The 288358-nt window shown below is 44.3% G+C and overlaps 1 protein-coding gene and 1 pseudogene across 2 annotated transcripts; both read left to right on the top strand.

Annotated features, from left to right (window-relative positions):
* Nucleotides 1-44521: 44521 nt before the first annotated feature.
* On the top strand, nt 44522-45531 carry LOC103018840 (eukaryotic translation initiation factor 3 subunit I-like; annotated as a pseudogene).
* Nucleotides 45532-87799: 42268 nt separating this feature from the next.
* On the top strand, nt 87800-257346 carry MAPK4 (mitogen-activated protein kinase 4). 2 transcript variants are annotated; one of them, XM_057527386.1, is made up of 7 exons: nt 87822-87866; nt 187705-187947; nt 190864-192309; nt 245273-245417; nt 246912-247073; nt 251661-251862; nt 254681-257346. In XM_057527386.1, exons 3-7 carry the CDS (start codon nt 191764-191766, stop codon nt 255375-255377), a joined length of 1752 nt encoding a protein of 583 aa, XP_057383369.1. In that variant the 5' UTR covers nt 87822-87866; nt 187705-187947; nt 190864-191763; the 3' UTR covers nt 255378-257346. The 2 variants fall into 2 exon arrangements, with proteins under 2 accessions (XP_028018413.2, XP_057383369.1); XM_028162612.2 differs by lacking the exon at nt 187705-187947 and having other exon boundaries at nt 87800-87866.
* Nucleotides 257347-288358: the final 31012 nt, after the last annotated feature.

The raw sequence follows: 288358 nt of genomic DNA, 5'->3' as shown, positions 1-288358 counted from the left end.
ATCAGAAATTATGGCATGGGCTTCCCTGGTGGCGCAGTGGTTGGGGATCCACCTGCCAATGCAGGGGTCACGGGTTCGAGCCCTGATCCGGGAAGATCCCACATGCCGCAGAGCAACTAAGCCCGTGCGCCAGAACTACTGAAGCCTGCGTGCCGTGCCTAGAGTCCGTGCTCCGCAGCAAGAGAAGCCCGAGCACAGCAATGACGAGTGGCCCTTGCTCGCCACAACTAAAGAAAGCCTGCACGCAGCAACGAAGACTCAATGCAACCAAAAATAAAATAAATTTATTAAAAAAAGGAAATTATGGTATTTAGCAAGTTGTACCTCAAATTCTTTATTGTGAGCACTCTTTTGCTCTGCTGTATTAAAAAGTAGTAAATTAGGTGGTTAGGAGGCTACATCATTTCTTTAAAATTGAGATTAAATTTACCTACAGTAAAATGCACAGATCTTAAGGATACAGATCAGTATTGACCAGTGCATATACCCATGTAAACTACACCTGTATCATTTTTTTGTTTTTTTCTTAAACTTTTTATTTTGAGATAATTATAGGATCACATGCAGTTGTAATAAATAATACAGAGAGAGCCCTGTACCCTATACTTTTAACCTTAATAGTAACATCTTGCACAATTTTGGTACAATATCAGAACCAGGATATTGACATTGATACAGTGGAGACACAGAACATTTTCATCAGCACAAGGAATCCTCACGCTGCCCCTTCATAGCCACACCCACTCCCCTCCCACCATCACCTCCTCCTTAGCCCCTGACAACCACTCATCTGTTCTCCATTTCCATAATTTTGTCATTTCAAGAATGTTATATAAATGAAACGATACAGTATGAAACTGAGACTGGCTGTTTTCACTCAGTATAATTCTCTGGAGATTCATCCAGGTGGTTGCACATATCAACAGTTTCCCTGGTTAAGAATCTACCTGCCAATGCAGGGGACACAGGTTCGATCCCTGGTCCAGGAAGATCCCACATGCCACGGAGCTACTAAGCCCATAAGCCACAACTACTGAGCCTGCGCTCTAGAGCCCGTGCACCACAACTACTGAGCCCGTGTGCTGCAACTACTGAAGCCCACGTGCCTAGAGCCTGTGCTCTTCAACAAGAGAAGCCACCACAATGAGAAGCCTGTGCACCGCAAAGAAGAGTAGATCCCACTCGCTGCAACTAGAGAAAGCCCGCATGCAGCAACGAAGACCCAACACAGCCAAAAATAAAAAAATAAAAGTTAAAAAAAAAAACCGAACAGTTTGTTCCTTGTTATTGCTGAGTAGTGCTCCCAGGTGTGGATGTACCATAGTAGCTTAATCGTTCCACCTGTTGAAGTACAGCTGCCTTGTTTCCAGTTTGTAGTTCTCATGAATTCAGCTGCTACAAACATTCACGTACAGGTTATTGTGGGAACGTAAATCTTCATTTATCTGGGACTGCAACTCCCAGGAGTTCAATTGCTGGATCCCGTGGTAGCTGCATGCATAGTTTCTTAGTTTCTTAGTTTCTTAGTTTAGTTTTTTTTCAACTGACAAATTGTTTCCCAACGTGGCTGTATTGTTTTAAATTTCCCTCTGAGCACTGCTTTCACTGCATCCCACAAATATTGGTAAGTTGTATTTTTATTTTTCTTCCTTCAGAATCTTTCAAAATTCATCAAAATTTCTCTTGAGACTCCTTTTTTACCCAGGTGTTATTTAGAAGTGTGTTGTTTAATTTCCAAATATTTTGTGGTTTTCCAGCTATCTTTCTGTTATTGATTTTTAGTTTAATTCCATGTTAGTCTGAGGACATACTTTGTATGATTTCTAGTTTACAAACTTGTTAAGGTGTTATTTATGGCCAGGGATGTGGTCTATCCTGGTGACTATTCCATGTGAGCTTGAGAAGAATGTGTAGTCTGCTGTTGTTGGATGAAGTATTTTATAAATGTCAATTAAATCCAGTTGATTGATGGTGCTGTTCAACTCAACTATGTCCTTACTGATTTTCTGCCTGCTGCATCTGTTGATTACTGAGAGAGGGATGTTGAAGTCTCCAAATATAATACTGGCTTTGTCTGTTTCTCCTTGCAGTTTTGTCTTTTTGCCTCATGTATTTTGCTGCTCTGTTGTTGGGTGTATACACATTAAGGATTGTTATATCTTCTTGGAGAACTGACCCCTTAATCATTAATGCCCATCTTTATCTCTAGTAATTTTCCTTATTCTGAGGTTGGCTTCGTCTGAAATTAATATAGCTACTCCACCTTTGCTTTGATTATTATTAGCAAGGCATCTCTCTTTCTACTCCTTTACTTTTATCTGTCCTTATAATAAAGTGGGTTTTCTGTAGACAACATAGAGTTGAGTCTTGATTTTTTATCTACTCTGTCAGTCTCTATCTTTTCATTGGTATATTTAGACAATTCACATTTAAAGTGATTATTGATATATTTGGATTAACATTTGCCATACTTGTTACTGTTTTCTATTTGCTACATTTGTCTTTCATTTTTTTAAAAAAAATCTTCTCTTTTTTCCTGCCTTATCTGGTTTTGAGTGTTTTATATGATTCAATTTTCTCTTCTCTCTTAGCTTGTAAATTATACTTCTTAAAATTTTTTTTTTTAGTGATTGCCCTAGAATTTGTTAACATACATTTGCAACTAATTGAAGTCCACTTTCAAATAACATTATAACAGGTAGTGCACGTAGCTTATAAGAGAATATTTCCAATTGCTCCCTCCCATCCCTTATAACATTGGTGTCATTCGTTTCACTTATCCATAAGCTATAATCACCCAATACATTGTTGTTATTTTTTTTTAACATCTTTATTGGAGTATAATTGCTTTACAATGGTGTGTTAGTTTCTGCTGTATAACAATGTGAATCAGCTATACATATACATATATCCCCATATCTCCTCCCTCTTACATCTCCCTCCCACCCTCCTTATCCCACTCCTCTAGGTGGTCACAAAGCACCGAGCTGATCTCCCTGTGCTATGCAGCTGCTTCCCACTAGCTATCTATTTTACATTTGGTAGTGTATATATGTCCATGTCACTCTCTCACTTCACCCCAGCTTACCCTTCCCCCTCCCTGTGTCCTCAAGTCTATTCTCTACGTCTGCATCTTTATTCCTGTCCTGCCTCTGTGTTCTGAAGAACCTTTTTTTCTTTTTTTTTAGATTCCATATACATGCATTGGCATATGGTATTTGTTTTTCTCTTTCTGACTTACTTCACTCTGTATGACAGACTCTAGGTCCACCCACCTCACTACAAATAACTCAATTTCATTCCTTTTTATGGCTGAGTAATATTCCATTGTATATATGTACCACATCCTCTTTATCCATTCATCTGTCGATGGACACTTAGGTTGCTTCCATGTCCTGGCTATTGTAAATAGTACTGCATTGAACATTGTGGTACATGACTCTTTTTGAATTATGGTTTTCTCAGGGTATACGCCCAGTAGTGGGATTGCTAGGTCATATGGTAGCTCTATTTTTAGTTTTTTAATATTGCTATTTTTATTTGAACCAACAGTTATCTCTCAGATCAGTTAAAAATAAGAAAAATAAAAGATTTTATCTTCATTTATTTCTTCTCTAAAGGCTCTTCCTGTCTTTATGCAGACCTGAGTTTCTGACCTGTATAATTCTCCTTCTCCCTGAAGAAATTCTTTTAACATTTCTTGTGAGACTGGTCTACTGGCAGCAAATTCCCTCAGCTTTTGTTTGTCTGAAAGAGTCTTTATTTTTCTTTCACTCTTGAAGGATAATTTTTACTGTTTTTTTTTTTCTTTAAGCCATTCCCTTAAATATGTCACTCCACTCTCTTCATGTTTGCTTGGTTTCTGATGAGAAGTTCAATGTAATTCTTATCCTTGTCCCTCTCTAAATGAGGTATTTTTTCCTCTGACTCTTTTCAAGATTTTCTCTTTTTCTTTGGTTTTCTGCCACTTGAATGTAGTGTGCCTGGGTGTAGATTTTGGGTATTTATCCTGCTTGATGGTCTCTGAGATTCTTGGATCTGTGGTTTGGTATCTGTCGTTAATTTTGGAAAATTCTCATGCATTATTACTTCAAATATTTCTTCTCTCTTTCTTCCCCTTCTGGTATTCCCACGATTTGTATGTTCCCCATCTGTTCACTCATTAGTCCTGGGACATAGGTTGTTTACTCCTAAGGCCCTCTGCCGTTTCAATGGAAAGCTAGCAATGTTTAGTAAAGCCCTCTAACCCAGGAAGATTCAATATCCAGCTCTGTCTCCCCTTTATGAGCAGCAGCTGATAGCTTTACTCGACTTTTTCATCCCTTCAGCTGTTGCTGCCCACATGCTCCTTGCAGACCCCTCCTTTCCTCAGTGCACAGCAAGTGCTTGAGTGGAATGTATGAGTAGATCTGGGGGCTTCTCCCTCTGTGGCTCCTTCGTTTCTGGGATTTCACCCTTTTATTTCCAGCCCCCCTGGCACTCCCAAAGTCCTTCCTGTGATACCTTGAATCAAGATAAGGTTGCAGCTTTCTATTTGAATTTTAGTTTACCTGCACACAGCTGGGGAATACCTTCGGGGAAAAACCTCTCTAAATATGGACGTTACCCAGTGCAATTCCCTTTTTCCAAGGGGCACAGTCCTTCCACTTCTGCCTGCTTTTGGTCATTTTCCAGAGCCTTCAAACAGTTGTTTTTCTTTAAATAACTTGAATAGAGTTGACTATTGTTATCTGTGGGAGAGTTAGTTCATTTTATTCCTCCATTACTGGAACTAGAACCTAGGAAGCTGTCTCTTGACCTTTTTGATGAGAACAGCAAGGTAAGCTTCTAGGATATAGACATATTACATGTATTATTTCCCTGGATCACTAGTAATAAAAAATGTCATGTGCCTGCTGTGTGCTCTGAAGGATCCATTAATATTTTCCTGCTGAGAGTAAAGAGTAATGAGAGCCACAATTTTCTGTTTAGGACATGTGTATTTTGGATTTAGGAATTTCTTCCAGCAGGACACATATATACCTAGACTTAATCCTGGCCTGTTTCTACAGCTTGGAAGAATATTGACAGAAGTGTTCTTCTGTTTATACTTTTATTATCAACTCCAATAATTGAGGAATGTACATTTGCCAGCTCTCTCTTCTTCTCTGGTCCTTTGTGTTATCAGAAGCAGTTCTTGGTATTAATAAGCTAGAAATAATGATTCATTTCTGGTAATCCTTTCCAAGTTGGAGACCACGATAGATCACACAATCATTTGTTTCCCTAAATTGGAACACCCAAGCCTTTCTGTTACGTGTGGGCAGGGTATGGAAGTGGGCGGTTCTCTTCTATTCTGAGGTTCTCCTCGGAGGTGGGGTTGGATTCAGAGATGCTTATTCACAAACACCATTGCCACTTCTGAGTGTGAGCTGACTTCTGTCTTGGGGGAGGAGTGAGAAGGGCATTTACTCTTTCTGCCTCTTTGACCTTCTCTGAGTCAGAAGAGACTCCATGCCACGTGAACTGCCATGTTTCCCAGATTCTGAAGCCCAGAGCACCAGTTCTGAGATGAGTAAACAGCAGTGTCCTGACCCTACAGGTTGGAAATTCATGAGTCAGATGTGATTTTCTGCTTGTGTATACCACCAGAGCAAGGACACAATGATAAAAACAATCTTCGTGTTTTTAAAATATTTATTCACAACATTAAGAGATTGGACCCCAAGAAACTTGGTGGGGTATAACGTTTAATTTTATAAAAGGTTAAGTCTCATGTTATGTGGACCTCCTCTAGGTGACTATAATCTTAGATGGTGAAATATGTCCCCTGCCATAATGGATCATGTGGATTATTTATGAGGATGGAAAGTGATTGCCCAGTTTTCTTAGCTACTAATTTCCCTTTGTTATCTGATTGGATCTCCTAGTTTGGCCATCTCTGAAGCATCTTTTCTATCTACCCTTTGGCTCACCATGCATCTATTCCTAAACCCAACCTTATTTTCAGCCTGTTCTGGCTGCATGTGGTCTGAACCCTTAGCCTCCTGAGGTACGCTCCCTCATGCCCCTTTCAGCCAGTATGGTTTCTACGGAAGATCCCGCGAGAAACTTTAGCACAGTGGTCCTCCATCTTTTTTTTCCAGTCTGATAGACAAGATAGATCCGTTTCTCCAGTTGACAAATATTTATTGAACATCTACTTTGACTCAGATGTGTTAGAGTCTGGGGATCAGTGATACAAAAAAGAGATATGAGTTTTTGCTTCCATGAAGCTTATATTCTAGGAGGGATTACAGCTAAGTAAGTGAAAAATATTAGTGCAATGAATGCTTTGATGTGCATGTACAGGATATTGTAGGGACACACAGAAACACCAAACATAAATGTATAGGGATCAAGGAAGTGTTCTGGGAGGAGTGATTTCTAGGCCAAGGCCCAAGGGCGATTAGGAGGAGAGGGATCCAAGCAGAAGGACCATGCACATCCTCATGCAGGACACATGCCCAGGAAGGATCCAGGGGTAATGCCTCATCTCCAACTACCTCCTCTACCCACCCTTTTCTCTCCTGCTTAAGAGAGTATATAGACTGCAAGGGGAGCAGTAAGGTCATTGTGGGGATAAATCAGAATCTGCTCTTTTTAAAAAGATAAATCATAAATTACTTACAAACTGCCTGCTCACTAGGAGTCCAGGTATGATCCATAGTTGAGAAATGTACTTCAGAAATGGTTTAATGTACCAGATGTGGTACCTTACACATACCAATTAATAAAGAAAACAAGAAAAGTCATTAGAAAATGCACCCCTTCCCAAAGATAAACACTGTTAAGAGTGGTGATACATTCTTCCAGTTTTTTTTTTTCTTTCCAGGTATATGTTAAGTGTATAAGAGTCTTGTGCAATGTATGTATAATTGGTCCTTTTAATTGACTAGATCATAAGCATTTTCCAATGTTGTTAAATACTATCCTACAACATCATTTAAGTTAGGTACTCTTTCATATGATGTATTTATTTAATTAGTTCCTTATTGTTTGGCATTTGGGGTGCTTCCAAATTTTTCTAAACAACATTATAGTATCTCAGAAAAGTCTGTAAGCTATGTTGCTAAGTCTTTCTAGCTTTGGAACTTCTATAAAGTGATTCTTCCATTTCTTAAGTTAAATGTGAGATTCACTCATCATACAATGGGGTAAGTGATACAGCAAAAGATGTTTTTTTTGTAATTTGAGAAAAATTGGTTGTGAAAGCTGCAAGAGTAAAAAGAAGCATTATGATTTTCTTTTTCATAAATCTAGATAAGGTTCTCAATCTATGTCTGCATGACAACTTTATCATTTGTTGATGATATTATTTACCAAGTTTCTATAGAACTTTGAGGAATAAAATGAAAAGCCATGGATAATAGTTTTAAGCATACAATTAAAATCATAATGTTTTCTTAAAATGTTTACCATCAAAAACGTAAGGGGATAATTAAATTGCTTTCGTAACTTGTAATCAAATTTGGTAGAAGACTAATACTTCATGTAAATTCAGGGGAAGAGGGGCTTGAACTCCTTCTAAGATCAGATTAGTTATTTTTTTAAAAAATAAATTTATTTATTTGGCTGCGTTGGGTCTTTGTTGCTGCACGTGGGCTTTCTCTAGCTGCGGCGAGCGGGGGCTACTCTTCGTTGCGATGCGCCGGCTTCTCATTGCGGTGGCTTCTCTTGTGCAGAGCATGGGCTCTAGGCGCGCGGGCTTCAGTAGTTCTGGCTTGTGGGCTCAGCAGTTGTGGCTTGCGGGCTCTAGAGCACAGGCTCAGTAGTTGCGGTGCACGGGCTTAGTTGCTCTGCGGCATGTGGGATCTTTCCAGACCAGGGCTTGAACCCGTGTTCCCTACACTGGCAGGCGGATTCTAAACCACTGCGCCACCAGGGAAGTCCCAGATTAGTTATTTAAGGCATTTCAAGCTACTTAAACTTATCCCTGCTTTCCTTATTATAATACTATCAATGATAATGTGAGTTTACAGTCATTGGCGAATTCTCAGTTGAGTCACAGGGATTTATGAATCCTTTAAAATGTTAATTTAAAAAAGCTGAAATATTATTATTTTGTTAATGTCCATCTGATTTTGAATTTCTCTTAAATCTCTATTTCCTCCAAGAACCAATGTGGTTTATACCACCTTGAGATCATTAGTAGTTAGATCAAAGAAAATTTCTTGCAACATAGATATTTGATCATCTAGAAGCACCCACCAAGAAGCCATATAAACATACTTAATTTTGAAGGAAGTGCTAAACCTTTCATAATTCTATCTGGGTCCACAGTTTTTCTTGCTGGAGTTAATAGGACTGTTTGGCAGTCATAGCCGGCTTATTACAGGTTGATTCCAGGCTGGCCCCTGCTTTCCTCTCTGTCCTATTTTCCAGACTCCTCTCTCTATCTCTCTCTCTCTCTCTCTCTCTCTCTCTCCACCCCACTCTCTCCCCCTCCCTCCCTCCCCCTCTCTCCTCTGTGGGCTGTTCAGACTCACCGAGGTGACCTCCCCATCCCCTGAAGGCTGGGCTGGTGATCAGAGATTTGTGTTCCCACAGGACACCTTCTCACAGGGCTCACTGTTGTCACTGCCCCGGGGGCCCGGAGCCATGGAGCAGGTGGCAGAGGGTCCATCCTGGGTGACAGTGGAAGGTACGACCATGTGGGCGGAGGCTCCAAGTCCCTGGCACGTGCTCCCCTGTCTCATCAGACTTCACTTACAAACCACAAGAAAATCAAAGATAAAATCGTTAAGAATTCCAAGATGGCAATGGGGGTGGGTGAGTGGGCATTAAACCCCAAGAACGAGGCCTTTCTGAGGAGAGGGAAGGGGGTCTGTGAGACTGTACTGGTCACAAACCGGTGACGCTGGCCCTGCATGTGTAGATTCATTTCATCCTCCTTTTACGGACATGGAAAACAGTGCCCTGAAAGGCTGAGTTACCAGCCAGATATCACGGAACTGAGATTTGAACTTGGGTGATTTATCCTTGTAGTTTCTGCTCTTAACCCTTACGCTGGCCTGTGATACGTGAGTCAAGGCCAGAATTCACGTTCTGGGAGGTTGGAAGAACATATGCTGCTTAGGTGGGTGAGTCTCAGTTACCTGGGTCTCTGGTCCCTGCTGAGGGTGGATGGCGTCTCACCTATTCTTTATATTGGACGATGTTTACAATAAAAGCAGTGTGTCACCTATCAACATTGTTCTTGTTTTAAAAAAGTTATTCTCATTACAAGTGTAAAATGTTTTTTAAAAAAATATTAACTTTGCTGTTTTTGAAAAAATTGCATCTGTATTGCCCTCCAGTGGCCGTGAAAATGTAAAAAGGGAAGGGAATAGCAAGTGGAATAACAGCTGTGTATTAAGTGCCATCGTAAAAGCGTGAATCACGCCGCTACCACTTACTGCTTATGTGCAGACGCACAGGTCCACAACGACCAGATGGGCGACGTCACAGGGACGTGGGCTGGGACAACACGAAACTGGACAGCACTTGTCTAAAAGGGGAAGCTTCCAGTGAGTTCCAGCCTCTGGTTGCCTGGGAGAAGGCAGGTCCAGTTGTTAAAGAAAAGCCCCAGATCCATCTATTTAGGTAAAAGTTCCCAATTTTTCAATGCAGGCAATTAACTAAAAAAAAAAAAAAAAAAAATCTCTGTGTGGGCCGTAACATTTCCGTGAGCTGGATTTAGGCTGCGATAACCGCTCACTTGTGACCTTTGGTTTATTGGTGCTTACGGCCAGCTGGGCCCTGTGCTAAGGCTTTCATACAAGTTCCCGCTTCAGTTTACAATATGGCCCCAGGATGGCTAGCCCCCATTGCATAGATGAGTAACAGGCACAGAGAAGTGACATAAATTGCCCAAGGTCCCACGGCTGGGATTTGAACCCAGCTCTTTCGAACTCAAAGTCCGTGATTACTGCCCACCAGGTGGTATGTAAGATTCATTCCATTAAGAAGAAATATATATTAAATCACTAACATATGCCAGAGACTATTCTAGGTGACAAAGATACAGCAGTGAATACTGCCCTCATTGGAGTGTGTGCTTGTGGGAATCTAATGAAGTAGAGAATGAAGGGAGCAAGGATTTGTTTTGAGCAACAAGATTTCCTGGTTTCCACCCCTTTAGGGCCCAGTTCCATGTCGGCCTCAGTTTATTCCACCAGTTCTATATGCTCTGCCCCCTGTCCAGCCAGCATCTGGATTCTCTGTGCTTCTGTCCAGCCTGGCCCACTACTTTGCTTCCCACTGTTCAGCTCCGAAGTTACTCCGTCATCTCTGCCCTGCACATACGGCCTGACAACAAAGCAATGCGGCCTTCGACTTGGCCTTGAGGACATGCCCCTTAATCCCAGACCCCACCCCTTCTCAGACATGACCCTGTCAGGGGTGTCACATAAAATGTCCTGCTTATTAAACTTAGGGACACTTGTGCCGTAAAAGAAAGGGCGATATCACCCGAGCCAGCTATTATTCTGTCCAGAAAGTCACACATATTCTTACATGCTAAGGTTTGGAGTTTTATTTCACTTTTAGTTGCACTTTTTTTTTTATTGTAAGTCAGGTTTATTCAAGTGAAAATTAAATATGGTAAAAATTTCCCCTTTTAAGATGTGTACTTCTTTGAATTTTGACAAACACATACAGTCATGTAACTTCCACCATAGTCAAGACATAAAGCATTTCTATCACCACCCCTGAAGTTTCCTCCTGGCCCTTTGCTGTCAGTCTCCTTCCCTCATCCCCAGTCCTGAGACACCACTCATCTGTTTTCTGTCCCTGTGGTTTTGTCTTGTCCGTAATGTCATATAAATGGAATCATACAGTTTGTAGCCTTTTAATTGCTGAACAGTATTCTTTTTTTTTTTTTTAATTTTTTAAAAATTTATTTGTTTATTTATTTATGGCTGTGTTGGGTCTTCGTTTCTGTGCGAGGGCTTTCTCTAGTTGCGGCAAGTGGGGGCCACTCTTCATCGCGGTGCGCGGCTCTCTCACTATCGCGGCCTCTCTTGTTGTGGAGCACAGGCTCCAGACGCGCAGGCTCAGTAGTTGTGGCTCACGGGCCTAGTTGCTCCGCGGCATGTGTGATCTTCCCAGACCAGGGCTCGAACCCGTGTTCCCTGCATTGGCAGGCAGAGTCTCAACCACTGTGCCACCAGGGAAGCCCCCTGAATAGTATTCTTAATTGTTCTTGAAGACGAGTGTTTCCTCTGTGGCAACATTAACTTTGAAATTCTAATGAAGACCAATGGGAAATAATGGAAACTTTTGTCTTACAAACCACTTTCAAGAGCAGGCCAATGTTATTACATGAAGCAGACCTGGATTCAATAGCCTCTATTGGTCTATGCATATAATTCATGGACATACGAGATCAGGCCTCGCCAAACTAATACCTGTCTTGGGGATTGTGGTGGTGTTGGGGTGGGTAGAGACGAGGGAACTAAGGAATTACTGTGGGAATTTTTGCTAAACTTCTGTCATTCTCACCCCATGTAGAGAATTGCAGATATTAATGTTTCGATGTGATGCATACTGCTAGTGTTTAATCAGTGCTGCTGAAGTAGCAAGACCAAGGACTGTTGGGTCTGCATAGAACATTAGTGGTTCTGGGACACCTCTGTGCATAGGTTGATTGGAATTAGTTTACCTGAGTGACTCAGAGGCAAGTCTGGTGAAGAGGGGAGAGAAATCATTTCAGGCAGGGTGAACAGCACGTGCAAAAGCCCTGTGGCATTGTGCTACGTCCTGGTTAGCATCAACTCAGGGCTGACATTCAGCTGTTTGCACTGGTCAGACCGTCAAGATGGTCAGTATTCATTCTGACTGGTGAGAGCAAGGGCCTTACCACTTATTAAATATTTAAAAATCATCTCCACTGAATGCCCTTTGGCCAGTTAGCCTAAGGCAGTTAAGCTGTTGCACATTTGAGCCCAACTAGAAACATGAGCCAGAGGAAAGACAATTTAATCCAGAGACTCTTGTCCATATTACATATTTGGGCTGAGAACCGCTCCATACTAAGACTTCCTAGAGAGGCCAGGCCTGTGTAGCTTAACAGTAATAAGTGCCGTGGGCAAAATTAGGGTCCCCGGAGTCCTTTTCCTGGGGCCATCAAGAAAACAAGCTGAAAAAAAAAAAAAGAAAACAAGCTGAACTAAAATCACTTATGAAAGTGCCCAGCATAAAGCAGGTCATCACTAAATATTTGCTGATCTGTTGGCAAAGGACATTCAGGCATCTCTGTTATTTACGTTTTTTTCTGAAATTGTCTCTCTGATTAATACCTGTTTTACTACAATAGGTTAGGTTTATTAGGTTTGGTTTAACAGAATTCCATTCTGATTTCTGATATTTAGAGAATATTTAATCCAACTCCAATTTTGCAAATGAGAAAGAAAGTAATTTGGCTACAGGACCCAGCTAGATGGTGGATGCCACTGGGATAGAACTCAAGTTGACAAATTCAAAGTCAATTTACTCTCCTGTTTTAATAAAAATAAATCCTCCTCCACACCCCTCACCCGACCTTTCCCCTAAAAAAAAAAAGAAAAGTGTGTTGTGTTCCTGGAAGCAAGGCAGATTCAATTGTTGTTTGTTTGTTTGTTTGTTTTTTTCTCAATTGCTGTTTTCAGTCTCAGTTCAGTAAGGTCCTGGTTTGGCCTACAGCAGCAAGTAAATATCACAGATGAAGTGGATATAAAAAGAAAAAACCCACACACCTCATAAAACTTCAGGACAGCATCTCCGAGAGGCTGATATCCAACAGTTTTATGACGCCATGGTTGGGGCAGGCCCTGCATCCATTGCCTGGAGCTCCCTGATCTGTAAGGGGTGGGGTGAGGTCCTGATGCTGCGCACTGATTTTCCAGGATAAAGAAACTGAATTAGGATTAATCTAGGTGAGTGTTATCTCAGTGCTGCTAGAATGTTCTTTACTGCCTAAACGACTTCCTTTTATTATATTTTCCTCCTACACTGGTAGGAAGAATAATTTCCAGAGTGTTACATGTCTGGTTTTTGTGACGGAAAAATGGGTGACTGCTCTAATTTCAGTAGTAGAAGGAGAGAAGGAGAGCATCAGTACAGCAAACAGCTGGATTCCTTGCTGAGTGCTTTTGCAGTCTAATTAGGGTGAGTTACATAAAATGTAATTTGAACTGAGCTGCCATCTTTGCAAAGGTAATTTAGACTTTCTGCCTAATCTTAGCCTTCAAAATGAAACTGAATGGAGAACTAGAAATTACTGGATTTAAAAACAATAGCTTTTTGCCCTTTTTGAATTTACAGAAGATTAAGTGAATGCATAAAACTCAGCCATTAAAACCTTCTGAATGGAAAGCATCTCCCCCTGAAGCCGTCGATGAGCCCGTCCTAGGGTGCTGGTGCCTTTGTGTTCCGTTTGGGCAAAAGTGAATAGCAAAGTAGTAAGGGCCTTATTTTGGGGTCTGACATTTAAACACACCTTACAGGTGCCGGAGAATCCCTAGAAGAACAATAGCATGCAGGCAGGGAGTCTTTCTCATTGTCAGAGAAATGCCATGGCAACGTGTCTGTGAAGCCGCGTGTGGGCGGATGGGCCTGTGTCAAGTGCAAGTTCACCCTGTGTGTGTGCTTGTGAGTTTCACGTGGATCACCCTCCCTGGTAAAGCCTCATGTAACCATATGTGATCCGTCACATATGCTTATATCAGCTATCCCAAAGCAGCTTCGAATCGGTACTTGCAGCTAAGAACAAGGAGAGAAACCGAATAAATTTATCAGTGAGGGGGACGGAAAGTCTGCAGACAAGCCTACGCTGTATGAATGAACCTAAGAACAAAAAGGCACTTCTTAGCTTAGAGCCTGGTCTTTGAGAGTGATTTCTTTCTGCAGGTAGAACAAAATTGAAAAGTCTTTTTCAACTTAGCAATTTAGTTTTGATTACAGAGCTTTGGAGTAACTAAAGTTTTCACAATTTAGTTGCTGCAGTAGTTGCCGCCAACTGTGTTTCGAGGATTTATAAAATATCCTTTAGCTGTTTAGATGATATAGCTGAAGACCAAGAAAGGATTGGACATGAGCTGGGAGAATAGAGGAAAAAAAGCTACAAGGAAATGAATAAACATGTACTGATCTACTTCTTTATGCCAGAAACTCTGATGTCTGCTTTACATATGTGCTCATTTTATTCCTCATGGTGATCCTTTGAGTAGCTGGAGAAACATCTTCAATTTCTTTAATTTATTCATTTGACAAATATTTATTATGTGCTTCTTACACTCAAGGCATAGGACTAGTCCCTGAAATACAATGTTGACCCAAACAGATATGGTCCTTGCTCTGAGGGAGTTTATATGCTAGAGGGGACATGCATATTAATCAAATAGCCATGAAGAGATGATAAATAATGGGAAGGAGAGGTAAATGATACTATGAGAATATTTAATAGTGAATCAGATAAGCCTTCTTTAAGAAGTATACTTTAGCTGAGATCCTCAAAATGAAGAGGAAATAATTCATTCATGAAGTGAGAAGAAAGCATGTTCCAGGCAGATGGAAGAAAACGTGCAAAGGTCCTGTGGCAGAAAGAAGTATAGTGATATGAGGGAATAAACTATAGCAAATCTATTACTCAGGGTTCTTTTTTTTTTAACATTTCTTTTTAAAATATTTATTTATTTATTTATTTATTTGGGTATAATTGCTTTACAATATTATGTAAGCTTCAGGTGTACAACAGTGATTCACAATTTTTAAAGGTTACACTCCATTTATAGTTATTATAAAATATTGGCTATATTCCCTGTGCTGTACAATATTTCCTTGTAGCTTATTTATTTTATACTAGTTTATACCTCTTAATCCCCTACCCCTACCCCTACCCCTATCTTGCCCCTCCCCCCCTTCCCTCTCCCTACTGGTTTGTTCTCTGTGTCTGTGAGTTTGCTTTGTTTTTTGTTATATTCACTATTTTGTTTTATTTTTTAGATTCCATATATAAGTGATATCATACAGTCTTTATCTTTCTCTGTCTGACTTATTTTGCAAGGTATAATACCCTCCAAGTCCATCCGTATTGTTGCAAATAGTAAAATTTCATTCTTTTTTTATGGCTGAGTAGTATTCCATTGTATGTATATACCACATCTTCTTTAGCCATTCATCTGTTGCATGGACACTTAGATTGCTTCCATAAATTGGCAATTGAAAATAATGCTGCTATGAACATTGGGGTGCACATATTTTTTCAAATTAATGTCTTTGTTTTCTTTTGACATATACCCAGGAGTGGAATTGCTGGATCATATGGTAGTTCTATTTTTAGTTTTTTGAGGAACCTCCATACTGTTTTCCACAGTGGCTGCACCAATTTACATTCCCACCAGCAGTGTACAATTGTTCCCTTTTCTCCACATCCTCACCAATGTTTGTTATTTGTGTTCTTTTTGATGACAACCATTCTGATAAGTGTGAGGTGATATCTCATTGTAGTTTTGATTTGCATTTCTTTGGTTAGAGATGTTGAGCATCTTTTCATGTGCCTGTATGTCTTCTTTGGAAAAATGTCTATCTGTGTCTTCTACCAATTTTTTAATGAGGTTGTTTGTGGTTTTCTTTTTATATTGAGTTGTATGAGATGTTTATATATTTTGGATATTAACCCCTTATTGATCATATCATTTGCAAATATTTTCTCCCACTCAGTAAGCAGTCTTTTCATTTTGTCTATGGTTTCCTTTGCTGTGCAAAAGCTTTTAAGTTTAATTAGGTCCATACTCAAGGTTCTTAACTGAAAATAATACAGATCAATCCTAGAGTGCTGTAGAAGCAAGTCCAGTAACAATGTCCAAAATAGTTCCATGGAGCTTGTGCCAAGAAGATACCACTTACACTGGTGTCACTGGTACCATCAATACTGGGCCCTGGACAATGTTGTAACCACTGGAAACTGGACATAGCCTTTCCTATTGCCACCACCTTCACAAAAATAGATTCCTGCTTTTTTTGCATTAGTTGTTGAGTAATATCCACTCCGCTATGTCTAACTGGCGGAGCCTGGTTTTACATGTCCATACTCAGGGCACAAGGCAGGCTTAGAAAGCAACGCAGGCAATGAGATGCACAGCTTCAAATTCTGCCTGTTATGAGGAATTCCCTTCTGTATTGACCTTAAAGCCCATTATGTCATTCCACTGGTGCCTACATAACATACAGAGTGTTCCGAAAATTCAAACTCTCTAGCAAACTCCCCATTTGTTGACGGAGGGGTGTCACTGTGATGGGTGTAAGCCCTTGGGAATGTGAGCTTCCTCATGACACTTACGTGTGACTTTAAGAGCTTTTCAAATACACTATGCTGTGTATCAGTTATCTATTGTTGCATAACAAACTACACCAAGACATAGCAACTTAAAACAGCAAACATTTATTATCACATGTAGGTTTTGAGGATCAGGAATCTGGGAGCATCTTAGCCGGGTGGTCCTGGCTCAGGGTTTCTCACAAAGCTGTAATTAAGGTGTCATTTGGGGCTGCAGTCATCTGAAGGCTGGACCGGAGCTGGAGGACCCACTTCCATGGTGGATCCCTCACACAGCAGAGAGCAGGGGGTCTCAGTTGCTCCCTAGCTGTTGGCAGGAGGCTTCAGTCACATGCTACGTGGGCTTCTCCATAGGCTACTTGAGTGTCTTCATGACGTGGCAGCTTAGTTGTCCCAGAGCAAGTGATCCAGGAGGGAAAACAAGGCATCAACCACAATGTCTTTTATAATCTAGCTTCATAGGTTACATACCATCATTTCTGCTGTATTCCATTGGCCATACAGACCAACCCTGACACCACGTGGGAGAGGACTACATAAGGCATGAATACCAGAGGTGGAATCACTGGGGTGAGACTGACTACCACATATTGCTTCTTCTTGCTAATGGAGTGCTACTGGGCACATCTGAATTTATTGCTTAGTATATCAGAAAACCCCCAGTTAATGAGGAGAAACACACTCTATGTCACATGGTGACCAGGTACTCAATCACTACCAGTGTCTAGTAGAAATCCAGGAACTGTTTCTCAAAAGCAGAAGTTACTTTCTAAAGAGGGAGTGGTTTTACTTCAAAACATTTCAGAGCTGTGGCTGAAATTATCCACTGGGGGCTTGCTATAGGTTCCTTATGGCATGCCGATCCGCCATAGTCACTCAGATCTCCTTGGTCAAAAGTACCACATGGCAGAGCTGTTGATACAGCAGACTGAAGCAGCTGAAGAGACTTCTCTCGGTGTGGATTCCACTCAGAGCTGGAGCATATAAATGGCTCAGAGCAACACAGCTACAAGAAAACCGTAGGACAAATCTTGTAGCTGCAACATTCTACAAAACTGTGAAGGTGTACTGCAGCCACTGACAGGAGAAAGAATTTTCTTCAGGCATTTTCTGTTTTTTTTAGGATAGATTTTTATATAACACCCAGTAGATCAACAGCTGCATACAAGTTTCTGGAGACTGTATTAATATATTTTGATAGAAACAGCATTTGGAACAGCAGTCACAGATGCTGTATCACTTGACTAAGCTAGTATCATTTTTCTAAGACTTAGCTATCTTTTATACTAACCCAACATATGATTAAGAAGGTGATGCAATAGGAGTTTTTACCCCTGTACCTTTCAAAAGATCTTCAGTTCTTCTAGGGATGCAGTATTGGTTTTGGTTTATTATTTTAGGAGGACAGGGAGATCTAGGGACTTCCTCTGGTTTCTTCCTACCATAATGGCCCTTCTTCCTCAGATCAGGGAGTCAGTGTGGAATTTCTGCCCATTGTAGAGTATATTTTTTCTAACTCTACCCTCGAGAATGGGGCAAAAACCTTGAATCAGTGTTGGAGTCCCACTAGAACCACCATGAGATGAACTTGGGCCAAATTTCACTCATCAACTGACCATCACAAGTTCCGTCTGTAATCGATGACCCACTGTAGTATTCTGGGACCTTAGGAACTACTGTTAGCTCAGAACCTGTGTTTGATAATCCTCAAGAAGTCTGGATAATTACCATTCCCCAAAGTCCATTTACCCTAGTAAGTTGCCACAGTTCCCTTTGGCCAAGACTAAAAGGAACAATTGGAGTGTATCCTTGGGATGGTCAGCAGGATCTTTCCCTTACAATGCCCCTTCATTCAGGGCACTCTAAGTCTAAATTAACAAAGTCTGGGATGAGGTGCTTTAGTAGACATTCTGGGTCTACCCACATCCCCTTGGATCCCTTTTACCATTTCTGTGAAACCCTCCCCTGATTTGGGGGTTCTTCTGCTTCTGATGTCCATATCTGCAACTGTCTTCAGACACCTGCCCTTCAGCTTTTGGAACCACTTTGGTCACATACACAGAGAGCCAGAAATGCCTGGGAGCTTATGACCCCCTCCCTCCTGGGACTCCTAGTCAATGACTGACTGGAGCAAGAGTGTGAAAGCATAGCCTCCTTGCCTGGAGCTGGGACAAACTCTGAGATAATTTAAACTCCAGATTTCTTAGTGGGATCAGAGGCAGAGACTTTGCCGGAAATTGCACCTTGCTTGGTTTCTTTTCCTTTCCTATCATGCTTTCTCTGTCCTTACCAGTTTCTCCTGGGAGCACTTCCTTAGTAAATAAGTTGCATAGAAATCTCCATTTCAGGGTCGGCTTCCAAAGAACTTGACCTAAAACAGGAGTCATAACAATTTTGGTGGCTCAGGTCTCTGTTCATCAGAATTCGATTTTGTTTGTTCGTTTGTTATACTGAAGAAGGAACTAAATGGACTGGCCATTTATTTCAGTTCTAAAGAGCTCATGATCAATGACCATTGCTAAAGGTCCCCATGGGTCAGACTATTCTATTACATTGGTCCCACATCCTATTCAATAACCACCTCTACCTTGTCTCTGGGAGTTAAACACTGCTCCTAGATTTTATCCACCCTGGAACCCCAGCATTGTCATTGAAATCAGGAAACTCATTTCCATTGCAGGGTCTCCCACCAGCATCCTCAGCCTGTAGAGAATAGGCCCTACCATTACTTTTGAAGATGATGGCAATACTTTCACCAATGTAATTCTCAAGAGCTTGGTAAAGGAAGTACACTATGGATTCTCTTGAGGTACATGGGAGATGGATGAGTGGGATGTCCATGATAATTCTACTTCAACATTCCTGTACCCCAAGGCATTGGATCCTTTCCCTGCATCCTCACATCTCAAAGTGTATGAGGAGCAGGGACAATGGCATCACCTGGAGCCTGTTAGAAATCCAGAATCTTGGACTCTCTCCCAGACCTTACTGAGTCAGAATTTTAATAAGACCTCCATGCTGTTCGTGTGCACGTTAAAGCCTGAGAAGCACTAACTTGCAGTTGTGCCAGCGAATTTCTGGCATCTCAGCATCTTGCAGTTAGGCCACCCCTGAGCCCAGGTATCAGTCACCTAACTGAAAACACAACGAAAATCATTTCCACCTGCTTGACCTGGCATATTGAATTCAGAGTTTCGGGTACACACAAACACCAGTAAATTCAGCCTGATGTAACATTATGTTTCCCTCTCCTTGGTCTAGACCCCTATTCTACAGGGTTTTGAAAATAAAAATTAGCAATATCTTACATATCTTTTGGTGTGGTTCATCTTCTCCTGGGTGTGTCTTTGTAATTACATCCCAGGCTGTGCAGGTACTGAAAACGAATCCAGTCAAAAGCCTGGAAACAAATAGGGGTGGCAGAACTGAATCACAAGGAGAATGGGCTCCCTTAGCAAGGTACCCACTGAGAAATGGAATATTGCCTGCCATATCAGGAAACAAAGGATGTCACGGTCATGAGCCATTGCAGCCACCACCTGCTGGTGAGCTGGCGAGCCCTGAGGAAACTCAGGATATGAAAACACAGGATACTGGCCCCAGATAGCTGAGGTACATATCAAAGGAATGATTTCAGTGAGCCTAGACTCTTGCATTTTTCCATACATAAAAAAGTGCTAAATTTCTAAACTTGAGATGCCTGGTTTTCTTTAATTAACAATCATCTTTTGCCGTTCAGACTACCTGCCCTTTCTTGCAAAACTTCTATATATCCTGGCTCCCCTGTATCACCTCCTCGGAGCAGTTCTCTCTCAGGGTTACCTGAGATACTGCCTCCCGGGCTTGAAGTCCTAAACATTTCTGTGGAATAAAACCTAACTCTCAACTTTTAGGTTGGAAATATTTTTTTAGTCGATACCGCCTCAGCCATGATCTTTAGGGGTCCTTGGGCAAGGAAAGGATAACCTCATCAGAAGGGAAAGGAAAGGCTCCTTCTGAGGCTTTCAGATCCTCCCGTTATATCCGTTTCATTTTATATGCCCAAATTTTTACATAAGAATGAATGAGGCTGTGAATTAAACCAATGCTGTAATTCAACAACCCAGAGCTATGGCCATGTGACCTGATATCTGCCAACGAGAGATGAGAGGAGACCAGCTGTTGGGCTTTGGGGAGTTCGTCCTTGCTCCCAAGAGAGAACCAAAGGGAAAGATGGTTTCTGTCTTCCTCTGGAAATGAGTCTAGATGTGTTACTTGGCACTGCTACAGCTCACTTGTTATCAGCCTGAGCATGTAGACATCACTGAGAGCGACAGAGAAAGAGAGATGCCAGGAACCTAGTGCCTTGGAGACATTGCTGAGTCTTTGATTCCACTAACCCTGGGGGCTGTTTACCTCTGTATTTCCTGTTATGTGAGATGACATCTTTTATAATCTTTTTAGCCTATTTGAGTTGGGATATTTGTTACTGTGGGTAGAATCTAGGCAGAGGAGGACAAGGGTGCCCGTTTATACCAGATCCCACAGCAAATAAGTGAGAGGCCCGGGATTTAAGTTGGTCTGAAGGCAAAACCCGTATTCTCAGACTGTTGCCCTGCATACAGAAGGAACACTGGGACTTTTGTTAGTTGTCTCCTGGTGCTTCTAGGGCAGGTGATGGCAAGGGCCAGATAGTAAAGATTTTAGGCTTTGTGGGCCATATGGTCTCTGTCCCAATTACTCAACCCTGCCCTTGTAGCAAAAGTAGCCATAGACAATATGCAAATGAGTGGGTGTGGATGTGTGACAGTAAAACTTTATTTACCAAAACAGGTAGCGGACCTATGGGGTTGTAGTTTGCCCATCCCTCTAACAGAGTAAAATGTTCTAGAATTAGATCCTACATTTTAATTACAAGTGTCATTGTATGAAATATTGACTGAGTCTAATTTAAGTGTTTGCGACAAAATGTAAAATTTCAACACACAGCCAAATCCCATGTTGCATTTTTGAGAAGTTTTTATCTATATCCTTCAATAGCAGGATTTGGGCCAACATAACGTGAGTTGATTTCTAAATACTGAGTAAGTAAGAAAGGTTTGCAAATGAAGGGTTATGACCAAGCGCCCTAGGGTATTTGGAAAGGCAGCCCTGGGAGGCTGGATGGATGTGGTGCCTGCCTGAGAATTCTGGGAGGTGAGGTTGTCTCGACCTCTGATTCCATCTACTGCTTCCCCTATCCCCCTAAGGCAGCAACTCAGACAGATACTCTCTAGCTGGGAGCGCTTAAGGGACAGGGCACTGTGGGTGCGGTTTAGAAGTGGGGGTGGGGAAGCAGATTAGGGATGTGTGGACCAAAAATGTCGCCTGCCATATCAGTAAACTAAGGGTGTTGCAGCCATCAAGCCATCACCACTGCAGTCACCCCCTGAGGGGGTTCAGGATGGAGAGAAGCAGGATACTGGCCTTAGATGGTTAAGGTGCATATCAAAGGAATGATTTCAATGAGCCCAGACTCTTGCATCTTCCCATACACAGAAACAGGCTGAATTCATTAACTTGAGATGTCTTGTTTTTCTTTAATTAACAATAATCTTTTGATGTTCTGACTACCTGGGTTTTTTGTTTGTTTGTTTGCAAAAACTCCTATATATCCTGGCTCCTTCCTTACCTCTTTGGAGCAGTCCCTCAGAGCTATCTGAGAGGCCGTGTGCTGGGCATAAATCCTCAGCAAGTCCACTGAATAAAACAATTCTCAACTTTTAGGTTGTGCTTTTTTTTTTTTTCAGTTGACAGTGGGGATCCCTCCCATGTCTTTTCCCCAGAGAGTGTTCAGATAATCCTAGATAACCAGAGCTTTTGACTTGTTCTACCATGATTATCAGTGAATTAAATGGTCTTTGTTGGGAGCCTGTAAGGTTTCTGGTCTATGGGAAGAGGAACATTTATAGCCCTCTTTACTTGGTTTCTATCTTAGGGCTTACAACAGTAATTGAAGGGTGCATCAGTCAGGGTCTGGATCAGGGTGTTGGCCAGAGTTGGGGAAAGAGAGAGGAGACTAGAAACTGAAACTAGAGATAAAGAACGGCGCTTAATGAGGTTGCAGTGGCTGAGGATAGAGAAAAATGATAATGCTTCCATTTTCTGCATAGTGGACATTCTCAGGAGAGGCACATTTTAAGACTGATTCTCTACAGAGCAGAGTATTTAATATGTCAGCCTAGCAGTAATACCGGCAAGAGTGCCACTTTTCTAACTGCCTTGATGAAGGCCAGCTCTGGCCTTGGCTCAGACAGTGCGTTTGTGCCTGACCCGTCCTCCTCAGCCTGGGAAGCATTGAAGTCCTGGCTGCTGCCTCAGGCTGGCTTCCTGGCGCTCCCTCTGACTTGGTTCATCTTGTCAGTTACTGCAGGCTGGCTCCTAACATTTGTGGGGTTGCACAGGTTGCAAAGGGTGCCCACATGACTAAATGTCTAAATATTTTAAAGTTATAAATACAACTAACAAATTGTTAAATAAGCTGTTATGTATTTATTTATTTATGAAGTATAGTTGATTTACAGTATTAGTCTCAGGTGTACAACATAGTGATTCAACATTTTTATAGATTTTCATAGATTATATTACAATATTTTTATAGATTATATTACATTTAAAGTTATTACAAAATAATGGCTATATTTCCCTGTGCTGTGCAATATATCCTTGTTGCTTATCTATTTTATACATAGCAGTTTATAGCTCTTAATTCTCTACCCCTATCATGCTCCTTCCCCCTTCCCTCTCCCCACTGGTAACTGTTAGTTTGTTCTCTATATCTGTGAGTCTGTTTCTGTTGTGTTCCATACATTTGTTTGTTTTATTTTTTAGATTCCACATATAAGTTATAACATAGAGTATTTTTCTTTCTCTATCTGACTTATTTCACTAAGCATAATAGTTTCTAGGTCCATCCGGATTGTTACAAATGGCAGAATTTCATTCTTTTTATATCTGAGTAATATTCCATTGTATAAATATATATACCACATCTTCTTTATCCATTCGTCTGTTGATGGGTGCTTAGGTTGCTTCCATATCTTGGCGATTGTACTAATGCTGCTATGAACATTGGGAGCAGAGTGGAATTGCTGGATTATACAATAGTTCTATTTTTAGTTTTTTGAGGAAACTCCATACTGTTTCCACAGTGGCTGCACCAATTTACATTCTCACCAACAGTGTACGAGGGTTCCCTTCTCTCCATGTCCTCACCAATATTTGTTATTTGTGATCTTTTTGATGATTGCCATTGTGACAGGTGTGAAGTGATATCTCATTGTGGTTTTGATTTACATTTCTCTGATGATTAGCGATGTTGAGCATCTTTTCATGTGCCTGTTGGCCACCTGTATGTCTTTGGAAAAATGTCTATTCAGATTTTCTGCCCATTTTTTAATAGGGTTGTTTGTTTTTTTGATATTGAGTTATATGAGCTGTTTATATATTTTGGATATTAAACCCTTATTGGTCAAATCATTTGTAAATATTTTTTCCCATTCAGTAGGTTGTCTTTTCTTTTTTGTTGATGGCCTCCTTTGTTGTACAAAAGCTTTACAGTTTAATTAGGTCCTATTTGTTTATTTTCTGCTTTTATTTCTTTTGCCTTAGGAGACAGATCCAAAAAAAATCACTACAGTTTATGTAAAAAAAAGTTTTGTTTCTGCCTTGACAAATATACCTTCATAAACCCTGAAACTGAATAATACATATGTGGTATAATAAAAAATAACTATTTGGTCTTTGTTCCCAGTTTCTGGCACAGAGCCCCTAAAAACCATGGAATATACCATCTTTTGTATGTTAATGAGATGGCTCCAGAGATGGGGGGTGAGGGGCTAGGTACTTTGGGATAGAGGCTGGTCGTCAGGTCAAAAAGACCACACCGTAATTAGAGAATGGAAACTTTCAGGCTTATCCCCTGACTTCTAGGTAGTGGAAAGGAGCTGGAGCTTGAGTTTGGTTTGTGGCCAATGATTCAATCAATTACGTCTATGTAATGAAACCTCCATAAATCCCCCTAAACAACAGGGTTCAAGGAGCTTCTTGGTTGGTGAACACCTCAAGATGCTGGGAGGATGATGTGTCCCATGAGGGGAGATGGCATGTAATCTCTGAGACCCTCCCCCTATACCCTGCCCTGTGCATCTCTTGCATTTAGCTGTTCCTGAGTTTATCCTTTATAATAAACCCATAATAGTAAGCAAAGTGCTTTTCTGAGTTCTGTGAGTCACTCTAGAGAATTGTTGAACCTGAGAAGGGGGTTGTGGGAGCCCCCCAAATAGTAGCCTATCAGCCAGAAGTATAGGCCCCTGGGACTTGTCAGTGGCATCTGAAATGGGGGCTGTCTCATGGGGCTGAGCCCTTAACTTTGAGGTCTGCACTTATTCAGGATAGTTAATGAAAGAATTGAACTGACTTGTTGGACATCTGGTTATTCTTGGAGAATTGGAGAATTGGTTGTTGGTGCTGGAAAAACCCACACACATTTGGTGTTAGAAGTGGTATCAGAAAACACCCCACAGTGTATAAAGCTATGTCTTTTAAATGACTAAGTTGAATGACTGAGGCACATAATTTTGATTGCGTGTGTGATGTGGGCCCTTGAAAGCACAGGCCCAAGGCTGGGGTCCCTTTTGTCCAGGCATAAGGGTGGTACTGGCCTCAAGGGGCATCAGGGATGGTCTAGCGTAAATCTAACTCTTTGACTGGAAAACATGGCTCAAACATTATACTCTTTATAAAAGACAACTTACTGTGATTTGGGGGTGATGAATTTGAATGAAGCCACCGTAAAGCTTTAAATTGAGCTCTGTGATTTGATCTCATTTTTGCTGTAATAATTCAGTTATATATATATATTTTTTTAATTAATTAATTAATTAATTTACCTTTGGCTGCGTTGGGTTTTCGTTGATGCACCCAGGCTTTCTTTAGTTGGGGCGAACGGGGGCTACTCTTCGTTGCAGTTCATGGGCTTCTCATTGCCGTGGCTTCTCTTGTTGCAGAGCATGGCCTCTAGGTGCGCAGGCTTCAGTAGTTGTGGCTCATGGGCTCTAGAGCGCAGGCTCAGTAGTTATGGCACAGAGGCTTAGTTGTTCCACGGCACGTGGGATTCCTTCCAGACCAGGGCTCGAACCCGTGTCCCCTGCACTGGCCACCAGGGAAGCCCAATAATTCAGTTTTTAAATTACTGTTGGGCATGGAATTACTTATCCCTAAACTCAGAACGATTGAGTTTTCTTGTGTGTGTATTTAAACTCTATTAGGCAATCTAGGTTTGAGCTTTAAGACTTAACAGAAATACCGTTTTATCTTTGGAGAAATGTGTTAGTCACTTTTCAACTATGCAGAAACACCCCTTTGCCTTTTGAAAAGAACAGTTCCCCAAAGGGAAGTAGGATTTCTGATTTTAAACATTTCAGGTCAAAGACAAAAAGTTAAGATTCCTGATATATATAGTGTTTTTCTTATAAGTGAGATAAAAATGGAAATGCAGTAGAAAAACAGGAAAAGGACACGAATCAACAATTCACCAAAGAAATATAAATGATGAACACGTGTTATGAAAAGATACTCAACCTCACTAATAAAAAAAAACACAAATCAAAACAATAGGCTGTTTTGTGGATTATCTTTTTTTTTTTTTAACCTGTTAGACTGAGGGGGAAAGATTGATAATATGAGAAAACAGACTTTCTCAACCTTCAAGACGAAGTGTCAATTGGGTAGACTATTTTGGGGCATGGGGTCAGTGTAGCGTAATCTGCTATAATTGAAAATGTTCAAAAACATTGACTTGACAACTAACTTCTAGAAATTTATCCTAAAGAAACATACCACTGTCCAAATATATATGAAGAAGGACGCTCCTTGCTACAGTGTTTATTAGAGTGTAAAACTGTATATTCAAGAGTCCCCGATTCCACCATCTGATCTGATACCAACTGCAGGTTTGGAGAGCCCCAAGATCACCTTCAGTTTCCATAATTTGCTGGAAGGACTTGCAGAACTCAGCGAAGCCATTACACTAACAGTTATATTTATCATAGCAGAAGAACACGGATTAAAATCAGCCAAGGGGAGAGGCACACAGGGCAGGATCCAGGAGACACCGAGCACAGTTTCCAGTGCTCCCTCCTGATTCCTCAGTGGAGTCATGCAGGCAACACCAATATCTCCCAGCAACAGTATGTGACGCTATGCATGGCATTTTGCCAACCAATGAAGATCACTTGAGCCCTGGTGTTCAAAGATTTTGTTGGGGTTTGGTCACATAGACCTAGCTGACCACCTGCATGGCTGACTTTAGTCTCCAGGCCCTCCAGAGGTCGAGTTGCTACTGTGTGACCGAAGAACCCCCAACCATAAATCACATTGTTAGCAAAGGCTATCCAGCATGGCGCAAGGCCTCCAGGTAAACAAGGACACTCTTATCAGGCCAGAGAGTTAAATAGAAGGTGTCTAATTGAGGGCCCATGCCACACTAGAAAACTTAGATTTTATTCTGTAGACGGAGAAGATTCATTGCAGAATCTTAACAAGGGCCTACCGGGAAAAGATGTGTGCTGCAGACAGAACATTCTGGCAGCGTTAGTAATGAAGAATTGGAGTGGAATAAACCTGGAGGCTGGGAGGCCATTGTACTTATCTGGTTAAAGATGCCAACAGGATCTGAAAGTTTGTTAATTTCTGCCCCTGGCAGCACTGCTCCCAACTGAGGCCCAGCCTCACATGCAAATCTGAACTGGCTGCCATTATATTAAAACACTCCAGCTCCACTAATGAGCGGGGTCTGGAATGGGTCTAGTTGCCAAGAGCTTAGTGTCTGGGGTACGTAAGGTGAATCCAGGGAGCCCAAAACTTCCCCTGGGTGCATCTTTTTGTTTTTTTTTCTGCCTCATCTCCGTGATTGTGCCCGCACAATCTGTATCTGTTTCCTGATATGTGCTCCAGGTGTCCAAAGGTGAGCTGTCCTGAGCTATCTACTGTATGACCAGCTGCCTTTTCTAGGCCCACTCACTCTGGCGTGAAGGCCAGAACATCCTTCCTCATCTTCACTTCTGGACATGATTCTGCTCCTCACAGAAGGATCTCCTGGAACCATGAATTCTGCCATTCACCCAACTCCCAGCACTGTCCAGAGAAGAATGGCTAATGCATGCTCTCTCCCCACTCCCCTGGGCCCATGCAAGCAGTGCCAGAGAGCCCAGCAATCTTTCCCACTGTCATGGGACAGCTTCAAGATTTTTTCTACGCAGTATTCCAGGAAACCACTCGAGAATTAGCACTGGCCATCAAGATGAAGGCCATTTGTCATTCTTGATGGAGGGCCCTGCCCCCTCGGATGTTGATACTATCCAGGGTGACTTCCACTTCACCACAACCCTCCAGTTTGGGTTGCTGGCATTCCTGGGACCTCATCTGGTCTCAAGTCCACTTACTCCTGGTTTCTCTCTTCAACTTGGGTGTCTTGAAGCCAAGTCTACCTGAGCCACAACAATTCCAAGATATGAATTATGGAGACAGTTTGTGCTTCTGGGAATTTGGAAATCTTTGGAGGCCCAATCAAGCCTTTGGTCAGCCAATATATTGAGAAGTCCTGCTCTCTTCACAGCACTGGGTGCAGCCCAGGTGACACAGGCTTGCTTCCCCAGGAGCTTACTAGCCAGTTGGAGAGATATCATATTGTGCCATTAGATGAACCTAAAACTCCGGGCATCAGAAGCTAAATGCTAAATGAGCAGAGAGGATGACAAGTGCTGGAGGAATTCAAAACACCCAGGAGCAGGTATTTTCAGAGACAGCACACAGGGCTCCACCCCCGATTCATCAGCCAGTCACTGGCACGGGTCCCACAAGTGCCAGATGATGGGGAGGCAAAGCCAGATGCTGCGGAATGAGCAGGCAGGAGGAGACGGTGCCCTGCCAACCCGGCGGGGCCCACAGGGCTTTGGTGATGCCTCCGGGTGCTGGTGGAGGATGCAGGAGGCCGGCAGGAGTGGGCGACCAGAGGGAACGCCAGTCACTGGGAACATTCACGCGGTTCCCTGCCATTATCCGAAGTAAACTCAGCTGCACCCACAGGGCCCTGAAATCCCTGGGAAAGCAGCCGGCAGAGAAGCCATTTCCGGGTCAGGGAGGCTGGTACGTGCTCTGCAAGGTTTGCTGGTGGCTTCACAACCACTGGGGCCTGTAGGCTTAGGAAAATGGAGAAGGACAGGGGCTGGGGCAGTGGGAGCAGAGCCCCGGCTTCCTGTACACTGGCCCCAACTGTGGACTCTTCTGGGGCTCGGGGCCTGAGCAGAGATACGTCCTTGCCTTACCATTTCCTGGGAATTGCCCAGGCCTCAGGGGGCCTCAGGACAGAAGCGGGCCTGGTTTTTAGTGAACTCCTAAGGATTTGCCCCTGACCAGTCTGGGCCAAGACTATTTTGGAGTGAAAGACAAAGATGCGAAGAGCCTGAGGGAAATCAAGTTAGGTACAATTCTACCTTCCCCGCAATATTTGTGTCTAGTGGTTAATCAGGCAAATACGAGCTGAAGGAAAGATGGACTGAGGAAGACACGCTGAGAAGTGGAAAGAGGCAACCTCACCTCTTCACCTTGGGGATCCCTCTCCTTCCCCCCAAAGAAGGCTCCCTGGTGCAAAGCCTGGAAAAGTGTCTGTCACTGGGCCCAGCAGGAAGGGCAGGTAAGAATCACGGGATTGGAGATACACGAAACAGTAGCCTATATTCAATTCATGAATCACTTGGTGTATTACACACAACACAGCTTAGTCAAAGCAGAGAAAAGGGAGTAACGGACCACTTTGAGGAGAAGTCTGGGAGGGAGGTGTCTCAGCCTGAGCAGTGATCTCCGGTCCGGCAAGGGGGTCTCATGACCAGCATGAGTGGAAAGTCGCCTTATGCTCCAGCAGGGCTCTGGCAGCTCTCAGCAGTGTGGGGTCGGGTCCTCCAGCAAAGACCCTTCAAGTCAGTCGGCTCCGTGCTCTCTTTTTAAGGAGCAAATGTTACCCCAGGGGAGGGGGTCTTGGCTCAATCAGTTGCTCCTTCTGTTCCTGTGACATAACGTGGACCATCAAATTTCTTATCTAACGCTCTTAGTTTATTCATCTAAGACACTCACAATCCTACAGTGGACATTTCAAAACAACTACTATGGAAGTTCACCTTGATCACCGTGACTCCATTTTGGACCACTTAACATGCCTTAACATAGCTTAAATCCCATACGTTTCGTAGAAGATGAGTAGGAATCATAACACAAAAGAAATCACATCATAACAAAAAGACTTAAGGAGAATGCAGAATATCCTCAGAGGAGGTAACTACAGAAAACCAGGAAAGCCACACCCACCTCCTGGAGCAAACTTATTAGAAGGCTTGTGTCCTTTATTTCCCAGCTCCCCTCCCCGACATTGTAATCATCTCCACGGCCTGTGGTCAGATGTTGAGGGGGTCCTGTCTGGGGCACCTTCTAAGCATCTGGCAAATCAGTCCCTTCTTCTCCATCTCTGTTGCCTGCCCTGATGGAGGCCATAGCCTTCCCTTGCCTGCACTGCCCCCTACCTGGGCTTCCTGATTCTAATCTTGCCCCGTAAACAAATAAACTGGATTTTATACTTCCCTTCTGGGAAGGTAATCTGTTAGAAATACAAAACTGTTTGTGTCACTCTCTTGTTTAAATCCAAACTCTAGATCACAGCTTTCACACCTCTAATTGACCTGGCACATAGTTCCAGACACTCCCGGGACATGCCTCCTCTCTCCTGCCGCATTGCCCTTCACTCCGTTCCTCAAGGGCACCTAGCTTTTGGGATTTTGCACATGCTAATCCCATTGTCAGGAATGTTTTTTCTCCTGTTCTGGGCACTGTGGACTCCTTCCCAGCCTCAGTACTTGGCTGAAATGAACAAAGGTCTTCCCTGACTGCCTTACCCACTCTGTATCATTGGTCATAAGATACCACCAACTATAAGACATACCATTATTGCATGTACCACTCAGAAAGTAAACATGCCACTCGTTATCATCTAAGGTCTCATCTATGATAAGGTGCATCTTGATTTCAGAAATATTAAAGTGTTAAATAAAAAAGCATGTCTAGAATCAATGATATATGGCCAGTAGGTTTTTCCTGTTATTCTCTATCATTGTACCTTGTTCACTCCCATCATAGCACTTAGTCCAATTTTTAATAATATGTATTATTATAGATATATTATTCATTGGAGAGCTGGCTGTGAACTGAAAAGCCCATGATATCTGTCTTGTCATGACTTACAACCAGCTGCCACCACAGTTCCAGGTCCACAGCAGACACTTCATAAATGGCTGTTGACTAAGCAGATGAGAGTAAAGAGCACTGGCCTGGACACTGAGAGATGGGGACTCTACTCTGGCTCTGTCCTTAACCTTGACCCCGGCCAAACTCTCTGCTTCCCTGGGCTCCTCATGCATAAAATGAAAGGATTGAACTTGGAAATGCCCCATGGCCTCTCCCAGCTCTTACTAACATGCCATTGTCAACTGAAAAAAAAAAAGCACAACCTAAAAGTTGAGAATTATGTTTTATTTGATGGACAAAACTGAGAACTTAAGCCCACGGGATGCAGCCTCTCAGATAGCTCGGAGGGACTGCTCCAAAGAGGGAAGGGAGGAGCCAGGATATTTAGGAGTTTTTGCAACAAAGACTAGGCAGTCAGACATCAAAAGATTACTGTTCATTAAAGAAAACCAAATAGCTCAAGTTAAGGAATTTAGCACTTTTCTATGTATGTGAAGATGCAAGAGTCTGGGCTCACTGAAATCATTCCTTTGACATGCACCTCAGTTCTCTGGGGCCTGTGTCCTGCTTTTCTCCATCCTGAGTCCCCTCAGAGTGCACAGCTGGCGTGACTGCAGTGGCTGAGGGCTTGGCAACCGGCAGCCTGTTTGTCTCCATTGTTTGTCTCCATCCTGAGTTCCCTCAGGGCTGGTTGTAGTGGCCTGAAGACTGCAACATCCATTGTTTACTGATATGGCAGGCAACATTTTTTTCACTCACACCATGAACTAGTGAAGAAAGCTTTTCCCGTTGTTTAGGTCCCATGGAAAAAGTGTCTTATTCCCATAAACGCAAGAGGGACCCTTGCACACCTGCTCCCCTTAAACCACTTTATCACGTTGGTTGATTTCTTCAAATCCAGAGTAATAAAGCAGGAAAAAAATGCAGGGCAGCAGAGAAGACCACTGTGGTGCTGGCTGGGGCCGCCCTGTGCTGCTTGCACCCCTGCTCTGCAAGAGTATTAAGAATAAATGAGATTGTAGCAATGTTTTCTTAGGTCAGTCTCCCAAGGCAATAGACATAAAAGCAAAAATAAACAAATGGGACCTAATCAAACTTACAAGATTTTGCACAGCAAAAGAAACCATAAACAAAACAAAAAGACAATCTATGGAATGGGAGAAAATATTTGTAAATGAAGCAACTGACAAGGGCTTACTTTCCAAAATATACAAACAACTCATTCAACTCAACAACAACAAAGAAACAAACATCCCCATCGAAAAATAGGCAGAAGACCTAAATAGACATTTCTCCAAAGAAGACATACAGATGGTCAATAGGCACATGAAATATGCTCAACATTGTTAATTATTAGAAAAATGCAAATCAAAACTACAATGAGGTATCACCTCACACCAGTCAGAATGGCCATCAACAAAAATTGTACAAACAATAAATGCTGGAGAGGGTGTGGAGAAAAGGGAACCTTCTACAATGTTGGTGGGAATGTTAAGTTGGTGCAGCCGCTATGGAAAACAGTATGGAGGTTCCTCAGAAAACTAAAAATAGAGTTACCATATGATCCAGCAATCCCACTCCTGGACATATATCCAGACAAAACTATAATTCAAAAAGATACATGCACCCCTATGTTCATAGCAGCACTATTCACAATATCCAAGACATGGAAATAACCTAAATGTCCATCAACAGATGAATGGATAAAGAAGATGTGGTACATATATATTGTACTATGGAATACTACTCAGCCATAAAAAAGAATGAAATAATGCCATTTGCAGCAACATGGATACAACTAGAGATTATTGTATTAAGGGAAGTAAGTCAGAAAGAGAAAGACAAATACCATATGATATCACTTATATGTAGAATCTAAAAAATGACAGAAATGAACCTATCTACAAAACAGAAACAGACTCACGGACATAGAGAACAGATCTGTGGTTGCCAACAGGGAGGGGGTTGGGGGAGGGATGGAGTGGGAGGTTGGGATTAGCAGATGTAAACTATTATATATAGAAAGGATAAACAACAAGGTCCTATTGTGTAGCACAGAGAACTATATTCAATATCCTGTGATAAACCATAATAGAAAAGAATATTAAAAAAAGAATGTATATATAGATATAACTGAATCACTTTACTGTACAGCAGAAATTAACACAACATTGTAAATCAACTATACTTCAGTAAAAATTTAAAAAATAAAAAATTTTAAAAAGAAGTAAATGAGGACCGTTCAGCAGGCAGGTGCCCACCCTCTGCTCTGCGAGGCTGAGGGAGTGCGGGTTTCCTGTGGAAGGACGCTCCTTAGCTCTCCTGGTGAGATGGTGCTCTTAGGTGGCGTCCTATTTCAAAAGCACTTGTTTAGTTATTCTCTGGGCCATCCGAGGCTTTCTGATAAGGAAATGATATGTGGGGACTGGAATTCCAAGGTCAGAAGGAGTCAGGACATGAGTCTAGAACAGGGGGCAGGAACTCTTGTCTATAAAAGGCCGAATAGTAAATATTTCTGGCTAACTAGCGACCATGGGACACACAGTCTCTGTAGCAACTACTCAGCTCTGCCATTGTGACATGAAATAGTATGCAATCGATGGGCATGATGGTGTTCCAACAAAACGTATTTACAAAAACAGGTGGTGGGCTGGATTTGGTCTGTGGGCCATACTTTGCCAACCTCTGGTCTAGAATTTCACATTCAGAGATCCTTGGGGATTTTATGTTGACTCGTTGGGCCACTTCTTGGATCACCCAGTAGCAAATGTGCATCGTGACTTTCTCAAGGTCACACAGCTGGTAAACAAGGCTGGGATGGCAGTCCAGGTCTCCTGACCCTTGCCCAGTGCAATTTTCACTGCAGGGGCAATGCCACCTCATGCTGTTCTCCTAATGTACCTACTATACTGACAACCCCAGACAGTGGGAAAACATGTGCTCTTAGGCACAGAGAGAGGAAGAAGGATTGATTAAGATAAGCCCTTTCATCCCCGTTTAATCAGAAAGTTTAGGAAAAAAGATCTATCAGTCACTCTGAGTTGCCCTGCTTCTGTAAGTCCAGCACGTAGTGACTGAGCGGGGATGAGGGTCACCCTTTCCTTGCCTCCTGGATCCACTGGATACAGGGAACCAGTATTCTATGGGAAAAGTCTCTGTGGTTCACTTCTCCGTCCAGCTTTTCCTGGCAAGGACACTTTTGCTCTAATCAGTTGAACTGTTGCTCTAATCAGAGCAGAGCAGGCAGAACAAGTCTTGTTTTTGGGAAATTAACTTTAATTCCCCCATGGCCCATGAATGGTTCCATTTGCTTGGAGTTATTAACAATCACTTTTCTGGGATGAGCCTTCTGGAAACTTTATATTAACAATTGCCACAGAAACAGGAGTTAAAAAACAGCTTTAATCCCCAAAAAGCCAGGACCCCTTGGATCCATTACGTGATAGTAATGGATTTCTATTCAAACCCATTTGAATTTCATGAAGCAAAACTGATTCCCATCAGGTGTGTTAAAGCTGGGCTTTAATTAATAAATGAAAACTGAAAGTGGGAAAAACCTAATAATGATACAGGATTTTGGGAAAGGGTACTAGAAGTAGCTCTATTTTCTCTTTTATTGCATCTCAGTTTTGTTTCCAGACACAAATTTTCTCAATGGAAGTGCCCACAGCTCAAAGGTCTGAGACTGGCCATGAATCTCTTTTTAGTGCCTTTTCATGGTGTAAAAAAAAAAAAAAAAAAAAATCTGGTTTGTTTTACTCAGCTGGCCTGGAAGGGGCTTCCCCCTTCCTTCCTCCTTCTTTGGAGCTGTATTTTAATGACACCCCAAGGGATGGCTTTGGGGATGCAGGGAGCCAGCACTCAGTTTAATTTAAGAGACTGGCTCTTTCAATTTTATTTTTTTCTGTCTGGGTCTTGGGCAGTGCTGAGCGCTCCAGCTGAGCTTAGCTCCGCATTCTGAAGCATCACTGCTGTGGTTCATTGAAAAGTCCTGAGAAGACTCAGGGACATAAGAATGATGTGTGTCCAGTGACCACAAGGCTGTCTTTAAAAGAAGAACAGTTTTATAGAACAGGGAACTCTGCTCAATATTCTGTAATAACCTAAATGGGAAAAGAATTTGAAAAAGAGTAGATACATGTATATGTATAACTGAATCACTTTGCTGTACATCTGAAACTAACACACATTGTTAATCAACTATACTCCAATATAAAATAAAAATTTAAAAAAATAAAAGAACAGTTTGTCAGTGAGGAAAATTCCACCTCTGCCACCTGCCCTGTGCCAACTTCAAGGCCCATTCAAGTATTCATTCAGCAGCACTTTTATTAAGCACCGTTTTAGGTTCCAGAACTTCAAAGGTGAGCAAGCACAGAGCTCATTTCTATTGAGGCTTGCTGTCCAGTATATGATAAACACCCAAACAGACCACTGTAAGCAGACTGGAGGTGACCAAAGACCCATGATGAAGAGAAAAAAGCCAGGAGCAGACCAGCCTGACTAATACCCACTCCCATCTGAGTAACAAGAGTTATTTATACATATAGAGCGATATAAGACATATATGCTTATATATGCAGAGAACATTTCTGGAAGCGTAGAAGATAACTGGTTATTTCTGGAGGTTTGGCTTTGGGGAAATAGGCAAGGAGAGAGATTTTTACTTTCCACTTTATACTCTTCCGTATGTTCAAAAAACATGCTTTTTACAATGAGCATGCATTATTTATATAATAAAACAACAACAATACAAAGTGGCAGTGCCATCAAAGAGATATATATAGTGAGTACTGGAAGCAATGAAACAAGTTACCAGATCTAAACTGAGGAGTTTTCTTGATCACTGTTAACTGGGATCAATTTTTTTCTGTCTTCTGGACTCTCACAGGCTTTTGCTTATACATTTATCATACATGGCACCTATCATTCTGAACCAGTGCCTCCTTCCCCCTCCCCCTGCTCCCTCCCTTCCTCCCTTCCTTCCTTCCACAGGAGTTGATTGAGATTCTATTATGTGCAAGGCAGATGATTCAATACTGCGTTATGATCAAGCTTGGCTGAAAGTGACAGAAAGAAAAAAAATAGTGGCTTAAACACAGAAGTTTATTTCTCTCACACATAAAAAGTAGTCCAGAGGTAAGCACTCCAGGACCTGTATGGTAGCTCCAGAGTCATCAGGAACCCAGGCTGCTTCTAGTTTGCTGTCCTATCATCCTTGGCATGGCAACTCAGGGTCTAAGATAGCTGTTGCAGCTCCAGCTCTAATGTCCAAATCCAAGCAAGCTGAAAGGAGGAATAGAGAGGGACTCATACTCTCCCTTTTTAGGAGACTTCCCTGAATTACCACACCATGCTCTGCTTAAATCTAATTGGCCAAGCTTAGTCACATGGTCACATCTAGCTGCAAGGGAAGCTGGGGCCTGAAAGAAAGTTGGAACATGTAGGGAAGCTGGAACATATAGCTGGGTGCATTGCTGCCTTCAATAAGTCTAGGATTCTTTTTCTAATAGAAAAGTGTAGACCAGATATTGGGATGTCATTAGCAATCTCTGTTACACATGGGAGTCAAAACAGAGAGTCCCTGTCCTTATGATGCTTATACTCTAGTAGGGGAATTAGACAGTAATCAAACAATCATGAAAATAACACTAAAATTGCATACTGCGATAAGTGAGGTAAAGAAAAATTTCACTGGGTTCTAGAAATATATAATTAAAGGGCCTGACCTACTCTTGGGAGAAGCCATCTCCAAGGAAGTATGTAATGGGGCTGGAGAAGTAGGCAGAAGTCAACCATGCAGGGCCTTGTTGTCTATGTCAAGGATTTTGCTCTTTATCCTAAAACAAAGATCAGCCATTGTGAGGTTTTGAGCAGGTTGTAGGGTTAAATTATTACCCTCCTATGGTTATGTTATGAAAGATCTTTTTGACAGCTCTGTGCAGAATGTGCTAAAGGGCAGGAAGAATGGATGTGAGGGGGGAGGTTGCCCATCAGCTGAGGGATGACTGTAGTCCAGTTCAGAGTGTCTTCCCTTTTTGGAAATTGGCAGTGGTCAGTGGTGGGGCCGCTCAGGGTTGTGCCATTTGTCTTGTCCTGTCCTATTGAAGCAGAGAAACAGAGGAGAGGGCCTACAACCACAAGAGAGGAAAGTCTGCATTGAGTCATGTGGAGCCATATGTTATCTACACTTTCCCAGGGAGAGCATAGCCTGGTGAACTTGGTTGGTTGCCTACACAATAACTATTCCACTCACCTATTTCCTGCTGAGTGAACCCTGATTTACTCAATTGCATGGTAAACTCAGTAAGGTAGATCTCTCCTTCACTCCCGGGGATAACCCATGATTGGACAGATATGGTAATCCTATACCTCTTCCCAGATACTTTCCCAGCCTTCCTGTAGCTAGTGGTGAACTTATGACTCCATGAGATTAAAGACGGGAATTTCTTGCCTAATTACCCTAGCTAGACCCTCCAGAACAATATGGGAAAAAATGTGATGAAAGCGGGCATCTTGCCTAATCTTAGAGGGAAGGTATCCAGTCTTTCACTATTAAGTATGGTATCAGCTGTGGGTTTTTCATAGACGCCCTTTATGGAGTCAAGGAAGTTCTTTTCTATTCTTAGCTTGTTGAACAAAAAAGCACTGGATTTTGTCAGATGCTTTTTCTACATCGATTGAGATTTTCATGTGATTTCCCCCTCTTCATTCCATTAATGAGAATTACATTGTTTTATTTTCTAGTGTTGAGCCATCCTTGCATTCCTGGGATAAATCATAGCTGGTCACAGTTTATAATTCTTTTTATATATTGCCAGATTTGGTTTGTTGTCATTTTGTTGATGGTTTTTATATGCATATTCATAAGAGCTATTGATCTATAGTTTTCTTGTTATGTGTTTGCCTTGTTTTGATAAGACAGGGTTATACTAGCCTCATAGGATGAATTGAGAAGTGTTCTGTCCTCTTCTGCTTTTTGGAAGAGTTTGTGAAGAATTGGAATGAATTCTTCTTTAAATGTTTGGTAAAATTCACCAGAGAAGCCATCTGATCCTGTTTTTCTTTGTGGGCAGTTTAAAAAATATTTATTATTACTAATTCAGTCTCTTGTCTATTCAGATTGTCTATTTCTTCTTGAGTTAGTTTGTGTCTTTCTAGGAATTTGTCCATTTCATCCAGTTTATCTATTTTTTTTTTTTGCATATGACTATCCATTTTGCATACATTTCCTATATAATCTATATTATCTTTGTAAGTTTGGTAATAATGTCCCCTCTTTCACTTATAATTCTAGTAATTTGAATTTTCTCTCTTTTTTCTTGGTCAATCTAGCTCAAGATTTATTAATTTTATGGATTTTTTTCAAAGAATCTACTTTTGGTTTCATGGTTTTTTGTCTATTGTTTTCCTATTTCCTACTTCACTAATTTCTACTCTAATTTTTATTATTTCCTGCATTCTGCTGGCTTTAGGTTTTTTCCCAGTATCTTTAGATTATTGATTTGAGATCTTTCTTCTTAATATAGGCATTTACAGCTATAAATTTCCCTCTAAGCACTGCTTTTAGCTGCATCCCCTAAGTTTTGGTATGTTGTATCTTTGTTTTAATTCATCTCCAAAGTATTTTCTGATTTCCCTTTTGATTTTTTCTTTACCAATTGTTTATTTAGGAGTATATTGTTTTTCCACATATTTTTGAATTTCCTAAAGTCTTTCATATTCTAATGAATAGAATATGGCAAAATTGAGACAATATCACCGTTGGGATTAGATTTTTTTAAAAAACTGGAACTTCCATCTTGTTTGCAAAAACTCTTTTTGGTTCTCCCCTCTTGCTTTTTCTAGTGAAACAAGCTGCCATGTTATACACTGCTAGAGAGGCCCAACTGTCAAGAACTGAGGGCAGCCTCTGACCAACAAGCCAGAAACCTCACAAACAGAAATGAATAGAATAAAATTTCTGCTCTTAGAGCTATTAGTCCAGAACTATTACCTGTATGGGATAAGTTTGTCTTTATAGACCATCTCATAATTTGAAGTTCAATTGCTAAGAATCCACTAATTTTTTTTCTCCACACTTTCCCCAACCCATCCTCCTAAATGATAATGTCAGGAAGTCTATATTTTTTCATTTTAGCTTCAGTCTTGGTGATGGGTCTCTTCTGAGGCCACCCATCTGGATATCTCCTTGGCTACTAGTCCTGGAACAGAGGCCTGCCCAAAAGGAACTCTGGGAAGCCCTCTACCAGCCAACATGGTAACTTGGTGCAAATTAGAAAAAAGCTCCTGAACATCAAGTCACTTCACAGCAATTGGTCTCAAAATGTTCACAATAATGATACAACTCTATGACATCTATGAGGTGAATTGTTCCCCACGGTTGTATAGTATACGCTTGCACAACCGTGAGTGGTGTACAACTTGTATTGAGTGGGCCAAAAGTTTCATTCAGCTTTTTCCATAAGATGGCTCTAGTAGCACTTAGTTGTCTTTAACTTCATTCAAAACAATTTTGTTAGATTGTATGTGACAGCTGTCATATCAGCGTGCATTTAAAAAAAGACATCAAAATTGGTGAATTTTTGTGTAGCCATTTTAATATTGAAGATGGAAGAAAAAAAGCAACATTTTCAGCATATTATGCTTTATTATTTCAAGAAAGGTAAAAACACAACTGAAACGCAAAAAAAGATTTGTGCAGTGTATGGAGAAGGTGTTGTGACTGATTGAATGTGTCAAAAGTGGTTTGTAAAGTTTTGTGCTGGAGATTTCTTGCTGGACAATGCTCCACAATCGGGTAGACCAGTTTAAGTTGATAACGATCAAATAGAAACAATAATTGAGAACAATCAACGTTATACCACATGGGAGATAGCTTACATACTCAAAATATCCAAATCAAGTGTTGAAAATCATTTGCACGAGCTTGGTTATGTTAATCGCTTTGACGTTTAGGTTCCACATAAGTTAAGTGAAAACCTTCTTGACCATATTTCCGCATGCGATTCTTTACTGAAATGTAATGAAAACGTTCCGTTCTTAAAACAAATTGTGATGGCGATGAAAAGTGGATACTGTACAACAATGTGGAACGGAAGAGATTGTGGGGCAGGTGAAATGAACCACCGCCAACCGCACCGAAGGCCAGTCTTCATCCAAAGAAGGTTATGTTGTGTATATGGTGAGATTGGAAGGGAATCCTCTGTTATGAGCTCCTTCTGGCCAAACGATTAATTCCAAGTACTGCTCCCAGTTAGACCAGCTGAAAGTGGCACTCGACAAAAAGCATTCAGAATTAGTCAACAGAAAACGCATAACCTTCCATCAGAATAATGCAAGACCACATGTTTCTTTGATGACCAGGCAAAAACTGTTACAGCTTGGTTGGGAAGTTCTGATTCATCTGCCGTCACCGGACATTGCACCTTCGGATTTCCATTTATTCTGGTCTTTACAAAATTCTCTTAATGGAAAAAATTTCAATTCCCTGGAAGACTGTAAAAGGCAGCCGGAAAAGGTCTTTGCTCGAAAAGATAAGAAGTTTTGGGAAGATGGAATTATGAAGCTGCCTGAAAAACGGCAGAAGGTAGTGGAACAAAAGGGTGAATACGTTGTTCAAGAAAGTTCTTGGTAAAAATGAAAAATGTGTCTTTTATTTTTACTTAAAAAACCGAAGGGCTTCCCTGGTGGCGCAGTGGTTGAGAATCTGCCTGCCAATGCAGGGGACACGGGTTCGAGCCCTGGTCTGGGAAGATCCCACATGCCACGGGGCAACTGGGCCCGTGAGCCACAACTGCTGAGCCTGCGCGTCTGGAGCCTGTGCTCCGCAACAAGAGAGGCCGCAATGGTGAGAGGCCCACGCACCGCGATGAAGAGTGGCCCCCGCTCGCCGCAACTAGAGACAGCCCTCGCACAGAAACGAAGACCCAACACAGCCAAAAATAAATAAATTTAAAAAAATAAATTAAAAAAAAACAACAACAAAAAACCGAAAGCACTTTTTGGCCCACCCAATACAATTGTAGGGAGCAGGAGTGCTACGGGGAAATGATCTGCTTGATGTGGAAGCAGGAATCCGGGGATGCTGGAGAGAGATGGAGCACCTCAGAGGAGGAGGACTGAGAGGATGGCCTCTTCCCGGGCCTCCCCACCACGTGGGCACATGATGCTGACCTTAACACAGGAATTTGCTAACTCACAGTTGCCACCTTTACAACCGCAGGATTTTCAACATCCCCCAGTTAATTCTGCTCTCAGATACGTCCCAGACCAAGTTGGCTTTTACCTCCTCATTGAGCGCCCCAGCCCTCCAGCCACTTGAGGGCAGTATCTCACCACTGCAGCTGCTGCTGGGCCTGCACTCAGACCAACGACTGCCCCTTGCTTAGGCTGCAGCTTCCTGGGCAAAGCACAGCAGAGCACTTCAGATGCCAACACTCCAGTCTGTGTTCCCTCTCGTCTCTGTCCATCGAGAGCCACACTGCATCCCAGGCGGAAATCTACAACCCAGACCTACCCTGGTCCTGGCTCCCAGGCCCTTCGGCAACAATGCTTGTGCCCCAGACTTCATGCTTCCCCTCGTGCAAACAGCGCCCCGAGGTCTTCTCTCCTCTAACATTTCCTTCCTTGAACGTATACTTCCAACTTCTTCTCCACAGACTAACAATTGCCTCCAAGCATATCAACTGGTGCAAAAGGATGTCTGGGTATCACTGTTCCACCAGTTTGTTAGATACAACCAGATTCTGAATACCTGTCATGGGGTGTCAGAGACACTCAGAACTTCCTATTACAGTAATTCTGGGAAACAGACCTTTACTTCAGGGAAGGGATCTCCAAACTTTTTGGGAGTTAGAATAGCACTGTTTCCCCCCTACAGCCATATTACTACTGGTACAAGAGGTGCATATAGGGTGAAGAGGGCTAAAATCCTTGAGCAAGTTGTGTTTTACGTGACCGTGTGTGTGAGATGTTGACCCACATAAACCTTAATGCAAGATTAGAAGATTAGAATGGAAGCCCCTGCCAGCTTCACTCTTTTCCCTACCGGAAATCCCAGCACACCTCTGGGTCCAGGTTGGGGATGAATCACAGCAAGATGGCTAAGGATGGTAACCGGTTTCCAGAGCAACTGGATGGAGCTTTGGAATCTGCCCTGAAGGGGTTTCTGTGCTGGACACATAAGCTGTGTCCGGGAGACTGGCTTCCAACCAGAAGAAAACTCAAAGTTCAGTTTTCGGGTGAGTAAATCACTATGTTTGGACAAATACGTCAGTCAGATGCTTGACTGAAAATTTCCTGGGTTTTTCCTAGTCTTCTAAATACCTCCAGATCTTTCCTTGAACTTTTCTAGGAGGTGATTGCTTCTATTCTCACAATGAGTCAACTCAATTAAAAAATTAATGAATGTTAAAAAAAATTAATGAATGAGCCTGCATGGGGGGAGGGGAAGGATGGAAGAAAAGAAAACTGAACAAGCATTGGAAGACCATGGCTACAGGCTTTGTCATTAACTATTTGGGTGACACTGTGTCTTAATGATCTCACCATTAAAATAATGGTTAAATTAGCTGTTCTTTAAGGCAACTTGCAATGCAAGTATTCTCTGAGGACACCCTCTCCCTCCCTTTCTGCCTTTCCTCCCGCATTTCTCCCTTCTTGCCCTCTTTCCCCTGTGCTGTCTCCTTTCACTCTTCCTTTTCCTTTTCTCTTATGTCTGTTGTTTTTATTCCCAGACCTTTACACAGGCTCTTTTATTTTCATCACCAGGAGATTTGTGCCAATGAGTGTGATGCAAATAAAGTTAGACAGGATTTTGGTTCTGACTGAATAAGAATTACTCCACTTGAATTTTAAAAAACCAACCCAGTCCCTGTCAGCTGATTCTATTGAAAGTTTCTTGGCTCCTGGATTGCTCGATCCACCCCCATCCCCATGAGTGACCTACACACAAAATGCATCCCTGGAAGAGTGAGCAAACTCGGAACAGTCTTCCGAAGTGAAGACTTTCCTCTCATCTACCAGATCAGAGAACCCAAGTTCAAAATTTAAAAATTCTATGAAGCCAAGTCTATCTAACGATAATGAGTTGAGGATTCTCAGGAACATTTAGTATTTTCTGGCACACACACACACCAGGCTTGGACCACTGCTGTCAAAACAGACTGGAATTAGCAACTTCGACTTTCTAAATGATCTCTCTTGCTTATAGAAACAAGTGGCCATGGTGAGGTAGTGAAATCAGGAGGAATAAGAAGAGCCACAAAAAGATGAAGCATCTTGAACTTCCTAGTTATGAGTTAGGGGGAGAATAGGATCCAGCTGCTTGAGGGGGATGACATAATATGAACAAATCATGGGAATAAGACATAATTCTACTCTTTTTCACCATTTTTATCAAGGAGATGGAAAAAGCAAATTGAATCAAATGGAATAAACAATACCTTTGTGCCTAAAGCCCAAGATAGGTGAGAAGAAATTAAGAGAGCTCCTAGTTGCCCAGATGAATTACCTCCCAGGCAGTTAAGATGGACATACCATCTTAGCAGATGTTTCGATGCATTGTTCCATATCTCTGGGACCCACCTGAGTTTGCAGCTAAGGTGAACAGTTCCTGCGTGTGCCAGCCTCCCAACTCAAGCACCCAACCCTCTCTTCTTCTCTGTGTGATGGGTCTCTCTGTCACCGCCAGGCATTATTTGACTGCTCCCAGACACAACCCAGAAAGCAAGAGGGGCGTTAATGCCCACAGAGGCAAATATCAGACCAATGGGGAATAGGATGGATGCTGCAACCTTCCCATCCTCCAGGGAGATGCTCTTAAGTCACGGTCCACCTGGTACTCAGGATCAGGCAACAGTTACCCACAGATGCAGGCTGCTCCTTAATGCTTCCTTGCATGGGCATTTTGCTTTCTCTGTCTCACTTTCCCTGTTTCCTCACTTGAGCTTCCTGGCTTCACTTCCCAAACAACCTAAACCCAAGTCCTTGTCTCAGAATCTGCTTTTCTGGGAACCCAAACTGAGGCTCCACTATGTAATTTTTTGAAACTGTGGTAAAAAATACAGAATATAACATTTACCATTTCAACTATTTTTAAGTGTATATTCAAGGTTAAGTGGCTTCAGGTTTCATCCCTGTTGTGGTACGTGTCAGAATTGCATTCCCTTTTTAAAAAAATTCAAATTTATTGAGGTACATATTCACCCTTTTGAGGTATACAGTACAATGGGTTTTGAAAAATGGACACAGTTGTGGAACTGCCACCATAAATCAAGATATAGAACATTTTCATCACCTTAATGTACAGTGGCATTAAGTACATTCACATTGCTGTGCAACTATCATCACCATCCATCTTCAGAATTTTTTCACCTCTCAGACTGAAACTCTGCACCCATTAAATAACAACTCCTAATTCTCCACCTCCTCCCAGCCCCTGGTAGCCACCATTCTACCTTCTGTCTCTATGTATTTGACTACTCCAGGTACCTTGTATGAGTGGAATCATACATTTATTTGTCTTTTTGTGGCTGGCTTATTTCACTTAGCATGATGCCTTCAAGGTTCAGCCATGTTGTAGCATATGTCAGAATTACATTCCTTTTGAAGGATTTATTGAGGTACAAGTTGCATATAGTAACATTCACCCTTTTGAGGTATACAGTTTAATGGGTTTTGACAAATGGACACAGTTGTGGAATGGTCACCATAAATCAAGATATAAAATATTTTCATCACCTCAGAAAGTCCCAGTGTGTTCAAATAGCCAACACACACATAAAAAGATGCTCAACATCACTAATCATCAGGAAAATGCAAATCAAAGCCACAAGGAGATATCACTTCACACCTGTTAGGATGGTTCTTATCAAAAAGAATTTCTTCTTTTCCTTGCGTCACCGCCGGCATGAAGCCGATCCTGCTGCAGGGCCATGAGCGGTCCATTACGCAGATTAAGTACAACCGCGAGGGAGACCTCCTCTTCACGGTGGCCAAGGACCCTGGAAGCAGCTGGCCCTACTCAACACCAATTCAGCAGTCCGGACCTGTGGCTTTGACTTCGGGGGCAACATCATCATGTTCTCCACGGACAAGCAGATGGGCTACCAGTGCTTCGTGAGCTTCTTCGACCTGCGGGATCCGAGCCAGATTGACAACAACGAGCCCTACATGAAGATCCCTTGCAAAGACTCCAAGATCACCAGTGCTGTTTGGGGACCCCTTGGCGAGTGCATCATTGCAGGCCACGAGGGCGGAGAGCTCAACCAGTATAGCGCCAAGTCTGGGGAGGTATTGGTGATTGTTAAGGAGCACTCCCGGCAGATCAATGACATCCAGTTATCCAGGGACATGACCATGTTTGTCACTGCATCCAAGGACAACACAGCCAAGCTCTTTGACTCCACAACCCTTGAACACCAGAAGACTTTCCAGACAGAACGTCCCGTCAACTCAGCTGCCCTCTCTCCCAACTATGACCATGTGGTGCTGGGCGGTGGTCAGGAAGCAATGGATGTAACCACCACTTCCACCAGGATTGGCAAGTTTGAGGCCAGGTTCTTCCACTTGGCCATTGAAGAAGAGTTTGGAAGAGTCAAGGGTCACTTTGGACCTATGAACAGTGTTGCCTTCTATCCTGATGGCAAGAGCTACAGCAGCGGCGGAGAAGATGGTTATGTCCGCATCCACTACTTCGACCCGCAGTACTTTGAATTTGAGTTTGAGGCTTAAGAAGCCGGATCTCTGGGAATTCCCTGGCTATCCAGTGATTAGGACTCCGAGCTTCCACTGCAGGGGGCATGGGTTCCATCCCTGGTCGGGGAACTAAGATCCCACATGCCGCATGGCGTGGACACACGCGCACACACACACACACACACACACCACAAAAAGAAGCCGGATCTCCATATGGGCCAGGTTCACAGAAGGCTTTGGACTCTGAGAAATAAATTAGTTTGGAAATAAAAAAAAAAAAAAAAAAAGAATTTCTTTCCTTTTTAAGGATGGATAATATTCCATTGTATGTATATACTATTTGTAATCTTTAAGAATTCATGTTAAACACTAGAAATGTTGAAAGGCTGTGGAGGGACTAGTTTTCAAAAAGGAAAGCATATTAGTTTTTGCTGCACAGCAAGCAACCTCAGACTCTCAGTGGCTTACAACAACAAACATTTATTTTTCTCACTCCCAGGTGTGCAGGTCAGCTGGGGCAGCTCTGCGTCAGACTGTGGGTCTGGTTCAGATCAGCAATTTGTCTCTCATTCTTTGTGGACCAGCAATCACTGGGACAGGTGATTTTCATGGTGAATGGCAGGAGCACCTGAAGAGTGAGTGAGTAATGCATGTTGTATGTTTTACATGCCTGCATCTACCCTAGTCTCTTCTGCTGCCTTCCTCCAATTGGCCAAAGCAACCACATGGCCATGCCAACGTCAGTGCTGGGGGAAAATAGAATCTTCCAGCTCCTGTGGGAATCCTGAAACATCACACAGAAAAAGACTTGAGTACATTATTTTAATACAGGAGAGTGGAGAATTAGTAGCAATAATCCAAGCTACAACAGAGTTGATTATGGAAAATATAGGGGAGTAAACCTGATATTGATTCCCAGTAAATTTCAAACAGGGTTATTTAATGGGTGGTTCTTGAGTATTTAAAAAGGAGAATGATGGCTGTAAGGATTCAGCACAACTTCATTAAGAATATATCAGGTCAATCTAATTTCTGATCTTTTTTCTCCCTTAGATTTGCTTTACAACCAAATCAAGGGAATATGGCAGTTTCACTTAACTTGGATTTTAGAAAGGCACTCTAAAATTTTTTTTTCTGCTATATTCTGCGTGTTGTATAATACATCCCTATGGCCTATCTTACACCCAATAGTTTGTACGTCCTACTCCCCCACCCCTATATTGCCCCTCCCCACCCTCGTAACCACTAGTTTGTTCTCTGTATCTGAGTCTGCATCGTTTTTGTTATACTCACTAGTTTGTTGTATTTTTTAGATTCCACACATAAGTGATATCATACAGTATTTGTCTTTCTATGTCTGACTCATTTCACTTTGCATAATGCCCTCCACGTCCATCCATGTTGCTGCAAATGGCAAAATTTCTTTCTTTTTTATGGCTGGGTAGTATTCCATTGTGTATATATATCACATCTTCTTTATTCATTCATCTGTTGATGGACACTTAGGTTGCTTCCATATCTTGGTAATTGTAAATAATGCCGCTTTGAACATTGAGGTATATGTTATGCATCTTTTCAAATTAATGTTCATTTTTTCCAGATATATACCCAGGAGCGGGATTGCTGGGTAATATGATAGTTTTATTTTCAGCTTTTTGAGAAACATCCATACCGTTTTCCACACTGGCTGCACTAATTTACATTCCCACCAACAGTGTACGAAGGTTCCCTTTTCTCCATATTCACCATTTGTTGTTTGTGTTCTTTTTGATGATAGCCATTCTGACAGGTGTGAGGTGATATCTCATTGTGGTTTTGATTTGCATTTCCCTGATGATTAGCAATGTTGAGTATCTTTTCACGTGCTTGTTGGCCATCTGCATTTCCTCTTTGGAAAAATGTCTATTTAGTTCTGCCCACTTTTTAATTGAGTAGTTTGTTTTTTTGATGTTAAATTGTATGGGCTGTTTATCTATGTTGGATATTAATCTCTTATCAGTCATATCACCTGCAAATATTTTCTCCCATTCAGTAGGTTGTATTTTTATTTTGTTGATGGTTTCCTTTGCTGTGCAAATGCTTTTAAGTTTAATTAGGTCCCATTTGTTTATTTTTGCTTTTATTTCCTTTACTTTAGGAAATGGATCCAAAAAAACATTGTTGTGGTTTATGTCAAAGAGTGTTCTGCCTGTTTTCCTCTAGGAGTTTTATAGTATCTGGTCTTACATTTAGGTCTTTAATCCATTTTGAGCTTATTTTTGTATATGGTGTTAGAGAATGTTCTAATTTCATTCTTTTACATGTAGCTATTCAGTTTTCCCAGCAACAGTTATTGAAAGACTATCTTTTTTCCATTGTATATTCTTGCCTTTGTTGTTGTATATTAATTGACTATAAGTGCGTGGGTTTATTTCTGGACTCTCTATCCTGTTCCATTGGCCTATGTGTCTTTTTTTGGTGCCAGTACCGTACTGTTTTGATTACTGTAGCTTTGTAGTATAGTCTGAAGTCAGGGAGTGTGACTCCTCCAGCTCTGTTCTTCTTTCTCAGGATTGTTTTGGCTATTCAGGGTCTTTTGTCTTTCCATACAAATTTTAAAATTACTTGTTCTAGTTCTGTGAAAAATGCCATTGGCATTTCAATAGGGATTGCATTGAATCTGTAGATTGTTTTGGGTAGTGTGATCATTTTAACAATATTGATTCTTCCAGTCCAAGGACACATCTGTTTGTGTTGTCTTCAATTGGCAGTTATACTTTATTTGGATTTTAGAAAGGCATTCTAAATTTTTTCCATAATATTCTTGAAGATAAAATGGAGACATACAGATTATATAACAGTATGGTTGGACAAAGCTACAGATGTTTATACAACTATTCTTAAATTTTTGACTAATGGGTCATGTGTCATTCTGGGAGGGAATCTTTTATGGCATACTACAGAGATAAAGTTCTGTCCAGGCCACCATTTTTTATCAGTGATTTGTGTGAAGATAGGCATGTGAGTGAAGCAAGCACAGACTGGAATTACAGATAAAAACCAAGAGCTTGAAATTTAACAGGAATAAATGCTAACTATTCTACTTATACATTTTTAAAAACACCAAACAAACAAAAATCAACTACAGGAACAGGAAGCCCATGAGAATGACACAAGGGAATGAAGAAAACTTTAAAACTCTACTGGGGACCATAAAGGAAGACTTGATTAAAGGGAAAATATAACTAATTCTTACACAGGAAGACTCAATGTTATAATGATGTCAATACCCCCTCAATTGATATACATTTTAATAAATGAGTTTAACTCATTCATATTTTGGGGAATTACTGATACGTTTGGAATTCTTTCTCCTGGCTCTTTTAATCGGGGCAGCGAGCACATGTGAACTTCCATGGTACTGGCAATGTTCTATTTATGGACCTGGGTGGTGCTATATAAACGGGAAGCCTGCTTGTGTCTCTTCTTTACACCCATACCACTACCAACGCTTCACTTCACTTCTGACACCAGATGACACTATCTTATCTCTTAGAGACACACACCGAAGTATTTAGAGATGAAATGATATGATGTCTGGGATCTACTTTAAAATAATTCGTTAAATTATTTTGGGGGGAATGCATGAAGAAAGAATAACAGAAATTTGATGATTTGGCATAAGGGGGTGTTCAACGCTTGTGTGCCTTTGAAATTTTCCATAATGAAAAGTTAAAAAATAAAGACAGCCTTTGTAAAGCATCCACCTCTGCTCCTAGGAAGCACTCAAACCTGTTAGCTAAAATCATAATAACCACAAGCATAGAATGTTAGAAAATATTCTACCAATTTTTACTGACAAAGTTTATAAAAGACATTGAAGCTGATAATATTGATGTGATTTGTGTTAATGTATATTTTAACTGGGAGAAACAGACTGGATTAAGAAAGGGCTCTGACTTCCAACTTAATATATTTACTTAATGTCTTGAATACTGCATATAAATAAGTTCTTGGACTGTGATTAAGAAACTTAAAAAAATAAAATTCTTAAGTTAGCAGTTTAAGTTTCCTTGTTTTAATATCTCTGGGCGACAGTTTATTCCTGGAATTTCCTGCTTAAATAATTTCTTCCTTTTTCTCATTAATATTCTCACACTTTCAAAACTCATAAAGCAAGCATAAAGCAAGTTAACAGGAATCTTCTTTTCATACTACCGTTATGAGATAAGAAGCAAAATGTCTTGCGTGATAAATGGATATGAGGTCTAATTTTTTCACACTTTTGGGCTCATTTCATACATACTCTCTCAGTGTACAATTAACCCAATTAACTTCTGATTAGTCCCTAATAGGTTGGGAGGGTTCATTACATTTTGAGGGCCATTTGCCAAACAAGGCAAAAAGAAACTTCCCTGTAATCTTCCTCCTCATGTGTAGGTACTATAACAAAGTAAGGATAAAGAAGGCATGTTGAGATAACCCTATGGTCCAGGGATCCCAGATGCAGTCTCTGGAAATCCCTTCAATGGGCCATGTCCTGGGGGGTCATATGTGAACCTGACAACCTTAGAGAAGCTCAGGGTAATCATTAACTTCCAACTTTTTGAGTCCAACACCTTCTGGTGCTCCTTGATATTTTGAGAAGATAATATTATAAGGAAGGGGAAAATGCTCTTCAAAATCACAACTGCCTTCAAGGTCAGACATAGCAGATTCTCTGTCAGGCTTCTGTGCTAATATGCTAATGAGCCCTATTTTTCAACTGATGACTCTTGATATGGGCCTGGTGCTGGGTTAAGGACTAGGGGCTGAAGAGAATTGAAGTATAGGTTTTAATAAACAGCAAGAATTTGTAGTTCCTGGGGACAGGATTGGGGGAGGAGGGGTAAGGAAAAGAGACTGAGGGGTAAGGAAAAGAGGCAACCAGCTAGTTGGCATAAGGCCTTGAATGTAGGGAGTCCTGCCAGTGAAACATCTGGTAGCATTAGTGGCCAAAATGACCTTTAGGAAGAGGGAGGTCTAATACACAATTTAAAACTGTTTGTATTTCTGCAATGCAAATAACTTTGGTTTCCCCAAACCCTGCTATACAAACAAAGGCCTTTATGATCAGACTACGTTTATTTCTTGTTTGCTTGGTAGGAGAAGGGTAAAGAAAGTCAAAGAAACAGGTTAAGTTTCCTATCAGGATGGATCCAGCATAGAATAATGTGAAGTTCATAAACTCAAGTAATTCATCAGGAGAAAGAAATTAGAGAGAGATGTGACTATGAAAACCCATAGTCTTCTGAGAATTTTCAAAAATTGGGGGTAAGAGCTTAGACTTTTTACAAGTTGTGGTGTGGGCGTTTGAGCAAACCTTCTCTAGCTCTTAAGAGGCAGAGCTCCCTTGGCTGATAATGAAACACACTGTTAGGGGAAACACTGACTGAAACCGCCCGCCCTGGCCAGGCAAAGACAGTAGCAATTTGCACTGAGTCATTTTATGACAGGAGATCCTAGTAAGGAACATGGAACTAACAAACCACCACCAAATGGAAGAAAATGGGAAAGGTCAAAAGGAGAGAGGAGACGCCAGTCAACATGTCCTACCAAACTCCCAGAATCCTCCTCGCTGGAATCCATCTTGGCTGAGTGATGCGTGCGTCACCAGCAAGGACTCTCAGTCAGAATGATTGGCCAGAGGCAACCTAGAAACTAATCCCATCACCATAAAACCCGAGACTGCGAGCCATGTGGCAGAGCAGTTTTCCTGGGTTCCCTTACCCTCCTGCTCTCCACCCAGGTGCCCCTTCCCAATAAAGTCTCTTGTTTTGTCAGCACATGTGTCTCCTCAGACAGTTCATTTCTGAGTGTTAGACAAGAGCCCACTATCGGGCCCCGGAAGGGGTCCCCCTTCCTGCAACAACATGACCCTACTGTTTGTGCTCATCCTAAAACAACATTGCCCAAACTTCAAGGAAGTCATGCCTAGTTTCTACTGTTGAAATGAAAGCTAAGTTCCTTTCATGAGTCCCCTTCAATCTGTTCCCATTTGAAGCCGAATCTGGCCTCTGTACCCTGACACTAAATTAAATCTTGGAGACAGAGTTTTGGGTGAAGTAGAAAAGAATAGCTTTATTGCTTTGCCAGGCAAAGGGGGTCACAGAGGGCTAATGACCCCAAAACTGTGTGTCCCCACCTAGAGAGCGTAGTGAGAAATTTTCTAGTAATGGTTCAAAGAGGGCATGATCAGCTTGGACATTCTTCTGATTGATTGGTGGTGAGGTAAGTAGGAGTCAGCATCATCAACCTTCTGGTTCCAACTGGTCTGGGGTCTTCCTACTTGTGGGCAGCATACTGTGGTTAATTGTTAACTTCTCCCAGCTGGTGGGGGTTTCAAACAAAACAGCTGGAAGATATTGTTGTGTGTATCCCTTGATGGGGAACCAGGACCCTGCCCCAAGGTTGCACTATTGTTTCTCTTGACTGCTCCTCCCTTGTCTCACATCCCCTCCCTTCCCTGATTAGCAACTGTTAGAACCTGCCCCTAGAACTCAGGGAAGGTCATCAAGGCTGAAGGAAGCCTATTTCCTAATCAAAGAAGTGGGGAACACAGGAAGACTTTTGTGCCCAGGAGCCCCACAGGGTCCTGCTCGGTATTACTTTGAGCCTAAGTAGTTGTAATCATTTCAGTCTATCTTTGAGCGAAAATGGTTCAATCTCCATAAGCATTTTAGTTGAATGTCTCTGACTCATTTCTATTATGATGTATTTCTTGTGTAAGACTGTGTTTAAAACAAATATTATCCAAGTTCAGTGCTTCTAACCATTGCCACTGGATCAAGAGGGTTGAGTGTGCCCTGGATTTGATCATCTCAGAGATGCAGAGGACTCCAGACCAGGAATATAAAGTTCCATGTTTGGGTCTCAGCTCTGCCACTTAACTCACAGTGTGACCTTGAGCCCTCGATTTCCTTATCTGCAAAATAGGGTGACAGACCTTCACTGCTCACCTCATAAGACCATTGGAAAAAGTAAAAGAGATAATTTATATCAATGATCTTTTTCAACACACAGTGTTATGTAAATAAAAGTGAATATTTGAGCTGATGATATTTAGATAATAAAGACAAAAGTATTTCTTTTGCTAAGGACGATTTGGTTTAGCAATGTACATGAGAAGAATTACTGAACCCTGAATGTTCTTTATTGCTCAGTGGGTGATCTGGTGACAGTCTAAACAAACACAAGATCGGGAACTCCTTTAAGCCTTTCTGGTTGTTAATTTCCCTTCGAGCATTCAAGCTGGCCAACAACCCAACTAACTTCCAGTTTCTCTCTGTGAACAAACTCTGCATGGAGAACTTCAGCCAAACTTACTTTAGTGGTTACTACCCTGAGGCTCTTGATGTTACTGAGGACTTCCTCAGTAAACCAAGAATCAGATCTTTAGAGAGGGCCAGTCTCAGATAAATAGCCTCAGGGCTGTAGTGCTTCAACTGAGAAGAGAAACACCTTCCCCAATAGCATCCTCTGGCTTTCCTACTGCTTCACAACCCTTCAGCTGCCCTTCTCTGCTGTCATCACTCTGGATGAATTCTCTTCCTAGCTCCAGGGAACAAGATTGAAGAACCTCCAGGTCTCAACCATGTGCATGTTTTTTAGACTTAGGTAACTGGGGCAGATCTTTTTATGGTAGGATGAGAAAGTCACTATTGTGACACAGGAAAAATAGAAACGAATTTGGACAATGAGAATTCTTGGTATGAAATTATCATGAGGGATAGATGTCATTATACATTTATCCAAACCCATGGAATGGGTACACACTAGGGTAAATTACAGGCTTTCGTTGATTAGGATGTGTCAATGTAGGTTCGTCAGTTGTAACAAATACACCACTTAGGGATGTTGATAATTGGGGGGGTCAATGCATGCATAAGGGCAGAGGGTATATGGGAAATCTCTGTACCTTCCTCTCAATTTTGCTGTGAACCTAAAACTGTTCTAAAAAATTAAAGTCTTTACAAAAGAAATGCAACAAAACTATAATAATCTAAACAAATATACTCTTAATGCTAGTATTAATACATCCTTTCACAATCTAAGCCTTAAAGTTCTTGATATCTCTCTCTCTCTCTCTCACACACACACACACACACACACACACAGAAGCAAAGTAATTACAGAGCAAGCTCCTTACCCACCTGTCAAGGCACTCACTGGTTCTGCATGAATGGCTAAGTCTGGGGGCCACATGCTGGCTCTTGGCTCCACCTTGGTTTCCCAGTCTCTCATTCTTGAACATCCAACAGTTATCACCTAACATTTATGGCCAAGCACTCACCAAGAACCAAGCCCTACTCTTTGTTCCTCCTCTATTTTTTTCTTAGATGTGTCCTTTCCTTGGGCTTACCCCTTTTCTCCTCTTCTTCCCATTCCTAAGAAGAACAAGTATGACCTATTTATACATTTCTTTATCTTTGTTGTCTAAATATCAGTAGCCCAATTATTAATAACATACTCCATCTGTTACACAAAGCAAGTCGATCAAAGAGCAATGGATTGGTTACACCAAAAATGTATAGTTGGGAAAATGAACAGTTGGGAATAATTATAAGGCTTTTTAAAAATAATGACTTTTCCTTTTTATAAAATAATAAATGTTCACTGTAGAACTGGTAAAACATATGAATAGCCCTAAATCCCTTTGTAGGAGATATCTGATTGTGCATTTGGTTGTAGGACCCAGATGCAAATGAATGTTGTCTTAGCCTAGAACATCTTCCTCTTTACATGGTACCCACAAAGGAAGCAAGATCAGGAAGGATGACTCCTTACTACTAGGAGGGGTTCTGGATCCACATCCGATACTAGACCTGCACTGTAACACATGGAGTCCTCCTTTTTCTGAAAATAATTGGGCTTAAATGGCTTTGAACCAAAGTAGACTATAAACTGCTCCATCTGGAGCCTCTGGTCTTGAGCCCAAGGGGAGTGATGTCTTATTGGAGCCAAGGGGAGAGAGGAGTCAGGACAGGGGCCACTTAGGCCCTGGACTAGCCCTGCTCTGGTGGGCAGTAGCCCTGGGCCCAGCTGTAGGTGGGGATTGCATGGCATCCCACCCCAGCCTCCTGTGCTGGCCCAGAAAACAAGGCCCCTTGGTGACCTGGGATCTGATGGATGCAGATCCCTCTTGACCTCTTGGGGATGGGGTAAGGGGAGAATGAGGGAGGGGTGGGGAGAGACGAGGAGAAGTAGTCTTCCCCCAGAGACTGTCACCTTTGACCCTACAACCCCACTCCAGGGATTGTGTCTAATGAAATAATCAGGTGCACGTGAAAGCTTTGGCTCTAACAACGGCCATTACAGCCTTAATCATATTTAAAGTAATTCAGATGTTAAATGTTAAATAAATTATGACAACTAAATTATGAGGCTCTTAAAGGGTCCCTCAGCCTATCAAAGCCATTTTCAAGGAGTTCAGCTCATAGCTCAAGAATACTTACTTTTCTAAATTTCACATGATTAATCTGTTTTCCCCACAAGTAAAACATCAGAAAAAAAAAAAAAGTGAAATGCCTTTCACAGATCCAAAGAGTAGTGAAAAAGCCAAAAATAATACTGACATTTGGAGCTGGACAGCACTTTAGAGATAATTTAGTCCAATACCTCTCACTGTGCAGATGATAAAATTGAGCGCTGTGAGGGGACATGACTTACTTGAGATGGAGTCAGGACCAGAATCCTGTTTCTTGGACTCCCCCCAACCCAGGGCTCCTTCTGCTGCCCCTCCGAGGCTGCAGGGCCCTTTGCATTCTGGGAGAGATTTGGATCAGACCCTTCCAACTGACGTAAACCCTGATTAAATTTGGCATTCAAATAGAGTTGCTCAATTCAGCAAATAGGAATAAGGACACCCAGTAAAATTCGAATTTCAGATACACAACAAACGTTTTTTAGTATATGTATGTCTCATGCATATGTGTACAAATAAATATGTATACATACATACTAAAAATGTATTTTTATATATTTACAAACATATATGTTAGTATATACCTATATATATATTTAGTATATATATGTACACTAAAATTATTTATCTAACATTCAGATTTTACTGGACATATATTTTTAAAAACTGGATATATTTTTACTTGCTAAATCTGGTAACCCCACATGCAAAAAGAGATAGGAGTAAAAGGTTGTTAGCGTAAGAAAGGATGATCCATTTCAATTTCCTGGTTTTTACAGACGAGAAAACTGATGAGCAGAGAGAAGCTGTGACTTACTCAAGGTTTCAAAGCTGTAGGAGGACCAAGTTAAGACCAGAAATCAGAGTGATGACTCCCAACCTGTGAATCTCTTAAGAATAAAATTCCAAGGAGGTGGTCTCATGTTCAGTCAATCCTCCTCCTCTTAGGCTATAGCCTCACAGTGAGGGCTTTCCATATTGCCAACACAACTTAGTCCAGCAGAGCATGCTGGGAAGATCTTTTAGAGCAGTAGTTCTCAGACTCCACCGTGTATCAGAATCACCGGGAGGGTTTCACAAATTGCTGGGTCCCACCTCCAGTGTTTCTGATGCTGGAGGTCTGGGGTGGCACCCTAGACTTTGCATTTGCAACAAGTTTGCAGGTGATGCTGATGCTGCTGGTCCAGGAACCACAGTGGAGAATCACTGGTTTAGCTGATGCAGTCATGCCTATCTATATGAGTTCCCCGATTAAACAAGAAAAAATAAAATCCTTGTGTTGGGTAATCTCGTATGTCAGTCATATAAAATCTTATCATGTGTGTTATGAAAGACATTGCTTTTAGGGGCAGAACTGGTCTAAAGTAGTTTGCTGAGCTGAGACCAGTTAAGATTGGACTACAGCAATGAATTACATGATTATGAGACAAATTTAGCTGGCAAGGGAAAGAGGGAATAGGGAACAATAATTAGTTTCAGGAATGGGGAACCACGTGAACAATTTGAGAATGCACTGTAGTCAAAATGTTCTGTGACTATTTCATACCTTTTGTTTTCTCCCCCAAACTTAACTATCCAGTTACGTAACAAATTGCAGCTGAATGAGACATTTTGTTAAGATTGTCAGGGCCCAGATGCAAAGTTTTGAGGCTTTTGTTCAATCACTTTTGTGGGAACTCAGCGCTCTATTTTCACTCATCCAGGCTACAGCGTCCAGTACAGTTTCTTGCTCTCCTTTCCTCCTCCTCACCTGTCATGGGGCCTCCTGGACTGTCCCCTGAACAATGACTTCATTGTCACACCTCTTTTGGCTACTGAAAGAAACCATCAAACCAAAGTTTCCAAATATCTCCTTCTCATCCTTGTCCTCCTTCAAATGGCCCCACCACAGCCCTGACCTCCAAGGCTGAGAAGTCAAGTCCATGGTCAGCATCTTGCCTTGTTCCCCTGCATGTACTAAGGCACATATGCAATGATTATTTGACCTTGCATCAAATGGCATAGCTCAATTCTAAAATTACTAGAAAATGCTATTTCAAAAAATCACATTGTATCTTGAAACTGAAGGGTCTGATAGATACTCATGGGAAGAGCAGTCTTTTCTGGGAAACTCAGGTGGCCATGGTGGAATTCCATGGATGAAGCTTAATTGGAAAATATCCATGGCAATAACTAAAAAACAAAGGGGGAAAAGCTCCACCAGCCAGCAGGTGAGCTGGAGAGTGGCAGTCCTCAAAGCTAACGGATCCCGGGAGCTCATTCCCAGCTCACCTGAAGGCAGAGGCCTGTTGTCCCATGAAGTTGGAAGCTAAAAACAAAGGGAAATGGTTCCCTAAATGTAACTGCAGCCCAGAAGCTCTCCCAGGTAACAAGATTGGCACCTCACCTCCATGGAAAGTGCAATAAAAGCAGATTTCAAATGCTGGCTGGATATTAAGGAAACAGAAATTAGAATGAACTCCTTCAAGGATAGACGTGTGGTAGGCAATTTAATACAGGGTTCTGGTTTCCTCTCTACCTCTCAAATACCATGCCTGGGACTCCCTACAGGGAACCCAATGGAGGTCAGGAATAAACACTTGTAATACATCCTAATAAATGAGACCACAGCGAAAAGCAGCATTGGTGTGCAGGATTACAGCAGTGAAATGCAAGGCAGGTGTGTCCCTCAGACTTTCTCACTGCCAGGTTTCAGAGGCTTCAGGGAGCTGGGTGGATACATTCTTGGGAAGGAGTTGAACAAAGACATGCTATTCAGAAGACCACTATTAATCATTGGTCAAATTGATCTGCAAGAGTCAACTCAGCAGAAAGCCTGAGCAACCAGTCATGTGGTAATGAGATATTTTTACTTTTTCCTGAGTTCAGAGGTTGAGGAAATTAAATAGCTTACCCAAGATCCAGTAGCTCTAAGTGGCAGATCTCAGACCTGGACTGAGGTCTTCTGTCTCACCATCCCATCTGTTGTCCACGCCAGCCCACTCTCATGTAGGAAAAGTGGTTTGATACAGAAAAAGATAGGCAAGAGAAGGGAGTTTATCTTTGCATTCACAATTAATGAAAAGGATCAGAGTCAAGTCTTTCCAACTGTAATTGGGCTGAAGATACTATGGATAGAGTAGGTGAATGAGAGAGCATAACAAGAAGGAAATAGAGTGGCCTAAAACAGAAGGCATGGAGGGTGGGAAGGCAAAGGGGAGAAATGATGAATAAAAATTGTAGGAAATACATATATATATATATGGGTTACGTGTGTGTGTGTGTGAATGTGCTATGTGACAGGCACTCTTCTAAGTGCTTTACCTACACAAGGTATTTATAATTCATAATCCTACAAGGTTGGTAGGTGGTCAGTTATTATTGTCATTCTACAAATGAGGAAACCAAAGCACAGAGGAGGTAATTAGCTTGTCCAAGGTCACATTGCTCAGTCACATTGCCAGTAAATAGTAGAGCTTGTATTTGAACCTATGGAGTTTGCATCCACCCTCTGTGCACTTACCTCTATGCTACCCAAGCCTTCCCAATGAGTAAGTCATTCTGAGAATACCACGGACATGGAAGGAACACTGACTTTCATGAGGTCCAGGTAAAAATGGTCCAGGTGGGACTGGTTGTCAAAGGTAGTGGTGCAGGATGAGCTCAGCTGGTGGAAGAGCAGAGTGATGCCTCCGCATAACCGAGGTTTGGAGCCAGTGTGTCCGAGTAGGAGTGTGGATTTGGACCCTAGTCTGCCTGACGTGAGCTGGGTCATCTTGGACAAATCACGTAGGATCTTTAGACCTGGATTCTTTATCTAAGTGAGGAATCCAATAGAACCCTTATAATATTAGATAGGTAGTAATTGAACAATATTGCCCTATTGCTACCCCTAGGGATATTTAATGGTGTTTCACAGAAAGTATCTTGGAATTGAGTAACTGGGGATCGAATTTTGGATCCCTCTCCAATCCAGTTAATTCTTCTCCCCAAGAGAAATTTCGAACACTCATCCCATTACCACCACATGCAGAAAAACGCTGGCCCTGCAGAAAGGAAGCAGCCAGCAGAGAACACAGAGATCCAAATCATCCATAGTAGATGATCAGAGAGGCACTATTTTATTATGGGAGCAGCCAGCCAGCATCTCCCAGAAGGTATTGGTGCGAACAGCCTTTATAGAAACCACTTGGTAAAGGTTGAGCTTAAAGGGATGTTTACTCACATGTCTTGGTGAGAAACTTACTATTGAGGGCTAAGCCTAAAGCATGAGATAGGCATCTCAATATAGCAGATTGAGCAGACACACATATATAGCAGTTGTCTCAGACTGGCCCAACAGGACATGGTCTTGGCTGCACTGATTAAGGCTTATCAACAGTGCCTTGTGAGAGAGCTGCAGGATGGTATCAGAACTCATGGTTCCCTTCATAGTGCCTTTGTATGTAGACATATCAAAATCTATATATCAATCCATCTCTAAGTATATGATCTTCAAAGAGTATGATGCTCAGTTCTTTTGATGTCAAGCCTCAAGTTAAAGAAATGTTTAACTCGGAATGTTTGTGTGTAGCTGTCTGGATTTGATGGACCCTATTACACGTACAATTCTGTGCCTGGAGTAGATAAAACAGGCAAGTGGCACCCTTTAAAAATTCTATATTGGTAAGATTCATTTATTTGTGTGCACATATATACATATATATATATACATTAAAATATTATATGACAAGCTCTTATAGTAGTGTTTTGTCCAGAACAGGTACCTTCTACAAGTAAATCTCTCAGGCAGCATCATTTTCTAAGTACCTTAGGTCTGTAGATGACTATATTTGACTTGATGGAGATTACAAAGGGAAATTGGACAGACTAACCAAAGCTGATCACACATCTTCATAATTATCAATGGCTTGCTAGGGTGATCAGAAAGGGAGAGCCCAGTGAAACCCATCAAGGACACTCTGTCAATGAAGTGTGGGTGGAAGGCTATGAACTGATGGAAAGGGAGGGATTAGGTTAGGAGAATAGGATACGTTTCCATTCAGGACACACATCCTGAATTCCCAAAGAGGAGAAGTTAGTTAGAATAAAACATGAACACAGTGTCAGCTGAATAAGAAAAGGATGTCATTGGAGAAGTAGTTAGAACACACAGTTGGGGCATGTGGTCAGGGGTGGTCAGGTAATATACTGAGAAGTCCTCCAGCAGGATCAGGAATAATCTGTGCCTTAAACAGTGCAGGAAGATGGGCTTCCTGCCAAGGCTGTGATAGGCGGGAGGATGACAAACATCTTCCTGGGAGAAAGGAGGACAAGTCAGAGGAGGACCAGAGTAAGAACTCCTAGAAGTCTCCGCAGTAGAATGGAGTGGTCTTGGGGCAGATGGTGTATTCCTGGCTATGGGAAAGCATAGTGTGCTGTGACCAGATGATGTCACAGAAAAAGAGAGCCAAGTGTATGTGTGATGTGTGCTCCTGCTGGATGTTCTAGATGCAGGACATTGGGTTTTTACACTGGAACACCAGTATCCAGCCAGGGAGCTTTGGCCATGAGAGCCAAGACAGACAAACACATAGATGAAGAAGAAAAGGCAATACCATGCAGGATCAAATCCAGTGAGTGGTGCATGGAGGATGTGGCCAAAGGAAGCAAGCAGCACAAGAGGCAAGAGGAAGCAGCATGTGACCTGGCTTTTGAAGGAAGGGGCAGGAAAATGGGTAAAGAAAAGAATGACATTCTGCTTGATGTTTCAATTCTCTAAACCAGTGGGTCTCAAACTTGAACATACATCAGAATCACCTGGATGACTTGTTAAAACACAGATTCGTGGGCTCCAAACCCAGAATTTCCTATTTAGTAGATCGGGGATGGGGCCTGAGGCTTTGCATTTCTAGCCTGTTCCCAGATGACAATGATGTCGCTGGTTTGGGGACGACACTTTGAGGACCATGGATCTAAAACAATGGCGAGGAAGAGTTTGAAGTTTTATTTTGCAAACTTGGTCATCGGTGCCCTTCAAAAAGACCAGAGTTAGGCTTTGTTAGGGTCAGGAATAAGAAAAGGTCACACCAGGATGGTCCTGGGGATGAAGGTGCCAAGGGTGACAAACCCCAAACTAGCTCAAGAAGCAGACAGCCTGGTCAGCCAGGGAGACCAGACAGACTCAGAGGGTCTGCTTATGCATTTGGAGCCAAGGGACACTCAAGAAAGGTCCCGTGAGACCAGAGATTTCTTCCATTGCATTGTCATAGCTGTCTGAAATACCAGTGTTAATGTTCCATCTAAAGCAACAAAAACAAGACCTCTGGGCACTTCCTTCTGAACTTATAAAGAATTCAACCAGGGAAGAAGGAGGGGCAACTTGCCAAAAATCTACCACATGGGGAGGACAGATAGCACTTGGAAAACTGCGGCATCCACATTCTGCTTTCTCCTTGGTATCCCCAGTTGCATGTTCCTTGAAGAGCCCAGACTATACTTTCCACAGGCTTCTAATTTTTTTTTCATGTTGATTACATTAATCATTACATTTTTTTTAAACATCTTTATAGGAGCATAATTGCTTCACAATGGTGTGTTAGTTTCTGCTTTATAACAAAGTGAATCAGGTTTCTAATTTTTAAGGAAACAATGTGGAGGGCCAATTTCAGAGAACGGTAAAAAACTGTGTGGCTGACAGGATCTTGGTGCTCTGGCTGGTGTCAGGCCTGAGCCTTCTGAGGTGGGAGAGCCAAGTTCAGGACATTGGACCACCAGAGACCTCCGGGCCCCATGCAATATCAATCAGCAAGAGCTCTCCCAAAGATCTGCATCTCAATGCTAAGACCCAGCTCCACTCAATGGTCAGCAAGTTCCAGTGCTGGACGTCCCATGCCAAACAACTAGCAAAACAGGAACACAACCCCGTCCATTAACAGAGAGGCTGCCTAAAATCATAATAAGTTCACAGACACCCCAAAACACACCACTGGACGTGGTCCTGCCCACCAGAAAGACAAGATCCAGCCTTATCCACCAGAACACAGGCACAAGTCCCCTCCATCAGGAAGCCTATGCAACCCACTGAACCAACCTTACCCACTGGGGGCAGACACCAAAAACAATGGGAACTCTTAACCTGTAGCCTGTGAAAAGGAGACCCCAAACACAGTAAGTTAAGCAAAATGAGAAGACAGAGAAATACGCAGCAAATGAAGGAACAAAGTAAAAACCCACCAGACCAAGCAAATGAAGAGGAAATAGGCAGTCTACCTGAAAAAGAATTCAGAGTAATGATAGTAAAGATGATCCAAAATCTTGGAAATAGAATGGAGAAAATACAAGAAACGTTTAACAAGGACCTAGAAGAAATAAAGAGCAAACAAACAATGATGAACAGCACAATAAATGAAATTAAAAATTCTCTAGAAGGAATCAATAGCAGAATAATTGAGGTAGAAGAATGGATACGTGACCTGGAAGATAAAATAGTGGAAGTAACTGCCTCAGAGCAGAATAAAGAAAAAAGAATGAAAAGAATTGAGGACAGTCTCAGAGACCTCTGGGACAACATTAAAAGCAACAACATTTGAATTATAGGGGTCCCAGAAGAAGAAGAGAAAAAGAAAGGGACTGAGAAAATATTTGAAGAGATTATAGTTGAAAACTTCCCTAATATGGGAAAGGAAATAGTCAATCAAGTCCAGGAAGCACACAGAGTCCCATGCAGGATAAATCCAAGGAGAAACACGCCAAGACACATATTAATCAAACTATCAAAACTTAAATACAAAGAAAAAATATTAAAAGAAGCAAGGGAAAAGCAACAAATAACATACAAGGGAATCCCCATATGGTTAACAGCTGATCTTTCAGCAGAAACTCTGCAAGTCAGAAGGGAGTGGCAGGACATATTTAAAGAGATGAAAGGGAAAAACCTACAACCAAGATTACTCTACCCAGCAAGGATCTCATTCAGTTTCAGCGGAGAAATTAAAACCTTTACAGACAAGCAAAAGCTAAGAGAATTCAACACCACCAAACCAGCTTTACAACAAATGCTAAAGGAACTTCTCTAGGCAGGAAACACAAGAGAAGGAAAAGACCTACAATAACAAACCCAAAACAATTAAGAAAATGGTAACAGGAACACACATATCGATAATTACCTTAAATGTAAATGGATTAAATGCTCCAACCAAAAGACAAAGACTGGCTGAATGGATACCAAAACAAGACCCATATATATGCTGTCTACAAGAGATCCATGTCAGACGTAAGGACACATACAGACTGAAAGTGAGGCTATGGGAAAAGATATTCCATGCAAGTGGAAATCAAAAGAAAGCTGGAGTAGCAATTCTCATAATAGAAAAAATAGCCTTTAAAATAAAGATTATTACAAGAGACAAAGAAGGACACTACAGAATGATCAAGGGATCAATCCAAGAAGAAGACATACAATTGTAAATATTTATGCATCCAAAATAAGAGGACCTCAATACATGAGGCAAATGCTAACAGCCGTAAAAGGGGAAAACGACAATAATACTGGGGGACTTTAACACTCCACTTTCACCAATGGACAGATCATCCAAAATGAAAATAAATAAGGAAACACAAGCTTTAAATGACACATTAAACAAGATGGACTTAATTGATATTTATAAGACATTCCATCCAAAAACAACACAATACACTGTCTTCTCAAGTGCTCATGGAACATTCTCCAGGATAGATCATATCTTGGGTCACAAATCAAGCCTTGGTAAATTTAAGAAAATTGAAATCGTATCAAGTATTGTTTCCGACCACAACGCTATGAGACTAGATATCAATTAGAGGAAAAAATCTGTAAAAAATACAAACACATGGAGGCTAAACAATACACTAGTAAATAACCAAGAGATCACTGGAGAAATCAAAGAGGAAATCAAAAAATACCTAGAAACAACTGACAATGAAAACACGACGACCCAAACCCTATGGGTTGCAGCAAAAGCAGTTCTAAGAGGGACGTTTATAGCAATACAATCCTACCTCAAGAAACAAGAAACATCTCAAATAAACAACCTAACCTTACACCTAAAGCAATTAGAGAAAGAAGAAGAAGAACAACAACAACAAAAAACCAAAGTTAGCAGGAGGAAGGAAATCATAAAAATCAGATCAGAAATAAATGAAAAAGAAATGAAGACAATGGCAAAGATCAATAAAACTAAAAGCTGTTTCTTTGAGAAGATAAACAGAATTGATAAACCATTAGCCAGACTCATCAGGAAAAAAAAGAGAAAAGACTCAAATCAACAGAATTAGAAATGAAAAAGGAGAAGTAACAACTGACACTGCAGAAATACAAAGGATCATGAGAGATTACTACAAACAACTCTATGCCAATAAAATGGACAACCTGGAAGAAATGGACAAATTCTTAGAAAGGTATAACCTTCCAAGACTGAACCAGGAAGAAATAGAAAATATGAACAGACCAATCACAAGTAATGAAATTGAAACTGTGATTAAAAATCTTCCAACAAACAAAAGCCCAGGACCAGATGGCTTCACAGGCGAACTCTATCAAACATTTAGAGGAGAGCTAACACCGATCCTTCTCAAACTCTTCCAAAATACAGCAGAGAGAGGAACACTCCAAAACTCATTCTATGAGGCCACCATCACCCTGATACCAAAACCAGACAAAGATGTCACAAAAAAAGAAAACTACAGGCCAATATCACTGATGAACATAGATGCAAAAATCCTCAACAAAATACTAGCAAACAGAATCCAACAGCACATTAAAAGGATCATACACCATGATCAAGTGGGGTTTATCCCAGGAATGCAAGGATTCTTCAGTATACTCAAATCAATCAATGTGATACAGCATATTAACACATTGAAGGATAAAAATCATATGATCATCTCAATAGATTTAGAAAAATCTTTCGACAAAATTCAACACCCATTTATGGTAAAAACCCTCCAGAGAGTAGGCATAGAGGGAATTTACCTCAACATAATAAAGGTCATATATGACAAACCCACAGCCAACATCATCCTCAATGGTGAGAAACTGAAACTATTTCCACTAAGATCAGGAACAAGACAATGTTGCCCACTCTCACCACTATTATTCAACATAGTTTTGGAAGTTTTAGCCACAGCAATCAGAGAAGAAAAAGAAATAAAAGGAATCCAAATTGGAAAAGAAGAAGTAAATCTGTCACTGTTTGCAGATGACATGATACATTCATAGAGAATCCTAAAGATGCTACCAGAAAACTACTACAGCTAATCAATGAATTTGGTAAAGTAGCAGGATGCAAAATTAAGGCACAGGAATCTTTTGCATTCTTATACACTAGTGATGAAAAATCTGAAAGAGAAATGAAGGAAACACTCTCATTTACCATTGCAACAAAAAGAATAAAATACCTAGGAATAAACGTACCTAAGGAGACAAAAGACCTGTATGCAGAAAATTATAAGACCCTGATGAAAGAAATGAAAGATGATACAAGCAGATGGAGAGATATACCATGTTCTTGGATTAGAAGAATCAACACTGCAAAAATGACTATACTACCCAAAGGAATCTACAGATTCAATGCAATCCTTATCAAATTACCAATGGCATTTTTCACAGAACTAGAACAAAAAAAATCACAATTTATATGGAAACACAAAGACACTGAATAGCCAATGCGATCTTGAGAAAGAAAAATGGAGCTGGAGAAATCAACCTCCCTGACTTCAGACTACACTACAAAGCTACAGTAATCAAGACAGTATGGTACTGGCACAAAAACAGAAATATAGATCAATGGAACAGGATAGAAAGCCCAGAGATAAACCCACACACATATGGTTGCCTTATCTTTGATAAAGGAGGCAAGAATATACAATGGAGAAAAGACAGCCTCTTCAATAAGTGGTGCTGGGAAAACTGGACAGCTACATGTAAAAGAATGAAATTAGAACACTCCCTAATACCATACACAAAAATCAACTCAAAATGGATTAAAGACATAAATGTAAGGCCAGACACTATCAAACTCTTAGAGGAAAACACAGGCAGAACACTCTATGACATAAATCACAGCAAGATCCTTTTTGACCCACGTCCTAGAGAAATGGAAATAAAAACAAAACTAAACAAATGAAACCTAATGAAACTTACAAGCTTTTGCAAAGCAAAGGAAACTACAAACAAGACAAAAGACAACCCTCAGAATGGGAGAAAATATTTGGAAATGAAGCAACTGACAAAGGATTAATCTCCAAAATATACAAGCAGCTCATGCAGCTCAATATCAAAATAACAAGCAACCGAATCCAAAAATGGGCAGAAGATCTAAGTAGACATTTCTCAAAAGAAGATATACAGATTGCCAACAAACACATGAAAGGTTGCTCAACATCACTAATCACTAGCAAAATGCACATCACAACAACAATGAGGTATCACCGCACACCAGTGAGAATGGCCATTATCAAAAAATCTACCAACAATAAATGCTGGAGAGGGTGTGGAGAAAAGGGAACCCTCTTCCACTGTTGGTGGGAATGTAAATTTATACAGCCACTATGGAGAACAGTATGGAAAGTCCTTAAAAAACTAAAAATAGAACTACCATACGACCCAGCAATCCCACTACTGGGCATATACCCTGAGAAAACCATAATTCAAAAAGAGTCATGTACCACAGTGTTTATTGCAGCTGTATTTACAATAGCCAGTACACGGAAGCAACCTAAGTGTCCATTGACAGATGAATGGATAAAGAAGAGGTGGCACATATATACAATGGAATATTACTCAGCCATAAAAAGGAACGAAATTGAGTTATTTGTAGTGAGGTGGATGGACCTAGAGTCTGTCATACAGAGTGAGGTAAGTCAGAAAGAGAAAAACAGATACCGTATGCTAACACATATATATGGAATCTAAAAAAAAAGGTTCTGAAGAACCTAGGGGCAGAACAGGAATAAAGACTCAGACATAGAGAATGGACTTGAGGACACGGGGAGGGGGAAGGGTAAGCTGGGACAAAGTGAGAGAGTGGCATGGACATACATACACTATGAAATGTAAAACAGATAGCTAGTGGGAAGAAGCCACATAGCACAGGGAGCTCAGCTCCGTGATTTTTGACCATGTAGAGGGGTGGAATAGGGAGGGTGGGAGGGAGATGCAAGAGGGAGGGGATATGGGGATATATGTATACATATAACTGATTCACTTTGTTATACAGCAGAAACTAACACAACATTGCAAAGCAATTATACTCCAATAAAGATGTTAAAAAAAAAAAAGAATTCAACCAGAGTAGATAATATCTATAAAGTTTTGTCCAACCCTAATTCTACCATGCACGGGCGAACTCTGGTCTCTGCCAGCTCACAGCCTCTGCTCAGGACCCGGCAAGGTTATCATCTGGGCTCCTGACACCTGAGGGCCTTTGAGGCTGAGGTTCCATCTACTCCTTTTCTTGCACCTCCCCCACCGAGGAGCAGTGATTGACAATAATAGGTTCTTATAAATAGCTAACAGTTGTTAAATATGAATAATTAATAGCTTTCAAAGTAAACAAATACACAGGGAATGCTTTCATAAGATCTGATTTTAAACTGTCTTTATTTTTATAGTATTTTTTTGTTGAAGTATAGTTGATTAACAATGTTGTGTTAGTTTCAGGTGTATAGCAAAGTGATTCAGTTTTTTATATATATATACATATACATGTATATGTATATATATATATTCTTTTTAAAATTCTTTTCCATTATAGGTTATTACAAGATACTGAATACAGTTCCCTGTGCTGTACAGTAGTCCTTATTGTTTATCTATTTTATACATAGTAGTGTGTATCTGTTAACCCAAAACTCCTAATTTATCCCTACCCCCCTTCCCTTTTGTAGCCATAAGATTGTTTTCTATGTCCGTGAGTCTGTTTCTGTTTTGTAAATAAGTTCTTAACTATTTCTTTTTATGCACACATACATGTGGTACAGTTTCATTTGTAGTGAGATGAACTTGGTGTTGCCACTTGGCTTCCAGGCCCACTTCTGATGCTGAGAAGCTGGAGAGCCTTTGCCTCTCTCAGGCTATTTGATCCCCCATCAGTCAGCTGGAGACACCTGGTTGGCTTATCTCACAGGATTGTGCAGAGGAGGCTCAAGTGAGATGGGTGTACTTTGAAGCTCTTAGGAAAGGTACCAATACAAGGGGCTTAATTAGATGTGACTTCTCTCCATTGTTCCCTCTGGTGTGATTCTTGGCTGTTTAACTTTGATCTAGTCGTTGGATGACAGAATGCAAAAGACAGAGGTACTCCTGCCCTGTCCTTGAGAAAGGAAATCAACTCACTTTGAAGCTCTTCAGGGAAACACTTTGTACGTGAATGGAGAGCAGGTTGCAGATCCCTTGATACCTGATGATAAATTTAATAGATACTTATTGGAGGGGGAGCAGAGGTCACGCAACATTGAGAAGTCATCCAACAGTAGCACTTGCTGTGAGGATCCTTTCAGAATGAGGCAAATCATCATTAACTCTCAAGAGGTTTAAAGAGCCACTCTAGCTAAATCACATCTCTCTTGTGTTATAGATGTGCAGTTGATATTTCAGACCAAAGTATAGGGCCTTATATTCATCCTATAATTTTATTCTATTTTGTCCTTTGGGAAATATAAACAAATATGGGCTCAGTGCAAGGGTAGCTAAATTTCATGGCGACAGTTTGGGGACAGGAGCAGGCTGAAGCAAGAGCCCTGAGGAATGTCTCTGGAACTCTATCTCCAGGTGGGGACGGTGCAGATGTTTTTGCGTGGATGCTCTCGGGTGTTCATAGTGTCCAATACTTTGCAGAAACCCAGATGCATCACCAGCTGTGTTATCCTGTTTCCCAGCCCAGAATCCCTGCTAAGGAAGAAAATGAGGTTAGGGTTTCTATTCATGTCCTGTGATCACTCCTTCCTTTACACTCAATGACCACAAACCATGCCTTTAACAGTCTGAACTGACATCAAACTCAGCCTGTTTCTAGTCTTCTAGCACGTCTCCCTTGCTCAGACGTCCTCAGAAGTTATGGCTGGGGCTGATCCATCTCGTTCATGGGTTCTTTTATTTCCCCAGGAGGGAGCCCACCTAGGCTGGGAGGCTCGAGGTGCTTGGACCCGAGGTGCTTGGTACTCATCTCTGACTACCTGGCCTCACCCATGTTTGTTCTGCCCTTTGCAGTCCAAGGCTTGTTCTCTTTGATGGAGAAAACCGAAGCGAATGAGGAAGGATTAGGGGTCTATTTGCTCAATGCCATTCCCTGCACATCATTTTTAGTTTCAGACAGCTTATGGAAACAATTCTGCAGTACCCCTCCTTGATACCTGTTTTCTGCAAGAAAACCGGAATTATGTCAAACTCTCAGAAAACCTGTGAGGTTGATGAAGGTTGTCTGTAGCTGCCCTCCATCTCCTGTATTAGCTCCCACTTCCCCTCACTGTGGCCACTCCTTCTGGTGCCTGGTCTTTGTAGGTTTTCTATCCCACTTTTGGGGACCCTGCCTGGCACATACTGAAGCTGAAATAACGGAGAAGTCTTTCATAAGAGAACTAGAGGCGGGTAGAAACCAGACATTCTCTTTAGTATTATAATGTCCAGGAAATAAACTGGCAGGGGGTTAACCTTGGTAGGATGGATGATCTGATTGCTTACCCATATCTCTCCCTGAGGTTAGATCATGATGAGGGTTTGTCACCTCTCCCCTCCCCTCTCTACCTCTCTCATCTGCTGGACCCCACCTGGTAGTGATCGTGGATGAAGCTGAATGATTGACAGCTGACACTGGCAACCAACCCCAAGAGGACATGGAGCTCCAGAGTGGACTGGGGATGGATGGGGACTATAGGAGGAACAAAGGAATTTAAAATGACTCAGAGGCTGTGGGAAAGGAGTTACGAGAGAAACAGGGAGGATTCCAGGACCAGATGTTTCTCTGCCCCTGGCAAGGGGGTGGCCACCTGGGGAACCTGAGAATCTAGAGAAAAGACTCTGAGTTGATTGAACAGTCTGGGAGGTCAAGTTGAACAGAATGGATAATCCACTCCCTAAATTCCTCTGTCCTGGGAAGGCTGTGTGTGCTGTAATAGGACACTGAAATGAAATGAGGAGTGAAGGACCGCTCATACGTACCTTCCTCTAGGATCCTGAATGTGCTTGGCTGGCTCAGAATAGGGTTCCTTGGTGATGGATGCCCCATCCCAATTCCCATGGCCCCACCCTGGTCCTACGATAAGTAGCATAGAGCTAGCAGCACACCTGGTCTACATTCTTTCCCTGGCAGGCTGTCAACTCATTCTTACTAAGGTGCCAACTGATTAGTAAGGTGCTATTGGTAAGACCTAATTGCATTCCATAATATTAAGTCCACAAATACATATGAACCCCCTGCCGTACACATGGCACTGTGATTGGTACTGGGGCTACAGCATTGAATAAGACACTACCTGTCCTCATGGGTCTCATATTTAGTGGGGGGTCAGATATTGAGCACTTGATCGTAGGAATGGTAAGAGTAAGATGTACTATAGAAGAGGACCCCTGGGCACTTAGCCCTCACAGGGGGACTTCCCCCAAGCCTGGGAGGGCCAGGCAGACTTCCTTCAGGAAGTGACCTTTCATCTGAGCTCTGAAAATGAGTAGGACTGGGTAAGTGCAGAAAGGAGAGGACATAGAATGTTCTAGAAAGACACCAGCATGTATATGATTGCCCTGAGGTAGTGGGAAACAGAGAGAAGTTTCCATGAGTGGAGTGTGGTGACTCAGTGGGGAGGCTGGTGAGGTGGGCAAGAGCCAGGTCACACAGGACTTCACAGACCATTGCAACACTTGAGGATTTTATTCTAAGAGCAATGGGAAGCCAATTAAAGGCTTTAAATGGGGGAGTGAAATAATTAGATTAGCATTTTAAAAATGCAAATGAATAGAGTAGGGGAAACAGACTGAATAGGGTCAAGAGAACATGTGGTGAGGCCAGCTGGGCATCTGTTATTAAACAGTGCAGATAAGGAATGGGGACATATTGAATGAAGGTGGTGGTAGTGGTGATGAAGAGAAGTAAATCAATTTGAAAGCCATTTAGGAGGTTAAATATCTGACGTGGGGGTTAACTGGATAAGGTGTAAGCAAGCTGTCCAAAATGGCATGGGGAAATGTCCTTTGCTGATGTAGTGTGATGGAGGAGGACAAGTATGGGAAGAAATCGGGGCTGGGTTTTGGACATGTTGCATTTGGGAGATGTTGGAAAAAATCATGCATTTCATTTGACAGTCTGAATCCACCATCAGGGCCCATGGGCAAATGCCACCCAGAAATAGGCCTCCAACTACAGACCAGTTTATATAGCTATCCTGGCTGACCTGGGATTACTGAGGTGTGTGTCTAAAGACAAAAGGGGAATAGCTGAGGAAATTTACAAAAATGACTTCATTAAACTGTATCAAAGCAAAGTCCCAGCATACTGCTTAAGAATCCATTTTGCGGGCTTCCCTGGTGGCGCAGTGGTTGAGAATCTGCCTGCTAATGCGGGAGACACGGGTTCGAGCCCTGGTCTGGGAAGATCCCACATGCCACGGAGCAGCTGGGCCCGTGAGCCACAGCTGCTGAGCCCGCGCGTCTGGAGCCTGTGCCCCGCAACGGGAGGGGCCGCGATAGTGAAAGGCCCGTGCACCGCGATGAAGAGCGGTCCCCGCACCGCGATGAGGGGTGGCCCCCACTTGCCGCAACTGGAGAAAGCCCTCGCACGAACCGAAGATCCAGCACAGCCAAAAATAAATAAATAAATAAATAAAATTAAAAAAAAAAAAAAAAAAAGAATCCATTTTGCTATGAGCCTTTTATTTATTTCTTTTTTGAGGTAAAATTCATATAACAGTCATCATTTTAACCATTTTAAAATGTACAATACCGTGGTTTCCAGTATAATCAAAATGCTGTGTAACCATCATCACTGTCTAATCCCAGAACATTTCATCATCCTGTACCCTTTAAGTAGTCACTCCCTATTTCCTCTTCCCCATGTTTATTTGCATGCTTCATAATTTTTTGTTGAAAACTAGACATCTTGAATGTCATAATGGGCCAACTCTAGAAATCGGATTCTCTTCCTTCCTCAGGGTTTCGTATTGATGCTTGTGCCTACTGTTTGTTTTGTGACTTTTCTAATTAAAAAAAAAAAATCCCTATTGTTTGTCATGTGTGGCCACTGAAATTTGATTAGCTTAATTGTCAGCTAGTGATTCGACAGATTTCCTGAAATGCCCAGAATTAAACACAGAAAAATATCCAAGTCTCTGCAGGTGTGTGTGTGTGTGTGTGTGTGTGTGTGTGTGTGTGTGTGTGTGTGTGTGTGTTGGGGCATGCCACCCACTGTACACTGGGCAGTTTACAACCCTGCCTTAGCCTTCACTTCCTGCTTCTGCAGAACCTGAAGGTCAACCAGAGGTGAAAGCTTAAAGCCTTCTCAGGTCTTTTCTGAGCATACGCCCTGCCCTGGGCATGTGTGTGGCCTTCGATTCCCAGAAATATGTGGGAGATTTTCAAAGTCCTTATTCCTAAAGTACCTCACTCTCCAACCTTTCCTCCCAAGCTCTTTGGTATGTGTATTGTGTGCCAACTGTTACCCCTTCCTCTGACAGCAGTGGCTAATACATTTGCCTTTAAGTGTTTCTGACAAATACCCCTTAGCTGCCTCTCCACTCTGTGAGAGTTCCAATCCAGGCAAAAAAAAAGCAAGCCTTTTGTGCCAGTTCAGGGAGCCACCATTCAGGTCAAACCAAACAACCACAGTTATTTGAGCACAACATCTGCTCTATATCCAGCACCAGGAGCCCACACCGGCAATGAGGGCTCCATCTTCAAGACTGCAGCCGATCCAGGGAGGGGGGGATGGAGCCAGGATAAGCTAAAATGTCACAAAGATTTCCTACCAAGATTCAGCCACCTTCTTCTTGTTTAAACATTCAGCTGGCTGCTATAAACCTTTGACTAGTCCCCAGAGTTCCAATAAAATTGATTTTGACAATTTCCCCCAGTTTATTCACTGTTTTTGTAGAGAGATTGTCTCTTGGAATTTCCTACTGCACCAATTCACAGGCATCTTAACAGTGTGTCTTTGCCTAAAATTATGATAGGCTTTGAGTGTTGGCAGAGTTCATGATGGTTGATGAGAAACACAGAGACAGAGAAGCTAAATATTGTCATTAGCTTGCTTAGGACTGGAAATGTCCATGGGGTATGACCAGGGCACAGAGGAGGAGCAGATTCATTGAGTACACACATAATGGATGGGGTAAAGAAATAAGGATAGGAAGATCCAACTTTGTTTGTTCTTCTTTCTCTAGTTCCTTTAGGTGTAAGGTTAGATTGTTTACTTGAGATTTTTCTTGTTTCTTTAGGTAGGCTTGTATAGCTATAAACTTCCCTCTTAGAACTGCTTTTGCTGCATCCCATAGGTTTTGGATCGTCGTGTTTTCATTGTCATTTGTCGCTAGGTATTTTTTGATTTCCTCTTTGATTTCTCCAGTGATCTCTTGGTTATTTAGTAATGTATTGTTTAGCCTCCATGTGTTTGTGCTTTTCATGTTTTTTTCCCTGTAATTCATTTCTAATCTCCTAGCGTTGTGGTCAGAAAAGATGCTTGATATGATTTCAATTTTCTTAAAATTACTGAGGCTTGATTTGTGACCCAAGATGTGATCTATCCTGGAGAATGTTCCGTGCGCACTTGAGAAGAAAGTGTAATCTGCTGTTTTTGGATGGAATGTCCTATAAATATCAATTAAATCTATCTGGTCTATTGTGTCATTTAAAGCTTCTGTTTCCTTATTTATTGTCACTTTGGATGATCTGTCCATTGGTGTAAGTGAGGTGTTAAAGTCCCCCACTATTATTGTGTTACTGTCGATTTCCTCTTGTATAGCTGTTAGCAGTTGCCTTATGCATTGAGGTGCTCCTATGTTGGGTGCATATATATTTATAATTGTTATATCTTCTTCTTGGATTGACCCCTTGATCATTATGTAGTGTCCTTCCTTGTCTCTTGTAACATTCTTTATTTTAAAGTCTATTTTATCTGATATGAGTATAGCTACTCCAGCTTTCTTTTGATTTCCATTTGCATGGAATATCTTTTTCCATCCCCTCACTTTCAGTCTGTATGTGTCCCTAGGTCTGAAGTGGGTCTCTTGTAGACAGCATATATATGGGTCTTGTCTTTGTATCCATTCAGCAAACCTGTGTCTTTTGGTTGGAGCATTTAATCCATTCACGTTTAAGGTAATTATCGATATGTATGTTCCTATGACCATTTTCTTAATTGTTTTGGGTTTGTTTTTGTAGGTCCTTTTCTTCTCTTGTGTTTCCCACTTAGAGAAGTTCCTTTAGCATTTGTTGTAGAGCTGGTTTGGTGGTGCTGAATTCTCTTAGCTTTTGCTTGTCTGTAAAGCTTTTGATTTCTCCATCAAATCTAAATGAGATCCTTGCTGGGTAGAGTAATCTTGGTTGTAGGTTCTTCCCTTTCATCACTTTAAGTATATCATGCCACTCTCTTCTGGCTTGTAGAGTTTCTGCTGAGAAATCAGCTGTTAACCTTCTGGGAGTTCCCTTGTATATTATTTGTCGTTTTTCCCTTGCTGCTTTCAATAATTTTTCTTTGTCTTTAATTTTTGTCCATTTGATTACTATGTGTCTCAGCGTGTTTCTCCTTGGGTTTATCCTGTATGGGACTTGCTGCACTTCCTGGACTTGGGTGGCTATTTCCTTTCCCATGTTAGGGAAGTTTTCGACTATAATCTCTTCAAATATTTTCTCTGGTCCTTTCTCTCTCTCTTCTCCTTCTGGGACCCCTATAATGCGAATGTTGTTGCATTTAATGTTGTCCCAGAGGTCTCTTAGGCTGTCTTCATTTCTTTTTTTTTTTTTTTTTTTTTTTTTTTAATTTTTATTATTTATTTATTTGTGGCTGTGTTGGGTCTTCATTTCTGTGCGAGGGCTTTCTCTAGTTGTGGCAAGTGGGGGCCACTCTTCATCGCGGTGCGCGGGCCTCTCACCATCGCGGCCTCTCTTGTTGCGGAGCACAGGCTCCAGACGCGCAGGCTCAGTAATTGTGGCTCATGGGCCTAGTTGCTCCACGGCATGTGGGATCTTCCCAGACCAGGGTTCGAACCCGTATCCCCTGCATTGGCAGGCAGATTCTCAACCACTGAGCCACCAGGGAAGCCCTTCATTTCTTTTCATTCTTTTTTCTTTAGTCTGTTCCACAGCAGTGAATTCCACCATTCTGTCTTCCAGGTCACTTATCCGTTCTTCTGCCTCAGTTATTCTGCTATTGATTCCTTCTAGTGTAGTTTTCATTTCAGTTATTGTATTGTTCATTTCTGTTTGTTTGTTCTTTAATTCTTCTAGGTCTTTGTTAAACATTTCTTGCATCTTCTCGATCTTTGCCTCCATTCTTATTCCGAGGTCCTGGATCATCTTCACTATCATTATTCTGAATTCTTTTTCTGGAAGGTTGCCTATCTCCACTTCATTTAGTTGTTTTTCTTGGGTTTTATCTTGTTCCTTCATCTGGTATATAGCCCTCTGCCTTTTCATCTTGTCTATCTTTCTGTGAATGTGGTTTTTGTTCCACAGGCTGCAGGATTGTAGTTTTTCTTGCTTCTGCTGTCTGCCCTCTGGTCGGAAGATCCAACTTTGATCAACTGTTTTCCCTCACTTCTCCCTCACATCAGCTACCTTAATAATAATTGTTAAATATTATGTGGCTTAACTCTTGTGCTAGGCACTGTTTAGGAGACCAAAGAAAAGGAAACTACATCCAGGCTCAGAGGACATGTTTAATTTTGCTGATGAGACATAATTCATTTGCCTTAAATGGTTCTGGAACTGATGCAGTGGGGTGGACGTAGGTTGCTGTCACGTGATTAACATTAGGATTTGCAGGGACTTCTTTAGGATTTGAAAGGATTTGACCTGTGCTCTCCAATCTGGAAGTCACGTTCCTGCCTGCAGTTGCTCCTGTGGCGTTGGCTGTTCCCACCGACCACAGCTGCAAACACCCACCTGGTTCTCCCGGGCTGCCCCAAAGGCTGCTTCTCACATGTGGTCCTCAGAGTGGACGTAGTGGCCCAGAGACGGGCACCATGTCCGTGCTCCACGTGCTTGAATGCTCAGGGTTAGCTGCGCGGCATTTCAAAACACTTTCCAAGAGGCAATCAAGATCTCAGTTATTTCTCTGACCTTGATGTCCATTGTTTCCCTACTCAAAGCTTCTCGGAGAGCAAAGGTTACCCCTTCCGCTGCCTCCACATCCCAGAGTCGTTCCTGCTTCCTTGCCTTTGCTTGTGCTCTCCCTGTCCCCTACGTCTGGACTATCCCTCTCTTCTGACTGCTTAATTTTGGTGCATTTTTCAAGTTCGAGGTCAGCTTGCATCTCCCGAACAAAAGTTTCCCCTGACCTCTAGCCCCAAATCATCTCTTCGTCTTTCAACTTCTAGCGCTTTTGTTGAGACCTCACCTGTCATTTGTCTCCTACTGCCTTGTGACCTCATCATTCTGCTGTGTCAAATCATTTAGCTTTTCTATTGACTTCTGAGTCCCTTCAGGGTGAAACCATGAAGGGAAGATCACTTTATTTTCACCCCTGTGTCTAGAATTTACTATGTACATAGCAAGGGTCCAGGAAATACCTGTGGAATGAATGAGCAACTAACTCTTGCTCTTTTCAAGATGTGGTGGTCATTTTAGTGAACACAGAAGGTCACTGTCACACAGTTTTGACCCCAAGCAAGGCTTTTTTGCATTGTTTCCTCACCACATGGCTTCAGAATATCCCTGATTCACTCATGTCCAAGCAGCATTTGGAGCCCATTTGCTCTTTTTCATTACCCATCCCCCTTTCGGCGATGGCAGCTCTAGGACAGCGCTGTTGTTCCTGCACTCAGCCACCATGGCCCACCGTCCAGAGTGGCTCACTCTCCCCTGCTTCTCCTCTCAGATACCCAGGTTCCAGGATCTGTTCTTTACTTAAGGAGTTTCTCAATGGCTTGGAGTCAAGAAAAGTGAAATGGGACAGAGTATCCACTTTAGACTTTGGCTTCTCTGTAGAGCAATAATAACAACAATGACCTACACTCATACAGCTTCTCATGGTTCACAAATACTCCGCATATTAATAATTTCATTTGACCCCCCATAACCACCCCGTGACTTGCACCCGGAAATGTTTGTCATGGGAGGGAGTGGAGAGACCTCCAGGCTTGGCGTTGGGTTCCTTCCTTTGCCACAGGGAATATCACACCTGGCCCAAGTGTGCCTATAGAAGAACTAGATTTAAATACTATAATAAGATGGCTGACAGCCGAATAACATGTTCCTCATTTATTCTTAAGGAAAGCCAGAGAATGTTCTACAATGAAATCTATTCAGAGGAAAATAGCTTTTATCACTCATGAGCCTTGAGGGCCCAAATAACTTAACCTAAGGCATAAGAGCCTGGGCTTGGGGGGCTGCTGGGAAGATGGGGAGGGAACAAGGGCTACATAACAAAGAAATGCTAATTTTGAAACATAGAGGAAAGTATAAATTTAAGAGGTTCTCCCATAACTTTTGATATTTTAATGTATTTCTTTCTTGCCTTTCTCTTTGCATATAAATATTACACACAACAAATTTATAATTGTATTTTTTACTTGATTCATTATGAATATTATTCCAACTTGTTAAAAAATTCTTTCAAAATATCACATATATTGGCTGGAACAATATTCCAAGATGAAGACATATCATAATTTATTTCACAATTTTCCAATTTTGTGATATTTACATTGCTGTCAACATTTCTCTATTATAGATAAAACTGCAATTATCTTTATGCCTAAATCTTTGCTGTGTCTCTAATTATTTCCTTTGAATAGATCTCTAGAAGTGAAAAATATAGGTCAAAGCTCAGCAACATTCTCAAAGGCTCTTGGTACATACATAGTCAAAACCTCTTAAAAGAATGGTCTACATTTGATGTATCCATCCTTGTGTTCTTTTTGTCTTGGCCCACTGAAATCTGGCTTTTGCCCCATCAGCCTCTCTGAAACGGCTCTCATGTAGTTCACCAGTGATTTCTTACTTGACATGCACGTTTTCCAGTCTCATCTTCCTTTTGATTCCTCTGTAACATTTGTACTGTCGGCCACTACCTCCTCCTCAAACTATGCCCTTGACTTCTGAATCTTTGTCTTTATGGTTCCTCCATCACATCTTCCTATGCTCAGGAGTGATTTTTGCTATAACAGAAAACCCTACTAACAGTGGCTGAAATAAATAAGCCCTTAGTTTTCCTGCACACAAAAAGATGAAGTACAGCTGCTGACATTGGCTTAGTAGCTCAGCGATGCTAGGATCAACATCGTGAGATTCTCTTGGCCTTCTTCCCATGCTTGTTGCCTCAAGATCACAATACAGCTGCTGTGGCACCAGGCATCACATCTATCAATACATTCAAGACAGGAAGAACGAGGCAACCTCTGTCTCTTTGCAATCTTTTAATTCAGGAAGGGAGTTCTCTTTAGCAGACTTCCTGCTGTGTTTCATTAGCCAGAACTGGGTCACATATTGGTCTTTAAATCAATCATGATTCATCCTCTGGAGGCCTGGGAAGGTATTAAGCTCCTGAGATCAAGGGATCTCAACCTCCTATCTGAACAAATCAGTGTTGTTTTAGTAGGAAAAAGGGGGACGGAAAGGTGGAGAATGGCTTTGCATGGGCAATAGAGTTGCTGCACTTGGTGATTTAGAGTCTCTCTTCGACCCTCTGTCCACTTGACTTGCTTCCTGGGAACCTGAAACACAAATACAGATTCTTTCTTACCCACATTTTGATGACAAGTTCAAATCCTGTCTCTCCAGCCCAGAGTCCAGCTACCCTCTTGGTTTTTCTCCTAAGATTCCTCAGGCAGTAGTGTTCCCTGCAGGTGCATTCAGAACCTTCCATGAAACTCATGTCCCCTCTGTAATGACTTCTCCCAAATGTGCCCCAACATTAAATAGTCCAAGAGCTTTCAAATGTGTTTTAATGTCTGAACTTTTTTGTTTTAAACGAACCTCACATGGAAAGACATATGAAACAGAAGACTTGCCTTGCAGTCCTCCTCTGCCTTCACAGGGTGGGTGGGAGTGGGGGCTAGACTCCTTTGAGAATCTTTAGGACACTGAGAAAGAGTTTGTCTTAGTGTCTTAGCTTGGGATCCCCAAAGCAGATTCCAAGACGAAAGCTGATATGTCACTACTTTATTAGGAAGTGCAGTCCTGCCTGGGAAGCTGGAGTGAAGGAAAAGGGAGCAGGGCAGAGAGGAGAGGAGAGAAAATAAGCAAGCATATTCAGGAGTCAGCTGCCACTCATGATCAAGTGCAACTGACTGCCTGATCTTTTCTGAGAGGCCACATGAGCTGTTGCACCTCAGAATGATCTGTCTTGGGGAGAAGGTGAAAAGAATTTATCTGCTGGCTCCCAGAACCCATTGGTGAAAACTGTACCCAAGTGCCTTAACATTTCCTGTCCATTATATGCAAGGGCACCCAGTGGGTCTTGTGACATCTCACAGCTCAGAGGCAGCAGGTGAGCCCCAGGGCAGGAAGTGAGAGGCCCACGGCATGAATGGGAGGTGAGATTCTGTCAGAGGTCCCTGAACAAGGACAGTCCCTGAGGTGGCCAGCCAAAATAAGATGAGGCCACAAGGATCTGAGGCGGTGCCCAAGGAGTGTTTGATATAGTGGGTGAGCACTCCCATTTTACAGATGAGAAAACTATAACCCAGCAAGGGGAGAAGCCTTGCCCAGTGTTATACAGCTAGTAAGTGGCAGGAGCTGCACACCAGACTCTCAATCCAGTCCTCTTTTATCATGCTCTGTGTCATTAAATGGTTTTGGGGGCTCCTCTTCCTCCTGATGTCTCAAGAAAGTGTAATCAAAGCCCTGACCCTTCTCATTTGAATTTCTTAAGTGACTCTGGCACCAACTCCATCCACCACAGAGTGTGTGCACATCTTAATTGGAACATTATTTTTTTTTGTCAGCCAGTTTCCTTTATAATAGTTAGGAGAAAGCAACTCTGTAAAATCTAAGTGGAAGTCTATTCTTATCAGCCACATCTGCCAGTATTAGTCAGGGGCTTTCCTCATCTTTGCCAGAATTGAATAGCAGCAGTCTTTATTTAATAAAATACTGAGAATAATTGTAAACCAAGACTGATATACCAAAACTCAGAAGAGTGCTTTATAGCTTCATATGTTTTATAATATTGCAAAGTGCCTCCTATCCCTTTCTGTAATCAACAGGTTATAAATCAGGCATAACTAGAATAATCATAAATAGATTTTCTTCCAGAAGACAAAACCAAACTGGAGGGCAGGTATTAATAATTCATAAATCCACTGTGTGCTTTTTTCAGCACTATCAAGCAATTCTCCAATTCTCAGCAGACACTGACTGGGTGTCCTGCAGCTTAACTCAATCCTGACACTGTCTACCTGGGGATAGTGTCAGATCCCACACGTTAAGGGCTCAGTCCCACAAAACTGCACCGCCTACAGGCCCCTTCAGACGCCAATCGCAAGTCCAGGTTGTCACCTGTGCTTATGACAGAACAGCTATAGATCAGAAGTCCCCACGACCCTCTCCTCAGGTTTGATTAATTTGCTAGAGTGGCCCATAGAACTCAGAGAAACATTTACTTATGTTTACCAGTTTATTAGAAAGGATACAGATGAACAGCCAGGTGAAGAGGTATGTAGGGCAAAGTCTGGAAGGGTCCTGAGTGCAGGAACTTCTGTTCCATAGAACGGGGGTGTGCCACCCTCCTGGCATGTGGATATGGTCACCTACCCAGCAGCCCATCTAATCTCATCATTCATGAGTTTCATCTGTAGCCATTCCCCCTGCCCCTTCCCAGAGGTCTTGGCTGGGGCTGAATTTCCGCTCCTCTTATCACTTGGTCTTTCTGTTGAACAACCCCAGCCTGAGGTTATGAAGTAGCCTCACCTTAAGTCCCCTCATTAACATAACCTCAGGTGTGATGAATGGGTCTCCTTATGAAGAACAAAAGACACTCCTATCACTCAGGAAATTCCGAGGGTTTGAGGAGCTTTGTGCCAGGAACTGGGGACAAAGATCAACTATTTCTTATTATACCACAATAAATGAGTCACATTTTTAGTTTTACAGAGAAAAATGGTCATTTGTTACCTCATTTGAGACCCTGGACCTCACTGAGACCTGTTTTTCTGTTGTCTAAGTCTGTTCAGGCTGCTCTAACAGAATACCAGAGACTGGGTGGCTTATGAACAACAGAAATTTATACCTCACATTCTGGAGGCTGGGACGTCCAAGATCAAGGCGCTGGCAGATTCAGTGTCTGGTGAGAGCTACTTCCTGATTTATAGATGTCTGTCTTCTCACTGTGTCCACATCTGGTGGAATGGATGAGGGAGCTTTCTGGGACTTCTTTTTCTTTTTTTTAATATATTTATTTTATTTATTTATTTTTTTAGCTGTGTTGGGTCTTCGTTTCTGTGCGAGGGCTTTCTCTAGCTGCGGCGAGCGGGGGCCACTCTTCATCGCGGTGCGCGGGCCTCTCACTGTCGCGGCCTCTCTTGTTGCGGAGCACAGGCTCCAGACGCGCAGGCTCAGTAGTTGTGGCTCACGGGCCTAGTTGCTCCGCGGCATGTGGGGTCTTCCCAGACCAGGGCTCGAACCCGTGTCCCCTGCATTAGCAGGCAGATTCCCAACCACTGCACCACCAGGGAACTGGGGCTTCTTTTATAAGGGCACAAATCCCATTCCTGAGAGCACCACCTTCATGACCTAATCACCTCCCAAAGGCCCCACCTCCCAATACCATCACTTTGGGAGATTAGGCTGCAGCTTATGAATTTGGGGGGGGACAAAAACATTTAGTCTGTAGCATCTGTGAAATGATTTCCTGAGGTTAGGTGCCTCCTAGGAAATGATGTTTAAGTAAGTCACTCATTTTTAGAGAATTCAAGCACAATCCCCGTAACTGACAGGCAACAAGTAACGGACACATCAGAACTTCTGTAAAAACAAAGGGCAGTAGTTACCAACATGCAAGCACACATTCCTAATAAATTCACTAATCTTTGCTTTCCTTTCTGGCAAACATATATCCTGACCACGAGATACCCTTTATGTGGACTCGGGTTTGTGCTGCAAAGTCTACTCACAAAATAATGGCACTTCCAGAGAGATTTAGGTTGTTATATTCTTGACTTAGTTGAATAGAATGTGTGTTCTGGTCTTTGATAATTGACTGATTGCCCTAGAGAAATAACTGGAATTCATTATGCTTTCACTGGAGACTTGTGTGACTGTGTGTGCTATTTATATTAAAAGTATTGTTATTAGAAACACATTTGTGTTTAATCTACTCAGCCACAATTCTCTTTTTCCATGAAAATTACTCACACAAGCTGGGCTGCTCAACTCTCATTACGAGTAAAATTCCTGCTGCCGAGGCAGAGGTTGGGTTGGAGGTATGCTGGGGTCATAAAAACTACAGTCTCCTCTTGCGTATACATTTTGTGATGGTCTTCATAGAGCCAGAGACAATTTCTAATGAAGCAAATATTATTTCAGCACTTAGAAGGAAACCTCCTAAATGTCTCTTGAGATTCTTTTCATTTATGTAAACAACAACAACAACTACAAAACCATTTGGGGCTCGTTTGCAATATAGTCGTGTGTACCTCATCCTGGCATTGGGAGATAGGGATTTGGGGGTTAGAGATCCAATTCCACATTTACTAAGTGCTTACAGAGATGGCGAGAGGCTTTTCCCCCCATAACTGTCAAGTCCATAATCATGTTCAGAAAAACTGGGGCCATGATAATACCAACCTGAGGGAGGAGAGGGAGAGGGGCAGGAAGAGAATAAAGAGATCACGTTTTTAAAGTTAGGCAACTCACAGTCTTTGTTCGGTGGGTTATAACTATCAGAGTTTAAATACAGAAACTAAGTGTGTAGGAAGCACTCGGTAATTGATTGACTGAGGCAAATATTAGATCAATTGTCTTCTAGACTCCTGGATGCTAGGGACCTTACTAGCTTGGCATAATGTCTGTTCAGGAATCTAGCACAATAATGTATGCCTAATGAAGGCTTTTGGGATCGAAGGATGAAGTTTATGGACCATTCTGGGGCTGGCAAGCTCAATTAGGTGCCAACAAGGCACAGGTGATGAGTTTTCTGTCCTTATGGGTGTGAGCTACTCATCAAATCATGGGTCACTTTGATAAGCATAAGCCACTGTTGGTGATGAGGAGAAAAACTCAAGCACCATGATTAGAGGATAAATTCCAATATGTTATATTAACAGTGTATTGTTTGTATGAGATAAATAGGATATTTTAACAGGTTAGGAGGTGAATAAAAATGACTTGGAGAAATGAAATGAGGTGAGGCAGAAGAATCGAATCTCAGTGAGTTCAAACGTCTACACGGAGCAGAAGAGGGGAGGAAGTAGAGTAATGAATCTCAAACTTTTTTTGATCACGACCCATAATTAAGAAAACCATTTAGTGGTGTGACCCACGGTGTGTGTGCTCACACTCACATCCTCATCCCCATACAAACATATCTATCTGAAACTAAAATGTCACCAAGTGATACTCTTATCACAGTGAACTGTGATGTTTTCTATTCTATTTCATTGTTCCAAAAATGCTGGCGGGATCTGCTAAATTGATTTCACAGCTCATAATTACTGGGTTATGTCCTATAGTTTGAAAAAACACATGACTGGGTGAAGTAAGGACAGAGCAGGGAACATGCAATTAGAATTTCAGTGAGGTCTTATTGCAGGCTGAAAGAAGAGAATGCTGGGATGGTCCAAGCCAGTCAAGAAACTTGTGGGAAGTTAGCAGGCTGAGAGGTTGGCCCTGCCTGTGTGAATCAGGCCAGTGTCAAGATCTGCCCAAATCACTTGATACCTCATACCTGGGCTGACCTGCCTTGAAGGCACTGCAGGATTTCCATGAAACCTCTAAGGTAGGGAGTTTGTAGGGGATATTGGTGGCCAGTGTCACTGAGTGATGCTAGGGACAAAGGATTGATGGTAAGTGCTGCCCTGCTTCATGGTTATAATCTTTGCAGACCTTACAGATGACATAATTTACATAGTAGGGACTCAACTCTTCCCAGTTTAAAATGCCAGAAGAGCATTCCATGACACTTAGGATTAAGACCAAAATTTTTGCTATGGGTCATACAGCCTTGACGATTTGTGCCCTGACCCTCTCTCTGGCTGCTCTTCCTTCCACCCACCCTGCCTTGAAGCCTGTGACAATTTCAAATGCTCTTACTTTTTCCTTGGCCTTCCCTCACACTGTTCCCTCTGCTCAAGCCACTTTTCTTGTTCCACATACAACTTAATTTTTGCTCCTCTATGAAGCCTTTCTTGACCACTCCTCACCCAATGAGATTAGATCTGCCAGTTAGAACTTTCAAACAGGGAAATTCAATTATTTGCATAAGCATGTATTTAATATATATCTCCCCACTAGACCGTGAGCTCCACGAAAGCAAGAACAGTATCTGATTTTAAAAAAAGGCTAAAACAATGAATTTAAATTAAATGTCTTACTAGAGAACTGCACTCAATTTTCTTTGATCATTTAAAAAATATCTCTTCAATCTATGTTTATGTTACCTTTCTCATTATATTTTTTTCTTTCTTTTTTCCTTAATTCTTCTGAAATGTTTACATATTTTATTGTCCTTCTCAAAGAACAAGTTTTTGGTTCTATTTACTTTTTTCTACTATTTCTAGTCACTGTACCACATACTCATTAATTCTAGTAGTTTTATTTAAAAAACAGCTAGAGTCCTGAGGTTTTTCATTGTATAGTTACAGCATCTACAAATACAGACTTTTTTTTGGTATTTTTCTTTTGAAGAGTTGTACCTACTATTTCATTTTCATGTCTTGTTGCTTTATTTTAGCCACCTAAACAATGTTAATAATAGTGATGATAGCAAACATCTCTATCTTGTTCCTGAATTTGGTGGAAATGGCTTTAGTACTTTTCCATTTTTTATGCTGTTTGCTGTGCTGTTTTCAGTAGCTAGCATTTATTGTTCCCTGAGGGGTCAGTAAGGTTGAATGAAAACCAGAAGTGTCCTGGGAGCCAAGTGAAAACAAAAAGTATTTCAAGAAGACAGGCATGATTAACTATGTCAAATGCTGGATAGGGCAAGTAAGATAAAGCCTGAGAATTGATCAGTAGATTTAAAATCATGGAGGTCATTGATGAACTTGACAAGAGCATTTTCCATAGAGTAGTGGCTAGAATTGGTTAAAGAAAGAATGGAGGAGAAGAAGTAGAGACACCAAGCAGATGTAAGTTTTGTTTTGCCAAGATTTGTTATAAACGAGGGAAGAGATTTGTTATAAAGAGGGAAGAGATCAGGGAGAGCTGCTAAAGCGGAATAGAGTCAAAAGTTTCTATTTTGTTTTAAGATTAAAGACTTTAAACCATATGGGAAAGTCCCACCACAGTAAACCCACTGGGGCGAGGGCCCCAGTGGGAAAGCTGCTGCTTACGACCTCATGAGGAAAAACTAATGCGGCTACTCCCTGCCTGTGTCCTCCAGGACCACCGCAGACATTGGCACCCTGGCCTAGCCACCTAGGTACAACTTGTAGTATCTAGTCATAGGCAGTGTAGAAATGCTGGTACATTCTTCCCCCCAGAAAAAAAGAAGTCCAAAATGACCTGGTGACCTTCCCAACCCCTAAGCTCTGTATGGTTATTTTCTGCTGATTTACCCCTACCTAGGCCAGCTGTTTCTTTAGGAGTCTTCTCTTGGGGTAAAAATAAGGAACAACCTGTTTCTTGATAGCAGCATCCACAGGAGAATGACACCATGTGATATAAATGTGATGGAGGGTGCCTAGTTCCCACTCATTCCCCTGGCATTGTGCAGTAATGGACTCTAATATTAAAATGCATATTTCACACCCTTGTCCCATGATTTGGAGGATGGCGATTCACTATGCATGAGCCATTCACTCATGCTCATCACACAGAGAAAATTACATTTTCCCAGTTGCCAAATGGAGGAGATAAATTATCTCATGTGGACAAGCGCATTGCTCCCAGAGCAGTTTCACAGACCCAAGACACTGATCTAAAACACCCAGGAGGGAGACTGAGCTTTCCTGGGGTCAACCTGGTCAGCCTCTTCAGGCCCACCAGGTCCTCGCCCCAGTGGGTTTACTGTGGTGGGACATTTGCCCTTCTAGCTTTTTTGGATAAAATGAGCATCCTTGAGGCCTCTTATTCTTCCTTCCTAGGAAACATGCTATAAAAATGAATAAATCAACACAAGAACATTTCATACTTATGCATACCCACTCAATTGATAATACTTATTTGTAATGAAAATTAAAGAAGCAAAATGTTAAAATGTTCTCTTTGGGGAAGATACATTGGAATGTCTTACCACTGATGTACACACATCTGCTTGTTACACACTCTCTCCTTATCCTGATGTTAATGAAGGTCCAGATTACTGCTGTCTCTAATTTAGCATCTAATCCTAAACCTATTACATACATACATATAATTAATAGCAATTGTATCTACACAATAATTACAGCTACCATTTATTACCCTTCACATCACTGTTCTAACCACTTAATGCATTTTCCAATATGATCCCACAACTGAAAATTTTTATGTTTTTGCCCACGTTACAATGAGCACAGTTATATGATTCAAACATTAATTCTTTCAACAGTTATTCAGTGACTATTACAAACCTGGAATTGTATGAGGCCCTGGAAGTAGAGGTGGGTGTGAAGCAGAAATAACCAGAGTACATAGCAGACCCTACGAAGTGTCAAAGTGGAGTTCTCGCACTGAATGCTTTGGGAGTTGGGAGAAGGGAGGGCTCATGGGCAGCTAAAGCCACTAGTGACCTCATTATACAATATTTAGGTTATATTTTTCTCTGCCTAGAAAATCGGCTCTCAACCATTCCACTGCGGTGCACGCATTAAGTGACGCCCCTAATCGGTGTGGACGACTTTGGATTTGCCAGAAGGCATCACCTAAACACTAATTATTACCAGTGAGTGTTATGGGTCTAGTGGCTTCTGCTTTCCTTTTCTCTGGCTTCCTAAGTGTTGCTTCCCTTCTGTTAGTTTTATCTCGGCCGTGCAAATGAGCACAGATTCACACCCCGGGCGCCAGGCTCTGCACCCGTGCACCAGGCTCTGCACCCGTGCACGTGCGCTCTGCGCCCCCTCGACCTTCGGCAGTTCCCCCCTCCCGCGCCACCCGGTCCCCGCCGGCCACTTCTCCTCCCTGGCGTCCCCGCCTCCGGCCGCTGCAGCAGAGCGGGGCGGACCCGGCAGAGGCCGGGGTTTCGGCCGGGGAGCAGGAGCACTCCGCTTCCCACCGCCCCATCCCTCCCGGGCAGAGCCCGAGGGGTCCCCTCCCGTGGGCAGGAGTGAGGACGAGCTTCAAAGGTGAGGGAGGACTCTGGGGAGCCTGCGCCCAGGCTGGAAGGCCAGGCTACCCCGGGACCTGGGCTAGACTCAGAAAACGCGGGCGCCCGGCACCCCAGGTGAGGTTGCCTCCGAGGGGGCTGGGTCGGAGAAGGCCCGTCTACACTGCACGCGCTCGGCTCCGGAACAGCGCGGCCGAGCGGCCCGGGGCTGCAGGAGAAGGAAGCGGGGCGCGCGGGGGAGGCAGCCCCACCCCTGCCGCCAAAGGCCGGGCTCCCCCGCGCCCGCCGCCGCAGCAGGTGGGGGCCCGGCGGGCCGGGGGCGGGGCCCGGCTCGGGGCGGAGCCTCAGCGGCGAGCACTGGGAGGTGCGGGCGCGGGTTGGGGCCGGAGCCGCAGCCGGAGCCGGAGCAGGAGCCGCGAGCCGGGCTGTCCCGGCGCCCGCCGGAGCTTGCAGCGCGCCGGGGCTGGGACCGGCCGAGCCGAGCGCGCCGGCGCCGCGACCGCAGACAAAGGCGCCGCTCGCTCCCGGGCCGCCGCGCTCTCGGGCTCTGCTTTGGGTAAGTGGCTCCCCCTTTGCTTTCTTTCTTCTCCCGGCTGCCTGCTCCTCTCGGAGTTCCACGGGCTCCGGAGAAGCTGGAGAGAAAGGAAGAAATGATACTTCCCCTCTCTCTCTGCAGCCCCATTTCACCTTAAAAAAAAAAAAAATCCTAAACAAAACCCCCAGCAAATTTCACACTAGCGAGTTTCCGAGAGGTGGGACGTCTCCCGTGGGATCGACTCGGCCGCCCTCTGTGACCCCTTGCTCCGCCGACTGCGCGCGCCTGTGTAGACCCTGGATCGGCGATTTGGATGTGAATGTTACCGCTGGGCTCCCCCGGGGCGGGAGGTGTAGGGGAAGAGGCTACAGGGACCGGACGCCGCGAGGGGACCCCATCCCCAAGGACAGTTTGGTGCGTTTTGGGGCGCCGAGGGGCTGTTCGCACTGCCAGTTCAGATTCGGATCTCGGTGATGGGGTCTGCCCCAGTGCTCTAGCATCCTCCCCTCCAGCCTCCTTCCCGTCTTTTTCAAGGGTTAATATAGCGCCCCCTACGCCCCACCCCACCGAGGCTCACACTCTGCCCCTTCGCGGCCCCAGGGAGGAGGCTCGGGGAGCCCGAGAGAGCGGGGAGGGAGGGAGCTCCGCCGCTTTTCCCGCTGGGTAACCTCAAACCCCAATCTGCGGGGAGAGCGGGCGGCTACGGGCGGAGAATCGGGTTTGACATCACAGCGCGGTCCCGGGCGGGCTCCCCCAGCCTCTTCCCCGGCTGCTCTCCATCAGAAAAGCAATCGGAAGCCCGGCTGGCTTTTTTGCTTTTGTTCTGCCTGTAACTCTCCGGAATCCGGGGAGAAGCCGGGGCGGGCGGATGCCCCGGGAAGGGGACCCTGGCGGAAGCTCCAGGTGCAACCCCAAAGTGACAACTGGAGGCGGCGGCTGTTTCCCGCCCCTGGGTGGGGAAGATATTCCGATCGCTAATCAATGCTCGGGATCTGGCAGTGGGTCCGCTGCTTGCTAAAGAGCGGGGTGTCCGCCGCGGCCGCGCGCCGTCACGCGCCTCTCCAGCACTCTCGAAAACGCTACCTCGAGACGCGCATTTCCATTCATGGATCTGTGCCTGGGACTTGATTAATGTCACCTCTGCCCAGGTTCTCTAAGGAGTGAGTGTCTGCTTCTATTCAATTTAATAGCCATTTATAGGGGCCTACTATGTGCAAGGCAGCAACCCTACGATTATCTTAATTTAAAAGATATTTATGGAGCACCTACCCTGTGCAAAACAGATGTGTTACAAACTTTTCAGTTTAGAGGATTTTTATTGAGTACTTACAGTGTTCGAAGTACCTGTGCTCTGACCTTATTTTAATAGATATTTACTGAGCATCTACTGAGTACAAGCTGGGTTTTTTTCCCCGCTTTTTTTCTGAAGGTTTGCCCAGTGTATCTTTTGAGGGAGGGGATATGGAGGCAAGGAAGCCAGAATATGTCTTCGAACCCTTCAATTCCTTTAGTAACCTGCATTTTAACCTTTCCAGACAGCTTGTTGTGTGGTTTAGGAAGAGCTGGTCTTCTACACTACAGCTTGAGGGTTTCTCACAGGGGAGCAGGGCAGAATAATGAAAAGGCTACTCTGGGACCTCTTTCCAATTCGGTTTCCTCACATTGAAAAAAAAAAAAGGGAAGCAGTTTCTTTGTGCAAAGCACCATGCTAGGGCTAGTTATTGCAGGGAATCAAAGGTTAATGAGGCAAAGCCTTGACACTCAAAGGGTGGAGAGTCTGTGGTAGGAACAGAAAGACAGACAAAAGACAATCAATTAAACCAGGAGGGCGGGGGGTTGGGGACATGAAGATAGGGCCCGCATGGACCTGCCAGCCGCTAGCTCCAAACTGGTGACTGGGTTGAGAGTGGCTTTAAAATCCCATCATTGTGGTGTCTGGGGACCTACGGGCAAAATCAAATGGTCTGAGGGTCCTACCTACTAAGAGATTAGATGACTATTACTCTGATACTCCTGGGATCCTGAGACATGCTGGAATATCCAGATTGGCAAGAAAACCATGGGTCCTCAGCCTCTTGACAAATAGTTGTTATATATAGGCTGTTATCAAGGAAATGTAGTCTAGTTGGTAGGATTGTAGTCTAGTAGTTCTTCAGATAAACCCGTAAACTGACTGCTTGGGCAGCGTACATGAAAAGCCAGGAGCAAATTCCTCCCAGAATTGAATGTCGAAAACAAAATTCTGTCCTCATGGAATTGTGCCTTTCCTTTCATCAGACGGCGAGAACTTGCTCTATGTCTAGTATGGTTATCTTTTTAACTTGGCCTCCATCAATTCCTAGTAAGTGCTTTATCCTAGCTTCTTGGTACAACGATCTTTTTCTTCCCAATTTATTTCTGATCTCCCTTAAAATTTTTTTTCTTTTAAATACTGCACTGTGTTATTTTTTTGTTATGAACCTGAAAGCTCCCCTCAAGTCTTTTCTGGAAGTAGCCCCATTATGAAAGATACCTAGGAAATATGGTAAGCACTAGATGAATGACTTGGAGGCCCTGTACGTATAAGAAGAGGGAGGGAAAAAAGGCCAAAATCAGGAATGTACAGAGAAAACATAAAGTGGCCTTGCAAGATGGAACAGGATTCAGATAGGAAAAGAAGACGAACAAAGACCTCCCTCCCAAATTGAGGAAAAGGTTGTAAGCGAAAGTGTGATGGAAAACAAACCATCTTTAGAGCACTTTAGGAATTTGATAGCTATTCATCTGGAAGAGTTTCCATTCATTCAACAAAGAAGCACTGCCCGAGTATTTAACTCTGTGTCCACGACTTTGCTAGGTGTCAGGTAGGGGCTTCACCCAGCACAGTCTGGGGTTCACTGTGATTCCCACAGCTGGTGAGGACCCTTGTCTCCTGTTCCAGCTGCAGGGATAGCACTGCATCCCTACCATTCTTTGAAACATTCCTAGAGTTTTTTCACCTGAGCTGAACTGTATTGTAATCTTCTTCAAGGCCAAGAATGTGACTTTGGTTTTTTCCCCTGCATCCTTCCCTGTCTACAGGATCCTACATAGTCTGTAGAGTAGGTGACATTTATTCCAGAACCCTGGATTGCCCATTCCTTCCCCCTTTCCCTACCTCGTCAGGGCCTGGCCTCTCTTCCTTTCCACCACTTTCAGCTGCCCAAAGCCTTTCACTGTATAAAAACGAGGGGCAAAACCAATATGTCATCAGTCACTTTCTATTGAATATGAATGTAGGTCACTGTTCTCTCTTCCAGGGGTCCTTGCACTTTAAGCCTCATTATGGAAGGGAAGGCTTTGTCCACCGTGAGAAGATTTCAGGCATAGACAAGTGGGTATTGGAGGTACCTGGGTAGGCGAAGCGCCTTTCCTGGTGCTCCTGAAATTATGCTACCACCTCCTCACGTAGGCCCTCTTGACAAGGGTCTCTGCAGTGCCACAGTCCATAAAAGTCTGGAGCCTTCATTGCTTCTTACCGTAGCATGGTGGTTGAGGTCAGAGAGCAGCTCTGCCTGACCTCCCTGTCAACCTGGCCTTCACTCGCTCTGTTCTTTAAACATTAATCATTTTCTAGACAGAATCCTTGCTTCCTTCCCTACAGGTGCCATTATTTTAAGGCTGGGATTCTCAACCTGGGCACTCTTGGTGTTGTGGGCTGGATAATTCTTCGTCGTGGGGAGCTGACCTGTGCATTGTAGAATGTTTAGCAGCAGCCCTGGCCTCTACCCACTAGATGCCAGTAGCACCCCACACCCCCTCCCCAAGTTGTGACAATGAGAAGTGCCCCCAGTTATTGCCAGATGTCCCCTGGGGAGCAGAGTCACCCCTGATTGTGAACAGCTGTTCTGAGGGGTTCTGGTTGTTCTATATCGTGCTGTGTAACCATTCCCACTTTTCTGGGAGAGGGCTTCTTTAATGTAACTTGGTTGGCAAGACAGGTGACTTGGTAAGTGTGTACTATACATTGTGGAATTTCCGTATGAATAATTTCATAAATCAGAATAAACATCCTTTGTCAGGACACATATCCTAATCTGGTCATCACAATAAATCAATCTTTGGAGACAAAACAACAATCACCACCACAACCCTCCCACGCCCCCCCCCCCCAAAAAAACCAAACCTCTCAAATTCATCCCCTAGCATGTGTTTGATTTATATACTAGGAATGCAGGTAGTAGGACCACCATTGGCAACCAGGATTACCCACAGGGTCATGCCCAGCCCACTGGGCAGCAGTGGGGGAGGGAAGTAGGCGAGGATCCGGTTCTGAGGAGTCCTCTTTAAGAAAAAGACAAAATAACCAGGTGAACGTGTGGTTGCTAGAGCCCCTCCCCAGCGTTGGGAGGGGTTCTGAGGTTTCAGTTTCACTTGCTTCAGGTGAAGCTGCCTCTGGGCATCGTTTTGAGGAGTGACAGCACAGCTGTGGCTTCAGGAACGGGAAAGTGGAGGCTTTCTTCTACCCATGACTGGCAAGAGCTGAGAGAAGCTTCTCAAAGACTTGACTTCAGTAGAGCGCAGGGATCAAAATAGAATCGTTAAATACAGGGTAGCTGGTACTTCTGTTAATATCCGCCTTCAGAAGTAGAACTTTCATAGCGCCAGCATCATCACCTTCTTCGCAGGATGGAACAAGGGGCATGGTTAGTTCAAGTTTAGCAGCAGGATCCTTGAGTTCTTCTAGTGGATGGAAGTAACTTAATGAACCTTGTAAGAGTGATGTTGGCCTAGTGCCCAAGTTATTGCTTCCAAAAGCGAGTGAAACTCTTTTTCAAGTCACTGTAATGGTATTGGAAAAGTGTACAGATTTCATTGATTCAAACTTCTATTTTGGAATACTCAAGCGTGGGGTGAGACTTTTCCTTTCATTGAAACAGGCCAGATAGGAAATACCTTTTGCGGGCAGGGTGGGCAACTAACTCAAGTACTCAAAGACTTAAAATAATAAAACAACCAAACAAAAGGCCTCTATATTTCAGACTTTTCATTCATTCACAATCTTTTTCCTTAGTCTAAACGGACCTATTTTCAAGGAGGAAGAGAAGGTGCTATGATTAGTATCTAAATGTGCCTGCTGTGCGTGAAACTGATCAGCCAATATGCCATTGTCTAGATTTAACAAAAATAAAGACTCTCTATTGGAAAATTTGCTGTAGGAGGGATTCTTTAAAAAATTAGTAGTTTTCCATTTGTCTTTAGAGTGATTTGATTTTTATAAAACTTTTCAAGCGTCGAGATCAATTTGGAGATTTGGGATCAAATCTACACGTCATCACAGAGCTTAGACCTGCAAGGGATCTTGGGAATCAGTGACCAGCTCTCCTTGCCCCATTGTGTAAATGGGGAAACTGAGGCTGAGAGAAGTTAGGTGGTTTGCACAGAGGTCAGTGCTGAGGCTGGGCTAGGAGTCTGGAGTTTGTCCTGTTCCCTTTGATACTCATGCCACCGGGGTACCTTTCCATCTTTCCAGGTGAATATTGGTGGAGGAAGAACCAGGAGGAAAAAGAGTTTGATAACTTGTCTCCTTTCCAGGTCATCTAATCCTGATATAACTAATCATTGATTCAGACTGATTACATCTATGCCCAAGGTGTGTGTGCATACAGGTAGCACTGAGGGAAAACTGGGACAGTTAGATTAGTGGCATGAGATTATTTTATAAAACTTTCTATGTACAGCACGGTGACTATAGTTACCAATACTGTATTGTATATTTGAAAGTTGCTAAGAGAGTAGATCTTAAAAGTTCTCATCACAAGAAGAAAATTGTAACTATGTGTGGCGATGACTTACTGTGGTGATCATTTTGCGATATACATACAAATATAGAATCATTGTTTTATACCTGAAACTAATATAATGTAATATGTCAGTTATATCTCAATAAAAATTTTGAAAAAATTATTTTAACTTCCTTTAATGTTCTTTTATATTGTTTTTACAGTAAATAGTTAGAATGAAACATTTCTTTCCCTATTTGGGAAAGTAATACAGATTCATTATTGAAAGTAGCAAGATGAATGAAAATAATCATTCTACCTGTGATTGATCTGATCATATTGTGCTATGCTTATTTTTAGTGTTTTTTTCTCAGCTCATTTTAAAACACAATTCAGATCATACTGTACATATAATTTTAACTTTTTATCTTGCTTTTTTCAGCTAATATTATAACAAACAATTTCCATGTTATTACAAACTCTTTGTAAACATAATTTTTAATGACTACATAATTCAGTACTTTGGAAGCCTGTTAACTTATCACAATATTTTGTTACTAGTGGACATTATTTGCTCCCAATTTCTGACTACTGTGTCATTGCAGTGCATAGTTTTGTGCCTATACTCTTCTACAATTCGGATTGTTTTCTTAGTAAACATTCCCAGATAGTGAAATTACTCTACCAAGTGTGGAAAACACCATGTTAATAAATTGCTTTCTAGAACTGGAAATGATTTCACCACATCATTGACAACATAGGGTCTTTTATTTTTTTAATTATTTATTTAAGATGGAAAATATGTCATGGTTGTTTTCATTTTGGTTACCAACATGGCTAAACATGTCTCTGTCGGATTGTTACCCTGTTTGTATTTTTTGTTAATTATCTATTTACCCTCCCTCCCCCACATGGATATTTTATGAAGAGTTCCATCTAACCCTACTGTTCCACAATTCCAATACTTCAAGGGCTGTGTTTCAGGCTGAGCTCTCTTTGTCGCAGTGATGGAGCTGCCTGTTCCGTTCCTGAAGCGAGCTCGGGTGGACGGGGAGCTCCGTCCCCTTGGTACCAGGCAGCATACAGTGAGTACTTATTCAGTGCTTCCCAGGCATTAATTCTCAATCCTTACCTTGTGAAGTGGGTACTGTTTTACTATATGAGGAGAGTGAAGCACAGAAAGGTAAAATAACCATGGTCACATATACTTTTAAAAAGGTTCTGATCACCAGTTCCAGTGTATGTGGCGTTTTCCCCACACATCCGAGCAATTCTCTGTGACACCAGCTGGGTGTCCTATGATTCAACCCAATTCTGACACTCTGTACCTGAGATAGCGTCAGATCCCACAGGTTAAGGGCTCAGAACCACAGGGCTGCCCTCCAGTTCCAGTCGCAAGCTGGGTTGTCACCTGTGCTTCTGTCCAACTGGCTATAAATCATAACTCCCTCCTTGGGTTCAATTAATTTGCTGGAGTGGTCACAGACTCAGGAAAACCCATTTACTCACTAGATTGCTGGTTTATGACAAAGGATATTAAAGGATACAAATCAATAGTCAGATGTAGAGATACCCAGGGCGAGGACCCGAACAAAGGAGGTTCTGTCCTCGTGGAGTTTGGGGCCCAGCACGGTGGCATGTGGAAGCGTTCTTTTTCTCCAACCTGGAAGCCCTCTGAACCCCTTCTTTTGGATTTTTATGGAGGCTTCCTTACAAAGGCATGATTGATCAAATCATTGGCCATTGGCAATTGATTCAACCTCCAGCTCCTTGCCCCAACCTGGAAATCAGGGGGTGGGACTGAAAGTTCCATCCCTCTTTCCATGGTTGGTTCCCCTGGCAACCAACCCCCATCCCTGTGTACTTTCCAAAAGCCACTTCATTAATATAAACCCAGGTGTGGTGGAGTGGGGCTTGTTATGGATACCAAGACACCCATTTCACCTTTTCGGCTCTAGAGCAATTTCAGGAACTGAGGACGAGAGACCAAATATTATAACAAAAGATATTGCCATTGCACTTATCGCTTAGGAAATTCCAAGGGTTTTGGGAGCTGTGATGTGAAGACCATATATATGAGAAACATATTTTGTTCATCTGAATGGCCAAATACATATTTCTTATAAATCACAATATTGCAACTTTTAACCACTGTCGTACTACCTCTGGATCTTTGCTAAAGTGACCTGCCTCAGTTGTGTAGTTGGTCTTCGAGGGAGCTGGGCTTAGGAAAATTAGCAACTTCCTCTGAACTCTATTGCCTGTTGCTGGGAGAACTTTGGGGTATAAGGTAATTTTGCTACCTTGAACTTATTGCTAACTTTTATATCTCTTAGCCTCTCTTCTGTTTTTCCATCCTTTTTATATCTCCTAGCTACATCTGGTCGTTTTTCTGACCTATCTTCTAAGTCCCACCATGTCTCTTCAACTGTATGTAATCTGCAGTTAAATCCATCTGTTTCTTTCTTAATTTCAGTTACTGAATTTCAGTTCTAGAATTTTTAGCTCTTTTTCAAATCTTTAATGTTACTTTATATAGTCCTGGTTCCTTGTTCTGAAATTTTTAAGCCCAACTTCTATCTCCATAAGCATAGCAACTATAGTTGTCTTACATTCTGTGTCTGATAATTTTTCCATCTGGGATGTGTCTGTTTCTTCTGTTTGTTGTTTGTCCAGATTCTCATGTTGGTTCATATTTATGTCATCATATGTCCTCGTGTGCCTTGTTGTCTTTGAATGTGTGTTAGATATTGTTTTGAAAAAAAATTTGTATGAATGCCATGTCTCATCAATTAAGAAATACATTTTTTCACATTTTAATCTCTGAAATTCAGACGTGGTTTACAATTGATCGAGACGTACACTTATAGTTGGTAGCATTTTTTTCTTTTAATTGGCTCGTACCTAAAAAAAATAGTGCATAATACAATTAGCAATACTGAAGGTTGATGAAATGAAATAATTTAAGGCTTTGAAGGATGATAAACATGACAAGAGTTCTAGAGAGCCTCTTAAATAGCCTCTGCGGGCCTTTTGGATACCAGCAATCCCACATCAATTTGAGCACTTGAGATTTTCTAGCCCATCCAGATGACAGGAAGCCAGACTAGTTTATTTTTTGTTTTCTCTTACTAAAAACAGGGCCTAGCTCTTTGAGGTCCCAACCACAGGTGTGAAGTGGCTTACCAGGCTTTAACCTTAGGGATGCCTTGGGTCCCTGACCCCGTCAGGCTGTGCAAAGTGCTACTCAGCTTCCCAACTTTCTCTTCCTGGTTGACAGATTCCCCCCAACTGGGTAAGCGTGGCTCCTAAGACCTAGGGCCACATCTAGGGATCTTCTCCCAGATCTTAAGCCTGAATCCCCCTCCCTCATAAGCTCTTTGGTGCTTTTAGGAAGAAGTTTTAAAAATATTTCATCTGGGTTTCTTTGTTGTGTTTGCTGGGAAAGTTGGTTCTAATTATGCAATTTATCACTGCCGGAAGGAGGCAGTAGTGAATCTGATCTATCTTAGAGCCCGACAGAAGAGCGTGAAATACCAGCAGCTCTTTGCCAGCTCATGACTAGAGAACTTTCTCCCTCCACTCCTCATATGTCATCCGGGTTGCAGCCGGAAAGTGGAAGTTGGGATGAATACATTTCTACAAACTGGACATAGCTAAATATAGATATATTTCCCTATATAAAAGAGACTAATTCCTCAGGTTTTTCCTAATAAGGCGGGTGACGTAGCAGAGAGAGCAGTTGCAGGAGTGGTATCTGGAGACCCATCCATCATCCGTCTCCATCTGGTCTCTTCCTTCTCATCTGTGCTGTCCTGCAGAAAGATGGGGATTTAGGACCAAGGAACCTGATGAGGGAGCAAGATGCTCTTTATTCCAGCAACCGTTGAGAAGTAAAAAAAAGTAGACCATATTTTAGCTAGGTAAGATTTCTTCCATTCATTGTGGGCCCCCGACATTTCCACTGGGAGAGCTGAATTTCTCACCCGTGGCCGAGGCTATTCCTTGTGGAGACTAAACTATTGTGTCCACAAGCCTCAGGGTGGCCTTTCCAGGGGACTCTTCTTAAATCTTATTTTTCAAAAGAAGATTCCTTTCTGGCTTTTCAAAGACATATGCTTACCTATGTGTTCTCAAAATCAGCAGCCAAATGTATTTTCCCCCTGCCTTGTTCCAATTCTCATAGATGTTTTCCCACCAGCTTTCATGAAGCCAGAGAAATTTACAATGAGAAAAAGGTTGAGTGTTGAGTTTGAAAAGGTTGGGCAAAGGGGCACAGAATGGCGGGAAGCCCTCCCTCCCACCTTACCAGAGCCTCCATTGGATTTTTTTTTGGTGGTGGGGGGCCCTTATTTTTATTTGGGGCTCTTATTTTTATTTTCTCCCTGGAAACCTCAGAGCTGTCCTCTCAGAAAATTGCTATCTGCCCAGGGAACTGCAGATCCACTGTCACCCTTCAGGAGTGTAGCCACTGGGTAAAGTGAAGGAAGGTATGGTAGCAAGGATCTCTCTCTCTAGAAAGGGCTTGTTTGGGAGGGATATCCCCACCAACTTTTTGGAGACCACCTCATACCTTTTATGTATTCCATGATGATTTCTCCATCTTATTTTTATTTTTATTTAATTTTACAATATTTCACACATAGGAAAGACTACATATAACTTAGTCCATCTATTGCTAGAAATGGAAATCCTCCAATTAGGTTTTAATAATTGTCCTTAAAGGAACAAATCTGTCATTCCACTCCCAGGTGGTTCTAGTTTGTGACTGATACCTTTGGAAGAAATGATTAATGACTTAATTTTGAAGAAGCAAATTTTCTATTCTCCCAGAAAATGTACCTTTCCATGATTATTTTTGGAGGCAGAATTACTAGAAAGCCCCACCAGCCATAAGAATTTATGAACCATGATGTCTGAAAACTCTTCAGCCTGAAAGGAAGTAAATTAATTCCTCCAGTGTGATTCACTTTAGGTACAAGCCAAATTCCTCAATTTATCCGTAAGTTAGGCTCTTCAGCTGATTTTTCTAAAGAGGCATAATTATTTTGACATCAAGGCCATTTTCTATATTTCTATCATCAAATTTTCCATTGATTTGAATTTGAGGTTTTTCCCAGCCATTGTGAGACCATTTTGTCTGCTAATAAGAGATAATATGCTGTGATTTCACTAACATGTGTGAGAACCACAGGGAGTTCAGACAAGGTTAGCTGAGCAATTTCTGTATTTGTCATAGAGACCAGGGCATTGCGTTCAGGATGTGGTGGCAATGGCACTTTTTACCAAATAGTCAGAACTCTTTAAAAGACTCGCAACTGTAAAGTATGGTAGCTCTTTCAACAGAAATAAAAGGGAGAGAGAAATTCAGAAATCTGAAATGATTTTATTTGTAGGAGGAAGATAAGGAAGGTGATTGCAGTAAACCACTTAGAAGAGGAGGTGAGAACTATATAACAATGGAGTAACTACAGTGACTGAGCTTTCCAGATCCGAGGAGAGACAATGAAAAATGTCTTGATCAATTACTATAACAACCCACCCATCTGCTGTGTAATAAAGCCAGTGAAATATGGGCCATCAAAATGACAGGGAGAACTTTAGGATATACAGAGTAAGGAGAGAGACAGTTTTTTTTACATTGTGAGTGAGAATACGTCTGGTAAATAGTTCTGGGCATGTCGTGACCTGAATAACTGTCATTTTCCTATACCTTACCATTTTCTTGAGCTGAATGGAGACTAAAGACAAAAGGCTCAGGTCCTTATTAATTTTGTTAGGTCTCTAGATGAAGGATGATAGGGAATATGAGTCCAATAGGAAAATGCTCTTAGTTTATGAAAGTATTTTAGTTACAAACTTGATGTCTCATTTCTAAATTTTTGTGCATGCTTTCATTCTTCAAGAGTTATTCAGTGAGTTTGTTAATCCTGTAAACCCCCTTTTTATGAGCAGTCTTTGAAAGTGAACCTGAAATACATTTATGGAACAAGAGGAGGTTAAAAAAAATCCTTTGGCTTCTCTCTTCAATATATTCAGAAGCAGATCCCCAGAACCAAAGATTTATCTATAGATTTATCTATATTTAACAGCTGACTTTTCTTTTTATTTCACCAACAAACAATACAGTGTTTTTGCTTTGCACTCCTGAATTGAGGATTTGGCTTCCATAATGTATTAAATAACCTTCTTGTCTTCTGTTCCACCTTTCCTATTGGTAAGAAATAATAAGAACATTATTATTTAATTATCACCACTAGAAGCAATGTCAGATTTCAGTAATCTAAAACTATATTGCCTTAAACTGAGATTATTTGAAATAAGATCTTTCCTCTCCAGTAATGGATACCTAGAAAAGGAGGTGTATAGCTATAGACACTGGGGGGAGATACAGGAACATATACACATACAGTTATGATTACGGGGTAACCATAAGCTTTGTTTCTGGAAGGACACATAAGACATTGTGAGTAGTGGTAAAGTAAGAAGTAACTGGGTATTGAGGCGAGGGAAAGGATTTTTTATTTTATACCTTTCCATACTATTTCATTTTTAAAATAAGCACATATTTTAATTTAATAAGTAAATAAGGGGAAAAATTAAGTTCAGAACTAGAAGCCAAGTTGGGTGTTCCTTGAACCCTGATAGAATGAACTTTACCATTTATTTTGGACATTAAAAAAAATACTCCAAGCTGCCTCCTCACTGGATTCATGCTGTAGCATCTATCATTCTGTCTTAAATCATGGTTAGATGTATAACTGTTTTCCTCATTAATTTTTATCACCATAGGCTGTCTCTCTTCTTTCTGTAGCCTTACTGTGTCTAGTCCATTATGGTGCATATATTAGTTCCTTAATCTTTGTTTTATGGAATTGGATACTCAAGGTACTTTCTCCCAAATAATCATTTCTAGGAAAACAAAGTAATAAACGTAGCCATTTCCACAAGACTAATATCATTGTCCACAAGAGAATTCAAACCACATAATGTCTGAGCTGGAAGAAAACTATCTTTGCGTGTATTTATTCTCTTGTTTTAGAAATGAGGAGGCTGAAGATCATATCACTTGCTCAAGATCACACAGGGAATGAGAGGTGACTTGATACTCAGAGCCCGGATCTCTTCCAGCCCAGCCCTCCTCCTGCTGCAACAATCATTACAGACAATCATTCTGTTGGTCAGCAGGCATTTAGATGAATGGTCAATGCTGGCAAAAGATAGGTCACACTCAATTAAAACAGCAACCGTGAAGAGGTAACTTCAAAAAGAAGAGGAGGTATTGAGCTGATTTTTTTCCAAGTTTTAATGAACCATTTTGCAGATTTACCTCCTTTTAAAGCAAATTTGCTATATAAACGTCAGCATTTCCACAAAATGATTGACAGTAGGAATCTTTTAGATGACAAGTATCCTAACCATGAGCGTCCGATAGAGTCAAGTCGCCCTCACTTGTTGGGCAAATCTAGGCGCAGAGTATCAAAGCTGTGAAATGAGGAATTAATAGTGTTTTCTATCTTACCTGTTGGCTTTTTAAAACGGGAGCCATGTCTGGCCTGGTGAGTAAGCCACCTGTCAGCAAGGAGCGATGAGCCCTCCAATTCCTAAATTCACCCCTGGGCACCTGAGCGCTCAAAAGCCATTCCCAGTGTTCCAACATGCCGAGAAGGGAGCTGGAAAGACTTTTTTTTGTCTGACACTACGCAAAGGAGAAACAGAAGGAGAAATTCCAAAGAGGGAGACAGTACCAAAAGTGTAAGGACTGGGGGAGCCCTGAGCATCGTATTCACTAATGAGGAGGCAGAATGCCATTTTTCTGAAATATGTCCTTTTTGTGCCACTCCCTGTTGGATTCCTACCATCCTAGAAGGCAGTAGCTCCAATAGGCATAGCTGTAAAAGGTACATCTTTTAAAAATTTAATTCAGTTCAACAAATATTTAAGGTAGGTGCTGTAGGAGAGTTACAGTAAAAATAGCAGAAGCCCGGCCCAGTTCTTCTGGAGCTTGGGGTCTGTGCTGCGCTTTCCAAACTTGTCTGCATGTTGGAATCATCTAGGGACCTTCAAAAAACACTGCTGTCTGTGTCCAGGCCACCATCCCTGAGCGAGCTTGTGCTCCAGTTGGTTTGGGATGTGGCCTGAGGTTTGGAATAGTTTAAAAGATAATTCTAGAGTGCAGACAAATTTGGGAACCAATGGTCTATGGAGTGGTTCTCAACCTTGACTGTATTAGAATCACCTAGACTGTATATGTAGGTGTGCAAGTATGTGTATATATGTGCATATGTGTATGTATGTATATGTATATATACATAAGTATGCATGTGTATATAAGCATAAGCACGTATGTGTATACAAATGCATGTGTGTATTATGCATGTGCATATACTCACATGCATAATATACACATGCATATGCATACATGCCCAGCCTCCAGCCTTAGAGACTCTGATTTACGTGGTTTGAGGTGGGGTAGTCCCCACCTCAATACTATTTCAATACTATTTAAAACCATGGTTCCCCAAATTGGAGTTTTAAAAATGCTGATGCCTGAGTCCCACTCCAGACATTCTGGTTTAATTGGTCTGGGGTCTGGTCTAGGCATCAGAATCTTTTCAAAGCCCCCCGTGTGATTCTAATATGCAGCCAAGGTTGTGATCCACTGGGTTAGTGAGCGAGACCGGGCTACCTTGTGCATAGTAGGTTCTCCAGAAAAATGATTAACTATGGAATGAAAACTAGGTAGAAGAACTTACAAGAAGAGTCAGTACTAAAAAATTGTACATTCCTGGTTCTTTGGGCGTTTCCCTAGGCTTGAATATGTTATGCAGTGATTTGGGGATGGAGGGGGTGTCAAAACCTAATAAATTCAGCTCACAACCATAGCCTTTGTTGTGGCTACCAGTGAAACTTTCAGCTGAAAGTGACAGCCAAGATCTTCCTAACTGCTCTGTTCCATTATATCTGCTTGTGATGGGCGTGGCAGATCTGCCTGTCATACTCCTGATGTGTCTAACGTTGTGTTTGGAAGAAAAATAACCAGAAACTTGCTCCTGTGAGATCTCGGTGCTCCAGCCCTGCATTTAGCCTGAGGTGAACTCTGTCCCGTGCAGCAAGCATCTGTGAGGGCCCGCCCCCTGCCTGGGGTTTGGGAGAGCTCCCTGGAGCATAGAGCAAAGAGTTGCCTCCTTTCCTTTGTTCCCTAGGTGATTCTTGATTAGTCCAAGTGGTTCAAGGAGGGGAAGTATTTCCGCATCTGGCCCCAGTGAATGCAGCTGCTTTCCGCCTTGGAGAGGCTCCACCACCCTGGAAAGGGGAAAACTGCCAGGCTACCACAGCTGCTTACTGGGCAAAATCTGAACTGCTCCTGTTGGTCTTTGAAGACTCTAGGGCACTGGTTCTGAAACTTGAGTGGATCAGAACCCCCTGGAGTCATGTTAAACTACATATCTCTGGGGCAGCCCCCAGATTTTCTGATTCGGTAGGACTGGGGTGGGACCCAAGAACTTTGCATGTCTAATACCTTCTGGGCAGTACTAACCTGGCTGGTCTGGGGACTATCCCTTGAACACCACTGCTCTAGAAGGAAGGACACAGATGGCACCTGTGTTGTTTAGTAAAAGGATATTACTTGATTGCTGCAAATTTACCTGATGGTCACAAGATCAAGAATTGAAACAACCTCCGACTCTAAGATTGATAGATTAATTGATTGTTTAAATTATGAAACACCTGCTACATGCTAGGTGTCGTGCAAGCTTTGTTGCTATAAGGAAGAGGAAGATGCGGCTACTCACTAAGCAGCTAGTCTGGGGGAGTAGGTGATGCATCACTAAAGGGACCCCTTTGTGCTCTGTAGAGGGAGTGCCCGGGCTTCCATGGGACATACGTGGGCAGGAGGAGTGTGGCTCAGAGCTGGCTTCCAGGAGTAGGTGATTCTGGGGTGGGATCTCGGGGGATGACTAGGGGTTCGGCAGGTGAAGAAGGTGGGGCTGTGTTCCAGGGGCAGCATGAGTGAAGATGAGTGAGCCTGGCACGGGGAGTCACACGTGGTTTAGGGTGACTGATGGGGAGAGAGAGCTTAGTCTGGACAGGCATGCAGACCCCGGATCCCAGGGGCCTGTCCTCCACATGGAGGAGCCTGGGCTGATCCAAAACCCAGGGAGGTCATTGAAGGGTTTTAAGTAGGTGAGTGACACGATCAGATTTGCCTGCAGTTTGGAAAACGGGCTGGAGGGAACATGTACCTGCAGGAGGCACGGGAGACTATCATGGGAGTCCCCCTGGGAGGTGATGAGGCCACAGGGGACATGACCTTTCCATCACCTTGTCCTTGATCACCCTCTGCCTCTGCTCAGTATTTCAAACTTTTCAAAGCCATTTCCAGTGGGCGCATTAACTGGCTTTTTGAGCGTCTGCTGTGTGTGCTTTGGGAGTGGAACCAGGCAATGAGTCTTGTGGCTCCCCGTAAAGATGCTGTGTTTCAAGGAAAATTAAGTTCAAGTGAACATCAAGGGCAACCTTGGAACAGGTGAGCCTCAGAAGTGCAACTGCATGAGGGGCCTGTGTGGAAGGGATTGGGCGTTTCAAACCATTTAGCCTGGGTGAGGTCGGGGAGGGATGGTCTCTCTGCGTGTTGTGTGTCTTTTGTGGAGCTCTGAGTTTTTCCTTTTTGGTTGTAACTGGGAGTCACACTTCCCTCTCCTGCTTTTACCTTGAGCACAGGTTACAAATCCCGGCATAGTCCAGCCCCCTGCTGGCAGCCGCCTTCCCCCACCTCCCCGCCCTTCCATTTGAGGGCTTACCCAGAGCAGTCTCCTAAATTCCTAGTACCCCAAGGTGGCTTGAGTGCTGGGCATTATGGAGAGAAAGGGATTTCCAAAACAGATAAGACCAGTCCATGCCCACCGCAGTTGTGAATGAGTTGTGCGTGTAGAAAACCATGAAGAGGGCTGCAGTGAGCTAGCCCTTGGGTAGAGACAAGTGCAAAAGGGGTTGGGGAGAGGAAGTTCTCATCTGTCCCTGACCCATCTTAAAAAGAATCAACACGGATGGATTCCACTTGTGGTCGGTCCTTCGCACTTCATCTGGTAATGAAAATTTGATTTGTGGTTTCCTCTCATAGGGCTCTTCATCACAGCGTAATCGATCCATCTCCAACAAGTGGCTCTTGAGGAAATCTATTCCGACAGGTCTCATCAGGACCCAGAGAGCCTCCCGGGGGTGTTGGAGGCTCCGTCTCTCCCGTCGTGCCCCTTCCTCCTGCAGGCTGTGGGGTTTCACCATCGGCTGAGTTAGGGGCTCCCTCAGAAGCCTTGAGTGGGCTGCTGCTGGGAGAGGCAGGGGTCACACTGAATAGACTGATGACCAGCGTCAGTGAGCAGTCTGTGCTCTGAGGTAATGGCATCAAGATTTATAGGTCACAGACACCAAGGTGGATTTGCTGCTTCAAACCAACGCGGTGGGTGTGAGAGTCGATTGCAGAATGAGTTGCTGGCAGCCCAACTCAGATTGCAAGAGTGAGTAAGAGCTGAAAGGAATGGGCATGACCCTCTGTTGATGTTTGCCCTCGTTGCTGGACGCTGTCCAGAGACACAACCTGAATGCCTCCGTGACGACTGTCCCAGGCATTTTGCTAGTGACATGTCTGACTGAGATTCTCCTGCTAGAGGGTTGCTAGAAAGGTTTGCCAAATGTCCAAGGGAACTTTCCTCCACCTTTGGCTAGTTAAAACAGAGCTGCTTTTATCCTGATTCCATCTGCTGTTTGTCTCTGAATGAAGCTCGCCATGCGGTGGGTACCATCTTGGAAGGCTGTTCTTGGGTCATTTGAGGGGGCTCTGCCTTCTCTCTCTCTCTCTCTTTCATGTTGTTTACTGCTGACCCTGCTCAATGGACCAGAACTAGAATACAAATTGTTTTATTCTCTAATGACATTGATTGTGCTAGTCAGATGTTTAAGTAAACCTTCAAGGCAGGAACATAAACCGATTACCGAACTTCTTTTCTACCACCCTCTTGCTTTCCATTTTGCCTACCATCATACAATAGCTGTTGTGTAACTGGATGCTTGATTGAGGTGGCTGAATTCCCGTTGGCTCTGAGTCAATTCATTATCCAAACATGTCCGCCTTTATACTGCTCGTGGGGCCTTTAGCCTTATACTGGCCCAGTAGGAATGCTTGATGCATTTATTTTTCACTCTGTGACCAATAAGGGTCATAGTTTGCATATTCATTCTGGGTTCTCTTGTTGTACCAAAATACACTAGTGCTTTTACTTAAAAAGTGAGGAAACAAGATGTATTAATTATCTATTGCTGTGCAACAAATGATTCCACAATTTGAAAGCCTAAAACAGCAAACATTTATTATCTTACAGTTGCTATGGGTCAGGAATTTGGAAGCGGTGTGGCTGGGTGGTTCTAGATTAGGGTCTCTCATGAGGTTGAAGTCAAGATGTTGGCTGGGGTTACAGACATCTGAAGACTTACCTTGGGTGGGAGGGTCTGCTTCCAAGTTCACTCATGGCTGTTGGCTAGCGGCCTCAGTTCCTCTCTGGAGAGGTCCACACAACATCGCACCTGCCTACCCCAGAGCAAGTGATCCAAGAGAGAGCAGCCAGGAAGCTGCATTGCCTTTTATGACTTAGACTGAAATTGCATAGTGTCATTCCCATTTTCTTCCTATTCATTAGAAGTAAGTCACTAGGTCCAGCCTACACCCAAGGGGAAGGGGAATTATGCTCTACCTTTTGAAGGGAGTGTCAGATAACTTTTGAACATGTTTTAAATCCATCACATTAAGTATGGTTCCTGGGTCTGACCAAATGGATGAGCAGAGATGGCTGAGTCCATCCTCTGCTAAGAACTCACTTCTTCCTGTGGGTGACTTGGCACCTGCTCTAGGGAACTCCATGAGCTGTTGAGGGTGGAAGATGGTTGGGATGCCCAGGTGTAGAATTTAGAGTTACTCTGATAACAGTTATTGACTAGGAGATATATCAGTACAGTCACTGCAGGCAAGTATACTTCTATATATTCTTGGGAATAGGAAACTCATTTTTCATTTTTTATTTAATCTACTTTTGGGATTGTGGCCGGGGTGGTGGTGGGGGTTCTGTTTATATGTCATTGCCACCTGGTGGTGAAACCCTCAAATTGCAGGGTTTTTTTGAGATACACATATATCTTTTTAAATATTTCAATTTGAAAAGATAAAGCTACGAAATGACCGCTGGTAGAAAATTTGCATCATACCTTTCAAAGCTCATTTAACATACTCTACCTCATTTGGTTACTACAAGAAGTCTGTAAAGTAAGTAGAACAGATGTTATTATTTATCTCCATGTTACAGATGGGAATCAGGCAGAAGAGACTGAATGCCTTGCCCAAAGTATGGACTAAGTCAGAAGTGAGAGCTGGAACTTAGGCCTCCAAGTCTACACCAGCAGAGCTTTCCTGGCATCCCATTAGGTGTAGCCCCTACATGAAGGTGGTAGATGCTTCCAAAGAGTGTTTATCAAGTGAAGTGGGAAGTAGAGCACATGAAAGACATTGAACTTCCCAAGACTGCTGCTGAATACAAGACTTCAGTCATTTGCTGCACAGAAGGGTTTGCAATTCTCTGTCTACATGGCTGATGATGTCATTTGTGTCAGGATTTCTGAGTGTTCTTTTCTGTGGTAGAATGAAGAGACACTGCTGTTTCTGTTATTTACTGCTGTATAACAAACCACCCCAAAACTTGGTGTCTTAACACAACAGTGACTTATCATTTCTCATAGTTGTGTAATTTGGGCAGCACTTGGCTGGGTGATGCTTCTGCTCTATGTGGCATCATATGGGATCACTCATTGGCTGCTCTCAGCTGCTGACTGAGTTGGGCTGGGCCGGAAGGTCCAAGAAGGCTTTCCTCACATGTCTCACACCTCGCGTTCCTCCGTGTGATCGCTGTATCTGGCTCGGGCTTCCTCACAGCATGGTGGTCTCAAGGCAGCCAGACTTCTTATATAGAGGCTGGCTTCTGAGGGAGTAAGCAGCAGTTGCCAGTTCTCTTAAGATCCGGGCTCCAGAGTCCCAGAATGAGCATCATTTCTACCACTTCCTGTTGGTCAGAGCAGCTCCCAAGGCCAACCCAGACAGGGAGGAGGAATAGACTCCACTTATAGGTGTGCAGGGCGACATGTACAAACAATTATGGGAGGAGATGTTGGTGGCTAAATTAGGAATTTATCTACTACAGTAACATTCATGTGTCCACTTGCTGAGAGAAACTCAGATATTTTTACTACTATGTACCATCCATAGGTACGAAGAAAACTATCTGTTAAATCCACCACGTATGCATAAGGCATTTGTGAAAATTCAGGAACAGCAAGTTCAGCCCAATGCGAAGATAAGGTGGAGGAAGAGCCCTGGCACCTGGGTCCTCTCTCTGCCTTTTGGCAGACCAGGTCCCCATTTGGGCTCTTTTCTGGGACTGCCCGTAGCTCCAGGAATTATGGCCTTGGTCTTAAAGATTACTTTATGCATCTAACCCAAACTCAATTCAGACAGATATTTATGAATAGAGGAAACAACTTGGACATATGGCCTAAAAGTTAGCCAGTTAGATGGTAGAAAATATGAACTCTAAATGTCATGATAATGGTATGTCTAAAGCCTTTTATTTGGATTTGAATTATGGTTCAAATCCAAATAATATGCTCAAATATGCACTTCTCCAATCGTTTATGTCTAGAAAATGGTCCTCTCTTTTAGTTTCACTCCATCCACCCACCCAACCACATCCTTACTTCCTGAGCAAGCTTTTGTTAGGTCTTAATTGCATTGAGAGAATAGGGTACAGAAGTTCAAATTGCAATTAACAGAATTCACAGCTGGAGCTTCTATTGTTCCGTGTGGTTGTTCTCTCACCTGCAGATTTTCACTGCCAATATATTTGTAAAGCTCTTAATTTTTTCGAAGAGCTTTCAGACACATTATTATATTTAATTTTCATGGTAATGCCATAAGATAACACTGAGTAAGATTGCTCCCTTGGAGAAAGAAGGAAATATATAGAAGTCCAGGGATGTTAAGAATTTGGTCAAGGAGTGGCAAAGCCAGAGTTACGTCCTCTTTTTCAGTGTTTTTTCCTCTGTTCCACACATCCAGCTTATAATATGCCTACCCTACTGCCCAGAGCACGGTGACCAGTCATGATGAAGGAGCAAGTCTTAGACTAAAACATCTGTTAGGGCCTTAATAATGACCTTGGTCATGAAGTTAAGCTGCAAAGATATGCATCTTTAACTTGAATTTCAGTTAGTGGTGTAAAAACTTGCTCTTGGCAGTCAGTGGAGGGACCAGCAGGAAACATGCTTTTACCAAGCCCTGATGGAGGCTTTCTCTTTGGAGGGGGATTTGCGCTCATTCCCTTGTGGACCTGAGCATCCTGTAGGAGAGGGATCAGGGCAGCACTTGCATCAGCTGCTGGAGCACTTCCACTGTGCCACTCGGTTCAGAGCTGCCCAGGAGGCGGACGGTTTAGGGCCCCATTGGCAGTCCCGTGGTACCATCGCCAGCTCAGAGCACCGCACACAAATTAAGGAGGAAACTTTCCTGATAGCAATGGATGGGCTTTCCTGCTGTGCTAAAATTAGAGCTGAAAGATAAACACAGATATATCATTGGAGTGGAATAATAATGTTATGCCATATGGGAAAATTCTAGTGCGGATTAGTGATCCTGTTGTCCTTGGAGTTCTTCAAAACTTTGTTATGAGCTTTGCAGAGATGGGGGGAAAATGCATTCTGGTTTGCCGGGGACAGTCTCAGTACAGTTTCTCGTCCTTGCATAATTGTTATGTAGTATGTTTCCTCTTACTCTCAGAAGTGTTCAGGTTTGGGTGATAAGTTATATGGTTCCCCGAAGCATAGAGCCCAGCACTGAGTAGGCGCTCAGGGAAGGTTAGTCCCTTTCCTTGACAAGCCAATAACATCTGCAGGGAAGTAACCACACAGCGTGTATTTTGTGCTTTTAATGAACTTATTCTTGACACTAGAGGTTGAAATCAGGACTTTTCCCTTGATTGAGCTCTTCTCTGTAAAAGTGAAAATGCTGATTCGAATTCCTATTGGTACAATAATTGGCCTGACCTCTGCTGGCTTTGGATTTGGTTGAGCACATAGGAAAAGCCATCTCTGGTTCTTCATAGATGAAGTTACACCCTCATAATAATCTTGTCCATTGTATTTATAACTTGGTAAATTATTTCTCATACATGACTGTATCTCATAGCAACCCTATTCAGTGGAACTAGATACAGAGAGGATCCCACACCTAATTAATTATACCACCAAAACTGGAACCGAGGCTTTTCCCACCTTTTGATTCTACATCCTTCCCTTAATCCTGCCCCTTGCAGTTGTTCCCAACAGTGATGTCTGGCCATAGCCATGTTGGCTTAAGATGTCTCTTTTAACACCCAGTAGAACTTAGGACCCAGTGAAGTGGGTGAAGATGTAGCGTGCTGACCTAGGTGACAGTGCAGAATTTGGTTACTCTGGAACATGCATTGTTGTTGCTAGTTCATCCATCTAGTGTGGCCAAGGGCCACCCTCATTAAACAAGCCTTTTATTTGTTTAGTGCTTTTATGGTTCACAAGGCATTTGTTTCTGCAGTGTCTGTTTGCATCATCTGTTTGATGCATCAGAAACATAAGGCGCAGGTTAGAGGTCTTGCGATAACATTTTTCCCTAACAGAGGAGGAAGGAGGCTCAGAAAGATGATGTGGATTGCTCAAGGTGACACAGCAAGTAAATGGCAGCGCTTGGCCCAGAGCTCAAGTATTTCTGACAGTTGACCCCCTACTGGCCCCTCATTCCTGATTTCAAGGAGCTTTTCCAGCATGTTGTTAAACTTGGGAGAGATGGTTTGATTCTAGGGCCACAGGGCTCAGAATGAGCACCTCATGAAAGGCTGAGGTGGATTCTCCACTATGAAGGACAAGTATGGTCTCTCTGACACCACAGTGGTGAGAAATGCAGTGGCCTCTTCCAGGACATGGATGATTTTAATCAACCAAAAAGGCCTGAGAAGTTAATTAGGCAGCTCATTTTCAAATGGAGCCAAGTGGACAGAAGGCAAGCAGAGAAAGGCAAAGGACTTAGGAAGGAGAGAGTTTTTAAGGCTTGCAGACCCTGCCTGTCATGAGTGAGAAATGGGGTTAAGAAAATGCTAGAGGCCCACAAAGGTTGGAGAACACAAAAGAGAAAGGCCCAGAAAAGGGTTCAAGGGCAGGCCAGTGGCTCCTTCCACAGGGAAATTGTGTTTGGTTCCTCATTTGGATCAGGGAGGACTCAAGGGCAAGGAATTTTAGACAAATACAAATCGATAAAGACCAGAGCTGGAGGGGCTTCCCTGGTGGTGCAGTGGTTAAGAATCCATCTGCCAACACAGGGAACACGGGTTCGAGCCCTGGTCTGGGAAGATCCCACGTGCTGCAGAGCAACTAAGCCTGTGCGCCACAACTACTGAGCCTGCACTCTAGAGCCCGCGAGCCACAACTACTGAGCCCGCATACTACAACTGCTGAAGCCCGCGTGCCTAGAGCCCCTGCTCTGCAACAAGAGAAGCCACTGCAATGAGACACCTGTGCACTGCAACAAAGAGTAGCCCCCGCTCGCTGCAACTAGAGAAAGCCCGCGTGCAGCAACGAAGACCCAATGGAGCCAAAAATAAATAAATAAAATAAATTTAAAAAAAGAAAAAAGACCAGAGCTGGAGAAGAAACAGTCCCCAGTGTGGAACTGAGGACTGAAATACTCACTTGCTCTGAGTTAGAATAATGCCATTCCCCCTCACCATGGACTTCAAAAGATCTCAGTAAGAGATTCAAAGACACACCAGAGGAAGCCACCAACTCATGTTGTGAGCAAATTAATTATAACTCCTCCTCTTGCTGTCCGTCTTTTCTTTCTATTTTATTTTCTGTCTCCCTTGTGTGACTGAGGGCACAGACTGATTTAGGTTTTTTCATACCAGTTAGAGGCTTTTGTTTCCAAGCAAGCTGGGAATTTATCGATGGAGTGAAGGGAGAATGAGCTGATTGGATGAGGTGAGGGGGCGGTCATGCCTGTTGTTTACTTCCTAACTTTTTTTTTTTTTTTTTTTTTTTTTAAATCTATTTATTTATTTATTTATGGCTGTGTTGGGTCTTCGTTTCTGTGCGAGGGCTTTCTCTAGTTGTGGCAAGTGGGGGCCACTCTTCATCACGGTGCGCGGGCCTCTCACTATCGCGGCCTCTCTTGTTGCGGAGCACAGGCTCCAGACGCGCAGGCTCAGTAATTGTGGCTCACGGGCCTAGTTGCTCCGCGGCATGTGGGATCTTCCCAGACCAGGGCTCGAACCCGTGTGCCCTGCATTGGCAGGCAGATTCTCAACCACTGCGCCACCAGGGAAGCCCTACTTCCTAACTTTTGAAGGAGTTGATTTAGAATCATTGGATGTTAGAACTCAAAAAAGGAACCCTAGAAACTGTGTAGTTCAACTTTTCATCTAATGCAGGTACATTGAACTTTTCCGCAGCTATGTAAATAGATGGCAATTCAGACATTTTTGGAACACTTTTCAGAGAGTCAATTTACAGGTATACATCATTTTCTTACACTTTATTGCACCTCACAGATATGCGTTTTTTACAAATCAAAGGTTTGTGGCAACCCTACATTGTCAGATGATGGTTAGCATTTTTTAACCATAAAGTATTTTTTAATTAAGGTATTTACATTGTTTTTTTAGTCATAATGATATTGAATACTTAATAGGCTACAGTATAGTGTAAACATAACTTGTATGCGCTGGGAAACCAAAAAATAATTCATACTTTATTGTGATATTTACTTTATCGCTATGGTCTGGAACTGAACCTGCAGCATCTTCAATGTATGCCTGTACTGTCTCAGCAGATTGTCCATTCCATTTCTAAATTTTTAAACCTATTAACCTTGACATAGCATCTGTTATGTACGAGACACTGACTGGTGTGAGTCCTTTACATTTACGAAGTCATGGAGCTAACACAACTTTTATCCCTATTTTATAAATGAAGAAATTGAGACAGAGACGTTAAGTAACTTACCCAAGGTCACACAGCTAGTAAGTGACAGAGATGGTTTTGGAACACAGGCAGCCTGACTCCACAGTGTGTGCACTTAACCACCAATTTTGTTACCTCTCTGATAAGACATCTTGAGTGATTACTGTTTTTTTCTTATTTTACATCAAATTGGCCCCTTGCATTTTCTATTCCAGGGTCTTTCATGTGATTTACATGCTCCTGGTGCTTCTTCTGGTTGCACGCAATTTCCTGCATGCAAGAGCCTGGTGAAAAGCACCTGAGATTTAAGATCAGACTCACTCAGGCAGGAATCTCAGCCTCCTTACTTGCTAGCTGTATATACTTGCGCAGATATTTTATCAGTCTTTCAGAGCAGAGGGCCCTCCGTTTGTGAAGCTGGACTAATTCTAAAATTCCTGGGTCATCATAAAGATGAGCAAAGGATAGGACTCATAGTGTGAGCTCCATCAAGGGCATCTGTTACTTTGTTTTAACTATATAGCTATAATGACATCTGTATTCATTCCCCCAAAATTGATCTGTAGATTCATACAATCTCAATCAAAACCTTAGCAGACTAATTTGAAGAAACTGATAAGCTGATCTAAAATTTATATGAAAATGCAAAGGATCTAAAATAGAAAAACAATATTGAAAAAGAACAAAGTTGGTGGATGTCCAGCAGTAAGTAATCCACCTGATTTCAAGATTTACTATAAAGTTATAGTAACAAAGATAGTATGATTCTGACATAGGAAAAACAAGTAGATCAATGAAATAGAATAGAGACTAGAAATAGACCCACACATCTACAATTAATTGATTTTTGACAAAGATGCAAAGTCAAGTCAAGAAGGGCCGGTTAACAGATGGTGCTGGAAAAAATAGGTATCTATCTATAAATAAAATGAACCTTGATCCCGGCTCCACTGTACGCATCAAAACTAATATTAGATCATAGACTTAATGTGAAAGCTAGACATAAAACGTCAAGGAGAAAACACAGGACATTATCTTTAAGATTTTTGATTAGTCAGAGATTGGGACACAAAAAACACTAACCATAAAAGAAAGGATATATTGGACTTAATCGAAATTGGATATTTCTGTTCATGAAGAGATGTTATTAAGAAAATGAATAGGCAATCTACAGACTAGGAGGAAATATTTGCAACACATATAAATAAGACTTAATTAAAATGCAATAAAGAACTCCTACAAATCAATAATATGACAAATAACCCGATGAAAAACATGGGCAAAAGACTTGGACAGATATTTGACAAAAGAAGATATACAAAGGCCAGTAAAGAGTTTGCATCATTTGTCATAAGGAAAGTGCAGATTAAATGAGATGCTATTCATGACTGCATGAATAACTAAAATCAGAAAGGCTGGCAATATCAAATGTTGGCAAGAATATGGAGCAACTGAGATGCTTGGACAATACTGGTGGGTATGTAAATGATATAACCATCTTGGAGAACTGTTTGACAGTTCGTATAAAGTTAAACACACCCTATGGCCCAGCTGTTTCACTCTTAAATCTTTACACAAGAGAAATGAAAACATATGTCTATAAAAAACTCATATGAGAATATTTGTAGCAGCTTTATTCATAATAGTCCCAAACTGGAATCAACCCAGGAGCTCATCAATAGGGAATGACATGTGGTATGATAATGGAAAAGGGAATAATACTCAACAATAAAAAAGAATGAAATACTGATACACGCAACAGAATCTCAAAAACAAAATAGTGAGTGGGGGGAAAAAAAGCCAGAAAAAAAACGGTACTTCCTAAATGATTTATTTACATGAAGTTCAGGAACAGACAAAACTAATTCATGGTGATAGAAATCAAAACAGTGGTTGCCTTTGTCAGGAGTGGGTGGGAATTGACTGGAAGGGGCTGTGAGGAAATTTTCTGGGGTTACAGAAACATTCTGTTTCTTGATTGGGGGGATGGTTATACAGGTGGACATGGTCATCAAAACTCATTATGTTAAATACTTAAGATCTGTGTAAATTCGACCTCAATGTTAAAAAACAATAATGATATCTGAAATTGAATATGTTACAATTTAAACAGTAACAACTGCATTGGGGCTGTTATTTCCATGATTTAAACTTTCTGCTTCTATTAATGTGGTCTGAGATTGCATTCGCTTTTTTTTTTTTTTTTTAAGCGGCAACTTCATTACACTCTTGCCATTTATGGAATTTGTGGCTAATGAAAACTGCCAAGTCTCTCTTCCTTTTAAGCATGAATTGCTACCAAGCAGTGCTCCTTTCTGAAATACTTCCTTTGTTTATCTAAGTGGGTCTATATGTAGCCCTTGAAGGAATGAATAGAACTTAGATAAACAAAGGAGGTATTTCAGAAGAGAGTAATACTGTAAATAATAACGATCGCTTAAAATGAATGCAGCAGTGCTTACTGCTGGATACCCTTCTAGGGCTTTACACATATTTGCCAATTTAACTCTCAGAACGACTCTATGGGAGAGATGCTACTATTATGCCCATTTCATGGGTGAGCTGATCTGAGGCACAGTGAGAATAAATGACTTCTTGTCCAAGGTCACATGGTCAGTAAGGGATGGTGCTGGAATTCAAATCCTGGTTGATCTGATGCCCAAAACTGTGCTCTTAGGTCCTGTGCTACACTCTGCCTGATCCCTAGTTTGCTTCTGCTTGATCTTTTCACTTGTTGACCTGTTCTGTCTCTGGCTAATCCTCTTAGAATAGCTCAACTTAGGTCACTCCCCTAAGGAACATCATACCAAGAGCACTTCATGAATTCCTTACGTGACTCTTGTGGGAGAACCTGTCTATGAAGGGGCAGTGAGGGGAAATGTCACTCATGATCTCCAGACCTTATTCCAAGCCCAGCCTTCGCAGTCTCTCTCCATACACCAAAGTTCCAAGGAATTCCTTAAATACCGTCCATTAGAGCCTTGAGGTGCATGCTGCTGTTCTACATATCTAGCCAAATAGACATCCGTTACATAAAGTTAGATCCGGATGTGCTGCCTGGTAGAAACTCATGCCTGAAAGGAAGAAAGACTTGGCAGTTATCCTCAGCCACAAATTCCATAAATGGCAAGAGTGTGATGACGCTGCTAAAAAAAAAAAAAGTGAAATCAAACTCAAGCCACATTAATAGAAATAGAATGTTCAGATTATGGAATAACAGCCCCAAAGCACTCGTCATGGTTTAGAGTAAATCTTAGCATGTTCAATTCCAGATGTCTTTATTATTATTTTTTAACATTTAAGTAGATTTTACACACATCTTAAGTGTTCAGTTTAATGACTATGTCCACCCATGTGACCATCACCCCAATCAAGATACGGATGTTTCTATTACCCCCAAAAGTTTCCTCATTTCCCCTCTACTCAATTCCCATCCATCCTCACCAAAAACATATTTTGATCCAGAGAGAAGAGTTCTTCTGGATCAGATTGGGATTTTTGTTTACTAATCTTTACCAAGCACTCTGTACACGTCACAGACCCAGAGGAAGGGTCCATCGGAAGGGGGTGGCATAGGCTGGAAATAGCTTGTTGCAGAGGCAGATTTGATCTTACCGACTGGGAACACTGCTGTCCCTCCCTCACAGCCAGTTCTGCAGGATGCTCTCCTGTGCTGAAATCATGACTCTGTCCTGCTCATTTTCTTTCTAGACCAGTGATCCCAGAGAGTCTTGCTAGATCAAAGCATAAGTTTCTGGTTTCGCATGCCCAAGGAAGCTGTCATGGAGCATTTAATTAACTAGAAAGTTCCAGGTGGTGAATTATAAGTCTTATTTAGACCTTTTAATGATCTACGTTCTTAATAGGCTATGTCAAATTGGCCTTAAAGTCAGACAGAAAGAAGACATGAGAAGATGTTGGACCAGGAGGCACCCACAGGACACAGGGTGATGTTATATTTGGGAGATATGCCTAGTGCGTGTACTTGATTGACAAGGCATACCTAGGTTTTCCCTGGAGCTCTATCGTAGTTCAGCTCTGCATACACACTTACTTTCTTTGGGCTTCAAAGTCCTCAACTGAAAATTGAGATTAATGCGGTTTTTCTATCTCAAGGTTATCAGTAAAGGTTAAATGAGATATGAAGTAGCTAGAGGTCTGAAAATGTATAAAAGTGGTGTGACATTAGGGAGCATTGCCTGTCAAAGCCATCAATATGGCTTCTTGAAGAAGCTGAGCTAGTGGAAAAACAAAACAATACAATAGTTGGGTTTGGGACCATCAATCAAACAACTTTTTCAGTCCCTCTGTGTTTGAAAATTCACCCTTAGTCATTCATTCTTCAAGGCTCCCTCCCCTCCCAGCTAAAACCTCCTGAGAGGTTAGACTCTGAAACTGGATCTTCTAAATTGAATCAACGGACGTTAATATTAAATATCTGCTGCATGCCAAGCACTGTGAAGGTTATAAAAATGAGTAAGAAATAGCTCCTGCCCTCCAAGAATTTACAACTTGGTCACATCCCTTACATCAGGAGAAGAATCCCAAACAAATCATGCCCTCCTGTTTCGTTCACTAACCAACACTACTGGTCTTCTTACTAGTTTGTCTTGATTTATCCGAGTCTCAGCTTTTTCACACATTAAATAATTCCTGAGTTTCCTTTCTACAGTGAGTAATGGCCTAGCCAAGAAAAAAATCCTATCCTGAACTTCTAAGACAAGACCAAAAAAAAAAAATTTACTATATCTTTTGAAAGAGACATAAGTAAACTTGATATTGTTGTGTTCTCAATTTATAGATGGTTTTTGTTTTAAAAATTTCCATACACCTTTATCTTCATCATTCATGCCTTGAGCTGACTCTTTTTTTTTTTTTTAACTAAGCACTGTACTTTATTTGGATTTCACCAGCTTTTCCATTAATGTCCTCTTCCTGTTCCAGGAGCCAGTCCAAAGTAAGGCATCACACTTAGTTGTCATGTCTCCCCAGCCTCCCCTGGTCTGTGATAATTGCTCAGTCTTTCCTTGTTTGTTCATGACCTTAGCAGTCTTGAGGAGTACTGGCTCAGTATCATGTCCCCCCGTCTGGGTTTGTCTGATGTTCTTCTCATGATCAGACTAGGGTTGTAGGGTTTTGGAAGGAACACCACAGAGGTGAAGTGCCCTTCTTGTCACATCATCTCGGGGTGCAGGACATCCACAGACATCACTGATGATGTTAACCTTGATCATGTCATTAAGGAGAGGTTTCCCACATTTTCTCCACCATAAAAAGCTACTCTTTTCCCCTTTCCATGCTCTCTTTTTTGGAAGTGGACCACTTAGTCCAGCACACCCTAAGAGTTACCTCCTGCAGCAGAAAGTATCTACATATATTAGTTGGGTGAATGTTTCCCGAATGGAATTAATATTCAGCCTCTCTACAGTAGTACGATTCAACCTTGTACTACATTTCATCCTTGCTCTGTGCTTTGAGAACATTAGCTAATTAATCCTAATTAGGTATTATAGCAGAATCTCACTAATTCTCATTTCACTGATCTGTAAATAGAACAGTTTTTCTAAAGACCATCTGTCTTTACTTCACTTCTAAGCTGAGATGTATATCAATGAAGTCTGTATCTATGAATGTATTTCTAAAGAGCTTATCTACAGCGTCTCAGCATGAGTAACTTTCCACAGATATTTTACTTGTTATTTTCTGCTTTCCTGTGGAGCTTTATCCTTAAGTCATTTAAAAGAATATGTTTGTGAAAATAGCCTTGGATTTTAATCTCTTTATTATATTATGAACTCAAAATGGAACACCTTTCTTTAAGGAGTGCAAAGCCGATTATGATATATAATTAGGTAATATCTTCACTCTCAGAAAAACCCAGTCTCCTTATGACTTGGTTTCTAATAGAACACAGTTTGGTTTAGGTTGAATCTGTCTTGGATTCTGTCCAGTAGAATGCATTGTATTTGGTACTTAAATACATTGCCTTGTGTATTATAATTATTTTCCATTTATATGCATCTGTGCTTTAACTCAACCATAACCTAAATGTTTTGAGAGAGTAGTCTGTGACTTATAACTTTGTCTCCTGTAGTGACTAGCTTGTGGCATTTGTAGTAGATGTTGTTGGTTGCCTATCCAACAACCATTTGTGCCTTTCCTTCCAGTGTATTCAGGTACCCTCTCCCCTTCCGCAACCAGGCATCTCAGGAGGAACGGACCCACCCTTAGCTCCAAGAGCAGATCTGATTGGTTTAAAGGCATGCATCCTCCAGGCTTATGATCGCCTTAGGATGTGCACATGACCCCAAATAGACCATGAGAGGGCTTGCTGGGAGCTTCTGATAAAAGTTTCCTCCAATTTAAAAAAAAAAAAGCTACAGGGAGATGTGGGTTGGTCCCTCTGCTTATGGACATCGTTGTGTGTAGCTATGAACATCAGAGCTGCAGAAGCCACCCACCTCCAGTGGGAGCAGGAAGCCAGGAGAATCTCAGGGCAAGGGCTGAGGCCAGTGCCATGCTGTGGCTTCTAGTTCTGTGAAACGATACATGTACTTACTGTTTAAGCCACTTTGAGATAAGTTTCTCATTATTTGCAGCCAAAGGCATCCTGAATGATACCGAATTATCCATACATATTTTTATTTGATTGACTTTGGTTCCACAGCTCCTCTTTGGAAGAAGAGATTAAAATTGAACAAGAAGCACCAGTTCACTTTGGGAAAGTAATTTCATACCAGTTAGAAAATTTTAAAGAATATGTAGTTTTTGTTCCTATTCAGTCCTTTTTCGTAAATGTATTCATTACATGATATTTTAAACTTGGTATTGTTCGTGGTTTGATGCTATAAAATAAAATAGTTGGGGTGGAGTGGATTGGTCTGTTTTGTTCTAGTGTACTAGTAGCGTGGGTCTGGGGTCATGAAGCAGGCTTGATTGTCACCTCCTCTGAATCCCATGCAACTCTCTCCTCCAAAAGTTGTTTGGTGTCAATCTCTTCAGCCCTTCCACTCGGCATCCCTTCTCTTTCCCTTTCCTTGGGCCAGCCCCATGTGGGTAGATGCCCACGGAGCTGTCTTCCCTGATGCAGGGTTAGCCTCAGCCCCTCTGTCTTGGGAATAGGACACAACCTCCCCTAGAGTCCACCCTTGCTCTCCCCCCACGATTTCTTGGAGATCCTATTTGCTGCTTCATGGCATTAACTTATGACTTTTATTTATCGAGGCTCTGCAAGCTGACACCTATAGGAAGTCAAGCCCAGGAATATTGTTTCTCACCTTTACCCATATTTGCTTGATCACCAGGCACATCCTACAGTCTACTCATCTTCCTTTGCCTTACCTGCTGCTTCCACAGCAACTCACTGTGAGGGGGCTTACGAGCAAAGTTCTCTCCATCTCCAGGGACACATCAGTTTGTTTTCCCTCGGTCCTCAGGAAAAGACCCATTAATTTGGTATCTTAAACCTTAGCCCAGTAAGTAAATTTCTTTTTTCTCTCCAGCCAGCAGCCCGATATTTCCCAGCTGGGATGAGGCAGCCCTAGCCCCTATATATTTATTTTTTTTTGCCCCTATATTTTTTATACTGTGTTTCTTGCATTATCTTCCTCAGAGTGTAGTCCCTTAAGGTGCTCTGTAGAAAAATGGTTCCATAGACTAAGTAATTTGAGAAATGCTGCAGACCTTCCCAGCGAGTCCCCGGACATATTAGCACATTATAGGTCCCGATAATCCCGTATAAAGACAAAAGACAACTGCTTAACTTATTTGACTGCAACTCCCCTCAACCTCTTCTTCCCTTGGTACCTCCCCTCCCCAGTTTATTCAGTAGCCTGTGGATCCCACTGTGTAGAAGTTAGACTTCTCTGAACCCATTTGAGCTTTGCCACCTCTAAGCCTCTGCTTTGGGGGTTCCTTACCTGGGACATCCTCACTCCCTTTGTCTCCAGATGGCCAGCCCTGACCCAGAGCCTAGTGCAAGTGAGTGTCTGTGTGATAGTTTACTCTAAAATATTTCCATATAAAAGGTGCAGCAGGCGTGTGGACACAATTTAACTGCAGTCCGCATCCCAGGGGTAAGTGAATAGTGTTCAAGGTACCCTAATCAGGAACTAACATTCCAGAGATAGTTACCCAGCATTCCAGGCATCCCTGATATCTATACCTGTGGGTTAATTAGCATAAGGTATGTGGGAAATGATTTTTCACTGGTGTACTGAATGCTGTTTGGGATCAGTGATTAGTTAGAAAGATTGTCTAGGCCACGCTTCCTGCATGAAAGAGGTAGAATCTGTGGGCCCAGGTGTTGGATACCCTGGGGGTCCTGAGGTCCCTGCTTCATGGAGGACCCCTGCTGCCTGTGTTCAAAACAGCCTCCTGAGAAGCAAGGTGCTGGCTGAGTTGTCAAAGGGCCAAGATGGGGACTTTTCTGAGCTACCGGCACTGTTCCTGTGGCTGTGTTTGCAGACAGAGCTGAGAAATGTTAAACAATTGGCTGAATTTCATCTAAGATTTGCTTCAATCGTATCCTACTAGCCGGTACTAGCTCTTGTGTTCAGTCTTATCTTTGCTGTACCTCAGAGTCTGTACCTGCAAAATGGGTATTTATTTATTTTTTTGGCTGAAAATGTTAAAAATGATGTTGGTAATCTGAATAAAAATATGACAACGTGTTTAGAATTATTCCACTAGACAAAGATGTATAAGGGAGGGGACCAGCAGGATGCAGAAAAGGCAGACTGAAAGAGTGAAAGGATGAGGAAAAGTATCAGGTAAATGTCATTATTAAAATCATCACAGGACAGTGAATACCAAGTACTGCTTTTTAATACCAACTTAGGGTGCATGTTTTAAAGCTAAAATGACAAAAGGGGGTTAAAAGTTCCATGAATAATTCTTAAAAGACTTTGTATTATGATTTTCCCGGGGCTAAAGTCTTCCACTTATTTGCATCTCTTTAAACAAAAAGCTAAACCAGAGGCTACTGAGAGTTACCAGAAGAGCCTCACAGACGGGTTGGCTAGTCAGCAGAGGGGTCAGTCCCGGGAGGTGGTGACAGCAGGCTCAGTCCCCACCCCCTCCGGTGCTCAAGGTGATGCTGAGCAGGGCAGAGAGTCATCAGCCCCCCCAGAGCTCTGCCAGCTCAATGGGCTTTCATTTCCCATCTCTCCTTCGTCCCACGGAGTAAACATGGCTACATCAGGGACCTCTGAGCAACCGAGGCACTCAGTTAAGGGACACCCACATCTCCTCTTCCCCTGTGACCACCACGAAGAGGGGACCTTTGCACTAGGCAACCACACACCACTGTTCCCTGCTGGTGTCCTGCCCTCCTCATCCGCCTACTCCGTCCGCCACCACGTTCTTGGGGTTCTTGCAGGAGCCTGTACCCGGAGATGGCACACCGTCATGCCTCCAGAGCCCAATCTTCCACTCTAGGCCCTTGTGCCCAGTCTTATCTTTGCTGTGCCTCAGAGTCCGTACCTGCAAAATGGGTATAATAATAGTATCCCCTTCATGGGCCCTGTTGTGTGGGAAGCTAGCTCGTATATGCAAAGGCCCTAGAACATTGTACATTAGTACCTGTTCATTCTTCCTCTCCTTTCCCTCCCTCCCTTCCTCCCTCCTTCCTTCCTTCTTTCTTTCCTTCCCTTCTCTCTCTCTCCCCCCTCCCTTCTTTCCTTCCTTCCTTCTTTCTTCTTAATTATCAAAGCTTCATCTTGGGCTTCCCTGGTGGCACAGTGGTTGGGAGTCCGCCTACCAATGCAGGGAACACGGGTTCGATCCCAGGTCCGGGAGGATCCCACATGCTGCGGAGCAGCTAGGCCCGTGCGCTACAATTACTGAGCCTGCACTCTAGAGCCCGCGAGCCACAACTACTGAGCCCACGTGCCACAACTACTGAAGCCCGCGTACCTAGAGCCCGTGCTCCGCAACGAGAAGCCACCACAATGAGAAGCCCACGCACCACAACAAAGAGTAGCCCCACTTGCCACAACTAAAGAAAGCCCACGCACAGCAATGAAGACCCAACGCAGCCAAAAATAAATAAATAAAATAAATAAATTAAAAAAAAAATAAGCTTCATCTTAACAGGCAGGCTCGTTACACTGGTGAGGAATAGGTGAACTTCGTTCCTCCATGGAAGTTTGGATCAGATTTCTATTAGCCAAGATAGATGTCACAACGACCGTGTACTAACCTTCAGTTCTTTATTCAGAAACGAGTCCCTTCAGCCTTACTTAGAGCTTATTTACTCTTGGTTTACATGGAGTTCTAATAAGCTTAATTTGCTTTCCGACTTCATAGAAGATTAGAAATGGCACATTAGGAGGAATTTGTGGCAGGCATACTCAAAGCAGCAAGAAGTGACTGCTGATAGTGAAGGAAGAGGCGTATACATATAAAAAGCAGACAAAAGAGCTTCTAAACTCTGGGATCTTTAGGGACAGAAAAAAGGCACAATAGTCCCATACCTCAGTAGTTCTTGAATAGTGTCATTGTTTTAAAGCCCCCTGGAATAGTTGATGTTTATAGTGATGGCCCTGGGTTATCGGGATGATTAATGATTGTTAGCGTGCTTTGTTTACTGAGGCCGAAAAGTATGTGACAAGCTTTAGAACTTCCAGCAAAGTGGTAAATGTTAGTTTTGATGCTGATAGTGATGTCATCCTTTTATTTGTTAAGGCAATTTATATAACATACCCAGTGCCCAGATCATACTGGGTAAATGGGGTATCACTTTACATAGTTACAGCAGTTAATGTTTATAAAATATCCCCTAATTCATGAGACACAAGCTCGGTTACTTTATTAGAGAAACAACTCCCAGATCTGACTCCTGCCAGATCTGAAGGAGTTTTACAGACACACGTGAGAATACACAGAGTGTGGAGGATAATGGATCTGAAGAAGAGACTGTTGCCTGTAAATAAAGCAGTCCTTTTCTAACTTCTATTTTTAACTTCTGCTTTCTGTCTTGCCCTAGAAGGCCTTATCCACTGTTATGTTTTGCTAAGTTGGGAGCAGATATATTTTAGAGGTACCAGGGAAAGGCCTGTGGAATCTTTTGCTTTGGGCTGCAAAGACCTTCCTGGTCACTGTGCTCAAGTTTGCCTTGGCCTTTTGGGAGCAGCTGGTCTCAAGGGTAGAAGGCCTGGAGCAGGGGTTTTGCCCCACCAGTGACTCAGATGTGACCCAGTCTGGATTCTGATTTGTGTCTGCTACAGAGATACGTAAGTTGGTAAGTAGGTAAGGGATTTGAAGGTCTGTGACAAATGATATAGCAAGAGGCAGAGACTTAAATTACTGAATATGCTTCCCCATTCAGGAGGAGGATGGTAATTATGGCCCGACATTACTGCCACGGCCATTGCCATGTATTAAGCATTTCCACCGTACCAGGCACCACGCACAAATCAGTGCTTCAGCTCAGCTGCTCTCAACCCTCCAAGGCAGGTACTTTGTCGAATGAGAAGATTGAGGCTCAGGGAGGTTAAGTGACTTAGCCGAAGTCACACAGCTAACTAGAGAAGGAACTGAAGTTGAAATCCAGATCTGTCTGCCTCCAAGGGTCATGCTTTTAACCATGAGGCAAGCACCTGCGGACCTTCCCTTTCCCCGGGACCAGCCCAACCTTGGTCTCTGTGTAGAGGAAGGAGCCCGAGAGGGCTCCCAGGGGGACGCAGGTACCGCTCTGAGGGAGAAATGCCAGGGACAAAGATGTGGAGCCACTTGGATGGGGCCTTGGTGGAGCACTTCCTGGGCATAACACTCCTCCCGGAGTGGGCCCTGTGTTCTAGGAGCCAGAACAAAGCACAGCAGCAGCAGGAGTGTACCCACCCACCGCATAGGGAAGCTCTCTGTGCCCCTGCTCCCATGGCCAACGTGTCCTTACTCAGGGGCTTGTTCGGGGTCACCTCTGCCTGGGCAGTTTCATCGCTGATCTCCTTAGGTTCTTCAGTTCAGGCTTCGTGTTGTTCTCACGTGGGTTGTCTCTCAGGGCAGCTGAGCTGCCATCTCTCCCAGGAGGTGGAGAGGAAAGGGAACAGCAACCCAAGCTTCCTTCTGGAGGCTGGGCCATCGGGACAGGATGCCTGCTCTCCTGGGGGGGCCCGGGCCCTCCGTTCCTCTTCTTTCCAGCTGACTCAGCTGCTGCTCTGCTTCCCTGGGTAACATGGCAGCTTCTGCCCATTGCCTCAGCCTGGCACCAGTTCCTCCAGATCCTCTTGTTTGTTAGGTAAGCGGCGGTCAGAGGGAAAGGTCAGAGGGTGGATTAGGGCCATGATCTCAAAGGGAAAGAGAGGTGTGGGCAGACCATCGTTTCATCCAGTGCTCTGTAAGGCATTCTGGGCTGCAGCAGAAAATGGAGGCTTGTGTTTCTGATGGGTCCAAGAAAAAGGAAGGAAGGGAGGGAGGGAGGGAGGAAAGAAAGAGAGAAGAAAGAAAGAGAGAGAGAGAAAGAAAGGAAGAAAGAAAGAGGGGAAGTAACAGGTATCATGGTAACAGAAGAGTACTTGGAGAGGACAGGCCTCTGCCCAGGAGTCAGACAGACATGGGGATAATGCCACCTGTCCCTGACTATGTGGCCATGGACATTTTCTTAGCTTCTGAGAGAGATTAGATAGATAGAAGCAAAGGAATCCTGGTTGGGAATAGTGGGGAATATTATAGGATGGGTAATATATATATGCCAGATTTTTGAGGATCTTGAGTGTCAAGCAGAGGGGTTGGAATTTTATCTTTTACATATTAGGGATCCAGTCAACGTTCCTGAGCAGGGACATCACCCGATGAAACAGTGCTCCAGTGAGATTAGTTCCATGCAAATCCATGCCTGCTCCTGGAAAAAGAATGGCTGCCATTTCAAAAATGCTGCCCTGTTGGTGGTTTGGTAAGTCACTAATGATAGACGATACTGTTGTCCACCAAGTATTTCTAGTTCTCTGTTTTCCGGGACCATAGTAGGATTATGTTTTCCTCCTTCAAAGTTAGGTGTGACTGAGTGACTTGCTGAGACCAATGCTGAGGTCAGTAAACTTTTTCTTGAAGGACCGGAGAGTAAATACGTATTGTCAGCTTATGGGCCCTATAGTCTCTGTTGCAACTGCTCAGCTCTGCTGTCGTCGTGTGGAAGCAGCTGCAGAGAGTATGCACAGGAGCAGGTGCAGCCATATTCCTATGAAACTTTGTGTAGAAAAACAGCCAGCCGGCTGACCCCTGGGCCGTAGTTTGTGACCCCCGGATCAATGCATCGTGACTGGGAGTGACACTTTTGGACAGAATCTCTGATCGTGGCACGCAGTGACTGTGGAAGCACACGTGCAAGTGAAGCCTCTGCCCACCTGGGACCCTAAGGGAGCACATGGTGTGAATGAGACATAAACTTGGCAGTGTGAAGCCGTGGAGATTTTGGTGTTGCTTCTTACTGTAGCATAACCTGTCTCTGCCGAGTGATACCGCATCATCTTTGCATACAAAGTATCACCATCATCAGTCAGCATCTTCGTCCTCCTAGTCCTCACTGTCACAGCTAATGTTCACAAGCTCTATGGGGAGGTCTTTACCAGCTTTGTTTCAGTAATTCCTTCCCACAGCATGCGACATGGGTACTGTTATTATACCCATTTTTACAGAAACAGGAAAGGGAAGTTTAGAGAGGTGAAATAACTTGCCCACGATCTCACAAACGGTTAAGTGTGGGAACTGGGATTTGAGCCCCAGTCTTCTAATTCTAAATCCTAAATTCTTAACCTCTGTGTATCCTGCCTCGGGTTCAGGTCTTTGGATTATTAATTTTTTTTCTTTTATCCCTTCACCTCTTTGATCACTGCTCTTGGCAGTGTGTGCTATTTGACATGACCCACAGTGGCTCTGGCAGCAGGGTGAGATGGAAGAGACTTGCTTACAGAAAAGTGCTGGTCTGAGCAGTTGGAGGAGGTAGATGGAAATAGCCAGAGGGATGGATTGGGTTGGCAGCTCAGACGCTCACAGGAAGAGAACGATTTGGGGGACTGACACATCTGAGGAATCGCTCTCAGTCATGTATTCCTGTATTTCCATCAGTCATCTCGAAGGCATGCTGTCCTCTTTCCATTCTCTGCCATGTTCTTGTCTTTCTTTGAAGGGAAAAAGTAATTTATATTCTGGAACGGTCTTGAGAAATTGTGTTACTCTCCTTCCTGGCCTGACAAAGCCCTGAACAAGTTATCAAGCTATGATTGTCATCTTTGATGGTTTTGCAGATAATTTACCAATCTGGTGTTGCAAAGACCTAGCTCTATTTGATCAAGTAATAAGAAGCCGTGTAATGAGTTCTTGTAACTTCTGAAGAGCTACCACTGAAGATACTACCCGTGTGTTATTCAATATTTCTTATTTAAAGTCCCACTTACTTAAATTTCTCTATTTAGTGTCATGGAAAATTTTCTCTCATTAAAATGATCGCTTTCCCTAATCAAAAATGAGGATTACACAAGCGATTATGTTTCCCTTTTTACCTTGGCTATTGGGAAACAGGATTTATTTGATACTTGGAGATAATACCCATTTGGACTCAGGATCAGAGTAGATTATCTGCCCATTTCCCCCTCCTCCTTCACCTCTGGGTTCAGGTCTCTGTTTCTGACTTTAAGTTTTAAGTCGTGGTTGGTTGTTTGGCCTGAGGCGACCCAACACTGGAGCCTACCTGGGCTCCTTGGTGGGGCTAATGGCGGACTCTGGGAGGGCTCACGCCAAGGAGTACTTCCCAGAACTTCTGCTGCCAGTGTCCTTGTCCTCACAGTGAGACAGAGCCACCCCCCCCCGCCTCTACAGGAGACCCCCAAACACGAACAGCTTTTGGGATCTCAGTTCCGCCACCAGGGATTGAACCCAGGCCACGGCAGTGAAAGTGCTGGATCCTAACCACTAGACCACCAGACTCTTGGTGCTCCAGCCAGGCGTCAGGGCTGTGCCACTGACGTGGGAGAGCCAAGTTCAGGACACTGGTCCACAAGAGACCTCCCAGCTCCACGTAATATCAAACGGCTAAAATCTCCTAGAGATCTCCATCTCAACGCCAAGACCCAGCTCCACTCAACGACCAGCAAGCTACAGTGCTGGACACCCTATGCCAAACAACTAGCAAGACAGGAACAAAACCCCATCCATTAGCACAGAGGCTGCCTAAAATCATAATAAGGCCACAGACAGCCCAAAACACACCACCAGATGTGGACCTGCCCACCAGAAAGACAAGATCCAGCCTCATCCACCAGAACACAGGCACTAGTCCCCTCCACCAGGAAGCCTACACAACCTACTGAACCAACCTTAGCCACTGGGGACAGACACCAAAAACAACAGGAACTACAAACCTGCAGCCTGTGAAAAGGAGACCCCAAACACAGTAAGTTAAGCAAAATGAGAAGACAGAGAAACACACGGCAGATGAAGGAGCAAGGTAAAAACCCACCAGACCTAACAAATGAAGAGGAAATAGGCAGTCTACCTGAAAAAGAATTCAGAATAATGATAGTAAAGATGATCCAAAATCTCGGAAATAGAATGGAGAAAATACAAGAAACGTTTAACAAGGACCTAGAAGAACTAAAGAGCAAACAAACAGTGATGAACAACAGAATAAATGAAATTAAAAATTCTCTAGAAGGGATCAATAGCAGAATAACAGGCAGAAGAACGGATAAGTGACCTGGAAGATAAAATAGTGAAAATAACTACTGCAGAGCAGAATAAAGAAAAAAGAATGAAACGAATTGAGGACAGTCTCAGAGACCTCTGGGACAATGTTAAATGCACCAACATTCGAATTATAGGGGTCCCAGAAGAAGAAGAGAAAAAGAAAGGGACTGAGAAAATATTTGAAGAGATTATAGTTGAAAACTTCCCTAATATGGGAAAGGAAATAGTTAATCAACTCCGGGAAGCACAGAGAGTCCCATACAGCATAAATCCAAGGAGAAACACGCCAAGACACATATTAATCAAACTATCAAATATTAAATACAAAGAATAAATATTAAAGGCAACAAGGGAAAAACAACAAATAACACATAAGGGAATCCCCATAAGGTTAACAGCTGATCTTTCAGCAGAAACTCTGCAAGTCAGAAGGGAGTGGCAGGACATATTTAAAGTGATGAAGGAGAAAAACCTACAACCAAGATTATTCTAACCAGCAAGGATCTCATTCAGATTCGATGGAGAAATTAAAACCTTTACAGACAAGCAAAAGCTAAGAGAATTCAGCACCACCAAACCAGCTTTACAACAAATGCTAAAGGAACTTCTCTAGGCAGGAAACACAAGAGAAGGAAAAGACCTACAATAACAAACCCAAAACAATTAAGAAAATGGTAATAGGAACATACATATCGATAATTACCTTAAATGTAAATGGATTAAATGCTCCAACCAAAAGACATAGATTGGCTGAATGGATACAAAAACAAGACCCGTATATATGCTGTCTATAAGAGACCCACTTCAGACCTAGGGACATATACAGACTGAAAGTGAGGGGATGGAAAAAGATATTCCATGCAAGTGGAAATCAAAAGAAAGCTGGAGTAGCAATTCTCATCTCAGACGAAATAGAGTTTAAAACAAAGACTATTACAAGAGACAAAGAAGGACGCTACAGAATGATCAAGGGATCAATCCAAGAAGAAGATATAACAATTGTAAATATTTATGCACCCAACATAGGAGCACCTCAATACATAAGGCAAATACTAACAGCCATAAAAAGGGAAATCGACAGTAACACAATCATAGTAAGGGATTTTAACACCCCACTTTCACCAATGGACAGATCATCCAAAATGAAAATAAATAAGGAAACACAAGCTTTAAATGATACATTAAACAAGATGGACTTAATTGATATTTATAGGACATTCCATCCAAAAACAGCAGAATACACTTTCTTCTCAAGTGCCCATGGAACATTCTCCACGATAGATCATATCTTGGGTCACAAATCAAGCCTTGGTAAATTTAACAAAATTGAAATCGTATCAAGTATCTTTTCCAACCACAACACTATGAGACTAGATATCAATTACAGGAAGAAATCTGTAAGAAATACAAACACATGGAGGCTAAACAACAAACTACTTAATAACCAAGAGATCACTGAAGAAATCAAAGAGGAGATCAAAAAATACCTAGAAACAAATGACAATGAAAACACAACAACCCAAAACCTATGGGATGCAGCAAAAGCAGTTCTAAGAGGGAAGTGTATAGCAATACAATCCTACCTTAAGAAACAAGAAACATTTCAAATAAACAACCTAACCTTACACATAAAGCAATTAGAGAAAGAAGAACAAAAAAACCCCAAAGTTAGCAGAAGGAAAGAAATCATAAAGATCAGATCAGAAAAAAATGAAAAAGAAATGAAGAAAACAATAGCAAAGATCAGTAAAACTAAAAGCTGGTTCTTTGAGAAGATGAACAAAATATAAACCATTAGCCAGACTTATCAAGAAAAAAAGGGAGAAGACTCAAATTAATAGAATTAGAAATGAAAAAGGAGTAACAACTGACACTGCAGAAATACAAAGGATCATGAGAGATTACTACAAGCAACTCTATGGCAATAAAGTGGACAACCTGGAAGAAATGGACAAATTCTTAGACATGCACAACCTTCCAAGACTGAACCAGGAAGAAATAGAAAATATGAACAGACCAATCACAAGCACTGAAATTGAAACTGTGATTAAAAATCTTCCAACAAGCAAAAGCCCAGGACCAGATGGCTTCACAGGCGAATTCTATCAAACATTTAGAGAAGAGCTAACACTTATCCTTCTCAAACGCTTCCAAAATATACCAGAGGGAGGAACACTCCCAAACTCATTCTACGAGGCCACCATCACTCTGATACCAAAACCAGGCAAAGATGTCACCAAGAAAGAAAATACAGGCCAATATCACTGATGAACATAGATGCAAAAATCCTCAACAAAATACTAGCAAACAGAATCCAACAGCACATTAAAAGGATCATACACCATGATCAAGTGGGGTTTATCCCAAGAATGCAAGGATTCTTCAATATACGCAAATCAATCAACGTGATACACCATATTAACAAATTGAAGGAGAAAAACCATACGATCATCTCAATAGATGCAGAGAAAGCTTTTGACAAAATTCAACACCCATTTATGATAAAAACCCTCCAGAAAGTAGGAATAGAGTGAACTTACCTCAACATAATAAAGGCCATATATGACAAACCCACAGCCAACATCATCCTCAAGGGTGAAAAAGTGAAACCATTTCCACTAAGATCAGGAACAAGACAAGGTTGCCCACTCTCACTACTATTAGTGAACATAGTTTTGGAAGTTTTAGCCACAGCAATCAGAGAAGAAAAAATGAAAGGAATCCAAATTGGAAAAGAAGAAGTAAAGCTGTCACTGTTTGCAGATGACATGATACTATACATAGAGATTCCTAAAGATGCTACCAGAAAACTACTAGAGCTAATCAATGAATTTGTAAAGTAGCAGGATACAAAATTAATGTGCAGAAATCTCTTGCATTCCTATACACTAATGATGAAAAAGCTGAAAGTGAAATTAAGAAAACACTCCCATTTACCATTGCAACAAAAAGAATAAAATATCTAGGAATAAACCTACCTAAGGAGACAAAAGACCTGTATGCAGAAAATTATAAGACACTGATGAAAGAAATTAAAGATGATACAAATAGATGGAGAGATATACCATGTTCTTGGATTGGAAGAATCAACATTGTGAAAATGACTGTACTACCCAAAGCAATCTACAGATTCAATGCAATCCCTGTCAAACTACCATTGGTATTTTTCACAGAACTAGAACAAAAAATTTCACAATCTGTATGGAAACACAAAGGACCCGAAAAGCCAAAGCAATCTTGAGAAAGAAAAACGGAGCTGGAGGAATGAGGCTCCCTGACTTCAGACTATACTACAAAGCTACAGTAATCAAGACAGTACGGTACTGGCACAGAAAGAGAAATATAGATCAATGGAACAGGATAGAAAGCCCAGAGATAAAGCCACACATATATGGTCACCTTATCTTTGATAAAGGAGACAAGAATATACAGTGGAGAAAAGACAGCCTCTTCAATAAGTGGTGCTGGGAAAACTCGACAGCTACATGTAGAAGAATGAAATTAGAATACTTCCTAACACCATACACAAAAATAAACTCAAAATGGATTAAAGACCTAAATGTAAGGCCAGACACCATCAAACTCTTAGAGGAAAACATAGACAGAACACTCTATGACATAAATCACAGAAAGATCCTTTTTGACCCACCTCCTAGAGAAATGGAAATAAAAACAAAAATAAACAAATGGGACCTAATGAAACTTAAAAGCTTTTGCACAGCAAAGGAAACCATACACAAGATGTAAAGACAACTCTCAGAATGGGAGAAAATATTTGCAAATGAAGCAACTGACAAAGGATTAATCTCCACAATTTACAAGCAGCTCATGCAGCTCAACATTAAAAAAACAAACAACCCATTCCAAAAATGGGCAGAAGACCTAAATAGACATTTCTCCAAAGAAGATATACAGATTGCCAACAGACATATGAAAGAATGCTCAACATCATTAATCATTAGAGAAATGCAAATCAAAATTACAATGAGATATCATCTCACACTGGTCAGAATGGCCATCATCAAAAAATCTACAAACAATAAATGCTGGAGAGGGTGTGAAGAAAAGGGAACCCTCATGCACTTTTGATGGGAATGTAAATTGATACAGCCACTATGGAGAACACTATGGACGTTCCTTAAAAAACAAAAAATAGAACTACCATATGACCCAGCAATCCCACTACTGGGCATATACCCTGAGAAAACCATAATTCCAAAAGAGTCATGTACCAAAATGTTCATTGCAGCTGTATTTACAATAGCCAGGACATGGAAGCAACCAAAGTGTCCGTCAACAGATGAATGGATAAAGAAGATGTGGCACATATATACAATGGAATGTTACTCAGCCATAAAAAGGAACGAAACTGAGTTATTTGTAGTGAGGTGGATGGACCTAGAGACTATCATACAGAGTGAAGTAAGTCAGAAAGAGAAAAACAAATACCGTATGCTAACACATATATATGGAATCTAAAAAAAAAAAAAAAAAAGTGGTCATGAAGAACCTAGGGGCAAGATGGGAATAAAAATGCAGACCTACTAGAGAATGGACTTGAGGATACAGGGAGGGGGAAGGGTAAGCTGGGACAAAGTGAGAGAGTGGCATGGACATATATACACTACCAAACGTAAAATAGATAGCTAAGGGGAAGCAGCTGCATAGCACAGGGAGATCAGCTCTGTGCTTTGTGACTACCTAGAGGGGTGGGATAGGGAGTGTGGGAGGGAGGGAGATGCAAGAGGGAAGAGATATGGGGACAGATGTATATGTATAACTGATTCACTTTGTTATAAAGCAGAAACTAACACACCATTGTAAAGCAATTATACTCCAATAAAGATGTTAAAAAAAAAGTTTTAAGTCGTATAGCATTCTATTGTAGCTTACTGAAAATCCTTCTTGGAAGTAGATGGGATGTAAATTATAATGGAGACTTCACATGGCCATGTCGTAGCAAGTCAGTGAGTTAAACTGAGAGCCACTGATCACCTCATCCTAGAAGGAAGTTCTTGTTGTGAATCATCTAAGATGGTGGTCAATCAGAATTTGATATAGGGCAGGTTCACTTCCTTTTCCACAATGACAACTCAAGGTATCCTTGTTCTAAACTCATTGCGTGCATGTACCAGTGATCTAGATGGAGGTTTGGGTCCCGCAGACTTAATAAAATTAGTAACAGGAGAGGAACCTTTTACTCAGCACTTGCTTGCTGGACACAGCGTTTTACATGTTCTGTCACATTTCCTTCTCAGACTGAGAGATCTGGCTTATGATGGGGATGAGGAAACAGGCTCAGATAGGTAGAGTAACTTGCCAAGGACACACAGTGAATAAGGGGCAGAACCAAGATTTAAACACAGACCTTTGTGACTAAGAACTACATTGTTTCTACTATGCTGCTTCTTGATGGTGATGACAGTGATACTAGGTACTTTTCTCTTACATGCCAGGTACTATTTTAAGTGCTTGATACCCATTAATGCATCACGATATATGTATGATAGGTTCTGTTACCACTTAGGTTTTACTGATGGGGAGACTGAGGCACAGAGAAGTTAAGTGACTTGCCATAGGTCACATAGCTAGTAATTGGAGGCAGGATTTGAATCTAGGCAGGTTGGCTTTGAAACCCTCTTGATCGTTATGCTGTACTATCTTTGATCCTATTGGTCTATAGATGTGGTAGTTACAGTGGGGAGAAAATTAGGATTTGGGATCATGAAACCTGGTTCCTGGTACCAGTTATGCCACTGAGTGGCCAAGAAATATTGCACAGGTGACCTCCTTTCTGTACCAGTCAACATCCTGTGAGAAGAGCAGAACCCCACCAGTTATCTTAACAGAGAGAGTTTAGTAGAGGGAATTGGTTATACAGGTGTGAGAGGTCTGCAAAGGCAAAGTGAACCTGGAGGAACCACACAGAGGTAACCACAGGGAGCACCCCCCCAGGACAGTGGAAGTAAAGGAAAGAAGCTTGGGGAGCGGGCCTCATGGAACAGGGCCTCAGACTTCAGAGGATGGTCCCCCACTCCACTGGTCTGGGTATCGTAGGTCCTTGGAGAAGGGCCTCTCAGGGCTGACTCTGACCTTGGAGAAGCGGGCCCTGCCCACATGCTGCTGGTGCCTCCGAGGGGTATGGTGAGGCTGGTTCTGGGAGTGTGGGACGATGGGAGACGAGCACCAACTTCCAGTGCCTGGGTGAAGGGCCTTTGCTGGGGCCACGCTGCCAGGAATAGCCCTCCTCCCGCCTTGCAGTTTCGTTTCCCTCTAGTGCCCCCTGTTGGTGGAAACTGACGGGGCACCTGCTGTCAGAGGAGCCTTGTGATTTGCATTTTGCTGATCCCCAGCCCAGCACCACTGAGCAGAGTATTGACATGTGGTTCACAGCTAAGAGACAAGCGCTTCACTGTAACAGGTACACCCTCTCTGCCCCTACTTCTTTATTTATAAAATGATGAGATTGAACACATGATGTGCAGGGGGGCGAATGGCACTCTATTGACCCCTCTCCTAGGCCTTGATCACAGTGAAAGATGTAGCCAATCAAGTTTTCATCCTCCCCTCCTCCCCTCTCTACTCTTAGCAATGAGCATTTTGAGGTCTCATATGTCTTTTTTCCCCGGTACTTGCCTAGTGCCAAGGACAGTGCTTGCAGGGGACACTCATTATATGCTTGAAATATTGAATTATTGGATTTTTATATGTATGTAAGTCACCAAGTATTCAATAACCACAGACTGTGTACCCAGCCTGGGGCCAAAGACTGTGGGGAGCAGGCCATGCATGAGGCATGACTTGGCCATGAATGAGCTTACAGTCTTGTTATAAAGTGAGATAAACCCAATAAGCAGAGAGCAGGTTTTTTACCTTTATGATGAAAAGTCTTAAGTTTTATTAGATTCAGGTGGAGTCTGAGTTCACGGAAGGGAAAGGGATCCACATTGCTTGGAGTAGGAGGTTTTCAAGAGGACATGGTTTCTTACCCATCTCCCATGTACTAACCTGGAGACATAATTTCTCCAAAAACATGTGTGCTTGGGAGAAGGTATTGATTCCGCCACCTCTGTCATCTGGCATCGCTGATGTTGTGCTTTTCCTCAGCATCATCTTCCCACAGTGAACCCAGTAGTTTGCGACTTCCTACATTAAAAAAAATGAATGTTTGAGATATCAAGAGAACATCCAGCATAGTTACTTATTCATGGCTGCTGAAAATCTGCAACAGAGAAATCCCATTGGGAGTAGCCCTGGATTCATCCTTGCATACCTCTACCAAATAACTGAGCAGAGCAGACCTTTTGCTGAAAGGTGTCACAGAGCTCCTCATCCAGGTCTGGGCCAGAGTGTAACCTTGCAGATGTCACCCCAGGGAGAGCTGCACACCTCTCTGACAGCTGGGGCATTGTTCCCTGGCCTCAAGGGAAGGCTTCAGGCACTCATTTAATGAAGCAGCACTTGATCTTCAAGGTCTACAGAGAAGGATAAACGCGGCTCAGAGGAAATGGTAGCATTCCTTCAGTGGCACCTTTCCACGTCAGCAAGATGTGGGAACAAACACTGAGTTAAGCAACTAAGCTGGAATCTGATGCTGCATCCCTTTGAGATGATCACACTGTTGACACCACTTTCCCCGACTCCTTGTACAGGAATGGGGCTGTGCTCTTTACACAGAGCGCTCAGGCACACTCCTCTCTCCCCTCTTTTTAATTTAGCTTTTTAAAGATTGAAGTATGTTGCATAAAGTAAAGCTCATGAATCTTCAACGTACAGCTTGATGAATTTTTTACATGCATATACACTATGCAAGCAGATAAGACTATAGACTATTTCTACTACCCTAAAAATCTTCTTCCTGCCCCCGCCCAGGCAGTTCTCTCCACTAAAGATTAGCTTTGTCTGGCTTTGAACCTCATATAAATGGAATCACAGAAAAAATATTCAGTTATGTCTTTTTCTTTTGCTGAATGTTGTACAATTCTTTTTTTTTTTTTTTTTTTTTTACTAATGGGAAAACTAGAAACAAGTTCAGAGAAGTGGCATGGCTTTAACAAGGTTTGACACTTTCAGTCCTATTCTGTTTACCATTGCACAGCTCATTACCATCCATCCATCCATCCATCCTTCCACCCATCCATGCAAACTCATGTTGAAAGATAGCTCTATGTCAGGGATGGTTCCAGGTACTGGACATGTAGATATGAGTAAATCACCCTGCCCTCAAAGATCTCCCAGTGTAATGGTAGTGAGATATTTTAGGAGGATAATTAAGGTTTAGAGGGTGTAGAACTCTGTACAAGGAGCTGTGTATTTATGTGGATGCCTGGAGGAGGAGAAGGAGGGGGAGGAGAAGGAGGAGGGGGAGGAGGAAGAGGAGGGAAGGAAGAGGAAGAGGCAGTGGCTATTGCTGGAGAGCTCAGGGAGAAGGAAATGACATTAGAACAGAATTTCATTTCTCCTGTTTTCTCATCAACAGGGCTGCAAAATTTAAGAAGACAGGTAGGGTTGGGGTCATCTTCTATGTGTATCTTATAGGGCCTTGTGTTCATGCAGCTAGCAGGCATTCATGACCCACAATCTCCAGACATTACAAAATGTCTTCTCTAAGGGCATGAGTAGTACACCTAGAACTTTCTAACTAGGCAGAGAGCAGAAAGCAATGGGTTACCATCTTGATTTGATTAGACACCTAGAGAGATCTATGGCAAACAACAGTGACAGTTTCAGCAGAGTTCCTGGAGTGGAACTTTCTAGCTAGGGTAGACATAGGGCCCTGTATGAATTTCTGAAAATTATGTACATCAACTTGCTTCTCTAGGTATGTAGGTAGGAACTTTTTCAAGATCTCTCCCTTCTGTCAGAACATAAGAATACACACTGTGGCAGACATGTGGTAAGGTGACCCCCAGTGAGTATAACCCCTTTATAATACCCCTGTATAATCCCCTCCTCCTGAGCATGGCAGAACCTATAACTTACATCTAACCAACAGAATATGGCAAAGGTGATTGAGGGTCATTCTCTTGATTAGGCTACATTTTATGGAAAGATGATAGGATGTCTCTCCCATAATTATGTTGTGTTATATAAGACTCTGCCTTAGCAGATTAGAGAGAGAGAGAGAGAGAGAGTATCTTGTTGGCCTTGAAAAGGCATACAGCCATATTGTAAGAAGGCCTGTGAAGAGGGCCACATGGCAAGAAACTGTAGGTGGGGTGGCCTCTAGGACCTGAGTGGCCTCCAGCCAACAGCTGGTAAGAAGCTGGGGCCCTAAGTCATACAGCTGCAAGGAAATGAATTCTACTAACAACCAGAATGAGCTTGGATTCTTCCCCAGTCCAGTCCAGATGAGAATGCAGCCCATTCAATACCTTGAGATCTGAGCAGAGGACCCAGGTAAACTGTGTCTAGACTCCTGACCTACAGAAACTGTGAGATGATAAACATGTGTTACTTTAAGCTGCTAACTTTGTGGTAATTTGTTACACAGCAATAGATAACTAATACACATACTTATCTACAAAGATTGGTTGTATCAAAATAACCCCTCAGTGACACATGGCTCTGCAGACACTCTGAGTCCTATATGCTGTACAGAGGATGTAGAAGTGGATGCAATGAATTCCTTTAAGGATTGCCATTTAGCATTTTACTTTGATACTATTATGGGCTCTGACTTATCTAAGAAGTGAACAAGGGCATTGCATAGGACATAAGTTTAGTTGTTCTGAGAGAGACCCTAAATCAGCCCCTTTTCTAACATTTGTAGGGCCCGGGGCAAGAATACAAATGGATGATATGCCGTATGTCTAAAGAATGGAAAGTTATAAATCACTATTATGTATAATATGTTCTGCTATGTTGACAAATATGCTTTCATAATAACAATGTATGTGTAAAGGTCTTTATATCACTGAAAAATGGCAAAATATTAAAGATAATGGAGTATAATGATTATTTTGCATGCTTGGCTATTCTGCTGATGGAAAATATTTGAATAGAGTAATAAAATAGACATTTGATTCATATATTATTATATATTCCATAAAATATATTTCCTTGCTTTCATTTCAGGAAAAACTCACTAATTATTTTGTTTAGCATAGTGGGTGCTCAATTGACAGTAAGAATCTAAAGGATTGAAAAATAAAATGTGTACCAAATTTGAACATTACATTTTCATCAAAATATAAATTTAAAGTAGTCAAAAATTTCAAGTTTAAGTGAAAGTTTTCAAAAAGTTTTTTCCAAAATATTCAAAAATCTATTAAAACTAAACAGAAAACATACAAATTATAAATAATAAAAAACTTAAATTTTAAATTTGTTATTTAAATAAGGCTGAATTGTTAGTTTCTTGAACATTTAGCTCAAGATCCTATTAAACATTCTTATAAAAATAAAACTACTTGTAATTGTAGCTTTTAAAGTCCATCTAGGTGCCAATGTAAAGAATCAGGGTCACATTTCACATATATTATCTCTAGACCCTCATAGATGTGTGTAAATTTAAGAGTTATATGAATTATTTAATATTGCAAACTATTGCTCCACTTTCCATATGGAGCTCTGGTAAATCCCACACCAATCCAGTGGTACTGATGGAATCAAGAACTAGAAGATGAAGAGAAGCAAAAAAACAGATATTCTGCCCTTCTGGGAAACAATACTTCTTCATCAAGCAGAAATCTGTTGCATTGGTGCTATCAGTGAAGAAGGATTTGATGAGTTAATACCCCAGTGCTGGCACTGTTCAAATCTCCACGTACTCTGAAGCTGCATCTGTCCCAGATCCTGGCAATGGCAAAGTCCCCAGTCTTTCACAACATTTGGACACAGTGGCCTTTTGATTGAGCACTAGGGTACGAGATGTGGAGAAATGTTTCCCTGGGGCTTGAATGATGTTAGTCATGCCAGCGGATGTTTGAGGTACCGATCGTGCTGTGTCAGCACTGAGTCCTGAGTGACTGGAGCACCCACGTGTTCTTTAGTGTGTGTGTGTGTGTGTGTGTGTGTGTGTGTGTGTGTGTGTGAGAGAGACAGAGAGAGAGAGAGAGAGAGAGAGAGAGAGAGAGAATTGACCCAGGGCTTTCAGAAGGGCAGGGCCCCATGCAGACGCCCTTCTTGTCAGAGTCCAATGGGGTGCTTGCTGCCCCAAATATTTTTTAAACAATATAGCAGTTGGTTTCCTTCTCACATTAGCTTGCAAGCATAATAGTCCTTGATGGGACGGCAGCTCCACAGTCTCGAGGACCCAGGCTTGCTCTCTCTGATTGTTCCCCTTTCCCTAAGATGTTGCCCTCATCTGCATGGCTCAACATGGTTCCCCCTGTGTCTACAATCCAGCCAGAAGGAAGAAGAAAGGAGAGAAGCAGGGCATGCCCCTCTTTAAGGGTCTGAACCTGAAGTTGCACACACCAGTTCTGCACATATCCCACTGTCCACAGACGGCTGAGAAATGTAATCTTCCACTGGGTGTTCTTGTGTCCAACTAAAAATTTTATGTTTCTATGAGAGAGGGAGAGGATACAATTTGGGTGACAGCCGGTAATCTCTGCCACAGGTATATATTTTCTTATATAAGTTTGGAAGGAACGATGATAATTTAGAGTCACGGATACAAGGTTGCCCAAGTCAGTTATATTTCATCAAAACAACAGATATATCAGAAAGAGCTTTGGATGGTTTTAAGCACATTGCAGGCCAGGTGCTACCTGAAATGTTAAGCTGAGTGGGTGGAAAACCGAACTGGGTTCAGACCCACAAACAGCTACAAACTACTAAAGTAACCTTGATCCAGTTACATTACATCTCTTGGCCCTAGTTTGCTCTTCAGTAAAATGAGGGCTTTGGATTAGACTACTGGGTTTACAAACTGGGTTCCATGGAAACTTACGGTTCCTCAGTGTTGCTTCAGGTGCTGGGGTTTGGCTCTGAACTTTTCTACCCTATGTATTAGTCATAGCAGCTCCATTTTTATTGATTGTGTGATTAAAAAAAAAAAAAAAAAAGGGAAGAGGGCTTCTATTGCTAAAATGAAAGTTTGAAAATGCCTGGACACTGGGGTGACTGGTGGAGGTAGCAAGCTATGGGGTCAGCCTGCCTGCATTTATTTATTTATTTATTTAACATCTTTATTGGAGTGTAATTGCTCTACAATGGTGTGTTAGTTTCTGCTTTATAACAAAGTGAATCAGCTGTACATATACATATATCCCCATATCTCCTCCTTCTTGCGTCTCCCTCCTACCCTCCCTATCCCACCCCTCTAGGTGGTCACAAAGCACCGAGCTGATCTCCCTGTGCTATGTGGCTGCTTCCCATTAGCTATCTATTTTACATTTGGTAGTGTATATATGTCCATGTCACTCTCTCACTTCGTCCCAGCTTCCCCCTGGGAAGCTTCTACCGTTCCCCCTCCCCGTGTCCTCAAGTCCATTCTCTACGTCTGCGTCTTTATTCCTGTCCTGCCCCTAGGTTCTTCATAACCATTTTTTTGTGTTTTTTTTAGATTCCATATATATGTGTTAGCATACGGTATTTGTTTTTCTCTTTCTGACTTACTTCACTCTGGGAGAAATCATAAAGATCAGATCAGAAATAAATGAAAAAGAAATGAAGGAAACAATAGCAAAGCTCAATAAAACTAAAAGCTGGTTCTTTGAGAAGATAAACAAAATTGATAAACCATTAGCCAGACTCATCAAGAAAAAAAGGGAAAGACTCAAATGAATAGAATTAGGAATGCCTACGTTTAAACCCCATCTTTGCCACTTACTCTCTGGGATATCTCAGGCTGAGGTATTTACCTTTCCTGAGCCGCATCTCAAAAATGTTGTCTCTTCATCTATAAAATATTGTTACTATTATTTGCCTCTTGGGATTGTCTTGGGCTTAAATGAGATAATATGATTGAGAGGGCTTATTTTTGAGCGTCTGGTGTAACGGACATGTTTAATAAATGGGAACCATTGTTATCATTGTTACCATCACCAACCTCATCTCTAAGGCTTCAGCTTTGGGCTCTAAGGCTTTGTGTTTCTGTGAATTGTTGTACAAAACTAAGGACCTTTTTATGAAATGAATTAACTATCAGTGGGCATTTCTCTTTACTCCTGGATTTTCACAGGTTTTCTCCAAATGATGCACATTAGAGTTAGCCCATCCTGGGTAAAACAATTTAAACATAAGTAAGATGTAGCGTTCTGTAATTTCAGAGGCAATATTAAAATAACTCTTTTGAGGCAGAGAAAACAATTTCAGTCTTTTAATTCAAGGAGAAAATGATTCAATTTTTTGAGGCTGCACATAGCAGGAAATAACACGCAGAGTTTATAGCACTTGAAATAGTTAACAAGAAGGATAAGCAGGAAAATCCCATGATATGACTTTTTGTCAAACTTGACTTTCCAGGGATTAAAGCTGCTTTGAGTTTAGACCCATGCTTATTCCAGTTTGTTTAACCCTTGACAGCTCCAGTCTGTTCCACTCAGTAGTTCCACATGAGGGGGTCATATTACAGAGCCGATGAAGCAACAATATAGAACTGTGTGATCCTGGAACTGAGAGGCCAATCGATGTTCTACCCAGAATTGAATGGAAGGAATGTAACAGGGCTTTGGATCCACCCCCCCATCTTATGATTTAAAATCCTCTCTAGCAAATTCCTGTTAAATCTTTACTCCAACTTGTAACCATAAGACCTTTGGTATCCATCTTGTTTTCCAGCCCTGTAACGATTCTTGTTTATAGAACCTGAAAATCTTAGCACTGAAGTGATGCTCAGAGTTTATGCAACGCCAGAGTCTCCTTCACCTCATCCTTGACAGATTGTTACTGCTCCTTCCTGACCATGTCCCATGATGGGGAGCTCACGGCTTTGTTAGGAGGCAGCGATTCCTTTGGAGGAAAGAACCAACTTACTTGAAAACTTTTTCTTTTGCCCTGAAACTTGCTTTTCTGATATATATGTATTGTACATGTGTGTATATACCTGACAGCCTTTTTTACCTTCCAGATCAACGCCATATAAATTTGATCCCTCTTTGCATGTGGTCTTTGAAATATTTGAAGCCAACCCACCTCCATCTTCAGCCTTAACATGCTCCGGTCTCTCAGCGTCCCTCATATGTCATTATGCCCTTTACCCTCCTGGTCACTGCCCTCTGGGCTTCTTTGGTTTTGATGAAAGTATATTTGTTGAAGTGAGTGAACCAAACCAGTTATCATACCCTGCGCCTACTCTCATTCTTGTTTTTCCATTTCTCCCCATTTCACTTTAAAAGCTGTATGTGATACCCCCAATAATGGCTTGATTAATGTTGGGGAACATAAGAGGAGGAATATATACAGGCTCTTAAGTTCTATTTCTCTGCATACATTTCTGTATCAAGATGGCTTCTAAAAATAGTTTTGTCATAATAATTCAGATGTAAATCTGGGGTCTGCAAAGTCTCTCAGGCATTTTCCAATGGCCATTCCTGCATTTCAGATCTTTATAATAAACCTGGGGGTAAATGCTGCATCTTTTATTTATCCTTACTACATTTCCCTTGGCTTTGAGGATGCTTGTGCTTGTGTTTTTTAATTACCTCTAAAATGTATTAAGGTTCTTTAAAAATCTATTTCTATCTTTAGAAATGTTAGAGATCACAAGCAATTAGGCACCATCTATAAGCCTGATGAGAAAGCATTTGCTTTGTTGATAACAGTGTCACCATCGAAATGGAGTGAGCCCCGCGTGGGACAGGTGTTTGAAGGGATGGATCAGGGTAAATAAGACCATCCCAATCCTCAAGTGAAAATGCAAAGACTATGCTCTACAAAATACTGTCTAAAAGTCAGTGTGTGGGACATTTGACCCTTCTGAGATTCAGGCTCCTGGCTTGGGTAACTGCCTTTCTATAGCATGTCTTTCTATGACCCAAGCGGGTCAAGGTCATTACATGTTGTGTTTAAAAAAAAAAAAAAAAAAGAGAAGGTGAATGGAAACTGAGCTTAGAAGTGCAAAATGTATCATTTTAATTAGGACATTCCCCTGCAAAAAGAAAGACCTATATGAAGGTCTTTCTTTTGTGAAGACTCGTCTCTCTGTAAACCTGGATTAACATGACCCAGCTAGAGATTCCTAGCCTAAGGTGTATGAGATGCTATATTATATACCCATTAGTCTGTAATTATATCTGAAAAAATGGTGAAAAATATTCATCAGAAAAAAATGAAATGATCAGCCATGATGTGTTTTCTTTTTTTAATTATTATTAATTAATTTATTTATTTTTGGCTGTGTTGGGTCTTCGTTTCTGTGCCAGGGCTGTCTCTAGTTGCGGCAAGCGGGGGCCCCTCTTCATCGCGGTGTGCGGGCCTCTCACTATCGCGGCCTCTCTTGTTGCCGAGCACAGGCTCCAGACGCGCAGGCTCAGTAGTTCTGGCTCACGGGCCCAGTTGCTCCGCGGCATGTGGGATCTTCCTAGACCAGGGCTCGAACCCGTGTCCCCTGCATTGGCAGGCAGATTCTCAACCGCTGCGCCACCAGGGAAGCCCCATGATGTGTTTTTTAGTGAGTTATTATATTTACATGAACTGCCTCACCAAAATTCAGGAGTTTACATTAAACTGGACCTAGAATCCTTGACTCACCCAATGAGACTAGCAAATCTGAATTATCATGATGACTGCCTCTCTCCTGCTGTGTCTTCTGAGTAATCCTTCCTTCCCCAAGCAGTGAGCACACTTACACTCAGGGAAATCTTCTTTTAGACATTATTTTTAACTACTTCATCCTTTTACCCAAACTGAGAACCACAAGCCAAATTGATGTTTCTCTTCCTTCTCCACCGCAGGCCTTTCTCTCTGCAGTGTCGGTGAGATAGGAAGCACAGCCTCAGGCCGGTCCACGGGGGCTTGGCCTAAGTAGGGATGCTGTATGCTGCAGAGTCGCCAGCCATGAAACAGAACCAGGGACCTGGCTCTCCCGAGGAAATGCAGGCCGTGCAACTTCTCTGTTTGGGTTGGCAACAGGAGTCATGTGCTTCACTCTTGCCGAGGCCTGATCACTTGCTGAATATTTATTTGTCCCCAAGATTATTTAGTTATCCTCAGGAATCCAGGCTCTCCGGCCAACTTTTCTCCTTTGGCATGGGTTCCCAGTGGGGAATGTGATTGACCCCTTCTCCTTTCAGAAGGGGCCTTAATGCTCATCAGGTTGGAAGCATTTTAGTAGAAAAGCAAAAGGGGACCCAGGAGGACACATGACTTGCTAAAAGATAGCAGCAGTACTAAGACTAGAGCTTGGATCTTCTGATCCCAAATCCAGAGTTCTTTCTAGAATCTCTCAAACTCCGGGGAGCATGTAAGTGCCTGAAGAACTTATTTAATAAAATGCAGATTCTTAGATCTCCTCTTTAGAAATTCTGACATGGAATCTGCCTGTTGAACACGAATCTCCCTGATCCGAGATGGCTTGTGTGCACTAGGTCACACTGGCTTATCAATGTTTACCTTCTACTTGCATTCACCCTGTGAGGCTACTCAGTTAAATATCAAGATTGTTGTATTCCCTTACTTATTAAAAAGAAACTACAGCACAAAGAACGTGGTAAAAACATTAAAATAACTTACAGAAAGAAAAAAACCTACCCATCAGTCTATCTATCTACCTACCCTTTCATTTTTGGAGATGTTACCTATCAACCCAATAATTCTGTTATCTTATTGTTACTTCTTTTGAGCCAAGTAGCCTGTGTTATTTGACTTCCTAGGAAACAGGGTCCTCAAAATCTATTAAAGTGGAAAAATACTATTAATTTTATTGAGCATATGCTACATTACTGGGTACCATGCTCAGTGTTTTGCATGCATTCACTCATTTAATCACATTGACCTTATGAAGAAAGTCCTATTATTCCCATTTTCCAGATAAGAAAACTGAAGCTTGGAGAGGCTAATTAGCTTATGCTAAGTTTTCTGGTTAGGAAGCAATAAAGCTGAGATTCAAACCCTCCGACTCCAAAGCCTATACTCTTCCTCACCACACTGCTTTCCAGGTGTGCAGACAAAAGTCAGAGATGCCTGAACTTCAGGTCCTCACCTCCATTAAGAAAGGAGACATTCCTAAACAGAAAACAATCAGAGGACAAAAATAACAAGTGTACTTAATTTCTAAAATGTGGGCTAAAGATATATGGTGCTATAGGGAGTAAGAGTACGGACGTATCCACTGGGCTGGAAGCTTTGAATGCAAGGGAGGAAAATGGCACTTTATCCTAATGGCAGAGGGTGCTATGATAGGCTTGGGGGGCAGGGAGTAACTCAGTGAAATGAAAAGTCCCAGAGAGCCCCAGTCTGCCACGAAGCCATCCATTTTGGCTGACTCTCCAAGCAGACCCTTTGCCAGAGCCACTAAAGCTTTGGGATTTGACTCTTTTCTTCTCTCTAGAGCTGTTAATCAGCACAGACAGGACCCCAAATGAGAGGAAAGAGGGATGACCAGCTGGAGGTTTGAGCTCTTAATTCAGGATATAGTGCTACCAGGAGAAAAATTTTCCCCAGAAATGAAATCTCCATTGTCCCCAGTGAGTTAAGTATTATAAAAGTTTTTCTTATGATTTCCTTGGAGTTTCTTCAATCTCTCCCTCCTCTAAGTATCCACTATGCTTTCACTTGGCTTTAGCTTTAGACACGCCATCGTTTCATGTGCTACTCATCACTGCCAATGATGTCAACTGACATTTACTGTCTTTTTATGAAATTGAAGTATAATTCACTTACAATATTATATTAGTTTCAGCTGTACAACATAATGATTTGATACTTTTATATATTACAAAATGATCATCACAATAAATCTAGTTACCATCTGTCACCACCATTACAATATTATTGACTGTATTCCCTATGCTGTATATTTCATCCCTAGACTCATTTATTTTGTAACTGGAAGTTTGTACCTCTTAATTCCCTTCACCTATTTCACTCATCCACCCCCCTCCCCTCTGGCAACCTCTGTATCTCTGAGTCTGTTTCTGTTTTGTTTGTTTGCTTTTTAGATTCCACGTATAAGTGAAATCATACAGTATTTGTCTTTCTCTAACTTATTTTACTAAGCATAATACCCTCTAGGTCCATCCATGTCACAAATGGCAGGATTTTGTTTTTTACATGGATGAATAATATTCCACTGTATATACTATACATGTTTCCTTTATCTATTCATCTATTGATAGACACTTAACTTGCTTCCATATCTTGGCTATTGTAAATAATGTTGCAATTAACACAGGGATGCATATGTCTTTTCGAATTCGTGTTTTCGTTTTCTTTAGAAAAATACCCAGAAGTGGAATTGCTGGATTGTATGGTATTTTTAATATTTTGAGGAACTGCCATACTGTTCTCCACAGGGGCTGCCCCAATTTACACTCCCACTAACAGTGCACAAGGGTTCCCTTTTCTCCACGTCCTCGCCAACACTTGTTATGTGCTGTCTTTTTCATAATGGCCATTGTGACAGGTGTGAGGTGATGTCTCATTGTGGTTTTGATTTGCATGTCCCTGATGGTTAGCGATGCTGGGCATCTTTTCATGTGTGACAGTTACTGTCTTGTGCACCGCACTGTGCCAGGCACGGAAGGTACTTAAGTCCCTGCCATTGGGTGTTTAAGGCCTGTCTGGGGAGATAGGACCCATCCATAATACCAATTAGCAGCCCTTAGAGTTCACTGTGATCTCAGTGGACTTTATTATAAAGGGAGGAAGATGTAGGCCACAAATTAAGAGGACAAACCAAAAGTGAGCCACAGAGTAGGAGGACGGAGAGGCCCTGAGGCCTGGCATGGCCTGGGGTGGGAGGGACTCATCTTCTAGAGAAGGCAAGTCTCAAGAGGGGGCTCTGCAGGTAGGACTGGAGTTATACAAGAGGCTACAGTGAGGGTGCTTCCAGCAGCTCTGTCTCCCTGCCTAGACCACAGCCGCTGGGAGGGGTCCGGGGTCCCACCGCATCTCCCCGGGGGGCCTGCCCCATGCGTTATACATCAGAGGCAGTGGCCATTGGGGTCCCCTGGGAAGCAGGCTCTATGACAAAGATTTGTGTAAAGGGCGTTTGTTAGGGAGGGCTCTTGGGAAAGAAGAAAGAGGGAAGCAGAGTTGAGGATAAGTTGGGCTGTGAGGCCGTCCCAGTGACAGCCTCGTCTGACGCCCCGGGGACTTCTGCAGCTGAAATGTCCTTCAGAGTTGCCCCAACTCGGAGGCCTTTATACTCTTCCTGTCATCTTGTCCTTGGATGTGGGCTGCCCCAGGAGGGAGCATGACCTCGGCTGTATTCAGCAGAGACAGTTCTGAGTGTGGGCCGCACCCCCTGCAGCCAGTGCAGTAAGTCCTCTGTTCCTGAAGGGGGCACTGGGCAGCGGGGCAGATCCATCCCATGGGCTCCCCAAGAGCACTGGACGCCTTGACTGAGAACAGCTCTCTCAGTAGCGCTGGGTCTCTGACGGCACTTGGTCCCCGACTTGTGGCTGCGACACAGACGGGGTAGGGTTGGAATTGCAGCATTGGGTTAAAGAATAATAACTTTCCAGGCCAAGAAAGACCATTTTGCAAAGGGTTGACTAGCAGCCACCACAAATGGCCAAGTGTATGGCTTTCAGGCTTCAAAATGCCATCATCATTTGTGATGAGAGGGAATGGCAGTGTTCCCAAGCCAATTAGTGATGGTTGGGGAGGAATTAGTGACCTGTAAAGTCAGGCAAATGGTATCATTTCAGATACTGTTCCCCAAAGATTTTTTTTTGAGAGACAGAGAGGCCTTGGAGTAAGATAAACATCTCCGTGTACACAACTGTTAGTTAATTCAGGAGCCAGCCTAGGAGACAAAATAACTTATGGTAAGTCTCCTTTCCAGGAGTTGAAATACTTTGGGTATCATTTCTCAGCCTTTGAGAGAGCTGTAGGAATTAGGAAGGGGGCACTCACTCTATTTATTTTGTTGGAGATGGGGAATCTCCACAAAGTGAGGTAGATTCCCTGAAGTCTCAGGTGAGGAAGTGGCTCATTCTGAGGCAGAACTTGGATCAGCCGGGTCTCAGTGCTTGAAGCACCAAGTTCCTTGGAGGCAGGGGGAGAATGGATCTAAAAAGATTGATAAACATTGCGCAGCAGGGTAGAGTTTTCCACAAACTCATTTAGCCTCCAAATCTGCATGTCCCCCAGACATTCCCATCTGTGTAAATGGTACCATAAACACCCAGTCAGTCAAGCAAAATCATTAGGAATCTTTCTTAAGTTCTCCCTGTCCTCATTCCTTACAGCTAACCTGTCAGCACATCTTATTAGTTCCACTTTCAGAGTGTACCTTGCATCTCTCTCCACCTGCCACCTGCACCCTGACATCCAAGTCACCATCATCGCCCAGCTGGACCACGTCACTGGCCTCCTTGCTGGTCTCCCTGTTTTCATGCTAACCTCCCCCTCATATATTGTTCACATTTCAGGAATCAGCCAGAAGGAACTTATAAGCATGCAAATTAGATCACATCACTCCCCTATTGAACACTTCGTGGCTTCCTGGTCCACTGGAATAAAGTTGAAACTGCTTATTATACAAGACCCTGTGGGACCCTCCTCTTCAACCTTGTCCCACACTGCTCTTCTTGCTTCAGCCCCACCAGCCTCTTTCCTGAATATACCAACCTCTTTCCTGCCCCAGGGCCTTTGCACTTGCTGTTTTCTCTGTGTTGCTTGCTCTTCCTTCAGCTGTTTACATGGATGACTCCTTATTCTCTTTCAGGACTCAGCCCAAACGATTCCTTTTCAGAAAGGCCTTCTAGCTAAAATAACCCTCTCCCCTGAGATAGTTGTTACATCACCTGTCTCTATTTCCTTCATGGCCCTTATCACAATCTGATTTTTTTTTTTACTAAATCGCTGTTTCCTTATGTGTTGTCTGTCTTCTCTCACTGCAGTGTAAGTTCCATCAGAGCAGGGACCTGTTTACTGGTTTACTGTTGTATCTCATTGCTGACACAACAATGGAACATAGTAGGCACGTAATCAGCATAGGGTGAAAGAATGAATGAATAAGTAAATACATGAGTTTTCCAGGGCCTGTTGTACAAATGAAAGCAGAATACAGGAGCACCAGCCAAACTGTGATTTCCTAATTACATTACTAGAGGTTTGTACATTAAGCTATAATTTGCAAATATTTTATTTTATTATTAATTTTTATTGGCGTATAGTTGCTTTACAATGTTGTGTTAGTTTCTGCTGTACAGCAAAGTGAATCAGCTATACATATACGTATATCCAAGTATTTTATTTAAGGTTCTAGAGGGATACACTATCTAAGGGAAACCAACACATGAGTAAATTGTAGTACTCCATACTATGTTGCCGTGGAGCTATTGGATGATGCAGCATCTCCTCTTATATTTTCTTATAGTATGTTGCTTATAAGATAGGATATACTGTATGATCCTATTTTTCTTTTTAAAAAAAAGTGTTATTATATCTATACAGCAAAGGCTAGAAGGACGTTACCAAAGTGTTAGCCAGGATCATCCGGAGTGTTCTGGTTATTCTTTGTTTTGTTTTTCTTATCTTTCTTATCTTATTTTTATATGGTGAATTTATAATCTTTTTAAAAGCAGCAACTGTTTTTGTCACTTTTCTTCCTAAACATAGGAATGGCGAATCCTTTTGTGGAGTAAAGGATGAGCATCATCTTTGTCTTTTTCCTAAATCCAGCTTTTCATACCTTGGTTCACTTGCTTTTCATTGAATAAGCTCTGAATTAGGAGTTTTGTGGAGGTGGTAGTGGTGGTGTCATTGGTGACAATGTTGTTTTAAGAAAAAGCCCTTCTCAGATGTGCGCTTCCTCCCTGGAGGGCCCTGTCTGGTACACTCTCCTGCTGCGGCCTGCTGGGAAGTTATGGCTGCCTTGGGGCCTCTGGAGAACCTGCTGTGTTCAGAAAATAACTCTTGAGAGCGCCCGGCGTCCTGCTGAAGGAGTGCTGAGTCAGCCGTAGGTTCTGTCAAAGCACACAGCGGAGCCAGAGCTGCATCCTCTGTGGCTCTGAGTTCCATCTGGATTCCCTCTCTAGGGTACCAGTGAGAGAAGCTGAAGCTCAGGCCGCCCTAAACACTCAAGCAGCTCTGTTCCTCCCTGAGCGGACTCGAGCGCAGGGGAAGGTGAGGAACAGGTGCAGGTCAGGAGCAACTGACACTGGCCCTGGAAAGGCATCGTCCGCATCGGGGAGGCCTGGCCTCTGTGACCTCAGGAGACCAAGCCTCGGGTGACCAGAGTCCTGGGATGCCAAGGCAGAGCAAAGGTGCTGGGTGTGAAACGCCGTGAGGTTTTTCTCCTTCCTCCCTTTGCCCTTGCCTCCTATCTTGATCTTTCTCCTTTCCTGGGCCCCCGGCATCATTCTCTGAGAGCCCCTACCTAGCTCCTCCCTCCACAGACCCACAGGAGTCGAGAACCAACATTCTGTAAATAAACGCGCATCAGATGCTTAGCAGATGAAAGGGCTGTGACACACACAGCAGATGAGGCCAAGGGGCAGAATTGTCCCTTCGTCAGGGAGCTTCCACTCGAAGGAGAGAGGACAGACATGCTCGTGCGGGCAAGACAAAGTGTAAGGCACGGACACCAGGGTAGAAGTGAGGCAGTAAATGCCCACATCAAAGTCCAGGCTGGATCCAGGACTGGGGAGGCCTGAGGCTTATACCACGTTGGAGGCCTTCTCAGAAAGAGGAGAGATGAACTGCTAGGCCCCCTCCCAGGACTCTGAAAGGGGCCCTTGCAAGTGAGGAGCCCTTGGCTTAAGCTTTGTTAGTTTCCTGGTGTGATAGGGTTCTCCAGAGAAACAGAACCTACAGAATGTGTGTGTGTATATAAATAAAAGTATATTTAGAGAGAGAGAGAGAAATATATATATATGTGTGTGTGTATATACATACACATATATATATAAAGAGATTTATTTTAAGGGACTGGCTCACTTGATTTTGGAGGCTGACAAGTTCAAAATCTGCAGGGTGGGCCAGCAGACTGGAGACCCAGAAAGAGCCAATGTTGCAGTTGAAGTCCAAAGGCCGTCTGCCAGCAGAATTCCGTCTTGCTCGGGAGAGGTCAGCATTTTGTTCTGTTGGATGAGACCTGCCCATATTATGGAGGGCAATCTGCCTTACTCAGCGTCCCCTGATTTAAATGTAAATCTCATCCAAAACACCCTCACAGAAACTTCCAGAATAGTGTTTACCCTAATATCTGGGCACCATGGCCCAGCCAAGTTAACATAAAATTAACCATCACACCTGGTAAATCCATCTCTGAATGTGAGGTCAGCAGAGGGAAGCAACACTGTGGACTGAGACGTCGGAGAAGGCTTCTTGGCAGAGGCGGACTTGAACCAGCCTTAGTGGACGAATTGGCTGCATGGGGCCGGCTGTCCTTGCGTATTAAACCACAGGAGGGACTTGGGAGGGTCTGTGTCGCATGACCCTCTACCAGACACCTCACCAGAGGCTGCAAGGGTTCTGGGATGGCTAAAGGGGTTGGTGGCCTTTGGCTCAAGTGGTCGTCAAGGCCGTTTCTTACAGCCTACTTGTCCCTATACCGTCCCACCATGGGAACCTGTTTTTCCTTTTTCTTGTCCTCTTTCCCCTCTTTTGTCTTTCTCACCTTTTCTTCCTGTCTTCGCCCTCCTCCCTCAGGTTAAACCTCAGACAAGACAAGGCCTGTCTGGCTCACCAGACGTCACGAGAGGCTCTAGCAAGTGAGCTTCAGTCCAAATCCTTAGAATGAGCCACAGCCTCGGTCCGTGGTGTCACTCATGCACCCGGGTCTCCTTGATGTTCAGAGAAAGCCTTCTTTGGTATTCCCCCAGCCAGTGCCCGAGTGGATCTTTGCTGACTTAATCGGTGTGTGATGTCATTCATCAAGTAGGTGTAATTTAAGGGAGCCTCTCTGTGTTCCCTGTACAGGGAAGCCAGCCTCCTGGCGCTCCCAAGCCCCCCCATCAATCTGCAAGACAAATGGGTGTTTTCATTAAGCCCTTTACCTACAGGAGGGCAAAGCATTCCAGCTTGGCCAAGTGGCTTCTATTTCAGCTCCTGTTGTATTTCCGCAGCTGTGTCCTGCCCGGACCTCCCTCTGGGGGGAGGTTCTAGAAGCAGAAAGCTGACAAAAATCATCTGAGGAGGGTACAATGGATAGCAATGGCCCAGTGAGGAAGAAGGCACTCCCTTCCAGAACATTCCTTCCTGCTCCTTGCCACCAGCTTCAGAGTCAGCCTGGGGTCCGGAGGAAGGAGGGGCTTCAGCCACACTTTCCCCTTCTTCCAAAACCCAGCCTTGAGATCCTTCTGATTTGAAAACGAAGTCAAAACACTCCACCGCCAGGGTGCATTCAAAGCAAAGTCGCCTGGTTGTAATGGTCCCTTGCCTGCATTTTGTACTGACAGCGTTCACCACTCTTCTTCACAGCACCCTGATGAGGAGGACAGGGCATGTTATCACCCCTATTCTGGGGAGGTGAGGTGAGGCCCGTGAGTGCCAGGACTTGAACCAGATCCCGTGGCCAGTACTGCCTGCCCAGGAATGACGCAAAGGGCAGGGTGTCCCTTGGCCGTGACTTTGGATGGTGTTTACGGGCTGCTCCGGAGTCCTGGCTGCACAGGGTGATATCTCCTAATTTCTTGGGGCCTGATGGAAGAATCTTTGTGAAGTCAGTGAGACAAGTCTGGCGACGGCAGCATCCCCCCCTGAGGTATTAGACTCTGAGTGTGAGCCTCAGGGCCCGGAATGAGCCTCCACCAGGCCACCTCCACGCATCTGTCCCCTGTGATGACTTGTGACTCTCACGCTGAGCTGCAGTTCCTGGGGGATGGGGTCCGGGGAGGAGGGAGGGCTGGTTTCCATTATAGCTCTCCCCAAATGCCAAGTTGCAGCTAGCTCAGCTAATTGGCAAGAGGAGGAGAAGCAAAAAGAGTGAAAATCTGTGAATTAATAAAACAGCCTTGGAGCAACCGCCAAAATGTGTACAAATCATGAAGTAATTAGAAGTGTGAAGAATTCTATCGGGTTGGCTGTTTCCAAATCCAGCATCTGATTGCTTTAGGAGGCCAAGGGCTGGCAGGCCAGGGGAGTAGAAATTCTTTCCATTGCATTCTGATCTTGCCTCCTTGGAGCCTGGGTTTCTTGAAACCCTTTTGGGGTCCGGGCAGTTGCTCGAATCAAATGTGCACCTTCCGAGGGCCCATTAGCACATGCAAGACCTAGTAACTCCAGTAACATCTTATAGTTTAGAATAAAACTTTAAGGTTTCACGAAGTAGTTGTTGCATCAGTGGTCTTATTTAATCTCACTATCATGAAATATTTTTATGTCAGTGTTTTTCAGAGGGGGAAACCTAGGTCCACAGAGTGAAGTGATATAAACCCAATTCCAAGAGCTAACTAGTAGCAGAACTAGGGCCAGATCCAGGGTCTCCTGACAACCCTGCCAACCTTTCCCTCTCCCACCCACATTCTTCCTTTGGACCCTGCTGTGTCTCCCAGAAGTGCTAGATATTTGTATCTCACAATTCTCATGGCTAACAGCTAACTGCAGTTCTGTTTGGCCATGGTATTAAATTTAGTTGCTCAACCCATTTGTTTGATTAATAAACTAAGGCTCAGGCACAGTTAGCTATTTGTTGATTTAAGTTTCATTTTATATCCAGATTAGAGCGGGGAGGAGAAAAGGATCCATTTTTCTTATCTTTTTGGAAACACTTTATGGAGAGAGGTTTCAGGTCTTAAGTCTTGTCATGTACCCTGTGAGGAGGGATAGAAACAGTATGCGCTTCGAGTTTCTTTGTTTGGGCTTGTTCTTTCTGGTCCGTGGGGACTTTAAGAGTAGGTGCTCACATTCAGTAATCCAAGGGCAGGCTCACTCAGGGTTGAAATGCGGCCTGCTCAGAGTTAGAGGTTCTGAGAGCAAAAATCAGAGCAGAACCCTGAGAGAGTCATGTAACGAGCTTGACGTGAGTTGTTAATTCCCCAAGCGGCAGCGAAAGCTCCCGGGAGGATGGGGTTTACATTGTTTACAGCCAGACTGAGCAAACAACAGTGTGATTAAGTTACATGCATTAGTTGGCTCCATAATCAGAATAGAAATGTATGTGTTAATTTGGGATGGAAAGTTTTCCACAAAGCAGCGGCCGTGTGCACAGACTTGTGGGAGAGGAAATGGGGAGTCAGGAGCGGTACCGGCTCTGGAATTTGAGGCGCCCAGTGCAGAAGGAAGATGTGGCCCCTTGTTTGAAAATTAAGAATTTCAAGACAGCCACAGCAGACGTTAAACCAAGTGCAAGGTCCTTCCGAGCGTGGGTGGGTTACTGCAGGGCTGCATAGGTCCGAAGCCCTGGAAGCCACAGGAGAAGGGAGGTTATGAGCCGGGGCTAGAGGGTTCTGCGTGCACCGAATGGCACTGCCTAGAAGGCCAGAGATGAAAGTTGTTCAGCGTATATTTCTGGAGTCACTCGGATGCCCCGACTCGGTTCCAAGCTGCAGGGATTCTGTAGGGAGCAAGCAAGAGCTGCCAGGAGTGTGGGTGTTTCTGCGGACTCTGGCATCAGACCGTCAGCCCACAGAGCTTCAACCTAAGCTTGTTCCTTTCCTATCTGTAAATGGGCTGAATGATAAAACGCCCACCTCTGCTGTGAGGACTAAACACATTACCAGTTATCGTGTGCAAGTGTGTGGACACATCAAAGGCTTTAATGAATGTAGGCAAAGAAGTCAGGCAGGTGCACAGCCATGATGCCTGATGGGGAGCTATGGGAGCACACAGGAGCGAGCCGGAGGACGGAGTTGGGGAAGGACGCCCTTCCGGGCATTCCGTCTGCCTGGATCCTGGCTTGTTCCCTTTGGATGGATACTGAGACTTGGGCGTCGGACACCACAAGCTATTTCCTCCTCTCCCTCCCTCTAGACCAGCCTCTCCTTGCCATCCTGGGGATCCAGGGGTGCTCTGGTGCTGGCCAGACCTGGCCTCTGCGTCCACAGAGGCACCCTCTCCTGACTCATCCTTCAAGGTCCTAAAATTATGCTCTTTTCTAGTCCTACACTTGCCAGGTTCTCTGTGATCTCCTGGATAAAGGTTTATTCCTTATCCTAATCTTCACAGCCCTTCCCCATCTGACCACACCTGTCTTGCCGGCCATGCCCCGCCCCTCCCATCACTACATTATGCAGAATCAGCTTCTCACCCTCACTTCATCAGCTTCAATCATTTTCTTCACCTGAGAGCCTCCCTCACCTGTGTTTGCAGTCAGATTCAATTCCGCATAAGTGGACTGAGTGCCTCTCCTACGTGCCTTCGGTAACAGAGTACAGCTGGTCCTCATTATTCACAGATTCTGTATTTGCCAATTCGCCTACCCACCAACATTTATTTGTAACCCTCAACTCAGTATTCCTGGTGCTTTCACTACTATTCACGGTCACGGGCAGAGCAGAAAGGCAAAAATTTGAGTCGCCTGACATGCACGTTCCCAGCTGAGATCCAGCAAGGTAACACTGCCTTCTTGTTGCAGCTCTCAGACTGTAAACAAGCATCCTTTCTGTGTCTATTTAATGCCACTTTTGTGCATGTTGGTGCTTTTTTGTCGATGATTTCACTGTTTAAGTGCTCCTAAGTGTAGAGCTCAAGGTCTGTCTAGTGTTCCTATGGGCAAGAAGACTGTGCTGTACCCTAAGGAGGAGATACATGTAGCACACATATGATGGGCGTCCTTCAGGCATGCGTGATGGTGCTGCTGACCCTGAGTTCAGTGTTAATGAATCCACAATATGGTACATCCAGAAAAAGGAAGAGGAAATTGAGCAAAATGTATGTAAGGCCGCTCCATTGTTTTGACCGGAGGCTCCAAGCGGCCTGACCCTGTATGTCCCCTGGGAGCCATGGTTCCGTAGTAACTAATTCAGTGTCTGTGGAGACGTGGTAGAACATAACTACCACCAATAAAGGGAGTCAACCTTGCTGCCCCCGCCCTCCCCTGCAAAAATGTTGCGTTTCTACTAAGTATCAGACATCATTCAAACCCCTCTGGTACTTTGTAGCTTCCTGCTTGATCCAGACCAGTGCTTTCTCTGTCCTGTGAGCTGATTTTGCATCAGAGTCTGTGTATTTTATTTAATACTCACTCAAACTCTGCCTTCTGATGCCCCATCATTGTTATTTTAACTCTCCAGGTATGGCCCCCAGGTGAACAGTAAATCCCTTTAGGGCAAAAAACCATGGACCCTCATACTGTCCTTCCCGGGGACGTGGGCACTGAAGATGTGCTGATGCCACAGGTGGAAAAATCGTTAGAGTGGAATGTGCTTGCAGAGAGATACCAGACACAGCGGGGAATAATACAACAGAGCCTTTAGCTGCAAGAAAAACCTCAGAGCGCCTGCCCCCCCCCCCAGGGATGTGTGAGAATCAGAGATGTTTGTAAAAGCACAAAGTGAACTTTCAAAGTGCCTCGTGAGTGTTCTTTGCTGTTGACATCTGTGGGTGGCCATAGGAAGGGATCACTGGGAGTGGGGGACTGCCTGGGATCTCCAGGCCAACAGGGCACTCGTGGGGCCTGGGAGGCTGGCTCGGCGCTTTTCCAGCCGGGACCCCACCAGATACTTGGCAAACCCGCCGAGTATCTCGTGCTGCTGAGGGGAGAAAGTGAGGTTTCAGATGGCCCTGAGCTGGACGTCCCCAGGCTGCTGCCTGCCGGAACTGCTGCCTTCCCTCTGGCAGAGGCCACGTATTTCCTGCACACCTTCACGTGGCCTGGAGTGGTCACAGGTAGGGGCTCGGCCGCCCGGTCCCTGCAGGGATCCTTGGGAGCCTGTAGGCTGCTGTGGTGGGCGGCACATATGCCTGTGTTTCTTCTGCTCTTCATTTGAGAGAGGTCAGTTTTTATTCTTGTTGTTTGATTTCCACATAATTAGATTTGCAAGGTTTTTCTCTGTGTTTTGTCGCAATCTACTGTCCTGATCTATCCCTTTCCACTTTGCGGTGCCCTCTGCCCGTGGTATTTCCCTCTACTGGTTCTCTTGGATTCTTTCACGTTCTGTCATGTGCCGTCTCTCGTGATGGATCTTTGTGAATGATATTAAGCACCTTCTGGTCTTTAATCATTCCTTGAGGACAGAGACTGGGTCTGGTACAATTCCAAGAAAGTCATAGATTTATTACTGTTATCTATTGAACTGATGGAGTCATTTAATGAAAACCTTAACAAAGGTTAAGGCTCTACACCTGGGTCCCTGGGGCGATAAGGAAGTGGACTGTCATGCTCCTCACCTGTCCCAGGTGTCTGCGGCAGGGAAGTCTCAGCTTAGCTCTTTCCTACCCTGTGGTGAGGGGAGAGGCTGCTTGTGGCATGAGAGAGGCGGGAGGGACACAAGGAAGTCCCTGCCGAGTCTAGAAGACCCTCGAGGGCACTGGGGGAATCCTTTCCGTCGGGAATCTTTAGGAAAAAGAGACATCCATCTGCCTGGAATGGTTGCCTGGAAACAGGGACCTGCCTGGGAAAGGACAGCTGTTCCCAGGCAGCCTTGGCTGGGCCCCGTGGCCTGAGCTATTGTGGCAGGAGGGGTTGGGAGGTCCTGCGTCCCGGAGCAGTGAGCAGGTGTCCTAGTTGACTGAAATGTCATAACACGCACTGGCTCAGAGAACGTTCTAGTGCATCTCTAGGACACTTGACAACACATGGGCTTCTGAGGGTTTGATTCTTGTCAACGGCTTCCCTTTGTGCAGTGGCTTACCGGGCCAAGCCACTTGGGCACGGTGCTGCCAGGCTAATCTCACTAACACACCTTGATCGTATCACTCAGAAACCCTCAGTGACTTCACACTGATGAAAGGATGAAATCACAGCTCCTTTCATCTTACTCTAGAATCCGTGAGGTCAGGGCCTCCCTCTGGTGCTCCTTACTGGTGTCCTCAGGACAGTGGATATGGCCGGTGATGAAATGCTGAGTGAGTGTTGGCTTGATTTGATCTGTGATCACTTCTGGAGAATGGCCGGACTCTAGAATGTTCTGTCTGTCATCCGGCTCTCCATCCTAAGGTAGAAAGCACAGTCCAGCACGGTCAGGGTTTCACTGTGCCGCGTTGCTTTGCTTATAATCAGGTGTGGGTGTTAGGAAGAATTCAGGGAACCTTGTGCACTAAGCAGACAGTGTGAAGTTAGGGCAGATGGTGGGGAACAGCAGTTTTGTTGGAGGTGGAAGTTCAGGTTTGTTTTTTCTGGGTCCCTGCCGCTCCCGCCTCTTCATATCTCCCAGGTGCATCATTTCTTTCCTTTGCCAACAGGCCTAATGAAGCCCGGCGCCTCCCTTCCCATCAGCCTGCAGCAAAGATGAGCGGGAAAGTTCTGAGCAGTGCTGGGCGCTGCTCCCGGAGAGGGCGGGATGCGAGCCCCTGGCACCATCACTGACGTGGGGTTTGCCCGACACGTGCTACTTCTTTTCAACCTGGCTGTCAGGTTTTTTTCTCTCCAAGAAAAGTGAGGAATGTGTGCTTTCAGAGTGAGTTCAAGGGCAAGGTGAGTTCAGTTCAATCTGAGTGGTCCATTGTAGTGACTTGGAAAGAGGAGTACAACATGAGAAGTCCAATATTCCTTGGCATTTATTTTATTCCTAGATATTGGCATGGATCACATCCTGCCTTATGTTATAGTTGACTTACGTCTTGTGTTAGAGCATCAGCTCTTTTAGAGAAGGGATTATCTGTCATCCATCTTTTATTCCACCATAAGCCTAAGAGGTGTTTCTATGTGTTGTGGAAGAAGCTCTATGATCTGACATAGCCAGGCTCAGTTCCTTAATAAGGGAGCTAGGGAACAACTAGGAACCAGGAATTACTAAGGATAAAAATATATTGGCTCAATATCCAAAGAATATTATCCCTATTACACCCATGTGCTTTAGTATTTCTGTTCTAAATCCTTAAGGCCTAAGTTCTTGAGTCATTTTGCTACTTCCCCTTCCTATGTGACTAGACTCAGGCCATTCTGGATCTTGCATGCTCCAGAGACGGGGTTCTCAACCCTGACTCCATAATAGAATCACCTGGGGACCACTCCTAAACACCCTGAGGCCCAATTAACTGAGACTCCCTGGGTGGGATCCGAGCATTGGTAGCTGTCAGACTCCCAGGTGATTCCAGCATGCGGCCAAGGCTGAGCACGAGCTACTTGAGGGAGGGGAATCTGTTTTATTAAATCATTTTATCTCCAGGGCCTCCTAGAGTGCTTGGCAGAGAGTGAGTATTCAGCAGATGTCAGTGCCTCCTGTCACCATCTCCTCATGGATGTCACATAACTTCAAACAACGTGATCCTAAGACCCAGCTCATCCCTCTTCCGGGGCTTCCGCGTCTCAGTATTCGCATCCCTGTCTGCCTAGTAGTACAAGCCAGAAGCTTGGGGTTCATCTTTGATGCCCCTCTGTCTCCTTCCGCCACCTCCCAGTCCTTCACTATGTGTGGGGATTTTGCACACTAAATCTGTCTCACAGCTGTGCATTTGTCTCCGTCCTCACCAGCATATCCTCATCCACGGTCCTATCATCGATCTCCTGAACTACCTCAGAAGCTCCCCAGCCAGCTTCCTGAGTGCAGCCCGGTCCCACCAATCCACTCTCCACACCACAGTCAGAATCAACTTTACAAAACGCAAATATGATCTTGTGGCCTGTTGATTAAAGCCCTTCAGTGACTTCCCACTGCTGTTGGGGACGAAACTCTTTAATACTGTTAACAAGGCCCTGTGGTCTGGTCCTCATGTCTCCGTGGTCTGGTCCTCATGTCTCCGTGGTCTGGTCCTCAGGTCTCCATGGTCTGGTCCTCAGGTCTCCATGGTCTGGTTCTCAGGTCTCCATGGTCTGGTTCTCAGGTCTCTGTGGTCTGGTCCACTAGACCCCAGGGTCTGACCTACTTTCTCAGTCTCAGTTCACTCCACTCTCTGCCACAGCTTTGCACTCCAGCCACTCTCGCTTTCTTTCACTTCCTTGAATCCCCCGCTCCCTCCAGCCTTGGGGCCTTTGCACATGCATTTAAGGGAACGCTTTCCCCATCTCCCTCTCCCTCCTTGCCTTGTTAATTGCCCCTGATCGTTCAGTTCTCAGCTTAAGAGCCCTTATCTCAGTGAAGCCTTCTCAGGCCCTAGCCCGAAACTTCTTTGTCCTGTGGTCTTGTGGCCTCAGGCTCGCTTCTCCATACGTGGTTACCTTAATTTGTAGCTCACCTTCCATCTGGGTGATTTTTTGACCCGTGTCTCTCTGCCCTGCCAGACTGCAGCCCCACGAGGGGCAGGGCTGTGTCTGATTTTGCTCATTCTACGCCCCAGTGCCGAGCAAAGGGCAGAACACCTAGAACGTGCTCAGTAAACCCTTGCTGACTGAACGCCTGGACACTCTTGCAGAGCAGCCCTAGGCATCTTTGGTCCCAGAGCTCCATGCCCAGGAGTAGCTGCTGGCTTCTCTTGTCTCCTCTTCTCTTAGGTAGGGGCTGTGTCTCCTGCCTGAGACCCTGTGCTGGTTCCTAACCACACAGTCATGTGAAAGATTCCACATGACGTGTCTGCTTTGCCCTATTTTCAGCAACCTCCTAAAGATCAATGAATATCCAAGCCCATCAATTGCTTTTCCATGGGAATCTTTTGATATTTCTTAACCTTCTTAGAACTTTCCCAAATCTTAATTTTTAGGGTTTAAGGTGTATCTCCTGTCCTGCCCTTTGGCTCACAAGGGATTTCAGGAGTTGCTCTTTTTAGTTTTGAATCCCGTCGCACAGTGTCTTATGTCATCCAGGTGCTTTCACATATTAGTGTTTGTGGCCTCTCAGTGATGCTCGGGGGGCTGGGTGGGGCGCGTGAGAGGATCTCTGTTTATAGGTGAGAACACGAGGTCCAGGACCGCAGCCTCCCAGTTCCCATCACAGCCTCCTGATTGCCTTTAATCCACTGCACACCCTCCCCTCACTTTAAAAGCCACTAGAAACTAAACCCTGCATCCAAACATTTGTTTCTCTGAATCTCCCCACAGCAGTGGCTGGAACATTAGACTCCTGATTACCTGGTTTTGTGACCTTCTAAGACATTTCCCATCTCTGGACCTCACTTTACTGATTTTGAAAAATGAGAAGTTTGGATCAGATTATTAAGGATTCTTCAGTAATAATAATGGTGATGGTAATAATAATGGTGAAAATTAGAGTAATAATAATATTAGCTAATATTTATCGGGCACTTACCATGTGTCAAGTACTAAGTATTTTACACTGTCTAAGAAAAATGCTGTGTTTTTCCTTTATTCTTTCTCACAACACTTTTTTTTTAAAATTAATTTATTTATTTATTTTTGGCTGTGTTGGGTCTTCGTTTCTGTGCAAGGGCTTTCTCTAGTTGTGGCAAGTGGGGGCCACTCTTCATCGCGGTGCGCGGGCCTCTCACTGTCGCGGCCTCTCTTGTTGCGGAGCACAGGCTCCAGACGCCAGGCTCAGTAATTGTGGCTCACGGGCCCAGTCCCTCTGCGGCATGTGGGATCTTCCCAGACCAGGGCTCGAACCCGTGTCCCCTGCGTTGGCAGGCGGACTCCCAACCACTGCGCCACCAGGGAAGCCCTCAAAACACTTTTGACAGCAGATTGTATGGGGTTTTCTCTGACACCGACCAATTCTGTGACACCAGCTGGGTGTGCTACAATTCAATTCAGTTCTGACACTGTCTACCTGGAGTTAACATCAGATTCTACAGGTGAAGGGCTCAGTCCCACAAGACTGCACCCATTTCAGACACCAATTGCAAGTCCAGGTTGTCACATGTGCTTCTGACCAGCTGGGTATCAATCAGAAATTCCCTTGACTCTCTACTTAGATTCAATTAATTTGCTAGCACAGCCCACAGAACTCCAGAAAACGGTTTATGTACTAGGTTTCTGGTCTATTACAAAAGATATTAAAGGATACATAGGGTGAGGTCCAGAAGGGTCCTGAACACAGGAACTTCTGTCCCTGTGGAGTTTGGGGTGCACCACCTTCCAACACCGGGATGCATTCTTATTCAACAACCTGGAAACTTCTCAAACCCATACTTTTGGGATTTATGGAGGCTTCACCACATAGGCATGATTGATTATTAACTTCTCTTCTAGCCCCTGTCTCCTCTCCGGAGCATGGCAGGTGGAGCTGAAAATTCCAGGCATAGCAAGGCTTAGTCTTGTTGGTGACCAGCCCCCATCCAGGAACCCACCAAGAGTCACCTCATTAGAACAAAAGATGCTCTTATCACTCAAGAAATCCCGAGGGGTATAGGAGCTCTGTGTCAGGACCCAGGATCAAAGACCAAATATTAGCAGGAACCAGGTGCAGAGACCAATATATATATATACATTTTTTCTATTATATATATTATTTATATATATATAATTAATATATATTATTTCACATACATGTATAGCTCAGTTTTAAATTCTTTAATCCCCTCTACAAGCAACCAAGTAGGGACTTCTGTGGCTCAATTTTACAGATGTTGAAACTCAGAATTTAAGCAACTCACTCAAAGCCACAGAGCCAGGAAATGACAGAGCTAGGATGTGAACCCAGGATCACTGGCTCCAAAGCCCCCATTCTTCGCCAGCTAAAGTAGAAGGCAGAGACCAGGCTTTGGGGTCAAACAGATCTGGTTTGAGGACTGACTCTGCCACTCACCAGCTGTGTGATCCCAGCCAGGGTACTTCTGTACATCTGTTTTCCCATATGTAAAATGGGAATAATACCTGTAGCAGGTGTATCAGGTTGCTTGGGCTGCTATAACAAAATACTACAGACGTTTATTTTCTCACCGTTCTGGAAGCTAGAAGTCCAAGATCAACGTGTTGGCAGCTTTGGTTTCTCCTGAGGCCTCTCCCCTTGGCTTGCAGGTGGCACTTCTCACTGTGTCCTCACATGGTCTTCCCTCTGTGCTCATGCGTGTCTGTGTCCTAATCTCCTCTTCTAATAAGGACATCAGTCATATTGGATTAGGACCTACCCATATGATTTTGTTTTATTTTAATCACCTCTTTAAAGGTGCTGTCTCCAGATACAGTCATATTCTGCGATCCTGGGGGTTAGGGCTTCAACATATGAATTTAGGAGGGTATGCAATCCAGCCCATAACAAGAGAGTTTTGTGCACCTTCAAGGACATCATGTTGGACAGAGTGCCTGACACACGTAGGCACTCGGTTAATGCAGGGTCCTTCCCCTCTCCTCTCACTGCCAGTTCTGACTGCACATCTGTCCCTTTTTTTTCCTGTGTAATGATGAGACATGATGCTCTGTTGGCAGCATGCGAGTGAGCACGGGGTGGACTCTGTCTGTTTGGCAGCTATTTCTAGGGTGGAAAAAAAATCTCTCCCTCCTTTTAGATTGTTTAGGGCAAGGTTTACAGCCCTAGAATTAACACCAGAAGCCTTGAAGTCTTAGAAAAATGTTATGATAAAACACAAGCCTTCAAACTTGCATGACCTCCTTTATCCAGGGATGGTTGCTTACCTTTCACATGTGAATTTCTCCTTTTCCTCCAGTAAGGCAGCACCTCCCTCCTCTTGCAGCTGAATAGCTGAGGCATTAACACTTTGCATACAAACGGCAACAGGCATCTTGGAGCTGCCCACCGCTGTACCCTGGTGGTTCCTGTGTTTGCTTCCGGCCTCCTTTCCCTCCTGAGAGCCCACCTTTCCGAAGTCACAGAACGTTGGAGGTGAGCTGCCCGAGAGGAGCCAGGAGAGCGGAAACATTAATTTAGTGCTGCTGACTTAATGAAGATGCTCTAGCCTGGTGACGTGGACATGAAAAGAGATGTGGGAGCCTTTAGAGAAAGACCAGATTCTTCCCTGGAAGGAAGAACCGAGAAGCAGCAGCAACAGTATCGTAAAAAATAGCAGCCACTGTTGACGGCCTGAGAGCCCGTTACGTGCCAAGCACCAAGCAAAACTGCTTAGGTGAATTATCTCCGCCCTCAGAGTAGGTTTAATGATCCCTTTTCTTCAGACAAGGGACTGAGGCCTGGGGAGGCCAAACAACTCATCTGAGGCGTCACAGCTCATAAGGAGCAGAGCCAGGATCCAAATCCAAGCCTGCTTATCTGCAAGAGCTCAGCAGAGGAGGAAACCTGCTCAGGGAGTCCCCAGGGCACAACCTGGGAAGGTCACATAGATGACCAGATGGATGGGGCAGAGCAGCTGCCTCCTAAGTCAGGAGGGAGTACCTGGTGCCCAGAGCTGAAATGACCTTGTCCCTTCAGATATCCAGGGGATGGCGAAAAAGCTCAACCTCCGCCTGTGGGGAGAGTAAGAAGCAAGCAATCTTGAAGAAACTAAAGTAATTCCTTCAGGGCTGGTGCCAAGCTTGATGACTGGAAATGGGAGTAAACCTGGAAAGCAGAAGTTCTTACACTTGAGCCAAATTATCTAAATTCTAAAATAGCAGTTTGTTCTCTGCCTTTTCTGTGTGTACAGTTATCCCTTGGTATCCTCAGGGGATTGGTTCCAGGACCCCAGCGGATCCAGAATTCACAGATGCTCAAGTCCCGTAGTTGGTCCTTGGTATCTGCGGATGCAGAACCTGTGTATATGAAGGGGCAACTGCAGTTTGCACCCTGAAAAAACTCTATTCTCTAGTTGCTGATTTGAGTGGGCTCGAAGAGCTTGGTATTTTATTAAGAGAGATTGGGAAGAAATGGAGAAAATCTGTAGTCTCAATGTCAAACCACTTTTGCTTTATTTTTTCTGGTTGTAAAATTATGGTTATTGCAGGAAATTAGAGAGAAAAACACAGGAAATTATAAAGGAAAAAAATTTCTGCAATCTACCACTTGCAGATAACCATCAAAAATTTTAAAGACTATCTTTCCAGTCTCTTTTCTATACAATTTTAAAACAACGAAAAAAGAGATCATACTTTGCATCATTTAGTAAACTTTTATCACTTAGTGCTATATCATGCACATTTTCTAATATCTTTAAATGTTCTTTTTGAACAGATGTTTTTCTCCCCCAGTGGGTGATATACCATAATCTAATTAGTCCTTCCTTGTTGGTTGAGAGTTTCTTCCCTCGATTTGCTCACCTGGTAGGTGACCATTAGGGACCTCCCAATAGCAGAACAAGGTGGAAAATCTATGCTATTTATATACAGTTCACTCTGTTAATAATTATCTCTAATATCAGCTAACAGAGGTCTGAACTAGTGTCAGTATCTGGTATTTATAGCCACCTCACATTTTTTGTCCTCCTAATAGAAACAGTTCAAATGTGTCACAAACCTTTTATTCTGGAAGTGAATATTAGAGAAAGCTGATTCATCTTGGGAAGTGTGAGCACAGCCCAATGTTCTTTATATACATCACACACACACACGTGATCTTTATATATACACATATATAAAAGCAAAGGGCAAGTGGCAAGGACCACCATGTTGGGAATAGAAAAGTTCCTATGACAATGAGATGTGAGATGTTTTGAAGGAGACTGACAATGAGACATACTACAAAATGGGCTTTTTATCCTCTTTGGGCACACATCAGCAGTGTGGCTGTTCAGAAGCCATGCTTGGGGTGTTGCACCAAGGAAATCCGGGTATTTACCTCAATCTCAAATGGTTCTTGTTCCCAGGACATTTCCCTCTTTGCTTACAAAAAAGTCATATGAATGACCTTGCCTTAGGAATAGGACTTGTGACTGCTTTCAACTCTTCCACTGGCCTTCACACACACACACACACACACACACAGACACACACACACACATAACACCTATGTGTTAGTGGCTGAGCAACCAGGGGAGGAGAAAAGGGGACGACTTACAGACCTATAGATGGAGCAGCCTCCTATGAATGTATCTAAAAAAAGAAGGAAAAGGCAAATGGCAGCATACAAAAATTATTTGCAAATTTACAAATCAGTATTTTTTTGTTTACTTTGTTAGTGCCCAAGATTATTATTTGTCAATTTCAGGAGAATCATCTGAGCTGCAATCTGAAAAAAATGTTGGTTGAGTGAGAAATCCAATTGGTGACACAAAATCAGGCTCCGTTCTTTTTCTTTTTCGCTAGTTCACTGAAGACCCTGGAGGAGCCACTTTCCAAAAACTAATCTCTCTCAAGCGTTCCCTCTCTGAAACATGGAACATAAAAAGTGGCCTGGACATGTTGTCAGGAGAAGTTGGTTCTAATCTCACCCTGTCACTAAATCCCTCTGTGGGGTTTGGGCAAGTCTTTCTTGCCCCTGATTTCCTCATCTGTAAAAAAAGAAGTTCATATAGATTGTAGCTTTTGTGTTTGAAGGTGCTTTGGTGTTGCATAGATGTTTGATTTGAACTTCTTTTAAAATATAGTTTTAATTTCTTTTAAGAATCATACAGACTTCCCTGGTGGCGCAGTGGATAAGACTCCGTGCTCCCAATGCAGGGGGCCCAGGTTCGATCCCTGGTCAGGGAACTAGATCCCACATGCATGCCGCAACTAAGAGTTCGTGTGCCACAACTAAGGGGCCTGTGAGCCACAACTAAGGAGCCCACCTGCTGTAACTAAGATGTGGCACAACCAAATAAATAAATATTAAAAAAAAAAAGAGTTATAACTCCCAAACCACACTCAAAAGTGTTGTTTATAATACAGTCAATATGTTAATTTGAATTTTAGCTCACCTGAAAGTTTATTCTGCCATCTCTTTTTTTTTTTTTTTTAAGTTTTTTTTTTTTTAATTATTTATTTATTTATTTATTTATTTATTTTTGGCTGTGTTGGATCTTAGTTTCTGTGCAAGGGCTTCCTCTAGCTGCGGCAAGTGGGGGCCACTCTTCATCGCGGTGCGCGGGCCTCACTATCGTGGCCTTTCGTTGCGGAGCACAGGCTCCAGACGCGCAGGCTCAGTAGTTGTGGTGCACGGGCCTAGTTGCTCTGCGGCATGTGGGACCTTCCCAGACCAGGGCTCGAACCCATGTCCCCTGCATTAGCAGGCAGATTCTCAACCACTGCGCCACCAGGGAAGCCCCTGCCATCTCTTTTTAACTTAAAAATAATTTGAGGTTGTTAGTGTGAACTGTATTTTTTTAAAATCTATTACACATTTACTATAACTTATCTCTATGAATCAGGATTTTTCAATAATATAAATTTAACAAAATTTAGAAATAAACTGGGTATTACATAAGAATCAGGTTCAGTGTTCTCATTGATTGTCTTTATAATTAAATGATTAGAATTTATACTAAAAATGGGGTAAATTAAATAGCATAGTCCAGAGTCTGTCTTGCAGTAGGTGTTGTTAGCAGTTAGCAATTCTCCACTGTATGTATTTAGTTTCCTGTAAGATCTTGTATTTTGTGTTTTTTTTTAAAGTTCTGCAACATTACCTCTGAGAACCCCTCAGACCTGACATTCTATATAAATTACATTTTTACATGTAAAACAAAATGTACTTGTTGCCCTCCAAACGTAATAGTATATACTAATGACCTATAGTGGTTTTAGTGGAAGGCAGGGCATTAAAATAATTAAATGATAACCATTATAAAAGAAGTGTAAGCAATATCCTAATTAATGAATTTTCTAATTATTTTCCCCACTGCTTGGCTGCTATTTGGTTGTCAGCTGAAGCACATTATTGTATATTTGGGAAGAGGAAATTTACTTGAAGATTACAAAGACTAGCCTACGAACCAGAGCTAAAGATTTCCACCGCAGGGGATTTTAGGGAATAGGTTTTGGACAATTGCCCAATTGATCATTCTAAATTAAATTACTAAGTACTGACTCCAGATTTGGTTTAGAGAAACTTTGCTGGTATATGCATTTTGTCTTCCTTCCCTTATTTTATAAGTAAAGAATACTCCAAGAAATTGACTAAATTTGAGTAGTCAGGACTATCAGGAAGTTTTTTTCGGGAGCAACTTTGCCCTTTAATATAAATTCAGTGAAGCATTAAGTAGAACTCCTTTTTAAGGCTGGTGTCCCTGGACAGAATGGATGCCCCTCGTTTAATTACTATTTTAAGGGGTTAAATGATGCTGGGCGTGAGCTCTAATGTGGCATATCTGAACAGAGAACGCTGTAGCCAGGTTCATCATACAGTGTTCAAAGCCCAAATGGTCCTTCTGTGATTAGTACCCTGCAGGGTGTTGTTGGTAATCAATCAGCCTCAGTCTTGAGCCTTCAAAGTGAGACTAGAGGGGCTATTTTGCCATCAACCTCTTGATGGCTCCCTTTTGCCTTGGGAAAGGGGTTTCTGCACCTACTCTCCCTCCTCCAAGTCCCCCTAAGTCAGTGGTTCTCAAAGGCTGGTCTTGAGACCAGTAACATCAGCATCACCTGGGAACTTGTTAGAAAAGCAAATTATCCAGTTTCACCCCAGACCTCCTGAATAGGACACTCTGGAGGTGGGACCAGTCATCTGTGTTTGAAAGATCCTTTGAGGTGATTCTGATGCTCACTCAAATTTAAGCACCGCTGCTCTGGGTCATGGCTCACCCAGGCAGGGTGCCCATTCAGGAGTCAGGTCTGGGGACTTCTGCTGATGACACACCAACTGACCTGAGAGGAAGCTTGGGCTTACACCCTAACTTCATTTGGCTGTGGTTCCAAACAGTCCTCTTCTTGCTTACAAAAAATGATATGGATGGTCTTGCCAAAGGAGCAGGAATGGTGGCTGCTTTCATTCCTTCCATTGGCCTTAACGCACATAGACACACACAGGCACACATGGACACACACGCATCTACCACAGCACTCTACAATCGCCTATGGTAGTGAAAGACTAGTTCCTCTCAGCTGTGTGCTACTTGGGAGGGTAGCCGTTTTGCAAATCAGTCTTCATCTTCTGCTGTGGTCCTCCAACATGGCTGCACGTTGGAATCACCTGGGGATTCCCCGTCCCTGCACTAGAAATTCTGGTTTAATGGTCAGAGTGAAGCCTGGGTATTGATATTTCTTTTCATTTTTATCTTTTTAGAGAAGTTTTAGGTTCACAGCAAAATTGAGAGAAAGGTACAGAGGTTTCCTGTATACCCCTGCCTCCATATATTCACAGCCTCCCTAGTTACCAGCATCCTCCACCAGAGTGGTACATTTGTTACAATCGATGCATCTACACTGACACATCATAGTCACCCAAAGTCAAGCGTTTTCATTAAAGCTTACTTTTTTTTAAACAGCAGATGTTTCTTTCTCACAGTTCTGGAGGCTGGGAAGTCCAAGATCAAGGTGCCAGCAGTGTCTGGTGAGGGACTGCTTCCTGGCTTGTAGATGGCTATCTTCTCAGTGTATCCTCACATGGTGGAGAGCAGAGAGGAAGTAAACTCTCTCACGTCCCTTTTTATAAGGACACTAATCCCATCATAAGGGCTCCACCTTCCTGACCTAATTACCCCCCAAAGACCCACCTCCAAATGCTGTCATATTATCATGGTTTTTTCTTGACATTGTACATTCTGTAGGTTTGGACAAATGTATAATGACATGTATCCATCATTATGGTATCATACAGAGTATTTTCACTGCCCTAAAAATTATCTGTGCTCTGGCTATTCATTCCTCCCCCATTTCCCCAATGCCAGGCAACCACTGTTTTTTTTACTGTCTGCATAATTTTGCTGTTTACAGAATGTCATATAGTTGGAATCATACAGTATGTAGCCTTTCAAATTGGCTTCTTTTACTTAGTAATATGCATTTAAGATTCCTCCATGTGTTTTCTTGACTTGATACCTTATTTCTTTTTAATGCTGAATAATATTCCATTGTGTGGACCTACCACAGTTTATTCATTCACCTACTGAAGGACATCTTGGTTGCTTCCAAGTTTTGGCAGCCATGAATAAGCTGCAGTAAACATCCATGTGCAGGTTTTTGTGTGGATATAAGTTTTCAACTTCTTTGGATGAATACCAAGAAGCACAATTGCTGCATCATATGATAAGATTATGTTTAGTTTTGTAAGAAACTACCAAACTCTTCCAAAGTGGCTGTACCATTTTGCATTCCCACCTGCAATGTATGAGAGTTCCTGTTGCTCCATATCCTCGACAGCATTTGGTGTTGTCAGTGTTCCAGATTTTGGCCATTCTGATTGGTGTACAGTGGCTGTTTTAACTTGCATTTCCAAGATGACGTATGATGTGGAACATCTCTTCATATCCTTATTTGCCATCTGTATATCTTCTTTGATGAGGTGTCCGTTGAGGTCTTTGGCCCATTTTTTAATGGGGTTGTTTGTTTTCTTGTTGTTGAGTTTTAAGGGTTCTTTGAATATTTTAGATAACAGTCCTTTATCAGATATGTCTTTTGCAAATATTGTTTCCCAGCCTGTGGCTTATCTTCTCATTCTCTTGAAGCATCAGGATTTTAAAAGCCTCCCAAGTGGTTCTAATATGCTGCTGAGCTTGAGAATCAATAGGTTAAAATGTCAAGGCGCCTGATGAAGGTGAGGAGGAGGATGGGATAGGCAGTGAGGGAAAAACCCAGTCACTGACAAGAGGCACAAGCTCTCAAAAGCTGGTTCTCCAGGCAGCTCTCACAGCCCTCTCTTCTTCCCAAAAGCAAGACTTGAACTGGGTCCTTCCCAACATCTTGTCCCATGGGACCAAAACAGCTTTCCGTCTTCCCACGTTGTCCTTGTGACCATGAAGTTGACAGTAAGTGGATGGCTCCCTGGTCTTTCTCACTTTAATCAATGCAAGCCATGGTTTTTTTTTTTAAGGTTCAAAAGGGACTCATAATGGAAAGCTACCATCATCTTTCCCATCCCTGACCCCAAACTTTCAAGCATTTCTTTCTTTAGTTGTTTTGTTGTTTAGTTTCATATCTTTAAATAATATACTTTACCTGCTTTGTTGTGTTTTTTTGTTTGTTTTTGCTCACTTTTGTTGTTGTTTAAGAAAAAAAGAACAAGGCAGAGAAAGGAGTAATTTAAATAGGGAGGGAAAATCTCCTTGTCTGCCCATGAAATAATCTGATAGTATGTTATGTATTTGTTTTTTGATGAATCCTTAATTCCTCCGTCACTAGAAAATAAGCATTGTGGTCAGCGTCTTTACTTGATTTTGATAGTAATTATCACTTTTTAAAGAGCTTATATTTATCCTTTAACTTCAAGTCCTTATATTATAGTCACTATCTTTAACTTCCTTTCTCTTTCCATCAGATTTCAGCAGTAGCTCTCAACTTGGAATGAGAATATATTCCTTTTCCTTCCCTCCTTTTTCCCTTCCACCTTCCAAACTTTTCTTTTCTACTGGATCTTTTTTTTACATGTCAAAGGTGATGACACTTACATTTAGTGGCCTATTCACCTGTAGATTGATCCTAAAAGTTGAAAACCAGTAAATGTCAGATTCATTTGTATTATGAAAAAAATGTGAAAAAAAATGTCCCCCCGCCCTCTCATCCCATCCCTGATTCTGTATTGCAAACAACAACAATGGCCCCTCAGAACTTGGGGTTTAAGAAGAGGGTGGGAAGGGGAGGGAGGCAGGAACTACTTGCTTTTCTACACACAGCAGTTGTGGTGGTGGGGGAGGGCGTCCAGTGGTTTCACAGGCAAACCTTCACGGAATTCCACAGTTTCAGGAATTACTTCCCACCTGCCTTTTGACCTCAACCTGGGGCCTCTCCAGGTGTCAGTGTAGCTGGAGAGCATCCTTCTCAGCTGACCCTGCTCCTGCCTCACCCCCAGTGTGCATTCTGAGCTGAGACTTCCAAATTCTCAACTTTTCAGGAATATGTTAAAATCCCTTGTCTTCTGGTCTTTCCCCTTCTGTTCTCTTCACTTTTATGGGTTTATATTGATTTAAAGACCCCCTTCCTAGCATTTTAATGCCATCTAAGTGGAAAGGGAGACGAATGCCTGCTTGGTCCACATCTAGTACAGCATCTGAGTTGCCTCCCCCTCTCTCTGCAGCTGCCTCCCAGCAGGACTTGAGTGCAAGAAGATTTGGGGTTTCTGCTTTGGAGAGGAGACCTTGCTTAGATAACTTTTCATTTGGGTTGGGGGGAAGAGGGACGGGAAGAACAGAATATGATAGTGTAAAATAATGGCCACGTTCGGTTGCCTTGGTAACAGCCTCCCTCTGTAAATAACACCTGGGACGTTGAGGGAGAAGGGGAGAGCTGATGTCAGCAGTTCTGGCAGGGGGATTGATGGGGGTGGGAGAAGGGAAGGTAATCACCAGATTGGAACCACTCAGTGGCTAGGATCGGCTTGATGGCTGGGAACAACATCACACCTGTCATTGGTATCTGGAGGGCCCCAAACCTGTTCAGTCATGCAAGCAAAAGACTCAGGAGTTGTTTGAACAGGGAGAACGGGCAGCTGTGCTTTGGGGGGTGGGGCACTACTACACTATCTTCCACCCCTCTGCTCAGAGGGCCTCCTTGACCCTCTCTTCTCCTTTTTCTCGGCAGCCCAGGAAATGAACTCCCTGATGTCAATTTACCATTCCCCTAAATAGCCAAGGCGATGCCTAACCTTTCCTAACTAGGACATGGGTTTTCTTTCCATGGTTAGAGATAAAGCTTAAAATATAGATCCCCTGGGAGAGGGAACCTGGTATCTTAGTCTCAGAGAAGTATAGATGGCTGAACTCAAACCCTTCTGTAGGTGCTAATGGGGAGGGGTAGGAGTGTTTGAAAAGGCGGTAGACAGGACACTGCAGAGAAAGAAAAGGATTAGAAATTGACTTTGGAACCATCGGATAGATGCTTCCTGACCATTTACCTATGATTGGCTGTTCACTCATCCTCCCACCCACTCCCACCACCACCACCCCCATCCTCTTCTCTAAACCCCCAAGTAGCTGTTCTGAGAGGATCTTGTTCAGAGTTGCAGTGGAGAATATGGGATGGGATGAGGCTTCGCAGGGGAGAACCATCTAAAGAGGGAAGATGGGGCAGCAGGAAAGGTGCTTGTGGAGGGAATGGGGTGGCTGGGAAAGAGTGGAGAGAGGGGTGGTGGGAGGTGAGGGATAAAGATGAGGGATGAATGCCGACGCCCGCCATCCAAAATGGCCGTAGAATTGGGCAGAGCACCACAAGCTCTCGAAGTTGGCAGAGACTAACTAGTTTGCCACGTTGCGGTTGCAGGAAGGATGGGCTTGTGAGCATCTGTGCAGGATCTTGCTGCTGTGTGATTATTAAACACTATATATAGCCATCTGATACTAGCGATGGGAGCTAGTTACCTTTCTTGGGGTTTCTTACAATGAGCCCATTAATCTGACTGTTGTCCCTGGTCACAAAAGGAAAGGGAAGCAAGAGAAAGACAGTCCCTTGTCAAGGGGCACATAGCAAGCTAATGGCAATTTAGTGGTGTCACTTTGCACACCAGCTCCGTCGTCTGATTACTGGGACAGCTCTTAGCTGTCAGTGCCCTGGGGCATTTAATTCACTCGGGCAGCATAGCCTAATGGTAAGGGTGTGGGGTCTGGAGGCAGACTGCTGGGGTTTGAAGCCCTGCTCTGCCACTTCCCAGCTGGGTATGCTTGAGCAAGTTCTTCGCCATTCTGTACCTCAGTTTTCCTGTTTGTAAGATGGAAGCAATACATCAGTATTGCAGTATCCTAGTATGTTCCTGGGAATATCATTGTGGAGTTAAATGAGATGGAGTACATTGTTACCAGTTATTATTTAGTGTGGGAAGGTAAATAATAGCTACATGATTATTATTTCAGCAGTCTCTTATGGGATATTTACTTTACACACTGCCTTCATGGCTATTGCTTTTAACAAAAACCCTGTGAGATAAATATGGAAGGTATTAATATTCTAGTTAACAGATGTGGAAACTGGGGCTCAAGGTCATGTAATCTATGAGTGGCAGAGGTCAGACTTGAACCCAGAGTTCTTTCATAAGCCAGAGGCTCTCCACTGCACCTGATGGTCACCTTCTCCGTGGGAGACACTGCCTCCTCCAGGCAGTTTCCAAAAAATTATGCGAAGCTCTTCATAAAAATAAATGGGACATTACAAGGGTCATTCACTCTTGGCTGTTTTTTGAGAGTCAGGTGATGTTGTTCGTCCTCTGTACCTGGGAGCACACCTGCAGATGGTCAGTCAGAGTAAGGGGCTGCCGGGCACATGGGATGAAGCGGGGGGCACCTCAGCAAGCCCCACCCCATCGCGCTCGGACTGCCCGAGCATAGCCAAGGTGGGCCCGAGGGCCATGGGCTTGTGCCAGGACTGTCAGGGCACCTGCGAGGGCCACTCTCCCCAGGGTGTCCAGCCCAGAGCTCCCATCTCTCCATACCTACTGGGGAGCCTCTACTCACTCCTCAAGTCTCCGTTTAAATGTCACTTCTTCAGGGAATCTGCCATTTTTCACCAAAGTAATTGTCTCCTTGTCACCCCTGCTCATAGCATCCTGTACTTTCCCATGATGCATTTATCACAGTTGTAATCATACGTACACACTATTTGTGCCAATATTTGTGTCACATCTGCCTCTCCACCCCCAGACTGTAAGCTCCTTGGGGCCAGGGATCGTGTCTGCTTGATTTGCCCTGGGTCCTCCCCACTGCCTGGTACAAAGTGATGCTCAGTAAATATTACATGAAAGTATTAAATACTAAAAATACATGCAAATGCTTTGGAGAGTGGAAAGTTGCTTTGCAAATGTGTTCTCACCTTAATTTTATTGCTATCTGTGGGACCACCACACAATAACAGAACTATGACACACTGCCTATGGCAGCTGAAGCTTCCAGAAAAATCGGGCAAGACAGTTCATGGGAAGACTCAGCTATGTGATCTTTCAGCGTGGCTGTTGGTGAATGAAGGGAACTAGACAGACGAGCCTGAGGAGGTAGCCTTGGTAAACAACCTGAATTTAGCATCGCGAGTTTGTCAGTGTGATGATCTGAAAGCTGGGAGAAGAAAAAAAAAAAAGAACACCTAAGGGAATGGCATGCAGTTGCTCTCTGGGTTTATTTTTGCTTAAGCTGGTCTGTTCCTACCATGCTGGTGATGCCCTGCCTCCGGTGTGGTACCTGAAAGCGAGCAGTTACCAGGAACCTGCCAGCAAAATACTTCTCTGATCCCAGTTCCTTTTGGTTCCACTGGACTCCCTGCAACACTCCCACTAAGTCAACTATCTGTTTCCACACCTCCGCTCAGCTCCTATCTGACCTCACTGTCACCCACACCTTGGCGGCCCCAGTGCGGTCTGTAAGCCCGGCCCAGTCTTCAGTGCTCACCATTCAACTGCTCCCTTGTTCCTGTGACCATCCCGCTCGTGTCCCAGAGAACCGACCTCGCTTCCGGCAGCACATCGCCCCTCCAGGGGGTGTGCCTCTGTGTGCACTTCCCCCAAGCACCTCTTCCAAACACTTCCACTCTCAAGTCCCTGGCTCCATTCCCACCCATCTCTATTTGTTCATCAACTTTTTATTGAGCACCTACTGTATGCCAGGAATTGTACAAGGCTGGGGATATAAGGATGAAGCAGCCACTGTGCTTTTGCTCTCAGGATTCCCAGTAGTGGGAAGAAGGACCTACAGAGAGGTACAACCCCATGAGATTACTGCCTTAGGTGTAGGCATAGTGCTTCATGATTCTGGAGAAGAGAGAGTTTACTCCGAGGACGGCAGGGCGACATTAGGGTAGCACTGCTTCAGGGACCCAAAGAGGACAGTATCACCAACATACGGGCAGCATGTTCTGGGAAGGTGGAAAGTCAGGAACAATCGCCCCAGTCTGTGTGACTGCAGCGTGGGGTGCAGTTTAGGGAGTGGTTGGGCGTGAGGCGGGAAAACAGATCAGGTCTGATGCAGGGGGCTGTGTGAAAAGCTTGGGCTTTAATCTCTGGGCAGTGGGGAGCTATTGAAAACCTTTTGAAAACAGGAGAATGAAATGATCAGTTGTGTTTCCGAGATAATTGGAAGCAGAAAGGAGGATGGATTGGAGAGGATGCAGGAAGGTGGTAGAGAGACTGTTGGGACTTCATTCATTCACTCATTCTAAACCTGTTCACGGAGGGAAGCCACAGACGCTACAGTGCTCTCAGCCGCAGGAAAGCAAATGTGAATGGTCTCACACCCCGCTCTACAGTGGGGACAAAATCTAGAGGTGGTAGGATGCAGACTCTGGACATGTCAGGATAACCAGGACCTAAACTAAGGCAGTCTGGCTGAAGAAAAGGGGACAGATGGCAGTATTTCCAAGACAGGGTCTTATCTCCCCCATATCACCACCTCAACTCTATTCACTCTGGTCACAGCCCTCACCAGCTTCCCCTGGGAGGTGATCCCATAGGAGACCTTGGCAGGGAGTGGGAAGAGAAAGGGCAAGTCCAGGCTCAGAGAACACCCTGAGCACAGGCACAGGTATCTAAGATTTTTCCCAGGCCTTAGTCCCAGTCATCTTTTCTGGCACTTCAAAAGAAATCAGAGCCAATCTTTGCTCCTCGGAGCCTGGTGAGCGTGGGGTGGAAGCTGGCACTCCGTCCCTTTCTGCAGTTGTGTCGAAGAAAGACGGAACAAATCGATCCACAGGTCAAAAATATGACTATCAAAGTCAGTGTTTGGTTTGCTTTTTGCTTTATTTCAAAGAAAAACTCGCCTTATAAGACTGAACAAAGGGATGCAGGTGGACTTTGGGTCCCCAACCCTCTAGCTCAGTTCCGGTTGGTCAGGACTCTTGCAGGACCCCTTGGCTCCATCCTGATGAGACCCACACTGCACTTCTCTCCAGGCTTCTTGAAGCCTGGCCTCATGAGCACAGGCACTACATCCCGAGACTCTATCTGCCCGCGCTTGGGATCCTAATTCGCAGTTTTGGCAGTTGAAACAGATTCTAAATTAAAAGCAAGTTACATTGTTGCTTGAAAAAAGAAAGTGATTTTTGTCATTGGTAATATAAAGCCTTACTGTAAAAGCAACCTTCTTCCCACCTAGGAGGTTCTTACTGATGGGTGGGTAGCGGTTCCTCCCACCATCCTCGGTGAGCAGGGGAGTCAGTCTTTTGTATCCATGGGTTCCACATCTGCAGATTCAACCAACTGCGGGTCAAAAACATTTGAAAAAAATTTCCAGAAAGTTCCAAAAAGCAAAACTTGAATTTGCTGCACTTCAGCAACTAGTAACATAGCATTTTTATTGTATTAGGGATTATACGTCATCTAGAGATGATTCAAAGTATACAGGAGGATGTGTGTGGGTTATATGCAAATACCATGCCATTTTATATAAGGGACTTGAGCATCCTCAGATTTTGGTGTCCACAGGGGTTCCTGGAACCAATCCCCATGGATACGAGGGGATGACAATCATCTCTCTCTGCTTACTCTGAGTGAGAGGTGACCAGTGCTGGAGGGGGCAGCTCCTTCCAGCCACCCCTTCTTACTGTCTGGCCTTACCTCCTCCCTCATGTTCTGGAAGGCAGCTCTGTCCACAATGCCCACCCAGTCAACTGCCTTACCTACTCCTTTGAGCCCTAATTTGCCCTGGCCCTATAGCATTGGTAGATATTGAGGGCAATGTCTACCCAGTAGCCTTCCTCCCAAAGGGCGGCTTGGAGGCTGGATCTACCTTTAAGCCTGGGAGTGGCTGAGCCCTTCCCCAGGCAGCCCCCTGCCCATACCCATCGGCTTTGCTCTTGTTCCTGGCACCTGAGAACTCCAGCATAACAAGGACACAGAGCCTGGTTTGTGCTGGTTTTTCAGAACTCATTAAATCCCGAGGTTCGTTTATCTGGAGTCTGCAGAGAATGGGAGAGGTGAAGGAATGCTTCACTGCGTCACTGTCCCACCCAAATACTTACACTGTGTTGGCCTCGGTGCCAGCCTGATCCAGGTTTCCAGCTAATGACACCGAGCAGGTAAAATCCAGTTCCTGCCCAGGACTCCCTGTATCTGGGAGAGCTGTGGAGTTGGTGGCTGCTGGCTCCATTATGTTTGTCAAGCTAATGCGCTGCATTGTGTTGGTCATGCTGCTGCTCTTGTCAAGGTTCCAGCATCTTCTGCAATGAGGACTTTATTGATGTGCGTGTCTAAGGCTCCCGGGCTATGAGGACGGTCTGTGTGTGCCAAGTGTTAACAACAGCCCAGCGACTCACTAAGGAGGCAGGAGCGGCTTCTGGGAGTGGGGGCGGGGTCCCTCTTTCTTCCTGTTACCCTTCCTTCTCTCTCCTCATTCCTCCTCCCTGGCCTCCTCCTCTTTCTCTCCCTAGTTCCTCCTTTTCAACCCTGGTCCTCCGACTTGCGCCCCACCTCGCCTGTATCATCGGGATTCTGAGTGCTCGCTTTCTCCCGAGTGCCTTTAGGCATGAGACTGACCACATCCCTGCGATTCATTCATTGTCTTGGTTGCACGTGAACAGACAGAGGCGTCTCTTGCTCCTGGCCTCTGGGGGCTCAGCTCTCCTCAGTCTAAAATGCAATTGGAGCTTTCCTGATGAAGCAAACACTGGCTCTGTCCCTACAAAGGCCGGGCACCGTGCTGGGCACCAGCCCTACACATCCTCAGTGGGGACCGGGACCAAGTGACCATCCCCTCCTTTCTCCACCCCCCGGCGCAGCCTGGCTCCCAGCTCTGCTCTTAGTGACAGGAGAGGATTCCAGTTTGGAAGGTTGACAGCTGCTGCCACATGGTCCATATGGGACTCTTTTTCCCTGATACAGAATGATCACTTAATTATTTGAGGAGGAGAGGGGGCTGCTCCTTCCCAGACAGCCAGTCCTTGCCATGCACGGCTCTTTGGTAGCTGGGTCAGGACCCCCTTCCTCACTGATGGAGGCCGTCCTGGCGATCCATAAGGTCATCCCTTGTGGGGCCCAAGAAACACCTGGAAGGGCCTGCACCCCAAAACGGCAGCCTGGGCGCTCTACAAAGCCGGGTTCCCGCCTCTCCGAGTGACCTTAGAAGAGTTATTTCCTTTTTCTGGGTCTCAGTCTCCTCATCTGGCAGCGGTGGGAGCAGTTACTATGAACTGACCTGGCACTGATCTGGCACCCGGAATGGTCACCTTTCTCCGGATGAAGTCAAAATCAGCTAAGAACACGCACGCCAGCTGGCAGGAAACCCGGTGTCACCATCAGGGCTGCTGGTCTTCGCCTCATTCAGCTAAGAACCCCAGGGTCGGGGAGTGGGCGGGTTCGTCCGTCCCCTGCCCACCTCCCTGCTTCCTCTTGCTCTCTTGCTTCCATTGCTTTCTTTCCCAACCTTCCTCCACTCCCCTCCCAGGCACTGGAGCCATCTGTCTTCTTCTCCAGGGAGCTCATGATCTGTCGGAAGGCTGATCACTTCCTTCCCTCCCCCTTCCATGTCCGGTGGGGTTTCATGGCCCTGACCATCGAACGTAAGAGGCTTATTTGCATGTGGAAACCCTCACAGGCTTGTGGGAGTTCATTGTTCCTAAGAGGCCAGTGACACTCCCTAGTATCTCTCCTGCTAGAGTGAGGAGGAAAATGAAGAACAAGCACCCCATCAGCACGTTTCCCCTCCAATGGGTCAGGTTCCTACAATGTTATCTCTGTGGCATGGGGTTCTGACTCTTGGGGTCTAATAAGCTTTCAGTGAAGGAGGCGCTCACAAGGAGAGCAGAGGAGAGGGCGATGGATACATGGAAGTTAATAAGTGAGAGCAAATGGCCTCACCGTGATGGACTTGGTTAGCCCCTTGGTGAGTCTCTTAGTCTGTTCAGGCTGCTACAACAAAACCATAGACGGAGTGGCTTATAAATAACAGAAATTTATTTCTTATGGTCTGGAGGTTGGGAAGTCCAAGATCAGGGGGCCAGCATGGTCGGCTTCTGGTGAGAGCCCTTTTCAGGACTGTAGATGGCTGATTCTCATTGTATCCTCACATGGTACAAACAGGGTGAAAGAGCTCTCTGGGGCCCCTTTTATCAGGACTCCCATTCATGAGGGCTCTATCCTCATGACCTAATCACCTCCCAAATGCCCCACTTCCTAATACCGTCACATTGGGGGTTAGGATTTCAACATGTGAATTGTGTGTGGGGCGCAGATACAAACATCCGGTCCATTGCAGTGATTCATTGTAGATTCATTCCTAGACACTCCATTCCGGGCTGGGTGTCTCAGTGTGTTCTAGGTCATAAGAGAAGACAGGGATAATTTAGCCTAAAGTTCCCCTCATCCTGCCCCTGCCAAAAAAAAAAGACTCAAAACGCCTGTGCAATGGCTAGTGAACCAATACTCACTTCTTCCCATGCAGAGGCCACTCACTCTTGGAGGACTGTGACGGGATGAGAAAGGGTAACAGTTCCGACCCCCTAGAGCCCAGCTAACATCGCTGTGGAAGTGGTTTAATTTTAGTGTAATTGGTTTGTGGTCGTGACTTACCTCCAATTTGTGCGAAATACTTTTGGAAGTATATTCAGATCACCACCCTGTTCTGATTCCCACGAGTAAGTGGGGAAGTATGGTTATTCCCAATTCACAGATTAGAAACTCCTTGCTAGAGAGCTCCCAGGCAGTGGTAGGACTCGAACCCAGGCCTCCTGGCTCCCAGCCTATGGCTTTCCTCCTCAGCTATGACAGTCCCGTGTGGGCCAGACATTGTTGCTGTCACCTGAGCTGTCAAAATACCACTTCTTCTGTCACTTGTGAACCGGGAGATGCAATCACCAGGAGAGGGAACATTTTTCTGCTCTATGAATGATTTCTTTGTACCTCTGAGTGCAACCCCTGTAAATGATCAGCCTCCATGAGACTAGGAGGGAGTAGTGTGTGATACATTTGCTGGATAATGGGCTGGGTAACTGGGTGAGAAGCAGGCCAGTGAAAGAAGTCAAGAACTCTATGAAATTTATTAAAGGGACTGCACTACACAGAGGATTTGAGTCAGAAAAGACTTGTGAAGTTCTCACATCTGGTTGGCATCTCTAACGGGGAGGAAAGAAGTGAGTTTCACAAATTTGAATTTGTAAATGGTGCTCTGGAGCATGGGTCTTCTCAGAATGCATTTGTTCTGCCCAAGTATTATTTATTATTGAGTAGGTTAGGAATTAGGCACTGGGGCTAGAGTGATGCATGTGAAGGGGTCCCTGCCCTCACCAAGCTTCCAATCAAACACTGAAGACAAGCGATTAAAGCTGAAACAAAAAGGGAGAAAGTGATATGAGAGGGGAAGGGGGAGGACACAACCTGACAGATAAGCTAGTCTGGGGAGGGAAAGGAGTATCAGGGAAAGCTTCCTGGATGAAGGGGCATTTAAACTTGTACCCAAAGAATGAGTAAGAATTAGCCAGAGGAAAAGGAGGGGGAACAGCATGTGTGGAGGCCCAGAGGCAAGAGAGAAGATGACATCTTCAGTGGACTGAAAGACATTTTGTATGGCTGGTGAGTAGAGTCAAGGAAACTATGAGGTTAGAGGCTGAGACCTTTAGAATCGATGCCAGTTTCCAAGATGACTTAAAGGAGGAAAGCAAATGCTTCTTCTCTAAGGAACTGGGGAAACTAGAAAAACAAAAGCAAGCACTCAAGTGTGAGAGGGATGGGGGTGGGACCCTCCATGACAGAAGTCCCCATGGGAGATGACAGAATGCACTGGTGTTGCAACCAAGCCTGGATCAGGAAGCGGGCTCGACCCCTTTCTAGTGTGTCATCTTGAGAAAGTTACTTCCACTCTCTCAAAACGGAAGGAAGAGGAGGAAACAGGTGCCTACCATGCACAAATCACTGGCACAGTGTTCATTCATGTCAGGGAATAGTTCCCCGCAGTGTGCTGTGAAAGCTCAAACATCATTGAACGTGTGTCACCATGCCCAGCACATAGTAGGTCCTCGATAAATGCCAGCTGAGGCGGACCATGTGCCTGGAAGTGACTTTCTCATGAAATCTGGGCTCACAGAGAGTAATCTCGGAATTCAGGAAGGCACAGGGGCCCGTGGGCACTCTGCAGTGGGAGCTAAAGCAAGTGTGGGAAAAATGAAAGATGCAGGCTCTGCTTTTGAGAAGCTTAGGCCCTGGCTGGGATCTCTACCCTTTAGAATACAGTCCAAACAAAGCAAGCCCCAAAGAGGCTCACCTTATTTAGCCACTTAGGTCATAACTGTCCTGATTTAGATATTGAAAGAGGCCAACATCTTCTGTGATGCCAGGTTTCCTTCCTTTAAAAAAAACAAAAAAGAAAGAAAAATGAGAAGTTTCCCTTTGCGTCTACAAAGGTCAAATGTAGGAGTTGTCTCAAATCAGAAGGATTTAAATGCTGGCATGCACACACACCCTCACACACTGGTGATCCGAAAGCCGGACTCCCAGCCTCAAGCCTAGGCAGATACAGCCCCTGCCCCCGTGCTGTTCCCGTGGCGACCAGCACCCACACCCCACACTCGGGGACCCATACTGACTGCCCGCCCCTAGCCCTGCACTGATATGGGCATCAGAGCTCCAAATGAGGCCTCCGGAATTTCTCTCCGTGCTATTTCAGTATTGTTGGGAGGCTTGGGAAGCCTTTGTTCTCCCTGGCTGGTTACGTAATTTTCAAGAGAAAAAGGCAGAGGAGAGACTGAACTGAATACTTCCCAGAGTCTGCTTTTGGGGGAGGCGGTAATCCCAGAGTCTGGTGTTCTTGCCTCTCGTTTTTTCCTTCCAGCCCTCTGTAGCTCTCCTCCCATCCCCCCTCAGGGAGACGAGGATAAAAGAGGTTCCCCTCCTGTTTCTTACTCGGTGGCATCCCCACCGGCACGTTCTGGAGGAAACGTATAAGGGAAACCAACCAGGGCCAGTGGCCTCACTGCCTCAAAGGGACATTAAGGGGTTTGCACATCTCAGGGGAGGATGCACGCTGGGGCGCCTGTCAGAGGCTCCCTGCCTGAGACGTACATATTTTAGGCCAAGAAGTGCTTTGGGCCTGGGTTGGTCACTGCCCTGCTGGCTGGTGTATGAAGGGGATCCCGGGACCTCGGTTGGAGTGGTCCTGGGGGTAAGAGAGGCTCGGGACACTGCAGCCTGAGTTGGCCCCATGGGTGATAACACGGGGAGGAGCCATCTGCCCGTGCACGTGGGTTTCCACAAACAGAAGGGGCTTCCAGACTCAGGTACCTTACTGCCCATGAACACATCCAGCCTGTTCCCCTCCTGGGTCGGGGGAGTGGTACTTCATTTCAAGAGCTGGAAGACCAGGAAGAGTGTTTCTCCTGATTCCTGGGAGCCCCGATGCTAAAAGTCAGAGGTAAGGCAGTGACCACTGCCTTGGGCTAGCAGTCCTCTCCTTGGTGAGGAAACGCCTCCTGGTCACCTCTCTTCTGGGGCTCGTGTGGCATCCTTGCTTAAGCCCCCCCGCTTTATCTCCCACTCTCCTTGGAGGGGTTCAAAAACTTTCTGATCTGTGCCTCAGGGGCACATTTTTTAAATTTGTCTTTCCATGTGGGTTATACTTTGTCATAATCCTAATCTTACTGCACAACGTAGCCATTCCTGTGTCAACTGGTATTTATTTCTGGAATCCTCACTGTGTGCCAGACACAGGACTCACCCCCTGGGGTTAAGTCAGTGAAAAAAAGGAGGTAAGATTCCCCCACCACCACCCCCTGCAACAACCCTGCTGACTTCCCAAGGTTCTGTCTGGCTCTGGAATCTGATGGGCTCTAAGGCAGGTAAGACCCAGGACCCCCTGCCCAAAGCCTCAAGATTTCAGGCCAAGTTTGCATCTTTTCCATCTTGGACATGTCAAGAGCCGAGGTCTCTGCGTCCCTCCTCTCCGTTAGTTACCTATTGTCTATAATAAATACCCCCGCATTTAGTGGCTTAAACAGCATTTGCTGTCACACAGTTTCTGTGAGTCAGGAATCCGGGCACAGCTTTTAGCTGGGTGCCTGTGGTGTAAGGTCTCTTGTGAGCCTTCAGTGGGGCCGTGGCCACTGGAGAGGGCTGGAGTCCTCTCAAGCTCACTTTGGGGAAGATCCGCTTCCTGGCTCGCTCACGTGGTGGCCAGCGGGCCTCAGAAGATCCCGTTGCAAGAACTCACCCGGGTCTCCCCTCAGGGCTGCCTCATGACATGGCCACTGGCTTCCCCCAGAGCTATCACCTGGGACGGAAGCCACAGTCTTCTCATAACCTGATCTCAGAAGTGACATCCCATTATTTCCGCCATATTCTGTTCCTTAGAGGTGAGTCAGTAAGTCCACACATGCTTAGGGGAGGGGATTCCACAGAGCCTGAAGCCAGGAGGCGGGGACCATTGGTGGCCGTCTTGGAAGCTGCCTTCCCCCTCCTCCAGGAGGCTTCTCAGACTGATCTTCCTGGTCCTCTTACTGCACTTGCAGTGGAACTATGAAGTTGGTCCCCGAATATTCTTGCACTGTTTCTGTTATTGTTATGTGGTCCTTCTCTCCCTATAGGAATATAAGCTCCTTGAGGTCAGGAGCCATATGTTCTACATCTCTTTATTTCCCACTTAGACCAACCATGTACCTAGCAGGTTACTATCAGGTGGACAGTGACAGCTTCGGGTTAAAAGAAAAAAGACAGTAACAATGTCTTAAAAATAGAGCTTGACCATCTCACTTGGCAAGAAAGCTGGAGGCAGGCATTTCCAGGCTTGGCTCAGCTACTCAGCGATGTCTACAAGGCCCCATGCTCATCTGCCAACTCTGGTGTGCTGGCTTGGTCTCCAAGCTTGTCCCCACATGGTCTCAAGATGGCTGCTGTGGCACCAACACCACCTCTTCCTACAAGTGCATCTAAAGACAGGGAGTAGGGGAAGAAAACTTTTTCAGTGAGGCCCCTCTAGTGCCTTTAAGGCTTATTTTCCAGAACTGGCTGATATGATCACCTCTAAAACACCCATTGCCAAAGGCGAGTTGGGTTAGCACGATTGACTTAGATTCATGGCCCTCAGCAGGGGTGCGTGTGGGAGATGTTATTGCCCTCTAGGATTCTGGCTATGTGTGAGGCTGTCACAGGAACCAGGGGGCACTGTTGGCATTTAGTGGAGCAAGGCCGGGGTTGCTAAACTTTTGGCGATACCGTACCCTGTACCATATAGCTCCATGAAACAAATAACTCTTCTGTGCAATTGCCAATACTGCTGGAGACTGCTGCTTTGGACCAGTGGTTCTCAACTAGGGGTAACTTTGTACCTTCTCCACTGGTGATAGTTTTCAATGTTGAGGGACATTTTGCTTGTCACACCTGGGAGGTGCTACTAGTGCATCTGGTGGGTAGAGGTCAGGGGTGCTGCTAAACATCCTACAGTACACAGGACAGCCCTGCAGCTGAGAAGGACCTGGCACAAAATTTCAATCATTCTGAGGTTGAGAAGCCCTGGTTTAGAACCGTCATCTAACCATGAGTCAACCCTGAGTTGGGCTCAGCTGCTCAATGGCTGACCCAGACTTGGTTTCTGTTCCTTTGGAGGAAGTGGGAATGGTTCCTGGGCAGGTGACCAGTGGCAGCTACAGGACCAGCTGGGAGGGTGCTCAGCTCAGCTACCCTCTAGGATGGCCAGTCCCTTCAGCCAGGGCCTCTGGCATCTGAGGTGTACAGTTAAAGAAGAGGTCAGGTACTGGTTGGAAGGCAGGGTTATGGCTGTTTGAACTTGGCGGAGGTTTTTTGTTGCTGTTGTTGTTTGGGGTTTTTTTGTGTGTTTTGTTTTCTTTTTGGTTTGGTTTAGTTTTCCTTAACTCTTAATCTCATTTTAATGTTTTATTTCTCAATTTTTCTTTTTGTCAAGTGGGCTCATTAACTGTGATCTCCACACTGGAGCTGAACACAGGCTGAAAAGTTAGCTGCTTGTGCTTTAGTTTGAGAAGAATCACAAGGTGTGCATCCCCCAAATTTGTCCTTCACTAGTCCTGGGAAGTCACATTGGGTCTGGATGGTTCTTGGTGGGAATCACCTACTTAGGCTCAGCTAATGGGCTACAGTGATGAGAAGTGTGGGCTTTGGAGTCAGACAGACCCGCGTTTACACCCCAGATTCATCGCTGGCTACTCGTGCGACTTTGGGAAGGTCATTTCCCTCTGGGGGCTTCATGGGAGAATGATATCAACCTCATGGGGTTCTTGTGAGACCCAACTGATCAGTCCCTTGGCCCAGAGTGAACCCTCCACGTGTGTAGTTACCCCATCTTCATAGTGTCATCTTCACCAGTTCCCCAGAAAGGCTCTGTTACGATGCACATGGGGTTTGGGAGCGAGGCCCATCAACAGCACCATAGAATCGCAGAGCTGGAAGGTAGCTTGTGGAAAGCAGAGAGCTGGGTCTTGAGGACACAAAACCTACAGATGAGCTGAACTAAGCCTGGGTGGGATCCCAAGCCCAGGGTTCCTCCCGGGGAGGGCAGGCGTGGGATAGTGCCACTGTGAAGGGCAACCATGGCTGGTGGTAGGGGATTGAGTCCAGGAGAGAGGAGACGGTGCAGAAAGAGCCGGCAAGGGGCCTGGTTACCACACACTTCAGTGCCTCCTTGGGAACAAGCTAGAGGGCATTCCTACACGATCTAGAGCAGGGGTCTAGAGCAACTTACTCCCTGGCCCAATCCAAGCCCCCACCTATTTTTGTAAATAAAGTTTTGTTGAAACAGAGCCATGACATTCATTTGGGTATTGTCTGTGGCTGCTTTTGTGATGCAAAGGCAGGGTTGAATAATTGTAACAGAGACTGTTTGTCCTACAAAGCCTAAGATTTTTATTCTCTAGCCCTTTATAGAAAAAAAATTGCCAGTCTCTGGTCTAGGGACTTCATTCATATAAACTGCAGCAATTAGGATCACGGAACTTCAAGTCAGACAGACTTGACTGATATGAATGGTACCACCTGGAATTGTGCAGTGTACAGCCTGTTCAACCATAAACATCAGCCCTGCTGGGGAAGGTTTTCCTGCAAGATTTTGGGTGCTCAGGAGAGGGAAGAAAGCAGTATCTGGGAAATGTCCTCCAGACAAGGCCTCCAATGCTGGGGGCCTTGGTTCCTGCTGAAAGCCACCAGCCTGAGGTTTGGGAGGATCAGAGCAGGCAGAGGAGGTGAGTCTAAATTTAGACTCTCCAAAGCTGCTTTGTAAACTAGAGCCCCAGGAATCCCAGAAAGGGATAATTGGCACACACCACCAATCTCTGGTTTGCCTCTACATGTTAAAAGGCTGGATGCATGAGAGGATAATTAATTGGCCTCAAATAAGATACTGATGGAAAATTGGTGAGAAATCAGTGGAGAAAAGAAACACCATTGCTAGGAGTCCTGGGGTAGAGATTTCTACTCTTGTGTTTATTACGATGTTCACCATAGAATTGTGGCAGCCTTGCTGCCCTTGGAAGAGTTACATGTGTTCTTCTCGCTGACTGTCATTTGAGCACAGCTGAACCCATGACCTTTCCGCCTCTCAAGGTGAATGCCAGCTCCCTGGTTCCAAATCACACCTGTGATTCAGAGCAGCTGTGAGCCACCACCCCCAAATGGAGAATGACTGTGCTTTGCCCTGAGATGCTGCATCACACCAAGAGCTGCCATCCTCACTCCTCTGCCCAGGTGGGCACATCCAGATGCCGAATGTGCCCCTCTCCAGGGCCGATGGGCCCACGCCTCTTGGTACACCATGCAAGAAAAGAGCCCTAATCCAAGACTTCTTAGGTAATCGGCATTTCATAATCAGTCCACCTGTGGGGAAAGGCAAAGGGTTTACGGTAGAAATTATAGAGGAATGATAGGGGGAAACTTAGAAAATAAGGAGGTTTGAGAAGAGATGAATAACAGTAAACTCAAATGGGAACAGAGAAACGGTCAGATGAGAGCTGCCTTGTTCGTGTTGAAATGCTAAGAGAGGCAGCATCTAAGCAGATGATACTGAAGTTCAGGGATACTGATTTGTCTGAGCAGTTGGGGCTTGTTGTGTGAAGATCCCTGTTGCAATGAACACGTTGCATTGGGGCAGCGATGGAAAGGGGAGGAGGCTGACCGTCTAGGGAAGGTGGGCATCACGGTTTTGTAGATGTAACAAATGCACCTCAGGTAACTGCAATTCACAGTTATGTTCTAAGTACTACTTTTTGTCCTGGGCTTGAGAAACTTAAAGCCTAGTTGAGAGATGGACATGTATAAAAAGTTAAATAACAGCCCAGATTAGGATATGGTAAATGTCAAATACAGTATATACACACAAACACACTGGAGTTCAGAAAAGGGAGGAATGTCACTGAGGACACTTCAGAGAGGAAGTGAGACTTCATCTGGATTTGGAATGATGGACAGGATTTCAACAAGTGGGGAAGAAGCAGGATATTTCAGGAACCAGGAAGGTGCAATCAAAGAAACAGGACGGGAATTAAAGGAGCGTATTTAGAGGCCATGAGGATGATGGATTGGCTGGAATTGAGCCTTCCCAAGGTGACGGGGTTTCTGCTGATAGCATGTTGGGCAGACCACTGAGACACACACACACACACACACACACACACACACACATTTCCTCCCCCTGTGAGAGGAAGAAGAAAGAGTTTTAAAAATAAATAAAGCCCCTCTTAATTATCCACAGATTATCTGCACTGCAGCTGATCTGGAACAAATCCTGCCTTCAGCTTGCTGGTGATGTCATCTCCCTGCTTAGGTGCTCATTCCCGTCTCTGTTTACAGCCCACTGGGAGCCGGAAAGGGAAGAAGGCTTCAGCATCTCCCCTCATAAAGCAATATATAATTTCTTCTGTTTGCTCTGCCCTTGGGAATCAGGCCAAGTATATGGGTAGAAAGTGAAAGGTGTTCCAGTTCAGTTTCTGTTACCTGACTTGGGCAGCAGGAGGTGGAGGAGAGATGAAACGGGGCCGCAGGTGGCTCTTTTGTTCCCCTAAATTAGGTGTCCAGGTGGACTTCACAGCACAGGCCATAGACAGGCTCAGTGGGTGGTCCCAGCACTGTCTCTAACTGGCTAGGAATCCTCAGAGTGAATGGTATTCATTTATCAATTCATCAAATGTTTATTGACCCTGTCTATGCTATAAGTACTGACCTGGTGTTCCCTGAGCTTCAGTGCCCTTATCTGTAAAGTGAGAACTCAGACTAGAATCATAGCCTCTCAGTGGAGATGCTGGCATTTGGGGGTGGGTGTCAGTTATTCACTGATGGTGATACTCGGCAGGATGATTGGCAAATCTGGCCCTGCTCATTAAAGGCCTGTAGTGACTCCTCGTCAGAGCAGCTAAGGAAGGCAGAACCACCCCCAGTTGAGGGCCACAGGACTTGTTTGTTACAATTATTTCCCAGTCTTAAGTTCTGATTATTTTGCTGCTGGGCCCAATAAAAACATGCAGAGTAGAATTGCTGAAGATTGATGAAACATCAGAATATTAGGTACATCTTATTCAAGCATTAGGGAATTTTAACAATAGCAACGACAGGTAACATCTGTTGAGCAATTGCTATGTTCCAGACTCTTGGTAAATTTCTTTCATTAGTAGTCTTTGGAGAGCATCTGGTTATTTACTATTTCAGGTCATCTGTGTCCCCTAATTTGCCCCCTTGATTTTAGAACATTGAGTTGACTGTTGTTTTGCTTCATTTATCATTTGCAGAGTTCAGATGTGAAAGTATCCCTACAGGGGGCCCTACAGGATTATGGGAATTAAGAAGCAGCCCTGGCTAGATTCAGTCCTTTGCACAGGATATAGTGTTTGTTCTCTGTGTGTTTGTGGACTTTATAAACTTATAAAACCTGTCACTTCCTTAGAAGCTATGATATTGCCTTTACTTCAGAGGTCTGAATTTACATTGCTAGTTTTGCCATTTTTTTCTCCCCACTTAGGTCCTACGCCTGTAATTTGAGTCAGCAGCCACCAGGAGGCAGTCAGTATATGATTTGACTCATTGCTTTGAAGAGCTAGGTCCCCATTACCAAAAAGAATACAGTTCACCATGCCAGCCCTGGTGTCATGATAAGAAGTCTGTGCCCTGCTTTGCTGTGCAGAAAGTCCGTATCCCAGGGTGGCAATAAAATATCTTTATAATCTGGTATGCATGCTATGCTGCCTACATGGGAAGCAAGAGATACAAAGTAATTAAATCTCAGTGCATGGCAAATTCTCTCAAAATAGTCAAAGACATTTGCAAAAGAAGGAAGAAAAGGGGTCCAAGTAGAAAAACAAAATTATTGACCCTTTATTTTCTGTCTGCAACTAGTTACTTTTTACTCTCACCCTGCTCAGCTAGTGCTGCTGTGTGTGTCTGGAGAGCATAACAAATGATTTTCACAAAGGTCAGAGCTGATCATTGCCACCCACAGTTTGTGCATATTAACCTTCGGGGAGCAGGCATTTACATAAAAGGCACACCAGTTGATGGTCTTATCAAATCAATCCATCTTCTCTCCCTTCCAGGGGAGCGCTGCACACAGCAGGCAGGGTGGCTGGGCAGTGCAAAGCCTGGAATCCCCTGAGCAAGCAGTGTTTCAGCTGGCTGGACAGATCAAATAACACTTGGGCTGGTTAACAAAAGACACACAAGTGGGAAGGTGCTGGAAGCTGAAGTGTGGAAATTTACCCAACATTGTTTCTTTGACAGGAAAGGAGACTTGGTCTGAAAGATGCTGCATTCCTGCCAGCCTCTCTGGGTCCAGCAGAACACTGTCTCATTCAAGGTAGTGTGGGCGAGGGGGTGACAGAGGATGCTGCCCACATCTGAAGCCTCCAGAGGATCCTGGCTGGGCAGCTGAGCTGCCCTCAGGTCTGGGACTTCAGGTGTAACTTGGTGTAGAGCTCATGAAAGGTGCTTGGATTTCTCCAGCTTTCTTCACCAATGCTCAACAGACTGGTTTGGGTTTCAGAATCTAAGAGGAGCTGGTAGAAAGGAGAGCTGGCAGAGGTACAAAGAAGTTCCTACGAGCCTCTAGAATCCATTGTTGGGCTCTCTTCATACTGCTCGGGACACAGAGAGCAGCTCCCAAGCTGCAGAAGGCTGTGATACCGCTGAGCTTTGGACCATCGAAAGTAAAAGAACACAGCTCAGCAACAGCACCACATTTCATCAAGAAGGAGCCTCTTTTAACAAAGGATTTAAAGGGGAGAGTTTCTGCATCTCTACTTTGTGGTCCATCATGATAGAAAACTTTACGTTCACATAGATAATGAGACTGGTTTTTCTTTCCAAGATGCTATATTTGAAAGAATCATGAGCCATTCTAAGCTTCCAGGGAGGCTCAGGATACATAGGAGTTGGTGGACAGCCTTCCCAGTACAGGTTAAGGAAACGGTCTGAGCCTCCAACTTCTGCAGCTCAGCGAGTATGGACATATGCCACTCTTGTCTCCAGGGAGCTGGTGGCAGTGACATCACCCAGAGAAAAAGCGTCCCTCAGCCTTGGGGCTTGACAGAATGAGGTGTGCTGGGGAAGCCATGAGCTGGGACTTGGCCTTTCCTGACTGCCCCTTCGTCCCACGGGCAGCCCCTGACCACTGAGCCAACGATGGCTGAGAAGGGCGACGGCATCGCCAGCGTCTATGGGTATGACCTTGGTGGGCGCTTCATTGACTTCCAACCCCTGGGTTTCGGCGTCAACGGGCTGGTGCTGTCAGCCGTGGACAGCAGGGCCCGCCGGAAGGTGGCCGTGAAGAAGATCACCCTGAGCGACGCCCGCAGCATGAAGCATGCACTCCGGGAGATCAAGATCATCCGCCGCCTGGACCACGACAACATCGTGAAGGTGTATGAGGTGCTGGGGTCCAAGGGTGCCGACCTGCAGGGCAAGCTGTTCAAGTTCAGCGTGGCCTACATCGTCCAGGAGTACATGGAAACCGACCTGGCGCACCTGCTGGAGCAGGGCACGCTGACGGAGGAGCATGCCAAGCTCTTCATGTACCAGCTACTCCGAGGGCTCAAGTACATCCACTCCGCCAACGTGCTGCACAGGGACCTGAAGCCCGCCAACATCTTCATCAGCACGGAGGACCTCGTGCTCAAGATTGGGGATTTCGGGTTGGCGAGGATTGTTGATCAGCACTATTCACACAAGGTACGTCTGGCCAGAATGGCTGATACGGGTGGTCCATGTAATCCTCAAGAATGCTCAGTGTTCAAGAGGGTATTCCTAGCTCCTGTGGAATCAGAGGACTGGGGTCAGTATTTGGGGGAGGCTGGAGGGTGCTAGAAGGATCACGGGGCTGAAAAGTTGTTGCTGGGGGAGTAGGGAAGTTCTGGTTCTTAGTCTGGTCTAATGGTTCTGGCCATTAGTCATGGCTGTGACCGATGACTCAAGGCCGTACAAGAGGGGTTGGATTAGATGATACAGCTCTAAACTCTATGGCTTTAAAATTGTGCTGCTGGGGAGTTCCTTGGTGGTTTAGTGGTTAGGATTCCAGGCTTTCACTGCTGTGGCTCGGGTTCAGTCCCTGGTTGGGGAACTGGGATCCCGCAAGGCATGCGGCGCAGCCAAAACAAAAACAAAAAAAAAAAACATTGCGCAGTTGGTGAATTTGCCTCTAGCATCCTCTTATTCCTGCCATCCACCTAACCACCTCCCCTGCCTACTCTCTGCTCAGGACTCCCTGGGAGGCTTTCCACCGTTGGAATCTTTTGCTCTGGTTCATCTCGCCTCCTCCTCCCATCAAAGCTGCCCAACTCTGTGTTCCATTCTCTCTGTCCATGGACGGAGGCATAAACGGTGAATCTGATAAACTAATTCTCGGTGTACATTATCCAGCTAATGGCTCGGCTCTCCCAGGTCCCGTGATGCACTAGCCCCCTAGTGTGACGCTAAAGCCACGGGTGTCTGGATTGGTGCTGACCCCCCACGGGGTGGGCGGCTAAATGCTCCAGCAGCAGCAGAGATCAGAGCTGACCCGGCCACACTGACCCTTGTTCTCAAGGCCCCAGACCTCTTCTTACCTAATCCACTGTGCCCTTCGGAACTGGGAGTCTTCTGAAATTCTATTCCTCTCACCTCGGTTCCTGCCACTTTAGGGGAGTCTCTGAGCACCTCAGTCAGGCACCCCTCAACAGAGCTGTGGAGTGGCTGTGATTTCCAGCCTCCTGCCAAAACTTTTGTATCATGAATTTTTACGAGAATGAATACATCCCTCAGGAAGTAGGTGCACCATAAACTGTTATCAGCCAAGGGGCTGGGGTGGGTGATGAGAGAGGGGAGGGTAGCTCTGACCTTGAACATGCTTCAGCTTTCTCTCTGAGGCCCCATTCCTCTGCTCTCCCTCGCCACCCTATTTGCCTGCAGCCAGAAGGTCACGGACACCAAGAAACGTGCTGACCTGCCTGGTACAGCTGCAGTGGGGTGGGGGTGGGCGGAGCAGAGCTCCCTGTCCCAGCCTCACTAGCTGGAACTTGGGGTCCAGCCCAGATTTCAGACCTCGAATCAGCCCAGCTGGCTCTAGTTCCCTGGTGCTGCCCTAACCATGAGCTTGCCCTCTGTCCCCCACTCCTGCAGCCAGGCCATCTGTCAAAACTGACAGCCGACTCTGTAGGAAGGAATGTCCACGGTAAAAAAAAAAAAAAAAAAAAAAATCATGCCCTTCTGTCTTCCTAACTCCCTGTGCTATGTCTCCTTCTGAGGAGCAATGACCCCAAACAATTGAACCAACGGTTTTAACGCAGATCAGTTCTTATTTGGTAAAAGGACCAGAGAATCCATGACACTCTTATTTCCGGGATGCACAAAACCACCTTCTGAATTGGAATAAACCAGTACATTTGGGAGTCATAATAGGACCTTCCTCAATGAAAGGGTCTGATTAAGTGAAGTATTACAGGGAACGTGCGCAGAACAGCACGTGGTAAGCTTTTGGGAAAATCAGGGAAGGTGGTCACTGGGGCAAAGACTGGCTGTGGCAGCAATTCTTAGGAGGTGTGTGGTGTGAGGAGGTGATACCGTCTGAGGAGGTGATACTGTCTGAGGAGGCAGAGTCCTGGGCTCCCTTCTGACGGCACTGACTGCGACGTGGACAGTCACCCTCTGCGAGCCTGCGTTTCCCCATCTTTGACGAGGATGATAATATGCTCCCTGCCTGCCCCGCTGGCTTGTGGTTGTGAATCAAAATGGAACATGAAAGCAAAGCCCCTTGGAAAGTAGTAAGGACCCCATCCGTTCATCTAATGAGCATTTACTGAGTACACAGGGCCCGGGCCCTATGCTGGGAGCCCAGGAGGAGCCCCAGGTTCACGGACCACCGCAGGTGGCTGTACAGGCTCCTGTCACTCAGGGGTGGGAAGCCACCTCTCCAGTGGGAACTTTCATTTTCCTGATGCAGAGGAATTTAGATGCTCTGACTTTCCCTTCGTGTGCTCTCTTCAGTAAAATTAGCCGTGGGAGGTTAAAAAAGAAATCACTGGAGCCAGCTACGAGCCCACTAGGTGTTCACATCAGCCCTGCGTTTGGCAGGTGTCCCGTGCCCCCACCTGCTTCCTCCCCCATATACTTTCTGCTTTTAGCTTCCTCCCTGCTCTGCCCCAAGTGATGACGAAAGCTTTATATTTGGTGCCTTTATTTATCTGATGTGCATTTAAATCAGTTCTCATTTAATTCTCAAAATGCCATGAGGCACTTGGGGCAAATGGTCCATTTTAAAATGGAGAGAATTGGCTTTCTCAAGATTACTTGGCTGACTGCAGCAGAAGGGACACAAGAACTTGGCCTTCTTGTTTCTTGATGGATGACCTTTCTGTGTGCTGTCTCCTTCATGAAGACTTTCTGGGTCTCCAGTTGGAATGAGTCATTCTTTCCTTTGAATTCCCCACCCCCTAACCTGGATCTTCTAGCGCCTACCATTCTCTGCTCTGTTTTACTGTGTGTGTGTCTGCGTCTTCCGTGCGCTCCTAGGCTGAGAGCTCCTCAGTTCCTGACGGCCGTGCCATGTTCATGTTGGTTTCCTCCAGGGAGTCTCATCCTGTGCCTGAGACATGGCCCGGTTGATTGTGTTGACTGTCTTGAACTAATGGAAGAACTGTCATTGGCCAGCACATTACAGATAGGAAGCTAGTTGGGCTCATTGATTCCACGTGCTTGAGAGGTTTGACTCTCAGAGAGAGAGCACGGCATTCTTCCAGCCAATGAATTGGTGGGGGTCAGACGTGTGCATCTGCTTTCCCTGGTGTGTTTGGAGGACAGTGCCTACATGGGAACGGCTCTAAACTGACCCCTCCTAAAGTCTCATGGATCCTGTGCTTGCCTTGAAGAGGATCGTGCTCACCTGGGCTGCAGCTCATGCCTTTGCGTGGGCCACAGCCCCTTGCCAGCGACGGGCTTTGTGATCCGACGGGGGGCTGGACTCGGATGCAGCAGCCGTTGTTCACTCTCCTCATTGTGACTTTCTCACGGGTGGACAGCAAGCCTCCTTCCCTTCCACATCCCCTCATCTAGCACAGGGCCTGGCACAGGGTAGGTGCCCATTGTGTTTGTCTGGTAGACGAGGTGCCAGAGGGAATGGCCTTCTCTAATGAGCAGCCGGCAGCACTGGGGCTTTAAGTCACAGTCAGGGAGCATTCTGAGCACGTGTTCCCCTACCTCACCATCCCAGGGGTCTTGGTCTTTGCAAGGCAGAGGGCAGCTGGAGGCCCCGGTTGGCCCACACTGTCAGGAAGATGGCAGTGGGTGGCAATGGGGGTGCTCTGATGGCTCTCACTCAACAGACACGGTATAGAGCCCCCTGGTTTCTCTGCGTTATTAATTGCATGACCTCAGGCAAGTCCTTTTCCTTGTATAGCTTACTCCCAGAATAAGAGATCTATAAGGAGACCTCGCAATCACCTTGTCCATTCCTTCCACTGCACAGATGGTAAAACTGAAGCCTAGGAAGGGGAAGAGACTTGCTCAAGACCACACGAGGAGTGGCTGAGCCAGGAGTACATGTCCAGTTTTCTCTGAGCTCCTTCTCAATTGTCTTATCTGCCAAATGGGGTCATCAGTTCCATTCTGCTTATTTCGCAGGATTCTTGTTAGAGTCAAATGAAAGTGGGGATGTCGAGGACTTTCAGATGTACAGGGAGCTAAATCATGACCAGAACTTACTTGCCCAGTAGATGCCATGGTAACACCAGGCAGACACCCACATGTCAGTTTCCCCTCCACTGACATATGGACCCAACTCCTGACGTGATGGCCAAAGGGTGAGTCATGAGGCCCTATCTGACGGTGGCTACCCAGCCTGTGGTCCTGTCATGAACCCCTTTCTGCCCGCCTCCTGGGCAGGCCCGCTAATTAGTTCCTTGTGTTTGTGTCAAGAAGAGGCAGCTGAAGGATCAGAGCATGTTTTTCATTGAATTTATCCTATTAGGAAGTAGATGATCTCAAAAGAGAAAAAAAATGTAGTTTAAGATTTCACTAAAAGTCCTGTGTAAATTCTAAGACATGTCAGGAGCCCCCAGAAGAGGGTGCAGAGGGCTGAGCAGCCTGTTGACAGTCTGATTAGCTGTGTGAACGCGTCCCTTCGGGAAGGGGCCTGGGAGAGGGAACCACATTTTGTCCTTGCTGGGACTGCCAGCGGACTTGCCTTTCCTGGGGGCAGTAAGCAGAAAAGCAAGCAAAGGAAAGAAAGCAAGAGTAAGAGGTCCATAAAATATGTTTTGGTGGATCATTTGAGCAAGTCTAAGTTTTCTGCTAGGCTGGCCTGCCTTTGAGCCCTGACCCCTTTCTACTTCAGAACCCCGTCTTCTTACCTCATGGTTCGTGATCAGAATGTTCTCACACTCTGCCTCTGTATCATGAAGATTCCTTAGAAATCAACCAGTACGGTGGTCCTCAAAGTGTGGTCCTGGACCAGCAGCACCAGCTTTACCTGGGAACTTGTTAGAGATGCAAATTCTGAGGTCCCATCTCAGACCTACTGAATCGGAAACCCAGTGTGGGGCCCAGCAAGCTGTGGTTTACCCTCCAGGTGATTCCGAGGCTTGTGAACTTCTAAGCATCTTTGATCTGGAGATGTGGAGTAGCTTGTCTGTGGGCAGAAAGCGGACGCCCCTGGTGTGTCTGCTGATGCTTGCAGCCAAGGTTCTCAAACTTGAGCACAATGAAGAAGGCTAAGAACTCCTCCCAGGTAACACAAGTGTGTTTGAAGTAGGTTCCTTAACCAAAAAGGATAGTTAATGGTGGGGATATAAGGCACTGTGACGAGGAATTGTGAAGATTGTTTTGGGCAGCATGACTTTTAGGGCCTCGGTCACATCACTTGGAAACTACCTGGCCCACCATCCCTTGAGCTTGGCAGAAAGCTGTACAGACCAGGGAACTCCATCAAAAGGAGTGTTGGTTCTGTTTAGGTTTTACTTTAACAAGAGTTAGGTGATACAAACGATGATTTTAGAAAACATGCTTTTCATCCTGGTGTAAACTACTTCACTAGATGTTATTTAAAGACAAGACATTGCTTTCACAGTTCAGTGAGATTGAGTGTTTGACTGAGGGCTCAGCAAATTACTGCAGTTTGGTAAGACTTGTGGTTCGAGGTCCCAAAGGAGGCAAAGAGGTACGTGATGTAGTATATATCAGCCAGCTTCCAAAGGCCTTGCACAGAGCTTTGATCAGCTGTGTTTATGCTGGTTAAATTGTGTTGATCAGCCTCACCTCCTGGCCACTCTGCCTTCCTTTGATGGCTTCTTGTCTATCTCCCTCTGTCTGCCTAGGCAGACACACAGAAAGCTCCCCTAGAGCACGGATTCCCTTGAAACTGAACCTAGGAAGGGGAATGTCCATTTCTGTGGTTGAAATAGTCTTTGCAGCTGATCAAGAGAATGTTCATTTGTTGTTCTGTGTGCCTGTATTTTGCATGGTCTCCACCTTGAAGATGCAGGTCCCTAGGGGCTGGAAGGGAGGAAGGGCTTGCCTGAGATCCCAGAACAGGACTGGGGTCCACAGTGCTGGCATTGGGAGAGGGCTAGCCACCCTCGAGAGCCAGGGTTCATGACAAAATGGGCTCATTGAAGGACAACTTGCTGAGGGCCCACCTAGAAGTTCTTAAGCCACTAAGCATGTTATTCCAAATCAGTGGAGCTGAAAAGATTTATTTAAAAGGCTATGAAATATCCCTTTTTAAAAGGGAAAAATATGACCTAGGGGATTAGAACGGAGGTTGTGCTAGAGAGTCAAGTGTCCCTGAACACTTAAGCTGACTTGGAAAAGCCAATTTTGTTGGCTTTCAGTGCATTCCCCTAGTTCCCACTGCAGCCCCGCCCCCAGGAGCAGGGTCTTCATTCTGTCCCTGGGCCTCCTGGGGTCCTCTTCTACCCACTCCCAGAACGCTACACCCAGGCCTCCCTTCCTGGGAAGCAACCCCACTTAGCTCCAGGGGTGATATTATAAATCATTAATAACTGGCATGGTCCAGGCACCAACCAATTGGAAAGGAAGCTGGCAGAGTCCTAAGGCAGGGTTCTGGAGGTGCCCTGCTTGCCAGAAATTGACCCTTTATTGCTGGATCATAGGGAGGTCTGGGAGTATCTGGGAATGAGGCAAAGGTGATGAGCGAGGGAACCAGGGGCTTCAGCAGTAGCTATTTCCCAACCAGTTTGCAGGTATTTCATTGTTCTAACAATTGGCCTAGCTGTACCAGTGCATACCAGCCATGCTTTGCTGCCTTCCTCTTCATGTCAAAGCTCACCCTTCCCATGTGCCTGTGGGTCTGGTTCTCCACTGGGGGTGAATGGTGGCTTAAATAGTGCAAAGAGATCACTAGCTCCCTCCTTGCTGTCAACACAAGCCTACTCACTCACCTACTCACAGTTAAAGCTGCCGTCCTATGGCAAGCTCCAAAGCTCCAGAAGAATTCAAGAAGCAGGAAGTCAGCCTTCTTGCTAAGATTGCTAAAGAGGAGCTAGTATTTCATGCAGTACAGGCTCGCTGGGGACAAATTCTTTGTTTATCTAGGAAGTGTCTTTATTTTACTCTCATTTTAAAAGTTTGTTTTCCCGGGATATAAAACTCTGAACCTATGGTATTTTTCTCTTTCAGTACTTAAAAAATGTCATTGTTTTATTTCCTATCCTTATTGTTTCTCAAAAGAAGGTCTTCATTCATATCATGGTTCCTCTGTATGTAATGTCTTTCTTTCTCTGACTGCTTTCAACACTTTTTCTTGACCTTTAACTTTCAACAGCTTGACTGTATGTGCACAAGTGTGGTTTTCTTTGTACTTATTCCTATTTAGTTAATTCATTGAGCTTCTTGAATCTGCAAATTGATTTTTTTCCCCACCATATTTGGGACATTTTCAACAATTATTTTTTCTGCCCCACCTTCTCTTCTCCTTCTGGGCTCTGATTACTATGTTACTCAGCTTGGTATCATCCCAAAAGATTGTCCAATCTTTTTTCTCTCTTTTTTTCAGAATGGGTAATTTCTATGGTCTGTCTTCAACTTCATTGACCCTTTCTTCTGCCATCTTTAATTTGCTGCTAAGCTCATTTGGTGAATTTTTCATTTTGGATACTGTACTTTTCTAGAATTTCTATTTGGTTCTTTTTTATAAGTTTCCACTTGTGTGCTGAGATTCCCCATCTTCTCACTCATTGAGACCATATTTTTCTTTAAGTCCTTGAACATATTTATAATAACTGCTTTAAATTCTTTGCTAATTTGAACCTCTGGGACATCTCAGGATCTGTTTCCTATTTACTTTTTTTCTCTTGAATTTGGGTCACTTTTCCTGCTCCTCCACATTTCTAGTAATTTTTGGTTGTTTGTGGATATTACAGTTGATACTCTGAAAGAAACATGAATGATATTGTCTTCCTTTAATGAGTGTTGAATTTTGTTCTGACAGGGAGTTAATTTACTGATGGTAAATTACAGAATCCTTGATCCTGTTAAGGCTTGGTTTTATGCAGGACTAGAGTAGATTTTACTCCAGAGCATGATCCTTACTCCTATGGTATGACCTTTCTGTTGTCTCGCTTGAATGCCTAGAATGTTAGCAAAGCATTTCCCCTCTGACTGGACTGAAACTCCTATGTATCCAATGTTTCTGCAACCTCTACTATCCCTGTTCTGCTATTAGTACCAAAGTAACTACTCTCTGTTAGACCTCACCCTGTGTATATGCAGACCAGCCCTCAGCATATGCAGACCAGCCCTCAGCCAGAGATCTGTGGGGGAACCCCCTACAAACTTCTGGGTCCCTACCCTATGAAGCTTCTTCTCCAGTATCCTGCCCGACCGGCTCCAGTGCTTCTGCAGCCCCAGGCTCTACCTCCTCAACTCAGTAGGACAAACATGTTCTGCTTCGTTCCACCTCCCTGTGCTATGGTTGGGAAATCTACCCAGGCAGAGTGCCAGGCTGATGATGAAGCTCACCTTATGTGTCTGCTTCCCTTCTCTCAGGGATCCTGCACAGCCTATTGCCCAATGCCTGAAAACTGCTATGTATGTTTGTTTAGTTTTATAGTTGCTTTCAACAGGAGGGAAAATCCAGTACTTGTTACTCCATCATGATCAGAAATGGCTAGCGCTAACATTTAATGATGTAATGCTGTGTGTGGCTGAACATCTTTTAATGCTAGCTTATAAGCACCTTGGAGGAAGTGTTGATGACTTACTTATCTCTGCATCCCTGTAGCATACTTAATGAATATTATTAAATGGAATTAAGTGGAGAGTCTGGGAGATAAGTGTTGAATAATGTGCTCCTCCTTCCTTTGTACCTAGGAGATGTGCTGGGAAGGAAACTCCTTTCAGATAGCATCTTCAGTCTTGGGAAGGATCCCAATTGCTCCAGTCCTGGCTCCAGTCTCTCTACTTGGGAACTCCAAGGTTGTAAATGTCTCAGGAACATGATACTGTCTTATTCTATAGGCAGATATTCCTGTGTTTATACTGAAGAAGAAAGATTAGAAAATTAGATCAAACCCTTTAAATTTTCTTCTGAAATGTGGTTTTTTTTCTTCATCTTTTACTTTGGTAGCCTGTTAAGACAGTTCTATAGAAATAGAAGGCTCGAGGGGAGTATCATATTGCTATGTTTATCTTTACTTTCATGGGTAGCTTCTAATTCAGTACCACACTTCTGGGAGCTAGGAGAGACCAATTCTTATCTCTAGCCTCATTTGCTGCCACTCCACTCATCTTGTGCCGTGATATCACTGACTTGTCACCATTCGCTGGAAAATGCCATACTTGGTGACAGCTCTAGTCCCACACACTGTTCCCTTTGCTCCCACATAAACTCCTACTTATCCCTGCAGACTCCACTCAAAAGCCCCACCTCTGTAAAGCTTCACCAGCTTCCCAGGGGAGAGTTAATCACACCTTCCTCTGGTTTTCCACAGCAGTCATCCCCACACTATTGTGATTATTTGTTTATGATCTAATATGTTTATGATTATGCCTCTTCCCCCAATAGATAGTAGGGCCCTTAGGAAAGAGTATGAATCTCATTCAGCTCTGTATTCCTAGCAACAAGCACAGTATCTGACATATATGTGCTCATTAAATGCTTACTGACTAAATGCCTTTCCACTGAATCAAGCATGATCCTCAAGAGCCTCCCAGGATAAAGTATAATTTCTCTTCTTCAGGGCAGTTTTCAAATATTTGAAGTCATCTACCACGTCCCTCTAAATCTATGGAGCCTAGAACTCCTTTGTCTTTACACAATAATATTTAGGTACTGTTCTAAGTGCTTGACAGGTGTAGACCCATTTAGTCCTCATAACAACAATAACAACAACAACATAATAATAATAAGTGCCATTGTTCCCATTTTACAGATGAATACACTGAGGCACAGAGAGTAACTTGTCCAAGGTCCCCCAGCTAATAAATGGCAGAGTTGGATTTCAAAGCCCAATAGAATAGCCACCTAATAGTGGCTTCAGGTCATGCTTTATCCACTGAGCATACTGCCTTGTTGACTATTTAGATGACAGTGTTTCCAGAGGTCACACTATCCTGACCGTCCTTTCACTGACCTCCTCCTACTTATTAGACCCCAGGGGGAGGGTGACATCTCTGCTCCATAAATGACTCACTGCTCATGCTGCTGGTATTTTGAGGGGCAACCATGTCACACTATTGGCTCATATTGAGATCGTACCCAACTTACTTCCGTTAAGTTTTGTATTCCCTATTTTACATTCATATCATTGATTTTTAGCCCTAGTACAAGACTTTACCCTTCTCCCTGATAAGTTTCATCTTCTTGGCTTCAGGCAAATATTCCAACCTGACAAGATCTTTTTGGATCTTTCTTTGTTCTATCACATAATCTTATCCCATACAGCTTCACAATTCACAAGCCTATCTATCTTCTATGACTTCACCCATATCACCAGTTTTAAAATGTATGAAGAGATTCGGTGAAAGGCTTCATCTTATGGCCACCAGACACCTCCCTCCAGGGTGACACTGACCCTAAGCCAGAATTCTTTGGGTTTAGTTGTCCAACCAGTTGTGAATTTACATAATTATATAGTGGAAACTGACCCATGTTTCTTCATTGTCCACAAAGATGTCCTATGAGATTTAGCTAAATGCCTTATTGAGATTCGGGGGCATTGTCTATAGAATCCACTCATTCTGCCTCAGTACAATTTTAAACTCATCTCAAAGTAAAAAAAATCCCAATTCAAGCTGCATGACCAGCTGTGGTTCCTAGATACACAGAACTCAGATATTGGCAAACACTACCTCTTTACTTAGAGAAAACATGATACATGAAAATTTAAACTTAACAAATTTGTGTTGGAGGTTAGGGCATGGCTAAATAAACTATGTTCATCCACTAAATGGAAAGTTATACAACCATTTTCAATGGTGAGTTTGAAGAGTTTACAATAACATAGAAACTGTTTATGTAATAATGATTAGGTTTAAAAAGCAAGATACAGAATTGGATAGATGGTATGATCATAAGTTTAAAACAAGGAGAAAAGAATGACATATAATAAATAGACTAGAAGTAAAAACTCCAAAACGCTAATGATTGGACTACACATGGCTTTTTCTTCTTTTTACTTTTCTATAATTCCAGAAAAAGTACAGCATGAACATGCATAATTTTATCACAGTAACCTTTTCAGGTAGGCAGTTGGGGAAGTTTGCTGGGTAGGAAGTGTAAGTTTACAAGATGTTTATTGCAAAAAGTGGTAAACTGAGATTATTTGGTCCCTAGGAGAGCAGGGTCAAACACAGCGGCATCTGGCCCGGGAACCTGTGCATGCTGACCCTCGACTGTATTCTGCCTTGAGGTGCCCACGGTGTTGCATGTGTAGATCTTACCTCCTCACCCAGAGTGGCAGCCCTGCCTTGGCCGCTGTCTCCATGGGACCATGGGACAGGCTCTTCTGGGTGTGCCATGCCCCTGGGAAGCAGGACCACCCTCCTCATAGGTGGGGTGGGCATACACTGACTGCTACCACGGGACCCTGAGCCAGTTACGTAGCCTGCCTCTGGCTGGCTCCATCCTCTCATGATAATAGAGTCTACTTCACAGGGCTGTGTGAGGAGTAGAGGAGATAACGTGTGTGATGTGTGTGTCAGCCATCTGGGGAGCACTTGGTAAATATTAGCTCTTTTTTTTTTTTGTACTATGATTATGAATCACCATTGGAGGGAGTTCTGATACCTGAAATTCAACCACTAATGATGCCGAAACCCAGCCTCTGTGCACTGGTGCCGAATCAAATCTCGGAGGCAGAGTTTTGGGTGAAGTAGAAAAGAATAGCTTTATTGCTTTGCCAGGCAAAGGGGGACACAGCAGGCTCATGTCCTCAAAACTGTGTGTCCCAACCTGGGGGGATTTGGTGAGTTCTATAGCAGTTGTTCAAGGGTGAGGTTGCTGATAAGGATCAGGGTATGTGCAGGGCCTGCATTCCTTTAATCTGGAATGAGCTTGATGAGCTTCTGTGGTTCTCGAGGTTATCAGACTATAACCTTCTCTCTGGAATGAAGAATGCTTCATCAAGTGGTTAACATCTTCCATTTGTTGGAAGTTTTAGTTCTGCAGAAGAGCTCAAAAATATTGTTATGTGTATCCCTTGAGGCAGAACCAGGACCCTGCCCCAAGGCTGCACTATTGTTTCTTGACTGCTCCTCCTCCTCTCTGCATCCCCTCCCTTCCCTGATTAGTAACCATTTGAACCTGCCCTTTGGAACTCAGGGAAAGTCACAGAGGCTGAAGCCTATTCCCTACAAACAAGAAATGGGGTACACAGGCTTCTGTGCCCAGGAGCCCCTCAGGATCCTGCTCAATTTCACTAACAGTAAATTTTATTGAGGCAGTTGACCATGTTTTAGTTTCTCTTCTAAGATACAAACTGAAGAAATGAAGAAGAGGGGGAACAAGTCAGAAATCCTTTATTTGAATGAACTTATCAAAATGGATGGATTAGGAAGCAGTGTGCTGGGGGAAGTGTGTTTAACCCAAAAGGGGACCAGAATAGGGAGACTCCTGTCTTAATTTTGACACTTTGGCAATTTAGCCAAAGACTGATTCTAGTACTGAGGTTATACACTAAGAGTGATATTCAAAATACTTAATAATTTCTAAGGTTTGGGACCAACCAAACAGAACAGACATCGGTGATGACCCATCAGGATGGATCTTGGCTACCCCTGCACACGTCACCCTACAAAGCCTGGAGAGCAGGGACTGGCCTCTCCAGAGGTGCTCGTTTAGGTGTCCACCAGTGACTCCACATCCAGACAGGCAGAGCAGCAACCGAGAGCCAGGCCCTTGTCCCAGAGCTGCCCCACACTCTTATTCCTGCTTCCTTCTCTCTCATCCATGATACCATGTTTGCCCTCTGCTCTCCAACACACACCTGGCAGCAGGAAAAGTGAAGCCATTCCTCAGTCTCCCTTCTGGGACGCGCTGGCCCCTCCTGTGTCCCCAGATGACCTGGACAGCAGGTTTCCAGGATGTTGGGGCCTCTAGAGTACGGCCATGAAGATTTTATCGTTGCACCTTCTACCCAGAACTACTACCATCTGCAGAAACCATGCATCCTCCTGATGGTGAGCTCAGTTAAGCAGTTGTGATCTGCAGGACTCATCTTCTTAGGGATGAATTTTTCCCATTTTAAACCCCTACCCCATTTATTTTGGAGTTGGAGTCACAGTTCCCTGTGTAGGAGAGCAAACCCAGGAGCACAGAATGACCAGCCTGGTCTGGCTTCACAGGCCTAAGGAATCACCATGGAGGAAAGAGGTTGTCCATAGATCACATGATGAATGCAGAGGAGTCTGAAGCTGGGAGGACTGAGTTTGTAAGTCTGGTTGTCTTTGGCTTTTTGTGTGAGCTCTGTTCTGTGCTCACCAGCTACCCTCAACCCTGACCCCAACGAATTCGCATATGCTGGGTGGGTCAGACGCTAATGAGAGTGCATGAACAGCCAATGGCTACTCTAGTTGGGGGACCAATATCATGATATCGACCCTGAAAAATTTCCTGCAATTCACAATAGTGCACCTTGGGAGTACTTTCCCATCCATGATAACTCTGGATCCTCACACCAACCCTCTGAAGGAGGCAGGTCACATTAATTATTGTTCTCACTTGACAGCTGAGGACTAGGGAGCCCCTGGGGTTGAGAGGCTCATCTAAGACCCACTGCTAATAAGCAGCAGAGCTGGACCAGACCTGCCTCCAGGGACCAGGAGCAGCTGATGCAACTGGGCTCAGCTTCAGAACTTGAGAACTCCCCTGCTACCTTCCGTGATGAGATGAGGGAAGAGTCACAAAACAGGGGGCACTTGCTTCTGCTTTCTCATGAGGACATGTGGAGAACAGAGCAGTTCTGTGACCTTCCCTGTGCCTCACAGTGGGCAGAGATGGAGCCAGGACAGGAAATGATGATCGCTGTGTCCTTGGCCCTCCCTTCTTCTCTCTGTGGGTCCCCACCTTCCCACGTCCCTGCTGCTGTTCTCCAGCACTCCCACACACCCTCTCCCTCCATCTCTCCCCACTGGAAACTTACTGAAGCCCAGGACCTGCTTCTTTGGAACACAGGCTCCCACTAAGGGACCCAGAGCTCGCTGCCCCAGCATTCAGCCAGCTGGAAAAGGGCTACCAGCTAGGGTATCCCTTTCAGTAGAACACTGGTTTATATTTGCCTTTAAACTCTTTTTTTAAATAATTTTATTGAGATATTCTCAATATGCCATACAATTCACCCATTTAAAATGTACAATCCAATGGCTTTTAGTATAGTCACAGAGTCATGCATCTATCCCCAGAATCAATTTTAAAACATCCTCATTACCCCAGAAAGAAACCTCACCCACGTAAGTCATCATCCCCCAAAGTCTCCATCCCCCCAATCCTAGGCAACCAAGAAATCTACTTTCTTTCTTTATAGATTTGCCTGTTCTGGACATTTCATATAAATAGAATTGTGCAATATGTGATCCTTTGTGACTGGCTTCTTTTACTTAGTGTTTTCAAGGTCCATCCACTTGGTGGAAGGTTTTAGTACTTCGTTTCTTTTTACTGCCAAATTACATTCCATTGTATGGACATACAACATTTTGCTTACCTATTCCTCAGCTGATGGATATTTGGGTTTCCACTTTGGGGCTATCAGGAATAATACTGCTATGAACATTCATGCACAAGTTTTTGTGTTTACAGAGGTTTTCATTTCTCTTGGATGTAGACATAGGAGTGGAATTACTGGGTCATATGATATTGTTTGAGGAAATACCAGGATGTTTTCCAAAATGGCAGTACTATTTTACATTCTCAACAGCAATGTATGAGGGTTCAATTTCTCCAAATTTTCACCACCCTTGAGATTTTCTGTTTGTTTTTATCCTAGCTATCCTAATGGGTGTGAAGTGGCATGTCACTGTGGTTTTGATTTCCATTTCCCTGATGGCTAATGATGTTGAACATCTTTTCATGTGTTTATTGGCCATTTGTACAACTTCTTTGGGGGACTGTCTATTCATATCCTTTGCCCATTTTTAACTGGTTTTTTAAAATAGAATTGTATAAGTTCTTTATATATTCTAGATACAAGTCCCTTATCAGATAAATGATTTGCAAAAAATGTTCTTCCATTCTTTGGGCTATCTTTTTACTTTCTTGGTGTTACCCTTTGAAGCACAAATGTGTTTCATTTTGATGATATCCAGTTTATATATTTTTTCTTTTCTTGCTATTGCCTTTGGTGTCAAAACTAAGAAACCATTCCCTAATCCAAGGTCATGAAGATTTAACCCATGATTCCTTAAAGTTTTATAGTTTTAGCTCTTACATTTGGGTCTTTGATGCATTTTGAGTTAATTTTTGTATAAGGTATGAGATAGAGGTCCAACTTCTTTCATATGTCTCTCCTTATGTCACTACTACACTATCTTGATTACTGAAGTTTTGTATAAGTTTTGAAATCAGGAGTGTGAGTCTGACAACATTGTTCTTTTTCAAGGTTGTGTTGGCTATTCAGGTCACAAAAAGGATATAGTCTATAATATGGATGAATCTTGAAACCATTATGCTAAGTGAAAAGCAGCCAGTCACAAAAGGCCACATATTATATAATTCCCTTATATGAAATGTACAGAATAAGCAAATTCATAGAGACAGAAAATAAATTTGGTGCCAGGGGCTAGATGTTGGGAAAAAATAGAGTGTGACTTCCAATAAGTATGAGGTTTTATGTTTGGGTGATAAAAATGTTCTTGCATTAGATAGTAATGATGATTGGCAAGGTTGTACAATATACTAAAAACCATTGGATTCTTAAATAGCGAATTTTATGATATGTGAATTATATCTCAAAAAAATAATAAACAGATAATTTGAACATCACTATATTTCTTAAAGAAATTAAATTTGTAGTTAAAAACCTTCCCACAAAGAAAACTCCGGGCCCAAATAGCTTCATAGGTGAATTCTACCAAATATTTAAGTACCAATTCTATAAACTCTCAAAAAACTGAAGAGAAGGGACTACTTCCCAATTTATTCTAAGCATTACTGTGAAGCAAAACCTGACAAAAAAAATTACAAGAAATGAAATATCTCCCATTAACATAGATGCAAAATTTCTAAACAAACCTTTAGCAGATTGAATTTAGCAATATATAAAAAGGAAAATGCACATCCGTCAAGTATGTCTTCTCTCAGGAATGCAAGTTTGGCTTAATATTTGAAAGTCAATGTTATAACCATTTGGGGAAATGATTTGGCAGTGTCTTTAAAAGCTAAACTTACATCTACCATATGATTCAGACATTCCACTTCTATATATTTACCCAAGAGCAATGAAAGCATATGTCCATACAAAGCCTTGTGTGTAAATGTTCATAGCAGCTTTCTTTTCATAGAGAAAAACTAGAAGCTACCCAGATGTTCAACAACATCCATGTGAACAAACTGTGGTATATCCATACAATGGAATTACTACTCAGCAACAACAGGCAATGAACCATTCACAAAAGTTTGGATGGATCGCAAAATAATTATGCTGAGCAGAAGAAGCCAGACCAAAATGAATGAATGAAGCAAATACTATAAGACTCCATTTATACAGAAGTCTAGAAAAGGTAAGCTAATCTATAGTGACAGAAAACAGATTAATGGTTGCCTAGGGAATGGAGAGAGATTATAAAGGGACATCAGGAAACTTTTGTGGGTGATGCATATGTTCATTATTTTGATTGGTGATGGTTTCACAGATATAAGTACATAAACTTATCAAAACTGTACACTTTAAATATGTACAGCTTGTTGTATTTCATTTATACCTCAAAGCTGTTTTAAAGTGAAAAATCTTGGGACATCGGCCTAGATGGTGGAATAAAGACCCTGAGCTCACCTCCTCTCACAGACACACCAAAATCACAACTATCTGCAGAACAACCATCGATGAAAAAGACCAGAACCTACCAGAAAAGATCTTCTACAACTAAAGACATAAAGAAGAATCACAACAAGAAGGGTAGGCGGGGCAGACTCCCAATAAAGTGTCATACCCTGGGGTGGGCAACACACAAAATGGAGAATAATTACAATTGCAGAAGTTCTCCCAGAGTAGTGAGAGTTCTGAGCCCCATATTGGGCTCCCCAGCCCAGGGGTCCTGCACCAGGAAGACAAGCCCCCGGAGCATTTGGCTTTGAAGGGCAGCAAGGCTTAATTTGGGGAGTCCTAGAGGGCTGGGGGAAATAGTCTTCACTCTTAAAAGGGTGCACACAAAATCTCACACTCCGGGACCCAGAGCAGAAGCAGTAATCTTGACAGGTGCCTGGGTCAGACCAACCTGCTGATCTTGGAGAGTCTCCTGGAGCAGCAGGAGGCACTCTGGGGACATAGAAACTGGTCGCATCCATTTGGGGGAGCTCCTTCTACCACGTGGATACTGGTGCTGGCAAGAGCCATTGTGGAATCCTCCTTCTAGCTTGTTAGCCCCAGGACCCAGCCTGCTCTGGGCCAACAGCCCATAGGCTCCAGTGCTGGGATGCCTCAGGCCAAGCAACTAACTGGGCAGGGACACAGCCCCACCCATCAGCAGACAGCCTGCCTTAGACCCCCACCCCCACCCCGAGCCCACAGCTGCCTCTGGACACAACCCTGCCCACCAGAGGGCGCAGGACCCAGCTCCACCACCAGTGGGCAGGCACCAGCCCCAGAATCCCCTGGACCCTGGCCCTACCCTCCAGAGAGCCTTCTCTAGACTCTGGACCAGCCTCACCCACCAGAGGGCAGACACAAGACACAAGAAAACTACAATCCCACAGCTTAAGTACCCAACCCACCCACAAGCAAGCCAAATCCTGACCTGGGACTGGCTGGACCCTGGTCCTGCACACTTGAAGCAGGTCAATACAAGCTTCAGGATACCTCAGGCCCTGTACCCAACTGTGTCTGGAACCAGCTCCACCCACCTGTGATCTGACACAAGCTCTGGGACCCCTGGGCCCTGCAATCAGAATGCAGGACCCAGCTCTGCCTGCCAGTAGGCTGGCACTAAGCCCAGGACCTGGCTTCACCTACCAGTAGACGGACAACAGCCCCAGAGTATTCTGGACCCTGACTCTGCCCACCAGTGAGCCAGCACTAGCGCCACCCCCCCACAGGGTTCCACAATCTGCCACCTCATGACCGGGTCTGCCAACCAGCAGCTGGCAGCCTCTGCACAAGGCAGGGCCTGGCAACCAACTGGACCAGGGACAACCAAGCCTACCACACCACTCACATAGTCAGCCTGCCATAACAGAAGGACCCACGCAGCCTTCATAGGGTAACCAGAGGGGACCGCACTGCTGGGATGCACAGGATATCTCCTATAAAGGCCACTTCTCCAAGGTCAGGAAAGGTAACCACCTACTGGATACATAAAAATAAACAAACAAACAAAACAGCAACCTAGGCAAAATGAGGCAACAGAAGAACATGTTCCAGATTAAGGAACAAGATAAAAAAGCCCAGAAGAATAAGTGAAGTAGAGATACGCAGTCTACCCAAGAAGGAGTTCAGGGTAGTGATCATAAAGATGATCAAAGAACTTGGGAGATGAATGGATGCACAGAGCAAGAACTTAGAAGTTTTTTTTTTTTTTTTACAAAGAATTAGAAAATATAAAGAACAAACAGATAAAGAATATAATAACTGAAATGAAAAATGCACTAGAAGGAATCAATAGTAGACTAAATGATACAGAAGAATGGATCAGTGAGCTGGAAGACAGACTAGTGGAAATCACTGATGCTGAACAGAAAAAAAGAATGAAAAGAAATGAGGACAGTTTAAGAGACCTCTGGGACAACATCAAGTGCACTAATATTCATGTAATAGGGGTCCCAGAAGGAGTAGAGAGAGAGAGAAAGGAGCTGAGAACATATTTGAAGACATAATAGCTGAAAACTTCCCTAACCTGGGAAAGAAACAGACATCCAAGTTCAGAAAGGGCGGAGAGTCCCAAACAGAATTAACCCAAAGAGAAACACGAGACCCATTGTAAATTAAAATGGCAAAAATGAAAGATAAAGAGAATATTAAAAGCAATGAGGGAAAAGCAACAAATAACATACAAGAGAACTCCCATAAGGCTATCAGCTGACTTTTCTGCAGAAATTCTGCAGGCCAGAAGGGAGTGTCGTGATATATTTAAAGTAATGAAAGGGGAAAGCCTACAACCAAGAATACTCTACCCAGCAAGGCTCTCATTCAGATTTGGTGAAGGGATCAAAAGCTTTACAGAAAAGCAAATGCTAAAAGAGTTCAACATCAAACCAGCTTTACAAGAAATGTTAAAAGACCTTCTCTAAGAAGGAAAAGAAAAGGCCACAACTAGAAACATGAAAAAATATGAAAGGAAAAATCTCATTGATAAAGGCAAACATACATTAATGATAGAAGATCAACCACTTATAAAGCTAGTAGAAAAAATATGAAAGGAAAAATCTCATTGTTAAAGGCAAACATACATTAATGATAGAAGATCAACCACTTATAAAGCTAGTAGGCAGGTGAAAAGACAAAAGTAGTAAAATCATCTATATCCACAATAAGCAGTTAAGGGATACACAAAACAATTAGATGTAAAATATGATATCAAAAACAGTAATCATGAGGGGAGGAGAGTACAAATGCAGGGTTGTTAAAATGCATTTGAAATTAAGAGATCAGCAACTTAAAACTATTACATATGTATAGAGATTGCTATATATAAACCTCACAGTAACCACAAACCAAAATCTATAGTAGCTTTACACACACAAAAAAGACAAAGGAATCCAAACATAACATTTAAGATAATCATCAAATCACAAGAGAACAAAAGAAGGAACAAAGAAGACATACAAAAACAATCCCAAAACAATTAACAAAATGGCAATAAGTGCATACATATCAATCATTACCTTAAATGTAAATGGACTAAATTCTCCATTCAAAAGACATAGAGTGGCTGAATGGATACAAAAACAAGACCTGTATATATGCTGCCTATAACAGATTCACTTCAGATCTAAAGACACAGACTGAAAGTGAGGGGATGGAAAAAGGCATTCCATGCAAATGGAAATCAAAGGAAAGCTGGGTAGCAATACTTATATCAGATAAAATACAGTAAGTCCCCTACATATGGACCTTCAAGTTGTGAACTTTCAAAGATACGAACATGCCCCTGTATGCCAGCTGTTGCACAGTACTACTGTACATTTCAAGGTACTGTACTGTAGATTAAAAATGTTTTCTTTTTTGTGTGTGTTTGTTTTTTATGTGTTATTTGTGTAAAAAGTATTATAAACCTATTACAGTACAGTACTATATAGCCTATTTCACAATAGTTGGCTACCTAGGTTAAATTTGCTGGACTTACAAATAAATTGGACTTATGAACATGCACTCAGAATGGAACTCGTTCATATGTAGGGGACTTGCTGTAGACTTTAAAATAAAGACTGTTACAGGAGATGAAGAAGGACATTACATAATGATCAAGGGATCAATCCAAGAAGATATAACAATTGTAAATATATATGAATCCAACGTAAGAGCACCTAAACACATGAAGCAAATATTAACAGACATAAAGGGAAAATTGACAGTAACACAATAAAAGTAGGGGACTTTAACACCCCACTTACATCAATGGATAGATCATCCAGACAGAAAATCAATACAGAAACACTGGACTTAAATGACACATTAGACCAGATAGACTTAATTGATATTTTTAGAACACTCCATCCAAAAGCAGCAGAATACACATTCTTTTCAAGTGTACATGGAACATTCTCCAGGATAGATCACATGCTAGGCCACAAAATAAGCCTCGGTAAATTTAAGAAAATTGAAATTATATCTAGCATCTTTTCTGACCACAATACTATGAGAGTAGAAATAAACTACAGGAAAAAAACTGTAAAAAATTCCCACAAACACATGGAGGCTAAACAATATGCTACTAAACAACCAATGAATCACTGAAGAAATCAAGGAGGATCAAAAAATACCTGGAGAAAAATGAAAACAAAAACATAATGATCCAAAATCTGTGGGGCACAGCAAAAGCAGTTCTAAACAGGAAGTTTATAGCAACACAAGCTTACCTCAGGAAATGAGAAAAATCTTAACCTAACCCTACACCTAAAGGAACTAGGAAAAGAAGAATAAACTAAACCCAAAGTTAGTAGAAGGAAAGAAATCATAAAGATCAGAGCAGAAATAAATGAAACAAAGTCTACAAAATAATAGGAAAGATCAATGAAACTAAGAGCTGGTTCTTCAAAAAGATAAACAAAATTGATAAAGCTTTTGCCAGACTCATCAAGAAAAAAAGGACCCAAATCAATAAAATCAGAAATGTAAAAGAAGAAGTTATAATCAACACCACAGAAATACGAAAGATCATAAGAGACTACTACAAACAACTGTGTGCCAAAAAAATGGATGACCTAGAAGAAATGGACAAATTCTTAGAAATATACAATCTCCCAAGACTGAACCAGGAAGAAATAGAAAATATGAACAGACCAATTGCCAGTAATGAAACTGAATCGGTGGAAAAAAAAAAAAAAAAAAAACTCCCAGGAAACAAAAGTCTAGGACCAGATGGCTTCACAGGTGAATTCTACCAAACATTTAGAGAAAAATTAACACCTATCCTTCTCAAACTATTCCAAAAATTTTCAGTGGGAGGAATGCTTCCAAACTCATTCTACAAGGCCTGCATCATACTGATACCAAAATCAGACAAAGATACCACACACAAAAAAAAGAACATTATAGGCCAATATCACTGATAAACATAGATGCAAAAATCCTCAACAAAATATTAGCAAACCAAATCCAACAATACATAAAAAGGATCATACACCATGATCAAGTGGGATTTATCTCAGGGGTGCAAGGATTTTTCAATATCTGCAAATCAATCAATGTGATATAGCACATTAACAAATTGAAGAGTAAAAACCATATGATCATCTCAATAGATGTAGAAAAAGCTTTTGATAAAATTCAACATCCATTTATGATAAAAACTGTCCAGAAAGTGGGTATAGAGGGAACCTACCTCAACATAATAAAGGCCATATATGAAAAACCCGCAGCTGACATCATACTCAATAGTGAAAAGCCTAAGTTCAGGAACAAGACAAGGATGCCCACTTTCACCACTTTTATTCAACATAGCACTGGAAGTCCTAGCCACAGCAATCAAACAAGAAAAAGAAATAAAAGGAATCCAAATTGAAATGGAAGAAGTAAAACTGTCCCTGTTTGCAGATGACATGATACTATACATAGAAAATCCTAAAGATGCCACCAGAAAACTACTAGAGCTCATCAATGAATTCAATCAAGTTGCAGAATACAAAATTAATATACAGAAATCTGTTGCATTTCTATATACTAACAACAAACTATCAGAAGGAGAACTTAAGCAAACAATCTCATTTACCATCGCATCAATAAGAATAAAATACCTAGGAATAAACCTACCTAGGGAGGTAAAAGACCTGTACTCAGAAAGCTGTAAGACACTGATGAAAGAAATTGAAGATAACAAACAGATGGAAAGATATACCACATTCTTGGACTGGAAGAATCAATATTGTTAAAATGACCATACTACCCAAACCAATCTACAGATTCAGTACAATCCCTATCAAAATACCAATGGCATTTTCCACAGAAATAGGACAAATAATTTTAAAATTTGTATGGAAACACAAAAGCCCATGAATAGCAAAAACAATCTTGAGAAAGAAGAACATAGCTGGAGGTATCATGTGCCCTAGCTTCAGACTATACTACAAAGCTACAGTGGTCAAAACATTATGGTATTGGCACAAAAACAGACACATAGATCAATGGAACAGAATAGAGAGCCCAGAAATAGACCCACATGCTTATGGTCAATTAATCTATGACAAAGGAGGCAAGAATATACAATGGAGAAGAGACAGTTTCTCCAAGAAGCAGTACCAGGAAAACTGGACAGCTACATGCAAAAGAATGAAATTAGAACATTTTCTAATACCATATACAGAAATAAACTCAAAATTATTAAAAACCTGAATGTAAGACCAGAAACTATAAAGCTCCTAGAAGAAAACATAGCAAAACACACTTTGACATAAATGTAGCCATATTTTTTTGGATCTGTCTCCTAAGGCAAAGGAAACAGAAGCAAAAATAAACAAATGGGACCTAATTAAACCTAAAAGTTTTTGCACAGCAAAGGAAAACACTGTGAAAAGACAAAATGAAAAGACAACCTACTGAATGGGAGAAAATATTTGCAAATGATATGACCAATAAGGGGTTAAATCCAAAATATATAAACAGCTCATGCAACTCAACATTAAAAAAAAACCAATTTAAAAATGGGCAGAAGACCTGAATAGACATTTTTCCAGAGAAGACACACAAATGGCTGACAGGCACATGAAAAGGTGCTCAACATCATTAATCATCAGAGAAATGCAAATTAAGACCACAATGAGATATCACCTCACACCTGTCAGAATGGCTATTATCAAAAAGAACACAAATGAAAAATGTTGGCAAAGATGTGGAGAAAAGGGAATCCAATACACTGTTGGTAGGAATGTAAATTGGTGCAGTCACTGTGGAAAACGGTATGGAAGCTTCTCAAAAACCTAAACATAGAACTACTGTATGACCCAGCAATCCCACTCCTGGGTATATATCTGGAAAAAATGAAAACACTAATTCAAAAAGATACATGCACCCTACTGTTCATAGCAGCATTATTTACAATAGCCAAGATATGGAAGCAACCTAAGTGTCCTCCAACAGATGAATGGATAATGAAGATGTGGTATAACACTAGAATACTACTCAGCCGTAAGAAAGAATGAAATTTTGCCATTTGCAACAATATGAATAGATTTGGAGCGTATTATGCTAAGTGATATAGGTCAGACAGAGAAAGACAAAAACTGTATGATACCACTTACACGTGGAATCTAAAAAATAAAACAAACTAGTGAATGTAACAAAAAAGAAACAGATTCACCGATATAGAGAACAAACTAGGGGTTACCAGTAGGGGAAGGGGAAGGGGCAAGATAGAGGTAGGGTATTAAGGAGGTACAAATTACTATGTATAAAATAAACTACAAGGATATATTATACAGCATAGGGAATATAGCCAATATTTTCTAATATCTATAAATGGAGTACAATCTTTAAAAATTGTTACCATGTTGCACACCTGTAACTTATATAATATTGTATATTAACTATACCTCAATAAAAAGACCCCAAAATTAAAAATATTCAAACAACAAACATTTGAATGATAACCACGGTCAAGGTGCTGGGGATACAAAACTGAAACACAAGACTGTCGACAAGGTTCCTGCCTTCATGGAGTTTATATTTAAGTGGGAAGCTTATGCAGACTAGATGTTTTAACAGTCCCAGAGTTCACCCACACAACACTTTCAGCCCCAGGTGGAGAAGTTCCCTCCCTTCCAGAAGTGCAGAAGAGTGGGCAGCACAGCTAGACGCAGGGCTGCATGGAGCTGGGGCTCAGCCCCAGAAGAACCATGGTTGGATTTTCTCCTTTCTCTCTGGGGGTCCCCCTTTAGGCATCTGACTTACCATCCACCCTGCCACCCTGACCAGCAGGAAGGGGGTCAGGCATAGTGGTCGCTCTTGTCTGAGAGCAGAGCAGACAGCAGCCCACATGTGCAGATGGAAGGTGCCACGTGAAGAGGGAAGTCGGGTCAGGAGAGCTGGAGAGAGAGGGCCCTCTGATTAATGTTTTCAGTCCTTTGCGGGCGTTACCCTCGCCCTAACCTCCATCAGATACCCTTGGAGGAGCCTCTCTTTCTGCTTAAACTCCTTTGAGTGGCTTCTGTTATTGCGGCTAAGAAGAGCTCTGTCTGTCTTCAGGAGAGCAGGAGGTGAGGCGTGGTGGGCAGGACCCTCTACCCTCAGCAACACACGGGTGTGGGTTGGATCAGCTCCTTAGAGCAGCTCCCACTGTCCTCAGAGCAGCCACGCAGGAGGGAGGAAGGTCTGTCCAGAGACGTGCAGATGAAGGCAGGCCTGGGTGAGCACCCCCCCGGGGCTCTAGAGACCATCCTCAGGAATGTCCTGGGATGAAGCTGAATAGGATGGAGGCTGCTGCAGGGATAGAGAAGTAGGTTCTCGGCAGGCCTGTCAGGATTGGGGCCAAAGGGCCAGCGGTGGTGTGTGGGGTGACCTGCAGGCAGAGCCACATTTGTAGGCTTGGCTCCCAGGAGGCAGTCCCAGACCGGCTTTTCTCACCTGCCATTCCTCCTTCCCCCCTCTCCCCATGCCTTCGCGGTTCCTCTGCCTAGCCTCCTTGCTCAGGACACTCCCAGTGGGCATCCCACAGACCATCACGAATGCACGGGACTAAAGAAGTTGCTCGTTTGGGAACAAAACCCTGGCCTGAGATTCAATCTGATTTCTCGCCTCCATTCCACTCCCAACTCACCAACTGACCAGGAACAAATATCCCTGCCCTGTGCCTTGGTTTCCCCATCTGGGAAAGGGAGCAGTGGCTGCACTTCTTCCCTCCTGAGGGCGCAGAAGATCAGAATTTAAAGCAATGTGGAATCTTTTCAAAGACCGGAAGAAAGACCAAGGGGCTGGCATCAGGGACCTGGGTTCCAGCCCTGCCTCCCACGCATTCCCTGTGTGACCTTGAGCAAGTCACCCCACCCTGCGGGGCTCAGCCTCGTCACTGTAAATGAGAGAGTACACCCGCATCCCGCACGCTGCTGTGGGGAAGATCGGCGATGTGGGCGTGCCACGCATGCGTGCGGAGGCATGGTGACCACAGAGCACTAGCCCCCAGACTAATTATCAAGCCATACAAGGACTCGCGTCCCAGGGCCTTCCCCTCAGTCCATCTCAAGACAGAGACCCCAGAATTTTAGATGCAAGACTGTGCGAGATCAAAGCAGCCTTCATCCTTGATCTTCAGGTCTCTGACCTGCACCTCCGCCTCCAACAGGAAGGCCATTTCTGTTCACATCACCCTCAGACTGTGTTTGGGAGAAACAGCCAGGTTTAAAGACTATCATCTCTAGTGGTGCCAGATTATGACCCTCGGCGTGTCCAGCTCCCCTGGAGGGCTCTGTTGTCACAGTGATGTAAGTCTGCTGCCTTCACAGCGCGTCCTGCCGCGGGAGCCAGCGTGTCAGCGCCTGATGAGTTTCCTGATGAGCTTGGGGCAGGCGGCAGTTAGCACAATAGCAATCGACAGGAACGTTCAAGGAACCAGAGCGGCATGGTTCTCAGGGACACAGAATGTGAGGGCCACGTTAGAGCCTAGATATCAACTCATCTCACTACCCAGAAAGGACCCCCCAAAAAGTGACTTGCCTGATAGTAAAGTATAGATTTGGCTCTAAGGAGCAAACAAATGACAACAAAATAAATACAAGTCTCATCAAGAATGCCGTTGTTCTTTGGATTTTCACTTCAATTCGGTTCTGAAGTCTGTAGACCAAATGCCAAATGTCTTCCACATTCTCTATGCTTCTCTCTGGTGCCCGGCACCATAATGAACTAAAATTCGGAAAGACCCGGAAGCAAAGAAAGTCATTCAGTCATCAAAAATTGAATTCTGTTCCCTGGGTGCTGTGCACCAAAGCAGGAAATCGAATGGGGACATTTCAGAGATATTTCCAGCTGCAGGGGTTGAAACAAAAAGCCTTTTCTGCTTAACCCTCATTTAGCCACAACACCAGACCGCCCCTTCAGAAGCACTGAAACTTTGTCTACACCATATTCTTTGTAACATTCTGCTTCCTTCTTGAACAATGGATTTTCTTCTCAGAAGTGGCTCCTGATTTAAGCAAACCAAACTGCCCAACTCTGTGCTTGTTGGAGAGCTAAAGAAGGTGTGTTTGTTCACATTACAGACCCAAAGTCCATTTTGCAAATGTACTTCCCTTTAAGCTTGTACATGTTAAGCAGATCGAGATCTTCCTCCATCCAGCATGGGCCCAAGTTTTCAGGGACACGTCTGCTATATGCAATGAGACTTTCCTGAAATCTGTCTCTGCTATTTAGGGGCATAGGTGCCCAGGGCCATCCAAGAAAGGGATACTGCTTTTTTCAACTCGCCTCTGGCTGATTGGAGGAGAGAAGGGCAGTCAGGACTGAGGTCACAGATTCAGAACAGTGAGATCAAGGAAGCAAGACAGGATGGATGTGAAATCCCTGGCAAATCCACCTTAGACTCTGCCCCCCTAGCCTTCTGCACGAAGCCTGGACGGGGACAGCCCAAAAAGGAGGGGTGCGAGGCCTGAGTTAGCCCAGAAGGCTCATGTCTCCCAAGCTAGCTCTTCTGCTTCACCTGCCTTGGGTGTTTCATGTCATTACAGTGACCTCTGCGGCCAGCCCCTCTGACCTTGCTTCTCTCCAGGGCCTCTTCGTAATAGACGGTAGAAAAGGAAAGTGGTAGCTGCCCCCCTATTTTAAAGTGATAACTGTTCAGGTTGGGCTCTCACATTCCTAACCCAACCCCACTCCTACTTATTCAGATCCAGGTGAGAGTTGATAGGTAAGTTATACTTATTTCCTTTCGGAAGAGCATCTTGCTGCTAACAACAGCTTAACACGGTGAGTTAACCTAGGCTGACATATTTCAGAGCACCCAAATCCCCACATAGAACAAGGCATTTGGAACAAAAATTTAAGGGCTTTGAACAGAGATTATAAATGACAAAGGGATTCTGCACTCACTGTGTAACCATTTAAAAAGCTCTTTTCATCCTAATGAGAAGTCGTCTGTAACTGAGGTGAAGAAAGCTGGTTAAGGTAAAGTATAATAGAATTATTTCATTTTTGGAAAGAAAGTATATGTGCGTGTGGAGGGAGAGAGGAAAGGAAAAAACAGGAATTATGCTAAATTGCGATTCCCCTTAGGGTATGGGGTACCCTGAGAATCAAGGAATAACTTTTCCTTTAAGGATTATTTCTTTGATGGCTGAAATTTTTTTAAGTGGATCTGTACCACTTTGCAATTAAAAAATAAAATAAAAATCTGTCCTGCAAGACAGCAAAATGAAAGCTCCAGAAATGAATCTGCCAGGAAGGCAAAGCATCTCCAGGAAGGGCAGGGCACCAGAGAGATACAGAAGGAGCAAGAATTTGACTTAACTCTATAAAGAAAGGATTCGTGGTCAGTTGAAATTTAACATTTTCTGCTTTCTGATGGAGGTCTGTGCTACTGAGCTTAAATCCTGGGGCACAGTCTGTGCAAGACCCTACTCTATGTATATATGGCAGGTGTCCCCAACCCCCGGGCCGCAGACCGATAGCGGTCCGGGGCCTATTAGGAAGCGGGCCGCACATCAGGAGGTGAGCAGCCCGTTAGCGAGCGAAGCTTCATCTGCTGCTTCCCATCACTCGCATTACTGCCTGAACCAACACCCCCCTCTCCCCGCCTCCGCCCCCGGTCCGTGGAAAGATTGTCTTCCACGAAACCGGTCCCTGGTGCCAGAAAGGTTGGGGACGGCTGCTATCGGGGACTTCCTACATACCCACACGTTGTCATTTAAATGCCCGTGTGGCGTTCAAGTAGAAGCAGTTTTCCAAAACCAATCATCCTAAAGTCAGAGCATTAAAACAAACAAACAAAAAAAAGCCTGGAGAATTTCGTTGCAAAATAGGTTTTTATCACTCTCAGGTTTTACTTCAAGGTTTTCAATAGGCTCTTGCCCCATGTACCTTTGGGCAGAGAACACCTCTGATGGTTTAAGAGAGTGAGAATGTCTAGAGCCAGGACTAGTTTTAGCCAAAACCGCAGAGCTGGTAGAATCTGTATCTCTTAGTCTCCTCTCTCTGCCTCCCTTTGCTCACATTAGAGCTTCCCTCCTCAGTTTGCCATCCCCCATCTCCTTTCCCATCCTTCCTTACATCCACAGGAGCACCACTTGGTGCTTCCTCCTTTTCTCAAAACCCTCCATGGATCTTAAAAGGGAAGCTGGTATCAATCATTTACACTTTAGTATGAATGCTAAAATATGGCCACAGAGCCAGGAGATGTTTATATTTTAAGTTTTACCCTTTTTTTTCTTTAACATCTTTATTGGAGTATAATTGCTTTACAATGGTGTGTTAGTTTCTGCTGTATAACAAAGTGAATCAGCTATTCATATACATATATCCCCATATCTCCTTTCTTCTTGTGTCTCCCTCCCACCGTCCCCATCCCACCCCTCCAGGTGGTCACAAAGCACAGAGCTGATCTCCCTGTGCCATGCGGCTGCTTCCCACTAGCTATCTAATTTACATTTGGTAGTGTATATATGTCCATGCCACTCTCTCACTTCGTCCCAAAGAAGATGTGACACATATATACAATGGAATATTACTCAGCCATAAAAAGAAACAAAATTGAGTTATTTGTAGTGAGGTGGATGGACCTAGAGACTGTCATACAGAGTGAAGTGGTCAGAGAGAGAAGGACAAATACCATATGCTAACACATATATATGGAATCTTAAAAAAAAAAAAAAAGGTTCTGAAGAACCTAGGGGCGGGACAAGAATAAAGACGCAGACATAGAGAATGGACTTGAGGACACGGGGATGGGGAAGGGTAAGCTGGGACGAAGTAAGTTTTACTCTTGACTGTGAAAGGAAAGGTTGAATCTCAGGGAAAGGAATTTTCAGGCATCAGCCAGCAGGTGGAGGCAGTATTTTTCAAGCAACTCTCCTGCTGCTCCAGAAATCACACCACCTGACTATTGCCTAGGTCTTGGGTCTTCCCACCCAGAGCCTCAGTACAGGGCCTCCCCCAGTCCTCGGCGGCCCCCTCTGCTCTCCAGAAGACATCTTTCATTGTTCTCCACAGACTAAATGGAGGTTTCTGGCGCAGACCACTCACCTTTTGTAGGAGAGAATCTGGACACCCAGGATGCAGCAGGGCCTGGGATTCACTGTTGAGAGCCCAGGAGAAGGAACTCTGGAGCATAGCAGTCAGGGTTCCAGCCCTGATTCTATTTCTGAAAAACTGTGTGACCTTGAGCAAGCTATTCATCCTCTCTAAGCTCAGTTTTCTTACCTGTAAGAAGGAAATAACGGCATCTGTTTTTCTCGGGTTGTGTTAAGGATGGATTGAGCTAAAGAATGCAAAGTGCTCAGCACCAGGCCTGGCAGGGAGGGAGCCCTTAGGAAACGTGAGTTCTTCTTACTCGGTGGGACAGAGCAGGGCATGTGGGAGGAAAGAAAACCAAAGGCCCAAAGGCAGCCAGAACCTGGGGTCAGAGAACTTGGCACAAAGACACCTGTTTCTGTCCTCGCAGCTTTGACCCGGCAGCCTCCTGTGGGTCCTGCAGTGGGCGAGCACGCATGAGGGTTGGCTGGTGGCCCCCAAGCCCAGCACAAGTTTTGAAATGATGACTGAGGACAGCAGTCCCTCTGTTTTGCACCCTCATTCATCTGAGGGACAGGCAAGACGGAAGCTAAAAAGATCTTTAACTGCCGCACAGATGGTGTATAGCCCGTGCACGACGTTTATTATACATTTTACCTGAGCCTGTTCACTTTACACACAGTTCTCATAAACTTCATTATCCGGTTGTCAAGTCCACAGTGGATAAGAGGCAGCAAACTAGGGACGAGACAGGCACCCGAAGAGCAGAGAGAAGTGACAGTCGGTAGTCTGACAAGGAAGGAGACAGAAAAAAAATAGAAAGACAGACATTAGGATTAACTAAGAGTCACAGCCATCAGGCTCTTGAAAGGAGTTTCTGCCTCTGATTTCTGAGAGCTGCTGTGTGTGATGGCTCAGAATCATGACGTTCAAATTCTTGACCCTGCCGAAGGATGTTCAATCACATTCAGTGTATTTTAAGCAGCCAGTGGTGTGTCTAACTTGAAGGACAATAGAACCTGGGGTGGGAGGCACTTTCAAGTGTGCAAATTCTTTCCACATATTTGATTATCATTTAATTCCTATGATAATCCTGGGATAAAGGCAGGGCTCATGCTATCATCTCCCATTTGACAGATGAGGAAACGAAGGCTTAGCGTGACCAAGAGACTGGCCTAGGCTCACGTGACTTGTGCATGGTAGAGCTGGGCTTCCCTCTGGGACTTCTGACTTGTGGTCCAATGCTGCTTCCACCCCAGATGCTTTCACAGATTGTGTTCCTTGGAGCCCCAGGTTTCTGCCCAGGGGCTGCTGCAGGGATGCAGGGGTGGCCCCCTTTCAGGGCTGTGACTTCCCACCTCTGATTCAATGAGGAGTGCTCAGTATTTGCCTGCAAGAGACTTTGGATGGGGAATATCAAAAGGTCCTGCTGCCCAGAAAAAAAATTAAAGAAAGAGAAAAAACTGTGAAGCTACTGAAAATGTTGCCCTAAATATTTTGGGAACATTTCTATCCAAAATGATTAAAATCAAGAGAACGTCATGGGGCTTTGTGCACACAGGGCAAACTTTCTGCTCTCTGGAAATCTCAGCTGGCCAGAATGACTTCCCCCAGGGATGTCCCAGTCCTCCGGGATGCAGGTTCCCTGAGGGCTGCCCCAGGTGGGCTCAGCCACCGACCTTAGATGGAAAGTTCTCAGCTTCCACTCTCTACTAACTCTCCCTCCACCCACCATGCATGCACGCAGGGTCCTCAGGCCACCCAGGGCCATCGATGCCCTCTGCAATCGCTGTCTCATGGGCCAAACATGTCCCTCCTCTGCACCTCTGGTGTCCTGTTCCCTCAGAGTCCCGCTGGGAGACACCTGGCAAACTCCTCAACGATACTCCACTAACAAAGCTTACCTCACGTGGTGTCCTCTCTCCCCAACAAGCACGTAGTAAAGTCCTTAACACCAGCTCATGTCTGTATGTTTCTCCCCAACTGTGAGCATGTAATACTTGTCAAATGAATGAGAGGTATCTTTCTGCATTTTAACAAGTGGCCTCTTACACACCAGAATATCACCCCATGTCATTTATCTGAAGGTGGGAATATCAGGCCCCACAACAGGCCCCTGGGAGAGTTATCTGCATAGAGCGGGCTTCCACGACACCATATTGGTGGCCACTAATTCACCCAGGAAGATCTGGCCCTGCTCGCTTTGTCACTCTGCACCCACACCACCCTGAGAGGAGGAAAGAGTGTGAGAGTGACAACCAGAGGTTAGTCATTAATATGTCACCACTGCTGCCACCAGCAGACACTTGCTGAATGTGGAAAATCTGCGCTGGGTATCTTAAGAGGGAAATTATACTACTTCTCCTTCACCTGGCCACTCTAAGAAATCAGCCTGAATGGTAAGTGCTTGATAAATAGCAGTGTTGACTATGACTGCTGTTCCCTGCCTACTGGGAGCCAATGATCCAACGGGAAAGACAGAAGATAGACTAAAATCTTAGCAAATCAGACAAGGTGGCATCTAGTCAGTGTGGAATGAGTGACACAGATGAGATCCTTTGTCGAAAACTTTCCTTTCCCTGCTTCCCTTTCTGGCCCATGTTTCCTCTAAGTTAGAGGTCATTTGGAGCTGAAGGGGTCAAAGAGGACATCCTGAGGAGGTGGGGCGTGGAGTGAGCCTTGTGGGTTGTTAGGATCTAAATAGGAATGAGGGAAGAGCCATTCCAGGCGAGGGCTATGGCAAGAGCAGAGGCGGTGGGCATCTCATCCACAGCAGAGCGTGACCCCGGTGGGAGAAGCGTGAGAAGGCTGGGAGAGCAAGGCAGAGCAGGAAGAACCAGAGCGCGCAGGCTGGTGGGTTTAACGATAACATAACAAGCGAAAGAACTCTTAAAGTCTCTATCGACACAGAGATTGAGAAAGGGAGGGCAGAGGAGCATCTGTTCAGAACTCGGTGCTTCTCGTATGTTCCCATTGAGCCCTGACAGCCACCTTGGAAAGTATTACCTCTGTTTTGCAGATGAGGAATCTGAGGCTCAGAGGGGTTAAGAAAGTTACTGCGAGTCACCAGCAAGTAAGTTGCTGGCCCAGGATTTGAACCCAAGCTCACGTTCTCAACACAGATACCCAGCATCTGAGAAATCTTTGTCTGGCGGGGCAGTGCAGGTTGCACTGGATGAGGCCAGAGCCAGGGCCTCCTGCTAAGAAAACCCAAAGATATTTCAGGGCACTGTACCCAAGAGTCAGGGCCCCAGCAGAACAGAAACACCCAAAAGGATTTGTAAGGAATTTGATTTTTGCTATTAAAAACAAAAAAAAAATCAAAGTAATCATTGTGGGAAGAAAATTAGACCCTTGTCGGACATTGTATTAGTTTGCTAGACCTGCTGTAACAAAGCACCACAAACTGAGTGACTTGGACAACAGAAATCGAATGTCTCCCAGTTCTGGAGGCTGGAAGTCCAAGATCAAGGATACGCCAGGTCTGGTTTCTTCTGAGGGCTGTGAGGGAGAATCTGTCCCGTGCCTCTCCTTTAGCTTCTGGTGGTTTGCTGGCAATCTTTGGCGTTCCTTGGCTTGTGGAAGCATCACCCTGATGTCTGCCTACATCTTCTCCCAGCATGCATGTCTGTGTCCAAATTTCTCCTTTTTAGAAAGGCACCAGCCATACTGGATTAAGACCCACCCCAATGACCTCATCTTAAGTAGTTACATCTGCAATGACCCTATTTCCAAATAAGGTCACATTCTGAGGTACTGGGGGTTAGGGCTTCCAGACACGAATTTTGGAGGACACAATTCAGTCTAAAACAGGCTTCCTTACACTTATTCTATAGTTTGTGTGGATTTTATTTGAATTACATACAGGAAAGGAGCACCAAGATAGATCAGTCCTAAGGGCCTCTAAAGCTTCTCCTGGCCTTGGGGACCCACCGAGCAGAGGAGTGTGGAGAGGACAGACCATGAGGTCCTGACCACGAGTCGGGATGAGGGTTGGATCCTTGAGAGACAGGAGAACAGCATGAGATGGTGCTCCCTGGCATTGAACCCCGACGTCCAACCACAGGGGCTGCTTGAGGACAGTGTGGGCTTCCCGGGAGAGACACAAGAATCATTCTGCAGAAACTGCAGATTTGAGAAAACAGGACTCGGCCGTACTCACCCTGTGTTGGGCTGCACCCTGCAGGGCTGCAAGCTTTGTATAATAGTTGCCCAGCCTTGAGACCAAAGAAACAGCCCAGAGACAGCAACAGAGACATCGATCTTACGATGTCTTACGAAAGAGACAGGGGAATCTTAAAAGTCAGAAGCAAAGGGTCCTGGAGCTACATACCGTCGCGTGCGGCAGGCAGGACGTGACAGCAACATCCACTGCTTGCGGGAGAAGGAAACTACTGTTTATAGGGAGAATTGATGTGAGGGCTCCTCGGTTACCAGGGGCTAATTAAGCCCTATAATTAAGAGCATTGGATAGTCATGTAAGTGAAGCAGGGCTTAGTCGAGCAGGGGAGGTACAGAGAACAAGAGGACAGGCATCTCAAGTGGCCTAACCATACACCCTGAAAGACTATGAGGTTCCAATCCGGGGTCTTTTCTGGATCCAGAGACCTTCCTCCTCATCCGACTCAGGGCCAAAGCAGCCAGCATTAGCAGGCGTGAGTTGTGTGTTCTGCCCATAACACAGCCTGAGAAATCAGGTGCAGGAACAGCCCTTTTTCCTAGCGCAACTTGTTTACATGCAGTGTGAGAACATGTTTAATTAGGGTAATTATCCACATAGACACAGATAATGATGGCAACGCAAACCAGCGCTGGCTGGCAGCAGCGGGGTTGAGGTCCTGGGAACGTGCGGGGAGTCGGCCTGGTAGGGGGCCGCTTGCACATACTCGGAGGAGAGACGCGGTGAGGAGAAGAGGAAGTGGGGTGTGAAAGAAGCAGCGAGGAACTCAGAGTCCTGGTTCTGTATACAGAGCAGTGATTTCTCCAAGTGCGGCCCCCAGACCCATAGCATCAGCATTACCTGGGAACTTTTTAGACCTGCGCAGTCTCTGGCCCTGCTCCAGACTCACTGAATCAGAAACTCCCTGGGGGGCGGAGCCAGAGATCTGAGTTTAACAAGCCCTCCAGGTGATTCTCATGCCTGCTTCAGTTTGAGAATTGCTAATGTAGAGCAAAGCTGTTCAAAACAAGACCTGGCTTATTCACAGCTTCAACACTTAACTAGCTGGGTCACCTTATCTTTTTCTAAGCCTTACTTTACTTATCTGTAAGATAGGAATAAAAACACCTCCTCTACAGGAGTAGCATGAGGACAGCAGAGGTGGGAACTTATCTGCTTTGTTCACTGCTCTGTCCCAGCACTCAGAAAAAGTCGCTGGAACATAGCAGCTCAGTAGATAGTTGCTGTATTCATGATTTAACAAGACTCTGGTGAAGTATTCATTGAAGTTCTTTATGTAAAGTATTGATACAGTACTTGGCAGGCATCTAGTAAGGGCTTAGTAATCATGGCTGTTGTTGATAATGATGATGGTGATGGTCAGGAGTTCCTCTTCTGCAAAATGAGAGGATTGATTGAAATGACCTATAGCATCTCTTTCAGAAGAAGGGTCAGAAGATCAGATCCACAGCCTCTGAGGGTTCTAACTGTGCACCAAAATATCTAAATGGGGAGGAGGAAGGAGGTAGGCTGTCCCTTCATCCACAGAGGGGAACAGAAGGAAGCAGGATGATATTGGTCACCTCTGGCCCTTGGGCCCAACAAGTACAGAGCATTCTCAGCCATCTAGAGAGTTTTCAAGGTCTCCTGAGCAGCTTGGAGGTTTCACTGGCCCGAGTCATTCCTATCAGCTGAGTCTGACTCCTAAATCCCCAACATGAGGTCCCTTGGGGCCAGACAACCTGCGGGTACAGGGGTTCATGGGCCCTGCCCAGTGACCAGTTTCTCAGAGCTGCCTTAAGGGATGGACTTGTGAAGCCTTCTTAACTCAGTTAGAGGAGATCACCCATATTCCTCTGTCACTCTAAAAAGTACTCAACCATAGTAAGACCACACAAATGAGCTCTTTAAGGACAATAATACTCTTTCCCTCTGGGAATCAAAATGACAGCTGATCATGGTTTTCATTCTCCTGAAGGAAGGAAGGAAGAAACCCAGTCAGGGCCTAGGTTACATTATTGGGTCATGCCCCCAAACACTCCTATATGTGGTACATCTTTGATGAACATGAAATAAAATCAAATCAGGCAGCAAGTCGCAGGCTTCAGTGTCAGCCTTCCACAGAGAGGTGAGTGGCCTCTAGGATCAGACTATCCCAACAGCCCTAAAATAGCAAAGAATGTAACCACAGATGCAACAGATTCAAAACTAAGAGAATACTATGAACCCTATGCTCATAAGTGTTCATTTATTAAATAAGTATATACTTATAGTTTTCTAAGAATTTATTCATCTCATATAATTATTTAATAAATAAACATATAATTTTATCAAATTTGACTCAAAAAGAAGTAGAACACCTCAATAATGCAATAATCATTGAAGAAACTGAATCAGTAGTTAAAAATCTCAACGAAAACCTCAGGCCCTGTAGTTTACAGGCAAGTTCAACCAAACTTTTAAATAACACATAAGTCTTATCAAACTCTCATAGAGAATAGAAAAAGAGGAAATATTCTGCTACATTAAAAGCTTGCTAACAAAACCAGAAACAAATTAAAGGAGGAAAAAAAAAGAGACCACATGATCATCTCAATAGATGCAGAAAAACATTCTGGAAAATTCAATATCTGTTCGATATCTGTGAATGATAAAAACTCATACCAACTAGGGATAAAAGCATTTCCTAAATGCTTAGATGGTTTTTTCCTAAACCATCTAAAAAATGGTTTCTACCAAAAATCTTCAAAAATGTTATACTTAACAGTGAAATGTTAAAAGCCTTTTTTATTTATTTTTTTTACCTATCAATTTTTTTTCTCATTTTTTTTAACATCTTTATCGGAGTATAATTGCTTTACAATGTTGTGTTAGTTTCTGCTGTATAACAAAATGAATCAGCTATACGTATATGTATATCCCCATATCCCCTCCCTCTTACATCTCCCTCCCACCCTCCCTATCCCACCCGTCTAGGTGGTCACAAAGCACTGAGCTGATCTCCCTGTGCTATGTGGCTGCTTCCCACTAGCTATTTTACATTTAGTAGTGTACATATGTCCATGCCACTCTCTCACTTCGTCCCAGCTTACCCTTCCCCCTCCCCGTGTCCTCAAGTCCATTCTCTATGTCTGTGTCTTTATTCCTGTCCTGCCCCTAGCTTCTTCAGAACCTTTTTTTTTTTTTAGATTCCACATATATGTGTTAGCATACAGTATTTGTTTTTCTCTTTCTGACTTACTTCACTCTTTATGACAGACTCTAGGTCCATCCACCTCACTACAAATAACTCAATTTTGTTTCTTTTTATAAAAGCCTTTTTTAAAAACAAGGAACATGCTGGGGAATTCCCTGGAGGTCCAGTGGTTAGGACGTGGCACTTTCACTGCCAAGGGCCCAGGTTCAATTCCTGGTCGGGAACTATGATCCCATAAGCCATACGATGTGGCCAAAACAAAACAATAAAAAACAAAAAACTAGGAACATGCTAAGATTGCACTATTCCTGGCAAACAAAATAAGGCAAAATTGTTATTATTCTCAGATGATTTGACTGTCTAAATAAAACCTCAATCTACAGCCAAATCAATAGATTTAATAAAAAGACTTTAGTCTTTTCGTTGCTGAATATAAGATTAATATACAGGGCTTCCCTGGTGGCGCAGTGGTTGAGAATCTGCCTGCTAATGCATGGGACACGGGTTCGAGCCCTGGTCTGGGAAGATCCCACTTGCCGCGGAGCAACTGGGCCCGTGAGCCACAATTACTGAGCCTGAGCGTCTGGAGCCTGTGCTCCGCAACAAGAGAGGCTGCGATAGTGAGAGGCCCACGCACTGTGATGAAGAGTGGCCCCCGCTTGCCACAACTAGAGAAAGCCCTCGCACAGAAACGAAGACCCAACACAGCCATAAATAAATAAATAAATAAATAAATTTAAAAACAGGAAGGATGAAGATTTTTTTAAAAAAAAGAACAGTCAGTAAAAAAAAAAAAAAATTAATATACAAAAGTCAACTTCATTTCTACACACTGGCTGAAAGCAGAAAACATAATTTTAAATAATATACCATTTATAATAGCAATCCAAAAATATTTGGTAATTTGGCAATTCAGTTCTTACCCTTAGTTAGGACAAACTTCACAGGTTAAGGGCACTCCCCCCCACAGGACTGCCCTTACTGCAGTCATCAGCCACAAACTCAGGGTTTCCCAGGCCACTTGCATATCTGATCAACTGGCTACAAATTTGGGGATTCCCACACCCCCTCACCTGAACAATTCGCAAAACTCAGGAAAACCCTATACATAAAACTACAGTGTTATTATAAAGGATACAGATCACAACCAGCCAAAAGGTGAGATCCATAGGGCAAGGTCTAGGAGGGTTCCAAATGTGAAGCTTCTTGGTCACCCTCTTGGCAAACTGATGTGTATCAGCAACCAGGGACACTCACTCAACCTTCAGTGTGCAGAGTTTTAACTGTGGTTTCATTACTGGGGTGTGGTTGATTGGATCATTGACCACCTGAATGAACTCAATCTCCAGCACCATAATCCTCTAATCATATAGTTGGTCTTTTGGGCTAGACCCACCCTGAAGACGTCTAGGGGTCCACCATGAATCACAAAGACATTCCTATTACTCAGGAAATTCCGAAGGGTTTAGAGTCTCCCTCCCAGGAACTGGGAATAAAGACCAGCCAAATTCTTTATTATAATTCTTTTATTAGAATTAAATCTAACAAAAGAATACCTAGTGCCTCTTCACAAACTCTCTCTATAAAGACGCTGGAATACTGTACAGCTGTGAAGATGAATGAACTACAGGTTCACACATTAACTGCTGTGTGAATTAGTTTTGAAAACCAAATTCACTGGCAGTGCTTTGTCATAAACAGGGAAAGAAAGATCACCACTCTTTTGCAGAACCAAATTCCAAGAGTGGGCAGGGCCCACCAAGTGGGGTGGTGGAAAATTGGGAAGAAGGCAGACTTTCTCTTTGGGACCCATTCCCACCTCCTCCTGTGCCCCTTCCTCTCCACAGCCCCCCACCCCCTCCCTCGACATGTCCAGGGCTCTTGTATTCTCCTACCTCCCTTAGCTCTCCAAAACCTTCCAGAGGCATTCCTGAGAGTGGAGAATAAAATCCTTGCATATTCTCTTCCAGGTGGCAAGGAATTTGCTTTGCTAGCTGTTCCTCTAAAAGTGAAACCAAGGGGTTTGGGCCCTTGGTAAATGGATTTAAGGGAGTGAGGTGGTGAGGAGACATTTTTAGATGGCAAAAAAATCAGACAGACCTTTTCTGGTGGCTAAAAATCATACCAGCTTGTTTGTCTGAGGAGAGAAGGAAACATCCTTCAACCCCCTGTAATCATTCCCTACACCCACATTCCTCCTAGGGCCTCTTCTCAAACTCTCTGGGTGACCAGCTCTCTAGACAGTTTGCCTCAGCCGATAAGAAGGTGGGCCCTGCCATGGTTTACTTCTGGGAAGGTTCCTAGAATGGGTACCTGCTTTCCTATCTTGAAGATCCTGGCAAGATGCCTCCCTGTCCTCCTTGGCCACTGACCCCTTCTTTGGCCTGTTTTACTCCTGGTGGGGGTCAGATTTACCATGGAGCTTGTGACTCAACTCAGGGCTTCTCAATTGCATGACCACCCCCCAACCCAAGGCCCTGGGAGGGACCCTAACGATGTATCACGTATTTTTGTAATATTTGCAATGTAAGATATTTTGGCAGCAATTTGTTAGGAAGTGGTCTATTCCCATTCTGACTTGCCCTCCCCGACACTTCCCCTTGTGTTGGATGGTGCTGGTGTGACTGGGCATTCAGAGAATCTGATTAAGGGTAGGTTGGGCTAGGGATGCATTTAGTTTGGGTTTAATGGGATATGTTGATATGGTTTGCAGCTACTTCTATATAGAGTTTAGTGAGTGCCAGCATCTCGGTGTAGGAATAACTTCTAGGCATCCCTCTGTGGCCCACCAATTCAACTCATGGAGTGTCATGACAAAGCAGCAGGACCCACCCTACAGCTCATAGTACATGACAACAACTAGGACATCATGGACAGCCTGGTTGATGAGTATCATTGATTCAAAGAATAGATGATTAGTCACCACATAAGAAAACTGGAAATACCCCCAAATCTTACAGCTCATCAACAAAAGAATACCTAATAAGGTTTTTCCCAAATCTGACAATAATCCTGAAAATTTATATGATATACTGGTAACTAGTTTTGAAGGTGAAGGAAACTTCTAGAATATCAACCATACTGAAGAATTGACTGTATTAAAGGAAAGACTGAGTTATCTTTTCAATTATCTTTCAAATACTGAATTAGCTTTAAATTCTGTCTGTAAAAAATTATATTACAAAATTGTCATAGAAAAGATGATCAGAGGTTATGCAATCCATTCACGTGTTTGCTACCCACAGTTTGCCAAGCAGCTAATTAGTAAAAATGTTATTTTTATGAATGTTGTGATGTTTGTGGTATTTGCCAGCCTTTTATAATTTTTAATTTGCTGCAATTTTCTGATTCAAAAATAAATATTCATTTTCATACTTAATTTTGTGTTCATAATTTCCTATTTTTAAGCACCCCCCTGAGCCTGGATCCACCGTGGCCCCCTTGCTGCTTCGTTCTCCACTTGGTGACTGCCCCGTCCTCCCTCCCTCACCCAGTGTTGACTTGTCGCTGGTTGAATGATTGTCTTTGCAGTTGAACCAGCAAACTCACTGCCCAGAATTGGGTTGTAGGCTCCTTGAGGACAGTCCCCTGACTCAGAGCACCACACACAGGGCCAGAGCCACCAGGAACACTTAATAAATGCCTGTCAAAATACCTGTCTGAAATGGGACCGGCATTCCCTGGATCAGGTGACCTGGGCAGCCTCTCAGTGCTGGGGCACTTCACCTGGGCCAGGGACCTGCAGTTTTTCTAAGAAGACAAGTGTTTCCACAGAGGGAGGCTGTGGCCCATGTTGGTAATGTGATCCGGGCTGGCTGCCTGGTCACCAAGGAGAGAAGCCCCTTCTCAAGGTGAGTGCTGGGCAGGGTTGCTGAGCCTGGACTCACACCCTGACAGAAGCAACATGGCACAAGGCCTGGAGTTGCTCTCAGGGCCTTTCTGCTGCCTCCTCTCCACCCATGCAGCCTGTGCTCCTCCTGTGCCCCTGAGAGAGGGGTGGGGTGGCCTCGATGCTATTCACCCAGCAGCCTGCAATCCCCACATTTCTAGTGGCTTTTGTAACATACAGCCACCCTGCCTTCAGCCTCATCTTCCTGCAGGCCCCAGAAGGTGCAGCGAGTCCAGTGGCCCCTGCCCTTGGATGCTCAGAGATAAGTGGAGGAGGTGGTGAGTTTCCATCCACACAGAGCACACTCTGCAGCAGCCAGGATGTCAGTAGTCTTTGCTGATGTAATAGAAGACAGTGGACAAACGGGTCAGTATGTTTCCTCTCCCAGGTAAACACACTAACAAGGACCTTACCCTGCATTTCCCACAGTGGATCCTGCAAAAGATTGGTCCCCAAGATGCACCTAGAAAAAACAAATGGTTATGTGGACAAAGAGGTGTGGCAAGTACAGCATCCTTAATCTCTGAGGCTGTAAATAACCTTGTTGGTTGCTGCCCACCTGTCCCAAGGGCGTTTGTACGCACACCTGACCTGCCCCTAGTAGCACCTCTGGGATGTGGACCCATTTGGGGAAAACTGCCTTAAGCAACTGTGGGTAAGACTTTCACCAGAACAGGTAGGTAGTCACATTCAGCAGTAGCAGGGCTTTTCTGGCTCCTTCTATCAAGTTCTGCAGGCAGTGACTTCCTTCCTACATACAGGCTGGAACCTGGTCAGGGGCCTTCCCGCAGCAGGAGCCCTGAATGACCACCGCCTCCTTCCCCCAGACCCCTGCCCTTCTCAGGACCCTGGGAGAGAGGGACTTGTAACACTTTTAGGTAAGCATGCTCGAGCCCAAAGCTGGTCCCCTCCCACAGCCATTTGTATAATGAAGCCACCTGGGGGCTCTAAAATCTGCCCTGCTAAGTTCCACCTGATCCTGAATGAAAACAAGCAAGACAGCGAGGATCTCTCTCTTACTTTTCTTAGTCCATTGAGTCCATCTTCAATAAAGGTGGTACTTTATACCCCAGAGCCTTCTGAGAAAGGGGTAGCCCAACAAAGTGCCTTTTATTCTTCTGGACAGTCTTTCCTTGCAAGCTGAACAGGGGAGAATACTAACCCTCTTGTGAGGGGATGATGTATGAGCAGAAATGGGGTAGCTGGTAGCAGGAGAGGAACTTTGGGGACTGAACTGTCTTCTGGGGGACTTGATGACCTTGGCACTGTGTCATTGACCTTCTGCCTCAGCTCTGCACTGCTTCCCATCAGGAACAGTAACAGTGCCCCCCTTGTGAGGCTGATAACCAAATGAAGGAACTCAGAGAGAGCTCAGGTGCTAACTAGGACATGGTCAGCTCCTGGCAAACATTCATTATTATTGTACGCATCACTCAGTAGTGCTTTGGGATGAATATTCTCTTTCTTTCTGAGAGTGAATTAGAAGGGATGCACTAAAGCCCTGAGTCTGACCTCCAGCTTGGCCCCAGGCAAGAATAACAGTGCCAAGGGCCCAGCTACCAGCATCAAGGTCAGGTCAAACACAAATCCACAGCCACACCCCACACCTGAGGGAGCCCATAGATTTCAGGGTGCTGGACTTAAACATGGCAGCTGCCTTTGTCCTGCGATTCAAACATGGTCAACAAATTTCAAAACAGAGACGCAAGATGAACTACAATCCTGCAGCCTGTGGAACAAAAACCACATTCACAGAAAGGTAGACAAGATGAAACGGCAGAGGGCTACATACCAGATGAAGGAACAAGATAAAACCCCAGAAAAACAACTAAATGAAGTGGAGATAGGCAACCTTCCAGAAAAAGAATTCAGAATAATGATAGTGAAGATGATCCAGGACCTCGGAAAAAGAATGGAGGCAAAGATCGAGAAGGTGCAAGAAATGTTTAACAAAGACCTAGAAGAATTAAAGAACAAACAAAGATGAACAATACAATAACTGAAATGGAAACTACACTAGAAGGAATCAATAGCAGAATAACTGAGGCAGAAGAACGGATAAGTGACCTGGAAGACAGAATGGTGGAATTTACTGCTGTGGAACAGACTAAAGAAAAAAGAATGAAAAGAAATGAAGACGGCCTAAGAGACCTCTGGGACAACATTAAATGCAACATTCACGTTATAGGGGTCCCAGAAGGAGAAGAGAGAGAGAAAGGACCAGAGAAAATATTTGAAGAGATTATAGGCGAAAACTTCCCTAACGTGGGAAAGGAAATAGCCACCCAAGTCCAGAAAGCACAGAGAGCCCCATACAGGATAAACCCAAGGAGAAACACACCAAGACACATAGTAATCAAATTGGCAAAAATTAAAGACAAAGAAAAATTATTGAAAGCAACAAGGGAAAATCGACAAATAACATACAAGGGAACTCCCATAAGGTTAACGGCTGATTTCGCAGCAGAAACTCTTCAAGCTAGAAGGGAGTGGCATGACATATTTAAAGTGATGAAAGGGAAGAACCTACAACCAAGATTACTCTACCCAGCAAGGATCTCATTTAGATTTGAGGGAGAAATCAAAAGCCTTACAGACAAGCAAAAGCTAAGAGGATTCAGCACCACCAAACAAGCTCTATAACAAATGCTAAAGGAACTTCTCTAAGTGGGAAACACAAGAGAAGAAAAGGACCTACAAAAACAAACCCATAACAATTAAGAAAATGGTAACAGGAACATACATATCGATAATTACCTTAAACGTGAATGAATTAAATGCTCCCACCAAAAGACACAGGCTCGCTGAATGGATACAAAAACAACACCCATATATATGCTGTCTACAAGAGACCCACTTCAGACCTAGGGACACATACAGACTGAAAGTGAGGGGATGGAAAAAGATATTCCATGCAAATGGAAATCAAAAGAAAGCTGGAGTAGCTATACTCATATCAGATAAAATAGACTTTAAAATAAAGAATGTTACAAGAGACAAAGAAGGACACTACAGAATGATCAAGGGATCAATCCAAGAAGAAGATATAACAATTATAAATATATATGCACCCAACATAGGAGCACCTCAATACATAAGGCAACTGCTAACAGCTATAAAAGAGGAAATCGACAGTAACACAATAATAGTGGGGGACTTTAACACCTCACTTACACCAATGGACAGATCATCCAAAATGAAAATAAATAAGGAAACAGAAGCTTTAAATGACACAATAGACCAGATAGATTTAATTGATATTTATAGGACACTCCATCCAAAAACAGCAGATTACACTTTCTTCTCAAGTACGCATGGAACATTCCCCAGGATAGATCACATCATGGGTCACAAATCAAGCTTCTGTAAATTTAAGAAAATTGAAATCATATCAAGCATCTTTTCTGACCACAACACTATGAGATTAGAAATCAATTACAGGGAAAAAAACGTAAAAAACACAAACACGTAGAGCCTAAACAGTACGTTATGAAATAACCAAGAGATCACTGAAGAAATCAAAGAGGAAATCAAAAAATACCTAGAGACAAATGACAATGAAAACACGACGATCCAAAACCTATGTGATGCAGCAAAAGCAGTTCTAAGAGGGAAGTTTATAGCAATACAATCCTACCTCAAGAAACAACAAACATCTCAAATAAAAAAATCTAACCTTACACCTAAAGAAACTAGAGAAAGAAGAACAAACAAAACCCAAAGTTAGTAGAAGGAAAGAAATCATAACGATCAGAGCAGAAATAAATGAAATAGAAACAAAGAAAACAATAACAAAGATCAATAAAACTAACAGCTGGTTCTTTGAGAAAATAAACAAAATTGATAAACCATTAGCCAGACTCATCAAGAAAAAGAGGGAGAGGACTCAAATCAATAAAATGAGAAATGAAAGAGGAGAAGTTACAACAGACACCGCAGAAATACAAAGCATCCTAAGAGACTACTACAAGCAACTCTATGCCAATAAAATGGACAACCTGGAAGAAATGGACAAATTCTTAGAAAGGTATAACCTTCCAAGACTGAACTAGGAAGAAATAGAAAATATGAACAGACCAATCACAAGTAATGAAATTGAAACTGTGATTAAAAATCTTCCAACAAACAAAAGTCCAGGACCAGATGGCTTCACAGGTGAATTCTCTCAAACGTTTAGAGAAGAGCTAATACCCATCCTTCTCAAACTCTTCCAAAAAATTGCAGAGGAAGGAACACTCCCAAACTCATTCTATGAGGCCACCATCACCCTGATACCAAAACCAGACAAAGATACTACAAAAAAAGAAAATTACAGACGAATATGACTGAGGAATATAGATGCAAAAATCCTCAACAAAATGCTAGCAAACAGAATCCAACAACACATTAAAAGGATCATACACCATGATCAAGTGGGTTTTATCCAAGGGATGCAAGGATTCTTCAATATACGCAAATAAATCAATGTGATACACCATATTAACATATTGAAGAAAAAAAACCATATGATCATCTCAATAGATGCAGAAAAAGCTTTTGACAAAATTCAACACCTATTTATGATAAAAACTCTCCAGAAAGTGGGCATAGAGGGAACCTACCTCAACATAACAAAGGCCATATACGACAAACCCACAGCAAACATCATTCTCAATGGTGAAAAACTGAAAGCATTTCCTCCAAGATCAGGAATGAGACAAGGATGTCCACTCTCACCACTATTATTCAACATAGTTTTGGAAGTCCTAGCAATGGCAATCAGAGAAGACAAGGAAATAAAAGGAATCCAAATTGGAAAAGAAGAAGTAAAACTGTCACTGTTTGCAGATGACATGATACTATACATAGAGAATCCTAAAGATGCCACCAGAAAACTACTAGAGCTAATCAATGAATTTGGTAAAGTAGCAGGATACAAAATTAACACACAGAAATCTCTTGCATTTCTATACACTAATGATGAAAAATCTGAAAGAGAAATTAAGGAAACACTCCCATTTACCATTGCAACAAAAAGAGTAAAATACCCAGGAATAAACCTACCTAAGGAGACAAAAGACCTGTATGCAGGAAACTATAAGACACTGATGAAAGAAATTAAAGATGATACCAACAGATGGACAGATATACCATGGATTGGAAGAATCAATATTGTGAAAATGACTATACTACCCAAAGCAATCTACAGATTCAATGCAATCCCTATCAAATTACCAATGGCATTTTCTACAGAACTACAGAATTAAAAATCTTAAAATTTGTATGGAGACATAAAAGACCCTGAATAGCCAAAGCAGTCCTGAGGGAAAAAAATGAGGCTGTAGGAATCAGACTCCCTGACTTCAGACTCTACTACAAAGCTACAGTAATCAAGACAATATGGTACTGGCACAAAAACAGAAATATAGATCAATGGAACAAGGTAGAAAGCCCAGAGATAATCCCATGCACCTATGGTCAACTAATCTATGACAAAGGAGGCAAGGATATAGAATGGAGAAAAGACACTATTTTCAATAAGTGGTGCTGGGAAAACTGGACAGCTACTTGTAAAAGAATGAAATTAGAACACTCCCTAACACCGTACACAAAAATAAACTCAAAATGGATTAGGGACCTAGATGTAAGACCGGACACTATAAAACTCTTAGAGGAAAACATAGGAAGAACACTCTGACATAAATCACAGCAAGATCTTTTTTGGTCCACCTCCTAGAGTAATGGAAATAAAAACAAAAATAAACAAATGGGACCTAATGAAACTTAAAAGCTTTTGCACAGCAAAGGAAACTATAAACAAGATGAAAAGACAACCCTCAGAGTGGGAGAAGATATTTGCAAACTAATCAACGGACAAAGGATTAATCTCCAAAATATATAAACAGCTCATGCAGCTCAATATTTAAAAAACAAACAACCCAATCCAAAAATGGGCAGAAGACCTAAATAGACATTTCTCCAAAGAAGACATACAGATGGCCAAGACGCACATGAAAAACTGCTCAACATCACTAATTATTAGAGAAATGCAAATCAAAACTACAGTGAGGTATCACCTCACACCAGTTAGAATGGGCATCATCAGAAAATCTACAAACAACAAATGCTAGAGAGGGTGTGGGGAAAAAGGAACCCTCTTGCACTTTTGGTGGGAATGTAAATTGGTACAGCCACTATGGAGAACAGTATGGAGTTTCCTTAAAAAACTGAAAGTAGAGCTACCATATGACCCAGCAATCCCACTACTGGGCATATACCCAGAGAAAACCATAATTCAAAAAGAGGCATGTACCCCAGTGTTCATTGCAGCACTATTTACAATAGCCAGGACATGGAAGCAACCTAAATGCCCATCGACAGACGAATGGATAAAGAAGATGTGGTACATATATACAATGGAATATTAGTCAGCCATAAAAAGGAACGAAATTGAGTCATTTGTAGAGATGTGGATGGATCTAGAGACTGCCATATACAGTGAAGTAAGTCAGAAAGAGAAAAACAAATATCGTATATTAAGGCATATATGTGGAACCTAGAAAAATAGTACAGATGAACCAGTTTGCAGGGCAGAAACTGAGACACAGATGTAGAGAACAAACGTATGGACACCAAGGGGGGGAAAGTGGTGGGGGAGGGGTGGTGGTGGTGTGATGAAATGGGAGATTGGGATTGATATGTATAAAATGGAACTAATAAGAACCTGCTGTATAAAAAAATAAATAAAATAAAATTCAAAAAAAACCAAACAACTTCAAAACAATCTCCTCTTGACTGGTGGTCAGTGTCTGAAATTCCACCATGGGCATATCAATCATTCCTTTGGCTTAGATTTTTATCCAATTCATTCACCGCATTTAAAGTGAGCGTCTACCCTGCCCGGCAGAGACAAAACAGCCAGTCCCTGCCTTCAGGGCCTCCCCTCCTATGGAGCTGTGATCTGGAGATGAAGGGGGCTAGGATCGCAAAGGCTTACCAGCTAAGCCAGGCAGAGGGGCGGGGCCTGCAAGAATTTCCCCACAGAGAAAATGAAAAAATAAATACTTACCTTGCAGGGTTGTCAGGAGGTCAGCTGAGCTAATGCTGCCACAATCCCTTGTGCATAATGGGGGCTCAACAAATACTAGCTCCCTCCCCCTTCTAACCTGTTCTCATTTATTTACACGTGGGGATTAATCAGGGACTGAGAGGAGGGCTTGCTGGGTGAGAGGGGAAGATGAGAGAGCTGCCCCCATCTGGGGACAGGAGTGGGGGACAGAAGGGGAGGCCTTGGGGCTCAGAGATCAACTTCTCCGATGTTCTTCCCCGACATGGCCGCTCCTTTTGATTCACTCTGGTCTCTGCTCACATGTCCCCTTGTCGTAGAGGCCTTCCTGGGCCACCCACTCAATCCATCACTGTATCTCCTTACCCTGCTTTATTTTTAATTCCTCACACTCTCTCCACCAGACATACTATACATCCATTTGTTCAGCTGTCTTTCCTACCAAAGTGTATGCTCCATGACTACAGGGGACTTTGTTTTGTTCACTGCCAGGGTGGATTCTCAGTGCTGCCAGCTAGTATCTAATTTGGCCTTGGTCAAGTTATTCATCTCTCTGTACTTTTTTCATAGGGTCGCTTTGATGATTAAGTGCACTGATAATAAAGCAGCACTGGGCACAGGGCCGAGCGTATCCTAAGTTCTCAATAAATAGCAGCTGTTGTTATTATTGGTTATTTTCCAGTAAATTTTTACTTCCTGTGGGTCAGATGTCTGGAGACCACTGTGGCCACTCAAGGAATCATCTCGTCTTGAGTGGAGCCAGAAATAGAAGGCTGCACTAATTGGGGGACAGTGAAAATACTGCTTACCTTCCCATAGCCGATGAGCTAAGGATCCCTAGGATACCGGTTCTCAAATATGGCTGCACATTGGGGTCACCTGGGGAGTTTTTTAAATGACTGATGCCTGGGGCCTCCCCCAGAGATTCTGATGTAATCAGCATGGTGGGTGGCCTGAGAGTTGGGATTTTTTTCTTAAGTTCCCCAGGTGCTTCTAATGTGTATCAGGTTTGAGAGCCGCTGCTCCAGGGTGCTGCCAGATTTCCCCTTGAAAGTCAGCGAGACAGATATCTAATTATGGCCTGGTGGTTAATGTATCTTCCTAAAAGGAGCCATTTGCTCACAGACTGGTCCATTAAAAATTAATCACTTTGGCCCAGCAGGGTCCCTCACTTAGAGATTGCCAGTGACTGTGATGCAGAATCCTAGGACTCTAGTGCCCCACAGAGGAAAGCTTGGAGACCAGCAGCACAAGCAGATGGGGAAACTGAGGCTGAAGCAGACACACCAAGCCTTCCCTCCACCCAGCTCTCTAACCAGCCCAGCCCTGGTCCTAGCGAGCACGGTGGGATTAGAGCTGGTGATCCCAGCGCATCGCCAAACAGACAAAACATTTGATCATGCCTTTGAACTGTAAGAGAATTCAGAGTTGATGACTTGGACCCCAGGAGGATAACGTCCAAAGCTTTTATCTGTGATGGTGAGCTCTAGTTGAATTAAAAGACAACAACATTTCAAGAAAGTGCTTTTTAAAAAGAAGCCCAACTCCATTGCTTCCACTTTCCTGCTGTTTAAAAGTAAGGAGAAGTACGGTATGCCGAGTGAAAGAAGCCAGTCACAAAAGGATAGATACTATATAATCCCACTTAGATGAGTAGTCAAATTCATAGAGCCGGAAAGTAGAGTGGTGGTCGCCAGGGGCTTTGGGGGGAGGAGTACGGGAAGCTACTGTTTACTCAGTTTTGCACGTGGTGGTGATGGTTGCACAACATGTACTTAATACTACTGAATTGTACACCGAAAAACAGTTAAGATGGTGAATTTTATGTGTATTTTACCACGATTAAAAATAAGTTGTTTTTTTAAAGCAATTCTATTATAATTTTTTTTAATGTAAAACGAAGGGACCACATGGGGGCTGCAGGCCTATAGGAACTTAACTGGGCTTTTCGTTGATTTCCATGGAAACTGGGGAAGTGGTGAATTTCATTGGACAGGATTCCCCACAGCATGGAGTGGGGAAGGGGCAGCCCCGAGAAAGGAGGGCAGCAGATCAGCATTTAAGGGCATCTTAGAAGTTAATGAAAACTCAGTGCAGCTGATTTAACAATACTGTTTCTTCACCGTGTGTATTTTAGCGGCACAAACAGAATGTACCAGGTGACTTACCAATCATTGTGTTGTAATAGTGGGCTTTTAAGATTGTGCGTTCCTTCCCTCAGCCTGAGAGATTCCCTGCTGTATATATTCATGGAAATGCGTTTAATAGAATGAGTTTGGAGTCGGCAATAAGAAAGGCGATTCCGCTGTGGTATTATTTCTTTTTTAAAAGGCTTCTAACGTACATGATATGGATATTGGCACAAATAAGAATTACACCTTCAGAGGAAGGAGGCTGTGGAGAGGGAGGCCATATATTTCTGCCTAAACTGGGCCTCTGGGAGGGTGTTGTTTTTCTAAATGATCTTCTGATGAGTGTCTGTAACACAAAGAATTAGCCCCTATTACAGGTCAGTCTGCTGCTCAGTTAGAGAAATCTGCCTGGCCTGTGAGCAAGGCAAGTCATAAATGCCTCAGGCAGGGCAGGATATTAAAGATCATCCAGGGCTTGGCTCGTCCAAGTTCAGTCCCCTGACCTGCAGCATCGGCATCACCTTGTTGGCCTGATGAAATGGAATCTACATGCATTCAGCCCGGATTCCCGAGAATTCGAGTGCATGCCAAGGTCTGAGGAGCTGCGCTGTGGAGGGTGGTGCTGCACTTCTCCCACGAGCTTGCCCATTCTGTGCTTGCCCGCCTCTGCCTGTCAGGAGCCCAGCCCCCCGTGGACAGCCCGGTGGCTTTCGAGGGCTCTCTTGACTTGAAAGGCAGTAGAGCTGCATATTCACATCAAAGGTGCTACATCGGCACAACCTGGGGTTGAATCCCAGCTGTGCCACTTACAGACTGTGTGACTGTGGAGAGGTTGCTTACCCTCTCTGTGCCTCACATGCCTCCCTGTCAAATGACTGTAATGAGAGTCCCTACCTCATGGGGTTGTTGCAAGGACGAAATGAGTTAATCCATACGAAGCATGAGAGCAGTTCCAGGAGCTCAATAAATGTTAGCTATTTTCAGCGTACTGCATGGATTTCTGCCTTACGCTTTGGCTCATGTCTGTCCCCAGAGCCTCAGAGAGCAAGCTTAGCTCCTGGTCCGAATGACGGCCTTGCATGTGTCTAGAGGCAGCCTTCATGCCCCCCACAGTGTTCTCCAGGCTCAGCATGCCCTGTCTTTCCCATCCCTTATGTGATGTGCCTTTGGTCTCCACAGCCCATCCACCAGGAGCTCTTCTGGGAACCTGCACCTCCACAAAATCACAGCAATCGTGCACCCGCCGCCATTGACCCGCTAAAGCTCAAAGTTTTTACTTCTCTAGTGGTCCTGGGGGTGGGGTGGGTGAAGGGGGAACTGCAGAGAAGTAAAGAAACAGTAACAAGACAGGGATCATGGAGCTCCTGGGAAGGGGCATTCAACCTCATCCCAGGGAGTTGGGAAGCTTCTGAGAGGAAGCAGGCCTGAGTGTGAGTTAGCCAGGAAGGACAGTGGGTGTGAGGACACCCATCCCTGGAAAGTACACATGGAAAGGCCCAAAGGACAGAGAAAGGGGGCGTATTTTAAAAATTACAAGGAGCTCATTTTGGAGCATCGAGGCTGGGGAATGGGTATACCTTAGTCTCTTTTCTTCCTTCCTTCCACCAGTCTGAGGACCTGCTCTAAAGAAATATGTGCCACAGAGGAGAGAAAACTGCTGTAACTCAGGGCTCTCAGGTTTAAGACATAATAAATCTTTGCTCAACAAGTGATGAGATTTCAGATTAATTGATCAAAAGCTCCTGGGTACGTGGGCTTCCTAACATTTCATCTGTTTTTAACCTAGGTCTGTGATACTTTTTACATCAGCAAAAAAGGAAAATTAGGCGCTAAATTGGAAATTACAACAGCAAATAACAAAACCATCCCTAGAATTTCTCATTGGATCCCCCTGGTGCTAATTATCTGACCTTGACCGCCAAATAGGTCTATTTTTTCACTTTAGAGAGACCGTTCCAGGTAATTCAACAGACATTTCCCAGATTCCACTGTTGGGCCAGCTTTGTGAATTACGTAGAGAACAGGCTCCGAATTGCCTGGCTATATTTCCCTATCTGTGCTAAAGCACCTATGCTGTCACTATATCCCGTAGTGAGGGATTCCACTCCAGACCGCACATTGAGCAGTGGCTGAAATCAGCTAGAACATCTATCCCCCAAAAGACACTCTGTAGAACTCCCAGAATCCTCTAGGCCAACCAAAGCTGTGTCCACTCTGCCTTTTAGGGCTGCTTCCAAAAGCCCTTCACCCGCACCCATTATGAAGCTGGCCTCATCCATTCCCAGCAGGGGCTTGGCATCTGGCATCACGACAGAATTAATTTAATGATCTGCACCAAAGCAACTGGCTTGATTTAAATTTTACAGCTATTTCTGATATTCAGCCACTGAATAAATCAAATTCCACTGTCTCATCGTTACTCTGTTGATGGTGATAGTGAACTCAAGTATGGCTCCTATTTATCCATCTTCTTACTAGATGAGGGCCGAGTGCTATGCGTCGTTACATCAAGATGGGGTGGGAAAGCACTGCTTCTTAAATAGTGTCATCCTGGATCCCTTTCCACAGAAGAGAACTCCAGGGCCTCATAAGATTCCCCCACCAACGCCTCTGAGCCCCACAAACCTGCCTGAACCCCCCTAACCAGACGATCAATGGGAAAGGATGGAGAGTGAAAGGGGTCCTGTCTCCCTGGGAAGGGAAAGGAGGAGAGGCATGTGAGGGAGGGTGTCTACGAATGACTGATTACTGGAAGCCGGGATTTTGTCTTCCAGGGTTACCTGTCAGAAGGGTTGGTAACGAAATGGTATCGCTCACCACGCCTGCTCCTCTCCCCTAACAACTACACCAAAGCCATTGACATGTGGGCCGCTGGCTGCATCCTGGCAGAGATGCTCACGGGGAGGATGCTGTTTGCTGGTAAGCTGCGACCCAGGCCACCTTCCTTCTCCTCTGCTGGAGCTCAATAAGAGGGGAAAACACATGTTAGTCACAAACATGCTAGTCTTTCTCTTTGACGTTACCTCTGCAGCTTTTATGGCACTACTTGGAGGCACCTTATTATCAACCATTTCAGGCAAAATACTGGACAGGCTAACAAAAGCTTTTCGAGCACAGAACTTTCAAAATCAAGTAATCGTATGTATTCAAACACCTTGAGATTGACCCCTGAAAACACCCATCCTACACTTTCAGCCCCTTCCTCTCCTCTCCCTGCCACTGTGAGAGGTCAGTCTGGAGTGCTCATTTGGAGAGGGGACCCCACAAGTCTCCCAGAGTCCCTGAACTGAGCCTACATGAGCCCACTGCAGGGAGAGGCCAAGGGACTCGTTCAGAGCAGATGCTGATCCGTAGGCACGTTCTGGGTCAGGGGACACGCACAGGGCATCATGGGCAACACGGAAGAGCCCTGCCCTTGGCTACCAGCTTCTGGAAGACTGGGACCCCATGGGAATCAGTGGTAAGGGGAGGGAGCTCTGTGCAGCTGGATGAGTCAGGGGCACTTCTTAAGGAAGACGGGGCCTGGTTGGATTTAACCTGGTAGAGGTAAATGGCAAGGCTACTCATGCCAAAAGGGAAAATGGAGGAACTGGAGGTAAGAACAGCCTGGAAGTCAGAGGGGGCAGCAAGGATTCAGACCTGACCCATCCCAGCAGTGTCAAAGCTCTGAAGCAGCATCAGTGATGGCCTGAGCGTAGAAAGGAGATGAGTTTCCAAGATGCACAAAGCCTGAAGCTTCTTACGGATGAAGATGGTATTCATTCCCAGCATCCAGCATGAAGCCTGGCAGGGAGACGACACTCCATAAATAATCATTTGTTGAATGAATGAATGAGTAAGTGAATGAGTGCTTGAATGCTCGACTCCATCCTGTCCCACAGACCTGGCACAGTCTGTCTTCCTCCCTCTGCCCAAAGGAGCACAGAGGCAGTGGGCTCATGACACGTCCCAAGCGTAATTTGTTTTTCCTGACTTTTTTTCCTCCTCATGCGAATCCAAAAGGTAAGACTCATTCCTAGCCTTAAAATCACTTCCTTCCCCAGCCCAGTAAAGGACATGCACAGAGGCATATGGGAAAGAGCACTTGGAAAGCCTTGGGCCAGGCTGCTCCCATCCCTTTAGTGACGGCTGACTCAGGCTATATGAGACGGGTCCATTCCAGAGGCACAGAATCCTAGGGGAACGGATGGGGCCCCAGAGACTACCCCTTCTTTCTACATTTGACCAAGCCTCAGAGATGGCAAGCAACTTGCCCACAGTCACACAGCAAGTTAGTGGCAGAGTGAACTCATGTCCCCTGGCTCCCAGCCCAGCTCTGGTCCCCCGGTCCCAGGGTCCTAGAAAGCCCGGGAGCTTCCACACGCGCCAGCCACGTGGGCAGCATGCTCAACCGTCTGGTGTTTACCTCCCCAGGGGCTCATGAGCTGGAGCAGATGCAACTCATCCTGGAGACCATCCCTGTGATCCGGGAGGAGGACAAGGACGAGCTGCTCAAGGTGATGCCTTCCTTCGTCAGCAGTACCTGGGAGGTCAAGAGGCCACTGCGCAAGCTGCTCCCTGAAGTGAACAGCGAAGGTACCAGAGCCCGACAGCCGAGCCAGCACCTCTGGTTTCACCTTGGGGGCTGGGGCAGGCAGTCTCTTCCAAAAGGACCAAACAGAGTCCCTAGACACAGAAGCTGGGGACCCCTGGCAGCGGGCATTTGCCCTTGCTACTTCCAGACTGAGTTCGGCCATCGGGCCACCCTCAAGGCGGTCACAGCTGGTCCTCCATACTCTACCCCTGGTTTTGCTTCCTTTTCCTTCTTTCTCACTTGCCTCCCTCCCTCTCTTCCACCTCCCTTTATTTTTTCCCTCTGGAAGGCATGGTATGGTTTCATCAGCTTCAAAGCCAGACCCAGGCTCAGTTCCCAGTTCCACCAGTGACTAGCTGTTTGGCCTTGGGCAAGTTTCTTAACTTCTCTGCATCTCAGTTTCCTTAACTGTAAAATGGATATAATAATACATGACACATAGGGTCACTGTGACAAGTAAGTAAAATAGAATTTGCAAAGCCCTTAGCATAGGATAGTTGCTCCATCATCTGAGATGTTACATTGCCACCAGCCTTATACCTGCTAGAGGCTCCCTTAGGAAACCCCTATATCAGGTAGGATATGGGTTTGCCAATTGTAAAAGAAACCCAGATTCTCAACAGCTTAAATAACATGTATTTCTTATTTAAGAAAAAAGAAGTTAAGTTTATTTCTCTCTTATATAATAATCCAAAGTAGACAGTCTAGGGCCAATGTGGTAGACCTGCTCTACAGTCATCCAGGGCCCAAGCCCCTTCTGTCTTGTATTTCTGCCAACTTAGGGTGTTGCCCTTACCACCTGGGGGAAGGTGGGGAAGGAGGGCAGGTCCCCTTGACTTAACCTCACCTCCATTCGTGTCCTGTTGGCCAGAACTTAGTCACATGGCCCCGCCTCGCTGCAGTGAGGCCGGGAAGTGGACACTTATTCCATTGCCACACTGTGTCCATTACTATGAAAGAGGAGAACAGACATGGGGTACAAATTAGCTGTCTCTGCCACACTCCTCCCCATCAAGAAACCAAGAAACTTGGACTAACAGTTTCTCTGGCCCTGATCCCCATTCAATCTGTCTCAGTTTCCCCATCTTTAAGGGAGGGGGGCAATTTGGTTCCCCACAAATTAAGACTCAGCCCATCCACATTTACTTTGATTCCTAGGCCTCTGTAGAAATCCCACCATGTGACACAAGGTTCAGAATTCTCAGGAATTCTGGATCAGGAATGTGTCACCCATGTCCCCATCCCCCAAACCACCACACACACAGCAGTCTCTCAGTGACTTGGCTCTGAGCGTGGTGGGCCTGTCTCGCAGAGATCAGAGACATAAGTGACGGTCTAGCTGGGAAGATGGAGTACACGTCAGAGACGAGCATGCAGATGAAGGAACACATCCTAAGGGGCTAACGAGAGCTCTGCGTGTTTGGGGAGGGGAAGAGAGCCACCAAGCACTGAGAGGGATAAAGAACCGGCCTGGAGGACTGGTGAGGGCTCAGATCAGCGGGAAACTGACTGTAGGAAGTGAAGCTGGATGGGTGAGAAGGGCCAAGAGGCTGCAGGGCTCTGAATACCCAGCTGACGTGTACAGACTTGATCCTGTAGCCGAACAGATGTTCACGAACGCGTCACCCTCCCAGTGTGCCAGTTTCAACCACAGTTCTCTTGTCTGCCACTGGGCTTGAAAAGTGGCCCCAATCAGCCTGGCCTCAGGGTAATGAGGTATGGCTGAAATGAAACTTCAGTGGGAGAAAGGGTATCACGCCCATCTGCCCATAAGAGTCAGTTGGTGACCCTCGGTTCGTCCTGGATTGTCCATTTGAGGCCCCGTAGGCCTGGGAAGAGGTGGGAGTCGTCTCTGGCTGTCACCTTCAGAGGCTCGAAGGACATAGTCTCGGTGGGCTGTATCCCTCAGCAGCTGAGACAGCCGTCACACCACAGGTTCAGGACAAGGGAGCAGGTCTGAGACCACGCCAGGGCATTCACTCCTGAGCTCCACTTACAAGAAGAAACTATATCACAAATGACAGAGCTGATGAGGAAGTCTAACATACAAAACAGGGAAAGGAGTGCTCTGGGTGCAGCAGGGGTGAGGGGTGAGGGGCCCTGCCCACCTGCCTCTTGATCTCCAGAGACGCCCCTGAGAATCCTTCCAGGATCCCTGGGGCTCTGAGAAGCACAGCTGGGAATCCACTGGGGCCACAGAGAGGTGAAACAATTGTACAGAAGCCTCATTATATTAGAAGCACCGAAAAAAACACGTGGGAGGTTGAGCTTAGAGAAAAGGAGTTGGTAGAGGCGGGGCGGGGTGGTTATGAGTTAAGGTGAAGCCAGTGCTGTAGCCGATAAACCTGAAATCTCTGTGGCTTACCCACTAGCAGTGTATTCACTGCTCAACTCAAGTTCAGACAGAGTGGGGGAACCTGGGGGCCATGCCTGGGATGCCGGCCATGTGACATCTTCAATCGTAGCTTTCAAGGCTCCCCCCTACCCGCAGGGCACCAACTTCTGGCCGAAGACAGGGGAAGGGAGAGCAGACACTCCTGCAGGAGGTTTTTATGGGTCTGGCCTGGAAGCAGGGTACACACATCATTTCCAACCCCTTTCCATTGGCCCCAGTCACACGGCCACACCGAACTGCGGGGGAGGCTAGGAGATGTAGGCCAGTTGTGTGCCAGGAGGACAGGGGGCTTGCGTGGGACATGACTGCTGCCTTGAAGCATGATGGGAACAGTCACGGGGAAGAGAGAGCATGCTGACATGGGGGGACCAGAGAGGGCAGAGCGAAGCTCAGGGTAGGAGTTAAAGGCGCAGATTTCGGTTTGCTATAAGGCAGGATTTTCTAACATTTGGGCTTCCCAGAAGTGCCTGGGCACCTGCTGGAGGACCAGCTGTCAGGGAGAGGGAAGGGGAGATTCTCATCCTTACTAGCGTCAGTGGAGCGGCCTTCGGGGCTGGCGCTTTCCAACGTCAGGGTTCGCTGGGTCTTTCTTAATAATGATGATAATGGTGATGATGCCTGCCAATGTTTAGAGCTCCAGCTCTCTCACTTCCTTGTCAAAAGGTTCAGGGTAATAGGTGGAGCCGAGGGAGGGCCTGGGAGCCCAAAGAAGGAAAGACGTGCCCAGCCTGGAGCTGGGCAGTGGCAGAGCTGGGCCCTGCACTGCCTGATTCTTCCCAGTCCTGGGAATCTGTGAGGCTGGTTCTCTTTCAGGTCTGCAGCCCTGGGCCCAGAAGCACCCCCTGAGCCCCAGAGCGCTGGGGAGGGATCAGAGTTACTGCTGCTTAACTGATCTTTCACTCTAGGATTATGGAGCAGAACTGCATCCTCCTGGGAGGCCAGTGACCTCCAGAATCCATCGATTTCCCGAATCACTGATGAATTTTTCCGCAGAGAGGTCCAGGGCTGGTGTGAGGGGCAGGGTAATGGTGCAGGCTGAGGCCCACCTGGGAGCCCCTCGGAGGGCACAGAAGCCCGGCCTTGAGCTCAGCTGCTTTCCTCCTTTTCCACGTGGGCTGTACCATGATTCGCCAAGCCATGATTTAAGTGGAGCCGCCAGTGCTGAGAAGGAATACCAACCTCCAGACTGAACTTGCCCTGAGATAACCCAGGGCTGAGCTCACGGGGCAGACAGGTGTCTCTACCCCCGCTCAGGACAAAGGGCACCTGTGCGCGGAGCTGACGTTCAGCCAGTGCACACCCACGGTGCCCTACAGGTCGCTGCCATCTTGATATACCTTCATGCCGGTTGGCAAATAGCCACCGCACAGGGCTCCTGAGTGCCCGTTTCCACGCCCGGGTTCAGCTGCCAGGTCCTCCCCTTGATCTAGCCACTGAAGGGTTACTGCCTGGCACAGCATGGGGGCTTCAGCCCAGTGGATAAATATTTGGAAGATGGCCTTTATGTGTCAAACCTCCAGGGGCAACGTATGGTAGAAAGGGCTCTGGACTTAGGAGCCCTGGGCTGTCAGGCTCTGTCCCACCCGCCTAACTCCACGGCGACCGTTCTCACTGAGGCTTTTTGCTGCTGGGTCCTCCACCCACTCCAGCAGCACTCAACCCATGACAAATGAGAGTGGGGATGGAGATACCCCAGCTTCCCCCGCCTCCCAGAAGTGGGACCATCTCTGGGGTGTGTCCCATGCTGTCTCTTGGAGGACCCAGTGGAACGGAGCCCCAGGGGCTCTCAGCAGGAACCGTTCATTGGCCCATCCTCGACTGGCTTCTTCCCCATTGCCCTACCGGTGCTTCCGGGCGTCACTGCCACATAAACTACCTCCACCCCACTCCTTGTCTCTGGGGAAATCCAGCCTAAGGCAGAGTTCTAGCCCTGGACCTCCTGTAACCAACGGTGGCCTTGAGCAAGTCACTGTGCCCCTCTGGACCTCTAGTAATGCATTAGTGAAGTCAAAAAGCAGCATCTGCTCGGAATTTGTCCCTGGATTGTGGTGAGGATCCTGAGAAAGGAAACATCCAGAAGCCTTTTTACAAATGGAAAAGTACACACGCTAGGGGGTGTCCCCATGCTGAGGAGTCTTATTCTCAGCTTGGCAAGGGCACGAATGACCCTCCTGTCCTGCTCTGCTCCCCACAGCCATCGACTTTCTGGAGAAGATCCTGACCTTTAACCCCATGGATCGCCTGACTGCCGAGATGGGGCTGCAGCACCCCTACATGAGCCCGTACTCTTGCCCCGAGGACGAGCCCACCTCGCAGCACCCCTTCCGCATAGAGGATGAGATTGACGACATCCTGCTGATGGCCGCCAACCAGAGCCAGCTCTCCAACTGGGACAGGTGCGGTTCCAGGGACTCCAGCCCTGGAGTCTGGAACCCACATCCCCGTCCTCCCATTTCTATTTGCCTCTGATCCTCCATGACCTTTCCTTCTGTCTCCCAAGTTCTATAGCCCATAGGGCGCTTTCCCCAGCTTAGCTTCCTGCCTTTCTCTCCTGTCCCCAGACATGCCCGGTAGATGACCAGCTATGTCCTGCATGCGTGGTCAGGGGCCTGCCTTTGTGCAACACCGGCCACCACCAGCTTTCCAACCCACCCCGAGTGTACTGCACACAGGGCTCAATACAACGTTGGGCAAGCATTTAATGAGCACCCACAGCCAGAGCTCACGTCTAGTAGACTGGGAATTTGCCCCAGAAAAGCAAAATGCAGCAACGCAAGACAAGAAAACAATGTGGCATTTACCACCACACAACACCTTCATGCCGTTCACATCATTTGCACCTCCTGAGATGCCAGTAAAGGAGGCACCGTTATTATTATTGCTCATTGACACACGAGGAAGCCACAGCTCAGAGAGGTTAGAGATTGGCATTGTGTCACACACCTAATTCCTGGCCTATGTGGGGCCCTCCCCAATCTGCACCCATGTCAGACACTGCTAAGCAATCACAGGACTCTTCCCTGCTAAACCGAGCCGGGTCTCAGAATCCTTCTCAACACAGTGTGCCCGGAAGTCACTGCCAATGAATCAGAGTTGGGTAGAAGATACAGTTTTTGACAATCTCCGCATAAGCACACAAAGATCTCTTAGGTCCCTTCCTGTTCTGATGTTCCTAGATCAGGCAGCTAAACATTTGGGCATCACCATCTGCTAATTCTGGGAGGAAGCACTGGTAGCTGCTCGGTTTAGAAATAGAAGTCGAGGGCTTAGAAGCTAGGACTCCGAGGGGGCCTAAGTGGGAGCGCTGCTGTTGCGAGAATGTGACAGCTAGTTACATAAGTGACAGATGAGCAGTTTCTCCTTTTCAGTCATTTGACAGATGATGGGTTTCAGACTAAGGAGCCTCCGAGGGAGGGTCAGGGCAGCATTGCTATTTCGGGACAGGTTTGTTGGTTTGTTGTTGTTGATTGTTGTTATCAAGAGTTGCCAGCAAATAGAGATTAATGAAGACTCTCTCTTCTGCCACCCCCATGCCAGCCCTGCCCTTGACTGTGGTTCCTGCAGCCCCTCCTCCTCCACTCCACGGCATCTGGGGGCACGGAGCATTGGCTCTGCAGGGTCTGTCCTCTGCTTATCATGGCTATGGCATGGCGTTGGTGTCAGGAAGACCGTAGCAGGGCTTCTTTGGCCCCTGCCCATCAACTCTGACCATTTCTAAACCTGGTGTTCCCTGCTCTCGACCCTTCCCATCACACCTGCATGAGGAATGCGGACGACAAAGGCAATGACAAACCACTTCCCACAGGCCCTGCTGCTTCGGGCAAACTGCTTACCTCTGAATGCTAGTGTCCTCATCTACGAAGCAGGTGGTAGCACTCACGCCACAGGGTTGCCTGGAGACTGCAGACACCTTACATCTGGCCCTTGGCGTGTAGCAGCCAAAGGTGACGGGCTTCACAAGTCCTTCCTCCTAGAAATCCCTGCAATTTCAAGGACCCTCATGGCAGGAGGCAGTGTTCACCTCTAGGAGTGACTCCTACCTTAATGGCATCACTGGGAGGGTGGGCAGAACTGGGGCCTTCCTGTGCCTCGCAAACCACAAGGCATGGACGGCAGCTGCCCGCCTGCCCGTTCACGCAGCCAAACCTGTCTGTCCTTGGTTTTTCCTGTGTGAGCACTAGACCTCCTGTTCCGGGAGCGGCTGGCTGCTGCCTGAGGCTTCCCCTGGGCTCCCTGCCTCTCCCCGCCCCCTCCATTCTGCAGAGCACACCTGGCACAGGGAGGGAGGGCTCAGCCCAAGCTGCTGGCCTGCCCACCTGCCCTTCATTTGCTCTTGGCTAGTGGACTTTGCTCTTCAGGGCTGCAGGACAGTTGACGGAGGGCAGAATTCCAAGGATCTCTGGCCTCTCCTGAGGGTGTCTGTAATCTTTCAGTACGCCCTGCCTGCTCAGCATCTATGCAAAGTGCTGCAGGGCCTCCAACCAGATCCACCACGGCAGGGGTTCTTAGCCCTGGCTGGAACTTAGAAACACCTGGGGAGGTTTGAAAACCACGCAGATGCTGGGCCCCTCCCTGGACCTGCTGAATCAGCACTGGGGATGTGGGGCAGGCATGGAACTTTATTTTGAATTCCCCCCGCCACAAGTGATTCTAATCTGAGCCAAGGCTGTGAAGCCCTCATTAGGGCCCTGCTACTCAAAGTGTGGGCCAGGGACCAGCGGCATCAGCATCACTGGGAGCCTGTTAGAAATGCAGGATCTCAGGCCCCACCTCATCTACCGGATCAGGATCTGCATTTCAACAAGGTCCGCAGGTGATCTGTGTGCACATCAAAGTTTGAGGAGCACTGCATAGGTGGATCCACTAGAAAGTACCATTGCACGAGGAGAGGGATTTTGTCCTGTTCCCTGCTGTGTCTGGTAATGCCCAGAACAGCGCCTGGCACATAGGAGGTGCTCAAGAAATATTTGAAGGATATTGAATGAATACAAAAGGATAAAAGAGTTAAGCCGGGCAATCGGTCCTTCTACCTGAGCCCTGGAGGTTCACCGTTACTTTGTCCCATCACCTTGGGAGGTGAGGGAAGGAGCTGGAGGGAAGGAATGGAAAGCCGGCCTGTGGGTGGCAGACAGGGATTAGGGGGGTTGGCTCCCCCCCCTCACAAAGCCAACCCGGTTGGAAGGGTCCCATCGCCATCCTGTCTTACCCTTGCAGGTACCCTGTGAGCCTGTCGTCGGACCTGGAGTGGCGGCCCGACAGGTACCAGGACGCGAGCGAGGTGCAGCTCGACCCGCGCGCGGGCTCGGCGCCGCTGGCGGAGGACGTGCAGGTGGACCCGCGCAAGGACTCGCAGAGCAGCTCGGAGCGCTTCCTGGAGCAGTCGCACTCGTCCATGGAGCGCGCCTTCGAGGCCGACTACGGGCACTCCTGCGACTACAAGGTGGGGTCGCCGTCCTACCTGGACAAGCTGCTGTGGCGCGACAACAAGCCGCACCACTACTCGGAGCCCAAGCTCATCCTGGACCTGTCGCACTGGAAGCAGGCGGCCGGGGCGCCCCCCACCGCCGCGGTGGCTGCGGACGCGGGGCCGCGCGACGAAGAGCCGGCCAGCCTCTTCCTGGAGATCGCGCAGTGGGTCCAGAGCACGCAGGGCGGCCCCGAGCGCGCCAGCCCGCCCCCCGACGGCCCCGAGCGCCGCCTGTCGGCCTCCCCGCCCGGCCGCCCGGCCCCCATTGACGGGGGCTCCAGCCCCCAGTTCGACCTGGACGTGTTCATCTCCCGCGCCCTGAAGCTCTGCACCAAGCCCGAGGACCTGCCGGACAATAAACTGGGCGACCTCAACGGCGCATGTATCTCCGAGCACCCTGGCGATCTCGTGCAGACTGAGGCCTTCTCCAAAGAAAGGTGGTGAGGGCGGCGGAAGGGCGCTCCAGGCCATCCCGAAGACCATCCTGGGAAAGCAGGGCCTGGCAGGAGGGGGCCGCCTCCCTGGCATCCGCACCACCCCTTCCGCCCCTCTCTGCTGCCTTGGGGTTAGCAGAACGCAGGAAGGATCCGAGGAGCGAGAGGAATGTCCATTTCTTAAACTGCCTTAATAACTAGCCTTTAACCTCTGGGAGTGGGTTTGAACAGCAGCCGAGATTGGGGGTTGATCACCTTCCCAGTGAGGAAGAGGCCCTTGTGTTTTTATAAGTGGCGGTGTACAGGGCAGAAACATGTCTTAGCAGTCTGCAGGCCCCACCTGGGTGGTTGTGTGAAGTGGAACCTTGCAGGCAGAGTGTTGGAACCACCTGGCCCAACTAGCCTCAGCTGACAGTTGTGGAAGGACAGTGAGGCCCAGAGAAGCAAAGTGACTATAAGTTCAGGGCCTAGTCAGTGTCAGGGCAAGCCTTGAATCCCAGGCTCCTGGCCCCCAGGCCAGTGTCTGTCCGCTAAACAATGTCTTCCTCTACTGGAGTCACGCTGGCTTTTCGCTCAGAAGACTTGGTTCAAGATGTTTCTTCCCTGTCCATTACCATCAGACCCATTCTGCATGCTTTTACTCAGAGCAATGCCCCCTGAATTCTGAGATTGGAAACTGAGCCAGCTTCTTTCCCCTAGTCACCAAGCATATCTTTTTCTGGCTCCTCAAGTACGCAAATATTCCCATCTGCCTCACCCCTGTAGTATTTGCCTCACCCCTGTGTGGTCTGAAATCTTGGTTGCAGATCAGACCAGTCTGGGCTCTGTGGGTAAAATAACCCATTCTCCCAGGCCTGTGCACACACCTTTTCCAGAACTTCCTATGCACTTTCCTGACACACGCACAGACACAATGACACAGCTCTTGCTCCCGAGGGAATGTCATACACGGGTGAGTTTGAAGACAACAATTCCAAGAATCCCTCCAGCCTGCCCCACACCCGAACCCCCATACTCATAGCCCCGCTCCAAGCCTACCTTGGGAACTCATGTTCTCGGCATGAATTGCTCATTTGGAGGAAAGCAGCGAGGTTCCTGCCTAGAGCAAATGTGTTAGGAGAGAAGATTTCACACAGGGCCCATCCGACTTCATTAATACTGCCCTTGATTTTGATCATCCATTTAGCCCCGGCAAAGGGCAGGCCCTGAAGAAATGCATTGGAGAGCAAGAGGCCTTGGGGACAGGGAATCCGGAAAGGTAGGAAGGTATGAAAGGTGGGGCGCCAACATCGAGGGCCCTCAGGGGTCAGGCACCAGCATGGGGACCCCACGACAAAAGAAAGGACTCGAGGCCACCATGTCCCTCCTAGCTTAGGCCAGGATGAGTTCGGAGCATGCCAAACCAGAGGTGCACTTGTACACAGAGCCTGGGGGAGGATGGTGTGTGGGCACAGCAGGCCCTCTGCAGAAGCATGGAGGCCAGCCCCCTGGAAATGCTCTGCCATTTCCACCACTGGCGTTCAGCTTCCAAGATGCCTACAGGAGCCAGTCTGTAAACAGAGGATTCCTCAGTGTTGATCTTAGGCTGGGTTCACCCTCACCTCAACCGCACCTTAAATCTAATCAGCTAACTAGGATCTGTGCATTGAAACCTGTAACACGTTAGAAACTTATATTTAAGCACAACCATACTGACCAATTTTTAAATGGAAAATATGTAAATATGAAGTGTCTGGGTTTCTTTTCTTTCTTTTTTTTTTTTAAAGAAAAGGAAATGTACACCACTCCTCATGTGCCATTTGTCCTCAAAGGGCGGCTTTACTTTTTTGGTAAAGGAACAAGCTGCTGATCTTGACCAGGAGTTCATATATAATTGTTATTACAGAGGAATTGCTATTACTTACTCATGTTTTAGAAAAATCTATTAAACATTATTAAACTTGATCAGGATGGGCCAAATAAAGCTTTATTGGAACATAGATTCGTTTGTTCATTTACTTACTCTCTCATTCATTTACACATTACCTGATCCCGTCTTTAACAGCGGATGAGCCATTGGAGCCTGGCTGGCTTCTTCCTGTACCCATGAAGGCCAGCGTTTTGAGGGTTTGCGGTTGCGGCGGAGGCGAGGGGAGAATCTACACAGATTGGTAGAAAGGGAAGACATTCCAGAATCACCTGGGTCAGGCCCAGTGTCCATATAGTAGATTTCAAACCATCTTTTGGAGCCAATTCCAAACCTTCTGACCAAGGCTGGTCCTTGGTCCAATAGCTTCTTCCTAGCTTGGGGCTCTATTAGTAAGGAAAGTCAAATGGGGCACTGGCTTAGTTTTCTTCAGAAGCAAACTCTGAGACAAAGAATCAAGTGCGAATAATTTGGGGGTGGGAGGAATGACCTCAGGAGACACTGAGAGGTGATGGGGAGGGGAAAGAAGCCAACTAAGGGTGCATGTCACCACTGTGGGCAAAGCAGCTCCATTAGGCAGAGTGGAACGTCCACCTTAGCACCTTCCCACCCTGCCCGTCCTTGGCTGATGAACACACTCTGGGCTGTCACTTCCCCAGCACTTCTGGCCTGTTCTGCACTGCAGCAAAGGCTCCAGTGGACAGAGAAAGGACACAGGTGCTGGCAGGTGGAAGTTGGAGTGGCATGCACAGAAAGATGAGGACAAAGGGGGTCTCGGTAGAGCACCAACTACACCCACAGGTGTCAACAGTGGGATTTAATGTTGAAGAGTGTTCAGGACCCAGACAGAGAACACCTCCTAGTGTTGGCAATACACTCAGGTTTTCTCAACCCTTCCTATCCCCTCCTCCCGGCCTATAACAATCCAAACTGGTCACAGGGCAGGAAGCTGCACTTTCATAAAGCTTCAGCAAGTAGAGGTGAAAGAAGCTGGAGGTACTACCTAAGCTGGGTTGCTACCTAAGCTACCTGTGGCTTTTCCTTTCAATCTGCTAAACATCCCAAGCCCAGCATCAGTGTCCCAGCCATTAGTCCCACTCATCAAACTCTGGGATCAGTAATCCCCGTCACTGTTGAGATTTGGTGTCAAACCAATGGGGGTCTTTGTGTCAGAACCTACTGGCAGGCCTGTGGTGTGAGCGCAGGAGCTCTTTTCTTGCCTGTGCATAGGGCCACTTTGATCCTTGAGGCTTGAATTTTGCTTTTTACACTAAGAACTTCACGAAGACCATAAAAAACCCTTCCAGACTTTGACATTCAGAGTTCAAGTTACTTAGTCTCCACTGATGTCTCTTTCTTGCTCTGCACGTTCTCGACCAACAGGAATGTTAACACTCATATGCCCTGTTACTTTAGCGCCCAGTGGCTAATTCCCATGGCAATGATAATGTGGGATCAGATTGGCCCTTGGAGCACCTACTCCACCCAGACCCTCTGGTCAATCTTAGTTGACAGGCTTGTTGCAAACAGGCTCTGTTATGGGAAAGAACAAGCATATGAATGACAAGTTTGTGTCTAAGAGCAAAACCTCCCATCCAACAATTGTTCCACCCTCTTTCTGGACCAAAACAAGGCTTACATCTTCTCCACTTTAATTCATGGGCTCAAAACTAAGATAGAGCTTTAAATGACTGAGAAATTCCTTTGCAGAAACAAGGACACTGTGAGCCATGCTGAGATGCATCAAAATATGGTTGTAGGGGTCCCAATGGCCATCAGAGCTTAGTCACTACCGTCTTGGCTTGGTTCTCAGGGATCCTGGGATGGGGATTCCTGAGTAAATGATTGATGGAGGGGATGCCTGAAGACGAGGGGGAGTATGGGATGCAGATTAAGGCTGGGGAAGAACACTCAGCAAGCACATGGTCCAGGCTAAAAACCAGCTTCAGCTCCACCCCACAGAGAGCTCTGGAGCACACATTGCACCATGGGATTGACCCCACCTTGGGGAAAAGAGGACAGCCTTTTGTGCCCCATGTCAGCCAGTCACTGGTTGCAGGCTGTGAGGGTAGGGTGGAGGAGCAGAGCCTATTCACCAAAAGCAGTTCTCCTAGGAGCAGCCGTGAGCCATTCAGCAGCCAAACCCACAGCCACTGGGCAATTGGCAGACTCACTGCTGAAGGGGACCTATCTGGGTAGGGTACCACCCACATCACAGAGCATTGCACTAGGCACTATGGGTGATAAAGAGGGAGAAAAGGGGACTGCCCAGCAGACTTTTATGGTTTGAGAGGATAAATAGGGCAACTATATAAAACATCTGAGATGCAAATAAGAGACCTTCAAAGTTCCCCACCTGGTGAGCACTCCAAGGCCCAGTTCCAGCCCTTTCATTATAAATTTCCTGCTGTTAACTTTCCCAAAAGCAACCTCTCCACCACTCCCCACTACCGTGGAACTCTCAGCCAAGTGACTGTGTTGGGGGTCCCCAAGACCACCCTCAGGCTTGATAATTCACAGCAAGAAGGACTCACAGGATTCAGAGAAGCTGTTATACTCATGGTTATGGTTTATTACATGAAAGGATACAGATCAGCACAGGGAAAAGGTGCATGAGCTAAATCCAGGAGGAGCCAGGTACAAGATTCCAGGTTTTCCCTCCCAGTGGAGTTGCATGGGGACACGCTTCATTCTCCCAGCAGCAATGTGTGACAACACATGTGAAGTATTATCAACCAGGGAATCTTTTTTTTTTTTTTTTTTTGAAAGTTCATAGTAATGCAGTTGACAAGAAAATTAGTTATTTCTGAGATATACATTTTAAAGTAATAACTAGGATTATTACTTATAACCTTATACCAGAACATATAAGATTTTTAGAAGTTTCCTGTAATGTCTGAAACATTTATATTAACATATTTCCATACATATTTCCATACAAATACAAATATAAGATTTTTAGAAATTTCATGTAATGTCTGAAACATTTATATTAACATATTTCCATACATATTTCCATACAAATACAAATATAACATTTTTAGAAATTTCATGTAATGTCTGAAACATTTATATTAACATATTTCCATACATATTTCCATACAAATACAAATATAACATTTTTAGAAATTTCATGTAATGTCTGAAACATTTATATTAACATATTTCCATACAAATAACCCAATGAAAGTTTAGTATTAGTTGTTTTGTTTGTTTTTTTATACTGCAGGTTCTTATTAGGCATCAGTTTTATACACATCAGTGTATACATGTCAATCCCAATCGCCCAATTCAGCACACCACCATCCCCACCTCACCGCAGTTTTCCCCCCTTTCAACCAGGGAATCTTACCTGAGCCTCAGTGTCCAGAGTTTTTACTGGGGATCAGTCATGTAGGACTCTGGACTGATCTATGTTACTCAGTCTCCAGGCCCCCAAGAAGTCAAACTGATACAGCATGGCCCAGAGCCTCAGACATACAAAACATTCTTATCAGGCAGGGTATTCCAAAGGCTCAGAGATTATCTCTCAGGGGCCAGTCAAGGGCCAGTGCTTCTGAAGATAGGCCTTCCTCTGGAATGTACAGTTGATCCTTGAGCAACAGGGGTTTGAACTGCATGGGTCTACTTATATGTGGATTTTTTTCAATAAATGTATACTACTGTACTACACAATCCACAGTTGGTTGAATCTGCAAATCTGGAACAACTGATAGAGAGGGCTGACCATAAATTTATATGTGGATTTTCTACGGTATAGGGGTTGGTGTCCCTAATCTCCATGTTGTTCAAGGATCAGCTGTACTAGGTCCTGCTGAGTTAACCCTCTACTGCATGGTAACATTGAATATATTTGTGTCTCCTGCCATTCTAAAGTCACGTGAAAGTTTGTCTAATGTGAACATTACAGCAAAGCTGAGGCAACACAGCTGCTTGTAATAGAAATCTTATTTGGTAAAATATGTCTACTTATTTTTAAGAATATGCAGCATTATTTAAATATAATAATAGAAATAGCATGCATGCTGAGGCAGGTGTTAGGCAATCTAACACCTGAGATGCCTTTTTTCTTATTAAATCACAGTCTGCTTATGAAAGCCCAGACTGTCACCAGATTTGCAAGCTAGCTCACTGCTCATTCTGTCAGCGTGGTTATTACCACTGGGGCAATTGTGCCACATGCATGATGGATTGCTTTGGGAAGCAATCATTTCCAGCGATACCAGATCTGCATTGGAACACCGCGCTGCAGCTGCAGAGTTCTGCGGCTGAAGGAGCTCTCTGGCTGTGCAGCTGCCTGAGGAATGACCACATGAAGCAAGAGGCACAGTTGAGAACTGAGGATGCAACAGTCAGGCTGAGCCACGGCCAGCTCCTAGTCCTCAAGAAGATGGTGCTCTGGGGGCTCTGGAGGTGAGAAGGAAGGAAAAGACCAGACTCTTTACCTACAGGCACCTACCAGGTGTGATTAGAGGGTGTGACGGCTAATTTTATGTGCCAGCCTGATTGGGCCATGGTGGCTGGGTATTTGGTCAAACGTTATTCTGGATGTTTCTTTAAGAGTGTTTTGGAATGAAATTAACATTTACATCAGTGGGCTTTGAGTAAAGCAGACTGCCCTTCATAATATGGTGGGGCCTTACTCAATGAGTTGAAGATCTGAACAGAGTAAAAAACTGACCTCCCCCGAGCATGAAGGAAATCTGCCAGCAGACAGCCTTTGGGCTTAAACTGCAATGTCAACTATTCGTGGGGTCTCCAGCCTGCTGGGCTACCTTGCAGATCTCAGGTTTGTCAGACTCCAGCCTCCATAATTGTGTGAGCCAATTCTTTAAAATAAATCTCTCTCTCTATACACACACACACACACACACACACACACACACACACACACACACACACACATCTTATTGGTCCTGTTTCTCTGGAGAGCCCTGACTAGTAAAGAGGGCAGGGCTTTAAATGTACTATCCATTTTAATCCTCACCACAATTGAGGAGACAGATGTCATTAAACCCATTTTAGAAATGAGGAAACTGAGCCACAGAGAAGTTAAATAACTTATCCAAGGTCAGTATAACATAGGGTTTCAGAACAGGAATAATAGAGCCAGACAGCCCGGGCTGGAATTCTAGCTCCACCACTCACACGCTGTGTGTGACCTGGGGCAAGTTACGTAACCTTTCTATGCCTCCATTTCCTCATCTGTAAAATGGGGATAATAATAATAACAGCTATCTCATAGAATCATTGCAAAGATTAAAGATGTTAAAATATGTAAAGTACTTAGTCTTTGTACAATACAGTGTTTGATGTGTAGAAAGTGCTTTATAAGTGTTTGATTAGTAATTAAGATAAACAAGATAATACCAATAGTAAATGGTGGATCCAAATTTGTACCTAATAAATAACACTTTCAGTGTTATTTGTTCTCTGGGGTTTTTACATTACATCAAACATGTGGAAAATCCACATCTCCATTAAAAACAAAAGTCAAGAGCAAAACCCCACCATCTGAAGTATTTGCCCAGCCCACAACCTCCCTTCTCTGAGAAGTGTACTCCCGCATTCACAGGGGAGTCCTCTGCATCCACGTTTGTGTTATGGTGACCTTCCTCCCTCACCTGTCCCACCTCCACCCAGGTGACTGGACCAGGGCACACACCTGACCTGAGTTGGGCCGATCACGTTCTCTCTCCTGGGAATTTAGATTTAAGATGCAGAGACATTTGTCAGTGTTTGCTGTTGCTTGAACTGAGGACAAACCAACCTCAACTGTGAGGCGACTAAGTTCACTGTGTATCTTTAACCACAAAGGGAGAGGAAAAAGCAAGAGGAGAGAGAGACAGAGAGACAAAGAAACTGCCCTAGTGCTGGTCAGGTGTCTCCCAGTTTCAGTGTCTCGTGGGGACCTGACTGCACCTTCTGCCCCTGGTTCCCATCGGTTACCCCATGACCTTAGACTAACACCCCTTTATGTGCAACTCCCTTGCCTGGACTCCGGGGGCTGAGGAGAGCCTTGACTCAGCAGCCTTCCTGCCCAAGCCTGTGCTGAACCTCCACACCTGACCTGGATGGGGAGGGGCTGTATCCCCCAGCATCCTTTCACACTTTGGCACAGGTAGCTCGTCACAGCAGCCTCCTGTGAGCAGTGCTTTGCAGAAAAAGGGAGGAGACTGCATGGTAGTTCCATGAAGGGAGGGGCTCTGGGAAGGATTTAGATAAAGCCCTCACCTGGGTCAGAATTGTGTGAACCCAACTGTGGGAGAGTAGTGAGTGCCAGGTGGCAGGGGAAGATGTGGAGGGACCTCTGGGGCCAATTTCATCTCCTCCAAAATTCTGCCTAAGGCTGCGCTGAACTGAGCAGGGCAGAGGTCAGTCAATGGCAAGAGCAGCTCCCAGCTGCCAGCCCCATCCCCTCATGATTTCCAGCCACTTTCCAATTTGGTAGCCACTCGCCACATGTGGCTACTGAACCCTTGAAGTGTGGCTGGTCCGAATTGAGATGTGCTGCAAGTGTCAAATACACACCAGATTTCAAAGATTTACATTCAAAAAAGAATGTAAAATATCTCATTCATAACTATATTGATTACATATTAAAACCACATTTTTGATATGGTATTAAATAAAATATCAATATAGTAACTTCATCTGTGTCCCATTATTTTTTTTAATACGACTGGCTAATACAAAAGTTTTAAATTACGTATGTGCCCCACCTTTTACTTCTATTGGACAGCACTCTCTGACACTCTCATTGGGAACAAACTTCAAAAGATCAAGGACACCAAGCTGTTGGTATAATTAAACTTCTATCAAAATCTGTGAGCATGAGAGTTTATCCAGCCAACAAACGTCCTCTGACCATAGGAAGGAAAAGAGCCACAGCTGTTTTTTACCAAATGGATCTCATTAAATTAATTACATTACCACTGGACAGCTCATTCAATGCCCTCAAGGAGCTTTAATAAAATCAGCAGTGTTAGAGCAGAAAGAGACCATCTACTGAATCTTACCCTAGAGATAAGGTTGTAGGTTCAGGGAGAGCTAGCTGACCAGAGTAAGGTCATGTAGCAAGATGGTGGCTTCTGGCTCATAATCTAATGCTCTTCCTTCTACAGCATGATGCCTTATCTTGGGGCTTGAAGCATTCACTGTGGTTGGCTATCCAGAAGTAATTTCCAACACCCTTTCCTCTTGTCTACGTCCCTACAAGCTGGAAAACTTTGCTTTTCCAACCTTCCTGGAAACATTCCACAGCCATGTGACCCAGTTCTCGTCAATGAGGTATAAAGGGATGTTTCCTGAGGATCTTCTCAATACATATGAGAAGAAAACCTTTTACCTCTGCTTCCTGCTTTTGAATTTGGATGCAATGCTGGAACTGCAGCAGCCATCTTAAGATCATGAGGCAACAAGCCAAAGAACAGAAGTTAAACAGACTGTGGGGGTAAAAAAAAGAGGGATAGAAAGAGCCCAAGTTCATAATGATGTCATTAAGTTACTGAACCAGCCCTAGAACTGCCTGCTTTCAGACCGTTTGTTAAGAAAACAATAAATATCCTTATGATTAAGCCATTAGTCTTCAATTACAAGTTTTCTTTAACTTGCAGCTGAAAGCATCCCAGTGAATACTTATTTGAAGGTCCCTAATTCCTCCACTATCTTATCCTGCTTCATTCCTGTCACTGTTACAGTCCGGGCTCCTGCAGCTTGGTAGACTCTTGGCTGACCCCAGGGACATATTTCTGCCCAGGGTTATGCCTTTTATTGCAAAGAACATGGCTTTTCCTAGAACATACGCGCAAAAGTTCCCAACCAAGATGAGTGTTTGGGCTCTCTTGTAGATACAGCCAAACGTTGCTCTCACCCCTTCCTGCCACCCAGGGAGACCTTCTTGCATTATTTATTGTGTCTTTAACCTATAGTTCTCTAGCCATCCTGTTTCTCCAGCCTATTTCCCGAGGTGTTTACTGGACACCTAGCTCCTCTCAGAAATAGCCACAGTCCCCAATTTACAAGTCCTCCTCCCTGGCTTTCATATCTGCTCCTATCTCCCACCTTTGTACTTCCTGGGAGAAGATAGACGTCTATCCAGAGATGTGCCCATCTGCAAGCCCCATTCCCTCATGACTTCCAGCCACTGTCCAAATTCAGTAGCCACCAGCCGCATGTGGCACTGAGCCCTTGAAATGTAGCTGGTCCTAGTTGAGAGGTGCTGTAAGTGTCAAATACACACCAGATTTCAAAGACTTAGTATCCCCTGCAAAAGACTGTAGAATATCTCATTCATAATTATTTATATTGATTACATATTAAAATTATAACATTTTTGAAATCATATTAAATAAGATATATTAAAACTAACTTCACCTGTCTCTTTTTACTTCTTTCAATGTGGCCGGCTAATACAAAAGTTTAAAATTATATAAGTGCCCCGCATTATACTTCTGTTGGACAGTACAGTTCTAGAATGCTATGGGCTGACTATGGCCTTAATTCTTCTACAATAATATTTCATTTCAGTGAGGTCTTCATCTTCTTAAACTAGAAGAGTGACCCCAGAATTCCAGGCCCCAAGCAGTCTATGTGGAACAGGTCTCTTTCAAATCAAATCAGATCATAAAAGTGTTAGCCTCTTGTCTTAAAGATTGTTTGCAGACTCACTTAAACTGCCCTAAACAAAAAAAAAAATAGTGTTTATTAAACAGATACAATAGTGTCTCTTGAAATCTGAAGGCCAGAAGCAGAATCGAGCCTCACGAGGGACTTAAACAGAAGCCCTGGAGAAGCCAAGAATCAAAGTTCTTCTCTTCACCTCCCTTTGCAAAGCGTTTTATTATCTCATCTCCTGGCCCACCCAACCACTTTCATTTCACTTGAAGCCCTGAAGCTGAACATCCTTCTGCTTTTTCTGAGTTTAGCAAAATCAATCACTGAAGTCACCAGAGCAGAGTGGAGGATCAAGATGACCCGCTTACCAGATTACAGGTAATTTATTTTACCTCCAGTGGTGCCAGACACTGCATTTTACTTTTGGATCCCGTCACGCTGAGCTGTGATTTATTTATTAGACTTGCCAATGAGATGAGTCTGCCTGGTTCGCACAGAGGAAATTTCAGTCTGAATCAGAAAGCAGAAGGAGCTGTGCCAAGGATGGGCACGGATTTAATGGTGGGCGTGCCTCCTCACCATTAGGGAGCTTGTAAAATTAGGTCAAAAGGGAGGGAACTCCTTAAGATAACTCATTATCACAAAGATCTGCATATGTGGAGGACTGTATAAACAAAACTTCATCCCTTGAAACCCTAATGGGACCTGGTCAGATAAAAAAAGCAGTCAATAAAAATTAAAAAAAAAAAAAAGCAGTCAAGGTTAGACCTCTCGTGTGGGTGGCAGACGTTCCCCAAATGGACTGAACAAAGCTCTGCAGAGAAGACCCCCTCACCGACCCTCCTACTCCATTCTTTCCCGAGCCAACACCTCTCACATTCCAGTCCTTCCATTCTTGCATGCACCATGTTACCTGGAAGGAACAACACATTGCACTAGCATGAGATCCTTCACCAGCTACATTGAGAGCAAGGCCTAAGAGAAAGCGACAGAGGTTAGACCAGTTCGGGTGAGACCCAAACTTGTCCTGCAACAAGTGTGACCTGCAATGGAATGAAGGGTAGCAGAATATACCACACCAAAATAAGTCACTTTGGCCTAAAAATTATTTTGAGCTGAAGGCAATTAAGAATCAGCAAGCACGGGGCTTCCCTGGTGGTACAGTGGTTAAGAATCTGCCTGCCAATGCAGGGGACATGGGCTCGATCCCTGGCCCAGGAAGATCCCACATGTGGCGGAGTAACTAAGCCCATGCGCCACAACTACTGAGCCTGCGCTCTAGAGCCCGTGAGCCACAACTACTGAGCCCATGCACTGTAACTACTGAAGCCCGCACGCCTAGAGACTGTGCTCCGCAGCAAGAGAAGCCACTGCAATGAGAAGCCCACACACCACAACGAAGAGTAGCCCCCGCTCACTGCAACTAGAGAAAAGCCCGCGTGCAGCAACAAAGACCCAAAGCAGCCAAAAATTAATTAATTAATTAATTAATTTTTTTTTTTAAATAGCAGCAAGCGCAAGAAAGCTCAGCTCTCCCTATCTGTCCTCTTCTCTGCCTAAAGAGAAGATATAAATTTTCCTTTTACTGGAGGCAGACTCTTATCAGCCCAGAGAAGGCACCAGAGGAATCTGCAAACAAACCTCATTCCATTTCCTCCCATTAACTTACCTTCCTGCCACTTGCCACCTTTGGAAGGCTGAAACTGCTTTCCTTTGTCTGTCTTTTCTCTACAGATGCATTGTCCTTTGTTGAAGATGCTATATAAGCCAGAGTTCGGAGCCACCATTTTGAGTTACTCTTCATTTTGGGTTTCTCCCATGTGATATGCACTGTATGTTAATAAACTGTTTTTCTCTTGTTAATCTTTTTGTTAGGGTCCCACCTGAAAACCTAAGATGCTTAGAGGTGAAGTTTGGCCTCCCCTACGAGAACCTCTCTTCAAAGGAAGAGAGATGGAAACCAGGAGGAAGAATCATTGGCCACTTGATGAAGGAGGTTGAGCTGGGCTGAGAATGAAGGGGGAATTTCCACAGGGAGATGTGGGGAAGGGCCTCTGGGAAAAGATTTTTCTGGACAAAGGCTCTGCAATCCATCCCAGGAGAGGCTATGAAAAGGTGGGGATGATAGAGGAGGAGAATTCAGATCAGAAACGCTTGGCAATGTGAGGCCCCAGAGCTTAACCTCTTTTCTTCCACACTGGGAACCTTCCGTATTTCAGATGCTGCCCCCTGGGTCGGCCTGGCTGCTAACCTGGAGCCCCGTAGTGCATCGTTCCGTAGTAGTAAAGCCCAAGTCGACCATTTCTCCTTCTAGAAACTCTATCGCCATGTTTCCCAAGCCGAGTAGCCGGGGAGCTAAGCTGGCCTGTTGTAGCAAGAGCAATGGGACAAGAAGCTGTGGCACACATATACAATGGAATATTACTCAGCCATAAAAAGGAACGAAATGGAGTTATTTGTAGTGAGGTGGATGGACCTAGAGTCTGTTATACAGAGTGAAGTAAGTCAGAAAGAGAAAAACAAATCCCGTATGCCAACACATATATATGGAATCTAAGAAAAAAAAAAAAGGTCATGAAGAACCTAGGGGCAAGATGGGAATAAAGACACAGACCTACTAGAGAATGGACTTGAGGATATGGGGAGGGGGAAGGGTAAGCTGTGACAAAGTGAGAGAGTAGCATGGACATATATACACTACCAAATGTAAAATAGATAGCTAGTGGGAAGCAGCCACATAGCACAGGGAGATCAGCTCGGTGCTTTGTGACCACCTAGAGGGGTGGGATAGGGAGGGTGGGAGGGAGGGAGACACAGGAGGGAAGAGATATGGGGATATATGTATATGTATAGCTGATTTACTTTGTTATAAAGCAGAAACTAACACACCATTGTAAAGCAATTATACTCCAATAAAGATGTTATAAAAAAAAAAAAAGAGCAATGGGACAGTGTTTCTTGTCTCTTCTCTAGATCGTGCAGGACTCCCAGCCTTAGCCAACTTCTTCTCCACGTGTGCACCAAAGACGCCATCTCAGCCACTCCCTGACACCTACCATGTCTCCCCTCTTCAGCTCAGGCTCTGAGAGGCCGTGTTTGCTGCGAGGCCCCTGGGACGAATGTCCAAGTGGCAGTAGCTGCAGAGAAGCTACGGTGAAGCCCTACTCAGAGCCCCTTCCTGTAGCTGCCAGAGCTTCTCAGAAATTCTATAAATAGAGCCATTCTACCTTTTCCTGCCTCTTCCTACTGCTTCAAGGCTCCCTTCACTCAGACAGAGGGTTCGGGAAGGCTCAGTCCCCTGAGGTAGACTCCCAGCAGGGCCTCCCCACCTGCCTCTGAGCGGCCTGTCCTGTCTGAGCTCTGGGGCTCAAGCCAGAGTCCCTGCTGTGCAAGTAAGAAGCAGGTCACTTCCTTGGATCTTCTCTTCTAGAAACAAAGTCTATTGACTTCAAAGAGGGAGGGGTAAATCCTGCCAGGCTATGGGATTGGACTCTGTGAAGTCACCATTCAAGTCTAGGAACACCCGGCCTGGCTGTGAGGGGATCACTGCGCGGCCCACCAGCTGTTCCCTGCTGTTCCCGCCCCAGCCCGACTCTGCCTGGAAAGGCAAGGCAGGAGCCAGTCCTCCATGCCCAGAGCAGTTCCGAGCAGGGCACTCTCACTGTTAACACCTCTGGCAGCTTGCGAGGGAAAACTTCTCAGTTGCTTCGTGTAATTTTTGTTTTCCCTTCTCTTGTCACACCCCTCTGCGGGGGCCACTGGCCAAAATCAATCACCTCAGTGTCTCCCCATCACTTATTCTCTCACCTGCTGCAGTCCAGCCTGGGGGAGACATTTCTTTTGCACAAACCAATAGGATGACGGATGGGCCATCAATATTCATGGCCTGGAATCTCAGGAATTGACCCTTCCAGGGGGAGGATTCCTGGGTAGGCTGGGCTGACAGATCAGAATCAGGCTCAGCATTCTCTGCTTTAAGTGCCAGCTCAGTCCTATCATCCGCCCAACAGGGCTCAGCCCCACCTGCAAATCCCAGCTGGTGCCCAGATGTGGTGACATGCCCCAGAGGCCAGAGCTTCCACCACCTGACTTAGTGACAGGTTACAACAGAAAGGACCAAGGAGGACTCCCATAGGAATGCTTGCAAATCCAGGCACCCCGAAGGAGTGTCCATTTGAGAGAATTTATTTACTAGGTAACTAGACCTGGAGTAACCCCAAGGCAGTTCCACCTCCCGGGCCCCTGATTTACACTGCAAATGGTCTTCCTGGAACCAAAGGCAAGAGTGATGGCGAGAGGAAAGAACTGGAAACCAGCCTCTCACCCTCTCCAAGGACACCACTACTCCGCTGTGCTGGGGCCAGACCTCAACCCTCCCTGGAAAGTGCGATGCTTCATTTTAACTGTCTGTTTACATGGCTCGTAGCTCTTTGGAGGTTTAATGAGAACCAAACAAGTGATGAGACTGGTATATGGTGACAAACCTCATTTTTTGGAAGCCTTGATTTTAATAGCTGTACTTCCAGCTCAGGGGTGCTTTGAAAAATAATGATTGTGAGTATGGATTTTTGTGTGTAAAGATTATGAAGTAAACAGTTTATTATTATTATTGACATTATTATTATTATATATAAATCTCCCTCTGTAAACCACCTGAGATGAAGGCTAAATGTGTTTACTTTGGGGGCGGAGATAATGGGCAGTGGAAAACTAGGCCCTTCTAAATTAAAATCATTGGCAGTAGTGCAGAGAAGGTGAGTGAGGTGTTCCCATGGGAAGGTGGAGGTTCCAGAAAGGACTCTCACTGCCAACCAAAAATTTGACACCTGGGTCCAGAGTCCAAGCTGCTGGCTGTCACTCTTCACATCAAGACATGCGACTGTTGGAGAGGAAAAACTTTTCCTCCCCCCTCTTATGTTCTTAATCTGGGGTCTGTGAATTAAACTGACAAAAGACAGATTAACAAGAGAAAAAGGTTTATTTGTGTACACATGAAAGCCAACAAAAGAAGTAACTGGCTTGTTAAATACAGTGGACCCTTGAACAGCACAGGTTTGAACTGTGAGGGTCCACTCATTCATGGATTTTTTTCAATAGTGAATACTACAGTACTACTCGGTCCAGGGTTGGTTGAATCCACAGGTGCAGACGAACCTCTGATGCGGGGGTCCAAATTATACACAGATTAACCCCTGCATTGCTCAAGGGTCAACTGTAGGTGAAGTTAGAGGATTATATACCTCTAGTAGGGGAAAGGTAGGGGAAGGAAAAGTCTTTAATGGGCTTTTGGAAAAAATAAATGAGTTTTTAGGAGAGCAATCAAGAGATAAAATGTGTGATAGTGTTTGTCTGTACAAGTATGAATAAACTTTCCATCTCCTTCAGGGCCTCAAAACTCCCCTAGAGGAGAGATTTAATGTGGATTTTATTTGCATTCTCCCTTCTGGGGGGTAGATCTGCCCTGTAGAAGAAATTTACGGCAGCCTTATTTGCCAGAGTTTGTTGCTTTTAATCAGATGAGGAAAGCAGCCCCAAGGAGGTTTCTTTCTGTATCTTTTGATTCTCAATTGCCTTCAGCTCAAAATAATCTTTATGCCAAAGTGGCATATTTTGGGGGTGGCGTATTCTGGTCTCCTTCACAACTGAGAGGGGACAGTTTTCAGCGACCACCCCAGGATGAAGCAGCCGCACGGAGCCGTCGCGCTAGGTTTCCATCAAAGGCACCCTGCCCACACTGGGTACTCACCTGCCCAGAGCATCCTTCATCTTCCTGCCACTCCCCCCCACCATGGCTCCCGGCTCCCTTCGGCTGGATGTGGAGGAAGAGTGGGGTGCGAGGAAGAAACAGTGACCACTGTCAAAGGAACCATAGCTTCTACTTTTACTGCTGTTTTGTTCCTAACCAGCCTGGGAAGTAGTGGTTAGGGGTAGTTAGCTATAAAGGAATGTTAAGCAATTTTAATTAGGGCTTTGAAATGCAAACCCCACATACTGAGCAGAGGGGTTAACAGTTCGAAACAGTGGGAGGAGGTGCATTATTTTTAGATATCTCAAGAAGCTAAGAATTTACTGGAAAATTCCCACAGAACCAGTGTCAAACGTGAGGGGGCAGGGGTCGGGGGGTGTTAAGGAGAGGACCAATCCTCAGGGCAGGGCCAGAAGATGGACTTCGCTATGCTGAGGAGGATGTGAAAGCGTAAGTGGGGAATCTGGCTGAGACAGAGAGGGGCCCTGGGCAGCGTTTGTGAAATCCAAGCAGCTGGGTCAGCGAAGCAGGGCTCTGGTTGTGAGATGTAGGGCTAGACTACAGAGCCAAGGTTTAAACCTGGCACGGCTGGTCCAGACAGAGGGAAGGAGAGTGGATTCACTCTCCAGTGAGGTGGACTGTGGGAAAGCAGAAATGTAAATAAGGCTTGGGGCACATGTATGTATAGTAGTGAGAAGACCTCAGGGACAGGAGATAGGAGTTCTGGGTCCCTCGCCTGCCCACCTGTAGCATGGGGAGTGTGGACCATGCCTTGTGTCCGTTGCACGAGATGATGGGTCCAGAAATGTGCCCTCTTATGAAGTCCTGCACGTATGTGTAGTGGGGAAGATTACTTCACAAGACAGAGCTAAGGTGGACACACACCTGGATGGATGGCTCTAGGGCCACAAGAGGTTTCCTCTGGGCAAGTCTCCACAGCAGCAAGAGCCCCAGGCAGGACAGGACAAAGTTAACGCTGAACACGCGGAACACGGCTGATGAAGCACTTTTATGGTGCTTAGAGCTGAGATGCAGCATGAACAAAACCAATCCATTCCTCCCTTAAAGGACCTGGCAGCCCGGTGAAGGGAGTTGGAAATTGATCCACCATGGTTGCTCCTAGGCTTCGAGCATCTCCAGTCCGACTCAGGGGAAGTCCCAAGCCAGCTCTTCACTTGGGGACTCTGGTGCCTTCCATCTGCCACTCCTGGGAAGCTGTGTACCCAAAATTGGATCAAATGCCTGGTGATGGAATTACTAGGAAGTGCAAGGAGGACTGAGGGTGTTGGGAGGGGGAGAAGTGTGGGCAGCAGGCTGGGGGTGAGGGGAATTGCTGCGGAGAAAGCAGCCAGCAGCTGCTGCAAAGGCCTGGAGGAGAGGAAAATGAGATCTGACCCGACTGAGCGAAGACAAAGGAACAGGCAGGACCAACCTCCTGTCCAGGGTCTACTGACCACCTGCTCCAGGAGGGAGGGGCGGCAGGAGATCCCACAGGCCCGCAAAATGGACCAGATTTGCTTCTGGGCCGAGTTAACTGTGTCCTTTCCTTTCCCACCTCCCCAAATGCTTCGACTCAGCTGAATTCTGAATTTGCCAGCCTCGTAGGTAGGGTCTGTAGGATACGATTCCAAAATAGGCCCAAACACAGAAAAGCATCCCCCCCATTCCTGGGATGGGGAAGGAAGTTCCACTGTCAGAGACCCCTTTTCTCCTTTGGGGAGGAGGCTTTGAGATACTTGTCACCTGTCAAAAGGCCAATATAGTGCCCTCCGAAACCAACAGATTTCATGCCTTGTCAGTCGTTGGCCCCTCACTGTTACTGAGTTTATCTTAAAGGAAGGGAGATACCCTGCATGGGTCTTGTCAGAAGGGCCCAAGGGAAGGAGAGAAGATGCCCCCAAGACTAGTGGAGAGAGAGAGGGCAAGGAGGGGAGCTTACCCTGAGATTAAAGGAGTGGGAGAGGGAGGGAGGCAACAAGAGGTGATGGAAAGAGACACAGAGCAGAAGGGAGGGGGGAAGGGTGCCAGAGAGAGAGAGAAAGAGAGAGAGAGACTCCTGCCTGAATAATGACATCATGTTTTCCACTTACCTCATCTGGCACCCATGACCCAGGGGCTTGTTTTCATATGAATGAGAACGTCTCTCAGTTTGTTTTCTGTGTACTTACCCTCAAGAGCTATTTGTTCTAATCAGGGTCTCTAACAGCGCACTCCCCAGCAGCTGCCCTAATTCACAACCTGCCCTTCTGGAGGCCAAGGACAGACATCTATTTGGACATATGCGAAACACACCCACCAAGTGGGAAAACTAGAGGACACGAGAAAGACGTGGAATGAGACTTTCCTGCCCCTGGAATGAGGCCCCTGCGAGAGAAGTCTGCACCGATCACCTCTGACTCCCAGCTGGTGGGTCTCTGCTCTTCTCTGCACTATTCGGCCAGAAATGCTCACTCTGCATCCAAGAGCCTGACTTGCAGGCCCGGCACCTGGAGCCAAACTTCCCTCAGAATCAGGGAAGAAATGAAATGAGCAGGAACCGGCTGAGTTGAGGAGAAAGAGATGCTGAGCTGACAAAGCCTGAGCGCTCTCGCAGCCATGGTTTGAATTTGATCCTCGGGCCTCATTGTTCCAACCGACACGGACAATAAGAAAGGAGGACATCTGGGGGCCAAGACAATGGGCGATTCAGCAAGTGTCCATCTGAAACTTCACCTGTCCCTCAGCCCAGGTCGGGCCTCTCCCGCCTCCACGCCTCTGTTTCCTGAGGTGCAAAACCAGGACCATTTAAAATCACTTCAATTATTCCCTCAATGAACAAATACGGAGAGAGGATCTACTATATCCCGGCGACTGGGGCCGAGACCCGGGAAAACAGATAAATACTACAGACCTTCAACTAAAAGCACATGTGCCTCCCTATTGAGACGCCTTCTGAACTTGCAGAGAGGGCCTCCACTATGAGCCCCACACAGCCCAGGAGGGAGGCAGGAAAGTTCTAGATAAGAACTCCGAGGGAGGGGGCTTCAGTGCTCTGTCCATGCCTTCATAACTGGTCCGTGGCTGGACTGGGCTATGGAATTGGGCCTCCAAGGTTGGAGGCCCACATGGCCCAGAGGTTTGGAGGTAGACTATGATGGAGGTCCTGGGAGGAAGTGGGTGCTATAGGCTGGATGTTTGTGTCCCTCAAAATTCATGTTGAAATTTTAACCCCCAAGGTGATGGTATTAGGAGATGGGGAATTTGGGAGGTGATTAGTTCATGAGAGTGGAGCCATGAATGGGTTCAGTGCTCTTATAAGAGAGGCTTGAGAAAGCTCCCTTGCCCCTCCTGCCATGTAAAGTTATAGTGAGAAGATGGCCATCTATGAGGAAGTGGGTTCTCACCAGACACCAAATCTGCTGGCACCTTGACCTTGGACTTCCATCTCGCTCATTGGAACCTGTGCCCCTGGAGAACGGAGCTTCCACATGTGAAATTCCACTACCCTAAGATGGCATCCCAGAGAGACCACATGTGTGAGCTCTGGATGGCAGCCCCTGCCCAGCCCATTCTTCAGAGAGACACCTGATACACGAGCAAAGAAGCCTTCCAGTGACTCCAGAGTCTAGCCATTCGAGTCTTCCCAGACCCTGTAGAGCAGAGGAAGCCCTGTCCTCTGTGCCTGTCTATATTGCTGGCCCACAGGATCTGTGATATGACATGGTCATTGTTTTACACCCCGAGGTATCAGCATAGTTGTTTTGCAGCAATGAATCAATCACAACAAAGGCCTGAGCTGAGGACCCTGGGCCAGCCCCAGGTGCTGAGGACGACTCTCCAGTGCACGGCAGGAGAAAGTGGCTTGAGCTCCAGTCATCCCAGCCCCAGGAGAGACCTGCGGGGAACTTAGATGCTCTGGTACCAGGAAAGGTGAGGCTATGCGGGGGAAAGAACAGCTCGTAGGACTCTCAGACTTCCTGGCAGTGGTGAAGTTAGCACTCCCTTGGCAGGTGAGTCTTCTGGTGGTGTTCTACACCCCGCTCCTCTGGCCTTTCCATGGATCTCAGAAGCACCCAACTCCCAGTATTAAATCCTTTTCCACAGACGAGAGCCAGAGTGGCTTCTGATACCTGCAACTGAATCGCGCTGGGGCAGAGTCCATGCATCCTGCTTAGACTACCAAGCAAACGTGATTCCTATCCATTGCAGACTGCATCCCAGCCTTTTCATTGACTCTCTGAGCTACCCAGAATCCTTCCAGTAAGTTCCCTTTGCTTTGCCAAAATTGCTTTCTGCTGTTTGCAACCAAAGAACCCCAACTAAAACACAATTTAAGCTGCAAATTAAATGGATATGTTATATTTATCCCACTTTTCAGATGAACAGTATAGGAAAGAATGATGATTTCCATAGGATTGGAAGATGTAATTATGAATTTTTTTTTAGTCTCTAGGAGTGGCTTTTTTTTTTTTACAGAAAAGAACACTCAGGAGCTACTTTGTATTTAAAGTTAATATTCAAATCACTCAAAGTCCTGGTTTTCCTTAAGTTTTTAAATTCAATTTAGAAATAAGTTCTATTTATAAATCTTTCAAATTTCCACAAAAATGTTTAAGGAGACTTTTATAATTTAATTAAATTCCTTTAAATATTTTTAACTGTATGGATAAATCCAGCATACTCAATTTCCTTTTTAAAGTAAGTCAGTGGCTGGCAAACTGAACAACTTTTCCAAGTACTTAAGTAATTCTTAGAAATCCAATAAAGTTTATCAATATGATGGTTAAGTTCTTCTAAATGTTCTGGTGTTGTTTATAGACTACACCTCTTTTGCGCTTTTCAGCTTAAAATCTGAATTAATTGTCAGTACTCTAATAAGCCAAATTCTTCAAATCCTTCTGGATAACTCTTGTGTCCCACCTCACATCCTTTGCACTAGTCACTGCTGTGGCCCCTAGCTTTGCACAGACGAGGCCTGACAGCATCTCCCATCCTCAGTCTCTCTTGCTTTTCGCCCTTGTCTTGCTTCTCAGACCCAAGGCCAAGGACCCCTTGGGAACCACTCTGCATCCATACATGCACAGACCCAGAAGTGTAAGGGATTTGATGTCATGCAGGGGAAATCCAGTGGGAGAAAGAAGCCAGTGCTTCTTTCCATGTTCTCCTCTACTGTTCCTTGGACAGACAATTCTATGACACATTCCACAAGGTTCCTCAGAGGTGCTTGAAGGATGGAACCTCAGTGACCCACAGCAATGACCAACTCAATTATGCACCAAGTTTTATTGTTTTATTCCTATTCCCTGGGATTCCTTATCAAAACAAATTACCTGCCCAAACGCCATCATCATAGCAGCTCTGCTTCTTAGGGGCAATGCAGGCTAAGACAAATACCAGTACACACATATGATTCCCAGATTTCACACAATAGTGATACCATGGGTTTGTTTTGCCTCATAATCTCTCTTCTCAATTCTAAGTCATCCCCAGGTTTAAAGACCCACTAGAACTGTCATAACAAAGTCCCACAAATTGGGTGCCTTAAAACAATTGAAATTTATTCTCTCATAGTTCTGGAGGCTGGAAGTCTGAAATCAAGGTGGCAGCAGGGCTCTCCTCCCTCTGAGACTCTGGGTAGAATCCTTCCTTACCTCTCCCAGGCTCTGGTGGCAGCTAGCAATCCTTAGAGTCCTTCAGCTTGCAGCTTCATCAGTCAGGTCCACTCTCTGCCTTTACACGGCATTCTCACTGTGCTTCTTCACATCGTCTTCCCTCTGTGTGTGTCTGTGTCCAAATTTCCCCTTTTTATAAGGATACCACTCATTGGATTAGGGCCCACCCTAATGACCTTATCTTAACTTGGATATCTGCAAAGACTCTATTCCCAAATAAGATCACATTCTGAGATACTGGAAATTAGGACTTCAATTTATCTTTCCTGGAGGATGCAATTCAATTCATAACAACACTAAGGGAACAATTAAGTTATTTTAATCAATTTAGTGGATTTCCAAGCAAACTTTGAGGTTTCCTTTCAGCTGACCATTTCTCAAACTGACCAGAGATTCTGGCAGGATGTGAGAACAGAAACTGTGGTTCTCCAGGGTGAGGAGACACAGAACCATCTTCCACAGTCACTAGGCCAGTGTGAATCCAAGTCCATGCCTTCTGAACGGAATTATGTAAACAGAGATCATATCCTACAAATTCTTTCATTCAGCTTTGGCTGGAAAATGGAGGAGGAAGCAGAATCTCTAAGACTCAGCCATTGTTAAAGAAGATTCCTGAGAAAATGAGAGATTGTTGATACAGGTGCTCTGCAAACATAAGTCCTGGGGTAGCCATTAAATCTTATTAGGTAGAAAAGGAAATAGTAGTGAATATTTACACACCTGTGAACAGATAACATAAGCTAATTCTATGCACATTCTGTATCTTGTCATCACAGTTGAAATCCTGTCTAGTTTGCTAAAAAGTACAAAGAGCTTTGCTGTAGTATTAAAAGTTTTATTCTTACAGTTCCACGGATTTTGACTTGTAATCTTAAGACTAATATGTTTGTTTTGTGTAACTACATTTGAGAGGATGTTTATTGTAGAAAATGGTGTTTGTTCACTTGGAGTTATAAGCTGCACTTGTCATAGGAAGTTGATTTTTCCCAACGATCTTGGTGACAAATTAATTCACTATGACAGTACTTGTCTGGCTCAAATGAACTCAACTCATAGAAAAGGACTGAATCAGTTTTCTTAACATTAGGCACATAGCTAAGGGGACATTTTTACTTGCAATATGCATTTATTAGTAAAGTGGTTCTAATGGATTAACCTTAACCACAGTTTGACAGGGGGATCCTACTGATTAAGTTGCTTGAATTCATTACACCTTACCTCATTAAATCTAAATGACTGTGTACCTAAGTCACTGGCAGCCACCTGATGGGATTTCACTATCTATTTACTTATTTCTCCTATGAATTCTTTCCATAGTCTCCCTACAATCCATGAATCCATTTGAATCCATCAAAATGACATTTGATTGGATTCTGCAGATCTCTCTGACTTTATCTAGCTTAACAGTCATAACTTCCAAGGTCATACAAATGACAGGAGAGAGGTCAACTTCTCAAAGAACTATTATCAGATGGGCACCCACTTTCACTGTTGCCATAAGGAATTTCCATTTGAAAAGACGGAAATGGAGGAGAGAGAGACAACCAGAAAGTATCTAATACAGTTCAGCCCTTGGCTACCTGACTTCCATTTATGTCCTTCTTCTTGTAAGTACACTTTCCAAAAGCTCAGGCCATATGCTGTATGCTCAGTCCCTCCTCGAGACAGTACCTAAAGGCTGAGCTAGTTGCTTCATCCACCTCCAAACAGAGGATCGCTGAGATATGACCAGTCCCCTAACAGGCCTTGATGGAGCAAGTCAACGACCAAAGGCTAAAGAAGAAGCAATCTATCCCATCAAGCCCAAAATCCAGCTATGAAGAGACAAGGATAACTGCAATATGAACTCCCACTTGGAAAAAGAAAGGTGAACCACACACCAGGGTCACTAGAATAGAAAGAGCAGGGACTTCTTATCCTGGTGGCAGTCCAGTGGCTGCCCAGTGTTTTGCTCCCTGAAGGGGAAGCTTGTCTTCCACAGTCACTTCTCAGGTGGCCATTGGAAAGAACGTCCTTTCTGAGGATCCTACAGGTTTGGCAGCCCTTTCTTTGTGAGCACCTTAAGAATTGACCTAGTGATTGTCTGCCAGCTCTGGAATTTCTTTGGCAATAAAGCTTCCTTAAAATTTAATAGAATTCCAGTCTATTTCTAGTCAGTCCCACATGCTAGTAACTCAAAACCAGAGTTCTTGGCTAGTTTTAATGTTCTGGTCTAGAATTGGGCCTGGACTTGGCTTTGAAGTTCTCTCTACCCCCTTGATCCTCAGTTTAATGGAATTCCACTTTTGTAAGTCAAACCTGTGAGCTGGGGTGACCAGGCTAGGAAATCATAATTCTTCCCTCCAGGCTGCATCTCAGCTATACCTCCACAATATAAGAGATTTTACCCTTTGTCTGGTGGAGGGCTGTTAACAGGAATTGCTTACGTGAGGTCTATGCGTATAGTTAGCGTATTTAAGTCCCTATTTTAGAAAGAGAAAGATAAAATCAGTTGCATGGATCTCTTTAAAATAGGATAAGCTTTTCATTATTAAAAAAAAAAACTATGAAACAAATCATTTGGACCAGAAACTACTGTGTTATTTATGTCATCAATTCCTTCTGGAAAAAGGAGTTAGAAGATAGAGAGAATATTTACAACCCAGGGAACTAAAAGCAAAAACAATTTGCTTGCTAATCAGATTGATACAAGGTCTCAAGAAAGACAGTTTAATTATGTTCAGTTCAAATGACACACATTTCTTTTGTTTTTTCTGAAATTCAAAACAGAAAATAAGAACTTTTGCTGGCAAATTATTTCATTCCAGAATCATTATTTACCCATCTGAAACATAAATCTAATATTTGTATCAATGTCAAGATTTGTAAAACACAGTTTAGATAATTGTGGAGAATCAAAATATGGCTCATGCAAGGGATAGTATATTAGTTTTCTATTGCTGTGTGATCTTGGACAAGCAGTTTATCTATCTAAAAACAATGAATCTCTCCTAACCTCAGTTTACTTATGTATAAAATGGGCTAATTAGACTCATACATGGATTAGGATGTTTTCAACTGAGGGTAAATGAAGATCAATTAAAAGTAACAACAATGAGAGATGTATTTTCTTATGAGAAAGGGGGCAATTTCAGGGTTAATCTTACCCTTCAATATCTTCAAAGATGGGATTTTAAAAATTCTGTTCGCTTTGGGGAGTTTGGTCTTGTACTCAGCCTTATTACAGTTGCAAGATGGATACTTCCAAAGTGGCGGTATCATTTTGCATTCCCATCAGCAATAAATGAAAGTTCCTGTTGCTCCACATCCCTACCAGCATTTGGTGTTATCAGTGTGTTGGCTTTTAGCCATTCTAGTAAGTGTGTATTGGTATCTCATTGTTTTAATTTGCAATTCCCTAATGATGTATGACTTGGTGGTTGAAACCTGGGATTTCTGAAACTATGATTATGGAGAGTGGAGCTATTGGTGATGACAAGGTCAACGGAATATCAGTGGAAGTGGGCAGATACGGTAGGGTAGGGGAAAAATACTAGACTAGAAGAGGTTTCAGACCTGAGAGATCAGGTCATAAATAGAATTGTCTACATGGACACAGACATTACAGAATCTTAGGCAAAGGTTTGGAGGGGAGCACATGGCGAATGAAAAGAGAGCATCAATGATCGTAACTAAGAAGAGTGACAAGGAATAGGAAAATAGAAGGGAAGCACCTTATTCTCAAATAGTCCGGGGGGCTTAAAAACAAAGGTAATGAAATAGAAATGAGAGTCTAGAAACCGTACATCTATGATCAACTGATTTTCAACAAGGGCGCCAAACCTTTCAATGGGGAAAAAATAGTCTCTTCACCAAATGGTGCTGGGACAACTGGATAGCCACATGCAAAAGAATAAAGTTGACCCTTGGACCCTTACCTCATACCAAATTAAAAAATTAACTCAAAAGGGGTCAAAGCCCTGAATATAAGAAATAAAATTATTAAACTCTCAAAAGAAAACATAAGAGTTAATGTTTTTGTTACCTTTAATTTAGCAATGGTTTCTTAGGTATGACACCAAAAGCACAAGCAACTAAATTAATTAATTAATTAAATGTCATCAAAATTAAAAACTTTTGTGCATCAAAGGACACTATCAAGAAAGTGAAGACAACCCACAGACTAGGAGAAACATTTGCAAAGCAAATATCTGATAAGGTTCTAGTATCTAGAATATATAAAGAACTTTTAAAATTCAACCACAAAAACACAAACAAAATCCAATTTTTTTTAAGTGGGCAAAGGATTTGAATAGACAGTTATCTAAAGAAGATATACAAGTGGCCAACATACACATGAAAAGATGCTTAACATCATTAGTTATTAGAGAAATGTAAATGAAAACCACAATAACATATCACTTCATACCCACTAGGAAGGATATAATAACAATAACAACAATAATAACATGAAATAAAATGTTGGTGAAGATGTGGCAAAGTTGGAACTCTCATATATTGTTGGTGGGAATGTAAAATGTTGCAGCCACTGTGGAAAACAGTTGGGTGTTCCTCAAAAAGTTAAACATAGAATTACCATATGACTCAGCAATTCCACCCCTAGGTATATACCCCAAAGAATTGAAAGCAGGGACTCAGATACTTATACACCAATGTCCATAGCAGCATTATTCACAATAGCCAAAAGGTGAAAACAACCTAAATACTCATCAGCAGATGAATGATAAACCAATTGTGGTATGTCCACACGATGGAATATTATCCGGCCATGAAAAGGAATGAAGTACTGATGCAGGCTTGTCAAGAGTTTAGCTAAGCCACTCCTGGGTATTGCTGCCTCAGCATCCATTTTGTTTGGCCAGTTGCCTATAGGGACCTTAAACTGACACTATCCCCTCATGCAAGCACATGCCCTAGATGGCATCCACAGAGTTACAAGCATATGTAAGTTCCTGATATGTTTCCCCAACAGCCCTTGTGATCAACAGCCTCCCCACTGCCCAGCACTTGTGTTCCTTAGGCATCCCTTAGGAGAGACCCCCTGTGGAGCTTACCAAAACCCTACTCTTTTGTTATGAATCGACCAATCTGGCCCTAAGCCAGGCACCCCAAAACACTCCACCCATGTATATATCTGAAGGGAATTAAAACATTAATTCTAAAAGATACTTGAACCCCAATGTTCATAGCAGCATTATTTACAATACCCAAGATATGGAAGCACTTAAGTGTCCATCAACAGATGAATGAATAAAGAAGATGTGATGCAGTGTAGATATATACAATGAACTATTACTCAGCCATAAAAAATAATGAAATTCTGCCATTTGTAACAACATAGATGGATCTAGAGGGTATTATACTTAGTCAAATAAGTCAGACAGAGAGAGGTAAACATGATATATTATCACTTATATGTAGAATCTGAAAAATAAAACAGATGAATGAACACAACAAAACAGAAACAGACTCACAGATATAGAGAACAAACTAGTGGTTACGAGTGGGGAGAGAGGAGTGGGGAAGGGCAAGATAGTGGTAGGGTATTAACAGGTATGAACTACATTTATAAAATAAATAAGGATACCTTGTACAACACAAGGACTATGGCCAATATTTTATAATAACTTTAAATGCAGTATAATCTCTAAAAATATTGAATCACTGTGTTCTATACCTGAAACTAATATAATATTGTAAATCAACTATACTTCAATTAAAATAAAATTTAAAAAAAAAGAATTCAGGAAAGATGACATGGAATAATAAAACCCTTCTATGGCAAAACAAAAACAAAACAAAACAAAAAAACACTCCATCCATGGAGCCTAATAAAGGCATGTGCCCCGGGTCTTGCCTCTCTCTATCTGTCCCTGCCTTGACCCGCCCACATGGCCCCTTGAGGTATGCCATGCACTTCCTCCAAGACCTGTGGGTAATGAATGTCTCTATTTCAATTTCTCTTGGGGTCTGTTGAACTAGGGGACTCACCAGCACCCTGCGCTCCACTGAACAAATGTTCATTTCACAAAGTCATAACAACACTAAACATGGATGAACCTTAAAAACACTACACTAAGCAAAAGAAACCAGATACAAAGGACCATATATTGTATCAATACAATTCCATTTACATATAAGAAATATCCAGAAAGTAGATTAGTGGTTGCCAAGGATTGGGTTGGAGGGGGGAGTGGATGAGAAATAGGAGTGACTGTTTAAAGGGTATAGCATTTTCCTTTGCGGTAATGAAAAAGTTCTGGAACTGTATAGTGGTGATGATTGCATAACATTGTGAATATACTAAATGCCACTGAATTGTATGCTTAAAGTGATTTAAATGGTGAGTTTTATGTTATATGAGTATGACCACCAAAAAAGCAAAACAAAACAAAAAACATATGGAAAAGGAGTTGGCATGGAGTGAGGGGGAGTTAGCCAGCCGCAGGAAACAGGGAGAGGTGCTTCCCTTGGGGCAACCCAGGCCAAGGGGAGCTGCAGGGCAGGGACATCTCAAAAGTCCAGATGTGCACCTGCAGTTTCCACATAACTGCCTAAGGTGACCCTTAGGCTGTTGCCAACTAAGCACATAAAAGACTTCAACAAATTCCTATTGAAGGGCTGGAGACAGAAATGAAAGAAACTTCCTGCCTTTGCGGTGAAGAATGATACTTTCCCCTCCCCACTTCACCTGCAGCAGAAGAGCATATCCTTTCTCCCCTGAGAATTCCGAGTGTGCCCTGGAAATCCTAAATCATCCTCCCCCAATCACCACCACCTGAAGAATGCCTCTTAGAAGGTGAAAGGCAGGGCGTTGTCGCCCTCCTCTGGTCACTGAGCAGCTTTGGTTTTCTCCCTCTGAGAAAACCACCCGGAAGGTGGTTACTACCCGCTGGCTGAGGCACCAGAAGTTCCCCCCTCACTCTGTGTGTGCATTCCGGGGTCTTGAGATGTTCAGGAAGCTTGAGGGACTGGGGTTGTGAAGGCAGCACACCCTTTGCTGTCCCCTCACCCCTTCACACACATACACACACACACACACACACACACTGGTGTCCTGCACCCTCCACCCTCCCACGCGGCAGGCTCCTGGGTCCCAGCCTGTCCTCCTCTCCCATCTGACCCTGCAGACACCCACATCCCTCCGCTCGCTGCTCAAAAGAAAGGTTCACGCCCTCCTCCATGTTCACAGCTAATCCCTACTGAGAACCTGGAGAAATTACAAAGATATAATGCCTCCCATTTGCAGTGCCACACTTCTCCTTTGTGGGGTGATATATTGGGGATGACCCCAGCTCCCATTCCTAGGGAGGGAACTCTCCTACACCCTCTCCTTCAATCTGCCCAGACACAGTGAGGGCCATTGGGACTGCTCACCAAGAAGACTCTTCTTCCCAGGCCAGTGACAAAGATCAGACTGGCAAACAGGTGTCCCCTTTGTCTCAGGTGGTCTCATTTCATCTCTGAAGACCTAACGGGGGGCTGCCCAGACCACAAGAACTTCTGCCCTGGGTCTTTTATGTAGATAAAGAGCTGCCTGCTCAGGGTAACAGGAGAGATCACGACTAGCTTGCCCACCCAAAGATACAGCATTTACTAGCTGACCACTTTACTGTGACATATCCATAAACCATCAGAAATATACTCAATCTCACAACTGATAAGAGAAATGCAACATAAAATTGCAGTGAGATGCTATTTTTTACTACCAGATTGGCAGAGATCAAAAAGTCTGATAAGGAAATTCCCTGGTGGTCCAGTGGTTAGGACTCAGCACTTTCACTGTTATGGCCCAGATTCAATCCGTGGTCAGGGAACTAAGATCCTGCAAGCTGCACAGCCCGCCAAAAAAAAAAAAAGTTTGATAATTTACCAAGTTGGCAAAGCCAGACTGTTTCCTATTTGTTGCACATGGCGGTGAAAATTAGTGCAGCCTCTACAAAGAACAACTTGGCAATATCTGTCAAAATTTTAAATGCACAGATGCTTTCACTCAACAATTCAACTTTCACGTATCATCAAGTATATATTCCTCTACGTGGATGAAATGATAAGGATGTTTATTGCAATACAGCTCATAATAACAAAAGATGGGGAAATCCTCAATGTTCAATAGGAGATGGGTTAAATAAATCATAATACAACCGCACAATGGAGCACTACGAGTTTATTTTTTTACACTCACAACACATCTTAATTCAAACCAGCCATATTTAAAGTAGTCAATAGCCACTTGTGGCTGATGGCTACCGTACTGGACAGTGTATACTAGAGTCCCAGGACACAATGCAAACATCCCTGAGGAGGGTACTACTGCACAATCACTGTTCATGTGTCATAATCCAACAGCTCTGTCTCCTTGGAGGTCAGAGGGAACAGGGCCCTTATGAAATAGGATATGGAATTATTGATTATCGATTGTAGTAGAGAAAAGTCAAGGCCAGACTAAGAAGTGCAGGTTCACCTGGGGCTGCTGCCACCCGCCTCTGGGCAGGGGTCCCACACTAGAAGTTCTCCACCCGGACCCATGGTCTGAGATAGCAGGCCAAGGGGCTGCAAGAGGGTAATTACACCCAGGGCTGAGGGCCCCTGGCGACGACTTTCAGGAGAGGAAGTGAGAAGGGGTGTCGCGGGGCCATACAGAGAAATGAGGAGGGCCTCACGCCTCCATCCCCATCCAGCTAGGCTGCCTCAGCTGACAACATTGTTAGCCGTCATCCACTCAGAGCACCTCTCGTCCCAGGAACATTCCATGCAGCTGAAGTGAAGACGTTAGCTCATATCAGCCCAACCACGTAGGCCGAATCCTACAGGCAGCACTTCCAAGTGGGGTCCCAGGGAAAGAGCAGGAGTTCTTAATATAGAACGCCTTCCTCAAGAGATCAAGAGGGCACCAAGGTCCTGGATGGTCTCTAAGGGCCCTGAATGTAATGAATGGATCAGAGAAGGGATTTATCCCTAGAGCCCAAAAGTAGGTTGTCAAATCCTAAGTGCCTCAGAAGAAAAAATAGAGAAGAAAAAATGGGAGCCAGACTAGACTGGGCTATTTGTCGTGGTGGGATGGAGGTGGTTTTAAAGCACCTGCACTGAGTTTTCTAGCACTCTTTGTGATACAGGTTCCTTAATAAGTAGAGTATACTTGGAAGAGTTTTTCCTCTCTGCAGTTACCCAAACATACCTTGTACACACACACACACACACACACATACACATTCATGCCCTACTGATTTTTGGAATTAATACCAAAGAAATAGGTTTAAATTTGGCAAGAAATGACAGTCTGATGGCAGGAGGGGGTGTACAGCGATCCTAATTGACTATGCTTGCCTTCCTTGCAGATTCTGTGTGGTTAGTTCAACTTGTGCTGTTTATTAAATAGTCCTAGAAAGGACAGGGCAGCGTGAGGAACTCGGAGTTCTTCAGGCAACCTTCAAACCTGCCATAACAGGCAGGGCTACAATTAATAACCCAGCAGAAGAGTACGAAGCCTAAACTGAATAATAAGTGTTCTCTCACTGAGCTGACCTCAAGCGAAAGGGCTGTGCTCAAAAGAACAAGGAAAAGTGCCTGATGGGCCCCTGAGGGCAGCTCTGTTCGTAGTGGGGAGGGAGGAGTGGAGTTTTGAGGCCAGAAACGATTTCTACCTTCCACCCAACAGACCCAGCAGGCAAATCCCATCCTAGTCAGACCCCCACTTCCGGTGAGCCCCCTATGTTGTCTTGTCCGCCACCCCTTCATGCAAGGACATCACATAGCACAGAAACTGCCTTATTCAGCCCAGGGGAGCCAGGGGAGGGCTGGAAAGAGGAGACTGGAGGGCTGAGCGAAAGAAGAGGCAAAGGGGACTGCCAGTTTGTTTTTTTTATTTTGAATGGTTGTTTCACGCCCACGCATGGAAAAAAATTGCCTGGTGCCTTTCATTGTTTGAGAGATCACCATTCACTGCTCTTATTAAAGACCGTTATAGGGGCTTCCCTGGTGGCGCAGTGGTTGAGAATCTGCCTGCCAATGCAGGGGACACGGGTTCGGGCCCTGGTCCGGGAGGATCCCGCGTGCCGCGGAGCGGCTGGGCCCGTGAGCCACAACTACTGAGCCTGCGCGTCTGGAGCCTGTGCCCCGCAACAAGAGAGGCCGCGATAGTGAGAGGCCCGCGCACCGCGATGAAGAGTGGTCCCTGCTCGCCGCAACTGGGGGGGGCCTTCACACAGAAACGAGGACCCAACACAGCCAAAAATAAATTAATTAATTAAAAAAAAAAAAAAAGACAATACATAAATGAATGGGCGTGGCTGTATTCCAACAAACTTTAAAAAAAAAAAAAAAAAGAGCGTTATAAATGAAGAAAGCCCCAAAGCTCAGTCCCCTGCCGTGAACTGTGGGTCATTTGCCACACCACGGGCTCCAGCTCTAGAAACACCTAGAAGTGTGAAGGGTAAGATTTGGATGCCCCCTTAGAAAAGGTATAACCCCACGTCCCCCCTTCTGACACCTCCCCATGCTACAGTCTGAGAAGTGCCTTCCCAGGAGCCAGCTGGAGACAGCCTTACATTAATGTTGGGGAAACCAGAAGTTACAGGCTTCGATTTCCCAGGCAGACTTCGTTTATTGACCATGTAAGTTTAAATCATATTTAATAAAAAGCCTTGTGAAATCCAAAATGCTAGGCCAGCCATTACTTTTCTTGGGAAAGGTAGAGCGAGGAGGTCAATCAGTAGTTAGGTCCAGAAATAAACCAAGTAGGGCAAAGGTCTTTTAAGTTTATAGACATACCTCAGAGTTATTGCAGGTCCAGACCATTGCAATAAAGCAACTATTGCAATAAAGTGAGTCACATGAATTTTTTGGTTTCCCAGTACATATGAATGTTTCCACTATACTGTAGTCTATTAAGTGTGTAATAGCATTATGTCGGAAAAAGCAATGCACATACCTTAATTTTAAAATACGTTATTGCTGAAAAATGCTAACAATCATCTGAGCCTTCAGTGGGTCATAATCTTTTTGCTGGTAGAAAGCCTTGCCTTTGATGACAAGTCTTGCCTTTGATGTTGATGACAGCTGACTGATCGAGG

Source organism: Balaenoptera acutorostrata, chromosome 13 (genome assembly GCF_949987535.1).
Source record: "Balaenoptera acutorostrata chromosome 13, mBalAcu1.1, whole genome shotgun sequence".
NCBI lineage: Eukaryota > Metazoa > Chordata > Mammalia > Artiodactyla > Balaenopteridae > Balaenoptera > Balaenoptera acutorostrata.
This window is presented reverse-complemented; position numbering and strand designations above follow the sequence as displayed.

Bases quoted from the DNA above. Each gene is read 5' to 3' on its own strand.
- MAPK4 (XM_028162612.2), top strand. From the start codon at position 191,764: ATGGCTGAGAAGGGCGACGGCATCGCCAGCGTCTATGGGTATGACCTT. The intron at 245,418-246,911 runs GTAAGCTGCGAC...TTACCTCCCCAG, and splicing joins GGGGAGGATGCTGTTTGCTG to GGGCTCATGAGCTGGAGCAG. The intron at 251,863-254,680 runs GTGCGGTTCCAG...TTACCCTTGCAG, and splicing joins CAGCTCTCCAACTGGGACAG to GTACCCTGTGAGCCTGTCGT.